Source organism: Bubalus bubalis, chromosome 4 (genome assembly GCF_019923935.1).
Source record: "Bubalus bubalis isolate 160015118507 breed Murrah chromosome 4, NDDB_SH_1, whole genome shotgun sequence".
In the NCBI taxonomy this organism is placed as follows: Eukaryota; Metazoa; Chordata; class Mammalia; order Artiodactyla; family Bovidae; genus Bubalus; species Bubalus bubalis.
In genome coordinates, this window is record NC_059160.1 from 55,601,175 (window position 1) to 55,835,068 (window position 233,894).

The 233,894-nt window shown below is 39.6% G+C and overlaps 3 protein-coding genes, 1 non-coding gene and 1 pseudogene across 13 annotated transcripts; 1 reads left to right on the forward strand and 4 right to left on the reverse strand.

Annotated features, from left to right (window-relative positions):
• Window positions 1-1,196: 1,196 nt before the first annotated feature.
• Window positions 1,197-38,949, reverse strand: GAS2L3 (growth arrest specific 2 like 3). 7 transcript variants are annotated; one of them, XM_044941453.2, is made up of 11 exons: window positions 37,959-38,949; window positions 36,843-36,980; window positions 26,800-26,931; window positions 23,641-23,688; window positions 17,390-17,558; window positions 15,902-16,017; window positions 11,439-11,580; window positions 10,232-10,295; window positions 9,435-9,573; window positions 6,885-6,992; window positions 1,197-5,214 (listed from the first exon to the last, which is right to left on the reverse strand). In XM_044941453.2, exons 4-11 carry the CDS (start codon window positions 23,662-23,664, stop codon window positions 3,901-3,903), a joined length of 2,076 nt encoding a protein of 691 aa, XP_044797388.1. In that variant the 5' UTR covers window positions 23,665-23,688; window positions 26,800-26,931; window positions 36,843-36,980; window positions 37,959-38,949; the 3' UTR covers window positions 1,197-3,900. The 7 variants fall into 7 exon arrangements, with proteins under 7 accessions (XP_044797388.1, XP_006041412.2, XP_044797387.1 ...); XM_006041350.4 differs by lacking the exon at window positions 26,800-26,931 and adding an exon at window positions 24,215-24,324 and having other exon boundaries at window positions 37,959-38,948; XM_044941452.2 differs by lacking the exons at window positions 26,800-26,931; window positions 37,959-38,949 and adding exons at window positions 24,215-24,324; window positions 37,714-37,934.
• A 5,012-nt stretch (window positions 38,950-43,961) lies between these two features.
• Window positions 43,962-124,022, reverse strand: NR1H4 (nuclear receptor subfamily 1 group H member 4). Of its 4 annotated transcripts, none has more exons than XM_025283664.2 (11): window positions 123,870-124,022; window positions 104,291-104,413; window positions 103,379-103,516; window positions 88,656-89,021; window positions 65,581-65,721; window positions 63,290-63,423; window positions 61,175-61,273; window positions 60,756-60,855; window positions 55,362-55,508; window positions 46,938-47,051; window positions 43,962-45,132 (listed from the first exon to the last, which is right to left on the reverse strand). In XM_025283664.2, the coding sequence occupies exons 3-11, from the start codon at window positions 103,455-103,457 to the stop codon at window positions 44,894-44,896; spliced, it is 1,419 nt and encodes a 472-aa protein (XP_025139449.1). In that variant the 5' UTR covers window positions 103,458-103,516; window positions 104,291-104,413; window positions 123,870-124,022; the 3' UTR covers window positions 43,962-44,893. The 4 variants fall into 4 exon arrangements, with proteins under 4 accessions (XP_025139449.1, XP_025139448.1, XP_006041417.1 ...); XM_025283663.2 differs by having other exon boundaries at window positions 65,569-65,721; XM_006041355.3 differs by lacking the exons at window positions 103,379-103,516; window positions 104,291-104,413; window positions 123,870-124,022 and adding an exon at window positions 94,406-95,348 and having other exon boundaries at window positions 65,569-65,721.
• Window positions 124,023-159,878: 35,856 nt separating this feature from the next.
• LOC123465745 lies at window positions 159,879-159,985 on the forward strand. Its single transcript, XR_006641037.1, has one exon. It is a non-coding gene; the product is annotated as a U6 spliceosomal RNA (small nuclear RNA).
• A 7,566-nt stretch (window positions 159,986-167,551) lies between these two features.
• On the reverse strand, window positions 167,552-174,191 carry LOC123333374 (annotated as a pseudogene).
• An 8,039-nt stretch (window positions 174,192-182,230) lies between these two features.
• Window positions 182,231-224,418, reverse strand: SLC17A8 (solute carrier family 17 member 8). The gene is made up of 12 exons (XM_006050112.4): window positions 221,909-224,418; window positions 215,574-215,826; window positions 208,336-208,454; window positions 206,413-206,527; window positions 204,620-204,707; window positions 197,198-197,284; window positions 196,462-196,601; window positions 196,180-196,329; window positions 195,088-195,220; window positions 190,786-190,896; window positions 185,141-185,268; window positions 182,231-183,627 (listed from the first exon to the last, which is right to left on the reverse strand). The coding sequence occupies exons 1-12, from the start codon at window positions 222,007-222,009 to the stop codon at window positions 183,286-183,288; spliced, it is 1,767 nt and encodes a 588-aa protein (XP_006050174.2). The 5' UTR covers window positions 222,010-224,418; the 3' UTR covers window positions 182,231-183,285.
• Between the last annotated feature and the right edge of the window lie 9,476 nt (window positions 224,419-233,894).

Here is a 233,894-nt window from a genome sequence, read left to right on the forward strand (position 1 = left end):
ATCTCTATAAATTTATTCAAGTTTAGAATATTTAAAATAAAGGGTAATTCCTTTAGAGACAGTCACACTGAGTAAAGTCAGACAGAGAAAGAAATATACTGTGACATCCCTTATATGCAGAATCTAAAAAGAAATGATACAAATAAAAAAGAGTAAATCAAAACCAATTAAATAAAGAAAAAAAAAACAGAGGATGTGATATTCCAACAGATTTTTTTAAAAGATGCCACTAAATTCCTATTTTATCAAATTAACACAAAGAAAAAATCAAGTTTGTGTAAAATTATAAATAGGTAAAAGTAAAATTATCCTTTAAATAAAATTCAATTAAGCAATCCTACTAGGATATTTTTACATTTACTACTGTCAATTATCTTGAGCCTTAGTTTCCTCATCTACAAAAAAAGAGTTCATTCATTTTTTCATTAACAAATATTTACTGAATGTCTACTATGTGCCAAGCTTTGGCTTAGGCTTTGGAAAACATTGGGAAACAAAACAGATGCAATTCCTGTCTTTATGGTGTTTATGTTCTAAAGAAGATAATACGATCTCATGGAACTGTTCAGAAGACTGGATGTTAATGTAATTGAAAGTGCTTCATGAGTTTCACAGTGCTGTATAAACCCAAGCTTCTTGAATGTGATGACTTTCCTATTCCTCTATCTCCCGTAACTCGAGAGAGGTTGTAGAAAACAGTGATTTAAGTTGATAAGTGTTTCAATAATGCCACATTTGACCACTAGAGGTCCTCAACAATCACACCCAACATTAATCCATTCTACTAAATTCATTCGTTATAATTTGTGAAATAATTTATCAAAAGTAATTTAAGAAAGTTGGTCAAATTAGATACAATGTATTATATGAAACCATAAAAGACCAGCCACAAGAGGTTAATTGTAAGAGATAACACACTACATGCCAACACCATGCAATAAATGTTGTGCCTGGCAGAATGCAGACAATTAAGAAGTATTATGTATTAATGTTTTATCACTGTAAACTCTTAAATCACTTCATCACCATACACACTTCTTTTAAGATAAATCAACACCAACATTATTTTTTTTAAATATTTATTTATTCATTTGGCTGCATTGGGTCTTAGTTGCATCATATATGCAATTTCTCACATGAACCAAGTGATCAGAATATACTCAGAACACACAAAAAAGTAAATTGAGGACTTGGTATATATGTTAAATTTTAATACTTGAGAAAATATATTTAAGTTAAAATCTGATACAAACATCGCCAGTCCAAGAAAATATACATAAATTTGGATTCAATTGGAGTCAGTATGCAAACCTGGATACAAGACTGTATCTTGACAATTGTTACTCATGGCTTTTTAAAAAGTTAATGGATTTTTATATCAGCTATACATCACAGAGGTTATGGCAATCTTTTTCTCAAAAAATTTCTCTTATCCTTTAAGCACTGTAAATTTAGTGTGAAGAAGAAAGTTAGAGATCATCTAATTTATCAAAACATTTTGAAGATTTAAGTTTTAAGCACCTACTGTAAGGCTCAAACAATGCAAAGATAGTCAGCATTTCATTTTCCCCTAAAGGTTAATTTGATATGTTATTCATAATAACAAATTAAAGCAATGGAAAAACATTCCATTCTTTCTTGGAAGTATACATTATTTCTTCTTCCAGGTACTTCAGTACTTTAATATTCACTTTATTAAACAAAAAGGAACTTTAAAAATCATGCACTATTATTAAGAAACGAAAATTTCTTCCCAACTTCAACAATGTACTTTTAACACTGTGAAAACTGAAACACTAGGTCTTTTAAGAGCATATCAAAATATATTTGAAGGAATTATCTTTCAGCCATTGCTTACTTTAAAAAAAACAGCTGTATTTTGGAAGAGTAAGCTATCTATAAATAAAAATTCATCCAATGCAGATATAATTGCAGAAATTTTCTGACCCTGAATATTGGATAAAATGAGTATTTCAATACAATATTGTAATTAGCCTCCAATTAAAATAAATAAATTTATTTAAAAAGTTTAATTAAAACTTCAAAAAGAAAAAAAAAAAGAATATTCTCACTGCATCAAAGTGTGAAATTAAAACAGAATTATAGGAATTAGAAATTCCTACTATCAGTGGCCTGATGAAAATAGGACTATTTATGAATTAACTTCCAATTGAAAAAAATAAAAACTATTTCTTGGGATTTGTGCCACATGTCAATTTTATTCCTGATGTTACTGATATAGAAGCACTGTTTGCTCTTACAAAGAAATAAGCACCTTCCTGAAGGTAAAATTCCTCCTTTTTGAAAGATACAGTAAATATTTCTTATCACTAGAAATGTAAAGCTTCTAGTACTTCTTGAATCCTGACTTCACTTTCCAAAGATGTAAATATTATCTCCCTCAATGCCCAGACCAACAGTGAAACTAAGCTATTCTGGTGACCATCTCTTTTATGAGAAGCATCAATTATTTCAAAAACTAGCTTGCATATAACTTTTGTCTTTATTCCTCAGACAAAAGATCACTTAGTTTTATACACAAGTTTCATGCTTTATAATCTATAAACATTAGTAGTCAGCTTAAGATGGCTATTCTATGATTGCATATTTGTGTGAACCATTATTTTTCTTTAGAAACACATTTTAGTTTAAAATAGGGAAACATAAACCTCAATATGGAATAACTGATAATACTGTAAAGTTATTAAACACATCCCTAAAACTTCTGAAAGTACATTAGTAATTTTTTTAAATAGGCACAATGTCTTTAAAAACATATTATTTACAAATACATTAGATTGATGGAGTCTATGTAGTCATTACATTATGTGGCTAAGTTCTTTCGAGAATCTGCCTACAAAACAGAAAACGGTACATATTGACTGTCCATTTGACATTGGAAAACTGAAGGCAGCATGACTTGATTGAAGAAAACATAACTGGGTATTACTATAAAGAAAAATAACAATCACATGATAGAATTTTTATGCAGCACCACTTTTTCACTATCACCTTAATTTTGAGATTGTAAAAATATAATTTTGATGTTAACATTATTTTAATGTAAAAACTGTCATCTGCACTCAGAAAATTGCATTATTAAAAATATTTCTAATATGCTAAAACTACTAAGTTTCTCCTTTCACATTGCACAATGTCCATCAAAAATATAAGTTCTTACAAATAATACATGAACTTTTTTTTCCACATTTCAATTTTTATATCTTAATTTGTTTTTTTTACCAAAAATACTGGTAACAAAATATTATTGATGTTAATATAAGTCAGTTTAAAAATCAGTTCTTTCTGATTTGGAAAGCTTAAAAAATTTTTAAGTAGTAACAATTCTCCCACACCCAGTGTAACAACAGCAAGCAAACGTGCACCAGCCATCAGTACTCGGTATTGTTCCTTCCAACAATCCTGATCAGGAACCTAAATTAGGTGCCAAGACAAGTGCCAAACTGTTCCTTTTAAATTATAACGCAGTAACATAATAAGAGCACCTCTACTGCTATCAGCAGGTAATAACCGCCATATTTTAACACATACTCAAAATACAGCAACCATGGTTACAGTCCTAGTAGTGTTATTTGACTTTATGTTTCCCTTAGTGGGGAGACTTTAACAAAAATGTCACGGATGGAAAATGGTATAAATGTCTATAACTAATAAGAACCTTCTGGTGATTTTACCACTGTCTGCCTCAAAAAGGTACCTTCTGGTGAATTCAGGTATGTGAGTTCTGATGAGACTTCTCCTGGGCTCAGCCTCTACCCCCTCTTATTGTACTTAATGTCTGAACCTATTTGGATAAACACAAACAGGAGAAACCTTTTAGGATGTGAAGTTAACACATTTACTCTCTTTCTCTTGTTTTCTTAGAATGACACATTATATTTATTTTCTAGGTTTCTTACTTCCCGTCATAACGAAATAATGGTCATCGTCTTCCTTCTTTTTAGCAGAAGGTTTTTTATCTGCACTAACCGTCTCCTTGCCAGATGAGGGTGGTTTCCTGGTTGAAGCTGGGGCTTTGCCACTTTTGGGAGGCCCAGCAGCTGAGCACTGGCTCTTGGTGGCAGTCTGTACTGACTTTGGTTCAGGTTGTGTTTTGGCAGAAGACTGGGGAAGACTCACGATGGACAGTGGGGTACGGCCTGGGGACCTGGAGGAGCTGGTTCCTGTCTTCTGGGATGTGCTTTTATTCTGAGGCTGCTTTTTGGCAACTGAAACCATATTCTTATCTTTCAATTTCTGTGCAGCTTTTGCAGGAGCAACTGAGGATACAGAAAGTGGCTGGTTTAAATTCAGGGCCGACTTAGGTTTCTGGGCTTGCGGAGCTCTACCATGGGGCTGAGCCCGTGTTTCCAGACTCCTAATGACAGTTTTGGAACTGGTTGTTGTCACTTTTGCAGGGGACTGGAAGGAAGAAGGGTTAGGCCTCACATGCAGATGTGCCTTAGGTAGCTTTGGACACTTTGATGATGAATTTAAATGTGCAGCTGAAGGAGAGACCGCGTGATCCCTGGAAGGTACATGATTGTGTTTCAAATGCTTTGGTTCAGTTTTTCCAGAACACTTATTTGGCAGAAGTGTAGACTCAGGCACATCTCTTGACTTCTGGGCCGGAACACACTTGGTCTTAGGAGTACTGGGTGATGAGATACATTTTCTCAACGACTCAGATACACAAGGTGCTGCTCTTGATAAAGCTGGTGAAAAAGTGCTTTTACCCACTGGATTTAAAGAAGCATGTGAAGATGATGCACTGTTAGAAGGAGCCTGTGGTTTCTTCGTTATGCCCTTTGAAGGCATGAGTTTGAGATAAGATGCTGCTGGAGAATTTGCCAATTTAGAACGGACTGACCCAGGGGCCAGATTCCCTCCTTTCAGGGAAGACGCTGACGGCAACGCGGCTGGCAGATGTATCTGCTTCTCTTTGCCCCTTGGAATACCAACCGGTGTGCCAGGTTTTGAGTTTTGTTTCTGAAACATGCTAACTGCTGACAAAGGATTCATTTCAGGAGGCTGAGGTGTTCTGGCGGGCGAATCAGGCACACTTTCATTGGAAACTCCTTTTTGAAATGCTAGAATTTTCTGTTCTAGTGTAGCAAATTGTAATATTCGACAGGGGTCATATTTAAGCAAAAATCCTTGAAGAGTATCCCAGCCTCCACCGACACGGACCATGACATGTTTTCCGTGAAGCATCTTTCCCCCAAAAGAAAGCACAAAACAAAGCTGTAAAACTGTAGGGTGCACCCATAATTTATTAGCAGTCACAGTCTGTGGTGTCTGTGACTATGAAATGCAATGCATCTGCCAACAGCTTCACTATAAATTGACAGTCTCTTTCTTGTATTATTAAAATTTAATTCATACTGAATCATGACACTAACAATAGAGTCTTCCAGTTTGTAAGAAGATATTTACACACAGCTTACATCCTAAAAATCCAAATTATAAGTGCAAAACTACAAGGAGAACACTGCTCAGTAGAGAATTCACTATTGAAGGAAGAAAGGAGTAGAGACAGTAAAGAAGAGGGAGAAGAGAAAAAAAACGTCTCATAATAGAGAAAAAATACTGATAAACTGCAGAAGAACAATCAAAATAACCAAAATCTTTAGAATTTAATAAATTAGATTCATAGGAATTATATCAATGTAATCTTTCCAAAACTTTGATATAATCTATTTCTAGTTCTTCTCTGCAGATGAGGAACTAATGGCTCTGAGAGATTAAGGAAACTGTCCCAAATCACCAACTTGGCCTGGCCTCACATTCACCAGGCTGCCAACCCCAAATGGTGCCTTCATGCAGAAATGCTACATCTTGGGTCTGCCAGCGCAGCCTAAGCTGGACCTCAGGCCCCTATTCATTCAACAGGCAAATCAGCACAATTGTATGAGACTGCTCTGCAAATTTTAACTCCAAATCCCACGCTCTGTACACTGTCACTGCATCATACTGCTTAAGAAAAGAAAGTTAATTAAAAGACAGAAAGTGCATGTACCTGTTTCTGGGTGAGTTGAGTTGGGTATGGGGATCTAATGATAATATATGAAATCAAAGAAAATGTGGGTAATGAAATTGGATTTTTTTTACATACTTTTATATTACATTCCTAACTTGGGAATAAAACAGCTCTTGTATCAGAAGTGGACAGAATGCTAAACAGGTAAAACTTGAATCTCCTTATCAGCAACAGGGACAATTAATCAATAACAGATTGCAGAAGGGATAAAGGAAGAAAATGAGCATGTATATTAGCTACTAGTATAGATGCTGATACTGTGTCAGCAAAAAAAAAGGCTTCATACTTAAAACCCAAAGTCTTATGTTATTATCAACTACAATATTTCTATTTATTTTTCTTCTTACTGACATTTAATCTTATTAGATGTTCTGATTTTGCTTCTTTCTTCTTATGATAGAAAACTATTCCTTCTTAGGAAGTCTGAAAATGAAATAAGTTACCTGAGGTATTCAAAGATATTTCCACCCCCCCCCCCCTCCAATTATATCCAAAGTCTAAATAGTCTTAGCTATCCCTATGGTTAGTTGCTCAAAACAAGATCTGAACGTGGGGAGGGGTGGAGGTATAAATTGGGATATTGGAACTGACATATATATAGGCTACTATATATAAAAATAGATTAATAAGAACCTACTACATAGCACAGGGACTCTACTCAATGCTCTATAATGTCCTATATGGGAACAGAATCTTAAAAAAAGAGTGGATATATGTATGCGTATAACTGATTCACTTTGCTGTACAGCAGAAACTAACACAACATTGTAAATCAACTATACTTTAATGAGAATTAATTTTAAAAAAAGATCTGAGTGTGATAGGATGTAAATGGTGGACTTACTCTTATAAAAAGTATTTTATCTCCTAGTCGATATCGTCCTTCAGATAAGTACTCAATTGAAAACCGATGAGAACAACTACAAGGAGGGTCTTCAGCAATGTGTTTAACCTAAGATTAAAAATAAATAAAAAGATTTAAGACTTATGCCAAACTACTTTAACATTAAAATGTAAGGTTATTTGATAGCTGGGAAAAATCAAACTCAAAGATAAAAATTTAAAGACAGTTCAACTATTATCTCTAATCTTCTGAGTGTTAGTAGCTCAGTCATGTCTGACAGGCCATGGACTGTGGCCTTCCAGGCTCCTCTGTCTGTGGAATTCTCCAGGCATGAATACTGGAGTGGGTTGCCATTTCCTTCACCAGGGGATTTTCCCAGCCCAGGGATCGAACCTGGGTCTCCCGCATGGCAGGCAGATTCTTTACCATCTGAGACTTAGACATTCACTAATCTAATAAAAGTTAGCAGTGATGAAGTATTGAGTCTCTCTCTCGCTCTCTGCCCAAGTGTAGTCAGACTCATTGTGTACTCACTGATCACCAGAAAAGGTCTGTGAATGTGCACACAGTGAAGTCAATTCAAAACACATTCATTAGATCATAAGAAATGTATGAGTTCATTACTAAGTTTGAATTGTTTTAAGACCTGAATTAATATATGTCAAGTCAGGGAGAAGGAAATGGCAACCCACTTCAGGATTCCTGCCTGGGAAATCCCATGGACAGAGGAGACTGGTGGGCTACAGTCCATGGAGTCTCAAAGAGCCAAACACAACTGAGTGACTAAACAACAACAACAAAATTTAAAGCCAAGAAAGCCAACAGAATAAAGAATTTAAAAAGTATGCTTATATATATATATATACACATGTCAGATAAAGTTTAACCTCGAATTTTCACTTGCCCCCTAATGCTATGCTACAGTAATACTATGGGGAATATTCAAATATGTTCCAAAGTTACTGTTAAAATAGACATATACATATTTACATCTATTCACCTAAGATAGGGTAAATTCTAAAAATTTCAACTCAAGAGACATTTTTCTAAAAATACTTGCTTTGTTTCAAATAGTCTGCTACGGAGATGAGTTGAACTACCTCTACTTCTCAAGGGGTTTACAGAATTTTTAACTACAGTAAATATCTTACAAATGGTAAAAACTGAAATAAAAATTTAGGAATTCTATATTCAAAACATGGAAATTAAAATGAATTGACTCAATGAAAATATTTCTTGAGATATGTATGACTTGAAAAAAAGTCACATATCAGCCACTATGGAAAATATTTTGTTCTCCTAAAATGACATTTTTGAAAAATCAAGACCATGTTTATTTTTCTCAACTACTTGTCATACAGAGTATATCTAAACAAATTCAGTTAACTGAATACAGACATGATATTAAAGAAAGTCTCTTCAGATATACTCAGTGTAGCTGAGCACTAACAGAAATTTATGACTGTCTTAATTATCTACCCAAGATGACACTTATGGATTCATCTGGGGCCCAATCAGAAGTGTCTGGATTTATCTCTCAACATCATTCATTTAACAAAATAGCATGATTATAAACAGATCTGATTTTCATATGCCATTCAGTCAAGTTTATCTTGATAGCCTGGGTATATATGTGCATGTATATGTACACACATTCATACACACACATACATACCACATGCAAAGGATAGCTAAAAATAATCTGAACTTGAGGAAAGAATTTATAATTATTTAAACCATTTATAAATCAGATAAAAAAGTAATTTGAAAGGAGGTAATTATTTCAGTCATTATTTTCTATCCATTAAAGTTTCTTAGGTACACAGAACTGCAGTTCTATACTTCTTCACAGCACTCAAAAAAATGAATCAGATAATAATTGCTCCCTATTTTAGACATGATCCTAAGATCTTGGCAGATCACGTATGTATAGGTGGACATTGAATATATTCATACAGCACATACAGGTTTCAAGAAATGTGTTTTCTTTTAGTTTTCATAACAAGACTAAAGGTCACTTATTTTCTTTGTTCAAAATACCAAACACCACTTATATTCAGCAATACAAATTAGCACTAACCCACAATATAAATAAGGTGGTCAATCTAAATGAAGTAATAAATACTGTGACTAAAAAAATGTTCTCCTCTGGTTTTAATCTATTGCATAACTAACATTTTAACATTAAAGAAATAGCTAAAGAAATTAAAATCATCTGTGAAGTCTCTACCCTAACATCCATTATTTCCTTGTTCTGATACATACTTTATACAAAATAAACATTTTTCTTATTGCTATATGGTCTTCATAATGATCACATAAAATGATTATTCTGTAAAGATAATGAATCCTAATTTACCTAACCAATGTCCAATTTGAGAGTATTTATATTGCTTCCAATTTTTCACCCTTACAAATAACAGTGCAATAAACACATTTGTGCTACGTTTTTTTCCCCTTTTCAATTACAATAAAAATGAAAGAGGAACACTTCTGGCAAACTATGAGACTGACGCATCACAGATGAAAGAAAGTGTGACAGTTACTTACAGCTTCGTGCAGCTCTTCATGCTGACAACACGATTTTGGAATGCTGATGGAATCTTCAGGCCCAGAAGTATTAAGTAAAGTCTCTTCTAGTTCAATTTCTTTCTCAAGTTTTACTAATACTGGTGGCTCAACCCCATATCTGAAAATCAATTATGAGATCTCATCAATCAAGTGAAGTCTGAGGCAAGTACTTACATGTATATCACAATAGGTTATCTTTTAATTTTAAATAAAGTCTGTATGACTCTCTTCTACCAATAGTTTCATCGGAACATCTGGAAATGCTTTTTAATGTCTCTTAGACTGCCAAAAATTCAGATTATCACCTTTACATCATAGCATATGTATTTGGGTTACTGAATGCTCCCAATATTCAATCTGGGATCCTAAAGGTACCTTTAAAAATCAGCTCATGAGTGAAGATAGAATTGAACTAGGTATGGAGAATACCAAACCTTGGCCTTCTTATCAAACCCTCTTTGTGTTCAAAGGACTTGCCTCACTTTGAACTGCTTAGAGGCTGCATGCTCTTATTCTACTCTTAACCTAAAAAAATCCAAGTGCCCACTCTTATAGTTTAATATTAAATAAAGGCAAGCTATATGAACAAGCAAATGTTGACACAGCTCATGTGAACAAAGTTACTAAAGGAACAAAAAGAAAGAAAAAAATAATAAGTTACTTTATTCCAATTAAAAATTATTTTCACTTATAGAAAATAGTATCCTAGATAAAATAAAGTAGCCTAAAACATCTTTATGACTTTGCACAAGCCTGAAATATTGTGGAATACATACCTTGAGACAATTCGACCAATTTCAAGAAGACAGAGATACACCTGTCTTGGATCTTTGTGCAAAACTGTGAAAAAATAAGACCACATATTTTAAGGGGCAAATTAAACAGGCAATTATACATATATAAATACTTTGAGGGAATATACAGACAGTCAAGTAAAAATCTTAGATAGCTTTCAGTTTGGTCACTGCAGAGACGCTTCTGTTGAATTAAATGAAATGAGAAAATACATCAATAATTCTCCAGTAGAGCATGATTTTTTAAAATGAATTGTCAAAAACATTAATCCATTTAGATAACCAAGTTGGCAGCTTCTGTTTATGAGGTAAATCTAAACACCATGAGTGTACATCATTTGACCTTCTGTTATTTCTGTAATTATATGGTCAAAGAGAGATTACCAGTAATTTAGACTTTGTTGAGTAATTCTTGATTAAAACATTAATTAGTTAATAAGCATTAGTCCAGAACTTTCCCACAGCCAATTCATTTAGGAAGTAAAGTCTGTCTAGGCCATTCTAGATATATAGGATTTATAACTATAAATGAAAAGTTTAATCATGTATTTGATTTGGAATCTGATTCTCCGATTGTTTCACATCTATTTAGAACATAAATTTTTCTAGGAAAATGAGATGTGGCATTTGAGTTCTTATTTGGAAAGAAAAACTAGAAGTGAGGCATACAAAAATATCCTGCTGCTGCTGCTGCTAAGTCATTTCAGTCGTGTCTGACTCTGTGCGACCCCATAAATGGCAGCCCACCAGGCTCCGCTGTCCCTGGGATTCTCCAGGCAAGAACACTGGAGTGGGTTGCCATTTCCTTCTCCAAAAATATCCTTGTTATTAAAATATGTTTGTTAAAACCCAACAAACAGAAGATGTCAGTATCACTGGATATGGTCACCTGAGGCCAGACTAAAGGAACCAGAGAAGATCATCAAGATCATCTGAAGAAGAAGTGAAGTCACTCAGTTGGTCTGACTCTTTGTGACCCCACAGACTGTAGCCTACAAGGCTCCTCTGTCCATGGAATTTTCCAGACAAGAGTACTGGAGTGGGTTGGCATTTCTTTCTCCAGAGGATCTTCCCCACCCAGGGATCGAACCCAGGTCTCCCACATTGAAGGCAGACGCTTTACCGTCTGAGCCACCAGGGAAACCTCAAAAATATCCTATTAAACATTAAATATGACTACAACATTTACCTAAACCTTCAGATTCAAAGAGGTAAGTTTCATCAACCCCAATGTGCCTGCACCAGTGAAGGAAGTTAGCAGTATTGTCTCGAGCAAAGAATGAACCAGATGCAGCATCTTTCTTACAGGGCACTTTTCTCATTGGAAAATTCTGGAAAAGATAAAAGAATAATTTCAAACAGGCATCAAGAATATTTTCCTTAGATATCCACTTTAATATGGGTATTAAAATGGGCATTATTAAATGTTTAGTCCCTTGAAGGTTGCTAAAGATTATACAGCACTAGGGAGAAATGTATCTTCAAAAATTATTTTTGCTTTATTTTGCTTCATTTAATAAGTATTGCCATTTTGCTTTATTTAATAAGTATTGAGTTGGCCAAAAGGTTTGTTTGGGTTTTTCCATAAGATGGTACAGAAAAACTCAAATGAACTTTTTGGCCAACCCAATATATTCTAAAAAGTCATTTCCAGGAAAACAATCTGGTCAAAATTAGCAGTTCAGTTCAGTCACTCAGTCATGTCTGACTTGTTGTGACCCCATGGACTGTAGCACGCCAGGCACCCTGTCCATCAGCAATTCTCAGAGTTTACTCAAACTCATCTCCATTGAGTTGGTGATGCCATCCAACCATCTCATCCTCTGTCGTCCACTTCTCCCCTCTGCCTTCAATCTTTCCCAGCATCAGGATCTTTTCCAATGAGTCAGTTCTTCACATCAGGTGGCCAAAGTATTGGAGTTTCAGCTTCAGCAGCAGTCCTTCCAATGAATATTCAGGACTGATTTCCTTTAGGATGGACTGGTTGGATCTCCTGGCAGTCCAAGGGACTCTCAAGAGTCTTCTCCAACGCCACAGTTCAAAAGCATCAGTGCTTTGGCGCTCAGCTTTCTTTATGGTCCAACTCTCACATCTATACATGACTACTGGAAAAACCATAGCTCTGACTAGATGGACCTTTGTTGGTAAAGTAATGTCTCTGCTTTTTAATTTCATGACTGCAGTCACCATCTACAATGATTTTGGAGTCCCCCAAAATAGTCTTCCACTGTTTTCACTGTTTCCCCATCTATTTGCCATGAAGTGATGGGACTGGATGCCATGATCTTAGTTTTCGGAATGTTGAGTTTTAAGCCAAATTTTTCCCTCTCCTCTTCCATTTTCATCAAAAGGCTCTTTAGTTGTTCTTCACTTTCTGCCATAAGCGTAGTGTCATCTGCATATCTGAGATTATTGATATTTCTCCCAGCAATCTTGATTCCAGCTTGTGCTTCATCCAGTCCAGCATTTCTCATGATGTACTCTGCATATAAGTTAAATAAGCAGGCTGACAATAAACAGCCTAGATGTTACTCCTTTCCCTATTTAGAACCAGTCCATTGTTCCACGTCTAGTTCTAACTGTTGCTTTAGCTTGCATACAGATTTCTCAGGAGGCAGGTCAGGTGGTCTGGTATTCCATCTCTTTAAGAATTTTCCACAGTTTGTTGTGATCCACATAGTCAAAGGCTTTGGCACAGTCAATAAACCAAAAGTAGATGTTTTTATGGAACCCTCTTGCTTTTTCCATGATCCAGCGGATGTTGGCAATTTGATCTCTGGTTCCTCCTCCTTTTCTAAATCCAGCTTGAACATCTGGAAGTTCATGGTTCACATACTGTTGAAGTCTGGCTTGGACAATTTTGAGCATTACTTTGCTAGTGTATGAAATGAGTGCAACTGTGCAGTAGTTTGAGCATTCTTTGGCATTTCCTTTCTTTGGGATTGGAATGAAAACTGACCTTTTCTGTCCTGTGGCCACTGCTGAGTTTTCCAAATGTGCTGGCATATTGAGTGCAGCACTTTCATAGCATCATCTTCCAGGATTTGAAATAGCTCAACTGGAATTCCATCACCTCCATTAGCTTTGTTCATTGTGATGGTTCCTAAGGCCCACTTGACTTCACATTCCAGGATGTCTGGCTCTAGGCGAGTGATCACCCGTGGTGATTATCTGGGTCATGAAGATCTCTTTTGTATAGTTCTTCTGTGTATTCTTGCCACCTCTTCTTAATCTCTTCTGCTTCTGTTAGATCCATACCATCTCTGTCCTTTATTGTGCCCATCTTTGCATGAAAAGTTCCCTTGGTATTTCTAATTTTCTTCAAGAGATTTCTAGTCTTTACCATTCTATTGTTTTCCTCTATTTCTTTGCATTGATCACTGAGGAAGTCTTATCTCTCCTTGCTATTTTTTGGAGCTCTGCATTCAAATGGGTATATCTTTCCTTTTCTCCTTTGCCTTTCGCTTCTCTTCTTTTCATAGTTGTGTGTAAGGCCTCCTCAGACAACCATTTTGCCTTGCTGCATTTCTTTTTCTTGGGGATGGTCTTAATCACTGCCTCTTGAACAATGTCATGAACCTCCGTCCATAGTTCTTCAGGCATTCTATCAGATCTAATGCCCTGAATCTATTTGTCACTTCCACTGTACAATCATAACGGATTTGATTCAGGTCATACCTGAATGGTCTAGTGGTTTTCCCTACTTTCTTCAATTTAAGTTTGAATTTGGCAATAAGGAGTTCATGATATGAGCCACAGTCAGCTACCAGTCTTGTTTTTGCTGACTGTATAGAGCTTCTCCATCTTTGGCTGCAAAGAATATAATCAATCTGATTTCGGTGTTGACCATCTGGTGATGTCCATGTGTAGAGTCTTCTCTTATGTTGTTGGAAGAGGGTGTTTGCCATGACTAGTGCATTCTCTTGGCAAACTCTATGAGTCTTTGCCCCTCTCATTCTGTGCTCCAAGGCCAAATTTTCCTGTTACTCCAGGTGTTTCTTGACTTCCTACTTTTGCATTCCAGTCTCCTATAATGAAAAGGACATCTTTTGGGGTGTTAGTTCTAGAAGGTTTTAAGAATGACATGAGAATTCCAAAGCACATCTTTATAGTACATCTCCTCAAACATAAATACAAACACAAAATTATTGCTGTTAAAGGTTTACAGACCGACAAATTTTTGCTTACTTCCTTATTTGCAGATTTACAAATACAGTTCTGAGTTTCTTGAGGAGAACTTCACCAATGAAATAGTAGCCCATTCTTAATTCAAGATCTTTGAAAATCGATGATCTAAGTTGTACAGAATCCTATGTTTTTATTTTTACTATCTGGACCAAATAATCCTGCTGAGGCTCAGCAGTTTTCAGTTTTGTCTTAAATTTTTACTTGAAATAAGAAATTCATGTATAAGGTTTTTTAAAATGCAGCAGGCATAGTAGGGTATGTCTTTCTGCCACCTCTACCCCTCAGTTCCTTCCACTCCCTGGAGATAACCATTATTACCAGTTCCTTATATTTCCTTCCTGTTGCTATTATTTTCCAGAGTTAAAATAACTTTCTGAGTTTTTCTAATTATATATGTATATAAAAAAATCAAACAACACTGCCAAATTCAAAGATGGTTAGCAGCAACTTAAATCTCATGCACATTTCAGTAAGACATCTCTGTACACAAGCATATGTGTCCCTACATACTGCTGCATAAACACACTGTTCTGTAGTCTGATTTGTGTAAGCGCATATGCACACTTAATGACAGGTTGCAGGCATCCTTTAGGGTAAATAAAATAGTCATTTCTAATGAACAGATAATATTCTACTATTTAGGTACCATAATTAATTTTAAACAACTTCTTTACTAAAGAGCATTTAGGTTGTTCTTAAATTTTTTTTGCACAATAGTTCCTGTGAATTTGTGGTTATTTTTTTAGAATAAATTCCTGGAATTAGAATTATGTTACATAGCAAACAATATGCTTTATTTTCAATGTGATATATATTACCTATTTTCTCCCAGAAAGATGGTACTACTTTATATTTCTACCAGCACTAGGCTCATGCTTAGAACCCACACTCACAAACGTCACATCCCATGAATGAAAACATCCATATTTGATAAAAAGAGAGGAAACCTTATCTACTTCAAATCACAACCTCATGGTCAATGGAGGAAAACTGTCTAAGAAAAGTTTATTCATTCAACCAATACTTACAGAATTTACCACCAAGATAGTATATAAGGAATAAAAAGATGATGACGACGATAGCTCTTAACTGTGTGCCAGGAACCATCATAACCTCTTTTTTCATTTAACTCTTACAGTAATCCTATAAGGAAGGTACTGTTATTCTCAGGCGGAGCTAGCTATTGCATATTTACTATACACCAGGCACTAAGCTAACCACTATCTCTATACTATCTCATTTAATTTTGCTGACTCCTCGAAACTATATTCTATAAGGTAAATGTTAATATCTCCATTTTACAAGTGAGAATTTTTTTTCAGATGTTCAAAAATATTAAGTAAATTATCCAAGATTTACATATAGTTGAGGTAGAAGTTTATAATCTTGTAGAAATAAAAAGTGTCCATAAACAAATCAATATGTACCAAAGTACAAAATCACTACTGTCAAACATTTTCTTACCACAGGTTCTTCAGAGTTGCATGTTTTCACCATGTTTTGAAGAACATCAATCAGTTGGCATAACAGCACTCCATTATCAAGTTCTTCCAATAGCCTTTCGGCCTTAACTTCAATACCTAAGAACATATTTCAAAGCTAAGATTCTTCCAGAAATGGTAAATTCAAACAATATGGCTAAAATTTAATTAAATGTAATCAGATTATAGCTGAAACACTAGACAAACACTAGATCAGACCCCAGGTATTCACTCTTAGACATTACAGTTAAAACAGCAGATAAGTGAATTATCTTTCAAATTAAGTGAAAGTTGAATGAAACAAAAATATCTGTGGTATAGAAGCACAGAAAAAATAAAATGACATCTACTTTATTTCATTTAAAAACATTGAAGTGTTTCATATTTCAATATTCACTGTTCAATAGTTTTGATTCACTGCACATTACAGCTGCATGCACAGGAAAGATTCTCCATAAGATGGACTTTGTTGCAATTTAAAAATGAAAGAGCAACATAACAAGCATTCAGGAAATACCAGCTTTTCACCTCTAAAATCCTCTTTTTGGAAGCATTATTACATAATAAACTTCAAAAAAATTATCCAAATCTTCAAACTGATATGAGATCTTTAGATTGAGTGTTTAGTATATGTTTAATTATCTTGAAAGACCATAGATGAGATGTATGTATACCTTTTCATGAAAACTTTGGAAGGCTACACAAAATTCTGTTATTTAAAAGAGATTTCCCCCACCCCCTGCCCCCGGGGGTAAAGTTCAGAGCACTCACACCATCTGAGTAAAGAAGTAAGATGCCATGTATTCCCCATCCCAACACTTCCTCCTAGCTTTCATATCCCCGTGCCCCTCAGAGCTTCAAAAACAGAAGTGAAGTCAAAGTTGCTCAGTTGTGTCCAGCTCTTTGCAACCCCATGGATGGTACAGTCCATGGAATTCTCCAGGCCAGAATACTGGAGTGGGTAGCCGTTCCCTTCTTCAGGAGATCTTCCCAACCTAGGGATCAAACTCAGGTCTCCCACATTACAGCTGGATTCTTCACCAGCTGAGCCACCAGGGAAACAGAAATCATTTTAATTACAGCAATATATTCCACCCAGAATCTCATGCTTTACACAAATTTAAGGAGGAAAAAAATCAATGAAATATAGACTCCCAAATTAGACCAATACACTTAAATTTTTTTTAATATTAAAAATGAAAACATTGATTATTCACAGCTTTTACCACTTGACCACTACTTGACCTCTACCATTAAGCCTCAAACTTGCTTGACCCCTGGGGGTCAGAGTGAACCAGAATGTCTTCTGTAAAACAGAATGTAAGTTTGGTGAAAATAAGGACATCAAATATTTCCTTCACTAGAGGATTCCCAACCTCTGGAACAATGATTCCTTGACAAAGAGTAAGATTCTCAACAAACATTTACTGGGTTAAGACAACATAATTTTGAGTATCTTTGAAAGCCTTACCTAATAAACCATTTAACCAGATTGACAGGTCTTCTTGCATAGGCAACAGGGTGGCCTCATGCCTCACAGCTATCCACTCATCATACTGACAAACATCAGCCAAACCTGGCCCATGTCTGGGGGTCAGAGGACTCCTTGGACTTAGAGGCAGGTCTTCTCCAAACCACACCTAGAGAAAACATCAACCAATCAGTGCAACTGGTTAAAAGTCAGGATTCCAATGTTTATTTAAATAATGACTCATAGACTATATTTAATATACATGTATACAGAGCTGCAGCAACTCAGAGAAAGTTAACAAACTAGAAGCAAACTATTAGTCTAGATACTTGACTTATTTTCCATATTTAATTCTGTGACAAATGTAAGTGAATCTCTAACTAATGGATTCTACTGTCAAATCAAGGGGATAAAAGTTAACACATAATTATTTTTCTTTCACTTGTTAGCTGAGTAAGTTTAACAAGTTACCTGACCAGAGTCTCAGCATCTTGGTTGTAAAATGAGTTACTAATACATCTTTGTAGAATGTAGAAGACCTGAGTTTGGTCCCTGGGTTGGGAAGATCCCCTGGAGAAGGGAAGTCTTGCCTGGAGAATTCTATGGACAGAGGAACCTGGCAGGCTGCAGTCCATGGGGTCGTAAAGAATTGGACATGACTGAGCAACTAACACACTTGTGGGCCTAAGAATATTTGTTGAATAATGGACAAATAAATGAATGAGTGCACAGATGGCATTTTATAAACTTTAAATCCTAACAACAGTGTTATCTAAAAAACCTATATAATCTGGTCCATCACCTGCTATTGCAAGGCCCACAAGCTAAAAACAATTTTTACTTTTTAAAATGGTAGTTATATAAGCACCTACATAATAGCTTCAATTTTGCCTACCAACTCACAAAGTCAAAAATATTTACTAACTGGTCAACCCCTGGTTTAAAATAAAAACTGACATAAACATGCTATCAAACCAACACTTGCAAATTTTGAAATACAATTAGATGTACTTTTAATATAGAATTATTGAGAGAAAAGACTGTGCTAAATTTCAATTGAGGAAAGGGTATCAGAGTCCAAGTGGTGAAGGAGTTCTCACAGGAGGGGAGAAACAGAGGATCAGAGCTTGAGTGAGGTGACAGGGTATCTACTACACATGGGTACAGCCCCAAGGGTCAGACCCCAGGCAAGGTAAGGAGGGTGTCCACTGGGGACAGTGGGGGAACGTCCCAGTGCAGGGTGTCAGAACCCAGCTGAGCTGAGAGGGGCATCAACTTAGGGAGAGGTGGCAGTAACAGTGGGAGACATGAGGATTTATCAAGTTGGAGCCAGGTTTCTTCCTGCCAAAAAAGAGAGGTATAACTATGGACTGAGAGAAAATTAGAATGAACTCTATGGTGTACGAATGGAGTATCTTTTACCAGAAAGCAAAAGAATGATGTACTTAATGAGTACTTAAAGAATGATCAGATCAGATCAGATCAGTCGCTCAGTCGTGTCCGACTCTTTGCGACCCCATGAATCGCAGCACGCCAGGCCTCATGCAAAAGGACCCAGAAGTCAACTTGAAGGGACTTCTGCTGGCTAAATTAAGAACAATTTGAGCATCAAAATAATGATGTAAGGGAATTATGACATACTGAACAAAATGGACAACTCTGAGTTCACACAGATACAAATAAATGAATAAACTGGAATTCTGATGAGGGATGAGATTTTCATATAGTTTCAAAGAACTTCCACAGAAATACTTATTACAAAGAAAGAAAGTAATTTCACAGTTGAGAAACTTATCAGGCAGCAACTTAACTGAGTGACACAAGTGAATATGATCAATAATGGGACAAATCAAAATCATATGCCACTTGATGGGATGTAGTGAGATGAAACAGCATCTCTCTGTGATATTCCTGCCAAGATGCATAACCTCAATCTAATCATGAGAAATATCAGGTAAATCTAAATTGAGGGACATTCTACAAAATAATTGGTCTATAATATTCAAAAGTGTCAAGGTCATTAAAGCAAAGACTGAGATACTGCTCTGGACTGATAGAGAAGAAGGGACACGACAACTAAACGCAACATGTGATTCTGGACTGGACACTATTGGACAACTGGCAATATTTGAAAGTGGTCTGAATATTAGACGGCAGTACTGCACCAAGTCAGTCAACATCCTGACTCTGATGAGTTCATGGTGGTTTTATAGCAGGAAGTCCTTGCACATGAGAAATATACTACTGAAGTTTGGAAGTAAGGGAGCACAAGATCTGCAACCTATTTTCAAATGGTTCAGCAAACAAATACTTCTGTTCTACACTTAACAATTAGTTGTAGGTCTGTGATTGCTTTTAAGTAAAAAATTTTTTAAGTTTTCTAAAAAAGAGGCATAAATATAGGTAACATCAAGTGATCTAGTTCTTGATTTTTAAAAGCAGATAATTTCCTCCCTAAAATATATTAAACTCACTGAAGTTTATTTGAGGCAAGTCTTAACTATATCAAATTAAAAGCTATATCAACACCATTGTTAGTCTAGACAAACCTGGAGGAAAAGAGCCCATTCCAATCTGCTGTAGTAAGAAATCAACACATTTTTTAAAAATTCCAAAGGCAAAGAAAGACAAGGAATATATACCACCAGAGGCAAGCAGAAGTAGCAAAACTTACAAGTACCCAAAGACAAAGAGAAACAAAATTATTTGAGGGGCAGTGGTTCAGGAAAATACATGAGGATCCTATAAAGTTTTAGGAAAAAGATTTTGTTTATTTCCCCAAATTCTCTTAGAATTATTTCAAAGGGAGTATAGCAGCAATTTAATATCTAAATCTTCCCTTCATAAGCACATCTTGTTTGTTTGTAATCCCAGGACTCAGTATAAGACCTAGCACATGATATGCAACCAAAAATATTAGCTGAAAAATTGAGGAATAGATACTAGCAAATGACTTTTTGCACCATCAAAATCAAGATGCATCTTACAATCAATGGTATTTTATGGTCAATACAATGTTATTTGTCATTTAACTGAGCTGACAAAAGTCAGAGAAGATGTGGATGTTTGTCAAAGAAAAATGGGTATTAGCTAGGAAGGTGGTCTCGAAAAAATCGTGTGCAAAAATGGAGAAGTTAAAAGTAACAAAAGTCATTCTAAATTTCTTGCCATACTAGGGAGACGAGTACTTGGATATTCCTATTATTGCAAACAGAAAACTATAAAAACCTGGGTTGATAAAAAGGAATGAATTTAAGTCAGTTGCAGTGAGGTGGGTAAACCTAGAGCCTCTTACACAGATGAAGTAAGTCAGAGAAAACCAAGTATCATATATTAATGCATATATATGGAATCTAGGGGAAAAAGATAGTGCTGATGAACCTAGCAGAGAACAGACCTATGGACACAGCCAGGGAAGGTGAGGGTGGGCTGAGCTGACAGCAGCACTGACATCTGTACACTATCACGTGTAAAACAGATGGTGGGGAGCTGCTGTATAGCACAGGGAGCCCAGCCTGGTGCTCTATGATGACCTAGAGGGGTGGGGTTGGTGGGGAGGAGAGGGAGACTTTAGAGGGAGGGGATATATATAATTATGACTGATTCACATTGTTGTACAGCAAAAACCAACACAACATTGTAAATCAATTGGCATATCAATGCTGCTAAAAGTCAGATGTTAACAACAAAGTCTGCATGTATAAAGATTGTCCTCAAACATGCTGAAAACTGTCATATTGCAAAGATTCCTAACCATAGGCCATCTACAGAAGAACTTGAATCAGTACACAACTTACTGATTTAACCTAACTGACATTTAGGCAAAAATTTAGGCCTCTGTACAAACAATCCTTTTCTGAGAGAGAGAGTTCATAGTTTTTGTCAGGTTTTCAAAAGGGACTGCTGCTGCTGCTGCTAAGTCACTTCAGTCGTGTCCGACTCTGTGCGATCCCATAGACCGCAGCCCACCAGGCTCCGCCGACCCTGGGATTCTCCCGGCAAGAGCACTGGAGTGGGTTGCCATTTCCTTCTCCAATGCATGAAAGTGAAAAGTGAAAGTGAAGTCACTCAGTCGTGTTCGATTCTTAGCAACCCCATGGACCGCAGCCTACCAGGCTCCTCCGTCCATGGGATTATCCAGGCAAGAGTACTGGAGTGGGTTGCCATTGCCTTCTCCCAAAAGGGACTAGGACCCAAAAAAGATTAGGAGCTATAGTTCACTGATTTTTAGACTGTAAGTTTATTTACTAATCAGAACCATGGACATAAAAGGGGGCAAGGAAGACCTTCATGAATTAAGTGAATAAGAAACAAATTGAAAACAGCTGTCTACTGGGTGCCTCCTCTCTGCAAGGCGTTTAGGAATAATAAAGTCTAATCAGCAAGGAGGTGAAAATCCTAGGAAGTTCTCACATTCACCAGGGAAAGAAGCAAAAACTTCCATGAGGGATGCCAAGAGTACTCTTGAAAAAGAATCACTAGAGGTGGATCTGTGTAATCTAGATGAGAGAAAGGTTCATGGAACTACAAGAAAACACTGTGAAAAAAAAAAAATTCATCAAGAAAGTATTAATGGCCAGTAGGATGGAAATGAGAAAAATATGGTCAATGTGCAATGATAAAAAGCACTCAATAAGGAAGAAAATAAAATCAACATGAAATTGATGACATGCAGAGACCTGGTTAAAAACAGACAGATGTAAATACTCAGATAAAAATGGTTTTTAGAAATAAGAAGTTCTGAACATACTCAATGTGGATTAGAGAGGACCCAAATAGGAAAAATAAGACCTTTTGGGAGACTGCCATGAACTGCCAAGTCCCAAAGGGAAGTGAAGGTGGCTCAATCGTGTCTGACTCTGTGACCCCATGGACTATACATTCCATGGAATTCTCCAGGCTAGAATACTGGAGTGGCAGCCTTTCCCTTCTCCAGGAGATCTTCCCAACCCAAGAATCTCCCGCATTGCAGGCAGATTCTTTACCAGCTGAGCCACAAGGGAAGCCCAAGAATACTGGAGTGGGTAGCCTATCCCTTCTCCAGGGGATCTTCCTGACCTAGGAATCGAACTAGGGTCTCCTGCATTGCAGGTGGATTCTTTACCAACTGAGCTATCAGGGAAGCCCAAAAGGAAAACACTATTAAAGTGTTTACTAGCAGAGTTGGAAGACAGAGCTGCACAGCACAGGAGGAGAGAAAGCAACAACACAGCCTGAGTTGTTCTTAACCATTTGATAAATTATCTTCTCTAGGCTATCACCCACTGTTATCTTGATGTCGTCTTTCTTAATTAAAAAAAAAAAAAAAGACTCTCATGACACAGGTATAATCTCCAGTTTTACATTTGGGTAATTTTGTTGTACCAATGATACAACCAAACTTCCTAAGTGCCTACTATGTAACACACTCCAGGACACATCTTGCTCATGATATCTCACTGATTCCTCACAACTACCTAAAAAATAAGTGCTATTATCCTCACCTTAGAGGCAAGCAAGTGGGAACTCAGAGAGGTAAAATAACTTGCCAGGACCTCACAGAGTGGCAGAACTAAAATCAGACATGGAATCTGATTTATGCTACAATTCTCACTTTCCAAGGCAAACTTTATTAGTTGCTTGCATCTTTCTAAGTAGACCTTCCAGGCAGTTTTAAGTTAAAATTCAGTCATGTTCTATGTATATCAAAAGAAAGAAAACTTTAAAGGATATAAGAATAAGTACTAACTCTGGAAATCATTCAAATTCAAATGCAAGATGATTCTGGTTTGTCTCATTATTTCCATCTTGCTTCTCCTCACCAAAAAACTAACTAAAAAAATCCACACTTCAAATTTTAAGTTTTAATACCATGTTACTTACAGGCATTAAAGGACACATGTACAATTATCTAAAATTAAAATTTTTTCATTTGTTTTCATTGAAAGCTCTTTTAACTACAAACACATCCTAAATTCTAATGAGAAGAAAATCACAAAATATTCTAATTCTTTTCCTGGGATAGTATAATTAAGATGAACTCACCAATCCTAAAGGTATTTTTGATTCTTATAAATATGCAGTATAAATGAATGCTTAAAATTAAAGTCTTTTTAGAACTAGAAAGTAAAAATAGAATACTTCTGTTATTAAATTTGATGCTTAAAAAACTAGTACAATAAAAAAAATTGTGATAACTCTACTAATTATTGCAATCTTGTTACATTGATCTCATTAATTCAAATACATATTTTCCCAAGGAAACCACTTACTTGAATTGCAGGCAGCATGGTCATCTATACTGAAATGACACTGCTGTTCTGAAAATAAAACAAAACATTAATATTAACACAATGGTAGCTTTTCCATTCCCCCAAACCCTCAACTTATAAGGAATCTGCTTTATTCTATTCGACGGAAAACCTAATACTTTTTCTTCTATTTGGAGTTATTTGATGATAGGAGAATTCAATCATGCTCCTAGTTTCTTCATAAAAGTACTCCTCATTTGAAAAAGGAAAACTTGAAACACTTTAATATGTAGTTTCTGGCACTAATATCAAAGAAACTCTTAAAGCATCTGACTAGTAAAATAAAATTAACAATAAAACTTAGTTTTAAATGAAAAATGCCCCAGAATTTCTCCCTGTGAAGACACTGTAAGTATAATACAAACATCACAATGACTGATACTGAAAGTATCTTTTATCTGATCTTTACAAAGAGATCATGTAAGTTTATCTAAACTTTGTATAAATTCACAAGAGGCTAAACCATAAGGCTCTTCTACCATACGATAAGGTAAAAAAGAAAAAATATCAATTTTGACTATGAAACACTCAATACCTTTCTATAATAATTTTTCATAAGTTATTTTCTCCACGAGGTGTTAAAGCCAAAAACCCAAAAACCCAAAAGGAACAGGAATTCAAACTCTAAAGTACTATTCTTGAAACCTACAAGAAAAAAAATACAACTTTAATTAAGTTAGATTAATACAATTCTTTAATATATTTTCAGAGGAAAAAAAGAGTTTGAAAACATTCAGAATAATATAGACTATATAAAACCTAGAATTTTTAGATTGCTGAGAGCAGCATAATATACTGGTCTATTTTTTAATTGTAAACCACCATTAAAACATTCTTAGAAAAAAACAGGAAATGGCTTATGGCTATAATGTTATCCATTTCCCAGGAAAAGTGACTTTCTTCCCCTAAGTCATACCAAACATACCTCAGGCACAGTGACCACTACACATTCCACTTTCCTCTCAGGAACACTTCTGGTACCAGAGCTGAAATGGAGCTAAACCTATCTGAAAAGTCTGATGTTACACATCATGTTGGTTTTGTAAGAAGTCAAAGAACAGCAGAATGTTCCTGATATCATTTTTCCTTCTCTCTACCCTAGCAAAAGGCCAAAGTACAATTGAGCATTACTAATGAGCTTGTTATGCTTCCCACGAGCTAATTCAGTGGGGAATACATTTTCCTTTAGCATAAATAATCCTTTGTCCCTAACAAAGATCCACAGTAAGAAGCTTCCGAGACCATTTTTAAAAAATGCAGCAGAGAAGCTGCTCCTATTAAAATAAGGAGTCCCACATAATCAGACAAGAGCTTGAACAGTTGGAACTGCCAACCCCAAACAAAAGAAGGCTTAAATTATAAGGCGTGTGCAAATCAAGAACAGTGACACAGTCACAAAGAAGCTATCACAAGAATGTTCAGCAGTTGCACTTTTTACGGAAAATTCAACAAAATTAGTTTTATGAAAGAAATGAAGAATTTGTGCACAACCTTCAGTCACTGAACTTTAGCAGAGTCTATTTAAATATAATATATATACACGTACATATATATATTTTCCCACATCATCCTTATCTCATAGAACTACTTTAAAGATGACAAAAGGACGACCATCTGGATTACCTTTTAAAAGTAGTTATTTAATAAATGTTACTCAGATAAGATATAACACATCTTCATATGTGGAAAACTATCATGTACACAAATATATGCTCTTACTGGAAAACATTTATTAGTTGATGAGACTCTATCAGTGAATCATCAATTAACTCCAGAGTATTCACTGTGTTCCAGATACTAAGAGCCAGTGATTTGATATTTTCGAGCCATTCTCTTTCTAAGCCAATTTTGTCTCAAGCATATAATCCCAAAGCAGCTTCTTGTCTACTGCTAGCCCAGTCCCTAACCTGCATCACAACTGCAATTCTTGCTTCTTACTCAGCTTATTACCTACTTTCCTCTTATCTATCTTTCCCTAAAAGTCTCAGTCTCTACATTTTTTTCCCACATAAACTAATTACACTGAATCAGCAACTCTTCCACTTTGGAGCTGCATCTTAATTAGCAACTTACTGGTCTTTTTGGTTTCTGTTTTTTGTCTGTCTTTTTGGAGAAGACTATTTTAATTCTGTGCCCTCTTGAGGAAGTCTTTTCCTTTAGATCTGGAGCGGGTGGTGGGGGGTGGCGGTGGGAAGCTCTCATGTGACCAAGTCCAGACCATTTGCTAATGCGAGTCTTCAACAAGGCAAACCACAAGTGAGGAATACCATGCTCAATTTTTTAAATCTGGAGAAAATGTTAGAAGCACATAATAAGCTCATCTACCTGAAACTTGAACTGAATTTGGACCTAGTCCACTTCGCCCATGGGGTCACAAAAGAGTTGGACATGACTTACTGACTGAACAACAACCCTCAGAAATAGTTTCAGCCATGAGATCCTTAAGATTATTTATGGTAAGGCTCTTTATACCAATTTGACTTCAGATCATGATGGGAATTAAAAAAAAAAAAAAAAATGCCAGCCTGTGGAGCTGCTCCTTTGTTCCACAGCTGTAGGCTCCGAAACCGAGTATATTTTAATTCCTAATCACACTATATTAATAAAATATGGTGGGGAGAGTGCAGGTGGCATGGCTCAGTCCTGGAACAAAACAGGAGCCGATTTGTAAAATAATGGCCAAAAAGCAAAGAAATAAAGTAAGATTCCTCAGAAAAATAACATTAACTGCCACTGCAACACACCGATAGCACCCAGCTGACAGATAACTGCCAAGACACATAAGCTGCAGGGATATGATAAATGCCCAGGTTGGCACAGTGGTCACTGCTGAGGAGGGAAGGAAGGTGAGATTGGGATGGAATGCACAGAGGCAACTGTACCAACAAGATTCTCATTCAGGAGAAGTGGTGAGGACACAAGTGTTCTTACATTACTTTGTACTCCCTTCTGTGTGTCAAAAAACATTTCATCATTTTTAATGCTTCATTTGGAAAAATAGTTGAAGAAAATATCCTGATTTGTTCAGGGGAATAAAAAAACCATCTTCTCAGCTTTAAAATTCTGAGTTAAATATTTCTTAGTTGCCTAGAAGAGAAAATAGAAATGCTATATTCATACCATCCGCTTCATGGATCACAGCCTTGTCGTAGTGAAGGGGCTTGCGTAACTCAACGAAACTATGAGCCATACCGTGCAAGGCCACCCAAGACAGACGGGTCATAGTGCAGAGTTCTGACAAACCGTGGTACTCTGAAGGAGGAAATGGTAACCCACTTCAGTATTCTTGCCATGAGAACCTCACAAACAGTATAAAAAGACAAAAAGGTATGACACCAAAAGATGAGGCCCTCAGGTTGGAGGGTGTCCAATATACTACTGGGGAATACCAGAGGGCAATTACTAATAGCTCCAGAAAGAATGAAGTGGTTGGGCCAAGTGGAAACAATGCTCAGTTTATATGCATTATATGCTCATTTTATGCTCAGTGGATATGCCTGGTGGTGAAAGTAAAGTCTGATATGGTAAAGAACAATACTGCACAGGAACATGGAAAGTTAGGTCCATGATACAAGGTAAATTGGATGTGGTCAAACACGAAATGGCAAGACTAAACATTTACATCTCAGGAATCAGTGAACTATTAGACAGGAATGGGCAAATTTAATTCTGATGACCATTATATCTACTATTGTGGGCAAGAATCCCTTAGAAGAAATGGATTAGTCCTCATAGTCAATAAAAGAGTCCAAAATGCAGTACTTGGGTGCAACCTCAAAAATAACAGAATGATCTCAGTTCACTTTCAAGGCAAACCATTCAACATCACAGTAATCCAAGTCTATGCTTCAACCACTGATGCTGAAGAAGCTAACATTGATTGGTTCTATGAAGACTATAAAACCTTTTAGAACTAACACCAAAAAAGATGTCCTCTTCATCATAGCGGATTGGAATGCAAAAGTAGGAAGTCAAGAGGTACACAGAATAACAGGCAAATTTTGGTTTTCCAATGAAGCAAGACAAAGGCTAACAGTTTTGTCAAGAGAGCACACTGGTCATAGCAAACACCCTTTTCCAACAACACAAGAGAAGACTCTATATATTGACATCACCAGATGGTCAACACCAAAATCAGACTGACTGTATTTTTTGCAGCTGAAGATGGAGAAGTTCTATACAGTCAGGAAAAAAAAAAAAGACCTGGAGTGGACTGTGGCTCAGAACATGAGCTTCTTATTGCAAAACTCAGGCTTAAACTGAACAAAGTAGGGAAAACCACTAGATCATTCAGGTATGACTTAAATTAAATCCATTATGATTATACAGGGAAAGCGACAAATAGATTCAAGGGATTAGATCTGGTAGACAGAGTGCCTGAAGACCTACGGACAGAGGTTCATTACATTGTACAGAAGGTGGTGACCAAAACTATCCCCAAGAAAAAGAAATGCAAGGAGGCAAAGTGGTTGTCTGAGGAGGCTTTACAAATAGCTGAGGAAAGAAGAGAAACTAAAGGCAAGGGCAAAAGAGAAATATAAATCCAGGTGAATGCAAAGTTCCAGAGAACAGCAAGGAAACATTAAAAAAAAAAAGCCTACATAAATCAACAATTCAAAACAGAGGAAAACAATAGAATGGGAAAGACTAGAAATCTCAACAAAACTGGACATATCAAGGGAACATTTCATGGAAAGATGGGCACAATAAAGGGCAGAAACAGTAAGGACCTAATAGAAGCAAAAGAGATAAGAAGAGGTGGCAAGAATACACAGAAGAACTACACAAAAAAGGTCTTAATGCCCAAATAACCACGATGGTGTGGTCACTCACCTAGAGCCAGACATCCTGGAATATGAAGTCAAGTGGGCCTTAGGAAGCATTACTATGAATAAAGTTAGTGGAGGTGACAATTCCAGCTGAGCTATTTCAAATCCTAAAAGATAATGCTGTTGAAGTGCTACACTCAATATGCCAGCAAATTTTGAAAACTCAGCAGTGGCCACAGGATTGGAAAAGGTCAGTTTTCATTCCAATCCCAAAGAAGGGCAATGCCAAAGAATGTTCCAACTACAATTGTGCTCATTTCACATGCTAGCAAGGTTATGCTCAAAATCCCTCATACTAGAGGCTTCAGCAGTATGTGAACTGAGAACTTGGAGATGTACAAGCTGAGTTCCAAAGAGGCAGAGGAACCAGAGATCAAATTGCCAACATTTTTTTTAATCATGGGAGAAGCAAAGGAATCTCAGAAAAACATCTACTTCTGCTTCATTAACTACACTAAAGCCTTTGACCATGCACAACAAGAGATGGGAGTACCAGACTACCTTACCTGTCTCCTGAGAAATCTGTATGTGGGTCAAGAAGCAACAGTTAGAACTGGACATGGAACGACTAGCTCAAAACTGGGAAAGGAGTACAACAAAGGTGTATGTTGTCACCCTGCTTATTTAATCTATATGCAGAGTATATCATGTGAAATGCCAGGCTGGATAAACCACAAGCTAGAATCAAGATTGCTGGGTGGAATAACAACAACCTCAGACATACAGATGATACTACTCTAATAGCAGAAAGTGAAGAGGAACTAAAGAACCTCTTGATGAGGGTAAAGGAAGAGGGTGAAAAAGTTGACTTGAAACACAACACTAAAAAAAACTAAGGTCATGGCATCTGGTCACACTGCTTCATGGCAAATAGGGGAAAAAGTGGAAACAGTGACAGATTTTATTTTCTTGAGCTCCAAAATCACTGTAGGTGGAGACTGCAGCCATGAAATTAAAAGACACTTGCTCCTTGGAAGGAAAACTATGACAAACGTAGAGAGTGTATTAAAAAGCAGAGACATCACTTTGCCGACAAAGGTCCATATAGTCAAAGCTGCACAGTTTTTACAGTCATGTATGGATGTGAGACGGAGAAGGCAATGGCACCCCACTCCAGTACTCTTGCCTGGAAAATCCCATGGATGGAGGAGCCTGGTAGGCTGCAGTCCATGGGGCCGCTGGGAGTCGGACACGACTGAGCGACTTCACTTTCACTTTTCACTCTCATGCATTGGAGAAGGAAATGGCAACCCACTCCAGTGTTCTTGCCTGGAGAATCCCAGGGACGGGGGAGCCTGGTGGACTGCCGTCTCTGGGGTCGCACAGGGTCGGACACGACTGAAGCAACTTAGCAGCAGCAGCATGGATGTGAGAGCTGGACCAAAGAGAAGGCTGAGCGCCAGAGAATTGATGCTTTTGAATTGTGGCGCTGGAGAAGATTTTGAGAGTCCCTTGGACAGCAAGGAGATCAAACCAGTCAATCCTAAAGGAAATCAACCCTGAATATTCATTGTAAGGACTAATGCTGAAGCTGAAGCTCCAATACTTTGACCACCTGATGAGAAGAGCCAACACATTGGAAAAGACCCTGATGCTATGGAAGACTGAAGGCAAAAGGAGAAGGGATCCTTTTGGAGAAGGCAGAGGATGAGATGGTTAGAGAGCACCACTAACTCAATGGACATGAATCTGAGCAAACTCCAAGATAGTAGAGGACAGCGGAGCCTTGCGTTCTGCAGTTCATAGGGTCGCATTGAGTCAGATAGGACTTAGCGACTGAACAACAAATCCATACAGAACACAGTTCATGTTTTTTAATGTATAAAATAAGTCACCATAAAGGCACCATTGGGGTAGTAGAAAGTAGCAGATCCATCTGGTTTGAATTTCAGATGATCTTGGGATAGTTAGTTAGCTTCCCTGGTGGCTCAGACAGTAAAGTGTCTGCCTGCAATGTCGGAGACCTGGGTTCAATCCCTGGGTTGGGAAGATTCCCTGGAGAAGAAAATGGTAACCCACTCCCGGACTCTTGTCTGGAAAATCCCATGGATAGAGGAGCCTGGTAGGGCTACCGTCCATGGGGTGGCAAAGAGTCGGACACAACCGAGTAACTTCACTTTCTTTTTTACTTTAGGGTAGTTAACTTCTCTGAATCCATGATCTCATTTGTAAATGGGATACCACCACCTCCCTTGTCTGCTTCATGTAAAGATTAAATGAGGTGATACAAATAAAGTACCTGACACATACTGACACTTAACAAGTGAGTTGTTGTGATGATACCATGATGAAACATAATTATAGTGCACTTAACATAATTCATCAAATTAAAAAGAGATAAAATACTGAGAAATCCATAAAAAATTTACAACATATTGTAATACAGTTATAAACGAATGACTCTTTGTGAGCCCATGGACTATATACAGTCTATGGAACTTTCCAGGCCAGAATACTGGAGTGGGTAGTCTTCCTCTTCTCCAGGAGATCATTCCAACCCAGGGATCGAACCCAGGTCTCCCGCATTGCAGGCAGATTCTTTACCAGCTGAGCCACAAGGGAAGCCCATAAATGAACATTAAAAACTCTAAAAGACCAACAACTTAATTGGGAGTATACTCAAATATGGATTTGTGACCTACAAGTCTATTGCTAGAATAAGTCTTCCGGTGTGTCACAAAGAGGCTCTTTGCTCCACTCAAGCTGTCTCCTCAGCATCCTCTCTACCAGTTTTGCTCATTTCTGTGGCTCTATCACAGTTCAGACTACATGTTCATCCAAGCATGGCCATTCCTTCATTTACCCAAGTATTTACTCACACCCTTTATTAAACTAGGCACCCCAGGCAAGAGACGCAGTGATGCTCTCATGGAGCCACTACATTCGTTTGTGTACGTTAGTGAATACACAGATGAATATACAATGTTAAATCATGATAATTGCTTTGGAGGAAAGAACAGAGAGAGAACAGCAGAGGCCTACTTTAAAGACTCAGACTGAGTGATATAGTAATGGTTTTGCCAGAGGAAAAACACGAACTTGAAGAATGGTGGGAATCAGCCAGGGAGAGAGAAGAGGAAAAGTTCTATGCATAGAGTATACTTTTTACAAAGACTCTGAACAGAGAGCATTTGGTGCATTCTGAGGACTGAAAGAAGCCAGTATGACTGAAGCGTGGAGCATGTGTGCCTTCGGATAGAACTGCAAAGTTAGGCAGTAGCCCCACCACACAAAGCCAAGTTGAGGAAATTGGATTTTATTCTAAGTGCAGTAGGAAGCCATGGAAGAGTTTTAACCAAAGGAAAGACATAATGTAATTCATAGTTTTACCAGATCTCCTGCAGCGGGGCGGGAGACATGGGAGCAAAACAGTGACAGGTTTAACAGAGAAAAGGGGGAAGGAAACAGAAGGACAGGTGGGTAGAGATGTGGGAAAAAGAATCAGTGGCTTCAGTGAGAGAAGGAGAAACAGAGAGGAGTGGTGGGAGAGCAAAGGACACTGAGCAGGAGTGTCCTTGCACATAGGAGATGAGATGGAGAACAGCCTGGAAGGGGAAGAGGAATGGACCCACCGCAGCAGTTCAGCGACAAATGATGGTGACTGAGGAGGGACACTGGTAACGTCTCAACCAGAGAGAAGTGGACGGATCCGACATCTATTTTGGAGTTAAGAATCAAGACTTGATAATGGTTAGAGATAGAGGGTGAAGGCAAAGGATGTCAGCGCAGAGTGAATTGTCAGGAACGACTCCAGGTTTTCTGGTTTAAGCAACTGAGCAAATAGATGATGGCAATGTTTAGAGAGATGAGGATGATAGGCATCTGAACAGACTGAAGCAGGGAACCCAGCAGAGATGGCAAAAGCCCTGTGTTTTGGTCATGTTTAATTTGAGAAGCCTTTAAAGACATTCAAGCCAAAATGTCATTTTGGCAGTTGGAAATCTAGAGCTAAGAAGAAAGTTTGGGAGGAGACAGAAATTGTCAGCAATCCTTGGGAGATATAGCCGCTAGAAAGAGTGAGACCTTTCTGGAGAAAAAAATGGAGAAAACAGTGATTAGGGCCAGAACAAGTCCTGAGAAAATCCAACATTTAAACAGGAGAAAAAGAGTCAACAGGAGGGACAGTCCTCATCTAGATTATTCCAGGTTTACAACTCTTCTGATTTACCTTCTCCCAGGAGCCCTTCCTGATTGGCCTAAATTAATTCTGCTTATATCTGTAGCTCTTGAATTCACCTAGCATTTCTCCCAATTCCTTATTTATATAGTGTTTTATACTCCAGTTCTTGCCTGGAGAATTCCATGGACAGAATTAAGTCCATAGGGTCGCAACTTGGTCAAGCAATGTACAGAAATAATGAAGAAATAGTATATACTTAATTCTGTCCATGGAATTCTCCAGGCAAGAACTGGAGTTGGTAGCCATTTCCTTCTCCAGGGGAATCTTCCAGACCTCTGGGGATTGAACCTGGGTCTCCTGTACCGTAGGCAGATTCTTTACCATGTAAGCCGCCAGGGAAGCAAGTCTATTACAGGATTGCTACTGGAAGTAGTGTTGAGAGAAGTATTCAAGCTGAAAGTTTAGGAAAACACTTGCAGTGGAAGATGGATGTGTGAACATCTCTAGGAAAAACCAGATAGGTAAAATGTGGTGCAAGTCTTGGAAGCTGACACACAGCAAACAAGTATCTAACAGGAAACTTTTGGGGGTATTATTTATTATTTTTCATTTTTGTTTATTATGGGACCTGAACTGATAAATAATCTTGCCTCCCATCACACATGTCCAAGGAGAAATATGTGAAGTAGTTACTAGTCAAGGTACCAGCAGGTCAAGTGAGCTACCTGACATAAAATCACTGGGGAAAAAAAAAAAAAAAAAAAAAAGACTAAATCTGGTGTACATTTAGCAGAGGATCCAAATGAACAGGACAGAAGAGCTGTGCCAACAGGCAAGGGCTCTGGGGTCAATATACTACTCAGGAGTTCATATGGCTGTCCTACTGGATAAGTACATTTTTATTACATCTTTTAAATAAACTCCATTTGCAGCAGACAGGATAATGAACCCCAAAGACATCATTGTAATAACCCCCAAACATGTGAATATACTGTTTTCATGAGCAAAATGGACCCTGCTGATTGAGTAAATTAAGGGCCTAAGAAAATGGGAGGTTTTCCTGGTGAGCCCATTATAATAACAAAAATTCTTATAAGTGGGAGGCAGAAAGGTCAGAGCCAGAGAAGGGGATATGAGAATAGAGGTGGAGAAAGATTGTCACACTGCTGGCTTTGAGAGGAAGGAGCCAAGAAATGTTTAAAAAGAAAAAACTTAAAATCAGTTTGCCTTTATATATGACAGACTAAAAAAATCAATGGAAAACATGAAAGTGAAAAGTGAAGTCGCTCAGTCTTGTCTGACCCTTCGCAATCCCATGGACTGTCACCTGCCAGACCCCTCCATCCATGGAATTTTCCAGGCAAGAATACTGGAGTGGGTTGCCATCTCCTTTTCCAGGGGATCTTCCCTACCCAGGGATCGAACCCAGGTCTCCCATATTGCAGGCATACGTATACAATGGAAAACATGCATATACACTAACATCAGTTCAGCTCAGTTCAGTTGCTCAGTCGTGTCTGACTCTTTGCGACTCCATGAATCATAGCATGCCAGGCCTCCCTGTCCATCACCAACTCCCGGAGTTCACCCAGACTCACGTCCATCGAGTCAGTGATGCCATCCAGCCATCTCATCCTCTGTCGTCCCCTTCTCCTCCTGCCCCCAATCCCTCCCAGCATCAGAGTCTTTTCCAATGAGTCAACACTTCACATGAGGTGGCCAAAGTACTGGAGTTTCAGCTTTAGCATCATTCCTTCCAAAGAAATCCCAGGGCTGATCTCCTTCAGAATGGACTGGGTGGATCTCCTTGCAGTCCAAGGGACTCTCAAGAGTCTTCTCCAACACCACAGTTCAAAAGCATCAATTCTTCGGTGCTCAGCCTTCTTCACAGTCCAACTCTCACATCCATACATGACCACAGGAAAAACCATAGCCTTGACTAGACGAACCTTTGTTGGCAAAGTAATATCTCTGCTTTTGAATATGCTATCTAGGTTGGTCATAACTTTCCTTCCAAGGAGTAAGTGTCTTTTAATTTCATGGCTGCAGTCACCATCTGCAGTGATTTTGGAGCCCAAAAAAATAAACTCTGACACTGTTTCCAGATAAAGAAATGTAAAACAACATTAAATGTCTATTAACAGGAAACCTCTAAAATAACATACAGGACATTCATACAGTGGATTCATTTGGCCACTTGAAAGAATAATAACTGTTTGTATTGATATGAAAAGATGTCCATTATATGTCATGCAACCAAAAGCAATCTGCAGGACAGTACTTAATTATGTTACTCTGGTCACAGTGTTTTCTAAACTGTGTGAGGGTGAGAGAAAAAAATTCCTGAACAAAGTTAAGTAATTTTTTTCAACAGCCAATTTTATTTTGGCAATCAAAAACATTAACAAGTCATCCATCAAAGGAAAACAAAAGTCACAATATTTAAAATTCTATGTAAAGTGAGCCCTTCACCATAGCTTATACTTTCTTACAGAAAAGTTTGTTTTTGTGAGAGGAGGCAGAAATCTCTACCAGTCAGCACTTCAGCAATATCTAATATATGACTGATGGTCATAATATTGTAAAAGACCCTTTCAGCAGTAAAAATGAAACTACATTTAGTGTATCTGCTACATTTCATTACATTTTAGTTCTTTGAAAATTGATAATTCATTGACAAGACACATAGCAACTTTCTGTTAAAACCCCTATTTTGTAACAATGCAATAATATGAGAAAACTTTTTGAGTTTTTAGAAGGAGAAACACTGAAGAGATAACAATTATAATTATTGGCTGCAGCTTGTAAACATTACTTCTGAGGCATTTCTCTACAGTAGTTACATTTCAATTAAAACAGGGAAATTCAAAGTGAGACAACTGACTGACAGACTCAAGTTTCCTATTCTCTCAAATCTATGTACACTTCAAGTTTCATTAAGAATTTAAAAAATAACAAAGTAGAGGGAGAAACAAATAATAGGAAGAAAGTAAAACACACACACACAGAAATACAGCCAGTTTACAGTATGTATGCATTAACCTTAACCCCTTACTTTCCTCACAACAGTCAGCTTGAAAAACAATTACTGAAATAACTAATCTCCAAACTTAAATTGAAATTGACAGAGAAAAAAACAAAAAGAGTGCTGCTTAATAAAAAGTACAGTAAATACGCAAAAACTGAATGGGAAAATATAAATTAGGAAACATTACTTTTAAACCGACCAAGTCTCCAAACGTCATTGGACTCATTTTGTTTTTTAGTAATAGCAGTATACTGTGGACATTATTCCTTTATCACACACTTTGATTCACCATCACAAAGTACTTACCACTATTTTTTAATGAAGTAGTCAAAATGAACTGAAACCCATGGGAAAAATGAACCTGGGCCATACAAACAACTTTGTGCAAAGAAGCTTAATTCTGGGTATATAAATGCAAGAGTAGTGTGATTAAAAAAAGAGGCTGGACATTGGAATGAGACAGTCTAGACTGAATTCTGGGTGAACCTCAGTAGCTTAATTTCTTTCTCTGGGCTTCAGTTTCCTCATCTATAAAATGGAGAAAACACCAATGACACTGCAGGATTACTAACAGGTTTAACAATATATAAGTAAAGCATCTAGAACAGGACCTGATACATGCTAGGTAATAATGCAATTGATAAACAGTTGTTGTCCTTGTTGTTCAGTCCCTCAGTCATGTCCATCTCTTTGCGACCCCATGAACTGCAGCCAGCCAGGCCTCCCTGTCCTTCACTGTCTCCCTAAGTTTACTCAAACTCACGTCCACTGAGTCAGTGATGCCATCCAACCACCTCATACTGATAAACAGTAATGAGTACCTTAGCTGTACAAACTTAATCAATGAATGATAAATATTAATACCACTACCTCTGGTACTGCCTTCACCTTTTGCTCCTCTCTGCCCAGCAGCACAGAAATAATGCTAGTTATGTGTCAGGTAATGTACTAAACTAGTTACATGGATTATTTCATTTGATCTTCACAAACGTCACAGCAATAAGGTAGCAACTACTTAATATTAACCTTTGTTTACACGTTACGAAATATAGACTTAGAAAGATTAAATAACTTGCCTAAGGTCACACACATAGTAAAGTGTGACTTCACAGCCCCCACACTTAGAAACACATAAAAAGAAACATTACTTATAATTCATTAAAGTGGAAATAGCAGACACACCTACCACGTAAAGTCCGTTGGTTTTTAATGAGGTTTTGAAACAGATGAGTCAGACAGACACGTATCAGGATCTACACCAGACGACTACCACCAGTTTCCACTTCTTCATTCAAAACCATTCCTATCTCCTCCTAAAGGGAATCTGAGGTGGCGAGAATGCCAATTCCTAATTATTTAAGTGCCAACTGAGGAGATCGGACAGTTCACAACATGCTTATCTTCTGAGAGAGTAGGTATTAACACTCTTCACACAAACGAAGCTAAACCCAAACTCTGACCTAGACAGGGCCGGCAAAGAAACATTTCTTCACTTAATAAGAACTGACCAGCTTTTCTAACAGATGTTCCACGAAGCACTCTAAATCAGAAAGACTCAATCCTGCGGTTCGAAGAGATTAGTTAGGAACCAGGAGCGACTGAATGGCAAGCACAGGCTCCAAAATCTTCCTTCGACTTCCAAGGCAATCTACAAACCTCCCCGCAACGCAGCCCTTCAAACCGAAACGTGCGGGTGGGAAAAGCAGCGCTCACAGCCTTGAGGTACGTCCCCTCTTTCCGTTCATTTCGGCGACATGACCCTTGCGTGGACCGGAGGGAACAAACAGATAACTTTTCCCTCTGCCGGATGGCCAAATAACTATCTGCAATTTCCCTTCCAAGGTCAGTGACTACATCAGTTCTTCCCAGGGGTGACACCGAGGAATTAAGTGACCCTATATGAGCTAGGTGCTTGGAAACAAAGGTACCTCTGGAGAGGCTAAATTTCAGACTCTTATCTCTTCCTGGATTCTAAAGCAGAGCGGCAACGAGTGATTACCTCGTCTCTCGCTTAGCACACCTGCCGCCCCAGCACACCTGTGGCCCCTGCACCAAACCTGGGTGGGCAGGAGAAGGCAGGGACTTGCTTCATCTTGACGGCCCCAGGGACCAATCAGCGCACGCGACTCCCGGAGTGGACCAATCGCACATCAACTTGAATCCCGCAGCTCGGAGCCCCTACTTAATCAACCCTTTGAGTGGGCTGAGCGCGAGGCCTCTTCCAATGCCAGTTGAGGCACCGCAGCCCCAAGAAGGCACGAGTTCGCGAGGAAAAGAGAACGTCAAACAAAGAAGTACTCACCCGCACAGGCGCAGGACGGTCACTTCTCTTTGCTGGGCAACATCTCGCTCAATCTGTGCCTGGCCGGCACGCCCCTACCCAACCGCCGCCGCGGCTGCCTCAGGCTCAGGGTTCGCCGCGGCCCGTTTTGAAGGAACCAATCGCCGCGGCCTGTTTCGAAGGAGGCGGAGAGGGGCCGTGGCTGGAGGCCCCGCCCCGCCTCCAGGCTTCTAGGGAGCACGAGACCTGCGTGCGTCCGGATCAAGGGACTAGTCTCTTTCCTCTGCCTAGGGTCACACAAGTCTGGCGGCAAAGTCGCTCTTCTCACAGAAAATGGCCTGGTCACAGGGCACATCCTTTCATCTGGCCCCTCAGCGACAACAATAAACCGTATTTGTCCAGATTAGCAGGAGAGGTGAATCAGTCTCTTCTCGAAGCAACCTGGAGTGTTGCTCAGAGTTGCCAGAGTTTTATCCTGATCTGTTAAGAACCCCTCCCAGTCCTAAATCCGATATTTCACTGTATTGAGGGCGCTGTCGTTTCCGGATACAAACTGTCATCCTTGTGAGGGGTTGGGGAGAGGGAGAGAAACCCTGCAGTTCCAGGCCACAACTGAAAGCAGAAAGAGGATGTTGGCTGTTCCTTCGGGAAACACCAGAGTAGGGCGTGGGGGAGGGGAGGGAGAAGGATTTGACCGCAACACAATGAGAGATAGGAGGGTTGAGGTAAAGTGGAGACTGGTCTTGAATGTAATAAAAGATAGGTCTCTGATCACTAAGCGTGGCTTGTTGCTGCTGCTGCTGCTGCTAAGTCGCTTAATATGGGATAAAGTCAGAGCCGAAAGCCTGGAAGGCCAGGCCCTTTCTCTCAGCTTTATTTTGTCAAATTATGTCGCCTTTCTGGGTCTCAGTTTCCCATCTGTAAAGAGTGGAATTGACCAGGAATGATGCTCTTTAGCTGGAGAAGGAAATGGCATCCCACTCCAGTATTCTTGCCTGGAGGATCCTGTGGACAGAGGAGCCTGGTGGGCTGCTGTCCATGGGGGTCACAGAGTCAGACACGACTGAAACGACTTAGCATGCATGCGTGCATTGGAGAAGGAAATGGCAACCCACTCCAGTATTCGTGCCTGGAGAATCCCAGGGGAGGAGCCTGTGGGTTGCCCTCTATGGGGTCGCACGGAGTCGGACACAACTGTAGCGACTTAGCAGCAGCAGCAGCAGCAGATGCTCTTTAACATTTATTCCTTCATTCACTTAACAACAACAACAACAAAAAACAATGAAGAGGTACTGTTGCTTGCTGAAAGACTAAAAAGAGAAAAGTCTTGACCTTGAAAGTGCTCAGCAACGTGATAAAGACTCTGGAAATCAGAGAATCTGTGAAAGAGGAAACACCTACAGTGTTGAAGGGTGATGGTCAGAGCCTTGAAAAGACTTGAATTTTGAAGGACAAATAGGGATCTACCAAAGGAGGAGATAATTAGGAGTGAGAAGAGCTTTCTAGGCAGAGAGAATAAGCTTCCAGGGATGTGAGAACATCTGGAATGCTCTGGGAATTGTAGTTCTGAATGACAAGTTTAGGGATTTAGAGGTATTGATAAATCAGGCTGGAGGAGTAAGCACAGAGGAAACCTTTGTAGATACTACGGAATTTAGATTCTTTCTTGCAAGCAATTGTGATTGATTTGTGTTTTAGGGGGAAAAAATATTTTTGAGGGTTTTGGAGACAGTAGTAAGATTGGCAGCAATTCTAAAAATTAAAAGATTATAATTACTTAAACTAGCTCAGAAGGGATAGTGAGAAAGATGTCTGGAGATACTTAAAAGGCTGATTTATCTGCACTTGGTATCATATGACAGTGATGCCAATCTAAGGAACACAGAACAACACTGGGGGAAGAATAATGCATTTTGGTGTGAGGTAGTGTTCACTTTGAAATGTGAGGAGAATGTGCACGTTGAGGTGTTCAGAAGATATGGTTGGAAAATTAGGTCTGAAGCTGGTTAAACTGGTTCGTGCAAGAGATAGAGATTTGAGAAGTCAATATAACAAACACACTTAAGCGCTTGTTCTGTACCAGACTCCATCCTAAGCAGTGGGGTCCTGCTCTTGCAGAGCTTACCTTCTGGGTTAGCCCAGTAAAGATGTCATCAAAAAGTTGACATTTAAGTGATCGTTGAATCACTTAAATGAACCCAAGAGTGGTTGCTCCTTTTTTACTGGTGTCTTTACCAGAACCCTTTGTTGTCCATGACTGCAGTAGATCCATTTTCACAGGACCTGGTGTTCAAATCAACCTATGTTTTATAGCAGGGGTCCCCAAACTCTGGAATCTAATGCCTGATTAACTGAGGTAGAACTGATGTAATAATAACTGAAATAAAGTACACAATAAATGAAATGCACTTGAATCATCCCGAAACCAGCACCCCCCACCCCACCACCACACACACTCTGGTCCATGGAAAAACTGTCTTCCATGTAACCGGTCCCTGGTGTCAAAAAGGTTGGGAACCAGTTTTATAGTGTTTCTATTTAAAACTAAAGGGGCGATTTGTCATACCATTTTCAGCCAAACTTTGAGTGGAGTTCTGATTTTATGTTGGATTTGTTGAGCCCAAATATCAAAATATGTACACTGCTCTCCAGAACCTTAAGAATAAGTAAATTGTGTCACACAGATTTTGTTTGGTGAGTCAATAGTTAACAGTTCTATTTTTTTCTTAGATGCATGCCATGTACCTAAACATTTGAATACTATTTATTAAAAATTGAAACTATGTTATGTGAAGTATGTATACGTTCTCTCTCAAATAAACGCCCACACACACTCACACATACCACTTAGTATTTCTGTAAGCCATTTGCTGAAATTTTGGCAGCAGGGTATTTTCATGGTTGGTTTCTTTTTATTTTCATTGTCTGGTTTGTCTTGGTAACTCCTCTAGCTTATAAAGGACAGTGTGGTGAAAAGTGAATCCAGAGTCAGGAAATCTGTGCAAATCAGATTCTCTAAGCCCATCTTCCTCATTGGTTAAAGGTGGGGAATGGGTGAGGAGTTCCCTTCTAGATTCTTTGATTCTTACTGCTTTTCCCTTATGAATAAAAAAAGTCCTCCATGTTGCTCTCTCAACTTCACTTTTACAAGAATTCTCAGTTAGTACCCCACCCCCCTAGTACCCCACCCCCTAAGCACATTCACCATCTTACCTACCTTGATTCTAACACTGCAATTAGTAATTGAGGGTTTCAACTAGTGAGCTGCAATTTACTTTCATGTGTAGATTTTCTAATTGGTGGTTAGGTTAATAGTAATGTTTTAGGTGTTCTCACTTGAAATTGGCATGGTTGTAACATGCAAAGCAAGCGTCACCAGTTTGCTTCCATCAGATGACAAAGTATTTTATTTAATAGTTCTAACTTTCTCCAGATTGTGATGAAAGCATCATGCTTGGAGATCTAAATTTTTCAAGTTATTACATTAGGAATATTCATTCATCTGACTACACATCTCTACAGAACACAGAAGAGCCACTCATAATCTCATAATCTTGAATATTGAAATACGATTTGTTTTTTTCACAACCCTATAAGAATGCTCCTTTATTGGGAGGTGGGAGGGAGGTTCAGGATGGGGAACATGTGTACACCTGTGGCGGATCCATGTTGATGTACGGCAAAACCAATACAATATTGTAAAGTAAAAAAAATAATAATAATTTTTAAAAAATTAAAAAAAAGAATGCTCCTTTATTGCTTAAAGTTTACTGTAGTTGTTGGAGATTTTTTTCTTTTGATTGATTTATTAGTTGTTTCGTTCTGCATTTTGTATTTTCTGATGTTGTTTTTAAGGCTTTGACATTAGCTATCAATCCTTGGATTCTGCCTTGTGTGAACTACTGGATGGAATTTGGGGGCTACAGATAGCTTGATTCGCTCAGTTAATTAAACTACTCATTCAGCAGATGATCTATTGAGAGCCAATATTAAAAACAAGACTAAGTTCAATCTTAAAGGGATGTTATTGATTTACATTAACAAATATTATCTGTATGTAATTCAATAATATAAAATTTTATAACAGTTATGATCAATACTAAAATGTTATATTTATATAGAGTCGAATAGCCTCCCCTCCAAAATTCATATCCACCTGGAACCTTAGTTGTTGTTCAGTCACTCAGTCATGTCTGACTCTTTGTGACCCCATGGACTTCAGCACGCCAGGCTTCCCTGTCCTTAACTATCTCCCAGAGTTTGCTCAAACTCATGTCCATTGAGTCAGTGATGCCATCCAACCATCTCATCCTCTGTCATCCCCTTCTTCTGCTTTCAATCTTTCCCAATATCAGGGTCTTTTCCAATGAGTCAGCTCTTCACATCAGGCGGCCAAAGTATTGGAGCTTCAGCTTCAGCATCAGTCCTTCCAATAAATATTCAGGGCTCATTTCCTTTAGGATTGACTGGTTTAATCTTTTTGCTGTCCAAGGGACTCTCAAGAGTCTTCTCCAGCACCACAATTTGAAAGCATCAAATCTTTGGTGGCAAAGTGATGTCTCTGCTTTTTAATATGCTGTCTAGGAACCTCAAAATGTGCCCTTATGTGGAAATAAGATATGTATAGGTGATTCCCTCTTTAGATTTGTTAATTTGCTGGTTTGGCTCACAGAACTCAGGAAAGCAGTTCACTTACTATTACCAGTGTATTATAAAGGCTACATCTCAGGAACAGTCAAGTGAAAGAGACAAAGGGTAAATGGAGGAGGGTGTGGAGCTTCCACACTCTCTGGCACATCACCCTCCTGGCACCTCGATGTGTTCACCAGCCCAGAAGCTCTCCAAATACTATCATTTGGTGGTTTTTTTTTAATTGGAATTTCCATTACATAGGCATGAATGATTAAATCATTGGCTATTGGCAACTGACATCGATCTCAATGTTCCTCTCCCTTCCCCAGAGTTTGAGGAATGGGACTGAATTCTAACCCTCTAATCACGTGGTTGGTTCCTCTGGTAACCATCCTCCACCCTAAAGCATCTAGAGGCCCACCAAGAGTCACCTTATTAGCATTAACTCAGGTATGGATGAAAGGATCTTGTTATGAATAATAAAGATCCTCCTATCACTCAGGAAATGCCAAGAGTTTTAGAATCTCCATGTCAGGAACTGGGGACAAGTTATAATACTTGCTATTGTAAGGTCTTAACCACCTGAATAAATCCAGACCTAAGAGATTAACTTCTATATCTATAGGACACCCTCAGCTCCAGCTCAGTTCCCACCACTTGCTTTCCCCCAGATGCCTTAGAATCTGGAAACACCAAACCACTCAGTTCCCCAAACTGACCCTTCTCCTTCAGGCATCCAGAAATTTACTTCTCTGTCTTAAATGTTCTTTCCTCATCACCCACTTCCCTGGTGAGTCTGCAACTTCCCATTTACTCTTCATTCATCAGCTCAATCCCTTTTGATGGTGGGTACTGAGAGCTTTATTTTGCAGAGGTGAAACTGAGGCTTACAAAGGCACTGTGCACCCTCCCACTCTGGCCCACATTACTTCTGGTCCTTAAACATCTGTACAACTCCCCCACCTCCCTTTCTTTGGCTCCTGCCACTGTGTTCACCTTGAATCCTCTCCTTTCTTACCCTGACCCATGAAGTCCTGACTATTCTTCCAAGCCCAGAGTAAATGTCACCTCCTCCATAAGATTTTCCCAGGTAAGCCCACAGCACTTTCCTCTGCTTTTCTTTTAAGCCCCTCCAGGCAGTTACTGGGTCTTAATCATCTTTATATCTCCCATGGAGATTAGCATAAAGATTTTACTTAGTGGGGACTCAAGTCTTTTTTCTTGTTGAAAAAAATGGAATTCAACTAATGTTAGCCCCAACTCACTCCCTTTTCTACTGACTAGCCTTTGTTAGAACTTCAGGATTGCCTTAATATTTTAAAATGAAAAACTCTTTGCTGCTAAGCATGCTCCAATTTGGCTGATTTCAGGAGTAAGGGACATGTAAACCCATTACTTACAGAAGGTGTTTTATTATATTTACTGAAGGATGGTGGGGAGAAGAATGCAACAATATAACAATAAAGGAAGGAAATGAACTAATTCCTGCTTTAGGGGAAGTATACACAGCTGTGCACCCAGCTGAAGGAGTGTTTTCCAAAAGCAAAACAAACAAATAAATGAAAAATGAGTAATTACATGCATAAAGCCAATAGAGAGCACTTTTATGAGAGAAAAGGGAATGTCCCATCACTGGAGTTATCTGCATACTCTGAATTTGTAAATGCCACCTCAGGACCCTAAGTAGGGAAAGAAATTGCTTGAGGGAATATTTTATGTAAGAATCATTAACTCTTCTATATGCTATGCTCTGTGAACTTTGAAGAATAAGAAATTATCAAAGGGCTATCACAAATGAATGAATATTCACCAGGACCTGCGGGGATGAGAAAAACGCTATCTATGTTGTAAGAGTTTATCTTTGTGGAAATTACCCCCTCAGACTCAATAGGATGCCATTCATCATTTAAAGAAATAAGTTTGCATATTTTTCAAATTTTGTTCCCAAAGAAAAGCCTGTTGCCATTATGTTCGGTTTATTACCCAAATTGAACACAACTCTTTAATAAAATATATGCAATAAGGTAAGATGAAGAGCAAAATGAGAGTTTCCCCTATTTCAACAGACTTACAGTAATGATTAATTTAATTTGGCAAACAGGGCATGCCAATTTGAATGAAAAATTCCCTGAAGCTTTGTAAAATACAATATAGAGAGAGTATTTCAACCTAGCCCCATATTTACAGTTAGGGTTATATAACTACCACATAAATATAGAGGAAAATTCTGGCATGAAGCCAGGTACAAATGCAATAAAAAGAAAGTTATGTATCAGATTTATATCAGGAAAATGAAGAGCTGGACCCTGTCTCTGCAGTGCTCATCACTGCACATCCCAGATTTCACAGAGAAGTGGGGTAAACTTGTGGTCATTCACTCTCCATGACATAAGCATGTCTGCGTGGTGATGGTTGAATGTCCTCAACTCAGTCAGGCGACCCAGAAGACAGGCAAAATGTTGAGGATTCTCAGGCTGATGAATCTTACATAACTTTTGTAGCACATCAAGCAGTGGTTCCTGAAGCTTCTCTACTGCCTCTCTGTCCTTTATGTATTGTCTATCTGTTTTTCAAGTTCAAAATAAAATGACAAAAAAAGTGGAAAAGTAAAAATTTGGCATAATTACAGCAAGGTTAACTTTTTTTGAACTGTAACTTACAAATACTGTACACTTAAAGTGGGCAAAGTATTCACATTGATGAATTTTTACACACATGTATATATACTCCTGTAATCACAATTAGATCAAGCTATAAAACCTTTACTGCCCCCCAGCTGCTGCTGCTAAGTCGCTTCAGTCGTGTCCGACTCTGTGCGACCCCATCCCTGGGATTCTCCAGGCAAGAACACTGGAGTGGGTTGCCATTTCCTTCTCCAACTGCCCCCAGAGGCCTGCCTAAATTCTCCTTCCAATCAATGTGTTCAGGAAAGACTGCACACTACTCCTTTGGTTTTAAACTGTGTGCTCTGTTACCTGTGCTTAGTCATTTTAACTCTGCACTTTGTAATAGAATGTTGCCTGGAGCCTGAAATACACAGAATAACCCATTCTCAAGGCTCTGACCTTTAAAGGTAAGACACTTTTCCATTCATTTAGAGATAAAATGTTGCAGAACAGAGAATAACATTTGTCTTGTTGGAGGTTTATAGGAAGATTATAACCAGACCTACCTGGACAGCTGCAAGAACAAAGGATTCTAGCACCAAGAAGTTTGCAGCAACCAACAACACCCCCTCCAATTTTATTATAAAAGAAGCCTGAATTCTAACTTGGGTGAGATGGTTCTTTGGAACACTAGTCCACCATCCTAGTCTGCTGGCTTTCCAGATAAAGTTGCTATTCCTTATCCTAACAACTCATCTCTTGATTTTTCGGACCACCATGTGGGGAGCAGTACGAGCTTGGACTTGGTGACAAATGCACCCAAAAGGTAACCCCAAGAATAGACATAAGTGTCATTTGTGGTGAGTATATTCTGAGGAGTGGAATTTCTGGGTCATTCTTTCTAAAATTATAATTTCTCATGGTAAAACAAAGTAACAACTATTAATAGCATCTGCCAGAGTATCATATATTAAAATGGTTTAAGGCTAACACTGTAATTAAGCTTTACAAATCAGGAACATGACATTACTTATTCCCAAATAATTAATCAAAAAATATAGACAAATTGTATGTACAGAGATTCATTTCAACATTGTTTAAAAAAACAGTAATGACAAATCTGGAAACATCTTGAATATCCAAACATGGTAACAACTAAGTAAATGATTATACATCATACAACATGATGTACATATTGCAACAAAATTCTACCAGTATGATTTTTAATGACATGGAAAAAGTATAAAGACAGTATATTCTTTATTATGTTAAAAAAGTATATAGTTTCATTTATGTCCTGCTCAAATTTCAACCCTTTAGATGAGCCTTCCCTGACTACTGATTATAACAGCATTTTTCTGCCACTTTCTTTCCTTATATGACATCTTAATTTTTTTGTAGTATTACCACATCCTGAAACTTCTTTTTGTTTGTTTCTTTATTCATTGTCTTTCTCACTCTGCTAGGATGTAAACTACATCCTTCCTGTTTCTTTGCTGCTATATCCCGCAATGTCTGGAAACATGTTTAGTGTATAAAGGTGTTCAAAATACAATTATTAAATGAATGAGCATGATGTTCAGAAAAAGGCTAAGAAGAACTACACTGAAATGTTAACAATGGTTCAATCTGAGTGATGGAATTATAGGCCATTTTACTTTCTCTTTATGTTTTTTATCCAAGATTTTCCTTAATATTCCTACTAACCTTGAGAGGAAAACTGAAAAATGGAATAAAAATAAAGATATAACATTGAAATTACCTGGAGAGAGGATAACAATTGCTGTAAGCAGAGCATACTCTTCTTGAGTCATTTTCAATTCAGCAACACTTTTATAAAAGCTAAACATAGGTGTTATATATTCATCAGAGATACCTATGTGGGAAAGTTGAAAAATTGCAGAGGCATAACAAAATTTTTGAATGACTGAAAAGTGTAAAACTACAAACACATTATACACACACAGACAATATTTATACCCATATATATGCATTTAAATAATGATTATATATAAATATCCCAGTTAAAGGTGAGGCACTGCAAAAAAGATCAGTTAACGAAATCCTTAAAATATAAACTAATCAATGATTTATCTTTGATCTTAACTGTGCCTTTGTTTTAGTCACAATATGTGACAATAAATAATATTCTTGAATTACCAAAAGAATCTCTGAACTTCACCATGTTCTAGATGGGGCTTAGTTAATCTTTTAAATATCACTATCTAATAATCAAGACATAGACAGCATATTAACCAACTAAAAATTATTGTTCTTTAGTCCGGAAGTATAAACTCTACTTAATACAGTAGCTAGAGTTCTTTACCGGAGAAGGCAATGGCACCCCACTCCAGTGTTCTTGCTTGGAGAATCCCATGGATGGAGGAGCCTGGTAGGCTGCAGTCCATGGGGTCGCTAGGAGTCAGACACAACTGAGTGACTTCACTTTCCGTTTTCCCTTTCATGTATTGGAGAAGGAAATGGCAACCCACTCCAGTGTTCTTGCCTGGAGAATCCCAGGGACAGGGGAGCCTGGTGGGCTGCCATCTATGGGGTCGTACAGAGTCGGACACGACTGAATCGACTTAGCAGCAGCAGCAGCAGAGTTCTTAACAGAGTTCCGATCTCTCTCTGAAGTATCAAACTGTTTATCCACTGCCTACCAGGCAATGGTACTTGGCTTTTCTCTTCAAACTCAGCATGTCCAAAAGCAAAGACACCATGTACAGAACTAAATTCCTCATCTTCCTCCAAATCCACTTCTTTCCTGATGTTCCCATCCTTAGTGATTGGTATCCTCACCCCCCAATTGTCTCCACCTGGTAACCAAAATTCAGCCTCCCTCTAACTCAGTCCGGTGCTGAGTCCTCTGGATTTGACCAGCTAACTCTCACTTGGCACCTGGTTGACTTAGTTTAAGTTTTTAATTGTTTTCATCTGGATTATTCCACCTGCCTCCTCACTGGTCTTCCTGTTTTCAGTGTGGTCCCTTTCAATCCATCCCAGAATCACCCTTCTAAAATTCAAACCACACCATGTCTCCCCAATTCTTTCAAACCTCCAAAAACTCTCCATGGTTTTGGCATAAATGCCTTCCTTTTTACATAGGAAACTCTAGGCCCTATCCCCAGCCTTTCCCACCACCGACTACTCACCCACATGATAGCAATAGGAGTTAACATTTGAGTACTCACTATGTATTAGGTGCTGTTCTAAGCACTTCTTGCACTGGGACTCATTTAATCTTTCTCACACCTGTGCCCATGGGCACAGAGAGGTTACATAACTTGACCAAAGACACATAGCTGGTGAAAAGTGGAACCAGGGTTCAAACCAAAGCTAGTAGGCCCCAGAGTCCTGGCTCTTAGTTGTGACTAAGGGGTACCGTCGTTCTATCACACAACCTTTACTCCAGCCGTGTTCAGGCACTTGGAGTTCCCTAAACAATTCTTATTGCTCAGTTTTATACATGCTATTTTCTCTGCTTGCAATACCCTCCTCCTCCTTTATAACTTACTCCTCTTCATAATTTAAGATTCCTTTGTGCCATTTCCTCCAGTCATTCAAGAGCAATTAGTTTGGTGCCTGTTCTGTGCTTGGCCCCACTTCAGAAAAGCTTTGATTAGGGAATTGTACAGAAAGTAAAAAAAAGAAAGGTTGTGTTGTGACTTATGGATGAATTAAGATGAGACTGAGTTTCCCAGAATTGGTTCACAATAAACAACTCTATTTCATCCCAAACTAGACCTAAAACCTTACAGCTTAGGTTGAAACATACCAAGTAAAATTGGATTCCAAATGCTAAAAAGAGTATAATTATCATCTAATAGTACAATTCACAGGCTCAGAAAGTCTGAATCCTCATCTTTAGATGAATCTGAAGAAATCTTCTCAAACAGAATCCCTGGCCTTTCTCTCTTTTAATCAAAATAGCACTTTTCTCCCCTTCAATGCTTAATTGACCCCAGTGGGCTCTCTTAACAATAGTGTCTTTGTTGAACAACTTGGGGATGACATCGTGTGGAAGACTTTCCTCTATCCAGCTATTACAGATTGAAGTGAATGCCCATGATCAAGCTGCTGCTGCTGCTGCTAAGTCACTTCAATCGTGTCCGTCTCTGTGCGACCCCATAGACAGCAGCCCACCAGGCTGCCCCATCCCTGGGATTCTCCAGGCAAGAACACTGGAGTGGGTTGCCATTTCCTTCTCCAATGCATGAAAGTGAAAGTGAAGTCGCTCAGTCGTGTCCGACTCTTAGCGACCCCATGGACTGCAGCCTACCAGGTTCCTCCATCCATGGGATTTTCCTGGCAAGAGTACTGGAGTGGGGTGCCATTGCCTTCTCCACATGATCAAGCTAGATACAACTTAAAATTCAGACGGCTGGAGTATGTAGGCTGGGACTACTAGTCCTGGTTGCCAACAGGCATAGTAGTTAAAGAGGTAGTAAGTCTGAGTCTAAAAGCTGACCTATGACTTGATCTTGGGCACACTACTTAAACTCTTTAAGCCTCAGTTTCCTCATCTGTGAAATGTGAATTGTAACAATAATATTAAATGAGATAAAATATGTAGAGTTCTTAGCACCATGCCTAGCCTTTAGTCACTCTACTTGAAGGTAATTGTTAGGTGCTTAGTATAGTGAAAGTGAAAATGTTAGTCGTTCAGTAGTGTCCGACTCTTTGCAACCCCACAGACTGTAGCCCTCCGGGCTCCTCTGTCCATGGACTTCTCCAGGCAAGAACACTGGAGTGGATTGCCATTACTTCCTCCAGGGAATCTTCCTGACCTAGGGATAGAATCCAGATCTCCTGCATTGCAGGCAAATTCTTCACCATCTGAGCCACCAGCTCAGATGCAGCATCCTGCCTGGCTCATGGTAAACTCTCAGTAAATGTTAAACCCTCATAAATGTTAGAGCAAATAATCATAATAAGAACTATTATTGTCATTATTCAGGAAATTGGGTCAATACATTCATTCCATCTTAATCTTTGATTAGCTCATGTACTGCTGTATTTACAAAGCTGTATTTTTGCTTTTTGTTTTGTTTTTGCATTCTGCAGTTTGCTAGAGATGAATACAGACTGACTGATCAGTGATTTGCCTCAGTGTTTTTCTAGGTATTAAAGCTAAGCTAAGATCTGTATTTGTTAATAAGGCCACTCTTTTTCACTTTTGAGAAATGGCAGTCTTCTATATTTGAGTACTATACTCATCAGCTGCAGTTACCTAAAATAACTCACGACTGTCATTATTTTAAAAAATACATAAAGGTTTGGAGATAAGGTTGGTGGTGGTTTAGTTGCTAAGTTGTGTCCGACTCTTGTGATCCCTTGGACTATAGCCTGCCAGGCTCCTCGGGCCATGGGATTCTCCAGGCAAGAATACTGGAGTGGATTGCCATTTCCTTCTCCAGGGGATCTTCCCAACCCAGGGACTGAACCCCCATCTCCTGCATTGCAGGCAGATTCTTTACGAACTGAGCTACCAGGGAAGCAGGCAACTGATTTGAAAATACTTATGAAATCATCTTTGACTACCTAATTTCTTGTTTTGTTTTCCCAAATCCCTTTCACCTTCCAAAGATGATACCATTAGCTATCTAATTGCAACTGGTAATTTGGGGGGGGGGGAACAGGTTAAAATGTTTATTAAAAATGTTCATCTTGTAAATGTTCATTGTAAAGACCAACAGTGAACATAGAGAAAATGTATAAAATAAATAATAGAAGAGTTTAAAAAATTATTTTCCTACAGGATAGATAAATATAAAGTTGCTTTTGGAATTAGAGTGGATAATCAGAATTAATCATGCCAGTGTAAACAAAGAGATGCTTTAAGTATTTCTGAGCCAGCAATTTCTAACATAAGCAATGTAACAACAGCATCATCCTGAAGGGGCAGTCTTTTCAGGTTTTCCTGCTTCCTCCTCCTCCAGAAACTTGTTCTAAGTCCAATTAGTTGATTTTTGGTCACAAGAGGGGGCTATTTTCTAATTTAATCACAAAGCCTACCATGAAAATGTTAGTTGTAAAAAAAAAAAATCACTGTTTCTGCTTCTCTGTTTTTTGTTTTTCTTAAAAAAGTCTGTGATTGATAAATTATTTTTCCAATGATAAATATTCTCTGAGAGAATAACCATGTGCTAGAATTAACACTATGCTCTTTAAAGTTACTTTAAATGTAAATGTCTTTATTTCCTAATTAACTTCCTAGTTTTAATTGGGGGCAAAAATAAAGCAGAGGTATGTGCGTGTGTACCAAACACAAATGCACATATACAAGGCATCCTCATTTGGCTAGGACACCCTACTCATATTTCAAGGCCAAGTTCAAATTTTGCTTTTTCAGTGGAGCTTTTCCTGTCATGTTGAAGCAGAATTAGTTGTTTCCTCCTCTATGTTCAATTCTATTGCACCTCTCACAATTCAAATCTCTCCCTCCCATTAGAGTGTGAAATACTATCTACATTTTATAAGAACAGGAGTCAACTGCTCTATCCCCAGTGCTTGGCACACTGCCTGACCAATAAAGATGTTTCTTATTCATATCTGTGTCCTTAGTAACTAGCATCCTACTGGAGACACAGTAGGAGATTAATAAATGCTTGTTAAATTATGCAATATTATGTTTTGTTTGTTCCTAGCAATGAAGGTTACATAGCTGTGAGATGTACTAGGAGCAAGGATGCCATTCAGACAATGGAAATATTCTTGCGGTGCTAAGAGATTGGACCTTGGCCTCTGTTTCAATTGCTAACCTCCACTCACTGAGTCATTTTTGCCATACTGTTGCCTTGATTAAAATATTTAAGATATTTAATACTTTCCAGTAGTCTGAATGGCTAAAATTTATCTTAGGATAATGGTGCTTAGGAGTTGCCAGGGTTTGGACTGTCAAATTTCAGATTCATCTCAACCAAATTCACCAATTTTTGTGCACCTTGTCTGTGCCAGGCACTGTGTTAGTGCTGGGAACAGTCCTCAAGCAGTTCACAGATTGATGGAGGAGACAAACGAATAAATAAATACATAATGTCCCAAACTGGACAAGTAAAACAGGCTTGGGGAATACTGCTGAGGGGCAATGGAAATATTGACACTTGTGTTACTTTTAATACTGTTATTTTGAAGGGGTTTCTTCCTATAATTTGACCCCCAAATTTGTCCCATGCCAAAATTATCATGTGACCACTTTGAAAAGCAACATGAGAAGTTGTAAGATTTCTAAAATTTAAGAATTAAAACTTTCTTATAAATATTCTGTCATTTGTCTCTGTACATTTCCAACCTTTCTTTCAAAGACAGTCTATGAACTGACAGTTTAAATCTGCTTCATTAGAGAATTTAGCTTTTATAACAATTTTCATTTTGTGTAAGTTGCCAAAGTTAAAGCAGCAAAATCATATATATTTAAAAAGCAGAAAAAATATACTATATACGGTATACTTTACTCTGCTACAACTTCATCACTCTAATAAGCATCTCTCTTTCCTCTGACCTCATTGTCTCTCTTCATTCTATTATTTGCTTAAATGCAATTTCAGATTGATAGCTGCTGCTTGTGCCTTCTTCAGTCAACCAAAGGGGAAGAACCATGTCTTACTGGGTCTTTATATTCCCTACCAGCTAGTAGCTGGGCAAATACTAGATCTTAGCAAGTGACAGGTACAATGTACAGAAATAGTGCTGGGCTTTGAGTAGAACACCTGTGTTCACCTCCTGATAGTCTGCTGATTAGCTGTATGACCCTGGGCAGGTCACCCAGCCCAGCCCATGTAAGCCTTTCCCCAATAATAAAATAGGAACATAGCCCTCACCTTTAGAGGCCATTGGAAATACTAAGAAGATGATGCTTGTAAAAGCAAACCATTGCAAAATCACAAAGTATATTGTCATCTTAATTAACACTTACTGAATTGAGTATTTCACTTATGTCTGTTGTGGGTAATCAAAAAAGGCCAAAAAACACTATAGTTTTCAGAGGTTCTTTCAATTTGAAGTGAACATAACAGAACAAGTTGTTAAGTCTGTGAGAAGTTATTGCTAATTTCCTTAATGTAAAAATGTAAACTAATTAGTGTCGGCAAGCCCTTTTCAGTTCTATCATATTTTATGGTATCATATGATTATTCCTATTTTTATTAAAAATTCCAGGTTACAAATGAATTTTGCATAATACCACATTAGGAATAAAAAACTGATGCACTAGAATTATGAAAAAAACAACTCAGCCACAGGTTGTGTCAGAAATATATTCTGAAGCCTCAGTTAACGTAAATAAACACTGTAATCCTCACTAAGTAAATGTATCTCGGGAGACAGTATCTTGGTGGATGTAATGGGATTTAATAATAGCAAACAAAAGAGTATGAATTTGAAGAACAGGAAAATAAATTTTACATATATTCTTTAAAGAGCTCTGTAGGCTTAAACAGGGTAACTTTGAAATGTTACGTTATTCTGGAATTAAACATACAATAGAAATAAGAATGTGTTATATTTGCATAAAAATAAAGTTATTCTGAAAGGTCATCTTGCAAGATCAGGTTTTTATATGGTGTGGGGAAAAGGCAATGTTCTGAAAATCCACTGGGGGAAGCAAATTCATAAATATTAATAAATGGAAGCATCACTATAGATTAAGAATATGAAGCAGCACATGAATTTGGGTGGTTTTCATTGTCACAATATGTGGCTGATGTTTGGGTAAAGTATCTTATGAGCCAGAGGCATGCATGTTTCTTTGTACAGACTGTTCTAGAAAACTTCATTCTTGAACTTTTCTGAAATTTGCAGTATTACAAGTTCTGTAACTTATGTTATCAAGTAAGGTTTTTTCTTTTTGATCACTACATATTTTTAGTCTGTAAGACCCTCATGTTTTCTCACCTAGTTATTGCATTGGTCTCTTTATAGAGACCAGCTACTTGTCTTAATTCCTCCAAACCTTCCTTCACAATAAAGATCTTTGCGTAGTACTTTTATGGTCATATCTTATCTGTTCAGAATATTACCAAGAATCCCAATTACATAAGAACTAAAGCTACTTTTGTGGCATTCAACATCCTTAATAATCTAGCATTCACTGCATTTTCAGCTCCACAAATATTGTCTTGCAGCAATATCAAGGTATATGTCAGTCCTATACATGGATGCTCTCTCATTTCTCCACATCTTTGTACCTGCAATTTCTATATTATTATATTGTAAAGGCTATATCTCTTGGAATGCCTTTTTCAGACTTTTGTGGCTTGACAAGTTCATAAGCATCCTCCATGGTTCAACTGTAATTTTACATGCCTTTTCTGACTCACCGGGAAGATTTGGCAGAAGGGAGGCACATCTTTAGGCTTCACCTTCATTTTACATACATATTCCTTACAGTCTCTCTTACACTCCTTTGGAATCACTGGCTTGGACACCTTACTTTTCCACTAGTCTGTGAGTTCCCGAAGGACATACCCTCATTTCCATACCCTCTTCATCACAGTATTCCTCCACAGTAAGTTAAACTGTGTTATTCATTCATTATTTCATTTTATCTGAGAGGCAGTGAAGTATAGTGGCTAGGACACGTGGCTTCTGAAGTCAGGCTTCCTGTCTATCTCTGAAAAAATTATTTAACCACTCTCTGTCTTAGTTTTTTCATCTATAAAATGGGAAGAATAATAGTACTTAAAGGATTTTTGTGAGGATTTGAGAACCAGTATATAAAGTATTTAGAACAGTGCCTGAAACCCAATAAGTGATGTATAAATGTTGCTATTGGTATTATTTCTTATTTGGCTTTGAATTGAGATAAATAGCTTGATACATAGCCATTCATAGCTGAAGTTTCTGAATAAATGGATCTTTTTCTAGACTGAATAATCCCCACTCCTTTATGTTATTTTAAAAATCAGACTAATTTTCCAATATTTAAAAAATGTTCTCCTTTGGTCCTTCATCTTAATACAGTGAAAAGGGTATTTTTGGTATTTTGCTATTACAACAAGAATTTTTGAACCAAGTCACAAAATTTGCATCTATTTAAATTGCATCTTTTCTTTTTTGAGTCATTTTCCATGCTAGTCACAATGGGCATAAATTACATAAGACAGGCAAGAGGCCTGCCTTCATTGCATATTCAAATTCTTACTTGCAGGAACAAACGCTTCTTACCATTAACCAAGTTACTTACCACTCTTTCGAATTCTTTCTTCCAGTAGGTCAGTATGTCCAGCTGGAAGTTTCTTACTGAAAATCTCAGCTGAACGGAGAAACATCGCTTCAACTGCAGACCCTTTCAGCAAAGCAATCTGATCTTCATGGTCCAATGTCTGAAATCCTGAATGAAGATGGTAATCAAATCAGTATCAAAAAGTTGAATGTTTTATAACAATATTTCACCATCCCCACTGATAGAACATTTCCATAAAGTGACTTTGTAATTGTTTTAAGACTGAGTAGCCAAATCGAGTTAATAAGTATCTGTTGTATTCCCCAAATAGAAGCTGACTTTTATATTCATTGAGCAGGATTTGGTCAATGAGTTGGGCAAAAAAGGATATCATGTCTACACCAAATATATATACTTGTATACTATGGAAGACACAGGCTGATTCAGATGAAATACTGGAAACAAAGCATATTGTCTTTGAACCATTATTTTAGTCCCATCAGAAAGGCTCAGAGAGGGTTGACTCTGTAGAATTGAAGTATCCACAAGCCAGAAAACATTTTACATGTACTCAGAGGTTTAAGTGAATATTTGACCAACTCATGAGTCTTTAATCTATGTGAAGAAGCGGCATTCTACCCTCCTTGCCAAAAACACAATCAGGGCCATGTTGAGGTGTCTGCTCTGAGCTCAGCACTGCACATGCAGGGTAGGGAAAATAAGAGAAATATGGGAAAGAACTGATGACCTGAAGAAATATAATGCTGCCCGGAAAATCCAAACTCCTTATGCAGACTTATAGGCTATAGTCCCCAGCAGCCTCTTTGACCTCCTTTTCTCCTTCATCACCTCCTCTTCAGTCATTGTGTTCCAGCCACACTGACTCCTGGCTCTGCTGTGAGCCCACAAGTCTAATTTTGCTTCAGGGTGTTTGCCTTTCTCTGACTATCCCCATGCCTCACTCCCTCACTGTAGGCAGGTCTCTGCTTCAAGGTGACCCTACCTAAAATAGTACTTCCCAGCACTCAGTAGTCCCTACCTTCTTTATTTTCATTCATAGAATTTAACACTGTCTGACATGATACTATAGGATTACTGGATTATTTGTTAATTGTCTGTCACTCTCCTAGAGTATAAACTTTGAAGACAGAAACTTTGCCTGTTTCATTCATTTTTGTTCCAAGTGCCTGACATATAACTTGTATCTAAGAATTATTTGCTAAATAATTTTATAATGACTAAATGAATGAATGGGAAACAAACACAAACTCATGTGCATATATGTATTAATACACAGACACACATGACACAGAACACAGATAGAAATAAACTAATGCCATCAGAGTCTAAATGCCCTGGAAAAGCATTAAAGAGCAACAAAATTCAGAGAAGAGAGTAATGCCAAGAATTAAAAGTCACTACATTGATGGACTTTGATAAAAAAAAATTCCTACCTTTCCAAACCTCCTTAAAAATCATACCTCATAGATCAAGCATTCAAAAATACTTGCTTAATGAATAAATGAATGAATTGAAGAACTGAAAACATAGCAAGAGTCCGTTAATGGTCATTACCTAAATAAATTATGGTAAATCAGTATAAAATATGACAGTATGGAGGACAGTATAAAATAAGGTCTCTAAAATCAGGTTGTCTGGAATAAAATTCTGTCTCTGACACTTGCTATCTTTGTGGTATTAGAAAACATAATCTTAATTCCTCACTTTCTTCATCTCCAAAATGGGGATTATAAAAGTACCTGCTCCTTAGGATTGGCAGAAGTATTAATGAAACAGTTGCATTAAATGCTTAGTACAGTTTTTGACATACAGTAAGTACTTAAATAATGTTAACTATTATTATTACAATAGAATACTATGCAGTTCTTAAAAGCATGAGACTGATTTACACATATGGACATGGGAAAATCACAGATGCTTAAAAAAAATACTCCCAAAGAAATATATATTTTATGATCTCATAAACGTTAAAAATCCTACATATGTGTACGTTTGTAGAGATAAAAATATGTGAAAGAAATCAAACCAGACCTTTATTAATGGTGGACTAGAATAAAGATGATGCAGGAGGGTGAAGAGGGGACTTTCTAACCCTAACTTTCTGCTCCATATATTTCTGCGTTGTTTGAGTCAGGTGATTTAATTACTTACAATGGACACCAATTTATTCAGAGTTTTTCCATCTAAAACTTTAAAAAATGGAGTGAAAGATTCCTTCTTTGCCTGCCTGCTGAGCCTGCCTTCTGAGATGGCCCAGATCTACAAGGTATGATTTTTAAGGAGGTTTGGAAAGGTAGGAATTTTTTTTTTATCAAAATCCGTTAATCTTTTAAATTCATCCCCCCATTGATAAGCAAACATTTAAGTCCTTTTCCATAATTTGTATTTTAACCAAGTATAAAATCAGATTGTGAGAGTAAAGAATAAGCTTTTTCAGATTATATTCCCTGTCTACCTCCTACCCAAGATTATGAATCACACTTTTAGAAGCTATGCCCCTTTGTTTCTCTTCCTAAAATATAACCCAGAAACTTAAATCAGGCCTGAAGTCTCATTTCCATCTCACTGTCACAAATGCCTGATCAGGCCAAGTCTCAGAACATCTGTAAGTAGCAGCTCTGCTGTAACCATCTCTTTTCCTACTGGTAATGAATAACCTTCCCCTGTTCTAAGAATTTGGCTTTTCTGTCTCTTAAAAAAAACGAAAGTCACTACCTTAAAGACTCTAAGAGCTCCTCTGAGGGCAGGAGCCTTGCTGAGTCTCCAGCACCCTGGATAGTGCCTGGCACAGGTTATGCTCAAAGTGCTGAAAGACTCTTGCTGCGTCTTTCACAAAACAGCCTTTCATACTGGTATTATATCACTATTATTATTATACATAATAATGTTGTCATTTCTAAAGTTATTGTTAATCAATATTCTTAGTGTCTCAAGATTTTCTTGCCTTTAATTTCCTGCTGTATTTAAATTTTTTTTCTTCTACTTTATTCATAAAACATGCATTAATTATTTAAACATGCATTAATTGTTTCTCTCCCTCGGGAACTATATTAGGCACTGGAAATGAAGAGGTGTATAAGATTCTTGCCACTGCTTTCAGATAAGCCACCTTCTTGTAAATAAGATTCTTTCTTTTCTTCAGTTATTCCTTGGTTCAATACCAACTGACCATTTGAACTGAAAAACCTTTTCCCATAAGCAACCAAGAACATTACATTCTCCCTTTCCCAGTTCTACCCCCAACCCAGTTTCCACTCTTGTACAATCTTGGTTTTGATCAAGATTGCTTTAGCTAAATTAGCATACAACAAATTAAGTTTCTCTTTCATTGTTAATAAAGGAATGAGATATATTAATGTTTCAATGATAACAAGAACTTTCTCCCAATGTTTTATGACTTTTACATAAGTTTATGTCTATCTATGACACATTTAATAAAATAATAGCATAATGCTACAAAAGAAAGCAAATTAAATATCTAATTAAAATCCTACATCAGAAGTTACCTTCTATAACAATATTACAGTGTTGTGCTACTATACAAGGTATATACACTACTAGACCATGGGTTTCTAATGTACTGCTTCTGCTGCTGCTAAGTCACTTCAGTCGTGTCCGACTCTGTGAGACCCCATAGACAGCAGCCCACCAGGCTCCCCCATCCCTGGGATTCTCCAGGCAAGAACACTGGAGTGGGTTGCCATTTCCTTCTCCAATGCATGGAAGTGAAAAGTGAAAGTGAAGTCGCCCAGTTGTGTCTGACTCTTAGCGACCCCATGGACTGCAGCCTACTAGGCTGCTCCGCCAATGGGATTTTCCAGGCAAGAGTCCTGGAGTGGGGTGCCATTGCCTTCTCCATCTAATGCACTAACATATTTTAAAAACACTGAAACAACTTAAACCTATTGACTTAGCATTGATAATGCAGCTGGAAAATGGGGGCTGGGGAGGGGTGTAACTTTGGGAGATAAGAATCTTGAATTCCAGTTAATGCACTGGCACCATCTAAATGGGGCTTCCAAGGTGGCTGCCTGCCAATGCAGGAGACTCAGGAGACGAAGGTTAAATCCCTGGGTTGGGAAAATCAGCTGGAGAAGGGAATGGCAATCCACTTCTTGCCTGGAAAATCCCATGGACTGTGGAGCCTGGTGGGCTACAGTCCATGGGATCACAAAGAGTCAGACATGATTGAGCATGCACACACAATCTAAATGATTATGGATAAGTCCCTCTCCCTCATCCTCCACATACAACTGTTCATCAAGCCCTATCAATTTTTGAGTCTCTCTTCATTTCCTCTGCATTGCTTTATTTCAAGCCTTTTACCTAGATTGGTGCAGTAGGCATACTAACTGATTCTGACTACCTACAATGCTTCCGTTTTCAAATCCATCTTGTACAAACCCAATAAAGTCATATCTCTGTAACATAAACTTCATCATGTTGTACTTCAAAAATAAATAAATAAAGCCACCAAAACCCCTTACCATCCAGGGGATAAGAATTAAATCCTTTAGTTATGTCCTCATCAGTCTGGTACCAATCTTCCTTATGTCAAACCAAGGAGCCCACCATATATACACTGAATCTTCTCTCCCATCTCTAATAATTCTATTCTTGTTCATGCTTCATTACATTTTCACAAGCAGATCTCTCAACTTGGAATGCCCCTTCTTTCCTATCACCAGGAAAACTCCTTTTTTGTTTTATACCCAAATCAATAAGATTCTTTCTGAAGCCTCCCGGTCTTTCTCAGGTACAATTAGGAACCACTTTCTCTCTGTTCAAACAGTGCTTTATATACATTAAAAATTTTTTTTAGCCTTTAGTTACTCTACTTGAAGGTAATTGTTAGGTACTTATTATAGTGAAAGGGAACGTCTTAGCTGCTCAGTTGTGTCTGACTCTTTGTGACCCCATGGACTGTAGCCCGCGGGGCTCCTTTATCCATGGAATTCTCTAGGCAAGAAAACTGGAGTGGGTAGCCATTCCCTTTTCCAGGGAATCTTCCCAACTCAAGGATCATACCTGGGTCTCCCAAATTGCAACCAGATTCCTTACCATCTGAGACAGCAATTGAGACACAGAGTCAGACATGACTGAGCAACTTTCACTTAGTATAGAGCAGGTATCAGAAATGCTTATTGGATGAATAAATGGACGAATAACAATTCTGCAAAGTTTCAATTTTTAATCTATCATTTGGTGAACTATTATAAATGACTTGCTGATGAATGGAACATGATCTGGCCCTAATATTTCATGTCTGTAGTAGACACATGAATTTAGAGCTGATGTGAGATGACTCCCATTCGATGATAAACAGACACCTGCCTTTCAGTGTCACAAGAATACTGTACAGTATAGTAGAGAAGTAAGTATGTGCAAAGATACCTGGAAGTTTTTTTGTGAATTCTACAAGAACCTGTACATGACTGGTAGCCATTTCAGTTAAAATGAGAAAATTTTCTTCCGCGCTGAATTCTTCTTTTAACTAAATTTTAAGAAAAAAAAGCAAACAATAAGCAGATCAGAGAAATCAACATAAAATTATTAGACTACAGAATCATATTTATATAATAAAATTTAAGACCCAACTCATATTTTCAGATTTTTGGAGAACAAATGCTATTACCAAGCTAAATATGAGACTTATTCTTTGTTTAATGTAGCAAAAAGTTTAAAGTATAACTTTAATTCTAAGCCCTAATCATTTTAAAGTAACATATTCATATATAAATTTGACCTCCAAGGTAGTCAAAGCTCGACAAAATATTAACTTCAAACACATAATTTTCAGATATTGTACATACAAATTTATTTGTTATTTCCTGAGGCATCCTCTGCTTGCTATATGAATCCATAATATAATGAAGAAGATTCTGTTGATCTGGGGTGAGTTCAGTTTTCTCCTACACTGGCAAAAAAATAAAAGGTGTTAGGGAAGGTGGTTATAAGGCATGTTTCTCATATATGCATTCATCTATAGTAAACCACTAGCAGAAACTGTTGAAAAAAACCCTAAATACGGCAGAAACTGTGCATGCACTCTGTTATAATGTGTACTTGCTTTCTCTGGGCCGTTGGACAAGCTATATCACATTTCACTAAATTTGTCCCAAGTGGCTAATTTTCCTATCTACAAAACATGGATAGCAAAATATTCCTTTCATGTATTTCTTATGAAGAAATAATAATCTGGATATGAAGCCTATCAAGACAATTCACAAAATTACTGAAAATTCAAAGTTTAATCATAACTAAGAACAGCTTCCCACATATAAAATGGAGACTTCACCTAAGTGTAGTTATGTGGAACAGGGATCAACCAACTGTAGCCCATGGACTAAATCCACCTGGTTTTATAAATTTATTTCAACAGAACTACACTCGCTTTTCAGTGTATTGTCTATACTGCTTTTGTACTACCATGGCAGAGTTGAATGGTTCTCACAGAGACCATGTGGCCAAGGCCTAAAATATCTGGTCCTTTATAGAAATGTTACCAACCCCTTAAGTAGTGAGTCATCAATCGGGACAATTCAGACCCCAAACACCTCTTTCCCTCTGATTAGCATCTTTTGTGAGATGAGACTAATTGTGTCAACTCGTTGCTTCCTTTACCAAAGTATTTTTGACAAAGCACTGTGGCAAAGCAATATAGCCGACCCTTGAACAACACAGGGTTTGAACTATGTGGGTCCACTTATGCATGAATTTCTTTTGTTAAACATGTTCTGCTGTACTACAGAATCTGTGGTTGGTTTTTGAATTCACGGACGCAGAACTGAGGTTACTGGAGGGCTAGCATGTGAAATGACATGTGGATTTTCAACTGCCTGAGAGTGGGTACCCCTAATCACCCTCATGTTGTTTAAGGGTCATCTGTACTTCTAACATAAAATTATTTTTTCTGAAATGAATACAACAGAACATAGTTGCAAAACTAAACATGGATGACATTTTCATCAGCGGTGTAATATTGAGAAAGGTATGACTTGACTGATCATAGATTACTGGTTTTGCAACTAATGGAAAGTTGAAATTTTTCCAAAAGTCCTGTGCACCATCATCATATGTTTGGCCAAGCATCCAACATGCTGTTCCTCTGTTTTGTCTGAAATCCTGAAAGGATTTCTTGAGTAATTTGTGACCTCGGAGGGAATGGCCTTTCCCTATTGATCCACAGATGTGTATTCACCCTGTCTTACCCCATGAGGACTAATCCACAAGCCTCTATTGAATCCATATCCTTTCTGGTCTGAGCCTCCCTTCTCAATGACAAGGAAAAAATGTCATCAAAATGTGGCTTTAAAAAATCCTCTTTATATCCCAAGCCATTCCCACTGGCAAACTCGGGGAAGCAGGAGAGGAATGGAGTCAAGGAGATGGGGAACTTGCACTTATTTTGCTTCATCCATGTTTACATAGGCTTCCCTGGTGGCTCAGATGGTCAAGAGTCTGCCTGCAAAGCAGGAGACCCAGGTTTGATCCCTGGGTTGGGAAGATCCCCTGGAGAAGGGAATGGCTTTTGTTATCTTTTGAATTTTTACATGGAATCATATATTACTCTTTTGATTAAAAAGCAAAGAAGAGGGACTTCCCTGGTGGGCCAGTGGCTAAGACTCCATGCCCCCAACACAGGCATTGAATTGAACCCCCGGGTTCAATTCCTAGCAAGGGAACTAGATCCCATGTGGTACAACTAAAGATCTTGTTTGCCACAACTAAGACTTGGCACAGCCAAATACATATATAAATATTTAAAATAAATAAATAAAAAGCAAAGAAGAAATCCACTTGACACACACTTGAAATGAAATTCTGGTGGTGGCTGTGGCCCTCGTCTGAAAGCCCCCCGCCCATGTCACGACATCCTGGACGCTCAGCAGCCACTGGTTCTGACCAACACCGTGGCCCATCATTACCCTGCATGACTTAGTTGTCGAGGTCACTTGTCGCAGGTCACGTCCTTCACTGTCTTCATGGATGGCCTGATCTGCATGCTGCTTCACGTTTTTTCTCAGTCGTTTAGATTTACACTGAATTTCAGTTAACAAGCCTGAAAAAATAAGCAGAGTCTTCACCATCCAAGGAAAGTCCTATTGGATGTGTGTGGTCACAAGGCAGCTGAGCTATAGTCAGCTCTAAAGGTCTCTTTTGCCATCTGGCACTGAGCTGATTCTAGCCCTGCTGACACTGTAAGACTTGACCTTGAACAAGAAATATATCTCCTGTGAGTCTCAGTTTCTTCCTTGATAAAATGGAAATGATCATTTACCCTATAGAGTTTTTTGTAGATTAAATATGACTAGGTCACTTTTTAAAATGAGTAAACAAAGAATCTGTAATAACAAAGCATTGTACAAATGTAAGGTAGTCAGTAAAAGAAGGTGAGTGACACTCACCCTCTTCCTGGCCTAGGGGGCCTCGGAAGCTAGTGTTTCAAAACATATTATTATTTTTCATTGATGTTTACATAATGTACTGTAAGAAGTATATTCAATTTCACATTAAACACAGAAGTAAATGTGTTGGGTAAAATGATGTCAACATCCTTTAGGGAAAAATCTTAAAGTTCTGTTAATTTTCAGAATTGTATAAATTATTGAGAATATAGTTATAGATGAAAATAACTCCAGGGGACTTTGAAATTTTTTTTTTTTAATAATCATGGGGCTTCCCTGATGGCTCAAAAGTTAAAGAATCTGCCTACAATGCAGGAGACCCAGGTTTGATTTCAGGGTAGGGAAGATCCACTGGAGAAGATACTAGCTACCCACTCCAAAATTCTTGCCTGGAGAATTCCATGGACAGAGAAGCCTGGCAGGCTACAGTCCACGGGGTTGCAGAGTTGGACATGACTGAGCAACTAACACTTTCACACTTTGAATAATCATACAATATCATCATGAATTTTCACTTAAACAGAACAATCTAAAATAGTGGAGAACAATCTCCCATGTTCCCATTTAACTTCCTCATTCTCTCAATGTTAATGAAACAAACCTCCAAGAATTTCTTTGTCCAGGGCATGTATTTTATAGGATCATACAAAAGTTCCTGTATCTGTTGCTGGATGAGTCTGTGTTTTCATAAATAATATTATAGACTCTTGTAGGTAGGGTCGTGAAAAATGTCCTCAGGACTTAGTTGGAACAGGTTCATATTTAAGTGATGAGGAACATGAACCACCTAGGATGGGAGTGAGTGTTTCCACTGTAAGATTGGATTCCAGCCGCAGCCCCTGCCGCAGTCTCTTGTTTCATACATGCTAAGAAGAGATTGTGATCGGCCACTATAAAACTTTCATCCATCCAGAGCTGGATTATTTACACTGCCCTATTTTTTTCTCCTTCCTGCACGCATTATTTCTTTGGGTCCATCCCAGTTGCCTATGGTTGGCGAACAATAGAACTGGAGTCATCTTCCAAAGGATTTTATTTCATGTGGCATTCCTTCTCTGAATGTTATCATCTCCTTGGTGATGTTTGTTTGTCTATTTGTGTTTTGAGAAGGAAGAGGACGTATCTCAGAATCTGAGGGGTCTGCAGAATTTTCAGAATGAAAAATTAATATGTTACATACTAGCGTGCATTCCAAATTCTGATGAAGATTACGGTTTCTCACAAAGCCAGCAGTTAATACAGTGTTTCTTTATCTGATCGAAAGACCAAATTATATTAAAACTCGGAGTAGTTAATTTCCTGTGTAAACCTATACAAATTGGTTCAAAGCTGCACAAAGAAGGAGTCTTAATAAAATGACTTGGTTTAAAACTCTATCTAGACAATTCAGAGGCAGTTATATCTTATAAAACATTTTTAATTTTCCCCACAGCTGTGAATTTTTATGCTAATTAATAAGTAAGCAGGATATTGAATTATATTTGGAGGAAACTTTTAGACTTTTATTCTTTGTAGCTAATTAAAACGTGCTATTTTGGCTATATGTTAAAGCCACTTCACTTCACATATAATTCATTGCAAGAATGGACACTAAAATACAGCTGTTTCTTTCAGGTGTATGAAGTGCTCTGCAGCTGACAGTTTGGACAATTTCAGTGGTTCATTATTCTTTTCAAGAACTTAGATGGTTTACTAAGTCCCTTCCTCAATTTGTGACCTACCATTCTAATCATATGAATTACCTGACATCTGCCTCCTTAAGAGATTTTTAATGGAATTTAATTGCTTGATGCAAATACCTGTATACATACATTCAGCCAACATTCCCATTTCTTTGCATTTCCTTAGTCGACACTCTTGGCACTTCCTTCGCATGTACATGTCCATCACACAGTTGCCCCCGTTTTTACACTTGTACACAGCGTTTTTGGTAATGCTTCTTCTGAAGAAACCTGGGGAAGAAACACAGAAAGGAGTAAGAGGCTACTAACAACACACTCGACTTCAGAGATGGCAGAGCATCGTCTCATGAACCCCTGCAGGGCACCCAGGCCATCCTCGACCATACCTGTGACAAATGTCCTTTTGGTTGCACTGCATGGTCCAGATTGGCTGCTATTTTAATGATTTATCTCTCAAAAATAAAGACATGCTTGAATGATAGCCTCTCTTAGAAAAACTCTTGGTTTTAAAAGATAGATTACTTTCATTAGTGTATCTTTACAGGGAGACAATTAGCCGCTAATGAGCTCTAGGTGCTAGTGGTAAAGAGTTGAATAAGTCATCCCTGCCCTCTTACAGTTTACGGGCTGAGAACAAAGAGATGCAAACAACCAAATCAGTGAAATTCCATATTCCTGGGCTGTGTTGGGGCAAAGAAGCAGGCGGAATGGTCAGTTCTGGATGCAGAGGTCAGAATCAGAAGCGAAAAATGAGCTGTCTTAAAAACAAGGGACTGTTTACCAGGCAGACAGGGAGAGGTCACATTTGAGGTTTCATTTCAGTACTTAATATACCCGCTTGGTATAATAATAAACATGCAAACCTTGCTTTAAAAATAAGCATCTCCCTGAAGATGTAGCCATACCCACTGCTGCTTCAGTTCAGTTGTCTGGAGTAGGGCAAGGGATTGACTGACTCCCTCTCTGCTTCTCCTGTTCCTCCTCCACCCATGGACCTGGATGACCACAGTTTCTGGCTCTTCCATGGCAAATCAAGAAAGAATTGTGGGAGACAGGGGAGGAAGTGACAGGAAGTGCTTCCTTGGCTGGTGTTGTCAGAAGCTGGTTTCTACCTAGCGAGTTTCTGAAATCGACTCTTTATCCCATGGGTCATGTTATTTTGAGAACTCCTGCCCTCTCCTTGATGAGGGCAAATATGTATCTCTTCTAGCCCATGGCTTGTATCTCCCTCTGCTTCCAGGAATTTGGCAATTCACCTCCATTCGCTTTCTTCTGACGTCCCTCCATGTGGTGCTTTTAGCATGGACTTAACCCCATGCTGTTTTCTCTGCTCCAACAAACTCAGACCTATCTCCCACCTATTATGAGCAGTCAGCTACCTGCCCTCTTGACCTTTCAACTTCTCAGGTGAAAGTCAGACATCAATCTCTGGTGTCCCTCAGCTGTGGGGAATATTTTTCAGTCTCCTCAAGTGATCTTGTTGACAACCCTTCCATTGGGCGCAGGGCAGCAGGGCCTCCTTAGTGCACAGACCTTATCTGGGGAAGAGGGTTATCTTTTCCTAATCCCCATAAAAGCTCCATACTTTTTCCACTGGTGTTGAGTGTTTGAATGTCTACTGTGGAGGTATTTGTCAGCAGTGGCCTGCCACTAGGGCAGGGACTCTGGGTGCAGGAGACCTGGGTATGGCATAAGCCCTCTTGGAGGAGATTGCCATTAACTCCACCACAGAGCAACCAAAACTTACACAGGACTGGGGAAACAGATTCTTTGAGGGCACAAATAAAACCTTGTGCACATCAGGACCCAGGAGAAAAGAGCTGTGACCCCACAAGACACTGACCCAGACTTGCCCATGAGTGTCCAGGAGTCTGGCAGAGGCATGGGTCAGCAGTGGCATGCTGCAGGTTGGGGGCACTGAGTGCAGCAGTGTGTGCATGAGAACTTTTGAAAGAGGTTGCTATTATCTTCATTCAGTTCAATTCAGTTGCTCACTTGAGTCCAACTCTTTGCAACCCCACTGACTGCAGCATGCCAGGCTTCCCTGTCCTTCACCAACTCCTGGAGCTTACTCAAACTCATGTCCATTGAGTTGGTGATGCTATCCAACCATCTCATCCTCTGTTGTCCCCTTCTCCTGCCACCTTCAATCTTTCCCAGCATCAGGGTTTTATCAAATCAGTTAGTTCTTCGCATCAGATGGCCAAAGTATTGGAGTTTCAGCTTCAGCATCAGTCCTTCCAATGAATATTAAGGACAGATTTCCCCTGGGATGGACTGGTTGGATCTCCTTGCAGTCCAAGGGACTCTCAAGAGTCTTCTCCAATACCGCAGTTCAACAGCATCAATTCTTCGATGCTCAGCTTTCTTTACAGTCCAGCTCTCACATCCATATATGATGACTGGAAAAACCACAGCTTTGACCAGACAGACCTTTGTTGGCAAAGTAGTGTCTTTGATTTTTAATATACTGTCTAGGTTGGTCATAACTTTTCTTTCAAGGAGTGTCTTTTAATTTCATGGTTGCAGTCAGCATCTGCAGTGATTTTGGAGCCCAAAAAATAAAGTGCGCCACTGTTTCCTCATCTATTTGCCAGGAAGTAATGGGACCAGATGCCATGATCTTAGTTTTCTGAATGTTGAGTTTTAAGCCAACTTTTTCATTCTCCTCTTTTACTTTCATTAAGAGGCTCTTCAGTTCTTCTTCACTTTCTGCCATAAGGGTGGTGTCATCTGCATATCTGAGGTTACTGATATTTCACCCGGCAATCTTGATTCCAGCCTGTGTTTCATCCAGCCCAGTGTTTCTCTTGATGTACTTTGCATATAAGTTAAATAAGCTGGATGACAACACACAGCCTTGACATACTCCTTTTCCTATTTGGAACTAGTCTGTTGTTCTCTGTCCAGTTCTAACTGTTGCTTCCTGAACCGCATACAGATTTCTCAAGAGGCAGGTCAGGTCATCTGGTATTCCCATCTCTTTCAGAATTTTCCACAGTTTGAGGTGATACACACAGTCAAACGCTTTGGCATAGTCAATAAAGCAGAAATAGATGATTTTCTGGAACTCTTTTGCTTTTTTGATGATCCAGCGGATGTTGGCAATATGATCACTGGTTCCTCTGCCTTTTCTAAAATGAGCTTTAACATCTGGAAGTTCACAGTTCACGTATTATTGAAGCCTGGCTTGGAGAATTTTGAGTATTACTTTACTAGCGTGTGAGATGAGTGCAATTGTGTGGTAGTTTGAGCATTCTTTGGCATTGCCTTTCTTTGGGATTGGAATGAGAACTGACCTTTTCCAGTCCTGTGGCCACTGCTGAGTATTCCAAATTTGCTGGCATATTGAGTGCAGCACTTTCACAGAATCATCTTTCAGGATTTGAAATAGCTCAACTGGAATTCCATCACCTCCACTAGCTTTGTTTGTAGTGATACTTCCTAAGGCCCCCTTGACTTCGCATTCCAGGATGTCTGGCTCTAGGTGAGTGATCACACCACTGTGATTATCTGGCTCATTAACATCTTTTTTGTATAGTTTTTCTGTATATTTTTGCCACCTCTTCTTACTATCTTCTGCTTCTATTAGGTCCATACAATTTCTGTCCTTTATTGTGCCCATTTTTACATGAAATGTTCCCTTAGTATCTCTGTTTTTCTTGAAGAGATCTCTAGTCTTTCCCATTCTGTTGTTTTCCTCTATTTCTTTGCATTAATCACTGGGGAAGTCTTTCTTATTTCTCCTTGCTATTCTTTGGAACTCTGCACAAAATGGGTATATCCTTCCTTTTCTCCTTATGACCAACCTACATAGCATATTCAAAAGCAGAGACATTACTTTGCCAATAAATGTCCATCTAGTCAAGGCTATGGTTTTTCCAGTGGTCATGTATGGATGTGAGAGTTGGACTGTGAAGAAAGCTGAGTGCCAAAGAATTGATGCTTTTGAACTGCGGTGTTGGAGAAGACTCTTGAGAGTCTCTTGGACTGCAAGAAGATCCAACCAGTCCATCCTAAAGGAGATCAGTCCTGGGTGTTCATTGGAAGGACTGATGCTGAAGCTAAAACTCCAATACTTTGGCCAGCTCATGCAAACAGTTGACTCACTGGGAAAGACCCTGATGCTGGGAAAGATTGAAGGTGGGAGGAGAAGGGGATGACAGAGGATGAGATGGTTGGATGGCATCACTGATTAGATGGACATGAGTTTGATTAAGCTCCAGGATTTGGTGATGGACAGGCAAGCCTGGTGTGCTGCAGTCTACAGGGTTGCAAAGAGTCAGACCCGACTGAGTGACTGAATTGAACTGAACTGAACTTCCACTGGTGCCCCCAGGGGCAGACAGCTGCACCCCACCCCTTTGAAATGGGGATGTGGGATTCCCAGCACACTGGTCACATTTCCTAAACCTTTAAAGCTCCCTCTGTAAATTCCTCCTCACTTCAAACCTTCAAAGTGGGCACGATATTTAACTAGTCTTTAACTACCCACCACAAGATGGGCTTGCTTAGAATTATAGCATCTATTGTCTTCTTGCCTCTGTCAAAACTGAGACAGCTGTGTCCTTCTATTTTAACAGCCTATTGGAATAATAGCTGACATTTACCAAACACCGACTGGCTTTTGTTCTAACCACTTCACTTGCATTATTTATTTAGTCTTTATATCAATTTTATTATGAAGATAATATTATGTGTCCCCATATTACAGATGAAGAAGAAAGGTACATAGAGGCTAAGTACTTTGGTCATAAGCACATTGTTAAAAGGTGTACTAGAAAGTTCAAATCCAGGCAGTCATGCACCAAACCCCACACTCTTAACCACGAGGCTATAATTGCCCCTCTCACATCAGAAGAGAATCACTTAATATTAACTCCCTTGCAAGCTTCATCAAAGAATGCAAGAGCTATACCAAGATGAAGAAAACATTCCTGTCCTCAGAGCTTCCAACTTAGTGGCAAGACAAAGAAATAAAATCACAGTATAATGCAGTAGAGAATAATAGGAGAGCTAATTAAGTAATAAATTATTGTAATGTAGATGAAAAAGTGATCATTCCATGGCCATACTAAATTCTTGTGAAGGATATGCCACATTAAAGGGGAGACAGCAGTTCCATCATAGACTTAGAGACTTGCACATTTGTTATTACAATTTCCCAAGCAGAAGGCAATAAAAATTGTTTTAGTAAGATAAGTATATGACACGTTCCCATCACTGAGAAGTCTAGTGTCTTAAGGAAAAGGCATTATCTGGGCTAGGAATGAAAGAAAGTGGAAGTGAAGTTGCTCAGCCATGTCCAACTCTTTGTGACCCTGTGGACTGTAGCCTACCAGGCTCCTCTGTCCATGGGACTCTGATTAATTCCAAGTAGGGAAAGTCACTTGGAATGATTCAGGGCTATTCTGAGCCCATATGTCTTTTCCTCAAGACACTAGACTTGACCTGGGTTCAATCCCTGCAGGGGTTGGGAAGATCCCCTGGAGAAGGTCATAGCAACCTACTCCAATATTCTTGCCTGGAGAATCCCCATGGACAGAGGAGCCTGGCAGGCTACAGTCCACTGGGTCACAAAGAGTCAGACACGACTCAGCAACTAAGCACAGGGGGAGTCACAGAACTCATGATGGAATTAGAATTTGAGCTGGACATCAGAGAATAAGTAGAATTTTGAAACATAGATTTTGAAGGAGGAAGGAAAGACTGGTAAATGAGCAAAGGCATGGAGTTATGGAAACTCCAAAGAAGGGTTGATAATCCATCTTGATGGGAGGGTAGAGTGTGGGGAGAATTAGTGGGAACTGGATGAGGGCATGTGGTGGGACAGAATATGGTTAAATGAACTTGAATTCCAAGCAAAGAAGCTGAAATACCTTTAAAGGGTTTTGGCATGGGAGGGTCTAACCTAATCTGTATGTTGGGCAGATGCCTTGGAGCAAGATCAAGGTGGGACAGGGAGACTGGAGACTGGAGACAAGAGGCTGTTATGGCCAGAGGGTGATGGATGCCTGACTTAGAGGCAGGGAAAACAGGGCGGAGGAAACAGGAACATTCAGGCCTGGATAACTAACTCGATATGAAAACAGGCTGAAGAAAAGGTTAGAGATGTCAAGGTTAAAAAAGTCATAAATTTGCTTGTAAATTTGTCAGCTAGTGTAACTCTCAGTAGGAAAGATACTACCGTTTTCCTAAATGTCAAATCTAACCACATGAAGTCTAAAAATAGTCTGTTGATATTGGGAGTGCAAATACCAGATCATGCATTTCAAAAGAAACTATAGACAAAAGAATTTTTTTTCCTGGTACCAAATGATTGAACTCAATGACCACTTTAGCCTACCTGAGTTAATATTTCCACTTATTTTCAGCCCCTCCCAAGGATGATTCATTCTAAAATCATGATCAATACTGATAGTTCAATAATTAACAGAAATAAAATTTCTTATTCCAAGATGAGTCAAAGGATAATTCTGCAGGGTTTTTTATTTGTTTTTATTCTGTTAATATTGTATTAATACTGAGAAGGAAATCATTATCATCTCAATAGCTGAATTAATTAGCTTTCACTCTGAGGTGGCAACACAATACTCTCATTGTATCACTTAAATAAGGCTACATATACAGTATTTATACTTATGCAAATCCATCCATACACATACCTCTGCTTCTATCCAGTGCATATTCAACAATGCCCATATCAAAGAAGTCATTTGAAAATGAATAGAAAGAAATATTCTCTGAGGAACAGAGGCTCCCTGGTAATCAAAGATGAGTAGACAGGGCTGGCATTGCCACCTGAGGAGTATGTTGCACTAGGAGGGTTCCTGGGGGGGCAGGTGAATAGCTATGGTAAAATGGACCCCTCAGTTATGCAGAACACTGAACATCATGCTTTTTTGTTTGGGGCTTCCCTGGGCATCTGTCTGCAATGCAGGAGATCTGGGCTCGATCCCTGGTTGGGAAGACCCCTTGGAGAAGGGAATGGCAATCGTTCAAGTATTCTTGCCTGGAGAATTCCATGGACAGAGGAGCCTGGCCAGCTAGAGACCACGGGGTTGCAAAGAGTCAGACACAACTGAGCAATTAATACTTTCATTTTCACATACACACAGAACCCATATACTGCCAACTCATATACACATGCGTGCCTCTACAAGCACACATGCACATACTGGACTCCAGGGACTGACAGTAGGCCACCCGTTAATTTGAAATCAATAAAATGTTGGTTGATGCTTAAACCTTTAAGGCTTTTTTTTTCTTTTTTTTTTTTTGACCAAGGCCCTGAATCCTATTTCCTTGACCACAGCTCAAACTCATGACCCCTGCAGTAGAAGCAAGGATTCTTAACCACTAGACCACCAGGTAAGTCCTCCCCTGGCTCTTTCAGTTCAGTTCAGTCATGTCCGACTCTTTGCAACCCCATGGACTGCAGCACACCAGGCTTCCCTGTCCATCACCAAATCCCGGAGCTTAATCAAACTCGTGTCCATTGAGTCGGTGATGCCATCCAACCATCTCATCCTCTGTCATTGCCTTCTCCTCCCGCCTCAATCTTTCCCAGCATCAGGGTCTTTCCCAGTGAGTCAGTTCTTGGTATCAGGTGGCCAAAGTATTGCAGTTTCAGGTTCAACATCAGTCCTTCCAATGAATATTCAGAGATGATTTTTAGGATTGACTGGTTGGATCTCCTTGCAGTCCAAGGGACTCTCAAGAGTCTTCACCAACACCACAGCTCAAAAGCATCAATTCTTCAGCACTCAGCTTTCCTTATAGTCCAACTCTCACATCCACACATGACTACTGGAAAAAACATAGCTTTGACTAGACGGACCTTTGCAAAGCAACATCTCTGCTTTTCAGTATGCTGTCTAGGTTGGTCATAGCTTTTCTTCTAAGGAGCAAGCGTCTTATAATTTCATGGCTGTAGTCAACATCTGCAGTGATTTTGGAGCCCAAAAAACTAAAGTCTCTCACTGTTTCCACTGTTCTCCAATTTATTTGGCATGAGGTGAAGGGACTGGATGCCATGATCTTAGTTTTCTGAATGTTGAGTTTTAAGCCAACTTTTTCACTCTCCTCTTTCACTTTCATCAAGAGGCTCTTTAGTTCTTCTATTTCTGCCATAAGTGTGGTGTCATCTGCATATCTGAGGTTACTGATATTTCTCCTGGCAATCCTGATTCCAGCTTGTGCTTCTTCCAGCCCAACATTTCACAGAATGTACTCTGCATGTAAGTTAAATATGCAGGGTGACAATATGCCTTGACGTACTCTTTTCCCAATTTGGAACCAGTCTGTTGTTCCATGTCCAGTTCTGTTGCTTCTTGTCCTGTATACAGATTTCTCAGAAGGCAGATCAGGTGGTCTGGTATTCCCACCTCTTTAGAATTTTCCACAGTTTTTGTGATCCACACAGTCTAAAGCATAGTCAATATGGCATAGTCAATAAAGCAGAAGTAGATGATTTTCTGGAACTCTCTTGCTTTTTTGATGATCCAATGGATGTTGGCAATTTGATCTCTGGTTCCTCTGCCTTCTCTAAATCCAGCTTGAACATCTAGGGGAAGTTCATAGTTCACGTACTATTGAATCTTGGCTTGGAGAATTTTGAGCATTACTTTGCTAGCATGTGAGTTGAGTGCAATTGTGCGGTAGTTTGAACATTCTATGGCAGTGCCTTTCTTTGGGATTGGAATGAAAACCGACCTTGTCTTGTCCTATGAGCACTGCTGAGTTTTCCAAATTTGCATACTGAGTGCAGCACTTTCACAGCATCATCTTTTAGGATTTGAAATTGCTCAACTGGAATTCCATCACCTCCACTAGCTTTGTTCATAGTGATGCTTCCTAAGGCCCTTGACCTAGGAAGACTTGACTTCTCATTCCAGGATGTCAGGCTCTAGGTGAGTGATCATACCATTATGCTTATCTGGGTCATGAAGCTCTTTTTTGTACAGTTCTTCTGTGTATTGTTGCCACCTCTTCTTACTATCTTCTGCTTCTGTTAGGTCCATACCATGTCTGTCCTTTATTGTGCCCATCTTTGCATTAAATGTTCCCTTGGTATCTCTATTTTTCTTGAAGAGATCTCCAGTCTTTCCCATTCTATTGTTTTCCTCTATTTCTTTGCATTGATCACTGAGGAAGGCTTTCTTATCTTTCCTTGCTATTCTTTGGAGCTCTGCATTCAAATGGGTATATCTTTCCTTTTCTCCTTTGCCTTTTGTTTCTCTTCTTTTCTCAGCTATTTGTAAGGCTTCCTCAGACAACCATTTTGCATTTTTGCATTTCTTTTTCTTGGGGATGGTCTTGATCACTGCCTCCTGTACAGTGTCTCGAACCTCCATCCACAGTTCTTCAGGCACTGTGTCTATCAGATCTAATCCCTTGAATCTATTTGTCACTTTGACTTATAATTGTAGGGGATTTTTAACAGCAACAAACACATAGGACTAAGCAATTAGTTATCTAACTTCCAATATGGCCTAAATAGAGTCAGTGTTTAGTTCTGCCTCAGCAGACTGTAGCATAAAAAGGACTCTACCACCCACGTTATAGGGGCTTCCCTGGTAGTTCAGACAGTAAGGAATCTGCCTGCAATGCAGGAGACCTGGGTTTGATTCCTGGGTTGGGAAGATCCACTGGAGAAGGGAATGGCAACCCACTGCAGTATTCTTGCCTGGAGAATTCTATGAACAGACCATAGGGTCGCAAAGAGTCAGACATGACTGAGAGACTAACACTCACTTATACATGACTTATTTTGTATCAGACACTTTAAAACATTTTGCATATGGTGTTTCACTTAACATTCATAACAATCCTATGAGGTAGACTTATTCTTATCTCCCTTTTACAGATAAGGGCACTGAGTTACACAGAAATTAAGTAATTTGCTCAAGGTCCCACAGATAGTAAATAGTAGAGCTCAGATTTGAACCCTGATAGGCTCATTTCATGTAAAGATGGGCTCAATAAAGGACAGAAATGGTATGGACCTAACAGAAGCAGAAGATAGTAAGAAGAGGTGGCAAGAATACACAGAAGAACTGTACAAAAAAGAGCTTCATGACCCAGATAATCATGATGGTGTGATCACTCACCTAGAACCAGACATCCTGGAATGTGAAGTCAAGTGGGCCTTAGAAAGCATCACTATGAACAAAGCTAGTGGAGGTGATGGAATTCCAGTTGAGCTGTTTCAAATCCTGAAAGATGATGCTGTCAAAGTGCTGCACTCAATATGTCAGCACATTTGGAAAACTCAGCAGTGGCCACAGGACTGGAAAAGGTCAGTTTTCATTCCAATCCCAAAGAAAGGCAATGCCAAAGAATGCTCAAACTACCACACAATTGCACTCATCTCACACGCTAGTAAAGTAATACTCAAAATTCTCCAAGCCAGGCTTCAGCAATACATGAACCGTGAACTTTCAGATGTTCAAGCTGGTTTTAGAAAAGGCAGAGGAACCAGAGATCAAACTGCCAACATCTGCTGGATCATCAAAAAAGCAAGAGAGTTCCAGAAAAACATCTATTTCTGCTTTATTGACTATGCCAAAGCCTTTGACTGTGTGGATCATAATAAACTGTGGAAGATTCTGAAAGAGATGGGAATATCAGATGACCTGACCTGCCTCTTGAGAAATCTGTATGCAGGTCAGGAAGCAACAGTTAGAACTGGACATGGAACAACAGACTGGTTCCAAATAGGAAAAGGAGTACGTCAAGCCTGTATATTGTCACCCTGCTTATTTAACTTATATGCAGAGTACATTATGAGAAACACTGGGCTGGAAGAAGCACAAGCTGGAATCAAGATTGCCAGGAGAAATATCAATAACCTCAGATATGCAGATGACACCACCCTTATGGCAGAAAGTGAAGAAGAACTAAAAAACCTCTTGATGAAAGTGAAAGAGGAGAGTGAAAAAGTTGGCTTAAAGCTCAACATTCAGAAAACGAAGATCATGGCATCTGGTCCCATCACTTCATGGGAAATAGATGGGGAAACAGTGTCAGACTTTATTTTTTGGGCTCCAAATCACTACTGATGGCGATTGCAGCCATGAAATTAAAAGACACTTACTCCTCGGAAGGAAAGTTATGGCCAACCTGGATAGCATATTAAAAAGCAGAGATATTACTTTGCCAACAAAGTCCATCTAGTCAAGGCTATGATTTTTCCAGTGGTCATGTATGGATGTGAGAGTTGGACTGTTATAAAAGCTGAGGGCTGAAGAATTGATGCTTTTGAACTGCGGTGTTGGAGAAGACTCATGAGAGTCCCTTGGACTGCAAGGAGATCCAACCAGTCCATCCTAAAGGAGGTCAGTCCTGGGTGTTCTTTGGAAGGACTGATGCTGAAGCTGAAACTCCAATACTTTGGCTACCTCATGCGAAGAGTTGACTCATTGGAAAAGACCCTGATGCTGGGAGGGATTAGGGGCAGGCAGAGAAGGGGACGACAGAGGATGAGATGGTTGGATGGCATCACTGACTCGAAGGACATGAGTTTGGGTGAACTGCGGGAGTTGGTGATGGACAGAGAGGCCTGGCGTGCTGTGATTCATGGGGTCGCAAAGAGTCGGACACGACTGAGCGACTGAACTGAACTGACTGAGGCTCAGTTCCAAACTCTATGCACATAACCACTATATCATGCTTTCCTTCTGGTAAGATTGCATTCCTAAAAATTATCTTTTGTCATTAATGTCCCCAAATCCCTAATTCCTGTGAAATGGTGCACAGTTTCATCCCTATTCCCCAAACTTTTTCACAGACATTTCCCTGGTGGTCCAGTGGCTAATACTCCCCACTCCTAATACAGGGGACCTGGATTTGATCCCTGGTCAGGGAGCTAGTTCCCACATGCTGCAACTAAGAGTTCACATGCCACAAATAAAGATCCTGCATGCTGCAACTAAGACCCAGCAGAGCTAAATAAATAAATAGGTATTTAAAACAAAAAACTGAAACTTCTTCAGAAACATCCTATTCTTACTCTCCCATCTCAGCTGTCTTTTCCACAGCTGCAACAGAGTACAGACTAGAGAGAATTGATGCCAGTACTAAACTAGGTAAACTTGGTCTCCATCACATAATTTTTTAGACTTCAGGATCTCAGTTCTTCTCTTTGAGTTGCTTGGTGAAAATTTTAGAACTCAACAACAGACTCCTGATCACCTGGCAGGTGACTGTTTTAGATCACTGTTTTTGAAAAAGCAAACTCTCACACTCTTGAATTACAGTTGATGAAAATAGTCTTAACTATTTAGTTTATGCTAATGGCTTCTCTGGTGGGTCAGTGCTAAAAAATCCACCTGCCAGTGCAGGAGAAGGAAATGGCAACCCACTCCAGTATTCTTGCGTGGGAAATCCCATGGACAGAGGAGCTTGGTGGGCTACAGTCCATGGGGTGGCAAGAGACGGACATGACTTGGTGACTAAACAACAACGTTTTTTTAAGTCCCCCCTCCCCCTTACCTCTTAGGGAGGCACAAAAATATGTCGACCTGGTTTTTCAACACTTATTTTTATCACTACCATTTCTCTTTTTAATTAATTAATAAATCTATTTATTGGCTCACTGGGTCTTCATTGCTGCAAGCAGGGGCTCTAGTTGCGGTGTACAGACTTCTCCTTGCCATGGCTTCTCCTGTTGCAGAGGATGGGCTCCAGAGCACGTGGGCTTTCAGTAACTGCCATACATGAGCTCGGTAGTTGTGACGCATGGGCTTAGTTGCCCAGCTGCATGTGGAATCTTCCTTGACCAGGGATCAAACTCATGTCCCCAGCACTGGCAGGCAGATTCTTAACCACCAGGGAAGTCCGCTACAATTTGTAATAATCTTTTTTTTTCTTTTTTTAAATTTAAATTTATTTATTTTAATTAGAGGCTAATTACTTTACCATATTGTATTGGTTTTGCCATACAGCAACATGAATCCGCCACGGGTGTACACATGTTCCTTAAATAAGTTTAAAAAGATCTGACTTTGAATTATCTTTGGAAGTTGTCTAATGTCACTCCAAAGTAGACAAATCTGCAGACAACTAAGTAGTCAAAGGGCATTCATCATACTTCTATACTCCCTCTAGGGGGAAAAAAATACCATAAAATAAGAGAAAAATTCAATAAAATATCATAGTCTATAAAAATGTTTGAATACAACTTCATTAGTGTATCAAAAATGTTGACGAACCTCAGAAAGACAGAAATCAGAGTAAATTTATGAAGAAACATGGCCATGGTGCAGAAGAGTCGGGAGTAGTAGCAATGGGGAAGTTCCAAGTTCAGATACAAGTAGATGCAGAGAGGGCCCTGAAGCATTGGTGAGGAGCACTGGATTAAGCCAGGGGTTGGCTAACTATAGCTTAAAGGATCAGTTTAGTTCCCTATTTCTGTATGGCCCACAACCTGAGAATGATTTTTACACATTTTAATGGTTGAAAGAAATCAAAAGAAGAATATTTGTAGTATGTAAAAATTACATGACATTTAAATGTCAGCATCCATAAATAAAGTTTTATTGGAACAAAACCATAATCATTCATTTACATATCTACTTCTGCACTACAATGGCAGAGTCAAAGAGTTGTGACAGAGATCTTAATACCTGCAAAGCCTAAAATACTAACTTTCTGCCTTTTTACATACAGAAAAAGTTTGCCAGCCCCCATGCTAAGCCAGGGATAGCAGAAGTACTTGCATGCAGTCTCAAGCAATGAATCCGGGTCAGTGAGGGAGGGCAAGGAGGAACAGGGAATCCTTATGCCCAGATCACAAGGACCAGAACATTCCATCTAACAGCAAATCTTGTCCTCCCTCCTGACAGGGAAAAGCAGGACACAGAAACACAAAGAGCATCCTTTGAGAGGTGGGCAAGAAATCTCCTCGTCTACTCAATGAGATTACTCTTGTTTCTAGTCATTTGGGAATTGTCTTTGCAAAATTAAGTGCTTCCTCTCTCTTGAGTCAATGAAGAGAGACAGAGGACATAAATTATTATTAGCAGAAAAAAAGAGGGCCATCCTAATAGTTTCATGTAGCCTCAATGTGCCAGGAAGAAACACAACCATCTTAATAGTTTTATTTATTCCTGACGACACATCTGGAGTGGGGTCCTCCATCCTGCAGGCAATGCTGTCGTGTCGCTAGTCAGCATCCTTTCCTCTCCTAGACTTTGTTACAACCTTTCCTTTTCAGTCTCTCAATACCACGTCCATACTTCTGACTCTCAGCGAATGACTGAGCTTCTCATTTGACTGACAAAATTGAACCTTTCAGAAGAGAATTTCCACATGTACCACCATGAGATCCATCAACCTGTCTGTATCTGTACTACATAATCTGCCTTCCTTCCTTTTACTAAAGATGGACTGGTCCTCTTCTAAACCAAACCCACCCTAAAATAAAAGCCTCCCTTAGCCCCCATCCTTCCATTCATTGCCCTGCTTCTCTGCTCCTCTTATGACAAGACTTCTTTAACGAGTAGTCCACAGTGGCTGTCTCTACTTGATCTCCTCCCTTTTCTCTTAAACCATGCCAATCAGACTTTACCCCACCACCACTGAAAAGGATCCTCCACCTGATTCAGTTCTCAGTGCTCATCTTGACTGAACCACCATCAGTGTTTGATACAAATGTGTGCTTCCTCTCTCTTGAGTAAATCAAGATAGAGAGAAGACATAAATTACTACTATCAGAAAAAAAAAAAATAGAGGAACATTACTGCTAATCCCATGGATATTAAGAGCATAATAAAGAAATATTACCTTAAAAATTATATGCGCCTTCTCTATATCTCTAATTCTGTGTTTGTAAGGAGGGAAGATAGTTCTGTGGAAGTAGAGACTATCCAAATGACAAAAAAAACAAAATGCAAAACACACACACAAAATGAAACCACAAGTGGTTATCAGTGTTTGCCTCTGGGAAGCAGGAGTTGAGGTGGAAATGGTTGGGCAGGGGCTTTTCCACCATTTGACTTTTGAAAAAACGTGTGCTCATTTCTTTGCACAAATGTCTCAGTGCCTAAAGGAATTGAAAGCAAACATCACTGACACCCTCACCCCTACTGGGTATCTCTGGGAGAATGAGGGTAAGTGTAATGTCACTCTGCAGGAGTTTGCCTACAGGTCTTTAACAGCCATTTAAACTCCCAGGCAGGCAAATTCCCGGTGACTAAAGGCTGTTCCCTTTAGTCACAACTTTCATATCTACATGCTGCTTATATATTGAAACTTTTTTTCTTGTTTAAATCTAATTTTTATTGTCTTCAGTTTCTCTTATATCACTGCTCTATATTTATTTAAAATATCAATTTTTATCCATTGGAAATCACCCTCCTACCATTTCATTTTTCTGCATGTTCTTTTAGATACTATTTTACTACTTTTGTATTTTTAACCCTTTTTGTTTGTTTTCCTGATTTCTCCCTTTTATTTATTTTAGCTCAGCTGTGTGAATGGTTTTCCTACTTTGCTTTAAATGGTGACACTGAGTGCAAGAAGTTTCTTTTGTTCACCATTGCATTTCCTATGCTTAGAATAATGCCTGGAATATAGCTGGTATTTAATAATATTTCCCGAAAAAAAAAACTGAATTAATTCAAATTCCCAGCAGCTAGAGGCTTAATTAGTTAATAATGGGAGGAGAGAACCAAGATCATGGTATCTGGTCCCATTACTTCATGGCAAATTGATGAGGAGAAAGTGGAAGCAGTGACAGATTCTATTTTCTTGGGCTCCGAAATCACTGCAGACAGTGACTGCAGCCTCAAAATTAAAAGACGCTTGCTTCTTGGAAGGAAGCTATGAAAATCTAGACAGCATATTAAAAATCAAAGCAAAGACATTATTTTGCCGATAAAAGTCCATCTAGTCAAAGCTGGGGTTTTTCTAGTAGTCATATACACATGTGAGAGTTGGACCATAAAGAAGGCTGAGTGCTGAAGAATTGATGCCTTCAAATTGTGATGCTGGAGAAGACTCTTGAGAGTCCCTTGGACTGCAGGGAGATCAAGCCAGTGAATCCTAAAGGAAATTAACTCTGTGTATTCACTGGAAGGACTGATGCTGAAGCAGAAGCTCCAATTCTTTGGCCACCTGGCGTGAAGAGCCAACTCACTGAAAAAGACCCTGATGCTAGGAAAGACTGAAGGCAAAAGGAGAAGAGGGCAAGAGAGGATGAGATAGTTAGATAGCATCACCAACTCAATGGACATGAATCTGAGCAAATTTTGGGAGACAGTGAAAGCCAGGGAAGCCTGGTGTGCTGCAGTCCATGGGCTCACAAAGATTAGAACACAACTTAGCAACTGAACAACAACAACAACAAATGATCCAAATTAGTGAGGCGGGATGAAGACAAGAATAACAATGATAAAATAGCAGGAATTCATCAATAAAACCATAACGTTTGCTTTTTGAACACTCAAATATGCCAGGTACAAAGTTGCTGCTGCTGCTGCTGCTGCTAAGTCACTTCAGTCATGTCCAATCCTGGGATACCCCATAGACAGCAGTCCAGCAGGCTCCCCTGTCCCTGGGATTCTCCAGGCAAGAACACTGGAGTAGGTTGCCATTTCCTTCTCCAATGCATGAAAGTGAAAAGTGAAAGTGAAATCTCTCAGTCGTGTCCGATTCTTCGAGACCCCATGGACTGCAGCCTACCAGGCTCCTCTGTCCATGGGATTTTCCAGGCAAGGTACAAAGCTAGATGTTTTAAAATCAACGTCTCATATTATTCTTCATGGCAATCCAGTGATAACAATAATAATAGTGGATGGACATTTATACTATGTTAACTGCTTTATCATGAGAAATGCTGGGCTGGAAGAAGCACAAGCTGGAATCAAGATTGCCAGGAGAAATATCCACAACCTCAGATATGCAGATGACACCACCCTTATGGCAGAAAGTGAAGAGGAACTAAAAAGTCTCTTGATGAAGGTGAAAGAGGAGAGTGAAAAAGTTGGCTTAAAACTCAACATTCAGAAAACAAAGATCATGGCATCTGGTCCCATCACTTCATGGGAAATGGGGAAACAGTGGAAACAGCGACAGACTTTATTTTGGGGGGCTCCAAAATCACTGCAGATGGTGACTGCAGCCATGAAATTAAAAGATGTTTACTCCTTGGAAGAAAAGTTATGACCAACCTAGATAGCATATGGAAAAGCAGAGACATTACTTTGCCAACCAAGGTCCGGCTAGTCAAGGCTATGGTTTTTCCTGTGGTCATGTATGGATGTGAGAGTTGGACTGTGAAGAAGGCTGAGCACTGAAGAATTGATGCTTTTGAATTGTGGTGTTGGAGAAGACTCATGAGAGTCCCTTGGACTGCAAGGAGATCCAACCAGTCCATTCTGAAGGAGATCAGCCCTGGGATTTCCTTGGAAGGAATGATGCTAGAGCTGAAACTCCAGTACTTTGGCCACCTCATGCGAAGAGTTGACTCATTGGAAAAGACTCTGATGCTGGGAGGGATTGGGGGCAGGGACGACAGAGGATGAGATGGCTGGATGGCATCACTGACTCAATGGACGTGAGTCTGAGTGAACTCCGGGAGTTGGTGATGGACAGGGAGGCCTGGCGTGCTGTGATTCATGGGGTCGCAAAGAGTTGGACACGACTGAGCAACTGAACTGAACTGCTTTATACACATTACCTTATTTAAATCTATGTCAAAGCTTTCTTGAAAATGAAAGGTGTTAGTATACGTAAAGTCTCTAAATAAAGCCTGCACAAAATCATCACTCAATATATGTTATTTATCTGTCTCTCATCCTCACATTACCATCATCATCATCTCACCCTCCTCCTCCTCATCTTTATTATTATCCTCATTTTACAGGTAAGGACTCTGAAGCCCAGAGACATTAAGTAACTTGCAAGAGAATCAGCTGGTTGGAATCCAGGTTGTCTGCCTTCCGAGTCCTACTCTTCCCAAGATTTTGTAACACTTATTACAAAAGGCATACCATGCAGTGAAATTCTTTAAACCCCACCCCTTGAATCACACTCTAAGATAATTTGACCTATAGAGTTCTTTGAGATCCTTATTGCATTTTATAAAATCAGACTCAAAATCAAATAGGATTTCAGTAAGCTTATAAGTTTGCGACCCCATGGACTGTAGCCTGCTGGGCTCCTCCACCCATGGGATTTTCCAGGCAAGAACCCTGGAGTGGATTGCCATTTCCTTCTCCAGGGAATCCTCCCCACCCAGGGATTGAACCCTGGTCCCCCGTACCGCAGGCAGACTCTCTGAGCCACCAGGGAAGCCCTATAAGTAAGTCAGGGTATCTCAACTCTGAACCATAAGCAAAAGATCTATTGGAAACACTATATTTGCCCAAAATACCACAATTGTTTCAATAATTCTGGAATCTTCTCTTAAACTTCAGAACTAAGTCTAATGTGGTTTCACTACCTTATATAAAAATATGTTCAAATTAATAAAAGGCCCCTCATTTACTCATAAAATGCCTTTTAAAAGTTCTACTATTTTCTCACTGATAGGCTAGACTTACCTGGCATGGAGATGGGCTGTGAGTGACATTGACCTATTTGTGAATGCAGCCATTTGAAACATCCAGTCAGATGCAGATCAGTTTTGTTAGCTGAGGCTTGAGGTTTGAATCAAAATTCATCCAGACCTTAGCATATTTCCATATGCTCCACTGATAACTGAAGGGAGGGACAGGTCTCGATTTAATCTATCGCCAAGCAAATGACAGTCACTGTCACTCAGCCTTATGCTTGTGTTGTGCAATTATTACATTTAAAAAAAAATCAGAATTTATCTTATTGATGCTGTTAAGTGCTTATATCAAATAAAACCTTAAGAAAAAATTCAAATATTTCTAACAGAAACAGATATAGAGACCAGTGAAATCAGGAAGTTTAACAAAGTTTAAAATCTTTCCTTTGTTTTTAAGCTTTAAAAAATTTTCTCGTGGGTATGTATGAGTGTGTATGTGTGTGTGTATTACATGCATGACTGATCTGAGTGACGTCCTAAGGCAAGAGAGCTACCAGGATCTTTGCACATAAAAATCTAACTTAATCTTCACAAACTCTGTGAAATAGATATTATCCCCAGTTTGCAGACTGGAGGTTCAAAGTTACATATTCTGTCAGCTAAGGACTGGCTAACTGGATGCGTGCACCCTCTACTGTGAGGGCAGGATAGTTGAACACAGTCTTTCCCAGATTCTCTTGCTGCTAAATGTGGATGTGACTTAACCTCTGCCAAACAGATCCTCTTGTAAGATATTTGAAAAGTGGAAGTTCAAGAGCTGTGCTTCTGCTGTTTGTGCTGGCAAGCAGGATCACAAAGTTCTGCTATAACAGCATCTTGGTTTCCAGTTGCTAGCTTCCAGGGCACTAAGAGAGTTGTCACAAGGCCTTTGTCTTTTGTATGTACAGATTTAGCAGGCACGCCATGGCTCTGGAGCCAGTAATTGCAGAAAGGCAGATCTCTGATCCCCAAAGGGCAGATATGGTGCTGTGTTCCTGAAGTCAACAGTTCTTTAGCTTCCTGACTCCCCATCTTCTTGGACAACTGCCCTGGCATTCCAGATCTGCCTGTGACTTAGACTATCCTCCTGGAACACAGCATAGACGCTGCTCCTCTGCCCTTCCAACTTATCCTGTATGGATTCTTCTCTGCTTGAAATTCCGTTTCTGCTTTACTTTGTTGAACACTGACTAATTAATATGGTAACTAACTTGCTTAATCAGCCAAGAAGTACAGATTCAATGCATGCCTGTCAAATCCCAGAGTTCACACTCCCTTTGATGGAACATTATGGAGTGAGATTCCTTTTGCGTGTGGTAAATGCAGATACCCAAGTGGGGTGGGGTGGGGACACCAAGTTGGCCAAGCTGTAAGGCTCGCAGGTGTTGGTTCTTTGGCTTGTACTCTACCCTATTCTGTGCACCTCCTCCCCATTCACTAAGCTAGAACACTTTTCATTTGTTTCCTCAAGTGTGTTAGTTGCTCAGTTGTGTCTGACTCTTTGTGTCTAGTCTTTGCAACCCCATGGACTATATAACCCACCAGACTCCTCTGTCTATGGAATCCTCTAGGCAAGAATACCGGAGGGGGTAGCCATTCCCTTCTTCAGGGGATCTTCCTGACTCAGAAATCGAACTCTGGTCTCCTGAATTGCAGACAGATTTTTCATCAAGAAAGCATGAAGGAGCCAATTATTAACTTTTCAGTCAGTAAAGTCTAAGTCCCAAGATCCCAGACACTAATAAAATTTCCTCAAATTGGAAGAGGCAGATAATCAAAGAGTAATGACACACGGAATATCTGAGAAGGTCCTGAACTCTGTCCCTCCCACCCCCTAATTCTCAGATCGAGTCCTGGGGATTAGGTTTACTGAAAGCTTATAGGAACTCCACATCATTGGGGAATCCTGGAATAGAGGGATTCTTGTGCTTTTTACAGGGGAGAGTACGGGGAGGCCCCAGATGTTCCCTGCACCCAATGAGGCACAGAAGCAAATGATATGGCCACGTGGTTTCCCTGGAGAACCAGGCATTCCAGGTGACACTGTGGGGCTGGACAGGAAGGAGGAGTGTGGTCAGGACACCAGGACAGTGCCTCAGAGACCTTTCTCACTAATGACTGAAGGCCAGAAAGCTGGACTGAGTCCCACCCCTGCGCCCAATCCCTCCATGTGCATGCATGTGTGCTAAGTAGCTTCAGTTGTGTCCGACTCTGTGTGACCCTATGGACTGTAGCCTGCCGGGCTCTTCTGTCCATGTGATTCTCCAGGAAAGAGTACTGGAATGGGTTGCCTGACCCAGGGATTGAACCCAGGTCTCTTACACCTCCTGTGTTGGCAGGCAGGTTCTTTACCACTAGCACCACCTGGAAGCCCAATCCCTCCACAATGCTATGTAATTCTGGAATTCAGAGGACATCTAAGAAAAACTCAGTAGAATCACCCTGAGTTAATGAAACGAGGTTTCCACCAGGGCTTGAATTTGGATTAAACCCAGTTACATAAAAGAAGAAATATTTTTCTTGCATGCATATCCTGAGTGCTGGGCTCTCTCACTGCACAACTCCCAGTTAATTCTGATGCTGGACTCAACTCTTTTAAAATTAAGGTCAAGAAGAGTTACTGCTCTAGAACAGGGGTCAGCAAATTACAGCTAGGCCCATGAGCCACATTCGGCCCACTACCTATTTTGTATTTTCCTGCCTATTTTTGTAGGCTAAGTAAAGCCACTCTTTCGTGGCTGAGTTTGCCGAGTTGTGTAATTGCAACAAAGACCGCTACAGTGCAAAGCCTACAGTATTTGCTATCCGTCTCTTTACAGAAGAAAAATTGCCAACCCCTGGTATAGAACATGGGCCTGCCTGGCTCTGTCTCACTTCCTGTCTTGCAGTCTTGTCCTTTTGCTGCCACCATGGGGGCAAAGTCTCATATCAAAACCAATGGAAAAGCTCTGCCTTTCTCTGCTCTTACAAATGCCCCAGGTTCAGATCCAGTTTTTCCTCCCTGAACTGCCCTGAGAATCAGTCCTCCTTAGACCAGACTTCTGTGCCCTTGTTTCCTGACCCTGCCCTTGCCTCCCAGCCTCCCAGCTCTAACTTTTCTTCTGTATCCTTTGTGGGCGTCTCATCCCATCTGCTTTTGGAGCCGCTGTGTCTTATGGTTGTCCACAGCACTCTGGTCTTCCTCTACTCACTCCACCACAGCTGAGAATTCTTCTGAGGAGAACCAGATTTCATGCCAGCCTTCACCTGCAAGGGGGCGATCTGGCCCAGGTTACTGACCTCAGGGTTTTGTTCCCTGGATAATTGGATAATACCAATATCTCAGTGCCTAAATGGAGCACTTGATTCTCTTCCTTTGGCCACCAAGTTAGTCAATGTTGGCTTGAACAAATAGCTCAAAGAGCAGTAATAAAGGCTCTGGAGTCAGCTTTAGAAGCAGGAGACTTGAGGCTATGTCCCTTCTTATCTAGGAAGTGATGAGCATGGATTTTCATTATGTCATTCCAAAAAACCACTTACTCCACATTTACTACATACCAGACATTGTGTTAGATGCTATGAGGTGTGGCAAAGCTGATGAAAACATAATCTATGTTTTCAAAGAATTTACATGTTCTTTTTCTCCATATGGACTTGACTCTCCACAAAAAGGATAAAAGTATTTTGAAGGCCATGTAAGAATCTTTAAAATTTTCTTTATAGACCTGTCTTAATTTTTTAATTTGGGGTATAAATACTGCTTTTGGGGAAAAAAATCTCATGAAGGCACACCAAGTTTTAGACAGCCTGATCATCTGAACTTTCAAAAGTTTGAAATGTCCTGAACCATTCTTCTGTAGCTGGGTCTTCTGTTTATTTTTGTGGCAATCACTGCCATCTGGAAACGCTAAATTGGCATACCATTCAACAGATTCTCCTCAAGGGATAGTTCTTAATCAGCTTTCGATGACCTAGAAGCTAACATGGGAGCATCCCATAAATACTTGTTGAATGAACAAATTAAAAAATAAATAGGTGAACCTACTAGTCCACTATGTTCTTCCTCTGAAATTTTACAAACTTATCATTTGTGCCCTCATTAGGAGAATGATCACATAGGGATTCATACTGAGTCATTTTCATATTTCATATGTTGTATTTTATCCATCCTATATGGACTGTAATTTTATTGATTCCCCTACAACACTTCTATGTCCCTGCTAAGTGAACTATTTGTTGAATATCAGCTACTCCTTTTTGTTTCCTTCTGTTTGCCTTCCTCTGTCTCTTTCTCAATTAACTAGAGTACATGATAAGGTATTTTTTAATATTTACTGAATAAAGTCTTATTCTCTTTGACCTTAATTTTAAGACAGAGGAATTCAGCAATGTCTCTTTCTTAAAAAGACAATAAAAACAAACAAAACCCATAATCATAAATCCCTTCTAACTATATGTGAGGTTGTGAATAGGGAAAATGTTAGTTGTATCCAAGCTAAATACTCTAATAAGATCTTCCTAGAAACCTATGACATCCCAATGAAGGTGAGGAGATAAGAAGAGGGAGAAGCAGAAGAAGAGAAATGGGAAGTTATTTGGGGAAAGGAAAGAATCCAGTCTGAGGGATTTCAACAACAAATATAGAAAAATCTTAATAAGGAGAAAACTGCCACCAAAAGACGTTTACCTTTGCATCCCTCACAGGTCAGGGCATTATAGTGATATCCAGATGCTCTGTCTCCACAGACAACACATAGCTCATCCCCTTTGATTCTCCCTGCTGATGCTCCCAGTCGGGCCTTCTTGGTTATGGGAATCTCCACTACCTCAGTCTCTCCCTGATAGAGAGTCTCAGCAGGCATTCGCCTGAGTTCATATATTCCAGGAGAGTACCACTCTTCAGGCTGCTGGGGATAGAAACCCACATTGGAATAATAGGAAGAAGAGGAAATCTGTGGTTGAACTTGGGGAAACTGAACGTTGTTGTATTGTGAGTATGGTTCCACTTCTAGATTCTGTCCCAGAGGACCTGCCACTTGTTCTGTTAGTACACCTGAAAAAAAGTGACAACAAAACTGGAATTGATATCATCATTCTATAAATAAGAGGCAGTTTAGCATATGGTTAGGAGTACAGGCTCTAAGAAAGACTGAAATATATAAATATTTACATTAAAACTTTAACATAAAAACTAACTTTTTACAGTAAAAAAAAAACTGTTAAAAGATTAAATGACAAAATTAAAAGCTCAGAAAGATATTTGCAACATAGAGGACAGACAAAACACTCATATCACTAATACGTAAAGAGCATAAGAATAAGAAAATATTCAACATGGAGAAAAGGAAAACATACAAGGATGCTTAAAAGAAAAACAAAAAGGAAAGTTGGAAAACATTCAACAATTCATAGTAAAAAAGGTAACAGGTAAACATACAAATGCTGTCTTTTGTCATTTCTGTCTCATGAAATCCTATGAAGTGGGTAACAGTATTATCCTCACTTACAATTGAGTCTTCCAAGGTTGAGAGTAGTTAGGCAACTTTACTCCTACACACCTAAGTAGCTGAGATTTAAACTTTGAGTCGGACTTCAAAGCCCATGTGCTGAATTGTTCCTCTCAGGGATGACTTCAAGTGTGTGATGCTTTAAAGAATGATGGTAAAGATTTTCTCTTCCTTCTTTTGTACTTGAGTTTATTAGTCCCTTCAGTGCCTCCATTTGCAGGTAACCTATAACTAGGCCTGCAAGACTCTGCATGATCCTACTGTTTCTTTCTTTCCCAGCCATTTCCCATGTTCTGACTTCCGTATTCCTTGAATGTGCCTTGCTACTCCCAGACTCAAAACCTCTCCCACATGCTGCTTCCGGAGACTGGAACCTTCCTCCACACAGCTACCCGCCTCCAAGAACATCATCTCACTATTCTCCACTTATCTTTAAATTTCCCATTAAGTATAGCTTCTCTTGGGAAGTATTCCTTGACCCTGGGTTCTGGGAGCCTTGGTTCTGAACCTAGTTATAGGGTACTTACCTACACTGCCTAGGCCTCCCTTATCTGTAAAAAGAAGACTCCATGCTTCATGATATTATAGTTCTTCTTTATATCAAAAACCTCTATAAGTTTATGGCCAACAGTTTGTGGGCATTACAATTAACAGCCTTTCTACGATGACAAAATGGAAAATATGTATGTTAAATATTAGTTGAAAAAAAAAGCTTTCTGCATTGATCCAGGAAATGATTAATGGAACACAAAGTATTCAGTATCTGTGTGAAATCAATTTTGTTTCTTTCATGCCCAACTTATCTATATAAAATCAGCACTGAGTCAGTATATTTGACAGTCAAACAGTTTTGGCAATGGTGCTTTGTCTCATGACCACAAAATGGAAGAATATAAAAACATGGAATTATTACAGAAAAAAGATAAAATATAAGCAAAATTTGGATCTATTTAGTAGCTAAATATGATTAAAATTCCTGGAGTGAATACAACTGAAAATAGTTAAAAGCATTAAAATCATTAGTTTCACCTAGATTTAGCCTCCAACCCATCTCACCCCTACTCAACTCCCCATTCCCACCCCCAGCCCCAGATTCTCTCCATCTACAGGTCCAGTAAGGTTAAGCAACTTGCCTGAAGTCACATAACCAATTAAAGACAGAATGTTGGTTCTCTAGAATATAAAGAAATGTATAGTCATTTTCTCTTCAAAATTCCAAGATCTCTGAGCATTCTTTCAATAAAACTTTGACAAATCAAGAGACACCATGGAGTTCCAACTCAAGTCAAATCATGTTATTAGTATCATATCAACCTCTGAAATCATTTCAAATTAAAATGGAAAGCTTTCACAAAGACATCAGTTCTACTATATGAAATTAATAAACAGGGTGAGATTATGAGTGTACACAGAGTATTATTAAATAACGCCTTTATTCCCAAAGCACATCCACTTCTAGTATTTCATAGTGTTCCCACCAAATCCTGCAGAGTAGAGACAATAAATATGCAGGCCACTTACAATTTAAAAAAATCCAGCATGAACACCATGCTCCAAAATAGTGGAACAAGAAGAGCTTCCATGAACTGACTATAAGATCTTAAACAACTGCCTCACATTTTTCTGTTTTCTTTTGTAAAACGAGGCTACTAACAACCAGCCTTCCTATCTCATAAGGTAGTTTTGAGTATAAGACAGTTTCTGAGAAAAAGTTTTGATAAGTTAAACACCATAAAAAGGCATGTTTGTTTCCTAAAGAACCCAGCAAAATCTTGATTCTAATGACAGTTAATTGATAGTTAATTAGTAAATATTAATACACACTAATCTATTTTGATATATTATCCATCTTTTAAATAAGGTATATATATATCTTACAATTTGCTAAACACAGAACTGGGTTCTGAGAATAAAACAGTGAACAAGACAGAAAAGAGATAGAAGAGGCCCCAGACTTTCTCTTGTTTGTGTGCTTGGGGTGGGGGAAGGGTGAAGGTATGTCAAGGGCTGGGATAAAACCAAGTAAATGAATACAGAATTTTCTGACAGAGCATAAGATGTGGAGAGGGCAAAGGTAGGTCAACTTTAGAGGGTACTTTCTGAAAAGGTAAATTTATTTCTGCTTTAATACAATTTATGAATGATTTCTTAAGAATCAGTTTATCAAGAAATAGGAGAATTTGGATTTCTTTATAATAGGAAATTTTCTGTGGGAATTCAGGGAAGAGTTCTTAAATGGGAACACTTGAATGGACTCCAGGATAGTCTGAGACCCCCTGTAAAAGGAAGAAAAATTTTCTGGGTAGAGAGTCATTTAGTAGCATTTAATAGTTTCTCTAAAGGAGTAGACCAAAGGGAAATTTCTGAGACGGAAGCCCTCTATAGCTTTCAACATGTTAGCTGCTAACCATGTGGAACAGTGAACATTTGAAACATGGCTCGTGAAAATGAGGAAATGAATTTTTCATTTTCTGTAATTTTAAATAATTAAAATTTATAGCCACGTGTAGCTAATGATGGCCATATCCGACAGCACAGCTCTAAGGAGTGTGTGACCAGAACCACTGGGTACCCAGATGGGAGAATCATGTTCATGTGAGAAGGATGGTGCTTTTTCTTGAACCTGTAGTTAATTGCTGATGAGCCCAATAAAGGGTTCAGATTATATCCAGTTTTTCTCCCTGGCACAATGCTGACTCTGGTAAATGTTTCATGAATGTTTGTTGAAACGTTTCATGAGTGGAAAAACTGCCTTCTTGTCCTTTCTTTATTTCCTAACCCATGGTTCCTCAAGTAGATGATACGACTTGGTTTGTGAAATCGTTTGCCATTCCTGGTGCCAGGCCTTTGTGATGTTGGTGCCTCTTCCCTCCAAGTTTGTCAACCCATCGCCTGCTCTGTGAAGCCTGAGCCAGTTTCCCTAGGTAGAATTAATCTCTCCTCCCCTCTGCACACACTGGTACTGCACACTCAGAAGCATGTACCATGGCTTCTGTTGGTTTACAGGCTCATGTTTCATGCTGTATCATTTAAGGTGGTAGGACATGTGCATTACAAGCATCCTGCCATGCAGACAAATCTGGATTCAGTTTACCTGCAACATGCTAGAAGTATGAACTTGGGAAACACACTGAATTTCTTTAAGCTTCTGTTCCTTTCTTATAAAGCTGGGGTAATATAATACAATATTATGTATAAAATAGATTAACTAGTGAGAACCTATGTATAGCACAGGGAACTCTGCTCAATGCTCTGTGGTGACCTAAATGGGAAGGAAATCCAAAAAAGAAGAGAGAAATATGTATACGTATAGCTGATTCACTTTGCTATACAGCAGAAACAAATACAGCACTGTAAAACAACTATATGCCAATAAAAATTGATTTTAAAAAGGATAGGACAATATAGTAATTGAAACAAAATATAGTACCTAGGTGAAAGGTTAAAGATAACCTAAAAAAAAGAATGTAAACTGCCCTGACTAAGCATAAACATTCAATACATTTTTGCTATTGTGTGGTTAGTCTGTGGACTTTAGGGGAATACATTAGATTCAGTTCAGTTCAGTTGCTCAGTTGTGTCCAACTCTTTGCGACCCCATGAACTGCAGCACGCCAGGCCTCCCTGTCCATCACCAACTCCCAGAGTTCACCCAAACTCATGTGCATCGAGTCGGTGATGCCATCCAGCCATCTCATCCTCTGTTGTCCCCTTCTTCTCCTGACCCCTATCCCTCCCAGCATCAGAGTCTTTTCCAATGAGTCAACTCTTCACATGAGGTGGCCAAAGTATTGGAGTTTCAGCCTCAGCATCAGTCCTTCCAATGAACATCAAGGACTGGCCTCCTTTAGGATGGACTGGTTGGATCTCCTTGCAATTACTATATATTATATTCCCTTTTTTCCTTCATTTGTGGCACCTTACACAGTGCCTGACACAGTTTAAATCTTTAATAAATATTTATTAAATTGAAATGATGGGGAATTTGCTTCTCCAGCTTTCTATCTACTTTCCATTTCCAAATGCAGTCTCAGTCATTTTTAAACAACACATTTAACCAAAATAACATGCTGTGAAGTCTACAATCAGAAATGTGTTCAAAATTACAATTATTGTAAAAATGATGAGTTTCTCTAGCTGGAAATTCAAAAGGTAAGCTTCTATTTTGAAAAAATATGAAAACAGACAATATTTTTTATACTATCTATATTTTAATTATAATCTGTATTTTAGTTCAGAGAAAACAAACATACTTGGCTTAATGCTGAACTCTTTACTCATCTGATTTTCCATTGACTATTGGGAAAAAACTGTTGTGAAACTATTTCAATAAATTTTTTGGATCTCTTTTTATTTTTCTTACCACAACCCACAGTTTGAAATAAATCTTATATCATGATCCCTATACGTACTTACACATATGTATAAATAATCTGAAACAAAATTTCCATGAAATAACACGTATCCTTACCCCTGACTACACTCTGATATTTCAACTGTACTTATTCAATTCTAAATTGTTAATGCTGGTCACAAGTTACAAAATAGATGTCATGATCCACTAGGATATAAGACTTGCCATTTAAAAAACATTGCATTAAACAATGTACTTTAAAATGTTTTTTCAAGTGTCTGAGGGCATTAATACTTTAGCTGCCTAGTGTTTAACTTGGAAGAAATGTGCTACTTTGAGACAATATCCAGTGAAGAATTGTAGGGAAAACACACTTAGATTTAATCTCTATGAGATACTCACCTACCTCAAACCCTACAAAAATCCACCCCAGCCAGCTTTTCACCCCTGTCTTCTGGTTCTGACTGAGCCATCTTTGATGGAGATCTGTTGCTGAAATCTCAAGCAAAAGTCCCCCACGTTTCCTCAGTCCATTGGCAGAAGCTCCACCACAAGCAGCTGTGAACACTCTCTTACCTTTAGCGGGCTTCATGCTCATCACTTCCATGGCGAATCCTGAAGATGTGTGGCTGTGACAAGGACTGATTTGAACTGGATTTTCTAACTCCTGAAACTGCATTACCATTCTTAGCTTACTCACAGCAACTGAAAATGAGACTAGGTGAGGAGTAACAGAGGCCAGAGGTTGTGTGGTTTACTGATTAACTTCATTACTGAGCAGAATATTTGTAAATGTTTATGAGAAAAGTCCTCCATGCCAAATTGCCTAGTAAGCTGGAAACCAGCCTCTTGGATAAACATTTTGAGGGAGCACGTTCCAATTTAGGAATTTTCAGAGGACAGATTTCAGTTCAGAGGCTCTAAAAGTGGATTTGAGTGTCTAGAGCCATGTTCTATGTTTTGGCATTTGTTCCTCTCAAAAGGGTACAGAATGGTATAATTTTGTAATGTCAGGAAACATGAAAGCATAATACTGAACTGTGTGAGGCCAGTTAATCTGGGTTTGTACCCAGTGTTATGGATAGAACTGTGTCCCCTCCCCACAGTTAGTATATGGAAGTTCTAACTCCCAGCTCCTCAGCATGCCACACTGTTTGGAGACAGGGTCTTTACAGAGGTAACCAAGTTAAAATGAGGTCATTAGATTGGTTCCTAATCCTGTATGACTGGTGCTCTTATGCAAATGGGAAATCTGTATTTCAGACACAGAAGCTCAAAGAAAAGGCAGTGCAAAAGACACAAGGAAACATCATCTACAAGCTAAGAAGAGAGGCCAGAAACAGATCCGTCCATTTCAGCCTTCAGAAAGAGCCAACTCAGCCTTGATTATGAAGGTCTAGCCTCCAAACTGGTACAAAAATACATGTTATTTCAGTCACCCAATATGTGGTATTTTATTACACCAGCCTTAGCAAACTAATACATGCAGGCTTCCTTGGCACTCACTAGCTCTGTGGATCACAGACAAACTACTGCCTCAATTTCCTCGTCTGCAGAATGGGACTGATAATCACACAACCTCAGAGAGTTATTATGAGGATTAAATAAAATAATATTTATTAAATGCTTAGAACACTGGGTGGCTACCCATCGTCATTATATTGATATTTTAATTATTCAGCCTTGAACTCACATTTTAGGGTGGTTTGCTTCCTGAGTAAGAATAATTTCTGTGGCATAGCCTGTGGATACCAAGCTTGTGACTGCGGATTATTTTTTGGAAGGGAGGGCTTTAGAATAGGACTCCGCAGTTCATAGGTTCAGCTCAGGGATAATGCAAGCAGACATATCAACAGATGGTAAAAATATAGATAATAATTCCTGCCCTACTTCCCTCATGGACCTGTTGTGAAGATAAAATGACATAATAAATATGAAAGTAGTTTTAAAAGGCAAATATGATCTATATAAACATAATAATCCCTGCTAAGCCATTTCTACAACCTTTACAGGTTTACAAAGTGGCTCTCTATGCGTTGGGCTTCACTGATGGCTTAGATGGTAAAGAATCTGCCTGCAATGCAGGAGACCCGGGTTCAATCTCTGGGTCGGGAAGATCCCTTGGAGGAGGGCATGGCAACCCACTCCAGTATTCTTGCCTGGAGAATCCCCATAGACAGAGGTGACTGGCAGGCTACAGTTCATGGGGTCGCAAAGAGTCCAACATGACTGAGTGACTAAGCACACACACACACACACAGACACACACACACACAATCTCACCTGATTCTTACTTGCACACCTTGAGGAAGGTATTATTTCTGATGCCCACTATCTTTTACCTTGTTTTGCAGACTTGGAAAGGCAATTCAGTGAAGTTATGTGATTTGTCTTAAGTTAGCCAGCTATTAAGGGATGAAGCTAAGGCTCTAACCCTTGTGGTAGAAAAGCTAAAGCACACCTGCCCTCATTGCCAGGAAAGAGCTATGCTTCCTGAGTGTATTTCAGTTTGGATTGCTCAAGCAAGAATCACCATTTGCAAAGCTGTTTTCAATTCTCAAAATACATTTTTCCCCTGAAGGTCTGTGCTGTTTGAAACAGTAGTCACTGCCCATATATGGCTACTTAAATTTAAATTCAGTTCAATTGCTCAGTCGTGTCTGACTTTTTGCGACCCCATGGACTGCAGCACACCAGGCCTCCCTGTCCATCACCAACTCCCGGAGTTTAAATTAATTTAAATAAAATTAAATTAGAATTCCTCAGTTACACTAGTCCCATTTTAAGTGATCGGTAGCCACAGGTAGTTAGTGGTTGCTGCATTAGACAAAGTAAACCTACAACATTTTTTATCACCACAGAAAGTTCCACTGGATAGCACTGCTGCAGATGGTACTTGGGAGCAATGTGAATGATATGCCAGTTGTGCCAAATGGGGGCATAAGCTATGATGCCATAAAAAAGGGAAGTTCCAGAGCAAACTCTATCAACGATTTTCTGAGAACTGTCCTTGAGAAGAGACTTGACCAACAGATTTGAGTGATACAGTCTCACCGGAAAGACCTTCTCCACTGAGAAGGTGAACAGGAATGTTCTCTTAGCCTGAATCCTTACTCATCCAATTCTGATTTCCTGGTCTGGACTATATTTTGGTTGTCTACTCACTATCTATGGAATCTTAGCAGATTATTTAACATCCTTAGATCTCTATTTTCTCATCATCAAAAGGGGAATAGTAATGGTATCTACCCTATAAAAGTGTTATGAGAATTAACATTAATGGCAAATAGAGTATTTACAATGTGTCAGGCATTCCTCTGAGAATTCTTTAAATGAGATAAGTAACTCTCACAAAGTTAAGTAATCTGCCTATGACTTCATACCAGTGATATGGGACTGGCATAGATGAGACTGAATGCAGAATTCACTAACCAATCTAAAATGCACTTCGCATGATGCCTGACATGTAGAAAGGGCTCAAGAAACGGCAGTGGTTATGATCACATTTTTCTTTTTTAACCACTGTAAATGTATAAATTTTCAGCCTGATTTCATAGTCAACCTTTCTCAGTTTGGTTATCCTGAGAGTCCCTGAGACCTGTTTCTTAGCCTGCAAGGTTGAGAGCCAGGCCCTGGATGGTAGTGGATTCACCAACTAGCTGGTCAGCCAGTACCTCACTGCATACCTCTTCCAAACGATGCATGCCCTATCTAAAAGAAGCAGTAATTTATTTTGTAATAGGGAAAGGTTCTACTGATATTTATTTTCCGTCTCCCATTTCTTAACCTTATAACAACAGTACCAGATCTGAGAATCCTGGGAGAGCAAGAACCAAAACCACAGTGAATTAATAAAAATCCTAGAGACTGCTTCAATCTGTGGAAGAGATATAGGTAATAAAAGGTAGTAACAAAATATTTAAATAAGGCTAAAGCAAAGCTCCATTTTGTCTGAGGCAATGGTATCTTTCCATCTTCTGGAAACTTTCAGCTTTGATTCACCCACCAGGTCAGAACTACATTGACTCGTGTTAAACTCAGTGAGATGGAAAAAGACTTGAAATCAAATGTCAGAAATATTATACAACATTGCATCTCAAGATCTTTAATTGTATTTCAAAACCATCTGGCTGGATCTGCAACATCTGAAAGTTTCTTTTAATTTAAGCAAAAGACATAGGCAAGAACCAGATTTCAATAAAAATAAAGCTATACAGAGAAAATGAACATCAACAGCTGAGAAAAGCATAATGTAATGAGAAGTAGCTAAAGAAAATGAAGTGTAAGTGGATAGGATTATTTAGGATCTGACCTCCTGTGACTTGCTGGACCTCATTCATAATGGGGCTTTGGAAACACTATCAGGAACAATAATAAAGGTAACACAAAAATGTAGATTCCATAGCTGTAATGCCAATGTGAGATAGAACATGTTTTTTTTTCCTTAGAACACCCAGAAATTTAGCTTGATACTGTTGGTTTCTGTTGGCTCCTTGAAAATTCTTAGCACGCAACAATGTTAAGATCAACAGAATTTCCTCCATTTAATAAGTAGAGTGGTGCTTATCATTCAAACAGTTTAAATAATAACAACTACATTTCAAACCCTGGAGGAGCTATACTGCTTTATGATGCCTTCAGATTTACAGGACACTTTCCCACACAGTCATTCAATCCTCCAACAAGCAGTGAAGTGTTATTATTAACCCCAATTTACAGGGGAGAAAACTGAAGTTCAGAGTCTCAACTGCCTCTGAGACTTTATTTCTTTCAATTTCATCACTTACTTCCACTCACATTCACTGAACTTTTCCCAGTAACACCGAGCTAAAGGAAGTGGATTCACCGTACTTGAAATAGTGGGTATGGGGACATAAGATTTGCAGTGATGTGGATGAATTTAGAGTCTGCCATACACAGGGAAGTAAGTCAGAAAGAGAAAAACAAATCTTGTATATTAGCACATAGACATGGAATTCTAGGATAACTGTACTGATTAATCTATTTGCAGGGCAGGAATAGAGAGGCAGATATACAAAACAGACACGTGGACACAGGTTGGGGAAGGAGAGGGTGGGATGAACTGGGAGAGCGGCACTGACATATAGATACTACCATGTGCAAAATAGCTAGCTATTTTGGAATCTGCCCTATATATAACACTGAGAGCTCAGCTCAGTTCTCTGTGATGATCTAGAGGGGGTGGGGTGGGGAGTGGGTTAGAAGGAGGGGATATATGTATGCATATAGCTGACTCACTTTGTTGTACTGCAGAAATTAATACAACATTGTAAAGCAATTACACTCCAATAAAAAAAGATTGTACCTTTTCTTGCTTATTCTATGCTATTATAAGAATGGTTTTCTGAGTCTTTCAAATTCTGTTATTTTTTTTTCTTTAGTTCTTAAACCACAATTTGCTAAAAAGAAGACAGATTTTAATTGACATGTCACATTCTACCCTATTCATTATGTCACACCATGGGAAGCTGTGGACTTTGTCATTATTACCTTTTATTATGTACTAATTGCATAAGACTCTGCCTTCTTCATTCATCAGAGAAGTCTTTCTTAACCCACTCAAATTAATCTTTGACCAAGTTTCCTGGCTTTCGGGATCTCCCAAAGGAAAGGAAACTTGTCTTTTTTAGGTCACCATGTCCTTCCATCCTGAGTCCTATGTATGGATTGAGTGACCAATGAGCTAGATCTCCATGTGGATTTGTGAGGCAGGCCTGGCCACAGAATGAGTTGAAGGATCTTACAAGGTGATTCCAGACCCATCTCTGTAATTGTTTCTTTCCTTCTTTTCTACAAGGTCAAACCTAAGAAAAGAGAACTGTATAGAACAAATGTATACCACTTCCCCACCCCATCTTAGCTTTCCTTTGCATATTCTGATTGATTGGTAGTGGGGGGATCCCATTAGCACTGTGTGGCAGCCCCTCTGGTGATGGTGCAGTCCTTGGCCCACCTCTCATTTCAGCTGTAGCTGTAGCAGGGGATCATGTACAAGCTCAGACTCACTTCACACTTGCACCCTGTCATTTCAAGAGCAGGCTGCACATCTCTGCTTTTTGCCCAGAGCTTCTCCAAGGCCACAGGAGACCACACGGCTTGATTCCACTGGGAGTAGCAAAAGCACGGCCCAGAAGTGCAGGGACATTAATGCCCCCAGAGTGACCCTCAACCAAGGGGAGCCAGAGGCCAGTTAATAACTTCTCCAGTGCCTGGTGCCTCGGTGGACAATTCTCTTGGCTTCTCCCAGTGAAATCAAGCTCCCCTTGCCCACAGCAGTGATCTCTATAATTCACCTCATCTTGGTTTTTCCTCCTTCCCTGTCTTATCACCCCAGTCCTTGGCTCCTGCTCCCTAGGACCATCTCTCACATAAAGTCTGCACACAATCCTTGCTTCAGGCTCTGCTTTTCAGGGTAACCATTATATGGATGGAAAGGCTTCCCCTTCTCCTTAGGCAAAGCCTTCTAGAGGGGCCCACAGTCCTCTCTGGAAGCAGCTGAAAGGCCTCATTCATGAGGTCATTAGTGTATCCACAGTCCATTAGTGAGTGTTCATCAGTACTTGTTGAGTAACATTTATGTCACTTTCTCAATGTCTTAAATTAAATGTCAATGTCTTGGGATTTAATGATAGCCTTTTGGGTGACCTGCAGGAAGGGGGACCATGCCCAGGACCACCTTAAAGGTCACATCATATGTCAGGTGAGTACCACTGAGCCCAAGTTGCCACTTCCTGACACAACGACTGTAGAGATGTGGACTTGAATGCTAGTTCTAGGTGTCCTAGAATTCCCAGCCTAATAATCTCCTTTACCAATGTTGATTAATGGAAATATGGGGTACAGAGCCAGTTCTCTAGACTCTTTCAACTTTCCTCAATAAAAATGAGAAGACAAAGCCCTTCCAAGTCATTCTAGACTTTAGACCTTTGCATTTGCATTTCCTTTATCCAGGATACGTCTTCAGATTAAGACTGTCCTTTTTAGCTCAGTTGTCAACTCCTCAGAGGCCTCCCCTGACCACCCAAGTTAGAGCTGCCTCCTTCTTCCAGTTGCTATATCACCCTCTTTTGTTGTTTCCATAGCACTCACCACTACCTGATATTATTTCATTTATTTATTCCTTTGCAGGTTTCTTGAGAGTTTACTCTCCACTAGGATCTTGCCTGTCTTATTTCCTGCTTTGTTCCAACATCTAGCATATGGTTGGTGTTCAGTGTCTAGATGGAAGAAATTATAGCCATCCATAGGCAATACCATAAACTTCAGTTGCTCTTGTTATAACAACACGATGGCCGGTTTTCAGTACACAGTTAGACCATAGCAAAAGAGTCCAGCTCTCCAGTTAGTTGAGCCTATGAGTTAAACTTCTGAATTTTGGGCACATCTCAAGATCTACAAGTGGTGACTCAGGTATTGTGGGCTACTCATCCATGAGCCAGTCTTTTCCCTGGTGCTCTGTACCCTAGGCTCAGAGTGGGAGGTCCAGAGAATCCATCAGTGTCATCAAGACATGAAAGAAGGGCAGGAATTATAACAAAATGCTCTTCATCCTCCCCTTTGGCAGACTTTGGTTAGGTATGTTGAACAAAACGAGACAGAGGCCCCAAGGGAAAGGTATGTGGGAGAAAAACAAAAAACAAAAAACCTTAGACCCGGCTCTAGAACTTAATAGAGAAGATTGAAGGAAACTTCTCCAATTCAGAATAACAGCCATGCATTGCAGCTTATGCATTTTGTGCTATGTATTCTAAGAAATATTACAAAAAGTGTTAGGAAACTGGATAAGGATGTGGTCCTGCAAAGGAGAGATGAGGACAGAGCACCACTGAAAGAAAGCATGAACCACAATGCTTTTGTAGAAATCCTTTTCAGATGTTTCTAACCTGACAGCTCCTTCACAACTTTTTCTCTATCTACTTACCTCTTTTTCACCTCACCACCACTGAGGTCAGCTTTCAATCTGATGAGCTTGCTTCAAGTGGACTAGTTTGTAAGAAAAATCTTAACAGTTTCCTCTTGATGTCTATACAAATTAAAGCTGGATGGATTTGTTTAATAATGATGACATCAGAGTTTAGACTTGGCGATCTTAACATGCAGTCATAAAATTTCAGAGCAGGAAATGGGAGTCTATATGTGAAAAAAAATCATCTCAAGTGCAACTTTCCTTAGTCTATGATCTACACCTACAGTCCTAATCATCCTATGAGTTCTGATGAGTAGATAAAATACTATAAAGATATCTATACATTATATTTTTAAGGACCATAGAAGGGTAGGCTGGAACATGGAGGTCTATGTCCCACTGCCCTTGACTTCAACCACAGGATGAAGAAAAGCCAACTGGAAGGAATAAGATGTAGCAAGTATGTCTGAGAACTGGCATTTCATAAATAATTACTGCTGCCTTTAGTTCTGTGCGAGTTACTGATAAACATCTTTTCCCCTTAAACCTCTTTTCTCCTTCCCTACTATTATTTATTGTTTGATTCTTATTTATTAAGTCGATACTAGGATTAATAAAATATAGTTGCTGCCCTTAGATGCTCTTAAACTGAATGGGGGCAGGTAGACATGTAAAGAGATAATAATAACCCCTCCTTGGAAATGACCTGATAAACCACTGCACACTAATGCTAATGACTAGTAGTTAATAGTATAAGCTATTGATTAATATCTTTCAGGGATTTCTGCAACCAAATAGGGGATGGTGCCTTAACACATTGAATTATGTGTAATTTCAAGTGTTTGCAGTCTCACTATCATCATCGATCATGGTTCATATTTTAATATAGTGTAAAAACCTGGGAGCATCCAAACCTCCCAGCTGAGATACAAAGCAGAAGGGAACTATTTTAAGAGTGGCAGAAAGCTGCTCTATCCCACCCAAAATACTGCCCCTGCCAACATTTTGCTGATGTTCTCAATTCAAACTCTTTATAATGAGGTGTTTTTTTAATAAATGCATAAAGTGGAGCAATAGATCATTTTATGGTATCATCTAGTTACAGATCTACTGAAAACAACTTAGTACAATTTGTGCTCAATCCATTTTAAATGACTAATCCTGACACTGTGCCATATCTCCCCCAGCACCGGAAGAAGGGTGGAAAGGAAACGTGCGCAGAGCTATAATCTAAGTAACCTCAGCCTTTAATAGGTACAATATTAAACCATAAGAATCATGATTTCATACTTTAGTACATGCTATAATAATATTAGAATTAGCCCTAGACAGGAATGTATTTCTACTCCCAGCTCTGTTAATTATCTAGCCTCATGGCCTTGGACAAGTCACAAAACTCTCTGACTCTTGCAGTTCTCATCTATAAAAAGAAGACTATTAGGTTCAGCGAATCCAAGGTCTGATCTATCTCTAACCTTGCAGAGTAGCTAACATCTATGGAGTACTCGGAACAAAAAAATTTTCTGGACTCTCTCTGGGCTTATCAGTTACGTTTTTTCCTTTTGTTATGTCCAAATTGCAGTTTGTTTTTTACTAATATTCGAATGAACTTGACAACTTACCAAATAAATTGTCAGAAAGAGAAAATTCATCTGTGGCAGGTAAGTGGGAGTGTTCAATGAGATTCATTTTTGATCCCATCCAAACTTTTCTATTTGAGAATGTATTACCTTCGTTATGGTGGTCTTCAAAAAAATCCCCTGAAAGGTAAATAAATACATAGAGTGTTGGGAGGGTGGGGAGATGATTAAGAAAGAGGGGGGGAGACAGAGAAAGCTAATTTTAACAAGCACAAAAGATTCCCTTTGTAGACATTTTATCATAGCTTTTCTTACATGTCTTTCCTCGATAATTACCCTTTTTTACACTCATTTGGACTTACAAATGTCTCAGATATATGCTTTCAGACTAGATAGTCTCTAATTTATCTGGGAGAACACCATATGTTTTCATTTGTTCCAGCACTTGGTAGATTTGGGCAAGATATGATATTTTGGATATGTTTATTTTATGTATAGAAAAAAACAGAAACAAATATAAAAGCCTTGATTAAAAAATGGGATGAATCAATGATTTATCTTAAATTTTACACTAAAGATAAACAGGTCTTTGCAAGACACAAAAATGATTTCAGATTACTTCCTACCAGAATTTTTGATTTTCTTTTTTTGGCTGTACTGCGCAGCCTATAGGATCTTAGTTCACCAACCAGAGATTGAACCCACACCCTCAACAGTGAAAGCATAGAGTCTAATCAACTGGACCACCAGGAAATTCCTTGGAATTTTCTTAAGTTGAGTAGGCATCATATTAGCAGATAAAAAATTCAGAAGATGTTCATCCAAGATCTTTATTTTTGCCTTTTAGAGAAAATTTAAGGGGCTTACATTTTCATTCTCATGGTCTACCTTGTCATGTATTTAATCTAGGGTAAAAGAAGCTATGGCAAGAAGAAAAAAAGTGGTAAATCTCACCCAGATGTCTGAAGTTTCATCCTGAGAAGATGTCCAGAGTATATCCAAGAACCCTAGAGATGCGGTGTTCACTTTTACTATATTTCTAGTTTTTCCTTCCTTCCTTCTAATATGTCTTCCCCCCTGAAAAAGTAATGAAAAAAGTTGAATAATGAAAAGGTATGTTATCAGAACACTTTTTCCAAGGCCATTTTCTGAGGATGATTTTTAAGCTTTAAATCCTGTTTTTACTAAGAAATCATTTCATTTACAGATAACTACTTATATTTACAACTCAGAAAGAGAATACAGGGGGTTTGTTGGGCAAATATTTATTTCATTAGAACTTCTTTACTATTCATAGCTCTCTGTTTCTTCCTCACTCAGCAAAATGTTCCAGATCAAGCAGAAGTGACAGTTCAAGCAGACATTTGGCTGCAAAGAGTTGGACATGACTGAGCGACTGAACTGAACCGAACTGAAGATAGTCCACCAGACTACATTTGTTCTACGCAGTCATTTATTCATGTTTTCAACAAATATTTATTGAGGAGTTATTCTGAACTAAATGATTACATGTTGTCTGAAAGCTGCTGATGAAGGCAAAGATGAGGATGCTCTAGTGGGGACCCACCTGTATTAGATTCAAGAGGCCTTCTCACCACCCTGAAGTCAGGAGGGAAAGGGGTGTGAAAAGGAGTCAAGATAGGGAAGTAGTTGGAGGAAAATGTGTGGTTTTGAGGGCAATTTTTAAAGACAAGCAATACTAGGTCACATCTAGAATACACCAGAGAGGTTGAGGAAACAAGAGAGAGCAGCTCCTGAGAAATGATACTAGCTGTGTCCACTGTGAGAATGCAGACATACCTGAGTCCATCTGCTGAACCACTGGCCTGGCCCTACCGAAGTCTACTGTCCAATAAGCCAAAGGGCTTGTTGGGAGAAAACTCATCCTACAGTCAAAGGGAACCAGGAACCATGATCTTCACCTCAGTCCTTAGAGGAATGTGTAATCCTCAATGTGGCACGTTTGACCAACCTGTATCAGATTCAAGAGGTCTTGACACTCTGAGGTAAGAAGGGAGAGGGTTATAAATAAAAATGAGTCTAGAAATACTGAACTGTAAGATAGAACTTCCAAAAGAATGGAACAAGGAGGAGAGAGCTCATTTCACTTCCATCCCCACCTTCAAACAACTCTGCAACATATCATAGTCACAGGAGCTTTGACTCCAAGGGGACTCTGGGCCTTTCTGGGGCATCTGTGAAACAGTGGCACCATCTAGGTATCAACATGACCCATGGAAACGTGCCCAACAGAGGAATTGTGACCACTGGTTGGGCACTGCTTTCCCCCATGAACACATAAAGTGATGGAAGAAGTGGCCAGAGTAGACTCGATTATGAACAAACATAAAGAGACCCAGGGCATTCCTAAAACATCTGCAGGGAGAGGAGGGCTTTGATAAGGAACTAGAAGTCCTGAGGAATAAACCAGTAAAAGTTCAGTTGTCACTATCGATGGGACCACATTCATACTCATAAGCTAGCTGCGTGTGTGCGTGCTCAGTTGTGTCTGTCTCTTTGTGACCCCATGGACTATAGCCTGCCAGGCTCCACTGTCCATGGGATTTCTCAGGCAAGAATACTGGAGTGCATAGCCTTTACCTTCTCCAGGGGAATTGAACTTTGAATCTCATCCTTGGTAGGCTGATTCTTTATCACTGAGCCACCTGGGAAGCCCCTGAATAGCTAACAACAAAAGTCTCCCAGAATCCAGACAGTTGACCAAGTCTGCTCAAATCAGGTCTGTTGGTTATGATTTCTGAAGGGAGTTAATACGAAGGAAACTCTTTAACTTTTGAAATGGTAACACAAGCACAGGGCAAGCAATTCAGCACTACAGTGAAAAATAAGTCTTCCTTGAGTTCTGTCCCCCTTTTCCCTTACCAGCCACCAGAGCTGGTTTCTTGTGTATCCTTCTCATACTGTACCCACTCTTAGCATAAAGGGCCCCATACCTTAAACTGGAGTCTGGCAAACTACTGCCTGTAGGCCAGAGCTGGTCTACCACCTGTTTTTGTAAAGCCTGTGAACTAAGAATGGTTTTTACATTTTCAGACAGTTGGGAAAATATCAGAAGAAAGAAATTTCATGACATAAAAATTATATAAAATTCACATTTAAATGTTCATAAACAAAGTTTTATTGGCTCACAGACACATTCATTTGTTTCTGGACAATCTATGGCTTTTTTTCCCCTGCAATGGCAGAGTTGAATAGTTGCAACACACACTGTATGACCAACAAAACCAAAATTTACTATTTAGCCCCTTTGTAGGAAAAGATTCTTTCCTCCTGCCTTATATAAAGACTAGAAGAAAAATTTAAAAATCAAAGTAATATCATAGTAAACTATGAATAACTATAATGAGTACCTTGGGGATGTGATCCCATCTAATTTTATACATATCACGATAGTAGACTCTTCTTTGCCTCTTGACAGATCCTTCCTGGGTTTGGCAGCTTTAGTCTTAATTACCCTGTGATTTAATGAGCACCTTCTATGTACAACAAAGGTCCATATTGTCAAAGCTATGGTTTTTCCAGTAGTCATGTATGGATGTGAGACCTGGACTATAAAGAAGACTGAGTGCCAAAGAAATGATACTTTCAAACTGTGGTGCTGGAGAAGGCTCTTGAGAGTCCCTTGGACAGCAAGATCAAACCAGCCAATCCTAAAGAAAATTAACCCTGAATATTTATTGGAAGGACTGATCCTGCAGTTGAAGCTCCAATACTTCAGCCACTTATGCAAAGAGCTGACTCATTTGAAAAGACCCTGATGCTGGGAAAGATTGAGGGCAGAAGGAGAAGGGGATGACAGAGGATAAGATGGTTCGATGGAGTCATCAACTAAATAGGACATGAGTTTGAGCAAACTCTGGGAGATAGTGAAGGACAGGGAAGCCTGGTGTGCTGCAGTCCATGGGGTCACAAAGAGCCAGACACAACTGAGAGACTGAACAACAAAAACTACGTCTGAAGCATTTGGCAAATATTTCCATATATGTTATTTCTTTAATGAGGGTTACATCAGTGTCTTCCTTTCTCTAATACACTTCCCTTTCTTTGGGGGAATTGCTTCACAATAGGAGAATAACTCCCTGGAAGATCTAAGAAAGATCGTAGCTCTGGAGTCTTTTTTCCTCCTTGATTTCTCCCTTCCATACAAGGAATCATTTTATAGGTCGAGAATAAGAAAATGAATATTCTCTACCTTAGTGACCTTTGAATTTTGCTTGTTTACCCCCAAAAATGAAGTTTAAAAAAAAAAATGTTCCCTCAACACATTTTTGGGTTGGCATCTAAAGTTTTTTACTAAAAAATAAACTAGTTCAAAAACTGTAATTGCTGATATATTGCAAAAATTTACATTTTTACATGTTATTACATCACTCAAATCTCTTCAATTAAATCTAAATACCACAGCAACTTAATAATCTTCTTCATCGTTCTAAGAAATATAAGGAAATGTTCTTTAAATTTTGGGAAAAAAGTTTAATCATCCCTGTCCTTTTTTGAGTTCCCATTGCATTCCACTACATTGCAGAATTTTATCCTAACGTATAGTTGAATGTCTATTGCTGAATATTCTATCATATTTTCTATAACTAAGTTTTGTATACAAATTTGGATTTTAAAAATTTCTAATGGATTCAATATTTTAAATGTTTAGACAAATTATTTTTCCAGATTAAGTTTATTACTAGCTATTAATATTGGTGCTTAGTAGACTTTCTCTACAAATAGGGTGGCTCACCCTCTGTGTTCCAGAGCACAATGGAGACACCCATCTGGTGTGGAGGAAAGAGCATGCAGGTGAGAAAGGAAGACGCCACTGTTGGGTAATAGCCAGAGCCAGCACTGGCAGAGCACACACATCAGGGGAAGAATACTGTCTCAGAAATACAGGTAAAGGTTCTGGTTAAATAATGAACTTTGAACAACTGCAGAGAGAGCACCTAAGCATCTCTGAAGTTAGTAATAAAATCCCTGCTAACAGAAAGCCATCTTTTCTATTCAGGTGAATTCATGTATGTATCAACACACAAAACTTTATGTTTGGAATTGCAGCTGATAAAGAAAAATACCTTCTCTACCTTCATGCACTATTTTCCCGAAAAGCTGTTACAATTTGTTTTTCAAATGAAAGCATTTTTAAAATAAAGAGGTCATTGCCGAAAATTCAGACAATAGAGAAAGGTATTTACAAAATGCTAAGTGACATTCTATAATTTTGCTCCAATTTACACTCATACCAACAGTGGATCTGGGTACCTATCTCGTCACACCTTCATTGGCATTACTTGCTCCCACTTCAAACATTCTTTTCTAATTTGCCAGTGACTAATCCTATCTCACTGTATTGAATTATATTTCTTTGAATATGAGGAAATTGAAAAGAAATTTATTTTACATCTTTATTGTCTGTATGTGGTAGATATTTTTTATGTCCTTTGCACCTTTCTATGGAAGTTTGCTTTTTTTATTGACTTAGAGGAGTTCTTTGTATATTGAGTGTGCTAGCATTCTGGTATATTATTACAAACATTTCCATTTGTCTTTTAATTATCTTTACTTGAAAAGATTTGCACTGTATGTAGTTAAATATATTAGATTTTTTTAAAGCTTTTTAGTTTTAGTTTCTGGTACAGGGTGATTTTTCTGAGAATTGCTTGCTGAATACTTTTTTCCTTTCCCATTGATTTATAATTTTTCTTTTATTGAGACTGAATTTAGTTTCCCATCGATCATATAGTTACATCTGCATCAAGATCATCCTTCGATTCATGGGGTCGCAAAGAGTCAGACACGACTGAGCAACTGATCTGATCTGATCTGATTATTGCTCATTTGTTTTCAACCTTTTCTAAGATATTCTTACCTTCTTACTCTCTATGATAAATTATCACATCTTGTATCACATTCTTTAAGAAAAGTTTCTTTGAGAGTTTGATATGGTACCAAACCTATATATTTAAGTAGGAAGATTTATATCTTTACAATATTCAGTTTTGTCTTTCAGGGGGAAGTTGTGGCTTCATTTATTCAAACATGCTTTTATAACTCTCAAATTTGTAGATTTTCTTTCATGTATGTCCCAACTTCTCCAGGAATGCATCCCCTATCATTTATCTTCCCTGCTCCTCATGTGGTCATTAATGATTTAACTTCATCTGTCGTCTTCTCCACTATATTGCAAACTCCTAGCAGGTAGGAACCATAGCTATGCTCCTTTTGTATCCCCTCTCACAGCTAGCAGAGTTATGCATACAGAGAAATAATATCTGTGGTCCAAGACAGATGTCAAGAGGGATGAAACATGAGAAGATTAGAATGAAGAGGGAAGGAATGGGAGTTTCGAATTAGCAGAGAGAAATTAGCATATACAGGAGGGAAAAATAACAGGTCCTACTGTATAACATAGGCTTTCCTTGTGGCTCAGCTGGTAAAGAATTCGCCTGCAATGCAGGAGACCCGGGTTCAATCCCTGCGTTGGGAAGATCCCCTGGAGAAGGGAAAGGCTACCCACTCCAGTATTCTGGCCTGGAGAATTCCGTGGACTGTATAGTTGGACGTGACTGAGCGACTTTAATTTCATTGTATAACACAGTGAACTGTATTCAATATCCTGTGACAAACCATAATGGAAAAGAATATGAAAAAGAATATATTGAACGTGTGTATATGTATGTGTGTATAACTGAGTCAACTATGTGCGTGTGTGCTCATCCAGTCATGTCTGACCCCTTGTGACCCTGTGGCCTGTAGCCTACCAGGCTCCTCTGTTCATGGGATTCTTCAGGCAAGAATGTTGGAGTGGGTTGCCATTTCCTCCACCAGGGGATCTTCCTGACCCAGGGATCAAAAAAAGAAAAAGGAGACTAGCATGGAGAACCCGTGCTGACCTTTCATAGCTTCATCCATAACCTGCAACTATTCACTTAGCACTCTGCCCCATTATACACCCTCAGCTGAATGTTTAAACACCTAAATAATAGAAATGATATAAAGATTATAAGGCAATCTTTCATAAATGTCCATAAAGTGACAGGCACAAATTTGACTGCATTGTTTCCAACAGTAAAATAAATAAATAAATAAAACTGGAAACATTCATAAATGTCCATTAACGAGAGAATGAGTACAATAAAGAGATAGTATATGCATAGTGCTGTAAGTTGGAGAAGGCAATGGCAACCCACTCCAGTACTGTTGCCTGGAAAATCCTATGGGCAGAGGAGCCTAGTAGGCTGCAGTCCATGAGGTTGCTACGAGTCGGACACGACTGAGAGACTTCACTTTTTCCACTTTCATGCATTGGAGAAGGAAATGGCAACCCACTCCAGTGTTCTTGCCTGGAGAGTCCCAGGGACGGGGGAGCCTGGTGGGCTGCCGTCTATGGGGTCGCACGGAGTCGGACACGACTGAAGCGACTCAGCAGCAGTGCTGCAAGTATATTTGTAAGTGCTATACAGCATTTAAAGGAATGGACTAAGTATTCATACGGATAAACTGAGTAACTTCATGTTGAGGAAAAGAATCAGGTTGCCCAGTAATACATGTGGTTTGATATAGTGTATGTAAGTTTAAAGATATGTGAAACAATGCTACATATTAATCCTGATATCCTAATGCGAGGGTCAGCAAATATGATCCCCAGGCCGAACCTAGCTTGCCCAGAACCAAACATGCCTTTTTGTTTACATATTGCCTATGGCTGTTTTCACACCACAGTGACAGAGTTTAAGTAGTTGCGACACAATTGCACGTGGTCTGCAAAGCCTGAAATATTCACTCTCTGGTCTTTATAGAAAAAGCTCCCGATCCCTGTTTAACCTGTAAAGACAAGCCTGGAAGTGTTGAATGCACATTCAGGATGTGGTCAGAATGACTGGGTGGATACAGAGGGAATTTCAAAGCATCTTTAATTCTCCCCTTAAGCTAGGGGTTAAATACAAGAAAGCTGATGATATTATTCAATGTTCTCCATGTTGGAAATATTTCATAATTAAAAATAATGAATGAAATTATATACGTGAAGAATTTCCTCATCTATAAAGATATGCAAACTCATACAGAGATTCTCTCTTACACACTCTTAAACATACAAACACACACACACACACACACACAGATTCTTGAGGCTTTGAGGAGGAAGTATTTCCTAACTATAAAATGTTGGGGACTTTTAACTGTAGTCAACGAGGTGCTATTGGAAATTTTGATGGCACAATAAAATCTATGTTCAAGAATTATGCACAAGATTACTCTTATGAGAGGGCGGGACAGGGGAGTAAGCAGTGAAAAGAGAAGGAAAATTCAGGAAATTCGCATTCCGGAAGTGAGATGATTAGGTGCAAAGCAGGGTGGTTTCTGTAAAGATGGAAAGGAAGTGACTTGCGCACAGTTTACAAAGAGGAGGAGGAAGAAGAGAAAGCAGGCTGATGATACAAAGTTTAAAACTTTGGTACTGGTGGAAGCAGGGACAAAATGTTTATTTTACTTTATGTTTATTTGTACTATGATGTAATGTAAACCTTAACTTAAGGGCCCAGGAATCATTTCAGAAGTGGTAAGCACTATTTGTTTTTAAAGTGATAAGACACAGAGTGACTGGTAGCGTGGACTCCTACTTTCTGGTTATCAGTTTGTACTTGTTTAGATAGTGTGAGTCACAGGGAGTTCATGGTGGATGGAGCTTCTCTGATTTAGCACAAACCATTTGGAAGAGACCTTGGAAAGACCCTGCTCCAATTAAACGGCCTTGACTTTGATTTAGAAGAATCTCAGCTCTCAGAATATGAAGATAAAAAAACAGTTTCTTGTGCTGGTTCCCCATGAACTCTCTACACCCAAAGTCACCCTTCTCAGTGACATTTTTCTCAGATAAACCCAGTTGCTGGTGGTAAAGCATACACTTTGTGGGATATCTATGTAGTTCATTCATAAAGGGCAATAAAAAATAAACTTTTTCTAGCCATCATCATTTCATGCTCAGCAGAAGTCCTGGATTCAGCCCAAGGCTGGAAGAATGTTCCTAAGAGAAAAGAGAAAGGAGTTCTAGAAGAAAAGGTTTTATCTCACAGGGGATTTGGTTTTCCCACAAGTAATCAAACCAAAGTAATTCTTTCCAGGGCCAAAATACAGATTTAGAAAAACAAATCCTTTCCCTTTGGGGTAGAATGGATACTTGTAGATGTATGGTTTGAGTCCTTTTACTGTTCAACTGAAATGATCACAACATTGTTAACTGACTATGCTCCAATACAAAATAAAAAGTTTTTAAGAAAAAACAAACAAACAACTAAACAGTTCTCATGGGGAAAAAAAAGGGAAAAGAGAATAGATCCTTTCCGAAGTTGAGATTTAAAGGACAATGTGTGGCCATTGTGATCACATTATTCTGAGAGTAGTGCCCTGTAAGAACTGGATGACCTTTATTGCTATCACAGTAACCTTTACATCTTTTGTGAAAATAGATTAAAATAATATCTATTTTATGAGTACTTACTATGCGGCAGCTTTCATGCTATGTTATCTCATTTGATCTGTAATAAACCAAGTAGGTAATGATATATACACTTCATAAATGAGAAAACTGAGGCTCAAAGAGATTAAGCAAACTTTCCAAGGTCACGCCGCTAGTAAGAACCAGAGTGGGGATATAAACTCACCATCTAACTCTAAATTCATGTTTTCTCAGGCAACTCTCCCACTGAGACTGTCATTAACTACTCACCAGTGCTTAGTGAGGGTGAACTGGCATTTCTGCAAGGTCAGTTCTGCCTAAAGCATTTCAACATTAGCTGTTTATATGCACAATTAAGTAAGCCTCTACAAAGTTTGCCTATCATATTATTTTGCTTCTTTTCAAACTTCTTTGCTGTTTCTAAAGTCTTGGGGCTGGTGCACTGGGACGACCCAGAGGGATGGAATGGGGAGGGAGGAGGGAGGGGGGTTCGGGATGGGGAACACATGTATACCTGTGGCGGATTCATTTTGATATTTGGCAAAACTAATACAGTTATGTAAAGTTTAAAAATAAAAAAATAAATAAAGTCTTCATTTAGGGACTTCCTGGTGATCCAGTGGCTAAGACTCTGAGCTCCCAATGCAGAGGGCCTGGGTTCAATCCCTGATCAAGGAACAAGATCCCACATGGTGCAACAAAGAGTTGCACGTCACAAATAAAGATCCTGCATGCCACAACTAAGACTCAACACAGTTAAACAGATAAATAAACAAAAAATAAATACTTTTTTAATTAATAAAAAATAAAGTCACCATGTAAAGTTACACTTCCTTCAGGTGTTATACAATAAAAATATTTTTGAGTCAACCAGACCTCTACTTCTGAGCTTCTGTGCTTTGGAGGTTATACAATAGGGCTCAAAGAGTGGCTGACCTTTATTTTCAACTAAGTGTAAAAGAAGCACCTGGAATAAAGGCTCCCAGGGCCATAAACTTGAGAGTCAGGACTCTTTAAATTTTGCACTCTAAGCATCTCATTTGTCTTATTCTAGTTCTAGGCCTCCTTGTTAACCTTGACCAGGGCTGATCTCCAGCAAACTATCATAGCACTGGACACCTCTTGGAGCATGCGTCCACTTGTAATTCTCCCTTTGTTTTTGTGGTGGTTTGGCTGTTGGTCACCCCACTGGGGGCTTCCCAGGTGGTACTAGTGGTAAAGAACCTGCCTACCAATGCAGGAGCTGGAAGAGATTTGGGTTTGATCCCTGGGTAGGGAAGATCCTCTTCCTGGAGGAGGGCATGACAACCCACTCCAGTATTCTTGCCTAGGGAATCCCATGGACAGAGGAGCCTGGCGGGCTACTGTCCATAGAGTTGCAAAGAGTCAGACACGACTGAAGCAACTTAGCACGCATGCACGCACACATCCCTACTGGACCATCATCAGCTCTAGGAGTGCTTACCCTGGATCTCCAGTCCCCAGCCTGTGGCCAAGTACACATTAGATACGCAATCAATTATTTGTTGACTGATGAATAAATGAATAAGTGAACTAAACATAAACAATGCTGCTGCTAAGTCACTTCAGTTGTGTCCGACTCTGTGTGACCCCATAGACGGCAGCCACCAGGCTCCCCCATCCCTGGGATTCTCCAGGCAAGAACACTGGAGTGAGTTGCCATTTCCCTCTCCAATGCAGGAAAGTGAAAAGTGAAAGTGAAGTCGCTCAGTCGTGTCCGACTGTTCGTGACCCCATGGACTGCAGCCTAGCAGGCTTCTCCACCATGAGATTTTCCAGGCAAGAGTACTGGAGTGGGGTGCCATTGCCTTCTCCGAAACATAAAACAACACATGCAAGAGCTGAAGAAGGACTTTTTTTTTTAGTCACACAAAAAACCTGACAACTAAGGCTGCTTCCCCACAATGTAGTCCTAATTAGTGAAGTGAAATCCACTCTTGTTGGAAATTTCTTAAGCAGTGATCCCCTACATTTTATACATGGACTGACCACCCCAGGAAATAATTTTAATCATCCTCCCAAAGCTCACTTTGTTAATTTCTCTTCCTTGAGAGCTACCAGGAATAGTTTTTGGTCTACTTAACATTCATTCTTAATAGTCAGGGAAGTTTCTCCCCATTATCTGCTATAGTCAAAATGGTCAAGATGATGGAGAAAGTTATGCTTTCTCCATGACTGACTTGTCATCTTCTTTTCAAATAATTCATTAGATCTTCTGAAATTTTATGACTATTACTTTTTAAATCAGTTTATTTGTAATTAGAGGATAATTGCTTTATAACACTATGTTGGTTTCTGCTGCCATATATCAACATGAATCAGCCACAGGTATACGTATGGCCCTTCTCTTTTGAAACTCCCTCCCACTTCCCACTTCATCCCACCTATTATTTATATAATCATTTGTTATTTGCAAAAGTGGCCACCAGGGCCTCTCCCATTCCATATGCCCTTTTGCAATGAGGGTTTGCCACTACCCATCAATCAGATCAGATCAGATCAGATGAGTAGCTCAGTAGTGTCCGACTCTTTGCGACCCCATGAATCGCAGCACGCCACGCCTCCCTGTCCATCACCAACTCCCGGAGTTCACTCAGACTCATGTCCATCGAGTCAGTGATGCCATCCAGCCATCTCATCCTCCGTCGTCCCCTTCTCCTCCTGCCCCCAATCCCTCCCCATCAGAGTCTTTTTCAATGAGTCAACTCTTCACATGAGGTGGCCAAAGTACTGGAGTTTCAGCTTTAGCATCATTCCCTCCAAAGAAATCCCAGGGCTGATCTCCTTTAGAATGGACTGGTTGGATCTCCTTGCAGTCCAAGGGACTCTCATGAGTCTTCTCCAACACCACAGTTCAAAAGCATCAATTCTTCGGTGCTCAGCCTTCTTCACAGTCCAACTCTCACATCTATACATGACCACAGGAAAAACCATAGCCTTGACTAGATGGACCTTTGTTGGCAACGTAATGTCTCTGCTTTTGAATATGCTATCTAGGTTGGTCATAACTTTCCTTCCATGGAGTAAGTGTCTTTTAATTTCATGGCTGCAGTCACCATCTGCAGTGACTTTGGAGCCCAGAAAAATATAGTCTGACACTGTTTCCACTGTTTCCCCATCTATTTCCCATGAAGTGATGGGACCGGATGCCATGATCTTCATTTTCTGAACGTTGAGCTTTAAGCCAACTTTTTCACTCTCCACTTTCACTTTCATCAAGAGGCTTTTTAGTTCCTCTTCACTTTCTGCCATAAGGGTGGTGTCATCTGCATATCTGAGGTTATTGATATTTCTCCCGGCAATCTTGATTCCAGCTTGTGTTTCTTCCAGTCCAGCGTTTCTCATGATGTACTCTGCATATAAGTTAAATAAGCAGGGTGACAATATACAGCTTTGACCTACTCCTTTTCCTATTTGGAACCAGTCTGTTGTTCCATGTCCAGTTCTAACTGTTGCTTCCTGACCTGCATACAAATTTCTCAAGAGGCAGATCAGGTGGTCTGGTATTCCCATCTCTTTCAGAATTTTCCACAGTTTATTGTGATCTACACAGTCAAAGACTTTGGCATAGTCAATAAAGCAGAAATAGATGCTTTTCTGGAACTCTCTTGCTTTTTCCATGATCCAGAGGATGTTGGCAATTTGATCTCTGGTTCCTCTGCCTTTTCTAAAACCAGCTTGAACATCAGGAAGTTCACAGTTCACATATTGCCTGGCTTGGAGAATTTTGAGCATGACTTCATTAGCGTGTGAGATGAGTGCAATTGTGCGGTAGTTTGAGCATTCTTTGGCATTGTCTTTCTTTAGGATTGGAATGAAAACTGACCTTTTCCAATCCTGTGGCCACTGCTGAGTTTTCCAAATTTGCTGGCATACTGAGTGCAGCACTTTCACAGCATCATCTTTCAAGATTTGGAATAGCTCAACTGGAATTCTATCAGCTCCACTAGCTTTGTTCGTAGTGATGCTTTCTAAGGCCCACTTGACTTCACATTCCAGGATGTCTGGCTCTAGGTCAGTGATTACACCATCGTGATCATCTGGGTCATGAAGATCTTTTTTGTACAGTTCTTCTGTGTATTCTTGCCATTTCTTCTTAATATCTTCTGCTTCTGTTAGGTCCATACCATTTCTATCCTTTAGTGAAGGCTATTTCCTCAGCCCTTGAACCTGAACTGGTCTGGTAACTTCCTTGATCAGTAGAATGGTGGAAGTGATGTTGTGAGACTTCTGAGCTTGCCCTTAAAAGGCACTGAGGCTTCTGTTCCCTCAGTCTAAGAATGCTGCCAGGAAACTGTCACATTATTTGTAGATGCCCCAGATACGAAACCTAACGGAGACAGAACTCAGTTATCCAAACTGTCACATTTGACAGTCACACCAGGACACCAGACCTGTGTAAGGCCATCTTGGACCTTCTGTTTCATCTGATTGTCTATCAGAAAGAATCACTTGAGTGAGCCCAAGCAAAACTATCAGAGGAACTGCTCCTCTGACTCACAGAAATATGGGAATTAAGTCACTAAGCTTTGGGGTAGCTGTTACAAAGAAATAAATAACTGCTACAGAGCTGGTACTTAGAAGGGGGATGATTTTTTTTTTTTTAAGAGGCTAAACAAATGGCTTTGGCTTTGGGATTGGGAGGTGGACAGAGCCTGAAAGGGCAGTGGGGACACTGGTAGAAATTGGAAGAGTGGGGAGGAACTTACTATAGGAAGCTGAAAAATGAACAGGTCATATTTTGCAGTCTTTCTCTCTCTCTCTCTTTCTCTCTCTCATACACACACACACACACACACACACACACACACACACACAGGGGCAAAACTGTTCAACTTGGAAGATACACAGTTTCCTAATGAACCTGTGGGTTTTTGTTTGTTTCTCTCTGGTTTGGTTTCAGGAGTGGCAGAGCCTTTTCCCCACTGACCTCCAAGTACCTCTGTGGATCCCTTTGGGATTAAGGAGAACTCCAAAGAGTAAGGTGAATGTGTCAAGCGGTGTTTTTATCTGTGAATGATAGGTACATGAAGACAGAGATGAATTAGGAAGGAGCTATTCGTTTTAAGCAGGATTGGAAGCCACAGCACAGTACAGCATTTGGGCTTCTCTGGTGGCTCAGTGGTGAAGAATCTGCCTGCCAATGTAGGTGACCCAGGTTCGATCCTTAGGTCAGGAAGATCCCCTGAAGGCGGGCATGGCTATCCATGCCAGTATTCTGGCCTGGAGAATCCTATGGACAGAGGAGCCTAGCAGGCTATAGTCCATAGGGCCGCACAGAGTCAAACATGACTGAAGCAACTTAGCACATGTGAGGTCCAGGATGTGCTGGATTGATAAACAAGACTATTGTACACGTTTGCTCTTCCATATGACATAAGAGTCTCAAAATAAATGATTCCACAGTAAATATCAAATCATGGTTGTGGCTATAAGATCCTTTGCTGAGAGCTCAAAAAACATAAGGAGGTGCCTAGGAGACTCTCACATCCAGGTAAAAGAGCTTCTAAGAATTCCAGGGCATTATCCCACAACATTATTTCATAGTAGCTTGATGTGTCCAAAGTAGAAAGAAGTTTGTCTCAAAAAATTACGGAGGTAAGTTTTCAGGCATGGAGAAGGTCCCCAAAAGACTAATAAGAAATCCACAAAGTGCTTTAGCAAATAGGTTTAATGAGAGCAATGCCATCTTAAACCAAAAGCTAACTCTGCAATTCTTCTTAGAAAAAAGTAAAGCCCCACCCATGAATGAGCTGTTTTGATGACTTGCTTTGACCGACAGAATTGTTGTACTTCTGAAGGTAAACCTCAAGAGAACCTTGTTACTTCCACTTTCATCCTCTTGGGATGTTGTCCTGAGACCCCATGCCATGAAGAAGCCAGGAATGAAATACTCCAGGACAAAGACACTGGGTCATTTCAATTATCCCAGTCAACAGCCTTCATCAAGGCCCCAGTCATGAGAATGAGACCTAATTGACCCTCCAGTTGATATGTTACCTGATTGAGCTCAGGAAAAACCAGCAAACAGCCACCTAGTCAGCTCACAAAATTATAAGACATAATAAGTTATTATCTTTTTACACCATTAAGTTGTGCAGTAGCTTGCTGCATAGTACTAGATAACTGATGCTGCTGCTGCTAAGTCGCTTAAGTCATGTCCGACTCTGTGCGACCCCATAGACGGCAGCCCACCAGGCTCCCCCGTCCCTGGGATTCTCAAGGCAAGAACACTGGAGTGGGTTGCCATTTCCTTTACAGTCTCCCAAAATGAACAGTATGGCATGTTGTCTTTTGTTTTACTGGGTCTAAAAAAGAGACCCCTTGCTTAAAAATACTACATTTTCTCTCTTAAAGCGGCATTTCAATGTCCATTTCCAATATCAATGCCAAGAGAATTCATTCACTCACATATTTATTCATTCAATATACATTTATTGACTCTGTGTCAGGCATTGAACAGATACAGGCAAAAAAAAAAAATCATGATCCTTCATGAGGCTTAGTGGAAAAGTCAGATAAGGACAACAACCCAATCAAAATGGCATGGGGATTGCTATAATAGAGGTAAGCACAAGTCCCTTCAGGAGCACAAGCAAAGGCTTCACTCATTCAGCATTCATTAATTGTTCACCATGTACCAGTTTTGATCTGGGTCTTGGAAATAGAATGATGGATGAGACAGAATAAAAAAATAAATCCTGATAATTTGCAAGTAAACAAGTAGTAAGGTTTCCAATGATGATAACAAGAAAATAAAGGAGATAAAGGATAAAGTGGTGTGCATGCATGCATGCTAAGTCACTGTCATGTCTGACTCTTTGTGACCCCATGGACTGTAGGCCGCCAGGGATTCTCCAGGCAAGAATACTGGAGTGGTTGTCATGCCCTCCTCCAGGGGATCTTCCACATTTCAGGGACTGAACCCGAATCTCTCAGATCTCCTGCACTGGCAGGCGGGCTCTTTACCACTAGCGCCATCTGGGAACTGGGCACTATTTTAGAGAGGGTGATCCTAGAAGAGCTCTCTAGAGAGTGGACATTTGAACTGAGGTGTGGAGGAGAAGAAGTAGTAAGCCGAAAAAGGGGGAAATAAGTCCAGGCAGAGTGGTCAGCAAGTGCTAAGGACCTTGGCTTGGGGTGCTGTTGGAACAGCAAAAGCCCAGTGAGGTTGGAGATGAATAAGCAAAGGGGCAGGGCAGGAGATGGGGTCTGAGAGTAAGCACCTCTCTATGGCCTGTTGACTATGATAAGGAGCTCAAATTTATTCTAAATGGGAGTCTGCCTGATGCGTGTTAAGCGTGGATGTGACTAGGAGAGAAATTAAGTCTTTTTGAGGGTGGGGGGCTGGTTCGTGAATTTAATCTCTAAGAAGTAGGCGCTGAACTAAGCAGAAGGCATGCAGAGGGGATGGCCACAGGAGGAAAACAGCAGGCTGTCTTCTAAGCAGACATACATTGTCCTCATGCTGTAGTGAGTGGACTCAGCTCAAACCAGTGGAGAAAGGTGGCCTATTCAAGACCCAATAGCCAGAAAAATGATGATTCCTTTGGGGTAAAAAATTAAAACGTCCTATCTTGTATCATTTTAAGTCTCAGGTGGATTAAAGACTTTTAAAATGATAAACATTATTGGGAGAAAATATAGAAAAACACATTTGTGATCTTTATGAATTTAGGGCATTGAAAAAAAAAGACTTATTAAACAAGAAACAAATAGGAAAAGAATCAATTTGACTGCATTAAAATCAAGAAGACAGAAATGAAGACATCATAAACAAAGCTAAATATATGAAATAAACTGGGAGAAAATGTTTACCACATAAATAACAGCCAAAAATTAGTATAAACAACATATTAATAACTCCTGTAAATAAAAACAGAAAAGATAAACAACTCAAGGAAGAAACTGGCAAAGGATACAAAGAGGAAATTCACCAAAAGGGAAATACAAGTAGTTGATGAACATACAAAAACATCTGAAGCTAGTTATTAATTAGAAAAATGCAAACTAATACAACTAGATACTATTTCCACCATTGAATTATCAATGCTTTTTTGTCTGATAATATTAAAAGTTGAAGAAGATGTGTGGAAATACACATTCTCACACACTGCTAGTGGGGGCATAGTTATATCTTTTTGGAGGACTCTTTAGTAGTATATTCTGAAAAATAAAAGTACAATTCTTAGGTATCTTCCCTGGATAAAGCTTTGTACAGGTACACAAGAATGTTCACTCTAGCACTGCTTCTATTTAAAATAGGAACTGAAATATCAAAGCTTTATTTGGACTTTTATCCAGAAAAAATTAAAATTAATAAAAATTTATTTTATATTCACACCTATTAATTTTGGTCACCAGAACTCTGTTGTCATTCTTAGACCTAACAAAGAAAAAACATATTTTTCCTGTGCAATACTTTCTTTCTTATACAATACTTCCCTTGGCAATCAAGCTGCATTATGTTGGCATTGAACTGAAACAAGTTTACAAAGAAGAGAAAAAGAAGAGCAGATATTCCTTTATTGCCCAAATTGGAAAAGGGCAAACTAAAGGAGAAAATAACTCACTGTGGAGGGCAAGGGGTCTAGGGGATTGCAGATTGGGATGAAAGAACAGGGAGGTAGGAGAAGAGAATGAGGGTGGATATTTTTAGGTACTGATGACTTTTGCCTCCCCTGCAGCTGGGTGACCGAGGATACATAGAGTGATGCCTCGTACATTTCCACTGGCAGAAAACATAACAGCAACAAGAAATACCTGGGAAGAAAAACACTGTTCCCATTTCTTTTAGCCCCTTCATGATGTATGTTGCTAAGATTTAAGAGAAAAATGAGACTGAGCAAAATGAAGGAAACACTTCCTATCAAGAAAAGAATATGAACCTTCATTCTTTTCTTTATCCACCCACCTAATGACAATGCAAGTCTCTGAAAACCTATCACAAGGTGATACATATTCTCCTGGTGTTCATAACCTGAGGTTTCTGTGAAACACAGCAGTTCTTAGTGCCTTTTGAAAGTCCCTGATCACAACACCAGGGAGGGTTCACTGAATCTTTAATTAAGATGACAATAACTGAGGTGTCCAGTCAGCTCTCCTAGACTGACCTTTGGGTCAAAGCAAGTAGTGCTAATAACTTTCCACTTGCCCTGCTTGAGTGTGTTATTGGAAAATGCCCTAAGAAGTTTTAGGAGTCTTCACAATTCTGCTGCTGCTGCTGCTAAGTCACTCCAGTCGTATCCGACTCTGTGCGACCCCACAGACGGCAGCCCAACAGGTCCCCCGTCCCTGGGATTCTCCAGGCAAGAACACTGGAGTGGGTTGCCATTTCCTTCTCCAATGCATGAAAGTGAAAAGTGAAAGTGACATCGCTCAGTCGTGTCCAACTCTTAGCGACCCCATGGACTGCAGCCTACCAGGCTCCTCCGTCCATGGGATTCTCAAGGCAAGAGTATTGGAGTGGGGTGCCATTGCCTTCTAGGTCTTAACAAATCACCCCTGTCGAGATGAAACATTTGTGGTCTGGTCCACCTGATTTCCTCCCATCATTCCAGATTTCAAATTCTCCCAACCTCCAACAATACTGAGGTAGCAAGAAGAGACCTTTTGAGTTAAAAAGACTTGCCCATCCTGTTACTTCCTAACTGTGTGATTGCAGACAGGTGACTTGTTCCCTTTGAACCTCAGTTTTCTCATCAGTAAAATGAGTATAAGAACTTCCATTCAGAGTTATTGTGAGAAGGAAACAGGCAATTTAGACAAAGCTTCTGACATGTTGGTACACACTCTTGCATACAAAGTTCTTTTCTTTTACTTCCAAATACAATGACTGGGTGTTCTACCACCATGTGGCCGGATTTTGGAGGTGTGGAAATAAAAGGAAGGACAGGGATTACGTTACTTTGCTTCTTCAACTGAGGGGGAGAGGGCAGAGGTGTGTGGTGGAAAACAATGCTGCAAATCCTGATGAAGGGTCTCAGGACGAAAGCATCATCCCTGGCCAGTATTTTATCAGCTAACTCGAGTTGCATCAGCCATATTGCAACATTCTCAGCAAAACAGAAAAGTCCACGGTGCAGATGGCACAGGTCCACAATTTGGAGGGTGGGGGAGACTCAGAGACAAAGGTGTCTATCATTTTCTAAAAATCACACTAAAAACCTGGCATTGGCTGTCTCTATTCCCCTTGTTGATACTGCTGATGTGGTTCTAAGGCAGCATCAGTGACATCATCAGATTTCTTTAAAGCTCAGGTGAGTTTCTCAGACCAAGGATCCAGCATGAGTCATTTGCATCCCTTTCCCCAGCCCCTCCCTTCTAAACAAAAACTCAGTTGAGAGAAATATGACCCAGGCTTCGCTTACAGTTGCCTAATTCCCTATGGCAGCATGTAGAGCAGGAGATGCTTTATCTGCAGATTCAGACCTTGGAGAATTTTAGTAATAAAGTTCTTCCTAACATTTTCCATCTTATTTTAAGATTTCTATCTGATACTAATATGAGAAATAGAAACCAATAGAAAAGTTTGCAGTAGGACTCAAAAGAGAAAGCTTTTGAAACCTACTCTCCTAGGAAAAACTTTTAGTCAAGCATAACTTAAATGTCATTCAAGTCCTAGATCTGAAGTCTTCTGACATTAGTAACATCCCCCGACTTGCATTAGTATTTGATAAATCACAGCACATTATACAGACGAGATTGCCTACAGAATCAGAACAGAGACACTTCTGAAATTTACGGTCTCCAGTGATTCTCTTGGGTGATCACAATGTTGAAAAGATATTCCAAAATAATTTTTCAGTAAGAAAAGCAATTTACTTTTTAATAAAGTACTACCCATTGACTTCTGCTTCTTTGTTTTGAAGAATTTTTTTTTTTTACTTTTTTAGAAACCATCATGATCTCACATCAAATTCTACCAACTGAGAATTCATTCATTGACCAAACTTACTGATGCTAAAGAGAAACTTTCAATGACAACATCCCCTCTGCTGTTTTGGGATGGATACCCCACTCCCAGAGGAATCAGGTACTCACTGAGATTGTCTTAGGCTGGAGGTGAACTTTCAAAGCCCTGGGAGGATTCTGAGTCCAGTCTTCCTCTCCAAAATGCAGTGGTTTTGCTACAAATGCTCAGGATCTGATTTTGCATTGGGGCGAGTCCAGGAGACAGTGGGGTGAGGAGGAGGGAGTTCCAGCAGGAGCCGGGGCCAGTCATGGGAGGCCTTCCCGCCCAGCAGCAGCATCTCTGCCTTGGCTCTGTGCCTCATGGACAGAGATTAGTCATTAACAATCCTTTCCCTGCTAAAAGATATAAACAGAGAAAGGAACCTTGGGACATGCTCGAGATTCCCAGGACAAACTCCCAAAGCCCCTGGATAGGGACTGTAATAAAGCGGAGGCACACCCTTACACCTTTGAAAATGCTTCTCCGCAGGCTGTGTTTTAAGGGTCCCAGGTACCCTAATTTCTGCACACATCATCTAAAACTGAATTGTCATCTTCCCTCTCTCTCTAACTGCTTTCAATAGCTCCACCACCTACAAGGGACTGAAGTTAGCAACTCTGAACCTTTTCGACTCTCCCTCTCCCAGGCTTTCTGTATCAAGGAGTAACAGATTAATGCAGATTTCATCTTTGTAATGTCTCCTATTTCCAACCCACTGTGCTCCTCTGCTGATTCAGGCCTACCGCCACTTCCCTTCTGAAGAACAAAGTTGCTTGGCCTCTAACTCTTCTCTTCTCTTCTGGTTTCTGAATTGCACAGCAGTGTAAATTGTGGGGCTCTGCTGAGATACCTACTCATCTGTCACAACCTCAGGAAAGACACTCAGCATTTCTGAGTCCTTGTCTATAAGATGAGGATGGTGTAACTGTCCTATATGTGCTGGTGAGAATTACATGCATAGTTTAAAATGCATAAAATGTTTATAAAAGTGCATGACAGAGAGGAAGCACCCAATACATTTTGTTGTTGTTATTCAGCCGCTCAGTCATGTCCGACTCTGTGACCCCATGGACTGCAGCATGCCAGGTTTCCCTGTCTTTCACCATCTCCCGGAGCTTACTCAAACTTATATCATTGAGTTGGTGATGCCATCCAACCATCTTGTCCTCTGTTGTCCCCTTCTCCTGCCTTCAATCTTTCCCAGCATCAGGGTCTTTGCCATTGAATTGGTTCTTTGCATCAGGTGGCCAAAGTATTGGAGTTTCAGCTTCAGCATCAGTCTTTCCAGTGAATATTCAGGGTTGATTTCCTTTAGGACAGACTAGTTTGATCTCTGTGCGATCCAGGGGACTTTTAAGAGTCTTCTCCAACACCACAGTTCAAAAGCATCAATTCTTCAGCACTCAGCTTTCTTTATAGTCCAACTCTCACATCCATACATGACTACTGGAAAAACCATAGCCTTGATTAGACAGACCTTTGTTGGCAAAGCAGTGTTTCTGCTTTTTAATATGCTATCTAGGTTGGTCATAGCTTTTCTTTCAAGGAGCAACCATCTTTTAATTTCATGACTGCAGTCACCATCTGCAGTGATTTTGGAGCCCCCCAAAAATAAAGTTCCCTACTGTTTCTATTGTTTCCCCATCTATTTGCCAGAAGTGATGGGACCACATGCCATGATCTTCATTTTCTGAATGTTGAGTTTTACACCAACTTTTTTCTCTCTCCTCTTTCACTTTCATCAAGAGGCTCTTTAGTTCTTCTTCACATTCTGCCATAAGGGTGGTGTCATCTGCATATCTGAGGTTATTGATATTTCTCCTGGCAATCTTGATTCCAACTTCTGCTTCATCCAGTCTGGCATTTCACGTGATGTACTCTGCATATAAGTTAGATAAGCAGGGTGACAATATACAGCCTTGATGTACTCCTTTCCCAATTTGGAACCAGTATGTTGTTCCATGTCCAGTTCTAACTGTTGCTTCTTGACCTGCATACAGATTTCTCAGGAGGCAGATCAGGTGGTCTGGTATTTCCATCGCTTTAGAATTTTCCACAGTTTGATTATACAGTGGAAGTGACAAATAGATTCAAGGGATTAGATCTGATAGACAGAATGCCTAAAGAACAATGGACAGAGGATTGTGACATTGTATAGGAAGCAGTGATCAAGACCATCTGCAACAAAAAGAAATGCAAAAAGGCAAAATGGTTGTCTGAGGAGGCCTTATAAATAGCTGAGAAAAGAAGAGAAGCAAAAGGCAAAGGAGAAAAGGAAAGATATACCCATCTGAATGCAGAGTTCCAAAGAACAGCAAGGAGAGATAAGAAAGCCTTCCTCAGTGATCAATGCAAATAAATAGAGGAAAACAATAGAATGGGAAAGACTAGAGATCTCTTCAAGAAAATTAGAGATACTAAGGGAACGTTTCATGCAAAGATGGATACAATGAAGGACAGAAATGGTATGGACCTAACAGAAGCAGAAGATATTAAGAAGAGGTGGCAACAATACACAGAAGAACTGTACACAGAGGAACCAGAGGACAAATTGCCAACATCCATTGGATCATCGAGTTCCAGAAAAACATCTACTTCTGCTTTGTTGACTAAACCAAAAGATGAAAGATCTTCATGACCCAGATAAAGTGATCACAATGGTGTGATCACTCACCTAGAGCCAGACATCCTGGAATGAGAAGTCAAGGGGGCCTTAGGAAGCATCACTACGAACAAAGCTAGTGGAGGTGATGGAATTCCAGTGGCGCTATTTCAAATCCTAAAAGATGATGCTGTGAAAGTGCTGCACTCAATATGCCAGCAAATTTGGAAACCTCAGCAGTGGCCACAGGACTGGAAAAGGTGTTTTCATTTCAATCCCAAATAAAGGCTTCAAACTACCGCACAATAACACTCATCTCACACGCTAGGGACGGGGGAGCCTGGTGGGCTGCAGTCTATGGGGTCGCACAGAGTCGAACACGACTGAAGCAACTTAGCAGCAGCAGCAGCACATGCTAGGAAAGTAATGCTCAAAATTCTCCAAGCCAGGCTTCAATAGTACATGAACTATGAACTTCCAGATGTTCAAGCTGGATTTAGAAAAGGCAGAGGAATCAGAGGACAAATTGCCAACATCCATTGGATCATCGAGTTCCAGAAAAACATCTACTTCTGGTTTGTTGACTAAACCAAAGCCTTTGACTGTGTGGATCACAGCAAATTATGGAAAAAACTTGGTGGAAGGCCTACGCTCAAATGTATAAGGAAAGCTGTATTTTATTTCTCTTATTAAATAGCATCTGTAGGTCCTGCAGTCTCAGACTCCCTACCCCCATGGGCTTCTTCTATCTTGAAGCACACCACCCCTACCCTTTATTACCAGAAAGAGGGAAAGCCCAGCCTTGGTAAACACAGCCCTGCCAATTTATGAGTCTTTCCCATGACACACAGTGGGCTCTTCAGCTCTGGGCTGCCCAAAGGGCTCCTGCATGACTCCGAGATAAATTCTCTTGGATGATGAAAGCCTTTGTCATGGCTTCATTCTCTTCATCAGCAGTGGAAGGTGAAGGCTGAAAGAATTCCATGAGAATCAACTGACTACCTGGAACTGTATATATACATATATACAATTGTATATATTTATACAATTATATATTTATATATACATATATAAATTGTATATTTTATTATTATTTGTAAAGACATGTTAGACATCTATTATATCAGAAAAATTTTAAATAAACTTGTGAGTGTATATGTACCTGGGAGTATATGTGTGAGTATGTGTGTGTGTACCCCCTGCCCTGAGAGCTGGTTGTTAAATACTTCCCAGCACACCACTGCCCACAGCTATACTACCCCTATTTCTTCATGGTTCCTCCATACTCTTAGTTGAAAAACACTGATGTTTTCTTTACTTAATGGGATTATCCAAGCTTTCTCATGCCTCAGAACCTTTCCTTACCCTGAAATGCTCCCTTTTTTTCTTCTCAGTACCTTTCATCCTCTATCCTTCAGATCTAGTCTAGGCATGTGAATGTGATAGTGTGAAATGTCAAGAGGAAAATATTGCTCAACTCTTGTATCAGTAGCCAATTTATGGTTGCAGTTCAAGCATGATTTGACAAATGGACCTGCATTCCATTTCATTAATTCCTTCCCAATACACTTATTTTTCTGATATTACACACATGATGTACTGTTAAACTCTTAGTCTTATACAAATTACATTCATTAAAGTGAATGCTCTTTTGGCTTCAATACTACATATGTTGGAAATTCACTAGTTCATCCGAGATATGAACAGCTCTTTTGCTGAATCAAATAATAGTTTTCAAATACTGGAAGAGCATTTATTCAATGTTTCATGTGTGCTCTTCACAATGTAAATAATCTGCATTATTAACATCACCACAACTTAGACCAGAGGTCAGCAAACTTTTTCTCTAAAGGGCCAAAAAGTAAATATTTTAGGCTTTGTGACCACATCTGGTCTCTGTCATATTTTTCAAACTTTAAAAAATTTAAAATCTCTTCTTAGCCCGCAGGCTGTACAAAAACATCCATAGGCCAAATTTTGTCCTCCAGCCTTAGTCTGCCAATCCCTTGGACCAGCGGCTTTCAGTGGGGAAGAAGTGGGGGAAGTCTTGCCCACCAGGGGATATCTGGCAATACGTGGAGACAGTGGTGGTTGTCACAACTTGGAGGGAGTGCTAGTGGCATTTAGTAGGTAGAGAAGAGAGATGCTGCTAAAAACCCTATGGCACACAGCAGATCCTTCTGGAACAAGAGATTGTTGAGCCCCAAATGTCAATAATGCTGAGGTTGAGAAACACTGGGGCTTCCCAGGGGGCACTAGTGGTAAGGAATCCACCTGCCAATGTAGGAGATGTAAAAGAGGCGGGTGTAATCAGAAAGATCCCTTAGAGAAGGATATGGCAACCCACTCTAGTATTCTTGCCTGGGAAATCCCATGGACAGAGGAGCCAGGCGGGCTACAGTCCTTGGGGTCACAAAGAGGCAGAAACAACTGAAGCAACTTAGCACAAAAGCATCAAGAATCAGTGTTAGATAATTACCAAAGCAGTAAAAGAAGTACAGATTTGTAGATTTAGTTCATTTCCATGGTGTGAATATCTTCACGGTGGCCAATTTCCAGCTACCAGCATGATGTGACTGAACACAGGGATGGAAAGAGAGGTACAGAGGCACATGATTGCTTAGAATTTCCACCGTTCAGATACAATAGATGTGAAGAGCATACATAATTGTGAAATATTTTAAAATAGTTAGAATGTAAAGAGTTTTAAGTACATATTACCCTTGATTTTTAAGTGTCTTTAATTATAAGTTAATGTAATTTAACTTTTAATAGGTGCTGTGCTTAACAACCAGTTCAGAAAAACCTGAAAACTACTAGTTCTCATGGACCAGGGCAAGCTGACTCAGTCCACCATTGGGGGAATGAGGACTTTCCTACATCTTGTCTTTAAAATTTAGGAGCTAGGAAGTATTATCTTCCTTTTTTTTAATGAGGAAAGTAAGACTTAGACATTCAATGGCTCATGAAAGCAAGGAAGCTTGGCTTTAAGTTTAAGTTCTTTTCTCCAAAACTGCTATCAATTCTCGTATATTTTGTTCTACAATCAATCCAAGCAAAGTGAAATCAAAATATTTATTCTATGAAGTGCTTCTCAATACTGGCTTATTTTAATTAGTTGCTGAATAGAATACAGATGAAGGAAGTCATTAAATAAATTGATAGTGAACAATTTTTGTACAGTATTAAGTATATAGTATTAAGTATATATTAAGTATTAAATATATAAGAAGAGGTGGCAAGAATACACAGAACTGTACAAAAAGAGCTTCACGACCAAGATAATCATGATGGTGTGATCACTCACCTAGAGCCAGACATCCTGGAATGTGAAGTCAAGTGGGCCTTAGAAAGCATCACTATGAACAAAGCTAGTGGAGGTGATGGAATTCCAGTGGAGCTATTTCAAATCCTGAAAGATGATGCTGTGAAAGTGCTGCACTCAATATGCAAGCAAATTTGGAAAACTCAGCAGTGGCCACAGGACTGGAAAAGGTCAGTTTTCATTCCAATCCCAAAGAAAGGCAATGCCAAAGAATGCTCAAACTACTGCACAATTACATTCATCTCACACGCTAGTAAAGTAATGCTCAAAATTCTCCAAGCCAGGCTTCAGCAATACGTGAACCGTGAACTTCCAGATGTTCAAGCCAGTTTTAGAAAAGACAGAGGAACCAGAGATCAAATTGCCAACATCCTCTGGATCATGGAAAAAGCAAGAGAGTTCCAGAAAAACATCTATTTCTGCTTTATTGACTATTCCAAAGCCTTTGACTGTGTGCATCACAATAAACTGTGGAAAATTCTGAAAGAGACAGGAATACCAGACCACCTGACCTGTCTCTTGAGAAACCTATATGCAAGTCAGGAAGCAACAGTTAGAACTGGACATGGAACAACAGACTGGTTCCAAATAGGAAAAGGAGTATGTCAAGGCTGTATATTGTCACCCTGCTTATTTAACTTCTGTGCAGAGTACATCATGAGAAAGGCTGTGCTGGAAGAAGCACAAGCTGGAATCAAGATTGCTGGGAGAAATAACAATAACCTCAGATATGCAGATGACACCACCCTTATGGCAGAAAGTGAAGAGGAACTCAAAAGCCTCTTGATGAAAGTGAAAGTGGAGAGTGAAAAAGTTGGCTTAAAGCTCAACATTCAGAAAACGAAGATCATGGCATCTGGTCCCATCACTTCATGGGAAATAGATGGGGAAACAGTGGAAACAGTGTCAGACTTGTTTTTTTTTGGGCTCCAAAATCACTGCAGATGGTAATTGCAGCCATGAAATTAAAAGACGCTTACTCCTTGGAAGGAAAGTTATGACCAACCTAGATAGCATATTGCAAAGCAGAGACATTACTTTGCCAACAAAGGTCTGTCTAGTGAAGGCTATGGTTTTTCCTGTGGTCATGTATGGATGTGAGAGTTGGACTGTGAAGAAAGGTGAGTGCTGAAGAATTGATGCTTTTGAACTGTGGTGTTGGAAAAGACTCTTGATAGTCCCTTGGACTGCAAGGAGATCCAACCAGTCCATTCTAAAGGAGATCAGCCCTGGGTGTTCTTTGGAAGGAATGATGCTAAAGCTGAAACTCCAGTACTTTGGCCACCTCATGTGAAGAGTTGACTCATTGGAAAAGACTCTGATGCTGGGAGGGACTGGGGGCAGGAGGAGAAGGGGACGACAGAGGATGAGATGGCTCGATGGCATTACCAACTTGATGGACGTGAGTTTGAGTGAACTCTGGGAGATGGTGATGGACAGGAAGGCCTGGCGTGCTGCAATTCATGGGGTCACAAAGAGTCGGACATTACTGAGTGACTGAGCCGAACTGAACTGAAGTATATGGTAGAAAAGCCATTCTGCCAAAAACAAACAAACAAACAACTCTCCATTCATTGATAGTGTTTCTTGGTTCATGTGTTGACTTCCTTAGCTTCTCCAGGATTCTTCTTTTTTTTTCTTGAAAAATCCACCCCCCGCCCCCAACTCTAATGATTGAGGGACCCCAGATCAGGGACTATAAGATATCCTGAGGTAAATGGGAAGTGGAATAGATGAACTTTGAATACTTGGACAGCCAAGGTGAAACCCAGCCTAGGAGGCCTGGGTGATGACCACAGAGTACAAAGCCAGGGCACTCGGCTTCATAGACGGACACTAAAATGCACAGAAGAAGGAAAGGAAGGAAGAGCTTGGATCATTGATGCTGGCCTCTTTTCCTAATGACTCAGGCTTACCTGTGAGCATTAATCTCTGCTCCAACATTTTATCTATCAGAAAGTTCCATCTGCAATGGTCTTTACAGCCTTGAATAATGTCTTTTCCTTGGTAATGAGAGAGTTAATTGTTAGATAGGTTGATAAGGAGTCCAGGGCCCTTAGGAGGAGAAAGGGACAAACGTTTTATTCTATATTGCTTTGTCTTAGTCACATAAGATGTTTTTTCTTAAACTCTGAGTTGTTATGACGACAATCTTTAAGACTAACTTTCTTTAAGCCCTAGTGGCTCAGATGGTAAAGCATCTGCCTGCAATGCGGAAGACCCAGGGTTCGATCCCTGGATTGGGAAGATCCCCTGGAGAAGGAAATGGCAACCCACTCCAGTATTCTTGCCTGGAAAATCCCATGGACAGAGGAGCCTGGTAGGCTACAGTCCATGGGGTCACCAAGAGTTGGACACGACTGAACGACTTCACTTTAAGCCAAGAACTGATGATTATACAACAAAACAACTCATCTTAAACTATATAACAATGTATCCTTCTTCAGGACATGTTTCTCCTTCTTAAGAACTTTCTAACTAATTCTGTTATCTTAAAATCTATATTGTGGGAGTGAGTCTGGTAAGACCTTTCTACTGTTAGTTCTAATCTTGTTAATTTAAGATGTAAGTTGTGGGAGTGAGTCTGGTAAAAGTATATAAGGCTTTGATAAGACTAGCAAGTGGGGCACTCTCCTTCCCCCTTATGATATCTATGTTAGAAGCTTTCTCTGTCCTTTTTATACTTTAATAAAACTCTGCTACACAAAAGCTCTGCATATTCAAGCCTGGTCCCTGGTCCTGAATCTAAATCTTCTTCAGAGATCACGAATCCAACATTGTTCACTGTAAGCTATCAGTAAGGCACCACTCTCAAGAAGCTGTGCTTTCATAACCAGAAGAAGTTTCCAAAACCAAGGGCACCATGGTAGAGGCACTGCTGAGAGCACTGATATTAGTGTCAGGGGCATGGATTTGAGTTCTCACTAGTCTAGCCATATGACCTTGAGCAAGTCAATCTCTGGGCCTGAATTTTCTCCCCCACTCCCAGCAATAACAGGGAAAATGCCTATCTTTTATTGTGAAGATCAATATGAAATGTCACATGAAGATGTGCACCATAAAATAGCAAAGGGATGCATCTGGCCCCATTAGAATTGAAAATTTCCAGAAATTATCGATAGAAGCTCTATAAGGACTCCACCCACCTCTTCATTCACCTATTCTAAGTGACTCATTGGAGTCACAGGGTCTCCAGTGGGGAGAGAACCCTCCTGCAGATGTTGAAGAATGCAGCTAAACCTTCATCTGAACCTGGATGGAGAAGATTCTTTGAGAGTCCCTTGGACTGCAAGGAAATCAAACCAGTCAATCCTAAGGGAAATAACCCGGTACACTCATTGGAAGGACTGATGCTGAAGTTGAAGCTCCAATACTCTGGCCACCTGATGTGAACAGCCAAATCATTGGAAAAGACTCTGATGCTAGGAAAGATTGAAGGCAAAAGGAGAAGAGAGTGGCAGAGGATAAGATGGTTGGATAGCATCACCGATTCAATGGACATGAACTTGGGCAAAATCTGGGGGATGGTGAGCGGACAGGGAGGCCTGGCATGCTGCAGTCCATGGGGTCACAAAGAGTCAGACATGACTTAGCAACTGAACAACAATATTCTCACCTATAGTCACAGAATACACTATGACATACATAGTGTATAGAATACACTGTGATATAGTTTTTCCCAAACTCTTTAATGAAAAATAGATACATTCAAGTCTTCTCTTAAAAACTGGTGTCATATGGCATATACTGTTCTGAATATGCTTTTCTCATTTAATGTATCATAACTATTTTGATATTATTAAATATTTCATTACATACATAATACTAAACAATTTAAAGGAGGTATACTATTGAATTCACAGGCATATGCCCTCATTTGACTAAACCCCTACTGCTGAACCTTTGAATTATTTTTAATTTCCCTCCATTATAAATCATATTGCAATGATCATCCTTGGTAGTTAAATTTGGCTACATCTGTGATTATATCGTTGGCCTTGTTTTCTAGAGGCGGAATTACTAGGTCAGAGTGATCACACTTCCAACTGCCTTCAGAAAGGTCGTGCCAATTTTTATCCCTCTAGTAGGATCCAAATGTGTCTATTTCTTGCCCTTTTGCCAGCACATGGGGGCCTTGGTGATTCTTTTTTCCAGAAGAGCATTTCTGTGAGATGCCTCCAGTCCTCACCTACCCCTCCCAGTAGAGAATCAACATGGAGATTCAAGCAAGGTTTTTGAACTGTGTGATATAACCCACTGTTGTTCCCAAAATCAGTTTAGTAGATCATGACCAGCATTTGTTTGTTTCAAAGAAATAGCACTTTTAAATAGTGTAGCAAATATTTCCTTTGCAAGCAGAAAGGTTAGCAGCAGCAGCAGCAGCAAGGGAGCTGTATCACCTATGTATGCAAGTGTTGTTGCAACCTAGATTTCAGTATAACACAGCTGTAAGGTCAAAGTTTATTTGCTTATTTATTTACATTTATTTTATATTGTGAGACAATATTTAATACATGTATCTGACAGAGGACTGATATCATGGATGCTTTTAACGTATGAAATTCTTTTTTTAGTTTTTGCAAAGTAAAATGTATCAGTCTTTTTCTTAATTCCGATGCTTCTGGTGTTATTCTTAGAAAGACATTTTCATCCCCAATATTATACAAGTACTCATTTATAATTTTTGACATTTGATTTCTCATTTTGTTTTGTCTCTGCGGCACAGAAGATCTTAGCTCCCCAAACAAGGATGGAATCCGCGCCTCCTGCGTAGGAAGTGCAGAGTCTTAACTACCAGACTTTCAGGGAAGTCCCAAGGTCAGAGTTAAGAAAGTTTGAAAAGCATGTGATCAGTCAAAAGATCATTGAATCAGTGCCCATGGACTTGGATTCTGGATATAATTTGGTGGGGTAGGAAGCCAAGGGCAGAGAGAAAGGACACATATCCCATTTACTTTCTTTGTTGGAAAAGTATTGGTAGAAATATGACTAAACTCTCAAAGGTACACATAACCTAAATCATGGTTTTAGAATAGGAGAAATGATCAATTTCAAACGGTGTGATAAGTAATCTGAACCTCTCTTGTCCATATATTTTACTCGCATTATATCTTTGGTTATACATTTGACTCTGCTTCTACCCAGCTCTGCCTGGATCTTAACTCGATCTCTCCATACCTGTTTCCCTACCTGGAAGATAAGGATGTTCAACAAGAGGACAGCCAAGGTTCCTTCCACATCTGTGGTGCCAAGGGTCTGACGAAGGGATTAGCTGTGCTAGGCTGATATACTGTAGTTTTCTGCAACCCATTCACAGGGCTGCCTCATGAGCATGTGACCTGTTCAATCACACAGGATCCCTCGCTTAGAAGACCATATGTTTGATTTAACATTGTGCTGCCATTGTGTTGAAATTCTTAGTTTTCCAACAAAGGTCTTTCTATTTCCATTTTCCACTGAGCCCCACAAAGTATGTAGCTGGTCCAGTGTATTATTTCAGGCAACAGGAAGTCTTCCTGGTAAAAAGTGTAATTATTTTCTTTGGCACTGCTAAGAGCTGAAGCAGTGACTCTGTACCTCTGGGGATCAAGTACGAGCTGCTTACAGGGTTTATGACACAGGAATTCAAAAGTCTGCTATGCACTAGAACAACACAGAAGAAAAGCTGTTTAGAACTTCTGTTCTATCCAAGACTTGTGTTCCATTGTTCCAGCCCCAGCTGGAGTGGATTGTCCAAATTGCATTCAATTCATTAAAAAAAAAAGGTCTTAAAATAGGATGACCCATTTAATGCCATGTGCTGCTAAATGGGTTAATTAGATGTGAAACATTCACAGCAGGTTCTCAATAAGGGAAATAAAAGATATAATAGAAAGATGAAGGTCACTGTTGGGCCTGAGTGCTATATGTCCAACCTGCATTTAAAACCCAAAGGTTGATGAAAAAGATTGTTAATAGATAGAACAAATGACCACATTTGGGGATATGGCCCATTTTTTATTTGTAAATGCCTCTATCCATTTGGGAAATTTAGATGATAGTTCAATGGTAAGCTATCTGTCTTTCAACAGAGACAAAGCTACTTACTATCAGGAAAGTATGCTTTTAGAGTAGTGGTAAGGTATCTACTCTATTCCTGTTGTGTTTGCCAGATATAAGTCATGACCATGGAGCAGAATCAGATATGATGAAATCATAATGCTAATTTTCTTAGAAATGAGTCTGAAACAGAGGAGTCAACCAGGTGTTTAAAACACCAGTCTTTACACAAAGGACAAGCATTTAAGCATGTGTTACTCAAAGGCTTTGTACATCCTTTGCAGATTCCTAATCAGACATAGTCCACATGAATGTTCTCTCTACCCTGTGCTCCAAAAGCATCCCAGGCACACCCATCTCAAAGCACTTTTTATTCTTTATTACAATGGTTTATTTCCCTATCTGTCTCCTTCATGAGTCTGTAAGCTCTTTGAAGGCAAGTTCTGTGGTTGTTTTTAGTCTTAATATCCCTAGCCTGCTGTAGGTGACCAATGAATCTCTACAGTTAAGTAAAAGAATAATGTAATATGATATGTGAAGAGTTCCTGCAAATCAATAAGAAAATGATCAACAACACCAAAGAAAAACAGGTAAAGTGCATGAAAAGATGAAACAAAAAGGATACAAATGACCAATAAGCATATAAAAAGATATCCAAAATCAATCATAATAAAAGAAATGCAAATTAAAACCACACTGAGATATCATTTTTCACCCATCAGATGAGCAAAGATAAAAAGAAATTCACTAACATATTGTGCCAGTAAGGCTAAGCCCTTTCGTCTACTGTTGATGGGGATGTAAACTGGCATAACCTCTAAGAAGGACAAATTGCAAGTGTACATGAACTTTTACCTAGCAATTCCACTTTCAGGAATTTATTCTAAAAGATATATGCACAGATAGGTGAAATGATGCATGGGAACAGCTAAATTCTCCTGTATGCTCCAGAACTGCTGTACTGATTGTTAAAACGTTAAAACTGTTGCTTGAAAAAGAAAGTAAAGTGTTAGCCACTCAGTCGTGTCCAAATCATTGCAATCTCATGGACTGTAATCCACAGTCTCCTCTGTCCATGGCATTCTCCAGGACTGAATACTGCAGTGGGTAACCATTCCCTTCTCCAGGGGATCTCCCTGACCCAGGAAACAAACCCACATCTCCTGCATTACTCATTGGTAAGTACCGACCTGGGACGAGACCCAGTAACTCAAGATATAATGTATGAAACTGCAGGGGCTCCAGGATGATGCTCAGCACTATGGCTGATTGGTCACCTCATTCTGATTGGTCAGTGCTGGTGTTATAGCACTTACAGGTGTTGCTAAATATCTGGATATCACTCCTCTGTTCAAGGTCATTTACTTCAGCATAGAATGCACTAGCAAAATTTGGGATATAATCCAAGCAAAAACTAACATTTATTAAGAGCTTACTATGTGCCACACGTTATTATAAGTACTTTACATTGATTAACATATTTAATCCTCAACAACCCTAGGAAGAAGTGTTAGTCCCTCAGCTGTGTCTGACTCTTTGCGACCCCATGAACTGTAGCCTGCCAGGCTCCTCTGTCCATGGGATTTCCCAGGCAAGAATACTAGAGTGGATTTCCATTTCCTACTCCAGGGGATAATCCTTACCCAGGGATCAAACCTGAGTCTCCTGCATTACAGGCAGGTTCTGTACCATTTGAGCCATGAGGGAAGTCTGAGAAGAAAGCACTATTGTAATTCCCCCAAGGTCATATAACTAATAAGAAATGAGAAGAATTTTATCAAGGTAATCTGATTCTAAAGCCTCTCCTCTTAAAACCAAATGTCCTTTACCAGGGATTGGTGAAGTCAATTACTGTGTAGCCACGGAAGAGAGTATTACACAGACACAAAGAAGATAAAGAAGCTTATAACGGAACAGTATCCAAGCTATATTACTAATTGAAAAGAAAGTACAGAAAAATGTGTTCGCTGTTAAATACATATGTAAAATTGCAAACTAGATACATAGGCTATGTCTAGAATTATATTAAATACATATGAGACTGATAACACTAACTGCTTGCCTCTGCCGGGACAAAGTATTAGGGAAAATGTTTGTAGTGTGTGCCTTTCGTACATTTTGGATTGAATACTATTTGCATGCACTGGCTATTTTAAAAATAAAACTGCCAAACAATTTTTTAAATGAATGATATGATGTGGACATAGATATTCTGAGTAGAAAGTCAAAAGACCTTAGAGAGAAATAGAAAAGGTGTGTGGCTGGCTGGAGGTGGGTGAGAGTCCATGCTCCTGGTCATCAGTGGGGACTGGGGTCTTTGAGCAGAGCCTTTGAAGATAAGGAAGTTGTGAGGATATTTGGAGAGTAGAGGAAGGGCATTTTAAAGGGAGAGGCAGAGATACGGAGACGTGAAAAATTTTAACACAAAATGAGGTGAAGGTCACCCGAGGTCTATGTGCCCTCTGTAGTTGGGAGCAGATGCATAGGAAGCTAAGACCTGCATTTAGAGGGATCCAAGGAGGGACTCCAAGGGGCCCCTGAGGCTGACTGCAGATTAGAATCAGCCCAGTGATGCTCATTTTAAGGAAATTCAGAAGAACATAAACTCAAACTGCCTGAACCTCATCCTGTCCCACATCCAGTGCTGGTGAGGAGTTAATTTGTGGAGCCGTCCTCAAAAGACTGGGCAAGAAACAAAGATGTAATTGAAGGTTTGAGGGAAAATAGGGCCAAGGGAAAACAGTTCAAGGAGCTGAGATTGTCAGTTCTGAAGGAGGACAATTACTGTCCCCTCCTTGAACGACGCATCATTGCATTGTCAGTGGGATGGTGACCAGCTGTTCTCTGCAGTCACAAAGGAGACAAAGAGAAAAAGGGCTTCGACTGCAGCATGAGCAATTTAAATGAGATTCAGAGAAAAACTTTCCATCAGAAAAATATAAAGTTAGTAAAAGATTTTGAGGGAGAATACAGTAACTCTCCCTCTAAATTGAGCTGGTGCTGCACAAATCAACCTGTGTTTGAATCAGTCATGTTCTCTGCTTCCCAGAGTCTTCATCCTGAGCTATTGGTAGTATCAATAATATCACCCTCACAAAGTTGCTGTGAAGATTAAGAGATCCTGTGTGTAAAAAATTAGAACAGGGCCTAACACAGAGTAAATTCTGAATAAATTGCAGCTTTGTCCTTTATGGTAAAATGGTGTCAAGTAAACAAGGTCTTAAATGATTTAGACAGTTTCTTGGGATGGTCCCTGAAGGTCTCTTTGATTCAAGCAAACATCTTAAATGCTTTATCAATAGTTTTATATACACAGTTTTATAATGAAATTCTAACTTTTCTGGAATAAATATTAGACTATTCATCCTACTTGCTTTGACTGTAAAATGTTTCACTGTCAGCCATGTTCCTCAAAATCACATTTCTAACAACTTCCCCTCTGGAGGGAGGGCTGTGTAGAATAAGTTCCAAACACTGCCAAAGAATTGGGTACTCTGAGTGCAGCACAGAAGCAACTGAGCTGCAGAGCCCCCACAGGCTGGGACAAGGGTCAGCTCAACAGTGAACACTGTGGGTGATGTCCCATGGTTGAAGGAGCTTTATGTGTGAGAACTTGACACAACCCCAGGCCGAGTGCCAATAATGACCAAAATTTAATTTCTTGGCAACTTGGCAAAATGGGAAACAGAGCTATTTTTCACACTCTTGAGTTTTGGCCTGAGATTTAAACCTACTCATTTCTAGATTTAAAACCTCAGTGGTATTTCTGTGGCTGAAATATTCCTTCCTGGACCAAGAAGCCTATAGTTTTTGAGAGCATAAATTTTAACATGTCTGGCAAATTTCACCCCTGGTCCAGCCCAACTAATTAGATGCCACCCCTTGGGTATAAGCCCTCAGGCTGGTGTCTTACTCAGGGATCAAACCCAGGTCTCCTGCATGGCAGGCAGATTTTTTACCATCTGAGCCACCAGGGAAGCCCTGGTATCTTACAAGCAGGACCAAAACAATAGGTAAAAGATGAGCTGACTCTCTATACCAATCTCTGGAGTTTATGTTTCAGAAATAAACTCATACTACTACCACAATGATTCATCATCATCCATTATATTGGGAGGATATAATACAAGGTGACAATTTGAGAAGACACATTTCACTGCAGAATGATGAATTACCTTAGACATAAGATGCTGTCAGCCCAGCCCCCTCTTTCCTGCTTCCAGACAAAGGAAGGGTGTGTGTTCATATCAGATTTGGGGATCAGATATCATAGATGAAGCTGAAAAGAGTGAATGCTTTGTTATTCAACAAAGCCCATTTTCAAAGCATTATCCCTTTATGCTGCTATGCTTATCAAAGAGAATCAGATTATCACCAGAACAGGGCCAAGCATTATTTTATAGAGAAAGCTGGATCATTACTCATTAGGATCTAATTACTGAGTTTAATTTCATTGATGCTACCTCCTCCCATTCTCTCTCTGAACAAAAATTTTAGAAATTTCCCCTTTTCTTTGTGATTCTATTATTCTCTGTCTATGAGTACTGAATACGTGTTTTGCTAACATTGCTTCTTAATTTATTTAAAAAATTAAGTTCTAAACACTAGTCTCTATGAATGACTTTGGTAGTATCATCTCTGTGAATCCATTGCCAATGATTAAATACAACTAATTGTGGGCTTTTCCATTAATAGAGAGCTAAAGTATTGCTATTTAGCATAAAAGTAAATCATCTATCTGAAAACGTGGGCTTCCCTGGGCTTAACTGCTAAGCAAACTACATTGAAAAAGCAAAACTACTGCTTATGTGATAAAATAAGGAAAATGTGTCTATAGCAAGAACATATAAAATCTAAAGTTGTAATCGTATCTGGAGTTTATCTTCTTCTTCCTGAAACATAAAAAAAAGTAAGATGAAGAAGGAAATTATGAAAGTCAAATAAGTTTTTAGCAATAGCAGAAAATAGAGCCTGTGACTATCAATCAGACCAGTGAGGGTATGGGGAGGGTCCAGACTCCTCTGACCTCTTCAGAAACAGAAAAACTCATACTAAAGTGCAATATAATATTAGAAGAATATATTACAATGTAATATTACATTGTATCCTGAGGTGCAATGTACTCTTTCTAGTATTTCCAAGCCAGAAACCTTGGTGTATGGTATGACTGTACAGGAAGACTGTAGGTATAAGCAACAGCTCACCCCAATTCACCCTAATCCATTCATTCATTCAATCTTTCATTTAAATGCATATTTATTGAGCCCCTGCTCAGGGCCAGTTATTAGGCATACGGCAGTACATAAGACAGATACATTTCCTATCTTTGTGAAACACATTATGTAGGAAACTCCAAATATACTTCACATAAAATGGGAAAAAAATAAAAAAGCAAAAAGTGACTGAAGAGAATTGAAGTAAATGTTAATTTAGACCTCGATGGCTGCAAAGAGAAGAATCAGTTTGCTAACCATCATCATTTTTGTTACGTTGTAAACTGCCATTTTGCATATAGTTGCTCTTAATATGTTAACAAAAACTTTTCAAAGTAGATCCTGTTTTCCTTTTTGAAGCTGAGAAAGCTGAAGCTGTCTAAGGGGCTTGCCTAAGGTCAAAGGCTAGAATGGCCAAGCAGTGGGGCTTGAACCAAGACTAACCAGCCTCCTGAGAACTCACTCTTTCCCTGTACTGGAACATCTTTGGAAAGAGTGCTTTTCCTCCCAACTAAGAATCAGAATCATCACATTAGCTTAACAGAAGGATACCTATCTAGAGCATATTAACTTAGCTTCTCATAAGATGCTTCATAAGGATTTATCATCTGTTTTTCAAAGATCATTACAAAAAATAGCTTATATATATATATATATAGATAGATAGATAATTTCTGCTTCTGAAATACTACAGTAAACAATATCATCAGTTATGTTATCCCAGTTACTTAAGTCTACAAAATAACTTTTCACTAAGGTTATATGCTTTCTTGGAAAGAGCCTCTTGATGAAAGTGAAAGAGGAGAGTGAAAAAGTTGGCTTAAAGTCCAACATTCAGAAAACTAAGATCATGGCATCCAGTCTCATCACTTCATGGTAGACAGATGGGGAAACAGTTTAAACAGTGGAAGATTTTATCTTGGGGGGCTCAAAAATCACTGCAGATGGTGATTGCAGCCATGAAATTAAAAGACGCTTACTCCTTGGAAGGACAGTTATGACTAACCTAGACAGCATATTAAAAAGCAGAGACATTACTTTGCCAACAAAGTTCTGTCTAGTCAAAGCTATGGTTTTTCCAAGTCATGTATGGATGTGAGAGTTGGACTATAAAGAAAGCTGAGCACCAAAGAATTGATGCTTTTGAACTGTGGCGTTGGAGAAGACTCTTGAGAGTCCCTTGGACTGCAAGGAGATCCAACCAGTCCATCCTAAAGGAGATCAGTCCTGAATGTTCATTGGAAGGACTGATGTTGAAGCTGAAACTCCAATACTTTGGCCACCTGATGTGAAGAGCTGACTCCTTGGAAAAGACCCTGATGCTGGGAAAGATTGAGGGGGAGGAGATTTAACCAAGTAGATTTAACCAAGGAGGTAAAAGACCTATATATTGAAAACTACAAGACATTAATGAAAGAAATTAAAGAAGATACAAATAAATGGATATTCTCTGCTCATGGGTTAGAAGATTAATATTGCTAAAATGCATATCTACTCAAGGAAATATACAAATTCAGTGAACTGCCTATCAAAATTCCAGTGGCATTTTTCACTGAAGTAGAACAGACAGTCCTAAAATTTGTGTGAAATCATAGAACATCCTGAATAGCCAAAGCAATCTTGAGGAAAAATAAAAAGCTGGAGGCATTACACTCCCTGATTTCAAACCATATTTCAAAGCTACAGTAATTAAAACACTGCATTATCAGTATTAAAAATAAACATAAAGATCAATGAAAGAGAATAAAGAGTCCAGCAATAAACCCATGCACATATAGTCCAATAACATATGACAAAGAGCAAGAATACAGAATAGGGAAAGATAGTCTCTTCAGTAAATGGTGTTGGCCAGTCAGAATGGCTGCGATCCAAAAGTCTACAAGTAATAAATGCTGGAGAGGGTGTGGAGAAAAGGGAACCCTCTTACACTGTTGGTGGGAATGCAAACTAGTACAGCCACTATGGAGAACAGTTTGGAGATTCCTTAAAAAACTGGAAATAGAACTGCCTTATGATCCAGCAATCCCACTGCTGGGCATACACACTGAGGAAACCAGAAGGGAAAGAGACACGTGTACCCCAATGTTCATTGCAGCACTGTTTATAATGGAAGCAACCTAGATGTCCATCAGCAGATGAATGGATAAGCAAGCTGTGGTACATATACACAATGGAGTATTACTCAGCCATTAAAAAGAATACATTTGAATCAGTTCTAATGAGGTGGATGAAACTGGAGCCTATTATACAGAGTGAAGTAAGCCAGAAAGAAAAACACCAATATAGTATACTAACGCATATATATGGGATTTAGAAAGATGGTAACAATAACCCTGCGTACGAGACAGCAAAAGAGACACTGATGTATAGAACAGTCTTTTGGACTTGGTAGGAGACGGAGAGGGTGGGAAGATTTGGGAGAATGGCATTGAAACATGTATAATATCATGTATGAGACGAGTTGCCAGTCCAGGTTCAATGCATGATACTGGATGCTTGGGGCTAGTGCACTGGGATGACCCAGAGGGATGGTATGGGGAGGGAGGAGGGAGGAGGGTTCAGGATGGGGAACACAGGTATACCTGTGGCAGATTCATTTTGATATTTGGCAAAACTAATACAATTTTGTAAAGTTTAAAAATAAAATAAAATTTAAAAATAAATAAATAAATGGTGTTGGGAAAATTGGACAGCCACATGCAAAAGACTGAAACTGGACTATTATTTTAAACCACACACAAAAATAAACTCAGAATGGATTAAATACTTAAATATAAAACCTGAAACTATAAATCTTCTAGAAGAAAACATAGGTGGTGAGCTCCTTGACATAGGTCTTGGCAACGATTTTTTGAATCTGATGCAAAAAGCAAAAGCAACAAAAGCAAAAGTAAATAAGTGCAAATATATCAAATGAAAAATCACCAAAAAGGAAACCATCAATAAATGAAAAGATAACCTACTGAATGGTAGAAAATATTTGCAAGTCATATATCCAATAAGAGGCTAATATTCAAAATACATAAAGAACTCATACGACTCAATAGCAAAATCAGAAATAATTTGATTAAAATAGATAGAAGATGTGAATAGACATTTTTCCAAAGAAGACATATGAATGACCAACAGGTACATGAACAGATGCTCTACATCATTAAGCACTACTGCTACTGCTGCTGCTAAGTCACTTCAGTCGTGTCCAACTCTGTGCGACCCCATAGACGGCAGTCCACCAGGCTCCCCCGTCCCTGGGATTCTCCAGGCAAGAACACTGGAGTGGGTTGCCATTTCCTTCTCCAGTGCATGAAAGTGAAAAGTGAAAGTGAAAGTGAAGTCGCTCAGTCGTGTCCAACTCTTCGAGACCCCATGGACTGCAGCCTACCAGGCTCCTGCACCCATGGGATTTTCCAGGCAAGAGGACTGGAGTGGGGTGCCATTGTCTTCTCCTTCATTAAGCACTAGGGAAATGCAAATCAAAACCACAATGTGTTAAAATAGCTATTATCAAAAAGACTGGAAATAACAAGTGTTGGCAAGGATGTGGAGAAAAAGGAGCCCTCACACACTATTGATTGGGAGTATAAATGGGTACAACCACTGCAGAAAATAGTTCCCCCAACACTAAAAATATAAAAATGTATGGTCCAGCAATTCCATTCATGTGTGTATATCTGAAGAAAATGAAAATACTAATTCAAACAGAAATATGCACCCCAATGTTCATAGTAGCATTTTTTCAACAGCCATGATGTGGAAGCAACTTAAGTGTTTATCAATAGATAAATGGATTAAGCAGAGGCATTATACAGCTACAGTGGAATACTACTCTGCCATAAAAAAGAATGAAATTTTTCCATTTGTGACAACATGGACAGAGGACATTATGCCAAGTGCAGTAAGTCAGACAGAGAAAGACAAATAGTACCTGTTATCACTTATATGTGAAATTTTAAAATAAAATAAATTAGTAACTATAACAAAAAGGAACAGACTCAGAGAAATAGAGAACATACTAGTGGTTACCAGTGGGGAGAGGCATTGGGGGAGAGACAAGATATGGGTAGGGGATTAGGAGGTACAAACTACTATCTATAAAATAAATAAGCTACAAGGATATCGTACAGCACAGAGAATATAGTTAATATTTTATAATAACTTTCAGAGAAGTATAACTTATAAAAATTTGAATCACTATGTTGTACACCTAAAATAATATTATAAATCAAATATAACTCAATAAAAAATTAAAAACATACATATACCTAGGAGGGGGACACAAGTTCATAGACACAAAGAACATAATGGTATTTGCCAGAAGCAGAGGGTGGGGAGTAGAAGAAATAGGTGGATTGGGTGTTTTTTTTTAGTTCTAGTTTAAATAAATAGAATTTAAAAACAAAAGAAGGATGGACAGCAGTATCATGAGCTAAGAGAGAAAAATGAGATAATTTACAAAAAAATACAATGTGGCAGAGGAAATAGCTCCAACAGTCTTAATAAAGCTACAAATATTTTTCTCATCTCCTTCTAAGCCCAGAAGCTACTTTCTATTTTTTATACCTCTTTCCCCATTTTTTGATTGACAAGCAAGAATAGCAAAGTAAAATGGTTTCTTGAATAAATTGGTTGACTACACTTCACAAAGCCCAGATTAGATGGAAAAATACCTATATAGCTGATTTCTCTCTCACAGTTATCTCTTGCTTCCATTTTGCATAAAAAGATGTTCAACAAGAAAGTTTGGTTCAGCAAAAAGCAAACAAACAAAAAACAACAAAAAATAAAAAAGAAAGCAAGTTTGGTTCAAATGGATTCCTAATTACATAATGAAAATTATGCCAATTAGCACTATTTCTCAGTGAGACTATGAATCCCTACATTTAAGTTAACACAAATCCTTTTGATGAGATGGTTATCAGAGACTGATTCAGGTAAAACTATTTTTAAGATTTTTTTAAATGTGGGCTATTTTTAAAAGTTTTTATTGAATTTGTTACAATATTGTTTCTCTTTCATGTGTTGGATTTTTGGCTGCAAGGCGTGTGGGATCTTAGATCCCTGAACCTGTGCCCCTTGCATTGGAAAGCAAAGTCTGAACCACTGGACCACCAGGGAAGTCTCACTGAAGCAAAATCTTGAATCTCACACTTGCATCCTCTATCCCTCTAGCCTCTTTAGAGAAAAAATAAGATAGCAAATGTAAAGCAACCGGCAATGACTGGCATATGGTTAGTGTTCAATAGTCACTATGTGTGTGTTAGTCACTCAGTCATGTCCAACTCTTTGTGACCCCACAGACTGTAGCCTGCCAGACTCCTCTGTCCATGGCATTCTCCAGGCAAGAATACTGGACTATTGAGGAGCCATTCCCTTCTCCAGGGATCTTCCCGACCCAGTGTCTCCTATATTGAACTCAAGTCTCCTGTATTGCAGGCTTATTTTTTTTTTTAACCATCTGAGCCATCAATAGTCGCTACTTGTGATTAAAACAGGTAAAAGATACCACAAAGAATTCCACCCTTAAATTCCCTGTCTCTGAGATGGGTTGACATTGGTTTCCATGGAAAATAAATGGACATTTTTAAAACCTCAAAATTTAAATTAATTGTAAACTGTTTCCCTTGGTCCTCTCTAAAATTCTCGGCAATGTTCCATCACCCCTGGTTGTTGAGCCCTCTTGTCTAATTATAAACTAAATTCTGGCTTGTTAGCAGGAAAGATTTTCTCAGGCTCTGTTCTGTAAACAACACCAGAAAAATCACAGATGCTTTGAAAACTGGGAAGCCTCTCCCAATCTGTAGTTTTGTTTTTTTTTCATATTATAGATCCCACAAATAACTGGCTTTAAAAGCTGTATATTTGCTATCGACAAGCACAGCACCTCAAGCTTTCCTCTTTCATAGCACGCATCCCACTGTCTTGTAATTGTTTATCTCCTTGTCTGTTTCATCCATAGGAAACTCCTTGAGGGCTGCTGGCAGATCTCATTCCTCACTTTTAACCCAGTGGCAAGTATACAGCCGGTGCTCCATAAATATTCAATGAATCAATCAATTAATGAAAAGCTCCATGAGTGCAAGGACCATATTTAATACACTGTCTTATCTTCCACAACACATAGTGAATGAATGAATCAACATCATTAAGTCCTTGAGATATGAAGAGCTTTTAAAATACTAACAATTTAAACCTAAGTTTTAATCTTATGCCACAATATATGGACCTTTTTTTTAAGTACTAGAGTCAATTCTTAGATATCGTTCAAGCCATGGCCAGCATTTAAGAGTCTGAACAGCTTTGTGACTATGTCCACCAAAATTCTCAAACAAATCTCAATGAGTTCATACAGTGTTCTGGTGTAGAGTCTCAACGTTACACGTTGTCTCTCAGTGATACGAGAAGCTTGGACTGAGGATAAATGGATGCCCCCAAGATCAAACTAAGATTAGCAAAGCCTGTAGCTTCAGCCTGGGTTGTGCTCTTCTTAAAACTCAAGCATATCTGGCAGATATGAAAGAGACCTGCCAGTGCTTCGTTCACTGTGAAAATTTAGAAGGTTCTTAGAAAATAACTCCTCCAAAACTGGGTTAAAGGACAAGCCAATGGAAAGCTGAGGGGTGATTCTGAGTACTTTCATTTGTGAACTGTTTACTTTCTCAAGGAAATCTCTTGTCATGCATGATACTGGCTCACACTGAAACTCAGTCCCTTCCTAGATTTCTACACATCAATATATAAAATCCAACTTCACAGAGTCTTTTAAAACAATATATTTATTTATTTGGCTGCACTGGTTCTTAGTTGCGGCATGCAGGATCTAGTTCCCTGACCAGGGATTGAACCTGGGCACCCCGCATTGGGAACACGGAGTCTCAGTCACTGGACCACTAAGGAAGTCCCCAAAGAGCCTTTCTTTGAGTGGCAGACTTGATAAATGTTTGGGGAGTCCAGACTTCTGTCAAATAACTTAGTATTGCTCCCTCTTTTCTCTTCGTAGGAAAAAAAAATGCAAATTTACCTAGCCAGAGAAACATTCGAGTTCCTTTTACTGCACCTTCTCTTTCTAGTCTCTGCACTGCATATATTTTCACACAAAATGACTGAAAGATATTTCTCTAAGCAAGACATTTCTCACCCTAAGAATTTTCTGCTGCTGCTGCTAAGTCAAGTCAGTTGTGTCCAACTCTGTGTGACCCTATAGACGGAAGCCCAACAGGCTCCTCTGTCCCTGGGATTCTCCAAGCAAGAATACTGCAGTGGGTTGCCATTTCCTTCTCCAATGCATGAAAGTGAAAAGTGAAAGTGAAGTCACTCAGTCATGTCTGACTCTTAGCGACCCCATGGACTGCAGCCTACCAGGCTCCTCCGTCCATGGGATTCTCCAGGCAAGAGTACTGGAGTGGGGTGCCATTGCCTTCTCCGAAGAATTTTCTACCAGCTGTTAAAGAATGAAGTTTTGCCACTTGACCTAAGATTTCTAATTGTTACCCTTTCTGTGCTAAGAATGAGAACTCTTGGGTTCTCATGACACCCATAATAAAGACAATCTTTCTCAGCCTCCCTTGCTGCCAGGTGTAGCCATGGAATGAGAGAATTGACAAAGTAACTTACTAATTATGTCCTTACAAGGAAGAAGCATGCCCTCCACTTTCTTTGCACCTCCTTCCTGTTGGATGAAATGTGGGCATGATGGTGAAGACTGGGGCAGCCATCTTCGACCAAAAGAGAAGGTTATGTGTTGAGAACTGACAGAGCAGCAAGATAGGAGTTCAGGTCTCTGACACTTTCAAACTGCTGCGTCAGTTCTGAACTACTTACACCTAGGCTATGTACGACAGAGAAACATACTTTTCCCTTGTTTAAGCTGCTATTTTTTTGGTTCTTTGAGACAGCCACTAAAACTGTATCCTGCCTAATATTCCTCTTTACACAGATATTGGCAAACATCAACAGCATCAATAAATTCTGTGACAGGCATTTTAATCAGATTATCCATTAGAGTAAGCCCTACTCATTTCCTTTCTATTGCTTTTTGTTTTCCTTTTTCATGTAGAATCATTCTGCAGACTCTTATCAAGTTGACAGATCTCTATTGTTTGGGGCTGTAAATAAAAATTTTAGCATTTATATGGGATGGGATTTTTTCTAATCATTTCCAATGAATGCTTCTGAATATAAATTTAGTTTACACTTAAATTAAAATTTTCTATTTAAATTTCTTAAGCATATAATTTAAATTCCTTTTAGATTTTCATCTTTTATAAATGTTTTTGGTATGAAGTCTTCAATCATACAGAAAAACAGAGTATCTTTTTTAAAACCCCAAGAAATCACTAACTCATCAAAATCATATTTGGTTCATTTTCTTATTTGAAAGAAATAAAACCTTACACGTAGTTGAAGGTCCTGTCAACCCCCAATGCCATCCACTTTCCTTCTTCTCCAAAGTTTGCCATTGTAATGACCTTTGTATGTGGCCATTCCTACACATACTACATTTTTATTATATACCAAGTCACAAACAGTACATAGTACTCTTCTGTGTGTTTTCATACTTGAAATAAATTTTATTCACAAGTAGAATTTATGAAATAAATTTTTCTGCAACCTGCTTTTTCAACACTAGGCTCTAATTCATTTGTTTTAATTCTACTTCATCATTATCTGCAATGTTGCCATTCTCCCATAGATGGACATGAAGGTTTTTTCCAGTTTTTCACTATTTCAATCAGTCCTGCAACAAGCATTCTTGCATCTAACACCAGGCATACAGGTTCAAATGTTTTCTAGGATATGCACCTAGAAATTAAACTGTAGTGTTGTAGTGTTTCAACTTTAATAGACTCCTGAACTGCTCTACAAGCTTGCTCTACCAATTTCTACTCTTATTCCCCTATATGTTCACTAGCATATCATATGGTCAGGTTTTCTACTTTGAGGTATGAAATAATAACGCATTTATTTTGGATTTCTTTGATTACTGATTTATTTGGCATTTGGGAGAAGGAAATGGCACCCACTCCAGAACTCTTGCCTAGAAAATCCCATGGATGGAGAAGCGTGGTAGGCTATATAGTCCATGGGGTCACAAAGAGTCAGACACAACTGAGCAACTTTTTATTTATTTATTTATTTATTGTTTTGGCATTCAGTTTTCCAATTCTGTGACATGCCTCTATATTCTTTGATCATTTTAGCACTAGGTTGCCTGGATTTTTTGTTGATTTGTAACTATTTTTTATATATGTGGGATCTTAAACCTTTCTGGTTATATGCATTGGAAATATCTTCTCTCAGCCTATGGGCTATCTTTTAATTTTGATACACAGAATTTAAACATGTTAATGTCAATTCTTTTTTCTACAAATTGTGCTTTTGTCTTCTGATTAAAAAATCTTTTTGCTGTCTTAAATCATAAAAATATGTTTCAGAATCTTATTCTAGTAATTTTCAAGTTTTGCTTTTCAAATACAGGTCTTTAATCTATGGAAAAATAAATGTAAACTTAAATTTAAATGTATAATTCTGAAAATACTAAATTATGGCTTTTCTGACATTTGAGGGATAAGTTAAAAAAACAAGATCACATTTTTAAACAAATGACATCCAAAAGTATCTGGAAAAATATCAACAGTAGATGAAAGAATTCTGCCATATGTACTTTTTACCCTTTTGGTCACTTTTTAAGTACTTATAGGATCCTTTCATCCATTTCTCATGCACTGTGTGATGTTTAGTTCATGCGCTGCACCAGATCTGCTCATCCTCACGTACTCTGCAGCCCTGGTCACTTGCCCTTCTTCCCAGATTGCAGCCGTCCCAGAGACGGCTCACACTCCAGCTGCAGCCACCATCACCTCATATCCTAACATCTTCACTTTTCTCAGCCTCCCCTGGGATGAGGACTGGGCTGAGATCTGGGCTTCACTGTGCCAGCAGCACAGGAGCTATAGCAAGTCTGGTGCGAGGCCAAACCTGGCTGAACTCCATGAAGGCTCTAGTTTTTCCAGCCAGTGGTTGTCCAAAAGGGCTGAGTAATAAAGGGGCAAGTGTGAGATTCTCAATGCCTTGTAGGCAGGTTTTCACCAATGAGCCAGAAGATAAAAACAAGACTGCAGATACATGTCATGTCCTTTTTCTTCTTTCACAAAGGACCGTTCTGAAAAGCAGTGAATCCACATGACTGACCACTCATGAGATTTCCCACCGTATCTAGCAATGTTTTCTTGAGAAGGCATACCTAAACTTGGCAATACACCAACTTCTATTGTTTTCCCTCCATCGCTGCTTTATTCTTTTTTTCCCTCTCTCCTATGTCCTCAGGATTGCATTCTTTCCTCCAGTAAGTGTGTAAATTTTGCTTCATACTCTCTTTTCTAGGGACCGTACACTAACAGAATTTGCTTAAAAATTAAAAAACGTGTGCTATCCATCAATAACTAAAACACAAAAAATTTTTTCTTAAAACCATAAACAGTTTTACTTAAAAATTTTAGAAATACAATTTGAAAATTTTGTAAATATTATATAATGAATTGTTTTGTTAGTGATTTTTCTTATTTCTATGAAAAGGAAGATAAAGAAAGGCATAATATCTGAGCCATATTAAGAAGACACATTGGGAATTTGTGATTGATTAAGGCTATGGTTTTACCAGTGGTCATGTATGGATGTGAGAGTTGGACTATAAAGAAAGCTGAGTGCCGAAGAATTGATGCTTTTGAACTGTGGTGTTAGAGAAGACTCTTGAGAGTCCCTTGGACTGCAAGGAGATCCAACCAGTCCATTCTGAAGGAGATCAGCCCTGGGATTTCTTTGGAAGGAATGATGCTAAGGCTGAAACTCCAGTACTTTGGCCACCTCAAGCGACGAGTTGACTCATTGGAAAAGACTCTGATGCTGGGAGGGATTGGGGGCAGGAGGAGAAGGGGATGACAGAGGATGAGATGGCTGGATGGCATCACTGACTCGGTGGACGTGAGTCTGAGTGAACTCCGGGAGTTGGTGATGGACAGGGAGCCCTGGCGTGCTGCGATTCATGGGGTCGCAGAGTCGGACATGACTGAGGTTGAACTGAACTGAACTGAACTGAAGGTTAAGGGATAAGGGATGTTAAAGTTTACACCTAGGTTTTTGTTTTGGGCAACTGAATGAATGGCAATGTCATTTGTTTCATTAAAGCAGAAGGAGGTCTATGTGTGCAATAGGGCAGGACCTCGGGGTTTAGGCAAAGGACTGTCAGGGAAAGTGATGAGTTTATGGAATCTGAGAAGTGTGAGATAGATGTCTTGCAGGTATTTGCATAAATGGGACTAAACTTAATGAAGTAGATTAGGGTTGAAGATATTGATTTTGGGGTGCTATGCTTGACATTATTAATTAACCATCCAATGACCACTCCCTCCCATCTTCCTTGCTAACAGAACTCTAATTTTATTCATGCAGTGATGTACTCAGTTCAAAGAATGAAATAAAAATTGGTTAAGTCAATACTTGGAGAAGGAAATGGCAACCCACTCCAGTACTCTTTCCTGGAAAGTTCCATGGATGGAGGAGCCTGGTGGGCTACAGTCCATGGGGTTGCAAAGAGTCGGACACAACTAAGCAACTAATACACACACACATACACACACAAGTCAATCCTGGTAACCCCATTTCTCTTTGTCATTGGTATGATACATGACTTACTTCTAAGGCAAGTGAAGTCCACTGAGGAAAGATTTTCCTCCTTATAAAGCAGAGAGCAACATGAGAAAAGAGCCCTCTTCTGCCTAAACTCCCCTCCTTCCCACTTTAAAAGTATTGTGAGAAACTGAGGTTTGGAGCTTCAGCTGCTATCTAGAAACTGGTAAGATGGCTCCGTGAATGCCAGAGCTGAAAGATGTAAAGAACCTTGGTACCTGATGACATCTCTGAACTCCTGAGCCAACCCTGGAACACACTATTTCCAGATTTCTTGTCCTGTGAGGCACCTGATATCATCGTTAGGTCATTATTGGGTCCTCTGATGCCACCAAAATCTCCCTAAATAATACAGATATCACTTGCACATCCTGGTAACTGGAGCTATAGGTTAGATGAGACCAGCAGAAAAGGCCTTGGGTATAAGTCTAAAAAATACCAATGTTAAAAGGACAGACAGAGGAGAGTGGAAACAGCCATGAGGTACGGGAATGATTAGCTCAGGAAATGTTAATAATCCCATATAACAAAGGTAACAGGAGTCATAATCTAGCAGCACCGCAAGGAAACAGATGAAAAGAAATGTAACTGAAAACTATCAGTTTAGCTCTGTTATTGCAACTCTGTTCAAATATTTGGCCAAAGATAAGGTAGAAAATGGGAGTTGTAGGTTTTTATCTAAATAAAGGGTTGGGTTTTTTTTTTTCCCCAAATTCTGGGAACTTCTTTCTCTTCTTCACCACATTATCCCAATCTAGAATTTGTTTAGAGTCATTCATTGATAAAGCAAGCATCAAGTTCCATGCTTAAGAGTTTCCTGTGGGCTTGGGTCATGAAATTCACTTGCCCTGCCGAAATTATCACTTGTCAGCATGAAGCTAGCCTGATGAATAATTCTGACAACACTGCACAACGAATCAGAGAACTGGCCAACTTCAGATTTCTCTACTAGCTCCTGTTTATGCCAAGTTTTAATTGTGAATGGACATGATAAGGTTATCCTTCTCCCTTTGCATAGAATAAATATTTGTAGACTCATTGACATTACACTATCCATATAACCCATTTATTCTTTCATTGTGTTATGGATGATTTAAGGGACTAATACTCCATAGGATCACAGCATAAGAGATGAGGTCAGAGAATACTTCATATGAGATAACAGTGCAATTTTAGAAATGTTCAAGGTAAACTAAGTTAGCACTAGGAAGAAAAAAGGTCATGGGAAAGAGCTCTGAAAGTCAAACAGAATTGGTATGAAATTTTGGCCCCACCACTTAGAAACTGTGAGAAATTAAGCAAGATGCTTATAAATACTTTCCAAATCTCAGTTTTCTCTCTGCCAGATTGGGAACAAATAATATCAACTTCAGTTAGTCCTCTTTCTCTGAGAACTAAATCATATCTGCAAAGAATTAACTCAGTGACTGGATTATAAGTACATTTTTTATAAATATGTTGCAAAAACATTCTCTCAAGCAGTCATAAATTTCTCAAATACAGTGTCTTTCTTTGGGTAAAATAACAGTGTCTTTCTTTGGGTAAAATAATTTCCATTTTTCTGCAGTCAGGTCTATCCATTCATTCTCTTCATGGTTCCTATGTTTATATTTTGCTTAGGAAAGTTGTTCTAATTTTCAAGATTTAAATACACTGTCACATATTTTTTCCTAATAATTTCTTAGTTAAACATATTTCATTAATCTGAGACTTGGTGTTTAATTATGACCTAACTTTTTTTCTTTTCCAAATCAATATTCAATAGTCTCTCTTTTCCAATACTATTAAAATGATAATTTTACCATAAATTCCATAAATGTATGCCTCTGTTTCTAAATGTTTTCTTCTCTTTCAATTATCAAATTATCTATTTTCACATTAAGTGTCAAATTATTTTAATTAATATCACCTTATAGTACGTTTTCTTTGGAGAAGGCAATGGCAACCCACTCCAGTACTCTTGCCTGAAAAATCCCATGGACAGAGGAGCCTGGTAGGCTGCAGTCCATGGGGTCACTAAGAGTTGGACACGACTGAATGACTTCACTTTCACTTTTCACTTTCATGCATTGGAGAAGGAAATGGCAACCCACTCCAGCGTTCTTGCCTGGAGAATTTCAGGGACAGCAGGGCCTGGTGGGCTGCTGTCTATGGGGTCGCACAGAGTCGGACACGACTGAAGTGACTTAGCAGCAAGGCAAGAACCTTATTCTTTCTTAAAAATTTTTTATTCCAGCCCAATTTTTTCCAACCAGATGAACTTCAAATATCAGTTTATTAGTTTTCCTGTTAAAAACATCCATCTGTAATTGCTATTGGGACTGAATTAAAGTGATACTTTAACGAAATTCAGTCTTCCCATCTAGGTCTATTTATTCAAACCTTCTTTTGTGTCCTTTAATAGAACTTTCTGTACATTTTTAGGTTTATTTATATATATTTTATAGTTTTTATTCTCTCTACAAATCTTGTTATGTTTCTGATGTGTGTTTTACACTTTTTTGTAAGATAAACAGGAGTTTTATATTTTCTAATTGATCATCACTGATACACAGGAAAGACGTGGTTTCTAGCTTTTCATATGATCATGTATGTATCCTTCTGAATTTTTATATCAGTCTTACTAGCTTTTCCAATGTTTTTCTTGGATTTTTAAAAATAGTACATCAGACTTTTACCAAAAGTGACAATTTTATTTCTTCTACTCAAGTGTAAATATTTTCTTTTTTTTCTTATTAAGTTGTATTTTTAAGCCCTCCAATTTAATGTTGAAATGGAGCAGTGATAATATACCTCCTTGTCTTATTTCTGACTTTGGTAAGAATTTTTCTGATGTATCACCATTATATACAATGATGCTTTTCTAACTAGTTTTGTTAAGCAATTTTATCAGGAACAAGCATTGACTTTCATCAAATGCTTTTTCAGAATCTATCTACTTCTATCTGTTGATAAATAGCTTTCTGAGCTTCCTTGCATTCCTGCAAAAAGTCCTACTTTGTTATGATATATTTTCTTCTACACTGTTAGGTTTAATATGTTGATGTTTTAGTTTTTTTTTCATCCATTTATAATATGGGATGAGTGTAAATTTTCCTTGCATATGTGCTCTCTGAGCTCTCTCAGCTCCAGTTCAGTTCAGTTCAGTCGCTCAGTTGTGTCCGACTCTTTGCAACCCCGTGAACCGCAGCACGCCAGGCTTCCCTGTCCATCACCAACTCCCAGAGTCCACCCAAACCCATGTCCATTGAGTTGGTGATGCCATCCAACCATCTCATCCTCTGTCATCCCCTTCTCCTCCTGTCCTCAATCCTTCCCAGCATCCGGGTCTTTTCAAAGGAGTCAGCTCTTCGCATCAGGTGGCCAAAGTATTGGAGTTTCAGCTTCAACATCAGTCCTTCCAATGAACACCCAGGACTGATCTCCTTTAGGATGGACTGGTTGGATCTCTTTGCAGTCCAAGGGACTCTCAAGAGTCTTCTCCAATACCACAGTTCAAAAGAATCAATTCTTTGCACTCAGCTTTCTTTATAGTCTCAGCTCCAAGCCCACTCTTCTATATGTTGATTTGTGATGCTAGGTTTGGAACTGCACAAACCACATTTCTGCTTTGCCAACTGGCTTCTTCTTAGTCTCTGACTAACAAAGGAGATGACAAGGCTAGAAGAGGAAGAAGGGATTTTTGCTCCCTGACAGCTTGCTGTGATCTTGCCGTCTGCTTTCTTTTCCTGTGTACAGTATCCTAGCAACACTTCTTCACCCAGCCAGGGCAGTTTCTTCTCATAGCAACAGCTGAATCCAGTTTGTTGTTTTTCTGACACTTGCAGAAGCAGCCTCAGCAACCACCACATCCCTCCATCTCCCCACAAGGCTGATACACCAGCACAGGTATGGCAGCAGCCTCTCTTCAGAGATCTGAGTTTCAGCTCATGGACACCCTTCTTCATATGTCTTTATTTTCATATGTTCAACTTCTTTACTCTTTCACACCCTACCATGTAAACTGCTTTCTGCAGCTGCTACAATTCTGATACCTTAAATTTCTCCTTTTATCCTTTTGGTTACCTGGGTAACAACTTTACAACTAGTTATCAATTCTTTCCATCATTTTCAACAATTGGCAAGATTTCTGTCTCTGACTGGACCTTCATTGGTCTTCTGTGCTTGTCTGGCTTTGTTAACATCATTTGGTAGCCTCTTAGAATGAATGAGAAAGCTTTTTATAATTTTTTCACCTGTTCTTTGAAGTTCAATGGAACTTTCCTATAGATCCTTCTGGGCCTGGTGCCTTTTAATAGGTATATACGGAATTTAATTTTCAACTTCTATGAATACAGGTCTATTTTATTGTTCTATATCTCTCTGAGTCAATTTTTATTCATCTATATTTTCCAAGAAAATCATCCATATCAACGTTATTTTCAAAGTTGTTCCTATTAAGCTGTCCACAGTATTCTCTTAAAATTTTACTATCACTCATATTCTAATTTGCCTGGTTATAGAATTTTAGATTTCAAATTCAAATCCTCTAAAAATTTGGTCTGCTAACTTTTAGCATTCTGGCAATGAGAATCCTGTTCCTACTCGGCTTCTCTTTCTTTTATACAGAAAGCTTCCCTTTCTCTTTTATTTTTTCTCCATTTGTAGAAGTTTTCCATTTTTTTCCTTTATTCTTTTAGAGTTACAAATTTTCACAGGGTGGATGTGGTTGCATTCACTCTGCTTATAATTTCTTCAGCCTCTTCAGTGTTAAGAGAAAGTGTCTATTCAGTTCTAAATATTTTTTTCTATTGCTTCAATAATCATTGATAATTTTCTCTCTGTGTCTAGAAGTCTTATCAGTTGAATATTGGACCAGCTTATTCACTTTCACATGCTACCACCATTGATGGGATAACAGGGACTGAATTTAAGCTCTTACCTTAAACAACTAGAAAAGCAGACAAAATATACGAAACAAAGGGGTTTTTTTAGACATTGGATAGTAGAATTCAGGATTATCATCCCTGTGAAAAGTGAAAGAAATGAGGTGAGTCTTATGACTGGCCCAGCTTCTGCATGGAGACAGTTTCCATGCCACAGGGCAGGGAGGATGCAGCCAAACAGAACTCGCTTGGCAATCTTGCTCAGTTGAGGAGACAGAAGTCAGAGTATGGGAAGGTACCATTCCTCAGCTATCAGACTGAAAAATTAAAAATTATGACTGTACTTTCTATTGACAGAATGTGGGAAAAACAGCCAGGCACCCTCACACATGCTGATGGCTATACAAACTGGTAAAACCCTTCATGAAGAAAATCTGGAAACACATTACAATAACTACATGTGTACTTATTTGTTGAACCAACAATCCCAATTCTACAAATCTACCTTGAAGATACACCTTAACAATAAAAAGTATATATACAAATACTCATATAGTTATCCATTGCATCATTGTTTACAACTGCAAAATACTGAATAATCTAAATGCTCAAATATAGATTAGTCAGATAAACTATGACATATTCACACAATAAAATGTTACACTGCTATAAATAAATAAAGATGGGGAAGATTTCTATGAGCAGATACTATGGTCTCCAGGATATACTGTCAACTGAAAAAGAAGCCAAGTACAAAAGAATGTATATAGTATGCTACCTTTCCTGTAAGAAGTGTATGAGAAAACATACATGCTTCCATGCAAAAGAAATTCAGGAAAGATAAACCAGGAACTAATGAGATTGTTTTCTGTGAGGAGTGGGTGGGATGAGATGGGAAGAATGGGGGAAAGGGAATGGGGTAGCAGGGATGAGGTTGGCAGTGATACTTCTCTGAACATACCTTTCAGACAGCCTTGACTCTTGGAATTACGGGAATGTTTCAAATGCCAAAAATAATCAGTTAACATCAACTAAGATAAGGGTATGAATGGAAGTAGGGAGGCAGTGGGTAGGGAGGAGAGACCCAAACAGAATATAAATAATAAGTGAATCTAACTGTATTTCAGATGAATAATATAACCACACTTGCTGCAACCCTGCAAAGCCGAATCAGAATCCAAACCATACATCAAGGATTTACTGTGTAAGTCTAAGACTGCCTTTTAGCCAGAGACCTAATTTTGTCCTCATGCTTCATGCCCAAACCTCTGGAACCCTCCAATAGTTTTACTGGGTTCCAGTCATTTGTCATCATCCTAAGACATTCTTGGCTAGCATCCAGAGAAGCTGTAAGTTTAGGAAAATGTTCGTTGTTTTTAGATTTGGCTCTTAGTTTTAGAAATGTCTACCACTGGGCCCAGGACCATGCCCTGCCAAATAGGGGGCAGAGAAGGGAATAGGGTTGGTGGAAAAGGAAAGTCTTCTCCTATGAAATAAAAGGCACCGTGGTAGATGAAAAGATTTCATAATCATCAGTTTCCACATGACTTTCAAATGCTCTTCATGCTCATTAACACAGATTAATTATAGTTAGCCTTTTCAGTTTAATCAAAGTTGGAAGAGAAGTAGGCACTAGTTTTAAAAGCCTGGTGAGAAACTGAATAAGTGAGTGTTTAAATGATTCACCGTTGGGGACCTTAAACTCTCAACTTACCATCAAAATGTGTTAGGTATAATGCTGAGAAATGATCAATTATCAAGAAGTCATTTTTTTTAACCTTTAAAATACTGACTGCTGACTCCATGTTTAGCAATTTCTTGTGAGGAAATCATCAGTCACACACAAATATTTACATGCAAAGATTGCAGCATTATTTTTCATAGCATGAAAATGGAAATGACATCCACAGTAGAGCAACAGCTAAAGACATTATGCTACAGCTATCCTGTGGTACATTATGCATCTATTAAAAATGTCTTCCCAAACCATCTATTGACCTAGGGAAAAATATTCAGAATATCAGAAAATAATGCTACGAAAAAGTTTGGTGGTATTATGCTGCTTGCTGACAGAGAAATGCTGAATGGGAATAGCTCAAAGATATAATTAGGTTAAGATTTTTTTAAAAAGCAGGATAGGGACTTCCCTGGTGGTCCAGTGGTTAAGAATCTTCCTTGCAACACAGAGAACATGGGTTCAATCCTTGGTCGGGGAACTAAGATCCCACATGTCATGAAGAAACTAAGCCCATGCACCACAACTACTGAGCCGTGTGCCACAGCTAGAGACTGTGCACCACAATGAAGATCCTGTGTGCCACAACTAAGATGTGGCACAATCATATAATGAACAGTTTTTAAAAAGCAGGATAGTGCTCGCTTCGGCAGCACATATACTAAAATTGGAACGATACAGAGTAGATTAGCATGGCCCCTGCGCAAGGATGACACGCAAATTCGTGAAGCGTTCCATATTTTTCTAATGAGGTGGATGAAACTGGAGCCTATTATACAGAGTGAAGTAAGCCAGAAAGAAAAACACCAATACAGTATACTAACGCATATATATGGAATTTAGAAAGATGGTAACAATAACCCTGTGTACGAGACAGCAAAAGAGACACTGATGTATAGAACAGTCTTATGGACTCTGTGGGAGAGGGAGAGGGTGGGAAGATTTGGGAGAATGGCATTGAAACATGTAAAATATCATGTATGAAATGAGTTGCCAGTCCAGGTTCGATGCACGATACTGGATGCTTGGGGCTGGTGCACTGGGACGACCCAGAGGGATGGAATGGGGAGGGAGGAGGGAAGAGGGTTCAGGATGGGGAACACATGTATACCTGTGGCGGATTCATTTTGATATTTGGCAAATCTAATACAGTTATGTAAAGTTTAAAAATAAAATAAAATTAAAAAACAAACAAACAAACAAACAAAAAAAAAAACAAAAGCATATGACGAAGCATTAAAATATTGACTGGGTTCAGAATGAATGCCTCAAGTAGGGCCTCATATTTGAGTATTCATCAAACTTATTTCAAAGGAAAACATTCTCCCAAAACCTTATTATTAATTAAAAAAAATTATGTCAAATAAGTACAAACCCAAAACTAGGAACAAACTCCTTATACTTACAGATTTTAGAAGATATTTTAAAAATGAGAACACATTTACGAAATGAGGAATAAACCAAAAAATAAAAACAATTCAATTTAACAATATTAATTTGATAGATGGTATCATTTTGCAGAAATAAAATCGATGCCTTGGGATTTTATGGTAAAAAAAAAAAAAAATAAAAAAAATAAAAAGCAGGATAAATATGTACTCCATACAGAGAAGAAGAGAAGGGGACAACAGAGGATGAGATGGTTGGATGGTGTCACCGACTCAATGGATATGAGTTTGAGTAAGCTCCAGGAGTTGGTGATGGACAGGGAAGCCTGGTGTGCTGCAGTCCATGGGGTCACAAAGAGTCAGACACTACTGAGTGACTGAACTGAATAGCTAAAGTAATATATGTGTATGTATATATACACTGCTCTATATGTGCACTTACATTTTTGTATATATGAACATATACACACTCAGAGGAAAAAAACCTAGAACAATTAACAAGGAAGAAAAAATTGACTGGATGGAAATACAGGGAAATGTTAGCCATGATGATCTTTAGGTAACAGAAACTCTGGATAATGACTGTTTTCTTAATTATATTTTAAATATTTTCCAGATATTCTGCATTAAACATGAGTTGTGTGTGTGTGCTTGGTCATTCAGTCATGCCTGACTCTTTGTGACCCCATGGACTGCAGTCTGCCAGGCTCCTCTGTCCAGGGGATTCTCCAGGGAAGAATACTGGAGTGGGTTGCCATGCCCTCCTCCAGGGGATCTTCCTAACCCAGGGATCAAACCCAGGTCTCCTATATTGCAGGTGGATTCTTTATCATTTGAGCCACCAGGAAAGCCCAAACATAAGTTACTTCTACTAATTCTACATTTCCTGTTGCTCAAGTCAATGATCCTGGGGCCATCTGGACCTTTTTTCTCTAAAACCCCATATCCAATCCATCAGCAAACCTGACAACGCTACCTTCAAAAAAGCTTCTGGATCTGTTTGCTCACTAACCACCCCGCCCCTTTTGATGGTCCACACCATCATCACTGGCTGCCTGGATTTCTACCACAACTTTCCTTCTGGTTTTCTTGTTTTCATACTTGTGCCCAACCCCTACCCCAGTCTCTAGAAGGACCAGAAGGAGAGGTTATAAGAGAAAATTACAGGGAATAAAACAGAGTGACATTTAGAGCAAGAAACTAAGTAGAAAAGAGGAGCATTTCTAATGGGGGAATTGCAGGAAAGGCTGATAATTTCAAGGGCATTGAGACATCAAGTATGAACTTAGGTTCCTACTCTGTGCTTAAATTACACACTCCATCTCCCATTATCCACACAAAATGCATGATAAAAATCTCTTATCCATGGTAAGCTTGAGTAGTACAGCTTGGGTTGCTCATTGTAAATCCATTCAGATCTAGCACAAAAAAAGTAGGAGTCAAGATGACAAATGAAGAGCAAGAAAGAAACTGGAGTGAGAACTGACAAACAGGAATCATCAGAAAGCTTTTGCATAGGGTGCTGAATTTCCCACATGCGATGGAGGCTGGAAATATTTTATTCCTATATGAAGAGAAAGGGGGACCTCAAAAGTCTGGGGAACTTAGGACCACCCACTCAGGTATTTGTTACATTAACATAATGTCATTTTAGTCTTTTTATACAGTTCATGAGGTTCTCATGGCAAATATACTGGGGTGGTTTGCCATTCTCTCCTCCAGTGGAAAAGAGGGTGCCAGAGGATGAGATGGCTCGATGACATCATCAATGCAATAGACATGAACTTGGGCAAACTCCTGGAGATGATGAGGGACAGAGAGGCCTGGCGTGCTGCAGTCCTCGGGGTTGCAAAGAGTCAGACATCCCTGGGCGACTGAACAACAACAATAACAATATGATGTCAGGAAAAAGATGGGCTGGACAGATGCCATTCCTGCATTGTTTTCTAACTGGCTTCATGTGAATATCTCACTGTGTAGAGGTAGTATCTCATTCATCTTTATATGCCCTACACATACCACAAGACCCTCCACAAAATAGGTGTCAGAAAACAGCCATAAATGAATGGATTAGTGAGTTAGGAAGGAAGGAGGAAATGGAGGGATGGAGGGAGGAGGAAAATGAATGAATGAACGAATGAATGAATGAACGAACAGATAATAAGAATGGCTAGTATTTCTGGAGCTTTTTCTTACAGTTCTAAGGGTTTCCATGTATTAACTCATTGATGAGATTAGAATTCAGTTCCCCTCGGCTTTATGCACCTTGTATATTTTCATTATCAGCTTCACCCGAAATCAGATGCATGGTGCAAAGAAACTCTCTAATGAGATGGACAGAAAAAGCAGATGTCTTTAATTAAAAAGAGGATGCTCATCAAAGTTGTTCTTACATAAGTTGTCCAGGTGCTGCTGGCTTATGAAAAGGCATATGAGTACCAGAGGCTAGAAACTCTGAGGAGATGTCCTCATCATTCCATTATATGAACAATCAAAAGTGACATGCTGAGTCAAAGCAAAGTAATTATCCTGTTAATTTAGGCCTCCCCCAAAGCTGCTTGTCTTGGCAGTTGTCTTACTTAATAATAAACCTAACATAGACTTACAATTCCCACCCCCAAGATCTTTGAGTACATTCTCTTCCATCTAGTCATTTGAGTTTGCTGAGCACCTACAATGTCACAGGCACCATTCTAAGTGTGAGTCCAGCAGTTAACCAAACAAATCACTGCTCAGAGTTCACACTGTCTCATAATTGAGACAGCAGAACAGTGATCCCCATCTTACAGAAAAAGAACTTGAGGCTCAGAAGATGAAGTAACTCTGACCGTGATCAAATAGAGAGATAACAGCACTAGATTTCTGATTCTTGAGACTTAAAAATATTGTGTCTTACATAGAGTGATTGTTTTGATGAAATAGTTTAAGTATTTTGGTTCCTCTTCACACTGAAAAATATTTTGCCACATGACGCACACATACCGTGAAGGTTCTTGAACCCTCAACCGCCTTTCAGCAGAGTTGCTTAGAAGATTCAGTGGGGAGATGTCTCGTGGGGAGGTCACAGGTATCCTTGATTCCTCTCTTTCTCTCAAATCCTTCAGCAAATCTTATCCAGAACCCAATCATTTCTCTCTCCCTCCCTTGCTACCACTCTGGTCTAAGCCATCACCATCGCTTGTCTAGATTTTTTAAGGAGGCACATATCTGGTGTGGCCATCTTTCTCCCCTTTCACTTTCCTCAACAGCCAGTGGGATCCTTTTAATGTGTAAATTTGATTCTCCTCCCAAATCCTACCAAAACTCCCCCATTTCACTGAGAGTAAAAGCCAACTAATATCTTAACTGTAACCTATGAGGCACAATCTGGCCCCTGTTCCACCGGACCTCACCCACCTCAAGCCCACCAACACTCTCTGCTTCCACTCTCACCATGGTTGTCACACTGACTATTCTTACTGTCTCTCAAAGCCATAGGACATGATCCCACCTCAGAGCCTTTACAGTAGCTCTTCTCTCTTTATCAAACATTTCACTCCAGATAACTGTATCTTCAACTCCTTCAAGTATTACCTTCTGAGTGAAGTTGCCCTGATCACTCTATTTGAACATGCCCTTTACTTTGCTCTATTTATTTTCCCCATCACATAGATCACTTTGAAAAACTACATAAACTGTTTCTATATTATACTGATTGTCTTTCTTTCCCCATGAGGGCAGGAATTTTTCTTGCTTTTTTAAAACATACCCCAGAAGCTAGAATAACGTGGACACACAGTAAGTATGCGTTATAATCATCACCATCATCATCATTATTTGTGAATGTCAGGAGGTAGGAACTATGAGATCTGTACTGAGATTTTCCCACCTGGAGACACAAGACTTCAGAGAAAGAGACCAAAGATTTTCATAACAGATCTGAATAAGGAGATTTGAATCCTAGCTCTGCCATTTACTTGAAGTTTGGGGTAAGTTAGCCTCTGTCAGTCTCAGATCTCTTGAAAGGAAAAGGGAAAGATAACTTCTATCTCAAAGGTCACACTACTGATGAAGTATGTGTATAGAATCTGTGCACAGAAAATGTCCAGTGTAATCAGAGTACAACTCAGATGAATTCTCTCAAATTAGTACTAGTTTCATTTTGCTTTGGCAGACTCTTATTTTAGAGTGCGGCTTTAAAAACATTACTTCCTCTTTTGGAGCCTCATTTCACACAGCTATATAATAAAAAGATTCCTTGATGTTCTCTCTCACTGGCTCAAAAGTCTCAAGAGGGCTCGTGGGAACCCTAGGCCTCACATGACATTGCTTCACCCTGCTGCTGTTCGTTACTGAGCCTTTTAAAAAGTCAACAGATAATAACGGGAGATAAATAAAACCTTTGTCACTTGCTGCTGCCTCAGTTTTACACAAGTACTGCCAAACAGAGTCGCAAGAGGAACCTTTGGACAGTAGGCCAGTCAAATGGTGCATGCTGATAAACGTTTGTTTAAAATGTAGCTTTTTGTCTTTCCTGGAATTTCTCAGTAATTAACCAACCACATTAACCAACATCCTTTCAGATAGTTGTTTAGAGTAGTTGTTCCCAAATTTCTCACCATGAGGCACTCCCCGTGTTCCCCACAGCCTCCCCCAGGAGAGACCCAGGTTTCTGAAGTTTTTTCTACTAAATAAACTGGTGCATCTGAGAGACAGTGCCTGTATTTTTCTTTTACATTAATCAAACTAATGAGTATAGTCAAAGACTTATGCTCTTAAGAACTTTCGATCAGCAGGAGTTAGACACACTTTCATACTGAATGGTTATCCTTCCAGTCAAACCACCCCCCCTCCAATAAAAAAAATCTGTTATTTTAAATAGCCTAAGCAGCCTAATTTTTAGTATATTCACTCATTCATTCTGCAAATATTTAACACCTATTATCTGGCAAATGAATTCTAAGTGCTGGGGATATATGGATGAACACAATGCATCAAATTTCTTACTCTTACAGAGTTTGCATTTTAATGAAGAGAGACTATAAATAAGAAAATAAAATATATAGATAGAATAAGTTCTAAGGGAAATACAGCAAGAAGGGAGATGGGATATGCAAAGTACAGTGGGGGTCCAAGGGTGTTCTTTCCAACTGTGAGATCAGAAAAGGTCTGAGCGAGGAGGTGACAGTGATCCATTGAGATCCCTGGGAGAAGAGGTGCAAGCAAGAACCAGAAGAGAAAGCCTGCCCAGTGCAGCTGAGAATCACCTAGAAGGCCAGGGCATCGGAGACAAAGGGTGGGGCCAGGAGATACAGTTAGAAAAACAGACTGAAGAGAGCCTTGGAGTTTGTACTCAGGATTGTCTTTTACTACAAGTGAGAAGGGAGTCATTGGAGCATTTTGAGAAAAGGAGTGGCCTGATCTTCCATTTTAATGGCATCATTCTAACATCTGTGTGAGCCAAAGGGATGTTTCCAGTAGTTCCCTTGAAATACTGAAAATAGCACATGAATGTAGAATGTAGTAAAGGCAATCTTAAAATGCAGGGTTTAGGCATTATTCATAAAAGCCCAAAAGCATAAATAACCCAAATAACTGATGAATAGATAAAATGTGGTATATCATACAATGAAATATTATTCAGCCATAAAAAGGAATGAAGTGCTGATATCTGCTACAACGGCCTTCCCAGGTGGCTCAGTGCTAAAGAATCCACCTGCCAATGCAGGAGACACAGAAGAGGCAGGTTTGATGCCAGAGTGGGAAAAATCCCCTGGAAGAGGAAATGGCAACCCACTCCAGTATGCTTGCCTAGATAATCCCATGAACACAGGAGCCTGGCGGGCTACAGTCCATGGGGTCACAGAGGGTCGGACATGACTGAACAACTGAGCATGCATGCCTGCATATGCTACAACATGGATAAACCTTGAAGAAATGCTAAATGAAAGCAATCACAAAATACCATGTATTATATGATTCCATATATATGAAATGTTCACAATAGGCAAAGCCATAGGCAGAAAGGAGATTAGTGGTCTCCAAGAGATGGGGAGAGGGGAATGAGGAAAGGTTGCTAATGAGTACAGGGTTCTTTCTGGGGTGATAAAAATGTTCCGGATTACACAGTGATGTTGATTGCACAACCTCTTGAATATATGAAAAGCCACTGAATTATACACTTTAAAAGAGTGAAATGTATAGTATGTGAATTATATCTCAGTTTAGAAACTAAAGGATTTAGGTTTTTGAAACGTGGTGCCAGGCTTTTTCTCTCTGCTCTTTGCCCTGTCATTCAGGTAACACACAGCATTACGTGAATTTAATTCTGTGAAACTGATCGATATAAATGCTCACCAAAATAATTTAACCCGTGAGGGTAAGGCCACCCTTCCCTCCTAGCTGTTACACTACTCTCCCATCATCATGACTTGTGACTTGCTTTTTTTCCCCAAATGCCTCTCACATCCACCCTCGACTTTATGTCCCCATCACCATGACCCTTATTCACTTCATGTGGATAAATACACCAGCATGGCTGGGGTACCTACCTCTTTCCTTTTCTTGCCTCTAATCTCCAATCTGTTCTTACAGAACAATCCTAAAAGATCACTTTCATCATTCCTGTGCCCCTAGTTAAGGATACAAAGTTGCTTTCTTAAATGACAAGATTTTTCATATTTTCGTAGCTATTAGGTTGGTGCAAACATAATTATGGTTTTGGACTGTGAATTTTATTTTTTTATTTATTTTTTAAAATTTAAATTTATTTATTTTGATTGGAGGCTAATTACTTTACAATATTGTATTGGTTCTGCCACACATCAACATGAATCCTCCACAGGCGTACATGTGTTCCCCATCCTGAACCCCACTCCCACCTCCCTCCCCGTACCGGACTGTGAATTTTAAATCATTATAACTAAGCTCAAACACATCATTATTAACCAAAATAGGAACCATTACAATCAACACATTTTTGCCAGTGAGAAATAAGTTTGTTTATTACTGTAGTATAAAAATCCATGCTTTGGGATTCAGTGAACTCTTGGAAAGCATTTTCTGCCTCCTGTTAGTTATGGAAGCGTTTTCCCTGAAAAGCGTTGTTAAGATGCTTGAAGAAGTGGTGGTCAGTCGGCGAGAGGTCAGGTGAATATGGCAGATGAAATAAAACCTCAAAGCTCAATTCATTCAGCTTTTGAAGCAGTTGATTGTGTGATGTGTGGTCCTGCATTGTTGTGAAGAATTGGGCCCTTTCTGTTGACCAATGCCAGCTGCAGGCATTGCAGTTTTCGGTGCATCTGATTGATTTGCTGAGCAAACTTCTCAGATGTAATGATTTCACTAGGATTCAGAAAACTGTAGTGGATCAGACTGGCAGCAGACCACCAAACAGTGACCATGACCTTTTTTGGTGCAAGTTTGGCTTTAGGAAGTGCTTTGGAGCTTCTTCTCCAACTCATTGTGTTGTATAAAATCCACTTTCCATTACATGTCACAATCCAATCGAGAAATGGCTCATCATTGTTGCATAGAATAAGAGAAGATGACACCTCAAAATGACAACTTTTTGATTTCCGGTCAGCTCACAAGGCACCCACTTATCAAGCTTTTTCACCTTTCCAATTTGCTTCGAATGTCGAATGATGGAAGAATAGCTGACATTGGATTCTTTGGCAACTTTTCAATTGTAAGAGGATCAGCTTCGATGATGGCTCTCAGCTGGTCGGCATCAACTTCTGACGGCCAGCCACTGTACTCGTTACCTTCAAGGGTCTCATCTCCTTTGCAAAACTTCTTGAACCACCACTGCATTGTATGTTCATTAGCAGTTCCTGGGCCAAATGGCTGTTGATGTTGCAAATTGCCTCTGCTGCTTTACAACCCATTTTGAACTCAAACAAGAAAACTGCTTGAATTTGCTTTTTGTCTAACATTATTTCCCTAGTCTAAAATAGATATAAACAGTAAGTAATAAGCCATTAGCAAAAATGAAAAGCAAGAAATGTGCATTAAAATGATGTATAACATAACCACATTTATTTAGACTATATTCCAATATCAAATGGCAAATTTCAACAATGCAAAAAATTGTGCAGATATGAGCACAATTACTTTTGCACCAACCTAATATTTTCTAAAAAATATTCATCATTTTTCTAAAAAAATGATTCATCATTTTACTATGATTTTGTGTTGCTTCTGCCTTAGAGTTGGAGTTTAGATGCTCAAATGTTAAAAGGTGTGTTGTTGATTTACATGGAAAATGGAACACAGTATTTCAAATCAGCTAATCTGGAAAATTCAGGAAGAATGGTCAATGTAACAACAGCTTATCAAATCAAGTTAACAAGTCGATTCCTGGCATTACTCATTCTGCAATATCTAGTTCCTTTCCCTGTTGCTCCTCCTACTTCCTTTCTGAGAGGAAGGCTTTCTTCTTTGCCCCATGTCTCTAAATCTTGCCTTCTCTTTAAGACCCAGCCCTGGTTCCTGTTCTTCTCTGAGGTTTTCAGGCTAGCCAGTGGTCCTTCCTTTTGGCTGCTCTATGGGATCCTTTTGGCATTTCTAGTTGTCTGGAGGACAGCCTGGGCATCACCCCACACCTTCTAGAGTGTAGCCAAGGTTGAGGACCATTACAAAGTCACATTCTCATCCTTGAATAAATAGGAATAAACAAGACAGACAAAGCCTTAACTCCCAAAGACCTTAAATTCCAGTGGGAAAATAAGCAATAAGCTTATTTTTAAAAAAGATAATTTAGAAAGTGATAAATAAAATAGATAAAAGCATACAAATAATAAAGAGTTGTTAAGAAAGTGGAAGAGGCAACTTAAGACATTCTGAGGGTTCTATTATGTGGAATCTAAAACAGATAAACTCGGGACCTCCCCTCGCCACCACTGGTGAGCCAGTGGTTAAGAATCCATTCTTCCACTGCAAGGGGCATGGGTTCAATCCCTGATTGAGGAAGTAAGATCCCATGTGTTGCACAATGTGGCCAAAAAAAAATGTCAAACTCGCAAAAGCAGAGTAGAATTGTGGTCACTAGGGTTAGGAAGCAAGGAAGGGATATGAGCGGGTGATGGTCAAATGTTACAAAATTTCAGTTATGCAAGATAAATTCTGGAGATCTATTACACAGCATGGTGTCTAGCCAACAGTACTGTATACTCAAAATTGAATAAGTATAGATCTTATATCCAGTGTTTTCACCACACACTAATAATAATGGGAGGAAATCTTTGGGTGGTGATGGATGTGTCTATGACCTTGACACTGATGATGGTTTCATGGGTATGTATATATTCCCAAACTTATAGTTATATACACTAAATAAGCATAGCTTTTTTAATGTGCCAGTCATACCTCAATAAAGTGTTTTTTAAAATATACTTTTAGTGACATTTAACTAAGACCTGAATGACAAGAAGGAGCCTAGATATGAAGAAGGAGCATTGAGACAGGGAGAACAACAAGGTGACGTCATTTGAGTAACAGAAAGGAGGGCAATGAACGAAGGGAGGCGTGGAACAATACAAAATTGAAAAGGAAGTCAGAAGATGTAGGGACTTGAGAGCCATAGTGAAAATTTGGTTTTTATTTTAATTGAGATGAGAAGCTATGGTAGGTTTGCCTGTAGAGATGATCACTATAATCCTTGCAATCCAATATGGATGTCACATTGCAATGTGATTTTGAGGCTCCTTCCATCAGGGGATGAAATCTATCATCCCTCTCCTCAAACTGGGGATGGCTCTGGAACCAAAAAATGTGGGAGAAGTGACACTGTGAGGCATCTGAGACTTGGCCTCAAGAGGCCCCTACTGATTCCATTCTCTCCTTCTTATAATGTAAGAAGTACATTATATCTATTATATCTATAACGTCTATCATGTAATGAAGCTGGGTCTAGCCAGTCAGAGGATATGAGGCCATGTGGTAGAGAGCCAGGGCACCACAGGCAACAGCTAGCACCAACAGCCAGTAAAGCCATCTAGGTCATCCAAACCAAGTCAAGCACAAGATGACTACAGTCACAAGGGTGACCCCAGGGAAGACCAGTAGAAGAACCACCTGGTTGAGTCCAACTGAAATAGCCAACCCGTAGAGGTGTGAGCCAGTACATAGTTTTGTGTCTCAAAGACATAAAATCAGTGGTGATTTGCTCTCAAGTGATAGACAAGTAATACAGAAATCTCTGGGGTTTTAAATAGGAGTAAAATAACATTTGCATATTTTAAATACCAGTTTCATCCTTAAAACAATAATGAATCCATCCATAAAAGCTATGGTCTTCGATCTCTCTAAAAAAGATAAAATATTATATCCTTCACCAGAGAGACAGTGCAGCTCACAGAGATATGCTGGACAACTGGTGCCTTAAACCTTTCTCTACAAAAAATGAAATCTTATCCTCAAGCATATTAAAACTGTGTGAAACCACAAACACTAGACAAAAAAGAGCCAAAAGTCATTTGACTCTTTACCCCATTTCAGCCAAAAATAGAGTGAGAGAAATTCTGATGAAAACCAGGATCACATTTTAGACCAAAACTCATTATGAAATGTGTTCCTAAAGAAGATTAAAAAGGAACTATCTGCAAACCTCAAACCATGGAATTTCCATTTTATGTTATGTTGAAATAATCAAGAAAGCATTACATCATTCTTAAAAATGTGACAGACTGAAAGATGATCTTTGAATATGAATCCTTGGGAACAACTCTAAAACAATCAGCACTATCAAAATATAAAAAGCTATTTTGTGGGGAAAAAATTCTGTAATTAGTGAAAGCCAAGATGCTTGCTCTTGCTGTGCATAATTGTTTGATCTGCAGAGAAATGGGATTCACTTTGGTTGTATAAATAGCATTATTTCTTAATGGTTCTTTAAGTGATAATATTTAACCAGCCTTTATGGCTATTTATTCACAGTACTTCATAGTATTTTCCATTAATTTATAGTTACATTCCAATCAAGGATGTTAACATCTTTCTGGGGTGTTTCTCATCACCCTTTAGTATATATCGTGGTCAAACATCATGTAGCTTTAAAAGACACCATGCAAGTACTTTCAAAATGAGTTTATCTACTTAATGTCAATATTTTATAATCACTACTAGGAACAGTATGAAAGATGACAAATAAATTGGAGAAGTTCCTGCCTACCTGATTGCCCCACCACTCCAAGCCAAGCTCCCCAGTGGATCTATTAAACAGTAGAGAAAGAAGAAAGGGGGTATGGAAAAGGATTAGAACAAAGACTCCAAATGAAGGAAGGAGATGGGAACTATGATAGAAAATTAAGTTCCATGAAGAAAAAAGAAGATGGGACTATGAGAACGCCAGGCGCCTAAGCTAGAGAATCAGTTTTCCACAAAGAGCATCTCAGGCAATGCCTACAATTTACTAGGTTTCCTTCAATTTAGTACTGGTAGTTCTAGTCAAATCTTATTTTATTTTTTTGGCCATGCTGTGTGTCTTTCGGAATCTTAGTTCCCCGGCCAGGGATCCAACTAGTGCCCCGTGGTAGTGCAAGCCCAGTGTCCTGACCACTGGACTGCCAGGGAATTCCCAATCTTAGACCTCTTTTGGATCATGGAAACCTTTGAAACTATGACAGCAGCTGTAGATGACAGATAAGCCTTCTCTCCAGATGACTTTCGGAGAGAAGTCACAACTTACCATCTGGTTCATATTTTCTTGTGTGTTCGCAGACCTTATGTTGAGAAATCTGCAGGTCTCCAGTACCTACACCTCACAATCACGACCCACAACATCAGTGGCTTTAACCCACTTCAGGGGGCTTCCCTGGTAGCTCAGGTAGAAAAGAATCTGCCTGCAATGCAGGAGACCCCGGTTCCATTCCTGGGTTGGGAAGCTCCCCTGGAAAAGGAAAGAGCAACCCACTCCAGTATTCTTGGGCTTCCCTGGTGGCTCAGACCGTCAAGAATCCGCCTGCAATGCAGGGGACCTGGGTTTGATCCCTGGGTTGGGAAGATCCCCTGGAGGAGGGCATGGCAACCCACTCCAGTATTCTTGCCTGGAGAATCCCATGGATAGAGGAGTCTGGCGGGCTGCAGTCCATGCGGTCGCAGAGAGTCAGACAGGACTAAGCGACTAAGCACACAACCAGCTTCAGGATCTGTCTTCACTCCTCCTTTTCTGTGAGGCTGTATCTGTATGAAATTTGTGGCGAAGTTAATTTCATCAACAAATGTTCCCCTTCTTCGCCTCGTTTTCATACGGCAGGTTAGTTCTGCTTGACCACAAGCCTGACTGAAATGTGGCTCCATCCAGCCCCACCCGATTAAGCTGAGGGAAAAAAAGAGAAGCAGATCCACCTGGCAGCAACTCTCTAGCCCGTTTACCCGGATCCTACAAAAGTCATCATAAGGATGGCCGAAAGTGTCCAAAGTCTCTCACATCCATGGTATGTCTAAGTTATTTGACTTCAGCTTTACTGCAGGATCCAGACGTTGTAATTAGGCATGAGAAGGTTACCTCAACTTGTCAGGATCCCAAGATGGCGCCGCCCACATTCGCAAATCACACCTCAGTCTGCACTTGGCAGGATACACCTGACAGGGAAAATCTAACCCGTCAATCCTCCAACTCAGCGCTCATTCTAGAAAATAGGACCTGCACGCCTTATTAAGACATCCTCGACCTCCTGGCCAAGCACACCCAGTTTCTGAGTTGTCTCTTCTAACATTTTGTAAAAGTTTTCTCTTGCCCAAAATCGCTGGGAAGACTGCATCACTGCTAGTAAGCATTAAACTACCCCTCCCTACCGCCCCTCTGCCATGGGTTGTTTCCCTTAAATAAAGGACACCAAAGTCAGTACTAAATTGTTTTAATTTTGTCATGTGACGGCAGAGAGAGAAAGAGAGAAAAGAGAGGGGAAGGGAGGAAAGGGGGGAAAAGAAGAGAAAGGTTATTTTGTGCTGTTCCTGTTCCTGTGTTTGAAGAGCTTTCCAGCCCTGGAGTCGTAGTCACCTCCCAGACTCAAAATTCTCTCTATCTAGCCGTATCTGCTTCTCTGGACATTTCTTCCTTTAAACAAAAACAAAAACAAAAACAAAAAAAACACCTATTTTTGTTTCACGCATGCAGTGACACAACTTTTCTTCTCTTTTAGATTAAAGTTTTTCTACTCCCTGCGATGTTGGGTTTCCTCCAGTTACCTTCCTCCCTATCAGGGTTGAGCTCTGTCTTTAGTATCGGAAACTTTCCTGAACTCTCAGCAATCTTTGGCTGTCTATTCATATGTAAGAGGAAGACAGTAAAAAGTCCAGCCTTTGTTGAATACACTCTATGAGGCTTTTATCCTCACCACTACACTAAAACAATGACCTCCGTGCCGCAATTCCAATGGCCCATTCTCAGCCCTCTTACTTTATTTAACAGCAGCTTTGATGCAACTGATTGTGCCCTGACCCTATGCTAACAATCACCCCTCCTTCAAGCCATTCTTTCTTCACCTAGCAGCAGGATGCCATACTCTCTGGGTCCCCTTCTCTAGCCCGCTTCCTCACTTTTCCATATCCTCTGCTAACTCCTCCTCATCTCCTGACATCTCTCTCTGTTGGACTGCTCCCAGGGCTCAATCACGTGCAAGTCTTGATGATCTCATCCAGGTCTCGTGGCTTTAACTGCCATCCGTGTGATGTGACAGTGACTCATGAATGTACAGCTCCAGCTCTGACCTCTGCCCTGAATCCCAGACTGCCTTCTACTGCCCACTGGTATTGCTACTCAGCAATCAATCAGTTCAGTTCAGTTCAGTCGCTCAGTCGTGTCCGACACTTTGCCACCCCATGAATCACAGCACGCCAGGCCTCCCTGTCCATCACCAACTCCCGCAGTTCACTCAAACTCACGTCCATTGAGTCGGTGATGCCATCCAACCATCTCATCCTCTGTCTTCCCCTTCTCCTCCTGCCCCCAATCCCTCCCAGCATCAGAGTCTTTTCCAATGAGTCAACTCTTCACATGAGGTGGCCAAAGTACTGGAGTTTCAGCTTTAGCATCATTCCTTCCAAAGAACACCCAGGACCCATCAATAGGCAAATAAAATTCCCAAGTCAAACATGTCCAAAATTTTCGATCCTGGATTTCTCCCCCTACCAAGTCTGATCCTCCCCAGTCTTCTGCTTCTCAGCAAATGTTCTGTCTTCCTTTGAAATATGTCTGGAACCTAACCACTTTAAAAGACTTGGTATTCTTTAAATATGCCAGGTGTATTCCCACTTCATGCACGGCATTCGTACTTGCTTTTTCTTATTCCTGGAACCCTTGGCCTAAATAGGCTCCTGACTTCTTCCTTACTGCCTTTAGGTCTCTGCTGAAAGTTCACTACATCCCTGAATATGCCAACCCCTCACTCCCTGTCCCCTTACGCTGTTCTATGTTTGTCTTTAGCACTTATCACCCTCTCACATGCCATATACTGAATTTAATTATCAACCTGCTTACTTGCAGTGTCTGTCCTCTAGAATGTAAGCTCTATGAGAGCAGAGACTTATTTTGTTCTCTTATCTTCTATTCGCAGTGCCTAGACCATTATTGGAGAAGGCAATGACACCCCACTCCAGTACTCTTGCCTGGAAAATCCCATGGACGGAGGAGCCTGGTAGGCTGCAGTCCATGGGGTCGCTAAGAATCGGACACGACTGAATGACTTCACTTTCACTTTTCACTTTCATGCATTGGAGAATGAAATGGCAACCCACTCCAGTGTTCTTGCCTGGAGAATCCCAGGGACGGGGGAGCCTGGTGGGTTGCCATCTATGGGGTCGCACAGAGTTGGACACGACTGAAGTGACAGCGCAGTAGCAGCAGACTATTATAAGTGCCCAATAATTGAAATGCTCATTGCTGCTGCTGCTAAGTCGCTTCAGTCGTGTCTGACTCTGTGCAACCCCATAGACGGCAGCCCACCAGGCTCCCCCGTCCCTGGGATTCTCCAGGCAAGAACACTGGAATGGGTTGCCATTTCCTTCTCCAATGCATGAAAGTGAAAAGGGAAAGTGAAGTCGCTCAGTTGTGTCTGACTCTTAGCGACCCCATGGACTGCAGCCCACCAGGCTCCTCTGTCCATGGGATTTTCCAGGCAAGAGTACTGGAGTGGGGTTATAGATGATAAATAATTGTAGATTGAATGAATGAATGTTTATTCCCATTGGAAGGGCATGGTGGGTGGCCTCCACAGGAAAGGATTGGGCAGGGGTCTACTTATTTTGATGGGGAAACCCCCAACTGTCAATGACTATAAGCCTTTCTCTTAGAAAGTGAGTTCCTACCACTCACACTGTGAATCCTTAGGTCTCTTGCCTAGAGGGTATGAGCTTGATGACCAGCATTTTGGAAACTTGGTGCATGAATGTGGCTGAAAGTTTTCAGTGTTTAGGATGGAAACTTTTAATTAATACCCCTGTGTTTAATGAGGTTCATTCATTCATTTATTCAAAAAATATTTACCAAGTGGCTATTAAATGCCAGACACTGTTCTAGGTACTTGAGATTCATCAGTGACCAAAACAGACTGAAGTCTCTATCTTTTGGAATTTATATGCAGCTATGACAAGTATTCTTGAATCCAGAGATTTCCTGTGCAGAAAATAAAGCTCCCATTTTGCACTAGGTGTGGGGAGGGGCAGTTTAGTGGTTGAGCTCTGCAGTTATAACTACTCCTTAAATGCACTTTCACTAGGGTTGCTACATCAGGCATTTCTAACCTTCAACCAGCCCTGTGTTTTCAGTTCCCTTTCTCTAACGTCAGTCTACCCACTCACTCTGTTCTCCAGAGGTACCTGTCCCTGGTACCTCCAAAGTCTCAGCTTCCGCTCATTCGGTAACACAAAACAGCTTCCTTCTTTTCTGATTTGGTTCTGCTGAAGTCAGTTAAGGCTGATGTATCCCTATTTCACTCCCCAAATGTGGTTGTCTCTTCCTTTCTCTTGTCCTGGAAAATTTATGTGCTCTTTTATTCCTTTATTATAATCTTAGGAAGTAGACTTACATTTAACCTGCCATGTTTGACCAATCAACCTGAAAATCACCTCCAGCATAATCATCCTTAAGTACGTCAGATTTTGAAGAATATGTTTATTGAGCCTCTATTCTGCGTAGGGCATGTACTGAGCATCTGGACAGTGTTTGTGTTTCCATATCTTGGATGTCTGAGAGAAATTCAATCTTCTGGCAACCCTCTGAAACTCCCCACCACCACCACCACCACCACCACCACCACCACACACACACACACACACACACACACAGAGTAAGCATTGGGTTCAGCCTTCCTATCGGGGTAACCAGGGAAAATTGGGAAAATAGAGGGGCCCCTATTTTCCCTAGGGGTTTTCTTCCATCTCACTCCAGTCCAGCAGTTGGTGAGAATAGGGATCTCACCTGTTCATCTGGGTTTTCACCTGGCCCTGTACTGGCATCTGGATCAAACTACCAGAGCTCATTCCATCAGTTCGCTCACACCTTCCTGAAATTACTGGGACATTCTCCTGACTTTAAAAATTACCATTGTCTGAAATTACTGCAGCCAGGAGAAGAGGTGGAGAACAGATTAAACATTGAATTAAGATTAATATTTAGTTAAGATTAATATGATATTGTAAATCAATATACTTCAACTTTTAAAAAAGAACTAAGATTAAAATATGGCCATTAGAGTTCTTGAGTATAAGTTCTGCTCTGAAACACCATTTATATTTTAATAAATAGTTAAATACTTGGGAATAAATAGTTGAAATTTCCTCATTGAGTGGCCATGAGAATTAAATCAGATCACATATGGAATGGGCCTAGCATAAGAAATGAAATTTAAAGAAAATTTCAGTGAGAAATGAAATTTAAAGAAAATTTCAGCTTCCTTAGCTCTTCAGATTGGTCCGCATGGCTATTAAGGCCAGGTTTGAATCAGACCAAAATCTACTGTACTTTAATGACTTTTGATTCTAATAAAGATATCAATCTCTGTGGTTTCTCCTGGAAGGGGCCCAAATAGACTTTCCATACAAGATTTACTCCCTACGACTTAGTTCCAATCTCCTAGAATACCGTGTAGCACAGTCACGGCATTTTTGGCACTCAGGGTTAGGAGAATCTTTCAATATGCCAAGTGAGAGTTCACAAGACCCCTACCTAGTAGAGTTGAGTAACAGAAGCAACTAGTGCTCTCTCAGTAATTCACATGCTTTCCTTTATTCTCCACCCAAACTAGGAGCAGAAATAACACTGCATTTCCAGGTAAGGTAGTGAAAAGCCAGTGTGCCTCCTTCTCCCTCCCCACTTCTTTGTTCACAGTGATATTAAATCTTATAAACAAGTGTGGTATATACATACAATGGAATACTACTCAACTATAAAAAAGAATGAAATATTGTCCTGTGCAGCACCAGGGACAGATCAGAGATTCCCATACTAAGTGAAGTAAGTCACACTGAGAAAGACAAACATAATATCACTTATATGTAGAATCTAAAAAATTATACAAATGAATCTACATACAAAAAAAATAGACTCAGACATAGAAAATAAACTTAAAGTTACCAAAGGGGGGTGGGGGGAGGGGTGGATAAATTAAGAGTATGTGTTAAGAGATACACATGACCTCATATAAAATAAACAACAAGGATTGTTGCACAGGGAACAGTATTCAATATCTTAACCTATAATTGTTCTCAGCTTTCTTAAAGCTGAGCACTGAAGAATTGATGCTTTTGAACTGTGGTGTTGGAGAAGACTTTTGAGAGCCCCTTGGACTGCAAGGAGATCAAACCAGTCAATCCTAAAGGAAATCAGTCCTGACTATTCATTGGAAAGACTGATGCTGAAGCTGAAACTCCAATACTTTGGCCACCTGATGTGAAGAACTAACCCCTTAGAAAAGAGCCTGATGCTGGAAAAGGTTGAAGTCATGAAAAGACAGGGACAACAGAGGATAAGATGGTTGGATGGTATCACCAACTCGATGGACATGAGTTTGAGCAAGCTCCGGGAGTTGGTGATGGACAGGGAAGCCTGGTGTGCTGCAGTCCATGGGGTTGGAAAGAGTACGACACGACTGAGCAACTGAACTGAACTGAACCTATAATGGAAAAGAATCTGGAAAAGTATATTTTAAAAATTGCTTATATGTTCCAAATTGTGAACAACAAAATGGTAAGTGGAGAAAAAATAAATCCTGGGTACCTGACTGACTGGAATAAGCCTCCAGTCCACTCAATCCAACCCACACTCAGCTAGTAACACAAGAGAGAAATAAACATTTGCTGATATTTAAGGTTTAATTTAATACCACAATAACCCTAGGGAAATAAATTAGTTCTAGAGAACTTGTAAAGATAAAATTAAAAGGGACTTCAGCATCCATTAATGGCAGACTACGTAGTTCAGACCAACTCCACACTAGAAAAGACAACAAAAAATGTTTTTAATGTATGCTCAAAAGCATTGTAGAACCATCATGGCAGTGAAAAATCACCTGGCCACCATCTGGCCATCTGGGCGAAGATGAAAGTCCAGATAAGTAAGCCTGACATTTGGGGTCACTTTTCTCCTGGGAGCATTTGCTAATTATAACAAAGCCAGTATTTGATATCTGAGTAGTTTGATAACCTGGTATAGACATAAAAGTTGGATGCTGGGGAAAACACAGTATGTGGGATGGGACCCTGAAGTACTGTATTCCAGGAACAAGAGTGAATTGAAAGAAAAAGAGCCTCCACACTGCCTGTAGCCCAACTTCAGATCATCTGGGTGGCCCAGAATATCTCAGGCCTTTCAAATGGATTAAAGAGATTCCAGATTGCTAATGCCTTCAGGCTCTTGAAAGAAGCAAATGAAAATCCTTTCTGGAGAAAAAGGAAGCAAACAAACACACACACACACATTATTTTAAGCCTAAAATAAACAAACATTTTTTCTAAAAAGTTCTACAAGCAATTTTCAAATATAATTTTGGATACAATCAAAGAAAACAAAGCACAGGCAGAGATAAGATACTGTGAACAAGAGTCAGAAAAACCAGTAGAAAAATAGACGCAGAATTACATGGTCTCCAGATAGTGACACTGATCAGACTTTAAAATAATTAGCTCCTTGAGTTCCAGGAAATAAAATACAGTGTTGAAAATTTCAGCAGAGAACTGGAAATATTTTATTTAAGGATATAGCAGGATTGAAAAAGAACCACTAAATGTTCTAAAATTGAAAACACAATAACTGAAATTAAGAACACAATGAGTGGAGTTTTACTAGACTGAACCTTGTAGAGAGAGAAATAAAGAACTTAAAAATAAGTCAGAAAATATCCAGAATAACACAGATAGAGACAAAAAGGATGGAAAATACAGAAGTGATGGTCAGAGTGCTACCCGAAGACTAGCATCCGTTCTGGGTTCTCAGAAAGAGCCTACAGAAAAAAGAGGCCAAAATCAGTATAGTAAGACAGAATGGCTGAAAATTTTCCAAAAGTGATGTAAGACATTGAGCTCCAGATTGAAAATAAAATTAAGTGGACTTGGCAGAGAAGAGAGAAAAGGCCACTTTCTTAAAAGTCAAAGATGACTCAAAGATTTATTTCCAGTGAAAGGGTGATGTAATTAACTGAGATAAGAAACAGAGAGGGAGGAAAAGGTCTGTTGAGCTCAGAAGGAATCAGTGTGAAATAGAAATAGTAAGTTCCAATTTTTACTTTGAATTTAACACCCAGGCAGGGATAATAAATGTGTCCTTATTTCTTAAACAATTACTATTTTTCTTGTTATGTTCATGTTCCAAAACTTTCATTGTTTAAAAAGGACCAGTCAAACTTTCTCGTCTCAAGAATCTAGCACCTCAGGTCTCCTTCCCTTCTTGCTAGAATCCATAGTTTGCCTTTAAGAACTGGCCTACAAATGGATATTTGCAGCAAAACGTACAGTAACTTGCAAACCATTCAATACACTTGCCTGATGTTCCAATATAATTATTTGCTCATTGCAACCTTTACTAAACCCATCACAACAAAATAATGTGTTTTCTAGTTTTTAACACCATGACTTAGGACCCCATTTTTTAAATACTGTAAGGACAAGTGACAGGTGCCCTAAAGGCTTTGATTTATCAAAGTAATTTGTCAAATTTCTACATATGCTGCTGACTTCAAATGTTGGAGTAAGTACAACTTTGTGTCACAATCTGCAATATTGCCTTAAGGATTACCATGAGTTCTTAAAATAGTTATTGACTTCATTAACAGAAGGAAAAAAGAAAACACTGGCTACCATAAATTTCTGGGTTTTTTTTACTTAGAAAACGCACGACTTTCACAATAAATCCTGTCAAGAGTGAAAATGAAACAGCATGCTTTCTTTTCAACCCAAAAAAGGTTAAAAGATGATAATGATGATGATAAGTAATGTTTATTGAGCACTTTCTATGTGCCAGGAATTGTTCTAAGTTACATAGTTTCACTAAAGAGATTTAAATACATATAATAACATAAATGATATACCAATGACATAAATAATACTATTTGATAGTCAGGCATTTTCCCCCCAAAAGTATTCTTTTTATAAAATACATTACAATTCTGCTGATACAGTTAGGGGCCAGAAATACATATATACGGAAGAAATTAGAAAAAAAAATCCTACAATAACAAACTATAAGAAAATCTACCATTTTTTTCTATAATACTATCTTTTTCTTCTGAAATTAGAATTAAAAATTTCAAAAAAAATAAAAAGGAAAATAATTTTATTTTCAAGCAACATTTTTACATGCCAATATTGTTTTCAAATATCATTAAATTTTAAAATATATTTAGAGAGTATCCATGTGATTGCCTTATGCAAAGATAAGTTTTTCAGCACTAACTGTGGATCTAGTTGTCCCAGATGTTTACGTTCAGTGTTTCACTGTTTAACTACTGCTATGTTATTGTGGTTTCTCTGAATATCATTCTGAGTAAAGTCATTAGGAATACTTCAATCATAATTTTGTCTAATTGATCAAGCTTCCTAGTATCACCAGCCAAAACGGCTAAAGACATACATTTTTTTTTTTAAATAGAGGACTCTTCTAAGAGAATTTTACCTAATACAATGCATGAACCAACTTCTTAAATTACTAAATGTCTTAAAGATTTACAAGTAATTTGGGACATTATTTAACCACATTCTTGACATTATGATGGGTTTAAATTGTATTTTTTAGCTCACACTACACAGTTTGTAGGACCCTACTTCCCTGACCAGGGATTGAACTGGGACCCCTGCAGTGGAATGGCAGAGTCCTAACCACAGGATGCCAGGGAATTCCCTGAAGGCCTAAAATTTAGTTTATTTCTTCTCAGCCATTCTGACCATCAGATTCCTGGAACTTTGCTATTTTGCTAAGTTTTTCATTTTTCCTCTTCTTCTTTTTTTAACCTATTTGAATCTCTCATATAGTCTGTGACTCTTGTTATTAAAAAAAATAAGAAAAGTATGAATTCATGTTATGAGTTTCCCTGGTGGCTCAGATGGTAAAGAGTCTGCCTGCAATTCAGGAGACCTGCGTTTGATCCCTGGGTTGGGAAGATCCTCTGGAGAAGGAAATGGCAACCCACTCCAGTATTCTTGCCTGGAAAATCCCATGGATGGAGTTGCCTGGCAGGCTACAGTCCGTGGGGGTCGTAAAGAGATGGACACGACTAAGCAACTTTCACATGCATATGAATTCACAGACTCATTTGGCTCTCAGATTACCTAGGGCCCTAAGGATGTTTGAATCCAGTCCCCCATATGATGTTTGAATGTTCTCTGCCACATCAACCCAAATGTTTTCCATCCTCCATGCCTGCCAAGATAGGGAATTATGCACATGACAACCCACTCCATTTACAGTTTTCATTATTAAAAATATCTCTTCTAACCTGAAGCAAAACCTTCTTCTCCAAAACTGACATCTATTTTGGACTCCACCAATCTCAACACTTGGAGTAGGAAATGGCAACCCACTCCAGTATTCTTCTCTGGAAATCCCATGAACAGAGGAGCCTGAAGGGCTGAAGTCCATGGGATTGCAAAGAATCGGACATGGCTGAGCATGCATGCATGCACACAATCTCAGCACTGCCTCTGGCAGGATGACCCTGAGCAAGTCCGTCTTTTGTTGCTTTCTTTTCCTCAGTTGTAAAATGGGGATAAGAATTGTTATGTCATGGGGTGTGGAGATTAAATGAGAATGTAATAAAGCATCTGGCACAATACAGGGCCTTTGAAAGCAGTGGCCTTTATTAGGAATAGGAAACCCACCCCTGCATGGCTGCTCTCATACAGGTAGTAACAGCTATTTTTTTCTCTCCTCCAGGCCAAATATCCCCATTTCCTTCCATTTTTCTTTGAAAAACATGGCATTTTGTCTCTTATTCTTCCAATCATTCCTTCCTGAATAGTTTATTCTTTGAGAGAAGAATCAACTGCAAATCAAAAAACTTATAGCCATACGTTTTATGAACTTAGAGCAAGTTGTTTCCCTACTGCTGAGTAAATCTCTCCCTGCTCCCCCACGTGCAACAACGTCCCTAGAGTTAACCCCCTGGCAAGCCAGCCTATGGAGAAAACAATGGGTATGGATACTTTCTGGTTCTAAAGTGCGGAGGAGCCGGAAGTGCCCCTCAGACATTAGGATGCATCTGAGAAGTTTTCCCCTTCATTCTGGTAGGATGTCAGCTCTTCCTCGTTGAGGGTCACTCCTCTCTGTCCTCTCCACTCCTTTCTCTGGACTTCACAATTCTGGGTGGTGGCTCCATATGACATCTTTCTGGGACTTGCAAAACTCTCATAGTTGAGTTCTGTCTCCTCAGCTAATTCATCCTGGTCAATGATTCCACACTTCTCCTCAGAAAGGTTTTCGGGGTCTGCCCACTCCTGTTTCTCCCCAGAAGCAAAGACCCCATAGAAGATGACACCACTGTAGTGCACCAAGGCAGCTATGAGGAACACATTCTGCCACTCCTCACGGGTCTGAACAAGGAAACAGTACCAATTAATATTTTAACCCAAAACAGAAATGAACAGTGTCTTCTGGAGTCCTCCGCTGGGACAAAAGCACTTAGTCACCGCAAAGCAATGCCGTGCTTCTTGGGAAGACATGTGGCAGATGCATGCCCAGGACCCAAATGGAATTTGAGTGTTTAAAAAATCAAAGTTAAGACTACAGTGAATATGCATTTTTTTTTAATTTAGAAAAATATTTTATAAAATAAACATCCTGTAAGATCCTTGCTGCACCATTTCACAGCTCTCCTAAATATACAAATGAGGTTAAATTAAATTTGCTTTAGGAACCCACCATTGTAAATATCAGAGGTCTCCTTCTTGCTTGCTTTGGATATATGACAATTTGAGTCACGAAAATGCTCAGTTTGTACTGCCCAGTAGCTTATGTATAATCGTATTTTCTGTGAAAATATATTGTATAAAAAATAATGGGAATTTGCGTTGAAAGATTTACTAACAGAATTAATAATCATATTACCAATCCTATTGTCTCATGAACAGAGAGAGAGTTTGGATCCTCTGCCTGTAAAGTCACCAGAGCCCACCTTTCTTTTCTATCAAAAGATAAGAAATGTTATCCCACACTTTCTTCTCCAAGAAACTGGGAGGATTTCTGAAGTTATATTTTTAATAGGATATGCAACAATAAAGAAATAGTTGGGTAAAAATGCCAGAGTATCAAACAATGTTAATTTGCAGAAGGCAGCATATCTAAAACCCTTTCAAAGACAGAGATGAAGAAACCATCTGGCCTGTGGCTGAATTCTGGACGGATCTGGGATCCTCCTGTACTACCCACCTTAGTCTAAATACACAAACCTGCAGTAATGACCTGCTGCCACACCTGCGTAGGTTCTTAGGAAGGGTCATTAATGTCTTGTTTGTTTTCTTCATAATAAGGAAGTATAACTGCACTGATATTTTCATGCTGGAGCATGCTAAGCAATAATTGGAAATGGCGATAAAGTCTAATTACTTGGAATTATAAAACAACCTTGGGTAATTTATTTATCCTGAATTGATTGCCTCAGTTTCTTTTTGTGTCTTTAAACAGTCTTTATGGTATTATCACTTCTTCTACACACACACACCCCACTTCTATTTCTCAGTTTAAGAAACATAGACCCAGAGGGATGGAATGGGGAGGGAGGAGGGAGGAGGGTTCAGGATGGGGAACACATGTATACCTGTGGCGGATTCATTTGGATATTTGGCAAAACTAATACAATTATGTAAAGTTTAAAAATAAAATAAAAAAAAAAAAAAGAAACATAGAACCAAACATCAGTCAGTCCTGCTGCCATCAATAAATGATACTTTTTTAAAAGAAGAAGAAAAATGAAAAAAAATAGAAGCTCAAGTGACTCAGCCAAGTCAAGGACATACACTTTACACAGGCTGGGATAGGGCCTTGAGACTTTGTGCAGTATTTCGGTCCTCTCATACTGTAACCCACAACCCCAAAGGAAACCATTACCTTGTGCTTGGTCATTGCACCCACAATAAGGGGACAGACCATTCCAGAGAGGGTTCCCACTCCATTTGAGATTCCCATGAGAATGCTGGCATAGCGAGGGGCAATATCCAAGTGGTTGACATTGAAACCTATAGTGAATCCAAACATCTCAAAATCAGACTCAGGAACAGAAATCCAAATACATTTTGGAAAATATTTAGCTTTCCCCAACTCTCATCAATCTCTTTCCTCTACTAATGGATACCTGTACCAAAAGGGCTGGCTTGAGAATTGTCAGGCTGCGTCTGGTCATAGCAGAAAACCATGCTGTGATTGATTAGTAACGGCTACAACGGGTTCTTCATGGGGAGAATTATGGCACCTCTACCTTCTCGGCTTGAAACCCCAAAATAATGGTGTTTGGGGCAATACTGAAAAGCACAGCCTGGATCACATTTATTCAGAGTAAGCAATCACACAATTACATTGTTGTTGTTTAGTCCCTAAGTCGTATTCGACTCTTTTGCAACCCATGAACTATAGCCCTCCAGGTTCCTCTGACCATGGGATTTCCCAGGCAAGAATACTGGAGTGGGTTGCCATTTCCTTCTCCAGGGGATCTTCTTAACCCTGCACTGCAGGCAGATTCTTTACCACCGAGCCACCAGGTAAGCCCACACAATCACATACAGTGTGATTAAAACTAAATCTTGCTTCGTAATATCCTCCTTCCTAGCTCTCAGCTCACTCCCAAAAGGCCGCCACAGGTAGGTCTGCCTTAGTACCACATGGCATATTATAAAGGGCTCTTTTTGGATAAGAAAAATTTATACAAACATTTGCAGGATCCTCTGTAATTTACAAAACACTTCCACATACATACTTGATTTGGAATTTGTAAATCTGGATTCGAATCTTATTCTTATCTCTTAAACAAGTCATCTTTAGGACTTTGTTTCCTCATCTCTATTTTGAGGGTCATATTACTCCTTAACTCATAAAGATGCTGTGAGATGAGACTTCGGGGAAATATGTATGCGAGAGCTCTTGGCAACAGCTGAGCTCTAGTAACTATCACGGTTATATCAGCAATATCAGCATCGCTGCTGTTGCTGCCACTGTAAAACACACCCGTCACTCTGGGGTCTTTAATGAATAGGTAATGCTGCAAGGAGTGGTAAAATAAAAAATCACCAGTACCTCACTATTCATCTGTTTTTCAGGAGAAAAGGATGAGTGGAATGAAGGAAGCAGGAAGGCAGAGGAAGGACAAGGCTTTGAAAGAGGAGGCATCAGGCACTGGGAACCAATTCTGCCAGTGTAGCCCACGGTTGCATTTTAGAGTCAGACCTTGGATCTGGCTTTTTAATTGAGATGCAAACCTGGACAAATGATTTAATCTTTCTGAACCTCAGCTTCTTCATCTATAAACTGGGATAATCATTCTTATAAAACTGTTGTAAGAATTAAGATAAATAATATATGTCAATTACATAGGTTCAAGGAGGTGAAAGCCAACATCAGGTTCTTTTCAGTACAACATCTATCTACCCAGTTTACTTTCCTGAGCTGGCAAAGTGTCTGGCACATAGTAGGTACTCAATATATAATTATTTAATTAATTACCAACTTGAACTCTGAAATTACAGCAGGGGGTTATAGGTTTTATTTACTCATATTTTTATTTTCCCTTGTCTTGCTTTTTAATGCTCTATTTTGTGCAAAGAACTAAAAATATAATTTAAAAAAATTCTTTTTCTAATCCAGCCTATTGGCTGCTTGTTTTATTTCTTACCTCTGTTCAGAGAGAATTTTAAGAAAACCTTTCTGGAATAAACACACCTTCTCTTGCAGATCAAAGTGGCAGAAAATCAGAATATAAAACAGCTGCAAGATTAATTAATCTTACTGTTTATTTGAATGTGATAAACACTTTATTAGAAAAGAACCCAGAGATAAGAAGCAATTAATATGATTGGCGAGTATTATATTCTGATACAAAGCCTAGACATCTGCGTTCAGCTAAAGATAATATGAGAAAAGCCATTTCAGTTTCTAGCTACATAATCCTGGGGTTTGGGGGAAATATCATTGAGAAACTGAGATACTAATAGATTTTTTTTGTTTGTTTTTTTGAAGCAGACACATAAAGCAAGTTACACACAAGTTGAGAGTCTGTCTTCTCTACACAGGACATCTTCTAAAGCAGATATCACCCATTCTTTGTACCTTTCTAATCTCACCTGCCTCAGCTCTCCTATTTATAATCAGTCCCTAAACTGAGCAAGTCTCCCTTAGCATCCCTATTAACTCCTTATAAAGTTGACATACAGCCGATCCTAAGGAATCGTCCTCCCCATGACCATAGTCCCTCCCATAGTCTCACTGTTGAATCAGATAAACCTTTATTCCAATCCTAATCATTTAATTTACCTGAGTAAGTTAAGTCACCTCTCCAAGCCTCAGTGTCCTCACTAGTAAAATGAACATAGCAATACTCTTCTCATCAGGCTGCTACAGGGATTAAATGAGTTCATACCTTAAAAGTGACCAGCATGGTGTAAATGCTGAAAAAAAAAATTTCTCTCCGTCTGATTGTCGCTTAAACTGGCAATCTGGGGACAATATGAGCCTGAATATTTCAATATCTCTGTGGACAGGATATGAATCTCTTTTGCATTACAGAGCTATCAAAAGAAGATGTCCCTTAACATCCTGCTGGGAACAATTCTATCCTTGCTATTCAAAGTGTGGACTATTGATCAGTGGCGTCAACTTCACTGGGGAGCCTGCTCGAAATGCAGGATCTCAGGCTCCACTCTACACTGGCTAAATCAGAATCTGCATTTTTGCAAGATCCTAAGGTGACTTGTTGGAGAAGGCGATGGCACGCCACTCCAGTACTCTTGCCTGGAAAATCCCATGGATGGAAGAGCCTGGTAGGCTGCAGTCCATGGGGTCACTAAGAGTTGGACACGACTGAGCAACTTCACTTTGACTTTTCACTTTCATGCATTGGAGAAGGAAATGGCAACCCACTCCAGTGTTCTTGCCTGGAGAATCCCAGGGATGGGGAGCCTGGTGGCTGCTGTCTATGGGGTCGCACAGAGTCGGACATGACTGAAGTGACTTAGCAGTAGCAGTAAGGTGACTTGTATGCACCATTAAATTTTGAGAAGTTTTGGGCTAGATTGAATAATAATTGAACAACTGTAGTGAATATTTTTAAATTGTTTTATGCATCTGGTACTGAGACTAAGATCTTCAAAAGCTTTATTTCCACTAGAATGTAAACTTTATAAGGACAGAAACTTTTCTTTTTTTCACTGCAGTATCTGCTGCGCCAAGAACAGTGTCTGACTCTTGGGAAGTGTGAAGGAATGAGAGAATGACCTCAGTTCATCGCAATCTCCCAACAACCCTATGAAGTTGCCATTATATCTCTCCAGTCTCTAGATAAGTAAACTGAGGCTGAGAATTTAAATAACTCAGCTTTTTTTTTTTTTTTTTTTTGCCTTCTGTAAATAGTAAGGACTAAAGAGGGGCCTTACACCTAGGTCTTTGCATCCCTAAACCCAAGTTGTTAGCTTCAAGCTACTTTAAGTGCAAACATTTTTTTCCACTTTAACTATTCATCAGCTCTATTTATAGTTGACCCTTGAACAAAGTGGGTTGGAGCTGCATGGGTCTAGTTACAGGCAGATTTAGTTCTCAGCAGTAAATACTACAGTATTGCAGGAGATGCAGGAGACATGGGTTCAATCCCTGAGTCGGAAAGATCGCTAGGAGGAAGAAATAGCAACCCGCTCCAGTATTCTTGTCTGGAAAATTCCATGGACGGAGGAGCTTGGTGGTGTACAGTTCACAGGGTCGCAAAAAGTCAGATACGACTGAGCAACTAAGCATGCAAGCATGCATGCTCAGGATCTGTGGTTGACTGACTCCTCAGATGCAAAATCGAGGATACAACAAAACCCAGGACGCAGGGGAATACTTTATACAGAGGGCTTCCCTCATAGCTCAGTTGGTAAAGAATCTGCCTGCAATGCAAGAAACCCTGGTTTGATTCCTGGATTGGGAAGTTCCACTGGAGAAGGGATGGGCTACCCACTCCAGTATTTTGGGCTTCCCTTGTGGCTCAGCTGGTAAAGAATCCACCTGCAATGCAGGAGACCCGGGTTCAATCCCTGGGTTGGGAAGATTCCCTGGAGAAGGGAAAGGCTACCCACTCCCATATAGTCAGATTTTTGACTGTGCAGGTTGGGGGATCAGCACCTATAACCCCCACATCGTTCAAGGGTCAGCTGTATTTTGATAAGACCAAGACCCTGTTTTAAGAGTAGTTTTGACCAGAGGTTGGGTGCTTTTCTGTTCTAGGATATTATCACCCTGTTTGATCTTTAAGACAGCCCAGAATCATGGAAAGAGCTCAGGCATGAAGACCAGGCAGGACTGCACCTTAGTTCTTCCTTTGTCTCCAGTTGTATAACAATAGGAAAGTCCTTCATTTTCCTGAGCTTTAAGTTATTCCTCAGTAAAATAATGGTAATATCATTTGCTTCACAATGTTGTCAGACATGCAATGTCAAATGTTCCATTAAATGACAATTTTTAGTATTACAATCTTTTTTAAAGATAGGGGAAAAAAATCCCTAAGTTTTGCTTTTTCACCCAGTTTTGCACAGGGAACTTCTGAAGTCTGTAATATGCTAGCACTGTTACCTCTCATACAGTAGCTGGTTTCTGCTTCTATAAAATGGGGAGACTGAAGGCCCTAGGGTAGCTGTCAGAATTGCAGGGATTAATACACAAGAGTGGGTTGTGAACAGCCCCCAGCACAGAGTTTGTGCCTGATCAATGTTAGCTCACATCATCATTACTATTCTTCTTAAGTCTTGCTGGCTTAGCAAGTCACATCACCTCTCCGGACCTGCATGTCCTTGTTTGGAAAATGAAAGCCATGGAGAAGACAGAAAACTAAAGAAAAATTGCATCCTTAAAACTTTCTGATTCTATGTGTGTGTATGCATGTGCTCAGTCATGTCCAACTCTTTGTGACCTCCTGGACTGTAGCCCACCAGGCTCCTCTGTCCTTGCAATTCTCCAGGCAAGAATACTGGGGTGGGTTGCCATTTCCTCCTCCAGGGGATCTCCCCAACCCAGGGACTGAATCCACATTCCTGGCACCTTCTGCATTGGCAGACAGATTCTTTACCACTAGCGCCACCTGGGAAGCCCTTCTGATTCTATAACTTTACAAATGACTACATCATTTGATTGTGAGTTAATGTTAGCAGTTCTCCTATAGGAAGTGAGAATCAAAAAAGTAACAAGAGCCTCTGGTAGGTCGGGTGGCCTGGTGCTAAAGTATGAAGGTGCCACTTTGCCCAGCAACACACATTCTGCCCAGGCCCCAGAGAGGGTATCTGCATGTTGTCTTTCCCAAGATGGAGAAAGTAATGATAATTCCAGCTTGGCTGGGCTCCTAAGACCAGTTCTCAGTGATACTCAAAATCATCCCCACTAGATGAAAATCTCTAGCCAGTGGCCCTGATCCTTGGGAATGGCCTGGCTGCCAAAGGTAGATGCTCAATATCCTTTCCTTCCTTTCTCCCAAGTCTTGCTGAATCTATGGAAAAGATTTGGAAACCCAAAGGACACTTTACCTGAAATAGCAAAACCACTAAATCCTACAGCAAGCACCAGAAAGGAGATAGCCATCCCTTTGGTATGGGAAAAGCCAACCACGAGGAGCAAGGTTGCCTCCATGCCAAAACCTGTGAATGGAAACAGCAGGGGAAAATGTCATTTTCATGTCAGTCAGCCCAAGTTCATGAATTTATCACAAAGAATTTATTTTCATGGACCCAAGCTTTTAGTACACATATTTTGGCACAATATTTACAACCTTATAGGGATATTTCTTGACTACACGACTTTGCTAATATTACCCAGGTGTTCTGTGAGCTTTCCAACAATTTCCTGGTGTGCCTTGAACACTGTATAGTCCCAGGAGGTACAATGATGCCCATGGGATGAGGAATGTTTATTATCAGTTGTTCATGGGTAGTTCCCCCTGCCATTTCTAAGATCGTCAGTGATTCTCCATTGATTACACAAGCAATGGTCTCTCACAGAAAACGAAACAAAAATAAAATTTAAAAATAAAATAGTATTATTATTGCCAAAAGTGATTAGAAAGCAGTAGTGAATATCTGAAACAAAAAGCAGAACCTCACCATCTGTAAAGCATAAGGCAAAATTCTTCCTTTTCAGAAGTTTACCAAGCTTTCAGGCCTCTTTATAATGCCATGAGATATTTGCACATAAAATACAGTGGGACAGAAATACTTTTTGCTTCTCTCATTCAAAATAAGTGAATCCAGCACAATAAAAAAGGGTAAGGAAATGATGAAGATCCTTCTCACCAACACACAAACACACACACATGTTCAGTTGATAGCAGACAGAAAGATGATATAAGTACTGTTTCCAGGGACAGGAAGTACCCTGGGAGATAGAAGACAGTGAAATGATGCTTCATCCTAGAGACCGTCTGCTGATTCCAGACATCGCTACACAATTGTCCTTTGAGTTACCTCAAAGATAACAGGCCCAAATCAAGTCTCTGTCCCCTATATTCACTCCAAAACAGGCAAAAGATTAACTGAAATTGGATATATAAGGTGTTGAGCATGATCACCCGCCATGGGCATGACTCAACAAATGGTAATTGAATGTTCAAAGCAGAAATCTCAGAATCAACTTGGACTTTTCTCTTTTTCTTCAGTTTTCAGATAAGAATCCATGACATTGGCCTTAGAAATATCTGCTTTTCCTTCCCCTACCATTGTCTTAGTTCTGGACTCCACTACCTCTCACCCAGACAACTTCAAAAACCTCTTTATTGGTCTTCCCATCTCTTTTTCCTCTGATCCATTCTCTGGGTCATTATTTTTATAAACTACAAATCTGATCAGTTGCCCCTTTACTTAAAACGTATGTCAGTGGTTCCATACTATAAGTACAGTGTCTATAATAAATTCCTCCTGCTGTCCCAGTTTCATTTTCTGTCACTCTAACCCCCTTGCTCACCATCCAAAGCCCATGGAAAGCCCTCTACTGTTGCACATGTCTCTCCACCATTTCCTGATCACAACACTGTTTTGTGCCCATACTGTATTTCCACAGACTGTTCCTTCATCTGCAGTACTCCTCTCGTATCACTTACTTCTTATTTCTGGAGAAATCTTACTATTCTTTAAAATCCAGTTCAAATATTGCTTTAGAAGCTGACAACCCTGCCACTCACCACCACTGAAGCTGACATCTCCTTCTTCTTACTCATTTCATAGAACTTTCCAGCATTGCCCTGTAGTTTTTCATTTGTGTTTCTGCCTTCCCCAACAAAACTGTGATATTATCCAGGGAAGGTACCATGGATACAGTACAGAGCCTGGCAAGTATGTAGTGGGAACTCGATAATTAATGCAAAGGAAAGAAAGGAAAATCAAGATTAAGTTGAAATACAAGCCAAGGCACTTTTTTGCAAACCTTAATAAGTCGCTTACCTTTCTGAATCCATTCTTCAAAACTATTATAGAAATAGGGCAAGCATCAATGATTGTTTTAGATGGTCATCTAAAGAGAATCAGTGAAATTATGGGCACAGAGGTGCTTTTTAAGCTGTGAGCTTCACAGACTCATTGATACAGAGAATAAATTAGTGCTTGCCAGTGGGAGGATGGAGAGAGGGAGGGGCAGTATAGGGGTAAGGGAATGAAAGGTACAAACTACTGGATGTGAGACAGGCTCAAGGATGTGTGTTGTACAACAGGAAGAACATAGCCACTATTTTATAACAATTCTAAATGGAACAAAAGCTTCAAAATTGTATTTAAAAGTTTTTAAATTTTAATTAATCAATATTTTTTTAAACTGTGGACTTTATACCATTACTGGGCATCCATGTCCCATCACCTCATGGCAAATAAATGGGGAAACAATGGAAACAGTGACAGACTTAATTTCCTAAGGCTCCAAAATCACTGCATATGGTAACTGCAGCCATGGAATTTTGCTCCTTGGAAGAAAAGCTATGACAAACCTAGACAGCATATTAAAAAGCAGAGACACTACTTTGCTGACAAAGGACTCTCTAGCCTAAGCTATGATTTTTCCAGTAGTCATGTATGGATGTGAAAGTTGGATCATAAAGAAAGCTAAGTACCAAAGAACTGTTGCTTTTGAACTGCCAGAGTCCCTTGGACAGCAAGATCAAGTCAGTCAACCCTAAAGGAAATCAGTCCTGAATATTCATTGGAAGGACTGATGCTGAAGCTGAAGCTCCAATACTCTGGCCACCTGATGCGAAGAACTGACTCCTTAGAAAAGACTCTGATGCTAGGAAAGATTGAAGGCAGGAGGAGAAGGGGATGACAGAGGATGATATGGTTGGATGGCATCACCGACTCGATGGAAATGAGTTTGAGCAAGCTCCGGGAGCTGGTGATGGACAGGGAAGACTGGAGTGGTGCAGTCCATGCGGTCGCAAAGAGTCGGACACAACTGAGCAACTGAAGTGAACCATGCATTCATGCTCAGTCACTTCAGTCATGTCCGACTCTTTGTGACCCCATGGACAGCAGCCCCCCAGGCTCCTTTGTCCATGGGATTATCCCAGCAAGAATACTAGAGTGGGTTGCTACTTCTTCCTCCAGGGGATCTTCCTGACCCAGGGATCAAACCGGTGTCTTTTGTGTCTCCTGCATTGGCAGGTTATTTTTCCCTGTATATAATTCAAATTGTGGAAACAAAATTAATAACAAGTAGTAATGGTATAAGCGCTTCCCAGGTGGCTCAGCGGTAAAGAATCCGCCTGCTGATGCAGGAGAAGTGGGTTCAATCCTTGAGTCAGGAAGATCCCCTAGAGAAGGAAATGGCAACCCACTCCAGTATTCTTGCCTGGAAGATTCCATAGACAGAGGAGCCTGGCAGGCTATAGTCTAGGGAGTAGCAAAGAGTTGGACATGACTGAGCACATGCACACACGCACACCATTGTATACTATTTGTGTTTTGGAAGTGGCCTGTCTTATACAACAAGGCACATGGCTCAAACTTCCCTTATCTTAACAGTATTAAAAAAGTGGCACCAGAAAGTTCATTCCCCCAAAAGAATTAGAATAAAGGCATTGTGTGAATAAAATCTATAAATGATACACTGATTCATCAATAAGGAAAAAAAAAAGATTTTTGCCAAATAATGGACTTTCAAAGAAAGAAAAACCATTTAAGAGCATAAGTGACTCCTATCTACAGTGAAAATGCTAGGACTATATGTTTCAGGAGCTGAAGGATAAAATTTAAACTTTATGGGTAATCAAGAGATCCTAGGAAGTGAAACTATTCCAAGCTGACAAGAACTAGAATTGAAAGGTCTGAGACATTTTTTCATTTCATATTAAAACAACCTGAAGTTCACATAGGCAACCAATTCAGCCAGACTGGGATTTTTTTACCTCAGTCACACTTTCCACCTTCTATATTGTTGTCCAGACACTCAGTCATGTCCGACTCTTTGAGCCCCCATGAACGGCAGCACACCAGGCTTCCCTGTCATATCTTTTTAAAAAATATCTCTTTTTTGGCCACATGACCAAAATAGTACCCCACATCTTAGTGCCCCAACCAGGGATTGAACCCAGGCCCTTGTCAGTGAGAACACAAAGTTCTAACCGCTGGAGCGCCAAGGAATTTGCAAATCATCATATCTCAGGTTGCACAAGTACAGGCTGAATGACCACTAGGCAGGGGTGTGAAGGACACTCAAGTATCAACTAGGGGATGGACTTAGGGGCCTTTAAGAGCCTTCTCAGTGCTTCGACATAACCTCAAAAATATGGTTTGCAATTCAGTTTCATCTCATTCTATAAAAGCTGCTTAAGCCACCTATGAAATCCACAGTACCTCCGCAGTTCATGATTTTTCTGACAGCAGTTGTGGTCAGAATTTTTCTGCTTCTTAAGTAATCAGCCAATTGTCCTCCAATAGGCACAATGATCGTCATAACCATGTGTGGGACTGCTGACAAGAGACCCACCTGGAATGAAAAGAAACAGTGAGCTGTTTTTAGCTACTTCTGAAAGATGTACTTCTTTAACACCCTCACCATCTCCACTGACCCCTCACCCTCACCACCAAATTTAATCATCTAATTATATGGGACTGAGACAGGCCTGAAGTTTGTAATGAATAAACAATGAATGAGTGAACAACTTTAAGAATAGACCTACTCATCTCCTCTACCAGATAGGAAGCTCCTTGGGATGGGTAGGTCTTAAAATCGTTCACAGAGGTCCCAGTACCCAATGGGTGTTTAAGTACCTAGCACATGGCAGTTAGAGCCTTGGCACAGAGTGAGTGCTCCCTGATGGCAGCCACTGCTGGTTGTGCTAGCTCTTCCATAGTCACTTCTGACAGTACCTGTAGCTATGCGGATATCTACCTCTACTAGGCCTCTGTTCTTTATCCTGTGGGAAGGAGACTTAATACTTGCAGGATGACAGCTTATGTTTTACCATCCACACTCTTCCTACCTGAAACACAGGCAACCTGATAGCAGTGGTTGGGGACACTGTAAAAGGTTCTTTCTAAACCATAAAGTACTGGTCATTAGTGCTATGACTGTGATCTGCAAAATGAGCTTTAAGGTTCTTACTGCTCCTCCCTGAATAATTTATAGGAAAAAAAAAAAAAACCTCGCACCCTTAAATCTTTTGATCTTTGCCTAATATGCAGTTCTTGAGTCAGCTTCAGAAACACTTTGAGAATGGGGAGAACATAAATCTTTAAAAGCAGCTTAATACAGCTCTGATCCTTACTAAGAAGAAATTAAATAGCTATGTATATTGTGCATAGAATGCATAACTTGTCTGACCTCCAGGGTATTAGGTGTCACAGAACTGTTATGAATTTTGATCAGTAATGTAATTATTTTATCAAGCAAAGATTTTCACAGTAGAAGCAAGAGATTTAAAGTTCAAGAATCTGTATGTTTACCTTACTTATTGCAAATCCAAAGACCTCTTCAAAGTAAGCAGGCTGACTTATTAACAGCAAATAAAATGTCCAGCTTCTGCAAAAATTGGCCACAATGATTGCATACACTGGCAATGACGTGAAAAATCTTTTCCATGGTGTATTAAATTTCTAGAAAGTGAAAATACAGTGAGATTTTTAGTGAATATACTGACAGATTATTTTTCTTATGAGGCTAACACAATCACTGAAAGAAATACTCATAAAAAAGAGGGAAGTCTTCATCTCCCCCTTTCTACTTACACTGAGACTAACCAAGTTGGCTCCTTCTCCTATACTTGTCTCTATATAGGTCCTCTCCTCCTGGGATATTGTTGGGTGAGCTGCTGGACATTCATAGGCCTGCAACAGCCAAAACATGTACCAAATAATCCCCAAAATACCTGCAATTGAAAAACAAAAACTTGATGATATCGTCTCATTTTCTTCCATCTCTAAATTTGTCAAATTTCAAAGTATTCTCAAATGGCACTATATTCAGCTAGGAGAAAGCATTTGGTTGATTTTTTCCTGTCATTATGTTATTAACTGGTATTTAAAGAAAGATTATGTTCTGCTCATTAAGAAATCAACTTTTATATACACATTAAATGAATCATTGTTAGACAAGTATTCCATTTATGTGATAAACTTGTCTTAGTGATCCCTATTTTCATACAGTAAACTCTTAAGCCAACCCCATTAGATAGTCAAATGTCATATCTATCAATTACCCATGTGCGCATGTGTGCTCAGTCAGTTCAGTCCTGTCCAAGTCTTCGTAACCCTATGGATTGTAGCCCACCAGGCTCCTCTGTCCATGGGATTCTCCAGGCAAGAATATTGAAGTGGGTTGCCATTCCCTCCTCCAGGGGATCTTCCCAACCCGGGGATCAGACCTCCATTTCCTGCATCTCCTGCAGTGGCTGGGGATTCTTCACCACTGAGCCACCTGGGAAACCTAGTTATCCATGGGAACTCATGAAATCAAATCACTCACCATAAATATAAAAGACAGAGGCCCATCCAATGTACTGGACCAACACCCCAGCCAGCGGCATGGCAATCACTGCTCCTGCATAGGAACCTAGGACAAGAAAAGTTGAAGGAAACTTACCAGTCATCAGGCAAGCCCATCCAACCCATTTAGAGTTCAACAGTCAACCTGAAGACCAATCACACTGAGTGGGAGTTAGGATGCCTCTGTGCAGAGGAGCTGGCCAACTCCCACCGTGCCTAAAAACAGGCCTCCGAGAGAGAAAGGTCTCCAGGATACCCTTTAACTTCATCCAGACAGCATGGAAGGATTAGACAGAGATGGCTCAGGCACCTTGATTTGGAATTACAAGAAAATGGAATGAAAAAAAATGAGAAAAATGTGACAGAACTCTGAAAAAGTCAACCAGGCACAATATTGGGTGCTGAAGACAGAAAGTGAAGGAACAGGGACTTCACTGTGTGTGAAGTGTGGTCCAGTGGTTAAGACTCTGTGCTTCTATTGCAGGGGGCATGGGTTCAATCCCGGGTCAGGAAATTAACATCCCACATACTCGGAATACAGCCAATAAGTAAATAAATAGCCAGAACATTAAAAAGAAAGAAAGAAAGTGAAGGCATTTATGTATCTATCTCTCAGGGTTCACAATTCAGAAGGATTATTACCTAGGTCTTTATTTTTAAAAAATTTTCTTCTCCCTGTTTTATTGAGATATAATTATATTGATATATAATTCACCTAGGTCTTTAAATAAGGAACTTCAAACTATGAAAGGATCATGCTTTTTAGTGTCTCAATTTTTTTTTTTTAATACCAGAAAACTGTTAAATTTCAGGATGGCAGGATGACCAGGATAGCTACTGTCTTCATCCGCCTCCTAAATGGGTACATTTTTTAGTTTCTTACTTTGAAATACCTAACCTTGTAAATACTTACCTGTGTGTGGATGTTTATCTTGTCTAGACAAGATAACAAGGGCTAGAGGCAGTGACCTCACCTTCACTATCTCCTGCAGCTCTATGATATCTGGTGGAGAGACACGAGCCCTGCGAACTCCCAATAAATATTAACTGAATCCAAAAAATTACTATATGAAATTCCCTCTGGGTATGAGTGGAAAAAATTCTTGCTTCAGCACAAGTGAGCAGCAAAAGGAAATGCTGTATCCCATAACCCAGTGCTAAGGAAGATCTTCAGGAAACGGGAGCTTGGAGAGTTTCCAGACAAAGAAATTAAATCCCATCTTTCCAAGTTGGGCCCAGCTGGCTATGAAACGCCTGACCTGGAATCCCGGATCTGAATATCAGGACCCCTGAGGAAGTCTCTCAATTTCCTACAAATCATTTTTTTCAGATGGAAGTGAAATCTCTGTCTTACAAGGTTGTTTTGAGGAGCAAATAAGTTACTATATGAAGATGCTCTAATTAAGTGTTACATAAACACCAACTAGAGTAGTGGTTATCATGTCTGCTTTACACACAGAAGTGTGTAAACTCCTGGGTTCGAGTCCCAATGGAACCAAGCCAACTGGGCTGCTTTTTACAGCTTCCCAGGTGGCGCTAGTAGTAAAAGAATCTGCCTGCAATGCAAGGGACCTGGGGTGATCCCTGGATCAGGAAGATCCCTTGGAGAAGGAAACGGCAACCACTCCTGTATTCTTGCCTGGAGAACTCCATAGACAGAGGAGACTGGTGAGTTACAGTCCATGGGGTCACAAAGAGTCAGACATGACTGAGAAACTAACACTCTCACTTTCAAACACCAACTGGGCTTCCCTGGTGACTCAGATGGTAAAGAATCAGCCTGCAATGCAGGAGACCTGGGTTCAATCCCTGGGGCAGGAAGATCCCCTGGAGAAAGGAATGGCAATCCACTCCAGTATTCTTGCCTGGAGAATTCCATGGATAGAGAAGCCTGGTGGGCTACAGTCCACGGGGTTGCAAAGAGTCAGACACGACTGAGGGACTAACACTTTTACTTTCAAACATCAACTATTAATGCTGCTATTGTGTATAGAATAATACTGCTACTGCTAAGTCACTTCAGTCGTGTCCGACTCACTGCAACCCCATAGACGGCAGACCACCAGGCTCTCCCGTCCCTGGGATTCTCCAGGCAAGAACACTGGAGTGGGTTGCCATTTCCTTCTCCAATGCATGAAAGTGAAAAGTGAAAGTGAAGATGCTCAGTCGTGCCTGACTCTTCGCGACCCTGTGGACTGCAGCCTACCAGGCTCCTCCACCCATGGGATTTTCCAGGCAAGAGTACTGGAGTGGGGTGCCACTGCCTTCTCCAACAGAATAATAGAGCACTTTTAATTTTTTTAACCTCAGACTTCCTTAGACTGATAAGGCAAATGTTCCAGGACATATCATCTATAAAGAAGAGCTACAGATCTGATTCCTCTGTGCGTGTGGAGAAGGTGGTCTCCTTTCCTGGAGCAAATACCCTGGGAGTGGGAGGTGGGAGCTCCAGTTTAGATGATGCAAATGGGGAGGGTCGGGGATAACCATCTATTGAACTTATATGCAGAGTATATCATGAGAAATGCTGGGCTGGAGGAAGCACAAGCTGGAATCAAGATTGCTGGGAGAAATATCAATAACCTCAGATATGCAGATGACACCACCCTTACGGCAGAACGTGAGGAAGAACTAAAGAGCCTTGATGAAAGTGAAAGAGGAGAGTGAAAAAGTTGGCTTAAAGCTCAACATTCAGAAAATTAAGATCATGGCATCTGGTCCCATCACTTCATGGGAAATAGATGGGGAAATAGGGGAAACAGTGGCTGACTTTATTTTTCTGGGCTCCAAAATCACTGCAGATGCTGATTGCAGCCATGAAATTAAAAGACGCCTACTCCTTGGAAGGAAAGTTATGACCAACGTAGATAGAATATTAAAAAGCAGAGACATTACTTTGCCAATGAAGGTCCATCTAGTCAAGGCTATGGTTTTTCCAGTGGTCATGTATGGATGTGAGAGTTGGACTATAAAGAAAGCTGAGCGCCAAAGAATTGATGCTTTTGAACTGTGGTGTTGGAGAAGACTCTTGAGAGTCCCCTGGACTGCAAGGAGATCCAACCAGTCCATCCTAAAGGAGATCAGTCCTGGGTGTTCATTGGAAGGACTGATGCTGAAGCTGAAACTCCAATACTTTGGCCACCTGATGGGAAGAGCAGACTCATTGGAAAAGACCCTGATGCTGGGAAGGATTGAGGGCAGGAGGAGAAGCAGACAACAGAGGATGAGAGGCTGGATGGCATCACTGACTCGATGGACATGGGTTTGGGTGGACTCCAGGAGTTGGTGATGGACAGAGAGGCCTGGTATGCTGTGGTTCATGGGGTTGCAAAGAGTCGGACACGACTGAGTGACTGAACTGAACTGACTATAAGATGCATCGAGTGCTGTGTGATTTCTAGTATTGTGCCGAGTACTCTGGACCCCTGATTTTACTTAACCTTTTTTTCAATCTGGTAACATTGCTACTAGTGTCATCCTCATTTTACAAGAATGCTTGAGATGGGAGGTAAATTTCCTGAGGTCATATTGGTGTAAGCAACCAGAATCTAGGTCTGCAGGAATCCAAAGCCTTTAACCTTAACTGTTTAATAATTCAGTCCTGCTTCTTCCATTCAACAATAGCCAATAATTCCTCATAGTAAGAAGCATTCTTCCACTGAGGAAATTTTACAGCTTGAAATTGTCCTTTCCTGTCTTTTAGATAACTCTTCCTCATCCTTCCAAATGTGGTTGAATGTGATCTCCTATCACATCCATAGGCCCTGAGCATACCCCAATAGCACTCTCCACCCATATTACCCTAACTGCACCTTGATCCTTCTGTGTGGTCACCACAGAGGAAGAGGAGGGTGCTTATTGAATGGCATAGACAGAGAGGAGTAGCTGAACTGGGGATGAGAGAGTCCCCAGTTCTGTCCTCACTTTCTATGAGAATTTATATCTTTTCCCCCCTCCCTGAACATCAGTCTCCTCTACTATAAAACAATGGAGTTAGAAAAAGAATTCAGATTTGTGGCTATCAGAGGCAGGGGTGGGTAGAGGGGGAAATCATATGAAGGCAATAAAAAAGTACAAATTGCCAGGTATAAGTAAGTACTAGGGGTGTATCACACAACATAATAAAGATAACTAACCCTGATGTATGTTGTAAATGAAAGTTGGTAAGACAGTAAAGCCTAAGAGTTCTCATCACAAGGAAAAACGATTTTTTGCCTATTTCTTTGATGTTGTATCTGTGTGAGATGATGACATTCACTAAACCTATTGTGACAAATATTTCATGATGTATGTAAGTCAAATCATTACATTGAACACCTGAAATGTAAACAGTGCTCTATGTCTCTTCCATCTCAATAAAACTAGGGGAAAACAAAACTGAAAAGCTATGTCTTTGAATAAAGCCAGTTTTATTTCTTTAAAAATTAATTAAAAAATAAAACAATGAATGTGACTAGATGTTTTCTAAAGACTCTTCCAACTGCAACACTTTTTAAGTATAAGAACCATTTATCTCCAAGCCTGGGTTTACTTCTAATGACATTTTTGCTGTGCTCTTCTTTGAAACCAAGGCCACACCTTAGCTGAGAAATGCAATAAAGCCTGTGACCTTGATCAGGTAACTTTCCTTGAGCATCAAATCATTTCTTAAATTAGCCATTTTAGGGCTATAAAAACACTAAGAATGGGGAGTGGCTGCTAGTTGTTCTTGTTTGCTGGCAAATCAAGATAAAAGGCCTTATAAGTAAATCATCTGAAGAAAACAGGTCAAGGTCAGCTGTGGCAGAATCTTACATTCTTCTAGAGTTGGTATAAGATCAGTAGGGGAGGTGGAGTTGATCTTGAACTGCAAGCAAGAGGACAAAAATGGTTCCTAAGGATGGGGAAGACTAAAGATGTAAAGGCATCTCAGCTGTGCGTGCATTTCCAAATGAGACACAAAATAGGCACGTGGGTGAATGTTTCACACCAAATTCCCTGGGATCCTTTATTACTACTATTGCTGTTACTGCTGCTGCTGCTGCTGGCACTATTACTACTCGTGCAGCTATAGAAGAGAAAGTGAAAGTGTTAGTCACTTAGCTGTGTTCAACTCTTTGTGACTCCATGAACTCTAGCCCACCATGCTTCTCTGTCCATGGAATTTTCCAGGCAAGAATACCAGAGTTGGTTGCCATTTCCTTCTCCAGGGGATTTTCCCAACCCAGGGATCAAACCCAGGTCCCTGCATTGCAGGCAGATTCTTTAATGTCTGAGCTATCAGGGAAGCCCCAAAGAAGGAGAGGGAAAAATAAATAAATATATTCAGAGAAGTAAAGCTTCCTCCTTAGCTAAAATGTACAGGTTAGCTTGTGTTAGGAAAGATATGCTAGCTTGAAAAACTAAGCAGACTTAAATTCTGATCCTAATTCTGTGTGGGCCCATTGTTAACTTTTGTGGCCTAAGTCACTTTTGTCTTCTTGGGCCTCTTCCCCCATTAAAAAAATATTTGCAAATATTGGTGGCAGCATATGCTGTTCTTGTTCAAATATTGATGGGTACCTAGTAGAGTCTTCTGAACACTGATTATTCTCAGAGATTCATAGAGGGGCCAGTCCCAAAGGCATGACTTCAAATGAGGCAACCTTAGCAAGGTGAAATTTGGACACCTAGGAGTTAAAGTCACATTAGTACTTAAGGGCTATTAATTTGCTTTTGGGTAAAATGGATGATGTCCTCTTCTTTTTTTTTTTCTGGAAGATAATAGCAAAAGTTGATTAAATGGTCTCTATGACAAATCACTGCAGATGGTGACTGCAGCCATGAAATTAAAAGACACTTGCTCCTTGGAAGAAAAGCTATGACCAACCTAGACAGCATATTAAAAGGCAGAGACATTACTTTATCAACAAAGGTCTGTCTAGTCAAAGCTACGGTTTTTCCAGTAGTCATGTATGGATGTGAGAGCTGGACTATAAGGAAAGCTGAGTGCCAAAATATTGATGCTTTTGAACTGTGGTGTTGGAGAAGACTCTTGAGAGTCCCTTGGACTACAAGGAGATCCAACCAGTCCATCCTAAAGGAGATCAGTCCTGGGTGTTCATTGGAAGGACTGATGCTGAAGCTGAAACTCCAATACTTTGGCCACCTGATGGGAAGAGCTGACTCATTAGAAAAGACCCTAATGCTGGGAAAGATTGAGGGAAGGAGGAGAAGGGGACGTCAGAGGATGAGATGGTTGGATGGCATCACTGATGTGATGGACATGAGTTTGAATAGGCTCTGGATGTTGGTGATAGGAGGACACGGACAGGGAAGCCTGGTGTGCTGCAGTCTATGGGGTTGCAAAGAGTCGGACATGACTGAGCAACTGAACTGAACTGAACTGATGACAATGTGAACAATGTAGTGTGTGGTGAGGAAAGCTTTGAATCAAGAATCCAGTGTTCTAGCTACTGCTCCATTCTTTGGTAGCTATGTGATCTTGAGCAAGTCACTGGACTTCTGTTTTAGTTCAATGAAATGAAATTTTAAATTTTAGTTTTAATTTCTCCATTTGTAAAAAGAAAAGGACTGGGGCCTTGACTATTCTATATCTTCTACTTTCAACTTTGGGAAATATTTGTTGGCTAATCCTACAACAATTTCCAATGACTATTTTCTTACTTTTCTCTATTAAAGACGTTAGAAAAGCTAGGCACTGGCTTTCCCAGCTTTCTCTGCAGTTAGTAAAGCCTATGACACAGTTGCTGCTGCTGCTGCTAAGTTGCTTCAGTCGTGTCCGACTCTGTGCGACCCCATAGACAGCAGCCCACCAGGCTCTGCCGTCTCTGGGATTCTCCAGGCAAGAACACTGGAGTGGGTTGCCATTGCCTTCTCCATTGTGTGAAAGTGAAAAGTGAAAGTGAAGTCTCTCAGTCGCGTCCGACTTGTAGCGACCCCATGGACTGCAGCCTACCAGGCTCCTCCATCCATGGGATTTTCTAGGCAAGAGTACTGGAGTGGCTTGCCATTGCCTTCTCCATATGACACAGTTAGGACCAAGCAAATAAAACTGGAAGCCTGCTAGGGGAATTGGGAAAGCTTTTTCTTTCCTGATGGAAAAGAATAGAGGTGGTTAGGACACCCATCCCCTCTTCTTTCTGCCTTTAATATGGACTTAATGCCTGGAATTGTGGTAGCCATTTTGTGACATGAGGAATATGCATGAATGCAAAAAGTTATCACTCTAAGGACAGTGGAGTAGAAAGTCAGAACATGCACAGGGCCTGGATAGATTACAGGCCAGCAGAATCAACACTAGCAACCAACCATTCACCTTTGGACTTCTGTTACGTGGAAAAATTAATTTTATTTAGCAAGGTCTTCATCTAAAGCCAAAAGCATTCCTATATGAAACTTGCTATTATTCTAATACACTCACCACAAAAGGAGGTTGTAGCCAGTCTGCTTCTCTCCAAAGGTGGTGCCCACTTACTCCACATCCCGTGACATGCTGGGTATGTCACACCCTGGCAAAACAGATGAAAATGGATGATTTGATTGGACTCCAGTTTCGTTTTATGTTTAAAACTTGGACTTTGCCTCTTTGACACTACAATATAAAAGCCCAACTTACAGAAACTAAATAACATGTGTCAGCTATTTTGACTCACAGCTGCTGCTGCTAAGTCACTTCAGTTGTGTCCGACTCTGTGCGACCCTATAGACGGCAGCCCACCAGGCTCCCCCGTCCCTGGGATTCTCCAGGCAAGAACACTGGAGTGGGTTGCCATTTCCTTCTCCAATGCATGAAAGTGAAAAGTGAAAGTGAAGTCGTTCAGTTGTGTCTGACTCTTTGCGACCCCATGGACTGCAGCCCACCAGGCTCCTCCACCCATGGGATTTTCCAGGCAAGAGTACTGGAGTGGGGTGCCATTGCCTTCTCCATTGACTCACAGCAGAGATGCTAAAGTTCAAATACTAGTTCAAAGGTAAGCAAGGTGGGGAATAGGGAAGCGGGTCTTCATATTTCTTATTATTTAATATCAGTGTGGAAATGGATTTCCACAATCAGCTGATCCATCCTCTCATTTAAAGATATAGAACCTGAGGCTGACGGCCATTAAGTGACTAGATTCTAGTCTTCAGGGCTGCTAATATCATATTCTTTCTACTGTGTTAGTATTTTCCAAAGTGTGGTATATGTCCCTCCAATGGGATAAGAATTGGATTTAAAGTACTAAAACAACCTACATTTTTATTATCATTGTTACATATATATTCTAATATGCTTTAGAAAAATATAACTAGCACATTAAACCCATGATATCAAAAATATTGTTGCTTATGACGAGGTTCTTTTATTTTGTTTTGTTTTTAAGTAAATTGACCAGGGGAAAACTATAAGCAAGTAACTATATGAATCATAGTGTGAATATGACAAAAGTGGCAATGGTTAGAGGTGAATGACTGAGTTTGGGAAACATTTCTCTACATCAGGTGGTAGCGGATTATGGCCTGATGTGGCCCACCATCTGTTTTTGTCCAGCCCTCAAGCAAAGAATGGTTTTTAAATTTTTAAGTGACCAGGAAAAATTTTTTTAAAGAATTACATTTCTTGGCATGTAAAAATCATATGAAATAAAAAAAATATCAGTGTCCAAAAAGTTTCACTGGAAAGTAGCCATGCCTACACATTTATATATCTCTGGCTGCTTTTGTAAACAATGGCAGAGTTGAGAAGTTGCAACAGACCACAGTATGGCCAGCAGAGTACAAAATATTTACCTTCTGGTTCTATATTATGCTACCCACTTCATCAAGTTAAATCTCTGTGTAAGACTACACCCCTGGAAATGTACAGATTTATTAATAAATCCATTTAAATTGTTTTAGTAGAAAGAGCCTTGGTTATGTGAACTGAAGGCCTTGGGCTTCAGTTTCAAAATTTATTAAGCAGAAGTGGTTGGATTAAATTACCTCTAAGATCACTCCTGGCTCATCTGAAATTCTGCACTCTGTGCAATGATCCTTCATTGTGTATAAATTTGGAATCACACATGGAATTTTAATTAAAGTATTCATAATTATAATCATATAACAGAAAGTTCAGATAGCCAGACAAGGTGGGAGATAGGAAAACTGATAAAGGAGGTTTTCTTCAAAAATTAAAATTTCTAAAAACTCATGTTGTCTCCAACAATATCAAAATTTGTTGAGAAAAGGGTCTCTTACCTCCACTAAACCTTGCAAAATCCTGACACACATGACACAGCCGTAATGCGCTCTGGCTGCAGATGGAATGAACATGTTCAAGGTTGATGTTAAGAAGATGGCAGCCCCAAAGACCCTGAGAGACCAAAACACTGTGTTACTGGGCAGGCCCACCATGGATGTGGCACATAAGTTAAACATCAGGAACAAATCTACCAGTTCATGGAAGATCACTGTATAAATTAATAGAGAAATAGACATGTTAGGGTCTGGTGTGTGCCATGCTAGACTGTCAGGTTGCTTTGATTCCCCAGCTCCAGTCCTTGGGCCAATAATGGGAAGGTTTGGGGCAGTACAGGGGTGTTCTGCCTAGATAAGATCCAGAAGCTGGAGACTTACCTGCATGAGGTAAACTTACTGGAGACCCACCATTCTTCTAGATTCTACCCGAATGATCCATTCTGACTACTACCTCATGACTTCTGCACATTTGGGTTGTATCTCCTGCTTCCCAGTTCTGCCCTCATGTTAGCAGATGGGGATACCAACAATCTGAGAAGCATGCTGTGTCCTGGGACCAGCCAAGCACAGGACAGGCCGGGTACCTGTCTCAGCCTCCAGCTTTCTGCCAAGTACTGTGTGTCTCTTCTTTGCCTGGACAGGAGTGTCCCAGGAAAAGAGAGCAAGCATCATTTTATTTCTTTCTCACACATGCTAATGATGCTTCGGATCTTTTATATTCTGGGAAATCTTATTATATGTTATTGCTTTTTAGGGCAGAGTATGAATAGTGACTTCAAAGACCATAGGAACCAGGATTTTATCACTTTTTAAGAAGCATACAACAGGCAAGTGACAATAAATAAAGGACACAAATTAGATAAGAACATAAGTAAAATTTGAGTCATGCTCATAGAAATGACTTTACATATGGATATGACTTTCAGACTTTTTTTCCTTGATCCATAAAACAAAATAAATTTTATAATGCAACCCAACACACTCTAATACACACAGATGTAACCAAAACAATTTCCATAACACGATTCTAAAATGTGCAATGGGCTAAGATATTTTCTATTCTATTTCGTTATCTTTCCTTCTATTTCTCTCTTTTTAGAAAAATAGATATTGGTAAATCACTATTGATTTTATTACCATCTAATAAGTTCTGTTTTAGAGTTTGAAAAATACTGCTTCATAAAATATACACTTCACAAAATACATATATGTTAAGTCAATTATAATTAGAAATGACCTGGAAATAATTAGTACTCTCCTAGTACACTCCTTTTCTAGTACATATACATATTACATATCTCCCAAGTGGCCATCAACTTTTGCTTAAATACTTTTAGTAACAGAGAACTACTACTCCTTGAGGCAGCTCATTTTTTCTTGGACCTACTTTTATTTGCTCAAACACCTCCTATAGAATCCCAAGGGTATGAAAGACATCTTACAGTCTAGAGACAAGCCCCTCCTACTCACATGACAAAACCAGTATAGTACAGGATAATATCAACATAGTAAACAGCATCACAGAATGTCATTGGTCAAAGGGAACTCAGACACAATCTAATCCATGTTTCATCTCACAGATGAGGAAATGGAGGTCCAGGGAAAAAGAGGAACTCGGTAGAGGTTACCAAGTGAGTTACTTAGGGTCCAGAAACTGTTTCTCCAGACTCAGATGCAGTTGATTTTTTTTTCAACTACATAATCAGTTAAAGAATTGTGAGATAGATTAAACAAAAAAGTAAACAAAAAGATTCTTAGTAACAGGATCATATAAGATCAATGTCTGTGAATCATATCTTTAGGAATGACTTCTATCTTTCATTCTGCACCCCTAAATTGAGAGCCAGTTGTGCAGAATTGATAAAAGCATACAAAGCCACATTATGATCTGTGTAGCACTCATGTTAAGCCAATTTATCTTACCTGTTCGCAGCAAATTTATTTGAAATGAAACCACCTGGAATTTGTGTCACAATATAACCCCAGAAAAAAGATCCATGGATAAGGCCCACCGTCTCTGGATCCCAGTTAAATTGTGCTGTCTGGAAATGACAAATCAGATACACTTGGTTTGTAAGAAAACACTCGCCTGTCATCATTCACTGATGATCTTATATAATAACCCTACAAAGTCTTTCTTTCCCTCCTTTAAATTCAGCAAATATTTTTTAATTTTTTAATTTGTGTTGGGGTACAGCAGATTAACAATGCTGTGATTGTTTCAGGTGAACAGTGAAGGGATATTCAGCAAATATTGATGGGGGGCCTCAACGACAGCAGGGACACAGCAAAGTCCTTGTTGTCATTGAGCTCAACTTCTGGTGAGAGAAAGGAGAGACTATGAACAAGTTAAAAAAAAATGATGAAGGCTAAGAAGAAAATAAAACAACTTGTAAAGAAAACAAAAGGTAAATTCTAGGTTTACTGGGTTATTTAGGTACCAGTTTAGTCAGACACTAAGGGAATGACAGTCATGCCTCTCTTTTCTTTATGAAGATAATAAAACCTACCTACCCATAGGATGTCTGGGGATAAATGCCATGAATATTTCTAGTAGGTTATTCCTCTGCTTAGAGATTTTTGCATTTAACACATTAGGATAATGCCTGGAGCACAGTGTAGATTCAGTAAATGTTAGCAGCTGTTGTTTTCGCTCTGATGATGACAATGGCAACAAAACGCCCTTACACAGCTCTCAGACCACTGACGCTTTCCTCGCTTTCTTTTCCAGCAAAGTAACTCACGCTTTTCAGATTTCTTACAAATCTCCCTCCTCTGAGGAAGCTCCTCAGCCTCCCTGAATTGAAGTAATCATTTTTCCTAGGCGTTGGTCCACAGACCTCTGTTCTTGCAGTCATGGCACGCCACCCCTGTTCTCAAACTAGCCTGTCACATGTCCATTTCCCACATGAGGTGGCAGGTGACTAAGGTGGCAGCTGTGTCCTTTTGACTTTATAACCTCTGTACCTAAAACAAGTGTCTACAACATAGAAGATGCAAGTAAATATTTGCCAAATTAATGAATGGCTTTGTAAAGCATTGGTATCAAAATCCAAGATGTTCCTATTATGGAGTAAGAGTTCTTAATTATCAACATAGTACCTTTTATGAATTTTCATCACATTTTGTTTTCCTATCACAAATTGTTATGTACTTATTTGCTCATTTATTCAATATGCACTGTGTGCTTCCTGTGTGCCAGGTCAGGTGATAGTATAAATACAAACTCAAGTGTTGCCTTTGCCTTCTAGGAGATCACAGTGCAGGTAATATTGGCATATGCTCTGCACTGTAGTTCCCATTTTGCAGACTAGGAAGTTGAAACTCAAGAGTAAAATGAACCTAACCATCATTCATTCAAATCAGTTCACCAAATTTTTATTTTATGCTACTAAGTGCCACACATTGTACTAGACACTGGGCACGTAGCAGTGAACAACAACAGTAATTGCTGTTTTCACAAGATGTCAGTGGGGATGGCAGGGAGTATATACAGGTGTTTACTGTGTTAGATGGTAATCAGTGAGGAAGAAAGAAATATGAACAGAGAAGGAGACAGGAAATGTTGGGTAGGAGTGATGTAGGGAGATATTTTACACAGAGTGGTCAGGGAAGCTTTCCCTGAAGAAATTATTTCTGAGTGAACTCCTAAAGGAAGAAAGGGAGCAAGTGAGGCTTTTCCTTATCAGAATAAATTGCTTTCTAGACAAAGAAATAGCAAGTGCAAAGGCCCTGAGATAAGGATGTGTCTTGTGTGTTAGAGGAACAGCCAGATGTCAGAGGAGTTGGAGGGTGATGGATGAGGAAGAGAATAACAGGCATTAAAATAGGAGAGATTCAAGTGATGAAGGGCCTTCTAAGTCACCATAAGGACTTTGACTTTTACTCAAAAAGAGATGGAAGCACTGAGCCGAAGGACATGATTTTAAGTCACTTTCCATGTATTTCCTCTTTACAATACCTAGAGTTAATTACGTCATTTTCTATAGAAGAGGAAATTGAGATTAATTTACTTGCCCCAAGTCATAGAACCAGTTGTAAAGAAAGCCAAGACCAAGACCTCTTACCAAAAGACTATATTCTTTCCATTGCTCTGGAGACTTGACTTTCTCACTAAGAAGTAGAGACTAGACTTCCTTGCCTTGAGTCACAGAATGCTCCCAAGAAACCAAAGATCCAAGACAGAGGGATCCACTTCATTCAACAACTAACTGTCAATCACATCATCCCCTGCTCATGTCTTTCCCTCTGACAGAATGGTGCTTCTTTCCAGTTGGACAAAGTTACCTGAAGAAAAGTACTTGTGCCTGCCAAGAACTGACTTTCACTATCATTGAGTCCATGAGAATCATAATGGTCCTATGTATGAATTCTTATAATAAGCCAGGTGCTATGTCAGAGACGGTATTAGGCTGAGAAAATGGTCCCCAAAGATACATGCACAAAACCCCCAGAATCTATACAGGCTGTTTTATTTGAGAAAAGGGTTTTGCTGATGTGATAAAGTCAAGGATCTCAAGGTGAGTTTTTCTGGATTATCTAACTGGGCCCTAAATCTGATGACAAGTGTCCTTGTAAGAGAAAGGCAGGGGGAGACTTGAGACATAAGAGGAAAGAAGGCCATGTGAAGATGGAGGCAGAGACTAGAGTGATGCTGGTACAAGCCAAGGAACGCTTGGAGCCGCCAAAGCTGGAAAAGGCAAAGATGGATTCTCCCCTGGAGCCTTTGGAGGAAGTGTGGCTCCCTCCAAAGTCGAGTTGATTTCTGGCCTCCCTGACTATGAGAGACTAAATTCCCACTGTTTTTAAGCCACATGTTCATGGTCATTTGTTACAGCAGCCTTAGGAAAGTAATAGAGGTGTTTAATACATTGGTACCAGATTATCTCATTTGATCTGCAATCAGGCCTTTTATTCCCATTTCACAATACAGCAATGAGACTTAATAAAGAATTTCTAGAAATGCCAGTTTCTACCTCCCTGCTCACATTTCCTTCTGAGAGGATTCTCCTCCTCCCCTCAGTGCCAGGGGCCTCTCCCCCGTGACTGTGGATGGACATCTGAATAGAGGGAGCCAACGTATAGGCTGGACTCAGCCTACCTGTCTGTCTGTCTCTCTTCTTTCTCTTTCTCTCTCTCTAATCTGAACCCGGAGATTCTAGTTAGACAATACTGCACACTTGAAACAAGCTGCATCGGAGTCAGGGCCAGGTAAGTCAGCTCCCCAGCAAGGCAACGGCTTGAGGAACTTTGGCTTTGGAGAGCAGTGAGATACCACGGAAAAGAAAAAACAAAAAAACAGTCTATGGAGAGACCTGGGAGAATGGAGCCAACTCAGAGAGAAGCAGATGCAAGACCCTGAAAGGCCAGCAAGTTGGAGAGTAAGCTGAGGATTTCCTAGTTCCCATGAGGTCCGGCTCCACTCTGCCCCTCCTGACTCCTTCTCCGCCCCACAGTGCAGTACAGCCTGGATCTCAGTCCCTCCTCAGGCTGGCTCCTTCTGGGGCACAGACTGCACAAGCATACACAGCAGATAGCTTTCCACCCTTCACTTTCCTGAGATCCCCTATAGCCCTATAGTCATTTCCTTTTTAACTTGAGCTGGTTTCCCATTTCTGTTCTTTGCAACCAGCAATCCCTAACCAGGACAGAAGGGCAACTTGCTCAAGGTCCCAGAGCTAATAAACAACAGAGTCAAGTGTGAAATCAGGTCTGGAAGATTCCAAAGCCCGATTCTTCTTAACCCTACAGGGCTCATGATTCATGAGAAGGAGTTTGGGTTTTCCCTGAGGGTAATGAGAACTAATCTCCAAGTTTCTCAAACTTCAGTCATTTATTGCTTACCATGTGCCAGACACTGTTCTATATGATTCACATGTCTTAAAACTCATAATTATTAAACTAAAAAAAATGATTATGTTTCACACATCAACTGAAGCTACTGTTTATACGACTATCAGAATATATGCCAGTTATTTGCAAGGCCTACCTATTTATACCTGGAGTAGGAAATGGAACGCACTCCAATATTCATGCCTGGAAAACTCCATGGACAGAGGAGCCTGGCAGGCTATACAGTGTATGGGGCTGCAAATAGTCAGACACGACTGAGCAACTGAGCACGCACACCTATCCATACTACTTACTTTTCTCCCTCTATTGAAAATAAATATTTAAAAATATCTCAGTGCAAAATATCTAGTTTTTCTCCAATAAAGTCAACAAAACAAAATTACCAGCCATTGAGAGGCTTTCTTAATACAATTAGTGAAATCTTTGTCATTGGGTTGAACATGCGCAGATGATATCTCAGCTTTGTTCTGTTTGGATAAGTGAGAAATGGCCTGCTATAAATTAGAACTTCTGAAATGCTACTAAACTCTTACTTATGAGGCCAGAGAAAATGATGTAAAGCGTATTTTAGATCTTAATCAGTTTCTCTAAGACTCCAGAGGACAAAACCATAGAAACTAGAGAGCACACACAGCATTGTTTCTTAAGTTTATCAAAATGCCTTTTCCATTTGCCTCAAAGCAAATTCTGTTGACCTAGGCCTATCTTTTCATGCAACAAACAAATGCAAACCAGCATCTAATTTTGATCCAGGCCTTAGCAGACAAGTTTAATTAGCTGCCTTTCCTCACAAAAGGCTGCCAGAATGCATGTGATACCCATCTGAAACCTCATTAATGTCCATCATTCTTTATTTTCAAAATGTATGACATCCCTCTTACACTTCTACTGCCCTCCCTGCCCCTCTCCCCCAAAATAAACAACCAGGATATCCTTTTAAAAACAGATTCAACTGTGGCATAAAAAAAGAGAATGGTTAGAAGAATCTCCATGGTACCCTTTTCTTCTGGTAGAATAATCTCTTAGTTAAAAAAGAAAAAGGGCGGGGGAATCTGCCGGCCAACTAAAGACTTATTTTTAATGAACTGAAATCAGTATTTGGCAGAAACTGTTCCAGGTAATGCTGATAGACACAGCATGAAGGAAAGCATTCCGCAGTTAAGCCCAGGAAATAAGGCACACCATGGCCCACTCTTGGAGATTCTCAGAGGACGCAGCACAGTAAAGGTTCCTAGTTCATATGACACCTTCTTCAAAGCACAGCCTACAGGACAGTGGTGTCCAGACACCAGTTTGGGAAACTCTGATCTAGATGCTTTCCCAAACATGGGTAGAGACTGGAGAACTATTAGAAGTCTCTCTGCAAGAAAGGAACCCTCCTGCACTGTTGGTGGGAATGTAAATTGGTACAGCCATTATGGAGAACAATATGGAGGTTCCTTAACAAACTACACATAGAGCTACCTTATGACCCTGCAATCCTACTCCTGGGCATATGTGTGGAGAAAAACATGATCTGAAAGGATACATACACCCCCATGTTCCTGGCAGCAGTTCACAATAGCCAAGGCATGTGTGTGTGTGTGTGTGTGTGTCTGTGTGTCTGCGCTTAGTCACTCAGTCATGTCCAACCCTTTGCAACCACATGGACTGTAGCCCACCAGACTCCTTTGTCAATGGGGATTCTCCAGGCAAGAATACTGGAGTGGATTACCATGCCCTCCTGCAGGGGACCTTCCCAACCCAGGGATTTAACCTAGGTCTCCCGCACTGCAGGCAGATTCTTTACCATCTGAGCCACCACGGAAGCCCCAGCCAAGACATGGAAGCAACCTAAATGTCCATCAACAGAGAAATGGATGAAGAAGATGTGTTACATATACATGATGGAATATTACTCAGCCATTAAAAAGAATGAAATAATGCTACACACAGCAACAGGGATGGACCAAGTGTCATACTGAGTGAAATAAATCAGACCAGAAAGAGGAGAAATATTTGATATCCTTTATACATGGAATCTAAAAAAAAAGATACAAATGAACTTACTTACAAAACAGAAAGAGACTCACAGACTTAGAAAACGAACTTGTGGTTGCCAGGGCTTGGGGAGAAGGGGTAGTAAGTACTTTGGGAAGGTCATGTACACAGTGCTAGAAGTCTCTCTGCAAACAGATGGATTTCCACATGAGTCACTCCAGTGTGTGCATTCAACACAATGAAACAGATATATTGGGTATCCACTGGACATACATTTTTGTTTTATTCTCCCATAATCTCAATACTTCTCAAGGCTTATCATTTAAGAAACAAACCAGATTTCATCTTTTCAGTGATTCATGAAAACAGTACTGTTTAAGTGACATCACTAAAGGCTTGCTTATGACTATAAGAGCCTTTGAATGGGGCCTTCTGCTTCTATTCACTCCAGTCCTGATCCACTGGATCCACTGGGAGATGACTGGCTGGACAGTGATCATCCTGGAGTATGGATCTGATGGTACCATTTCTCTGCTTAAAGCCCACGCCTGACTCCCCTTAGACTTGCCGGGCTCTCCACAACCTAACCCCACTTTACCTGTTGCCTCCTTCTTTTGATGCTTACCTCATTCTATCCTTTTACCAGGATTCTTAACTGGAGTCTGTGGATGGAATCCTGTGGATCTATGAACTTGAATGGGGAAAAATCAGCATCTTTATTGCTACTAACTAATAAAGCAGCATTTCCTATAATTGTGAGTGTAGGCAACAAACCCCAGTCATATTATCAGGACTTGTGATTCTATTACTAGAAGAAATTGTAAATATGTTCTATCCCATGATGGCTGTTGTCATTATCTCAAATTATTGTTCACCCTTCAAACACCAAAATTACAGAAATTATTAGACCCATTGCTAGATTTTGTCATCTGATGTGTTCATAAAGAAACCCATATGTTTCTATATCACAAATTCATTTCTTAGTTTGTTATCTGTATTTAAAATAATTGGTTTCCTTTGTGATCCTATGTGTTTTTTAAAGTTTTATTTTATTTACTTATTTATTTAAGTCACTCCTGGTGGGCTGCCCTCTATGGGGTCGCACAGAGTCGGACACGACTGAAGCGACTTAGCAGCAGCAGCAGCATGTGGCGTGGGGGATCTTAGCTCCCCACCCAGGGATCAAACCCTCATCTCCTGCAGTGGAAGTGCAGAGTCTTAACCACTGGACCACCAAGGAAGTCCCCTGTGTGTTTTACTTTAAGAATTTAAAACATTAATACAGCTGTTGCTAAAAGACACTGACATAGACATAGGCAGACACTGACCTGAATTTCCGGTTTTCCATCAACATATACAGTGCTGTTATTGACCATTTCCACAATGGCAACTCCAAGATTGCACCGAATGCCAAAGGAAATGCAGAACCCCAGCCCACTCATGATAGCAATGATGTAGCGCTTGGGGACCCCACAGCAGTGGCAGTCACAGAGTGGGGGCCTCCGCCTGGACGTCTGCACGGGCCTCCCTTCTTCATTCAGCTCAATGTTACCTCCTTCCTCATTGGTCCCATCAATTTTCCTACAGCGGGCAAATGGACAGGGAAGAAAGACCAGGATTACAAAGTATACTAGGGAAGAAGAAAAAGTGTACCAAGAAAGAAAAAGGAAAACTCAGAGTAGGATGCATCCTGCATGTTTTAACATCATCATCATTATTACTAAAATAAATTATACTGGTTAAAATTTACTGATATTCTGGATATTGTGTTGCACCCTTATAGACATTAATTTATTTTAATCTCATAACAGCTACACAAGGTAGATAGTGTTATCTTGTCCATTTATAGACAAAAAACCAAGTCCTCTGAGGTAGGATGCAAGTTCAAGTCCAGAGTTTGTATCCTCAACAGTATGCCTTACTGAATATCCTGCTGAAAGAGTATCTATAAACTTCATCCACATGACATGACCCAGCTGACTATTATGTTTGACTTTAATTTTAATGTCATTTGAAGCCTGCTAAAAGATATACAGTAAAAAATCAATTTATTTTCAGATTCTTTTTTCTTCTTTTTCTAAGTCTTAATACAATACTAGGTAAGGAGGTACATTTTTGATCACAGCACGAACCAGTTGGTTGTGTATCTGTTCTTTCTTAAGTGGTTCTATGGTGATTTGCTGGCACTTTTTAAACAGAGGGCATGATTTCTCATTGAGTCCCATAAATTCAGATTTTGGCAGTCCATTGCAGTGAATTTACTCTCTTCTTTAAAAAAAAAAAAAGTAATTGGGCAAACTGAACACTATCTGTCAATAATAAAAGGAGCTGTTTGCATCATCACACGTACCATAACCCTTCTGAAGATGGCTGATTAAGGTCCAAGTCTTTGTAAAAATAAGCAAAGCTTATATGTTTTCAAGAGTATCATATTCATTAATAACTAATACAATGTCTAACAGACTACATAGAAGCACAAATAATTTGCCCACCAATTCATAGCAGAGATCATCTTAGTAGCTTCTTATGACTCAAGCAAATGAGGTTAAAGCACATATAGAGAGAGCCTGGACAGGGAAGCCTGGCGTGCTGCGGTCCATGGGGTTGCAAAAAGTCGGACACGACTGAGCCACTGAACTGTGCTGAGAGACAGCACATGTACTGGATTTAATTCAGCTCATCAAATATTTACTGAGTGCCTACTGTGTGTCAGGCACTATACTGAGTGTTACGGAAGAATAAAGAAAGTGACATGGTTTCTGATCTCCTTCAGCTCTTAGAGGAAGAAAGACACATACACAGTTGTAATTGCTGGATGATGTAGGTTTTCTTGAAATCAAGGTGAAGTGCAGTGATAAAACAGGAAAGGAACTTTCAATTTTAATTTGTGAGGTCAGAATGGTAGCTTAATAAATATGCAAGAATATGGAAGTAATCAGAAGAGAACATCATCAACCTCCCAATGCACTTTTGTAACCTACCTGCATGTATGCTGATGTGTTCTACGTTTTCTTCTATGATTGTCTTCCAAGCTTCCAGCTAAGGCCAACCTCTTTCCCTGGGCACTAGATCTCATTGCCTCTCATGTACTCAAGGAAATCCCTATCCACAAATTTCATCAATTATTTCTCCTCTCTACTAGAACATTCCTACTGTCTACAAATATGCCCTTATTTGTCCCACATCAACATTTAAAATAAAAACACTTTCTCTTTCAGCTACCTGCCTATTTCTCACCTTCCTCTTATAGAAAAACTCAGAAGTCACTGTCTCACTTCCCTTTCTCCCATTCTCTCTTGGACACACTCCAAACAGGTATATCTCCAAACCTGTCCACCAAAATTGCTCTTCTTGGGCTGTCAATGCCCTCCACATGGTTCAGTTCAGTTCAGTCGCTCAGTCGTGTCTGACTCTTTGTAACCCCATGGACTGCAGCATGCCAGGCCTCCCTGTCCATCACCAACTCCTGGAGCTTGCTCAAACTCATGTCCATGGAGTCAGTGATGCCATCCAACCATCTCATCCTCTGTCATCCCCTTCTCCTCCTGCCTTCAATATTTCCCAGCATCAGGGTCTTTTCCAATGAGTCAACCATGAGTCCACATGGTTCAACCCAAAGGCTCTTTCTAGTCCTCATCTAGTTGACCTGTGAGCAGCACTTGACACTACTGATTATTCTTTCTTCCTTGACGACTTTGATTCCTTCATGGATACCACACTCACTTGGTGGTCCTTCTAATCCCCTGAACACTCCTGTTTTGTCTCTTAAGCTGAGTTGTTACTTCCTCAACCTGTAAACACTGGGATGCCTAGAGCTCAGTTTATAGATCGCTTTTGTTTTCTGTCTGTACTTTCTAGGTGACCTCACTCATCTCTGGGCTTTAGACACCATGCATATGCTAACAGATTTCAATTTTCATATCTAGATTTATTTGACATCTTTGTAGACACATGATCAGCACCTCAAACCTAACATATCCAAACTGAGTCCCTCTAAAAAAAAAAGTTAATTCCTGAAGCTTTTCGCATTCCAAGTAATGACAATTTTGTTCCTTTGGTTGCTCAGAAAAAAAAGTTGGGTGACATCCTGGATGCATCTCTTCTCCAATCTCCATCCAATCTATGCATCAGCGCCCTTAGTTTGAATTTGTACTCTTCCATTTACTTAGCTGTGTGACTTTGGCCTAGTTAACCTCTCTGAGCTTTCTTCCCAGGTGGCTCTAGTGGTAAAAGAACCCGCCTGCCAATGCAAGAGATGTAAGAGACATGGGTTCGATTCATGGGTCAGGAAGATCCCCTGGAGGAGGGCATGGCAACCTATTCCAGTATTGCCTGGAGTATCCCATGGACAGGGGAGCCTAGTATGCTGCAGTCTGTGGGGTCACAGAGAATTGGACACAACTTAGCCACTAAACAACAACAGAATAGATCATTTAGAACAGAACTTAACACATGTGCCAGCTATTTTTATTACATTAATCCTCATAACCACTTACTGAGTCCACTCTGCTAGGATGAACATAAATGCCATTTACTGCCATTTATATTGATATCTAAGAGTTATTCAGATCATAAGACTCTTTATAATGTGCAGCCCCAGTGGTATCCATGAATTTCTGGCATGAATGAATATAATACTTATCTTATAGAGCTGTGGTTAAGATTAAATGAATGTCTACCACCAGACAGTTGATTTGAGTGGTAGCACAGTGTAATGAGTAAGAAAGATGGGCACAAAATGTCTGGTCTGAAACCCAGCTCTGCCACTTACAAACTGTGTCACCTTGGGCAAATTACTTAACCTCTCTGTGCCTCAGTTTTCTCATCTGTAAAACTGTGATTATAATTGGCCCTCCCTCATAGGGTTGTTAATAGAATTAATGGTACCTGGAACATAGTGTTATTACTATCATTTACTGCTGCTGCTGCTGCTACGTCACTTCAGTCATGTCCGACTCTGTGTGACCCCATAGACGGAAGCCCACCAGGCTTCCCGTCCCTGGGATTCTCCAGGCAAGAACACTGGAGTGCATTGCCATTTCCTTCTCCAATGCATGAAAGTGAAAAGTGAAAGTGAAGTCGCTCAGTCGTGTCTGATCCTCAGTGACCCCATGGACTGCAGCCTACCAGGCTCCTCCATCCATGGGATTTTCCAGGCAAGAGTACTGGAGTGGGGTGCCATTGCCTACACATAAGCAATTAGAGAACATTCATCATTTAAGCTGAAAAAAGTCTGTATATCAGTTTCTGGACATTAATTTCCAAATGCAATGCCTTCTATCTGTTCCAACAGTGGACGATAAGTGAATACATCATCTTTCTTCCTACATTTCAAAAATATTAATGTACCTTTAGCTGATGAATTGCTCAGCTGCTTCTTATCAATGACTGCTCTCCAGGAAGACTGACAGTGTCTGGCTGTAATCAACCCCATGTGTAGACTCCAGACACTTCTCTATACATTTACCTCTCCCTTGACCATGAGGAAGACCCCACAGTTCAAAAGCATACAGAAAATTCCATTCAGATGATGATCTCAGTAGTAAACATTATTAGACATCTATGATTTATACTGATTGCTAAGTTAGAAAGTCGGGATTCTTAACTTCCCAATGTTCCTGCCCCTTAGAAAACAGAAAACATTTCTTTGTGACTTTTTTCTTACACTGGATCCTGTCGACTGGTTTTACGTAAAAATCAACCATGAGAGGAAACATCCATTACATACTAGGTTCTGGGCAAACTATTATATATATATATATATATATATATATATATATATATATATAATTATCTTATAGACTTGAGGTTAACACCCAGTGTTAAAACAGCAAAGCTGTTTTTGCTGGAGGAGCCCTAATTCTGGAGCTCTGCTCAAAGATCACCAGAGTTGAGGATCAGTTCAGATTTCCAGTCAGTTAATGCCTACTTCTGCCAATAATTTCTCTCCAGGGATCACTGAAAGACGAGGTATGAATTTGGCTTTATTCTAAAACCAATCATTCTATAATTATGACAACAATGATAACATCTAGCATGTATTTAGTGTGCTCTCTATCTAGAACTGATAGCAGGGTTTTTTTTTTTTTTAATTGTTCAGTGAGCCAGTTCTGAGAAAACTCTTCAGAGTAATAGACACATAGCTTAATTTGGGGCTGAAGTTGCACAACTTGGAAATTACTGATTTTGTTATATCCCTAAAGCAAACCAATCTGGTAAACAAAAGGATATTCAAGTGGATCATTCAATCAAACATAGTAAAACCAGCACTTAGAACTGAGAAAAGTGATTAAATTTTAAAAAGCAGCTAAAGTTGAAAAAGAACACTCCTAAGTATTTATATAAAGCTAAATAGTTATCATAACTTGAATACGCCAATTAAGCCACTGAGCTTCCTTGTGCATTTTTAATCAAATGAAACACCACCATAAAAAGATGTTACCTGGGAATGCTGAACAGAAGAATAAAACATTCTTAAAAGAAAAGGTTATTATAATCATTTCCTGTGTTTAGCTAGTTTATCCTGCTGTCACTGAGGTAGGTTTTCATTTATATATGATAATTCAGTGTAGTTCTGACTGAAACTTTTTGTTTTTAATTACCAAAGTAATAAGTGCCCAACACAGTTCTCTTGCTAAGCTCACCAAAGGGATACAGAGGAAAAATTAACACTGGCAGGAGTCTGTGTATTATAAAACACAAGAAGTGGAATGAATCTGTGGGCTAGTTTTTAAATTTATGAGAAAACATAGATAGAAAAGTTAAAAGCAGATGCCAAAGGAAATTTGCATTCATCATAATTAGAAATAATGATAAAAATTTTATCAGTTATTTTCACATTTATTTACATCAGAGAAATTAAAAGAATCATTTTACCTTGCACATAAGGATGGCTTATTAATTCATTTATAAAACCTAGGAGGGCATTTACTACGTCTATTTTAAAAACCACAAATTAAATATCACATCAATTCATTCATTTATAGCAAATTCTCCTTTCAATAATAATATATTTTACTTTAAAAAAAAGATCTATTTTTTTGTTTGGACAAAAACATTCAATTCAAGGACACCACTTAACACTTTCCCATTTAATCATGTAAGATTTTCTGCTTTAAATACTAATTTTTAAAGTTACTTTCTTCATATTATTGTGCAATAATCCTTCTCTTTGAAAACTACACAATCAAGAACCACTTCATACAGTTTATATTACAAGCTATACAATTTGAAAATACCTAATTTTCATCTGCAGTGAAAAATTATTAAAAATTATTTCAACTCAAAGCATAACCATGCAAAGTGGTTCCTGGTTTTGTTGTTACTATTGAATTAACATAAAGTGGTATATCCCCAAATATTTTCTAATTCAATGACAAACACACAACTTTCAATATTACTGTGTCCAATAAGTGCTAATCTTGCTGCATAAACGGAGTGCTTGTCTTGGTGTTTTCCTAATTTAACCTTATCCTTTTGATGCATCTTCTTTTCCTCCAGGTGTAGTCTGTTGGAGCTGGAAGTGGCTCCAGAAGCCCTTTATTCTGACCCTCCCACTCCTTTTTAAAATGTAGCTTTAAAAACATAAGACAAATTCTTTCAAACACCATCAGCAATGTGAAGCTACTCTGAAATAAATCTAAAGTTTGCATTCAGACTTTACCTTTGTAAAATCCCCAACGAATCTCCCACAGTGTTCTTCATTCCCTCCTTTCCAGGTTTCAAAATTTTTTCTTTGAAGGTATTGAATGCTTTAAAAGGCATTGTGATACTGGGGTACCTCCAAGCCTTCAACAGTCAGTCTCAGGAACTCTCATCCTTCATTCCAGCATGGGGATCACTCTGCTTTCCTCGATGAACACCTGGAAGTCAGTTCTCAGGGAGGTGACTATTTAAAATAAAAAAGGCATGAAACCCAGCCCAGATCTTTCCAGATGAGACACAACACCCGCGCCCCCAAACAGGAGAGGCCAGATGATCTGTGACTGGGAATTCAGCCCCTCTCAGCTCCTAGCTCAGCAGCAGCCTGTGGTGCTGTCTCAGGCAGCCACTCTCAGGCTGAGTGCAGCCCGGCTCCCTCCCTGGGCTGCAGCTGGAGAAGCTAAAGGGGGCTCCAGCCCACGAAGTGTCCTGCGACCAGCGAAAGCCTCTGCAGCCTATCTCCAGCCCCTCCTGCTTCTGACCACATTCCCCTCCTGCCTCACTCAGCTCAGCTGTGGCTTTCACTGAGGGATCCTTTCCAAGGTGATGCCATAGTAACCGGCACAATACCTGTCCCTTGGCCGCTGGGCTTATTAATGGCTCTCAGCCAGAGCAAGCACCCAGGATGAAGTGTGTTCAACACCCACAAGTCCTCTGCTTTTCTGAGGTCTGGCCCCCAAGACAGGCTCTCAGCCACTGCATTAGGGCCTTTTATGTCTCTCTTGGGAGAGTTGAAGCAGTTTTTGCATCAGACACCAGTACGGATGTGGTCCTTGGAGGAACATTTGTACTTGAGGAGGCTAAACGCAAAACCCAAGCCATATGCCTCTAGGAGGGCATCTGTCTGATCAACAGAGCAGGCTCACTTAGGGTGTAGCGTGTTAAGTGCCATTGGGACCCTCGAACTGAAGGTAACTGAGCCAGTCCTAGAACCTGCTTAGTGCTCTTCTCTGGTCTTCATTGTCTTCAGAATAAACCTAAATTCTTTATCACAGCACAGAAGACACTCTGTGTGACTCCAGCCCTGCTTCTTGTCACTCTGCTCTTTCTATCAGCACTTCACTGAATTCTGCAATCTCCCTATCACTTCTGGGGTTTACTCAAGCTGTGCCTTCTGCCTGGGTAACTCTCCTCACCCTTCATCTGGGAAATGCCAACGTATTCTTGTCTCACAGAGACATCACTTCCTCTAGAAGCCCTCATAGACAAGGTTAGGTGTCCCTCCTCTGTGCCCCCGAATCCACTGTCCTCCAAGCCAACAGGATCTGGCATGAAGCAGTGAAAAAATCCTTGTTGGACTGGAGTAGAAACAGCACATGTTGCTCCCACACTGATGGCAGCAGGATGACCCCTCCACGAACGCTGCTGCCATGAAGAAACAGCCTGCATCTGTGAGGCTCCAGAGGTCCAGTCTCCCAACTTGCAATGGACTGACCGACCCTGTGCTTTAGACTCTCAGACTCCCCCGGAGTCATTTCCACAAGATCAGTCCCTGCCTTCTGCAGCTGCAGTCCAAATCCTTCTCCAGGATTTGAATTAAGTTGATCTAAATGAGCTGGATCCTAGGCAGGTTAAATACTACCATCAATAATAATAATTATTATTATAATGGCTAATATATATTGCTGTCTTTATGGTCCAAACTTTGTGTTAAGCATTGTTTACATATTATCACAATCTTTCCAACACTACTTTGTGGATAAGCTAATTATTATTTTCCCCAACCTCACTGACAGGAAACTGAGGCTAAGATAGGTTTGGGCTTGCTAGGTTTCAGATTCAAACAGCCTGACTTCATGCAGTCCTGTTCTCATGCTCTCTCTCCTCCCTCTTTCTTTCTCCTCCTCCATCCTTCCATCCCCCCCAACCCATATTACCTCCTCTGAATTTACTGAGATATATTTTGCATATCATATACCTTACCCATTTCAAGTGGACAATCAATGATTTCTAGTAAATTTATCATGTTGTGCAAGCATCACCATAAAGCACAAAGCAGATAGAACATTTCTATCATCCCAATGAGAACCCTCATACTCACTATTAATCCTTGTCTCCCATCCCTCACACTGCACCAGGCAACCATCAGTCTTTCTGTCTCTATAAATTTTCCTTTAACAGACATTTTCTATAAATGGAATCAACACACTATACCATACAGTATATTGTCTCTTGTGTCTGACATCTTCCATTTAATATGATGATTTTCAGATTTGCCCATGTTACAACTTTATCAGTAGTTTGTTCCTCCTTCACTGCTTTCAGTGAAATAGTTTATTGCATGGGCATATCACATTGTATCTATCCATTGACCAGTTGATGGACGTTTAGTTGCTTCTAATCTCTGGCTATTATGAACAAAATTGTTAAGGACATCTGTGTGCAAATCTTTCTTTGGACAAATCTTTTCATTTCTCTTGGGAAATACCTAGGATTGGAATTGGTGGATTGCGTGGTAAGCGTGTTTTTAAGAAACTGCCAAATTACTTTCCAAAGTGACAGCACTATTTTACATTCCCAGTAGCATGTATGAGCAGAGAAGGCAATGGCACCCCACTCCAGTACTCTTGCCTGGAAAATTCCATGGATGGAGGAGCCTGATAGGCTGCAGTCCATGGGGTCGCTAAGAGTCGGACACGACTGAGCGACTTCACTTTCCCTTTTCACTTTCATGTATTGGAGAAGGAAATGGCAACCCACTCCAGTGTTCTTGCCTGGAGAATCCCAGGGACGGCAGGGCCTGGTAGGCTGCCTATGGGGTCTATGAGGTCGCACAGAGTCGGACACAACTGAAGCGACTTAGCAGCAGCAGCATGTATGAGGGGTCCCATTTCTGACACTATCACCAATATTGATTGTCTTTTTTAGACTTTCAAGTGGGTATGAAGTGGCATATCATTGTGATTTTAATTTGCATTTCCCCGATGACTAATGACATTGATCATCTTGTCGTGTGCTCATTAGTCCTGTGTATACATTTTGGGTAAATTTTCTATTTAAATATTTTGTCCATTTTTAAAATGAATTTTTTCCTTATTAGTGAGGTGTATGAGTATATATTCTCAATACAAATTCTTCATCAGATAATATGATTTGCAAATGTTTTCTCCCGGTCTACTGCTTGTCTTTTCATTTTCTTCATGCTGTACTTAAAAGTGCAAACTTCTTTGTTCATTCATTCATAGACTGTGCCTTTTTCATACACCTAAGAAAGAAATCTTTGCCTAACTTGAGGTCTTAAAGATTTTCTATTTTTTTCCCCTAAAAGTTTGCTTGTTTAGCTCTTACATTTAAGTCTACGATCCATTTTGAGTTCATTTTTACACAGGTATACACAGGTATAAGGTAAACATCTATGTTCAACTCTTCCCATGTGGATCTCCAGTTATTAGTAGGCTATTCTTTGTCTAATGAATTGCCTTAGCACCCCTGTCAAAAATCAGTGAAACATAAATATTAAAAAAAATTATTTCTGGACTCAGTTCTCTTCTTTTGATCTCTGTGTCTATCCTCCTAACAATTTATACTCTGTTGACTATAGTTTTATAGAGTAAGTTTTGAAATCGGGAAATGAAATCCTTCCAACTTTGTTCTTTAAAATTGTTTTGCCTATTCTTTCATAATTCCATATGAATTTTAGAACCCACTTATCAGTTTCTGTAAAAAATCCTGTCCAGCCTTGTGCTCTGAAAAGGATAGGTATTTTCAGGCCACCAAATTTGCCACCCACAACCCATCAAGGCTGAGAATGCTAAGACTCCAGGAAATCACATATCTAATTACTCCACCAATATGTCTTCACCCTGTCTCCAGAAAACTCACTCATTCATCAAAAGCAAATACAATCTAACTAAAATATGATAAACACACTCTCTTGCTACAGAAGTCATTCTCTGGTGAAGCTTTTAACCTTCTTGTCAATCTCCAGATACCCTCAGTTACTGATCTCTTAGAGCACATAATGGAAGCACCAATAGGCAAAGACCATATGAATCTCTCTTAAGGGTCAATGACTATTAAGAGCACTAACCATTCCTGGAGAATGTATTGCTCATGGAACGCATCTGAAACTGCAAAGGATTTTTGGTGGTGATTTAGATGGTTGGTGATAATAACTAACACTTATGGAGCACCCTCTAGGGGCCAGACTCTACACATTTAGCTAATTTAATCCCCAGAATGACTCTCTTAGGTGAGTACTCTCATTTTACCATCTACAAATGAGGAAACTGGGGCACAGAGATTTTAAGTCAACTTAAGTTCACACAAACTCAGCAGTGGCCAGAGGGCTGGAAAAGGTCAGTTTTCATTCCAATCCCAAAGAAAAGCAATGCCAAAGAATGCTCAAACTACCGCACAATTGCACTCACCTCACACGCTAGTAAAGTAATGCTCAAAATTCTCCAAGCCAGGCTTCAGCAATATGTGAACCATGAACTTCCAGATGTTCAAGTTGGTTTTAGAAAAGGCAGAGGAACCAGAGATAAAAAGGAAGAGAGTTCCAGAAAAACATCTATTTCTGCTTTTTTGACTATGCCAAAGCCTTTAACTGTGTGGATCACAATAAACTGTGGAAAATTCTTCAAGAGATGGGAATAGCAGACCACCTGACCTGCCTCTTGAGAAACCTGTATGCAGGTCAGGAAGCAACAGTTAGAACTGGACATGGAACAACAGACTGGTTTCAAATAGGAAAAGGAGTATGTCAAGGCTGTATATTGTCACCCTGCTTATTTAATTTATATGCAGAGTACATCATGAGAAACGCTGGGCTGGAAGAAGCACAAGCTGGAATCAAGATTGCCAGGAGAAATACCAATAACCTCAGATATGCAGGTGACACCACCCTTATGGCAGAAAATGAAGAGGAACTAAACAGCCTCTTGATGAAAGTGAAAGAGGAGAGTGAAAAAGCTGGCTTAAAGCTCAACTAAAATCATGGCATCTGGTCCCATCACTTCACAGGAAATAGATGGGGAAACAGTGGAAACAGTGTCAGACTTTATTTTTCTGGGCTCCAAAATCACTGCAGATGGTGATTGCAGCCATGAAATTAAAAGACGCTTACTCATTGGAAGGAAAGTTATGGCCAACCTAGATAGCATATTCAAAAGCAGAGACATTACTTTACCAACAAAGGTCTGTCTAGTCAAGGCTATGGTTTTTCCAGTAGTCATGTATGGATGTGAGAGTTGGACTGTGAAAAAAGTTGAGTGCCGAAGAATTGATGCTTTTGAACTGTGGTGTTGGAGAAGACTCTTGAAAGTCCCTTGGACTACAAGGAGATCCAACCAGTCCATCCTAAAGGAGATCAGTCCTGGGTGTTCACTGGAAGGACTGATGCTGAAGCTGAAACTCCAATACTTTGGCCACCTCATGCGAAGAGTTGACTCATTGGAAAAGACCCTGATGCTGGGAAATATTGAAGGCAGGAGGAGAAGGGGAAGACAGAGGATGAGATGGCTGGATGGCATCACCGACTCGATAGACAGGAGTTTGGGTGAACTCTGGGAGATGGTGATGGACAGGGAGGCCTGGCGTGCTGCAATTCATGGGGTCACAAAGAGTTGGACAGGACTGAGCGACTGAACTGAAGTTCACACAATTAGGAAACTAGGCAGAGATCAGCTGTGGACACAGGAAGTCTGGCATTAGAGCCTGTACTCTACACTAGTACTACGCTTGCACTCTATACTAGTGCACTAGTGTTGATAATAACGTCCACATTAGATCTGTTGATAATAGAGATAAGAAAATATAAAGCCAGACTTGCAGAACTGAGGCTCATTGTATTCATTTGTTCCCTCCCTTGAGGGCCTAGTATGTGATACGCCTTTTGAGACACTGGTGATGTAGGTTGCACTGTGATATTTCCCTTGAAGAAACAATCCAGAAAGTGAATAAGTCCATATGGTGTAATGAATGATGCATCTGGCAATGAAAGCAGAGGTAAGGACACCTAAATTAGCTTGCTAAGGAATGGACGATGGTGTCCTTGAAGAGGGGATGATAGTATATGCTTTCAGGGATGAAAGAGTGAGGCAAATGAAAGAAAACAAAGTGGGAGAGAAGACTTGCAGGAAAGAGATGGTGCCTGGGGGAAAGCTGCATAGTTTGAGGGTCAGGTGAGTGCACCATGTGGTTGAAAACAAGGTTGGAACAGTGATTGTGAGCTTTATATAATTTACAGAAGAACATTAAAACATGTGCTCCCCATCTCAAAATATCAAATAAAACAAAGATAGAGGAAATGATGTGTAGAGCAGAAACCCAAGGGCCATGAAATTAGAGCTTTGGTCTATGCTGGGAATATGTAGACTGAATATGCATTAGGAAAAAAATCCAGCTGTTGACAAGCACTTGATGACTTCCTGTCATTCTATCCAGAAACAGCCTCTTCCCTTTGAGAAAATAAGATTGACTAGGACATCTTTTCACTTTCATGCATTGGAGAAGGAAATGGCAACCCACTCCAATGTTCTTGCCTGGAGAATCCCAGGGACAGAGGAGCCTAGTGGGCTGCTGTCTATGGGGTCGCACAGAGTCGGACACGACTGAAGCGACTTAGCAGCAGCAGCAGCAGCAGCAGGACATCTTTAGAGGTTCTAGCCAAGATCATAGCAATTCCTCATTCTCAGGGAACTTCCTTCCCACTACCATCTCCCTCCTCTTTTATGGCAACAGGCCCCCCAAAATCCTTTATATGCTATGATGTTTCTTGTCTCCTCTGACCACTGTTGGATGAACCAAGGATGGGCACCTGCACCATGCTGAGCCAATCAGATGCCAAATTCTCCTGTAGTTTAACTTTAGAATTGTAAGACTGCTAGTTATCTTGCAGAACCCTGGCCGGGGCGGCGGAGGGGGAGGTGGGGGCGGGTAGGAGAGGGAGTATATTCACATCATGGACTGGAGCTGCAGAGAACACACGTCTGGCTCAGTAAGAAGAATGAAACACAATGAACCTTTAGCAGGGCAAGGGTATCTGTTTCTAATGGCCTTCCAGTTCCTGTCTGTCTAGACCCAGCTGTCCCTTCTACTCTCTGGTTTCTGAAATATCCACATCCTTGTAACCAATTGTCCTCTTTTTAGTTTACTTTAGGTAAGACAGTTCCTGCTCTTCATGGATGAAGAATCTTGACTATATTAGGGACTTCCCTGGTGGTCCAATGGTTAAAACGCCTCCTTCCAGTGCATGTGGTGGGGGTCTGTTTGGGAAGCTATGGTCCCACATGCCATGGGGTGTGGCCAAAGTTTTTTTTTTTAAAAAAAGGAAAAAAAAGAATCCTGCCTATATCAATTATTTAAAACCCAAATCCCAAATCAAATTTAGAAAGATGGTAACAATAACCCTGTATGCGAGACAGCAAAAGAGACATAGATGTATAGAACAGTCTTTTGGACTCAGTGGGAGAGGGCGAGGGTGGGATGATTTGGGAGAATGGCATTGAAACATGTATATTATCATATGTGAAACAAATCGCCAGTCCAGGTTCGATACATGATACAGGGTGCTCAGGGCTGGGGCACTGGGATGACCCAGAGGGATGGGATGGGGAGGGAGGTGGGAGAGGGGTTCAGGATGGGGAACACATGTACACCCATGGCGGATTCATGTCAATGTATGGCAAAACCAATACAATGTTGTAAAGTAATTAGCCTCCAATTAAAATAAATAAATTTATATTAAAATAAATAAATAAAACCCAAATCCTGAAATGCTAATACTGCCTGTATTTAACACCATGAGGGCAAGCTTGACTGTTCAGTTTTATTTTAGGTAGGACTCCAATCTCCCAACAGTGAAAAAAGTGGGCCTCTTAAGTTGGTTGTTAGTGAAGTCATTTCATTCCAATCTACCTAGACCTCCCTCCCCCTAAAAAGTAAACAAATCCCAAACAACTTGAAAATAATATGTATTCAAGAAAATAATTTCATCAAATCAGATCAAAGTGTTAGGTGGAAAATTTTAACCCAGCTCAGAGCTAATGGCCAAATTATTCACCTTTTAGGATAAGAAATTTTATAAAGAAACAGAGGTAATGAAGAAAATTAATCTTCCTGAGGTTCCTTCTCTCCTGAATTCTATGGCAGCTTTTTCAGGCCTCATGCTACACCCCAGTTCCACACTGCTCTCCTCTGCTCCCTATAACATACTGATACCAACATAAAACTTTCTGTTAAACAACACTTCTCCCATCCTTTAAAAGTTTGTATATTGTTGATAACTACCATTAGTACTAATCTGAATGTATATAAAACTTGATTTTTTTCACTGCACTCTATTTTTTACATTCTTTTATTAACAGTCTGTTTTACAAAGCACTTTCTAGTATCTTATTTGATTCTCCCAACCACCTATATAACAAGCAGATAAAGAAACTGATGCAATTTTGCCCAAGGTAGCCTGGCAAGTAGAACGTGGAGACTGGGGAGCAGGTCCTTAAATCCATCTCCTGAGCTTGTGTCAGTACAATACACGGTACACTGTGATCCTATAAATCCACTGTGGGTACTAAAGACTGTAACATAACAACTCAGGAAAGATGTGTTGAGAATCCTTGTGTCTTTAAAAAGTCATTGAGCACAGAACTACTGCCTGCCCTCCATATCTATGGATTCTGCATCTGTGGACACAGAGGACTAATAAGGGACTTGAGAGATTTGGACTTGCCAAGATTTTGGCATCCTGAAGGGGATAAGGGTAGGGGGCTGGAACCCCTCCCCCACAGGGATATAAAGGGGTGAATGTATAGGTAAGCTTGTGATAGCAAGGGCAAAAATTTTAGAAAAAATTTTGAGGTTATATATTAATGTTTGCTTTCCCTAAAATGTTCCATCAAAAAATAGGGCAAACCAACAGTAACATAAAGAGAAATTAACATAAAACACTGATGTACCAGCCCCTGGATTAAGAGTGCCACCAGCCACCCAAGTCTGATAAGACTCCTTTTCTAAGGGGGAGACTTTTGTTGAGTCACTCAGTCCTGTCCAACTCAGCAACGTCATGGACTGCAGCACACTAGGCTTCCCTACCCCTTCACTATTTCCTGGAGTTTGCTCAAACCCATGCCCATTGGGAACAATGATCTCATTCTGCAGTCAATGCTTCCTCATTTCAAGTCATTGCTGACTTGAATTTCCTGATCTCATTTCATTCTCAAAAAGGAGAATGAAAAACTAGAAATGACAAAGTAGAATGACCAGTTATTATCTCCATGTAACAACAGACTGGTTCCAAATAGGAAAAGGAGTACGTCAAGTCTGTTTATTGTCACCCTACTTATTTAACTTATATGCAGAGTATATCATGAGAAATGCTGGGCTGGAGGAAGCACAAGCTGGAATCAAGATTGCCAGGAGAATTATCAATAACCTCAGATATGCAGATGACACCACCCTTATGGCAGAAAGTGAATAAGAACTAAAGAGCCTCTTGATGAAAGTGAAAGAAGAGAGTGAAAAAGTTGGCTGAAAGCTCAACATTCAGAAAATGAAAATCATGGCATCTGGTCCCATCACTTCATGGGAAATAGATGGGGAAACAGTAGAGACAGTGTCAGACTTTATTTTTCTGGGCTCCAAAATCACTGCAGATGGTGATTGCAGCCATGAAATTAAAAGACTCTTACTCCTTGGAAGGAAAGTTATGACCAACCTAGATAGCATATTCAAAAGCAGAGACATTACTTTGCGAACAAAGGTCCGTCTAGTCAAGGCTATGGTTTTTCCAGTGGTCGTGTATGGATGTGACAGTTGGACTATAAAGAAAGCTGAGTGCAGAAAAATTTATGCTTTTGAACTGTGGTGATGGAGAAGACTCTTGAGAGCCCCTTGGACTGCAAGGAGATCCAACCAGTCCATCCTAAAGGAGATCAGTCCTGGGTGTTCATTGGTAGGACTGATGTTGAAGCTGAAACTCCAATACTTTGGCCACCTGATGGGAAGAGCTAAGTCACTGGAAAAGCCCCTGATGCTGAGAAAGATTGAGGGCAGGAGGAGAAGGGGATGACAGAGGATGAGATGGTGGGATGGCATCACCAACTCAATGGACATGGGTTTGGGTGGACTCCGGGAGTTGGTGATGGACAGGGAGGCCTGGCATGCTGCGTGCGGTTCATGGGGTCACAAAGAGTAGGACACAACTGAGCTGAAACTGAAATCTATCAGGAAACTGAGGCGCAAACTCAAGAAGTTACATAGTCACATAGTTTTTGGTTACAAAGTTTTTTGGTGGAGCCAGGATTGAAAACAGTTGATTACAAATGCACTGATTTTATTATACAGCACTGTTTCCAGTCCACAGTAAAGCATTGTTAGTCTCATTACATTTCAGTTCACTGTGAGCTGGAATTCAATTTATTTGTCTCTATATTCCTAGTAGGAACATAATTTTATGCCATTATTAAATAAATGTCTCTAAAATTCTTTGCAAACATAAGCCTGCATACATGGAATAGAAACCTATCAAGTTCTATTTTCAGTTCATCAATGTAACTGCTTAAATATTTTCCCCCAATTAATGAAAATTTAAAATTTTCACAATTAATGGAAAGAATTTCCCAAATTTTTCCTATTAATGAAATCTTTAAAGTCAAATAATAAAAATACAGAAATACAGGATGTCTTTACACAGCATGAAATGATTTGAGTATTTTGCATTTTTCATAAAAGAATTTATATAAATTTCTTTTATTTATGAAATTCTTTATCTTCATTATTCACTGTTCCTTTGAGTTTATATCTACCTAGAGAAATAGGTTGGGCAGACCATTCTACTTTACTGTTGAAACCAACAGGCATGGAGAAGGCAAGTGATGTATTCAGTTCTTTTGTAGTTTGGGGCAGAATTGAAGATGAACTCATACCCATCTACTCATCTGGTTGCTGTCGTTAACTGCCTTTAACAAATTATTAACCCTTGTATCCTGGACAATCCCATTCCCATAGCCCCCGGCATAAGACACTCAGCGATCAATTTTTGAGTCTGTTCTCTTGTTATAGGCCCTGCTCTCCTCCAGGAGATCTTCCTGACCCAGGGATATAACCTGTCTTTGGGCTTCCCTTGTGGCTTATCTGGTAAAGAATCCACCTGCAATGCGGGAGACCCGGGTTTGATCCCTAGATTGGGAAGATACCTAGATTGGGAAGATCCCCTGGAGAAGGGAATGGCAACCCACTCCAGTATTCTTGCCTGGAGAATTCCATGAACTGTATAGCCCATGGTGTCACAAACAGTTGGACATGACTGAGCAGCTTTCACTTTCTTGCTATAAAGATCATTTATTTTTCTTTAATGTGTTACTTCCTATTATATATTGGTATATATTGGCTCAGACAGTCTGAAATGTCTGCATCTAAGTAACGGGAAATACTGGTTCATTTCATCCAGTATTATTACAGTATGGGAAGTATGTTCCAGTTTTGCTTTACACACCATGAAAATTGAGTTAGAAAAGATTCAAGGATATCTTAGATGGTGTCCCAGATAGAACATGGAAAATTTGATGAATGCATTTGCATAATAATAAAAATGAAACCTGAAAATGTGAGAGGAAGTCAAGATCAGAGAGGATATTTTGGAGGATTTTTCACCACCTTAAGTTTTCTTGAAAGCACAAATGAAATCCAGAGTGTCCAGTTAACCTCAAAACATGAAGTAAAGAACAGGACTCATGTATCTAGGGCATTAAGAATCACGAAGGAACAAGCCTACACACCTTCAACAAGTATTTTCTGTGAGGTCCTATCCTCCTCATAGATTCAGTTCTAGAGGCTAGACATCAATCTGTCCCAGCGAGTGTTCAAATCTGTACCTGAAAAATAGCCAATGTCATGGACCATTATTTGGAAGACAGTGACATCTTCTGGTGGTTTATAGACTAAGTTCAATTATGCCAGTTTTTACCCCAGAAACCATCCAGTTTATTTTTTGGCCGTGCGCCTTA

Bases quoted from the DNA above. Each gene is read 5' to 3' on its own strand.
- GAS2L3 (XM_006041352.4), bottom strand. From the start codon at position 23,664: ATGACCATGCTGCCTGCAATTCAA. The intron at 16,018-17,389 runs GTAAGGCTTTCA...ATATGTTCTTAG, and splicing joins CTGGTTAAATGGTTTATTAG to GTATTGAAGTTAAGGCCGAA. The intron at 11,581-15,901 runs GTAAGAAAATGT...TATCTTTTCCAG, and splicing joins GCAACTCTGAAGAACCTGTG to AATTTTCCAATGAGAAAAGT.
- NR1H4 (XM_006041355.3), bottom strand. From the start codon at position 94,514: ATGGTAATGCAGTTTCAGGAGTTAGAAAATCCAGTTCAAATCAGTCCT. The intron at 89,022-94,405 runs GTAAGAGAGTGT...ACTTTTTTTCAG, and splicing joins GAGCATGAAGCCCGCTAAAG to GTGTACTAACAGAACAAGTG. The intron at 47,052-55,361 runs GTAAGTAACTTG...TTTCCCACATAG, and splicing joins AGAAAGAATTCGAAAGAGTG to GTATCTCTGATGAATATATA.
- SLC17A8 (XM_006050112.4), bottom strand. From the start codon at position 222,009: ATGCCTTTTAAAGCATTCAATACCTTCAAAGAAAAAATTTTGAAACCT. The intron at 208,455-215,573 runs GTCAGTGTCTGC...TGTCATTTCCAG, and splicing joins ATGGAAAACCGGAAATTCAG to ACAGCACAATTTAACTGGGA. The intron at 196,602-197,197 runs GTGAGTGATTTG...TTTCAATTGCAG, and splicing joins CTCTGTCTTTTATATTTATG to GTATTTTGGGGATTATTTGG.